At 43.1% G+C, this 288,358-nt stretch overlaps 2 protein-coding genes and 3 long non-coding RNA genes across 24 annotated transcripts in view; 2 read left to right on the forward strand and 3 right to left on the reverse strand.

Annotated features, from left to right (window-relative positions):
* Positions 1 to 230: 230 nt before the first annotated feature.
* LOC135317121 (uncharacterized) lies at positions 231 to 2,438 on the reverse strand. Its single transcript, XR_010376237.1, has 3 exons — positions 1,968 to 2,438; positions 1,486 to 1,572; positions 231 to 754 (listed from the first exon to the last, which is right to left on the reverse strand). It is a non-coding gene; the product is annotated as an uncharacterized LOC135317121 (long non-coding RNA).
* Positions 2,263 to 125,125, forward strand: LOC135317109 (uncharacterized). 12 transcript variants are annotated; one of them, XR_010376228.1, is made up of 6 exons: positions 3,228 to 4,817; positions 5,587 to 5,672; positions 39,700 to 39,760; positions 93,653 to 93,816; positions 118,995 to 119,198; positions 124,206 to 125,125. It is a non-coding gene; the product is annotated as an uncharacterized LOC135317109 (long non-coding RNA). The 12 variants fall into 12 exon arrangements; XR_010376229.1 differs by lacking the exon at positions 93,653 to 93,816 and having other exon boundaries at positions 3,230 to 4,817; XR_010376231.1 differs by lacking the exons at positions 93,653 to 93,816; positions 118,995 to 119,198 and having other exon boundaries at positions 3,231 to 4,817.
* A 40,364-nt stretch (positions 125,126 to 165,489) lies between these two features.
* On the reverse strand, positions 165,490 to 166,899 carry LOC135317126 (uncharacterized). The gene is made up of 3 exons (XR_010376238.1): positions 166,824 to 166,899; positions 166,347 to 166,530; positions 165,490 to 165,573 (listed from the first exon to the last, which is right to left on the reverse strand). It is a non-coding gene; the product is annotated as an uncharacterized LOC135317126 (long non-coding RNA).
* Positions 166,900 to 239,583: 72,684 nt separating this feature from the next.
* Positions 239,584 to 254,473, forward strand: DIPK2B (divergent protein kinase domain 2B). The gene is made up of 5 exons (XM_064472843.1): positions 239,584 to 239,982; positions 244,843 to 245,107; positions 251,595 to 251,768; positions 252,753 to 253,041; positions 253,839 to 254,473. Exons 1-5 carry the CDS (start codon positions 239,759 to 239,761, stop codon positions 254,177 to 254,179), a joined length of 1,293 nt encoding a protein of 430 aa, XP_064328913.1. The 5' UTR covers positions 239,584 to 239,758; the 3' UTR covers positions 254,180 to 254,473.
* An 18,550-nt stretch (positions 254,474 to 273,023) lies between these two features.
* Positions 273,024 to 288,358, reverse strand: part of KDM6A (lysine demethylase 6A) — a 166,473-nt gene continuing 151,138 nt past the window's right edge. For 3 of the 9 annotated variants that reach the window (XM_064472897.1, XM_064472865.1, XM_064472890.1), the window contains 6 exons: positions 288,310 to 288,358; positions 286,039 to 286,226; positions 284,662 to 284,803; positions 278,700 to 278,826; positions 277,602 to 277,772; positions 273,024 to 277,339 (listed from right to left, as the gene is read on the reverse strand). The exon at positions 288,310 to 288,358 is cut by the window's right edge and continues 66 nt beyond it. In XM_064472897.1, the coding sequence (XP_064328967.1) occupies positions 277,283 to 277,339; positions 277,602 to 277,772; positions 278,700 to 278,826; positions 284,662 to 284,803; positions 286,039 to 286,226; positions 288,310 to 288,358 (734 nt within the window). In that variant the 3' untranslated portion in view covers positions 273,024 to 277,282. The other 6 variants (XM_064472906.1, XM_064472912.1, XM_064472883.1 and 3 more) reach the window with 3 other exon arrangements.

Consider the following 288,358-nt stretch of genomic DNA (forward strand, 5'->3'; position numbering starts at 1 on the left):
ATATTATAAAAGAAGTGGGTTTTATCTTCTGGGTGTTTCCACCCTATAAGTTTTCCTGTCAGATTTAGGAGAACAATATTTCACTTGGCTTTCAGTTTCTCTCTGAATCATTGTAACAATGGAATTTATTCTTCCAAACCTGAATTGCTGAAGAAAAAAAAAGGCAGAGCTGTTTGGGAGGTGGGTGGGAAAGAGGAGGGGGGAAGGAGAGAAAGGGAGTCTGTGCATTACTGAACTAATTTTCTGCATCTCCCAAACTCAAGGCAAATAGGATAGCATTTGATTAATATTCATTGCAAAGTGACCAAATGCTTGTTTTCTTGGTTTGAAAATCAGAATAAAGAGAGCATTTCTCCTCTGATGGGCTAGATTTACGAGCAGCTTCATGTAAGACCTGAAAGGAGTGATGACTTTTTTTTGTAAAGGGAACAGCCTGTGCAGTGGACATGCTTCAGTGAAAAAGGCAAGAGCTTTCTTCTAGAATTTAATACTTCTGTAACAGTTATAGGAAAGACACCTGCAGACAAAACAATGCAGTTATGGAGGATTTAGTGGAAAATGACTGAATTCTTCTAGACCGGAGGCATGTCAGTCAGTGTTGTCTCTCTTGGTGATGTATTGTTTGAAGAGACACAGCTGGACAAGGCAGTCCTTGAAGTCACTGGCATACCTTATTGTAGGTAACTACGGAGTTTCAGAGTAATATTGACTCGTCAGTAACTCTTGATATCTGCTGGTTACATTTAATTAAAATCTAGTTGAGGAGGCAAAAGTGGGAAACCGATCACGTTTTTTGATATGTCTCATGTATTACAAGCTCAAACAGAAAGAGGATAAACATTCAATCTAGAGATAAAATATTCTTTAGTACTTATTAGATGTAAAAGCTTGAGCTATGTGTTTAACAATTGCCTTTGTAAGCAGAGTTATGGCACCCAAATTTTTCAGAGTTCACATCTGAATTATTGCGCCAGCGTGCCACTAGGTTGTTAGGTTTTGGAGGGAAAGACCAGAACTCTTTTCTTGGTTGGAGTACAGTCAAAATGCTTTTTCTATATGCCTGTATCAATTTTTATCCTCATCTCTACAGGTTTATTTATACTTTGAAAGCATTGTTTGATTTTGATCTTCTTCCATTTTGAATAGCTTGCAGATGTGCTTATATATAATTAATGTTTATTAATGTTGTGAAATTCAATTGTTTAAACTTATTTCGGATAAGTACCTGTCTATGTTGCTATTAAAAAATGTGTGTTATAGTTGCTACTTTTACTACATACAGACTGCTGGTTACTACTCATTAAATATTTAGATAGTCTGGTGTCTCGCTTATGAGATGTAAGAAGCGGAACTGAAACTAGCCTTAATTCTGCAGAAGACTAGGCAAAGTCAAGTGATTTTATTTTTGTAGCTTACGTCTTAATGTCACTAGACTGCAGCGTGATACCAGAGTTTGGAAGACGACTGCGAGGATTTCTGCCTTACCTTGAAAAGGTTGGGTCCCAAAGTACAGAGTTAGAATAAAATGTTTGGGAAAGGTAAAGGCTGTCTTAACCAGAGTGGAATCCATTGCTGTGAAAAGAATGAACGCAACGGATTTTTAATATACAAATCTGAAAACAGTATCAGTCGGCATGATGCTGCATCAGCCACTCAGCTCCTCCCAACCCTCTTTTAACTTAGCTGGACTACTGGGTCGTGTCAGCGTATTCATTTAGTGTCAACGTCACAGTGAAACCCGTTTGAACAAAAAAGATACAACCCCAATAATTTAAACACATTATTTGTTTCCGAAATGCAAATACATCGGGCAAAAGCCAGAAAATGAGAGAACTATTAGTGAGGGGTGGTCTGTTCTTCCACTGGCGTGGGAGCTAGGGCGGCGTGTGCAGCCTCAAGTTTTGCTGTAGTTACAGTTGCAATAGGGACATTTCCCTGACACCTGACGCTTGCTTTTGCGTATTTACCCGCTGCTTTTGCAAAATTTGTCAGCATTGCAAAACAAATTTTTAAGAGCTGACCACCTCCAGCCAGGTCGCCTCTCGCCGTCCGTTGTCAGAGGGCCATCAAGAAAGGAGGCTTCCAGCATGTTCCCGAAGACTGTGATTTATAACGGGCCAGACCACGCGTTTACTTTGGTGTCAGAGCAAGGAGGCACCCGGAGCTCCTGAAGTGCCTCACCGACGCCTCCCTGCCAGGGGGGAGGTGACGCCTCCGGCGCTCGGGTGCTAAAAACACAGGTGGGAGACGGCCCCGCTTTGGCAGCGCGGCCCACGGCCTCGCCCACCCCGCGCCCGCTGCCGGTTTCGGCGGGAGCCGCAGAGCCCCGCGCTGCCGGAGGCCGCGCCGCGCCGCTCCCCCCCACCCGGGACCGCTGCGGTGAGGGGGGGACGGGGCGTGGGCGTCGCGTGGGCGGGCGGCTGCGTGGGCCGCGGCGGCGGGGCGCGGGCAGGTGGGCTGGCGGGGGGCGGGCGGGCGGGCGTGCGGGAGCGCGGCGGCGGCGGCGGGGGCGGGCCGGGCCGGGCGTGGGTAGGCAGCGGCGCGGCTGCCGAGCGGCGCTGCCCCCCGTGCGGCGGCGGCGGCGGCAGCAGCGGCGGCGGGAGCTCCGGCCCCGCGATAAAAAGGGAAGGTGCCGGGAGGTGCGCGCTGCGGGTCCGCCGGCGCGCCGTGCGGTGACAGCGGCAGAAACGTGCGGGGATGGATGGATGGATGGATGGAGGGAGGGAGGGAGGGAGGAAGGGAGAGATGGAGGGATGGAAGGAAGGAGGGAGCCGTAGGAGCGGGAGGCTGTGCCGAGCGACGAGCCGCCTCCCGCCCGCCCTCCCGCAGGAATCCCGGGCGGGCGGCGCGGCGGCACCCGGGACGCGCGGCTCCCCCTGGCTGCGCGGCGGCGGCGGCGGCGGCGGCGGCGGCGGGAGGGGGCGGGAGGGAGGGAGCCGCGCTGGCGAGGAGGAGCCGCCGCCGCCGCCTCATCCTGCGGCACCGGCCGGCGGTGCGAGGAGCCCGGCAGCGCAGGTGGGTGGGCAGCGCCCGCTCCCCGCAGCGGCGCCGGACCCTCGGTCCTCGGGCTTAGCGGTGACCCACCGCCTCCGGCACCGTCCCGGCGGGAGGCAGCGCGCTCCGGCGGTGCGGGGCGGGTGGGGGCGGGGGGCCGTCGCGGTGAGGGGACTTGGTGAGGGTGGGGGGGCGTGAGGGGCTTCGTGGGACTGAGGGACGGCTGGGGCGGGGGGCTGTGAGGGGCTTGGCGGGGCGGGGGGCGCCGCGGTGAGGTGGGGGGCGCGGGCGTGCGGGACGGCGGGGTGCCGCGGCGGCTGCGGGGGGCGGCGGGTGCCCGTGTCCGTGGACGCCGCTAGTGGGGCGGCGCCCGGCGCCCACCTGAGCAGCCGCAGCCGGGCTGGGAGGGTGGCGGGGTCCCGGGGGGGATCCCCGTGGTGGGGGGTCCCCGCGGCCGTGGGTGCCTTCCCGTCCGAGGGTGGCCGGCGCTGGCAGCGCCGTGGCAGGGCGCTGAGAGGGTTACCTGGACGCGTGCTTCGGGACGCGGGCAGCCTCGCCCGCCCTTGGGGTTTTATTTATTTCTTATTAATTATTATTTCTTTTTTAAGAGGAACTTGTTCTTGGAAAATCGCATTTAATTTCGGTTTCTATTCCAGTTTGAGATTTCTGGTCGAGGCTGCGATTACTGTTGACGTAGGGTAGTGCAGGGGCGCAGGTACCCGGGCGGCCGTGGTCACCCCTGCGCTCGCAGGGGCGTGCTGAAATGAGTGAGTTTCTGCCCGTTAATCACTTGAGAGCGTTTTTCCAGACAGAGACGTAGCGGGAGCATTCGGGCGGCTGCTTCCAGGGATGATATGAGCAATTCTTAACTGGAAGAAGGGGGAGTGCATGCTCACGCAAAAGCTCCCCCCCCCCCCCCCCCCCCGCCCCGATCTTGCGCTCCGAAACTTCGTTATTCAGTGAAAGCCCTGCTCTGAACACCGGAAAGCTTTGCTATTTTCCAGGAAGGCTCGAATTTTCTGTTTTGTCATATTTTCAGGAAAGGATTAATGTGAGGGCTCTGGGTACTGTGTGTTCAGATCTTCTTTTGATGTAAATGGTTAATTCGGCAGAATCTGTGGCACATTGCTCAAAGTGCAGTAAGTCTGGAATAAATCGAGTGTTTTTCGTTGCATAAAAAAGTTCAAGATCACTTTCAGTTCGACGAGATGCTCTTCCAAATACTAGCACTTTTTTTTGGTACACGTTCCTTTGCAACCTGTGTAAGGTAACTAAGCTGAGCACGGAAATTATCTCTCTGTAAAACCATGTTCGTTTTTTCAGATGGAAGAACAAATCAAATTAGGTCTTGTATTTACCAAGCAATTAAGTGCAGATTATTTTGTTACCACTTCAGAAGTCACCTCACTCTGTCAATGTTACGATGTATCCAATAAGCAACAAGGATAACGTAAAAATCTGGAAAGCCCGTATCTGTCTTTGAGAGTTTTAAGTGTTCTCTCAGGTTAAATTGATTTGGGATTTTTTTTTTTCCCCTTCCTTCCTGAAATTTATTAATGAGAAAATTACAAATAACTCAGTTTGAGTATCTTAATGCACCTTTTACAAAGGGGAATGCTTTACAATGGTTGGGGGGGGGGGGGGGAAGTAAGCTGAAACATTGTGATAATAGGATTTGCAGTGTAAAATATGGCTAATTTCTCTTGTATGACTACAGGTGGCAGTGTAGAAGCCTAGAACAAAAATTGGCAGAAATTATATTCTGTGTACGAGAAAATGAAGAGTGTACTCATGACTAAGCACAGGAACCTGGAAAACCACAGGTATGTGAAGTGATTCATACAACTGCCTATGGTGCTCCCAGTATTTACTGTATTCTGACGTTCCTGGCTCAATAAGTGTTTTTGGACCAAGTATCACTTAATGCACTCACAATAAGAGCCTAATCAAAATGTCATGGAAAAATCTATATTTGATTACTAAAAGGAGCAAAAATACTTTGAAGGCAGTATGCAAGGAGAGGTGGGATTTTCCCATTTTTTAATGGTTTATTTTAACTGTAAAGAATCAGAGCACTGAGTTGCATGAAGACTTTTTTTCCCTTAAAGAAATAGATTTCGTATTGATAAACCTAGGAGCAGTTACAGGCCTGAATATACTTGGAATGAAGAAACTTTATATACAATAGAAAGATTTGCATGTCTGGATGTTTTGGATGTCTTATCAGTACTATTTTTATGAGCAGTGAAGCACTGAAAGTGTGAGGAGAATTCGAGAGATGTAATTAAGAAGATGTAATTTCAAATAACTGTGCAGTGGTGATGCATATGTGATGTTAAGGGTTTAATCTTATAAGACTAAAACAAGTTATACAACACTTTCTATTTAAAAAAAAAGTTTTTTTTTAAAAAGCAGTATATAATAAGAGCTTATGATTAGCTTTCATATTTTAAAGCAAAGGGAAATACTAGATTACCTTAGCAATTCATTTTTCTCATTAATTAGCAGTGTTAGAGTGAGGCACAGCTTTTCTTGTATGTTCACACCGGTGTGCACAGCCTATAGAAGTTAGTCCATGGGTCTGCATTCCAGGATTCCTGGGAAGCCATGGAGGATGGGACAAACTCAGAAATGGAGCTTGAGGATATTTTAGAACTGATGAGTGGGAAGTTATCCTGGTAAGAAGTGTCAAAGTGCAACTATCACTGTGTTTATATTAAATATATTTATACTTTTGCAATTGGCTGTTCTTATTTCTTATTCTAGTCTAAGAAGGCTTTTTGTCTAAACCTTTAAATTGCTTCTGAGAGAACATGGTTATACCACAAATGTCCACAGACGACTAAGTCACCTTGTATCAACTACACTGCGGTAACTGGCTTTGGGCACAGTTTTAGTTATCCCCAGTTGCAAAATAAGTTGCAGGCAGAATGATATACTTCACTGTTAGAATGGGCTAAGAGCGTACATCCCATTAGGTGTAGCCAATAAACTGCTAAATTACAGTAGCTTGGCATCTTGAGATTCTGGAATCCAAATAAAAATGTTTGGTTTTATTTTTTTATTCACTGTTTTGAGAAAAAAAAAAAACAACCCATCAGGGAAACTATACTTCGGGTATAGCTTTGTGGGCACCCAAGCTCTGAAGGTGTAAGATCTCTGTAGAGAGGCTGTATCTCTGTGGGTGAATAGTAAGACCCTGATCTCTGAGTGGGATTTGTGGGTGCCACCATAATGCACCCTTCAAAATACAGTGTGCCTTGGATAGAGTACCCTGAAGACATACTGCTGTTCTTAACCTCAATTAAAAAAAAAAAAAAAAGTGAATAAATATAGGTCTTCAGGGCTGTTCTGCAGGGGAGAGCTGCTCTTAACCATTTTTGCCTGGCCATCATGTTGTTGCTTGTCACCTGTCACTTCTGAGTGGAGACATACTCAGGTGTTGGTGGGGAGAAAAAAAGCATCAGCAGTAATTTTTATACAGCTCTGTAGGGTTTTTTTTGTTATCTCTTACTGAGCAAAACCGTTAAGTATACTTTCAAAACCTACATTAATAGACCTGATAAAGTCAATTGAACTGTATGTAGTACCGGACAGCATATGCTTATGGCTTTGAACATTGTTGAGTTCATTAGTTTGTGCTAACATATTTAGAACAGAAAATGAAAATGTCATTTGTCATTGGTACAAAATTTTAATGGGGTCTTCCATTACATCAAGTGTTCAAAATATTACATAAAAGAAAACTGGGAACTAAGCAGCGCAATGCTCAAGAGTTCAATTTACAGCCACTTCTCTGTGCTAATTATGAAGTATTGACATAAATGAATGAAACTACTTGTTAAAGCACCTTTTGCAGTGTATAGCAGTTATGAGTTCACAAGATGATTCATAACATTCAGCAATTTGTGATGAGTTTCCCTGCCATTACTGGAGATTACTAAGTATCTAATGTATTTGCACTACACTGGGTTACTTTAAATTATATTTGATGGTGGAAAGGGAAGGAAAACCATTTTCTATCAACTGAAAAATCAGGCCTGTTGTATGAATCAGTCAGTATTGAATTTCTCTTTCCTGTACAGTACAACTTATCCTTTACAATAAAATACAAATGTTTAATCATCTTGCCTATAAATACAGCAGTGACAGTGTGTGTGTGGGAAACCCTCAAGACTTCTTTTGTGTTGAAAGCTGTGTACATTAGAACTAATAAAATACAGCAGACTTGCTGTAACTGAAAGTAGAATTCATAGTAAGAAATCTAAATATGGAATCTAAATGTGTAAGGTCCCATTCTAAATCAGCAAGTCTTGGTTATATAAAATGCTGTTTGATTTGATGCAGGATGTATTTGTATGTACAGCTCCCATTTCCAGTGCAACAGATGCTGCATCTTAGAAAACTGTCTTGAGCTTCTGCTCTGAACTGAAAGTTGTGGCTGGTTACATGTTCTGTTGTCTTAAGAAAACTGTGTTTAAGGGCTTGTACAATCAGTCATTTCACAGTATCATAAAGATGGCTGTAATCTGTTAGATGATAAAGTGTGATTGCCTGGCAGTTATGGGAAATGTCTGTTAATGATACCAAGGTTTTACACAAGAAAAATTCAACTTTCTCACTCTTTGATACTTGTGTAGGATTGTCTTGACAATGGTTTGCAGGAACGTGGAGAAAGGTACTAGGCTGATGGATTAATGATGCTAAATTGAGGATAAAGAAGCTACTTAAAAAAAATATTTATTTTGTGAAACCTTAATAGGCACCAACCAGTCCAGTATCAAAGGCAGATTTTTAGAAAACCAATAGATCATCTATCAGGAGGATGAGGATGGTCTGAATCAAAGTCTCGGGGAGGTGAGGCACAAAGTGAAAACTTCAGATGGCATACACTGATTGTAAGCCTAAAACACAAGCAGTGTGTCTAAGGCCATTTAGCTTAGACACTTTGGCTTCTCAAGCGAAATGTTGATATCAGGTCTCCAGTTACAAGAGACTGGCTTTTTCTTAATCTCAGCAGTATTAGTACAGCTGTTAAACCAACCTGATAGTTATGACATTGCAAGGTGCCCATTTTAGATTACTACAACTGAAGTGGACTCTTGTGAAAGTCAACATGGTAAGCATATGTGTAAGGAAAGTATCCTTATTTAGCAAATGTGTGAAGCAAACCTCTAGGCAGGTAGTCTCGTGCTATCTTTGGGCAGGCTGACACTGGCTTCTTTGAGAAGTAAGTCCTAATGTAGGAGGACATCAAACTTGTGAAGGAGAAATTGTCCTGAAATTACATTATGTAAGTGAGACCTTGCTCTCAGGTGATGGCCAAGTGTCTTTTTGCACTAAAAATGCCATTATGTAATGTTGGTTCTAGATGATAGACATCTTCTGCCATGGTGGAGTCACACTCCACTTAATTGAGTGCAACTGACTGGATTTATGATGCTGGAGGGGAGCATACGGTAACCTTCCAACTACATGCCAAGGTGGCTTTCAACAAAAGGAGTCTAGACTGTCTTTTTTAGTGCTGGAGAAGCTGGTGGAGAAGTGCTGGTGACATAGAACAGCTACCAAAATAGTGCTGGAAGCAACATCTGAGTTGCTAGATAGGTTAAGAATGAAGACCTCCGCAGTGTCAGTCTGCACTATAACCTCAATACCGTGCTTGTGGGCAAGCAGAAAGGGTACACAGGTCAAGATGACACAGCCTCTGGAGTTGAAGTCCTTAATATTGCTGTGCATAGGACAGAAGTTGATGAAGGTCATGTAGAAAACAGTGAAGAACTGCCTGAAAAATTAGGTCCAATTTAGGCAGGAGCACAGAAGAATAGGCCGTCAGACCAAAACAGAAGTATTTCGATGCAAATACTAGAAGACTAGAAGATAAGATGGAGGGACTCAATGCCTAGTTCTAAAGTAAGTTATCAACAGTATAGATCTACCATAGGGAAAGTAGCTAGCAGGACACTCATTAGTGTTTCTATGGAAATCCTGGTAAGAGGAACAGTCAAAAGCGTAAAATGCTTGCAGCCAGCGAGGAGGGGCTCAGAACAAATGCATACCCCCTAACAACTGCTTCTCTGACACTTTAAAAAGACTTTAAGAAGTAATTAGCATGGTTGAGCAGGCTGTAAGGAATGGAGAGAGATCCTTCAAAAACTTATGTCTGAAAAAAAGGTGAAAATCAGGCAAATTAAACATAAAATGTGGTGAAACAAGTTAAAGCCTGATATGTGATTTGTAAAAGGCAGAGAATCTTGTCGCAAGTGCTCTTTCAAAAACATCAGAAAAGGGAAGGCTGTTGGGCCAATCGATAACTAAGATTTAAAAGGGCTCAAAGAAGATTGCACTGTAACTGAAAGAGTATGAGATACTTGTGTTCACTGTGCTCAGATTCCTGAACAAAATCTCTTCTCTGTGGGGAGAGAAGCACAAGGTCCTTTTGAGGCACCTGTTCCAAATCCAAGTGATGCTGGCACAGTTTATTTTTAAGAAAAAAAATATAAAAATGAGTTGCAGCAAATTGCCAGCCCTGGATGCACCCAAGACCTGTAGAAGACCTCTTACTATAAAATTACTCAACTGGCAATGGTGGTGTATAACAGCACAATACTGCTGTGGTAGCAGTGAAGTTGAGGGTGCCAATGGTGATGACAGTTTTTAAAAAGTCTTCCAGAAAGCCTATAGGAAAGAATGGGACAAGTATGACTGGCATTCATACCAGCCAATTTGTTGGTAAATGTAGTAAAGAAGAAAACTAATGGATTAATGGGCAAATTTGATACACCAGGGAAGAGTCAGAATGGCCTCACAGGTCTGGTACAGTTCTTTGAAGAAACTGTTGAGGTTGTAAGTGTGATCTAGTTGATGCAGTACACTTGGGTTTCAGAAAGTCTTTTGAGAACTTCTCACCAAAGGTGCTGAGCAAAATGAAACTGCTCTGACATAAGAGGAAAGTCCTATCCTAGACTGATAGTTGGTTAAAAGACGGGGTAGGAATAAATGACCTGTTTTCACAGAGGGGACTGAGGACACTGCTAGAGTGGCACATGGATCTGTGCTAGGTTTAACACTAGTCAGTGTATGTATTGGTGGTCTGGAAGAGTGACTGCAGAGTGATTCTAAGTTAATGAGGGCGGCAAAAATGAAAGCCAATTTTGAAGAGCCAAAGAGAGATCTTGTGATGCTTAGTAACTGTGGATGAAGCTTGCTGCTGGTACTATGAAGTAATGTATGCAGGGGAGAACAATCCTGCTGTTATTGAGACTGTAAACCATTAGCACCAAGTATGTTGTAGAGAGCTTACCGTGGTAAATCCAAGCATTTCTGAAGTGTTTAGGACTGGACAAAATAAAAAATTAGGGAAGAATGGCCAACAGAAGTCTGCTATGCCAGTCTATAAACCTCCTGTGCTTTTGTCTGGGCCTCTGGGTGCAGTTCTGATCCCCATGTTTAACAGAAGTTGAGAGGGGAAAAAAGGAGAGATGATAGAACTAGAAATGGGTAGCAGTGATGATAAAGAGCAATTAAATAGATCCAACCTGGCAAAGAAATAGCTAAAGACGAAAATTATAAAAATCTATATAGGAGTGTAATGGAAAAAAATGAACAGGGAATGCTCATTAACTGTCTCTTGTAGTACAAGACCCAGAGGGGATCAAATAAAATTACCAAGTGACAGATTCAGAACAAGTAAGAGGTTGCATTTTTTTCATAGTGCGTAGTTTAACTGTGAGCCTCTGTATGTACTAAATGTTTATCTGGGTGTGGGCTTTCAGTGCAAAAGCATCACCTCTTGCTTAGAAGACCACAAAGCCTGGTCCCTGAAGGCTGGGGAGGGATCCTGAGGTACACCCCTGCAAGCTTTCCTTGTCCTAGTGCTCTTCTGCAGACCTCTGCTCTCAGCCTTTGCTAAAGAGACAATACGGGGATAGATGTATCTTTGGTCTGACTGAAGATGGCTATTAGTATGTAAAATGAAGACGAATTGCAGCCCCCTAAAAAAAATGCTGACCATATGCCACTCCAGATGCATAACAGAATTATTGGTGAAGAGAAAGTGTTGAGAAGGACAAATTTTTTTTCTTGGGCCTAATAACTTCCCAAAGGGGGGAGGGGGTGAAATCAGTTTTCTTCTAAAACTGTACCAGTCCTCATTATACCACATTGATATGTGAAGTTTAGTGCCTATATAAGGGAGTTGAGATTCTTTGTTCTGAGGTGTCAGTGCCCAGCTTTAATTCTGTGCTTGCTCAAAGTCGGGCATCTGTTATTCCTTGCAGCTTACCTTCAGATGGACTGAATTAAAAACCTAAATGCAAAAATAAACTGGAAAAGTTGGGGACAGGCTTACCTATATAATGAAATGCTTACCTGTATAATGAAAAATGCAGTTTTTGAGTCATGAACATGGAAGATGAAATCTCTTTTCCTATAAATATGGTGAGATTACAACTAGGCTCTTTCCTTATCGAAACGTACAAGGACTAAAGCTGTATTAGGCTTGGACTGAATAAGGACTTGGCGAAAATAGGTTTTTAAGAATAAAGGATGACTTGACTGTTAGACATGAAAATGGCATTTAAATATTAAAAGGATGTAGAAGTTATGAAACAAGAATTACGTAGCCATCCAATCCAGTAACAAATGAAATTAAATGAGAGTGTCCCAGTGGTAAGGCCTATGAGCTTGTGTGAATACAACTGGCTGTGAGGTATAGAATCAGCGCAAACAACACCCTATATGGAGTTAGAGGAATGGATGTTGGCATATATACAAAGGTTAACTCTAACTCAGGAAAATTACTCTTCTTGGGTTCCTATGGTCAGTAACAATAAATCAGCTTCTCCAGTGGGTGATATGGAGAACCCCAAGCTGGTTTCTGCTCTGAATTCTTCTCTAGAGGAGGCCTTCTCTGTCCACACTAGCTACAGACAGACAAGGGAGACAAAAGATGACTGGCCTCCCTAAATTAAAGTTGGCCTTTGAATATACCCGTTCCATATGTTAGCATCAGACATGACTTTTCTAGATGTTTTAGTAGGTCACTTTTTTCTTAGTGGTACTAAGATGGAAATACATAGCAAGACAATACCAGCTAAACCCATTTTTAAAGGTTTGATGAATAAGTGCCTATTTCATACTACTTAAGGTTCAGATTGTCCCACAAAGTTTTCTATGCTTGCCTGACACAGCGAAGAGCTGTATTAAAAATGAGACTAAAATACTTCCCTGTTTGGGGGGGGGGAAATGGTAAAATCAAAGATTTTTCTGAAATAAAAAGGGATAAATCATACAAAAAGAGATCATATGGAGTTTTTTTTTTTTTATTAAAAGTTAGGCAATAGGCCCTGTATGAAAAAAGGGGTTAATTAAGTACCCCACCAAACATGCCCAATGTACTCTCCTTTCTCAAGAATGGGAGAAGAATCACTCCTCTCATTAGCTCAGTTATTTCGATGATCTCCTTCAATGCTCTTTAGAGGTTTCCTATTTGTTCAACAATAGCAAAACATACTTCTAAGAGTAGGGTTTTTTCATTTTGATTTCCTGTAATGGAATATGATACTGAAGGAAAAAAGAAGTGTAATATAAATGTTGTTTTCCTATTTAGTTAGTAATTAATGTAGTTAGGTAATGAAGCTGAATCACTGGCAGTCTGACACTAAAGGAGATTTTGGTCAGCACAGATGACAATAAATTTTAATATTTTTTTTCTAAAAGCAATTTGGTACCAGACACCACGGAACAGAACTTTACTAGTAATGTACTCAGAGGGTTAGGCTTTCACATCTATTCAAAACCATGCTTTAAACCATAATACATGGTTTTAAATAGATAAAAGAATGCACCAGCCGTAGCAAACTTTTAAGCAGTATTTAGTCCAATGTTACCTCAGGAAGTGGATACTGCTGTATATATTTTTTTTTTAATTGAATGAAATCAGTTCTTTGGAAACTATTTCAGTTATACTTTTCTAATGCAAAATCCTCTGAGAAGACAGGTTTGTATATTTCAGTATTATGAAGCTTCTGCATATGTACAATTTTTTTCCTTGTTTTTAATATCAACTAGACTTGGTATATTTCTCTCTTTGTTTTGAGGATGGTGGCTGGCTCTGCACTTATTCTCTAATGCCTTACAAATAGTTGATTGTACTTGTTAGGTTTTAACTGGATGGTTCTTAGTGTTCCTGATAATTGAGGTGGTTGTGCACTCTATAATAAAAATAATAATAATTCTGAAGTCAAAACGAAAGTCACATGCTGTCCTTGACTCGGATTTCAGTTATATGAAGTCTGTGTTGCTCACAAATAAAGTTGCTTATGAAACCCTTGATAAAATGGAAGCCAGAGCCCAAAGCAAAACAAAAAAACTGCTTATCACGTCTCTGCTGAGCCCAGTGGCCAGGGACAGACATACTCTGACATCAGCTACTACAGCCCTGCGTCCTGCTGGCTCCTTAGAATGCAAAGAAATTGCAAGTCCTCTAATTTCAGAGACTGAAACTGTTACTGATTGCTGTTTCTCCTTCTAGAGATGCCTTCTCTTCTGTTCTTGTTTCTCTGGTTTTTCTTCACTTACCTGTGGTTTTACCTTTATTCATCACCCAATTACAAAAATGTTATAGATTTTAATTTTTTTAAGTTTTGACCTACCTTGGTGTTTCCTGAAACTTGTAAACATTGTCTCCCTCGTTCCTTTACTCCATGCCGAAATAATTTCTAATTTGAATGAATATTTACAGCATATTAAACATACAGATATAACAGTGCTATCTCCATTGGCCCAAATCTGGTAATTTTGTGAAGTCGAGGGAAGTTTTTGTTTTTGCTTGTTCAGTCAGAACAAGCTGGACTACCCTAAGTGGTAGTGTGCTGCATCAGTTTTCTGATGCCAAATGCCTTGTGAGGGTTCTTGAGTTTTACACATTTTACTTCACCAGATAAGCATGCATATAATCAATTCCAGAGACCAAGCCAGTACTGGTAACTTCTTAAACCATGCTATCTCAAATGCTTGCTGACGTGGGCATTTGCATGTTAAATTAGGAATCTGTAAAGGTGTAAGCTTTTGTGAGTATGGTGAAGATGCTTTTGAACGGGGGTTCTGTTGAATTGCTTGTGATTGCTAAGACTGTAGCATAAGTAGCTTATAAACTCTGTTGTACGCTTGGTTTAATGTAAAATGTTCCTGGGAACATGGATTTTGGAAAAAGCCAAAGACCAAAGAACTAAGAATCTTCTGATTTCTCCATCTTAGTGCCAGTCATGGCTCTACTCGCTCTCACTTCCTATGGTCTGGTTCTTTGCTGTACGGTTTCTGCAGTGAGTGAAAGGCCAGGCTGCTCACCCAAGAGAGCTGGTAGCCTGAGGGTTAGGTTAGTGTCTTTAGAGATGTGGGACTGGACTGTGATTGTGCTGCAGTCACAAGGCTGTCCTGTCAGGGAAGTACCTGAGCTACTTACCCATCTTTCCCTTCAGGCCATTTGGAAACAGTCCCACTCATCTGCTGAAAGAATGAGCACAGGTACCTGACCTTGAGAGATGATTCTGAGTTCTGGATGGCAGGTGGAAGTAAGGCCCTAGCCTACAGCACAGGGTCCATGCTAAGGTAGGATTTAAGATCAGTGTCAACACTTGGTTAGCCCTGTGTTGTTTCCAGCCTTGGCTGGGCACTCTGTTTTGTCCTTCTGAGACCTAGCTCTTCCCACTGCCTAGATAAGGAGTCTGTCTATCTCCTGCAGGGCCCTGGCTTCACTTTGGGGACAAGTCTGTTATCAGCTAGGAGCAGTGGTGCATGGCTTGAATCTGGGCCTTTTATTTCATCTACCATTTGGACCAGTGTCGGCAAGGTGGAATTTCAATGAGCTGCAGCATCCAGAGACAGTAGCTGTTCTGGGTCAATAAGTTTCCTCATCCTTTTTCATCAGCCTTCAGTTTCTTAACTTTTAACTCCCAAAGACTGCCAGTAATTCACATCTCTGTGCTGTGCCCAGTTAAAACTTGAGATCTGCTGAACATTGTCCAAATGATTTTGTGTAAATCCTTGTCCATTGCTGCCTTCATTGCAGCAGCCACTTTTTGTTTTCATTGACCACTACAGATTACAACTTGTAGTTGGCAACTCGGAATGGAAAGACTAAGAACAGAACTGTAACCTCCCTTTCTACTTGAACCTCGTCTATATGTGAACATTACAAAAAGAAAAATGACTGCTGAGGTGTAATTTTGTGAATTAAAAAAATTTTTTTTTAACATACTGGGCAGTTGAGGGTAGAAGATCTAGTAAAATCAGAGATGTATTTCACAACTCTGCCAAATATCACCTTTTAGCTATACGTTTAGACTCCAATGTGCAAAAGTTGGCCCATTCCAGCATGGAGCCATTGAGTTTTCACATGAAGAGGGACATTATGACTCAGGTGGATGGAGATAAGTATGTAAATATGACTCTTCAGGGCTTGAAGTCTTGGTGATTTCTGTGAAGAGTTGTGTGGCTTTTGCTCCGTGTATCACTCCCACCCGGTGCGCTTAACATTGTTAAATCAGGACAAGTTTCTTTTGCATGAAATACACAGTTCTGTTATTGACAGAATCTTCTATTTCAAATAGTAACTTTAAAATTTGAGCTCCAATATTGTCGCACAGAGCCAAAAAATAACTGCAAGAATTTCTCACAGAAAGATCTTGTGAATCTTTTCTTTCACACTCTTTCAGTGAAGAGAAACACTTTTTTTTTCTAATTTGAACATTTTCATTTATTTATTTATTTATTTATTTTAGACAGACCTGGAAAATTTCAACCTAAAAATGATTGCTTTGCATTTGTGGGTCTGGGACATGGTGGAGAGTGGTAGTAGTGCTCGTAATGAGTTTTGAAACCTTCAGAAGGTAGCAGTCATTCCAGGAAGTCTGCTATAAGTGCTGAATCAAAATTCAGCAAAACTTAGAAAGCTCATAAGAATTTGAAGCCAGATGGACTACTTACTTGCTTAAATACTTTGCTGAGCTGTTCATAAACCCTGTCTGGTTCAATAATTACTTTGATTTTGCTTTTAATTTTAATGATTCAAATTAGAAGAAAGTTTTGTCCCACAGAAACTTGCTTTTGTTTTACTTCTCATTAATTAAGTAATGTCCTGGAACATAGTGAAGAGCCGATCAAACCTATGGATGACATAAAGCTGGGAAGCTGGAAAACTCTTAGGGAGTTTAAATTAAATCAAACTTAGCTCTGAGGCTTTTGGGGAATGGTATGATGTAAAAAATGAAGTTTTAGAAAGAAAAACATGTAACTTATCAAAAGCACAGACATTAAGTTGCTTGGTGCGCAGTGGCACTCAGGCAAGAATTCTGAAGCTAGCAGAAGAGGTTGAGTTGTTCAGTGGGAAAAAGGAATGTGTGCCTAGATTTCTTCTCTTCCAAGGCAGTCACTTTACTGTGATTTTTTTTTTTTCTTTAAACTGAATGTTAATCTCTCTCAAGCTGGTTTTACTGAAATGTTCATTATTATAATTCTTTTCCTCCCTCTCTGATAAATCAGTTTTCTGCTCCCACTTTGTCAGACTAAACTTCCCCCCCCTCCTTTAGGCAGTGTTATTTTCTGCCAGAGTATTAGTTGAAGGACATTAGCTTTGATGACTTTGGTGGGGCATTCACAAAGGCTATCTTTAGTCTAGTGGGAATACTGACTGTTTCCTCCCTGGCTAATGGAAAATGATTGGGGTTTCTAGGGCACTTCTGAGTTTCCACGTTAAGCTGTTTTCCTGCATTGCCCTCCAGAGAAAGCCACAGCTTTTGCAGATGGTGCCAGCTGAAGTATCCCTTCTGCTGTTTCTGCAGTCCTGTAAGTGAAGGACAGAGGCTCCTTTGTGACTCCTGTAGCTTCAGCGAGGCTGGATTTGGTGGTTGCTGGTGATGAGCTAGATGTCCCTGCCTATGGTAGCTGGAGGTATCAGGAGAGGAGAAATAAGATGAATAATTGAGAATTACGCCTTTTTGTTAGGTTATAGGGCCTGGGAATTTATGTTGGCTTAAACTGTATACACTTGATACAAAATATACCCTACAAGTGTTCCAGTGTTTGAGTTGTGTTTTCGGTTTTAGTGGTTGTTGGAAATTAGAGAATCCAAACAGTTTAGATGGGATTTTCCCAGGGTGCCTCTCATATAATTGGCTGCAAATACTTGGTGGCTGGTGTCATTGGCTTTATAATACAGTCGTTAATTTTCAACATAGTTCTAAAAATCCGTCCTGTTTTGTAATGTAGAAAACTGTATTTCTATCTTACCTGAATTGAACAGACTTTTGAAGCTGATACATGGCCAAAATATTTTGTGGTGCTGTTACAAACTTGTCAGTAATTACTTCATTTTAACTCAAGAAATTTAGTTCTTGTAGTATGTCCCCATCTTTGTTCTTGTTCTGGAGAAAGTTGAGACTTCTACAGAGACAAAGATACCTTTGAGACCTTGGAGGCCTTCTTCCTTATCCTTTTATGTGTGGTTGCATGAGGCCTGGTTCCAGGCTATTATTAAATCAATACTTATTGTTTACTACTAAGGATATACACGATGCTTCACAATGCACAGATTTTGGGACTTTTAGAAGAAAATGGTGTCTCTTCTCTAAAATAGCGTTTTGTAGAATATGAAAGACACTGGAGAACAGACGAAGGCTTTGCTCTCTGCATTTTTGCTTTCTCTTAATTTACTATTTTCTCTTTCCCATTATATCAGCTATTAGTCTCTCTAATCTCATTCAGTAAGTTTACCTCAAATGTATATACTTGTGTATTTTAAAGCTAAACTCCAAAATCACATTTGTAATATTTCTGTTATTTGTATCTCATGTAACTCATGTAGGAAACCCATTGTTGCAACCTGAATGATAGGTTGATTAATTGCACTTCTTTGTTTTTAATGTGAGTGGGTTTAATATTTGCACTTCTTGACCTCACTATTCTTTTACAGATCTTTCCCCCCACATTTCTGCATGTATTTTCATTTTCTTTTTAATGTTTTCATTTTCTACGTTAATTTTTCTACACATGCTGTGAGGGGATTGAGGGTAGCAGAAGTATGTGAAGATGTGCAGAGAGTCATGTCTTTGTGAGGCAGAGAATTAAATTGTTTATTTGATGTTAATTATTTGCTTAATACTATACCTAAAATCTAAGTTTGGAAGAAGACTGTGGGGAATTCCTTTAAAAAGTGACACAAAAGTAGGAAAGACTGTTAACAGACAGTGATTAATTACTTTATTGCAAAAGGGGAGCTTTTTGTGTCTCTTGGTTTGAAATGAGTTGCCCTATGTTGAGAAGGTAGAGACTGGCAGAAGACTTTCCTGTCTTACTAAGCTGTGAGATCAGAAAATAACTAATTTTACCACGGGGAGTTTACCTACCTAACCACAACCTTTTACTAATATGTTCACTTTGTCCTCACATACAAATTTTGAAATAAAAATGCCAGTACTCATGTGTCACTGATGGGAAGTAAAAGGCAATATTTTGGTCATAATTGGTAGGAGGCAAGACTGACATTCACATGAATTTTCCCCAATTACAGAATGAGCATGAAATACTTCATAGAAATTAAATTATTTCTTAAAATTTCTGTCATGATAACCTGGCATTTGGAAATGGTTGTGCTTTCCCACTCTTAATGCTTAGTCTTTAAAAGAGGTTTTCTTTAAATAGGGAAAGTATTATTTGTTTAAAACGTTAAATGTTTTCTTTAGATTTCAGTCTTCAGCTTTAGCACAGCCCTCAGAATCTTGTTTCAAGGCCAGAAAGATCCTCATGCTATCTTTTAAAACCTCCTGCATGCCAAAGGACACAGCAATGTGCTCAGCAATGATTCTGCAGTGTTCAGTATCTTGCAAAAACTTAAGGGGATGACAGAGAATCCATGACTTGGCTTGGTACTCTGTTCAAACAAATTATCTTCACTGATAATGTATAGACTTAAATCCTTAAGTCTCACTTGGAGACACTTTGTTTGTAGCCCTTAAATCACTTGAGAAGAAATAGAAAAAGGCCCAATTTTTTTAGCACCTTCTGCATACAGTCCTGATGTCTATTTTAGTATTAATCTCACCATACATAGAAAAAGCAAGATCAGCAGGCTTATTTCCTTTAGGTGTCTAGGGATTGCCCTAATCCTTTTTTTGCCATAACATGGCCTGGAAGACACAGGTTAAGTGATTTCTTCAGTGATCTAACACCTCTGTGAAAGTAGCTGCTGTCCAGGTTATGGTCCCAGGGTTTCAGACATGCACCAACTTTCTGTGTTCTTAGAGGAGTATGACCTTGCATTTGCATTATAATTTGCATTCACTGTGTGGTGTTTGTGTATGCAGCTGGGAATTTGGGGAAATACCAGGCCTGAGCAGGCATAATTCTGCTTACATCTGACATATCTGAGTCTCACAGCACTCCTGTAGACCTGATTCTCCTGTGTGAGCCATAAGAGTAAGAAAATAGTCCTAAACTGTGTCTCCTCTAACTCCTTGCATTCGGTAATTATTTAAAAATGAGTTGTCTACACGTATGCTTACTCACATTTAACATTATGCTTTTCAGTTAAGTCAAACTGTACTTTCCTTTTGCATATGGAAAAACTAGAAAAATTTTACTCTTTTTTTTTTTTCTACAAACTCTAGGAGCTTTTGGGAACTCCCCTGTTCCCAGCTTGCCCTTCCACAGTCTGTTTCCATCTTTCTGTTAAGATAGATTCCCACCCACCACCACCCCCACACCCCGCCCCAACCTAGAGGACACCCATGCAGGCTACTGTCACTTTCTCCTGTGATCTTGACCACCTGCAGTCGCATATCTGAGGCGCTTTTGTTAGAGGGCACGGATACCAGCCTGGCTGGCTGACTGCAAAAGCAGGTTTATCTGGAGACTGTGAAGGGATGAGAGCTGAAGTGCTTTGCATTCAGACCCCATTTTGCATGTTGGCTTGCAGTTGTCAGTCTCCTGACTGTGGGAGGGGGAGAGTTAAAATGCCTGTTTGACATTTCATGCCTTCTGTTCATATGTGCTACTTAAGCTACATTTTGGGATGCTGTCTTATGAAGTAATTCCATGGTGTCCAGCACCTTGTACTAAACCAAGGTTATGCTCTGTATTTCTAGAACCACTTTCTGGAGCCTTTCAAAACCTGCTTAGAGCTGCTTACAAGTCAAATAACTCTCTCCTAAAGTTCTGGTTTATTGAAATGACTTTGGAAATGTAATGCCATCTTAAATTAAAGCAGGCATTCATCTCTTCTGCAGGTCCTTCATCTCCTGGTTGATCTTGGCAGATCTTTCTGAAACACGTGTCTGGTAGTTTGTAACTAAACACAGGCAGGCTAAACCAGGCCTTCCAAAGCTGCTTCTCTCCTATAAGTAGTCTAGTATGTTCTCCCTGACTCTGTGTCGTGGATGATGGCAGTGGCAATGGTAGGTAAATAAGTACCAGAGATGCTTAACTGTGCAATGTCCTAGAAGTCCTAGCAGAGCTGCCTGAGAAATCTGGGAGGAGATGCAAACAGCATTTCTTCCCTTACAATGTGATATGAAATGTTGGCTTTTGCATGAATAAAGTTGGAGCTATTGGTCTGGTTTGGACAACTGACAATTCAGGATCATCACAGAGCTGTTCAGCTTCCCCGCACATGTGCACTTTCTGTCCACTTAAATACCTTTTTTTCAGCCTCTTAGATGTTGCAATAATGATCAGCTTTGGCAGCCGCTAAGTATTCCTGGTGTGTGGTGGTTCCCTGTTACAAGTTACGGTCCCAGAAAAAGGTCTGTAGAGCTCCAGCCTAAAGACTTTTTCTTTTTTCCATACAGAAACATATTTTGTATTCCTATTCAATATAAACTAGACTAGGGCTGCTCGGCTGCTGAAGTCTATATGTGGCTTGACAGGACTGTTCATGTAATCCTCTTTCCCAAAGGCTTCTTCAATGCAGACTCTGGATTTGGAGATAGCAGCCTGTTACTGCCACTGTTTTCCCTGCAGCCCCTCAGTTGTCACTCTGCGTAGTGCTCCTCAGGAAACACTATGCCTGCATATGGGTTGTCACCACCAGCATAATCCAGTTTGTGTGGGTCCCCTCCTTATCTTTGTGTGGGCTGATGCTGGGGATAACTGAGGCTGCTTATAAGTGGTGTGAATTATCTAAGCAGTAATTGCCTATCCCTGGTAGTTGTCTTCCCACCCCAGAGGGTAGATGAGGATACAGACTGTATTGGATAACGTATGTTCAGGAAGTCTGATGCTTTGAGGATTTGCACAGACTGTGTTGTGCTCATGTGAATTTGTGTTGCTAAGATGTATGGAGCCCCAATGTACGAATGAAGGGTGACACCGTTGAGGTCTCACAAGACGTACACAGGGCTGGGGCAGAAGCCATAGCGTCATGGTGTTTGGCAGTGTCATGCCATCACATCACTTTGAGTGTGGAGCGGACTCTTGAGAGGCTGGAAGCATGGTCTGTGCTCCTCAGCCAGTCCAGTTTGCTAGGTGGCCACGAACACCAGTTCTTGAGGTGTTGGAAACTGGACAATCAAGCCATAGTGTGAACACTGGGACTCCCTTATCTGTCCCTTTAGGAAAGGGAGCAGAGTTGCAAAGCATGAAACTGATCTTGTCAGTGGGAGCTGGGAAGGGACAAAGGCAAATGCATAGCAGGAGTCCATCGTGCATGGCATGTTCAGACAAGATGGCCCAGAGTGACACTAAGCAAGGCACAAGGTCTTGCAATCTGGTATGGCTTGGGTCTGCAGCAGTAGTGTCATGGTGTAGTGGGTCGTCTTCTACTGTATAGTTTATCTTATCATTGTCTATGCAGAAGGCCAGGTTACACGCAAAGGAAAAGGAGCAGTTACCTTTCTCCACAACGGAAGAATGTGTAGATTGCTCAGCTATAGGGAAACTCAATTTCTAGAGGAGAAGACAGTGGGAAAGGATGATAACAAGCAATGGAGTAAGCATGCATGATCAACTCCTGCAGTGTTAAATTGACTTCAAAATAAAAGATGTGCACCTTGAGTTATCTTCCTTTGAGTTTTTGAGACTTAAGTGTGCAGCATATTAGAACTTGAAACTAAAAATGGAGTGGAGGTGTGAAAGCTTAGACATTGTGATGGAGATGAGGTCCGTCTACAGACTATCTATGCCTCTGAAAGCAGAAAACCAGCTGGAGAGAGTTGAATGGGTTGTTTCAGGTAAAATTCTGTAGACAGTCCTTATATATTTAAAAATAGTGAACATGTCGATATTCCTCTGAAAAAAATGAAAAGTTTGTTTCAGAGCCAAGTGCTTAAATTCATAGGAGGGGGAATCGCACTATTATATATGTCATGAAAAAAACGGGAACAATGTAGATCTTGGACTGCTATTCCCAATAGGTTTTTTTTCTTTTCTGTGTTTCCTAGCACATGCTAAAAATATTTTCAATATCTTAACATCTGCATTGTTATGAAAAATGGCTTGTCTTTGTTTTGTTTACAGCTGTGTCATTCTTGCATTACATTTTGTTCCATGTGCTCTCTTCAGTTGGGATGTGAAGTCATTTTCTTTTGTCAGCTGTAGACTTAATTGCCCTGACTCCAGAACTGCCCTCTGCACCACTTGGAAGAAGTTATTTCTTTTGTTCTGCCTCAAAAATACCCAATCTCTGTGTTGGGGAATATGGAGTTACTTGATTGTGAGAGTGACTTCTGTTTGGCAGAGAGGGGCAGAAAATGGTAAAAATAAAGGGAGCTAAGCCCCTTAGAAAACATGAGATTGAAGAAAGACTGGGTATGTGAGTGTATTTTGCACACTACTGTGTATTAGCATGTCTAATCTTAAATGCACTAGTGTGTCCCATTGATTTCAATTAGAGGATGGGATGCATGAATAAGGTAGACCTTCTCATGCTTGTCCAGGCCCCTGGCAGGCTCCTAAGCGCTGTGCAGCAGACAGATGGGTGAATGAAGGTTGGCTGCAGTTCTGATTCGCATGTCAAGTAGAAGCAGCAAAACAGTCAAGAAATAGGGCCAGACTTGCTGCGAACACAGGAAAGGGAAACATTAAGACAGACTGGTAATGAGGGCAAGATGGCAGTAGGTGAGGGAGAGCCAGGGGGTGGTCATTAGCTGTTGGATACCACTGCTCTCCAGTGCACCACCTGGAACACAAGGTTCCAGGGTTCCTCTTTCTCTCCTAGTCTGGGGCACTGCAAAAGATGATAACCACACAATGGTTTTGGTTTCTTGATTGACTCAAGCAATGGAGCTGGGTGTTAATGCTTTTACTTAACTCTGTCTCACAGGTGTGCAATTGTCAATAGGTTGCCACAAAAAAGGAATTTGACTGCCTGGTTTGATTATTTTCTTCAATCTCTTCTCCCAAGTTACTACCCATAGAATGAGAGGAAATGGCCACAAGCTGTGTCAGGGGAGGTTTAGACTGGATGTTAGGAAAAATTTCTTCACTGAAAGAGTGACCAGGCATTGGAACAGGCTGCGCAGAGGGGTGGTGGAGTCACCATCCCTGGAGGTGTTCAAAAAACGTGTAGACTTGGCACTTCAGGACATGGTTTAGGAGGCACGGTGGTGTTGGGCTGACGGTTGGACTTGATGACCTAGAGGTCTTTTCCGACCTTAATAATTCTACGATTCTACGAAGAAACTTTGCATGTACATAATACACTTTAAAAGACATGTTAAGGGGGCAAAGCCAGGCCGCCAGAGCAGGGAAATGCTGAAATTGGGGTTGCATGTGTTACTTTAATTCTGCTTCCTTGGATGTATGCATTGGTGCAAAATCTTCTAATAAATGGTAAGTATTGGCGTTTTTTTTCTAGAAGAAACATGCCTCTGACGAAATGATGGTGTTTATGGGATGAAACAGCGATAGGTAGTAGATGCGATGATCACAGATGTTCCTGAGATAGTTTGCTTGCACAAAGCCATAGCAGGCATTTGGCTGCCCTAGGCAACCTCCTTCTCCCAGCAGTTCCTGCCAGGTGCTATGATCGGCAACTGTCCTCTTCTGGGCAACAGCACTCATGGCAACAACAACCTCTGGGGTTTACATATGTTTAGTGCCTTCCCTTAGAAAATCCCAAGAGGTGTAGGGGGTTTCCCTTTTTTGCACCCTTGCAGAGAGCCAGCAGTGTGGCAGCAGTTCCTGGCTTAATACAAGCTTACCATGTGCTTCAAAAGAAGGTGCTGGGCTGTGTGGGCAGCCTTCAGTTATAATTTAAGTAGCCAGCATCCCAGTAATGGTGCATGTGCTGTATTTTGGGAACACCTCATCTCTGAATTTCTTCTTGTCACAAGAGTGGGAAAGTGTGAATGACATAGGGCATTGGACAAGGACAGAGGAGGGTCTCACAGCTAAGACATCAGATGGTATGAGAGTGCACTGAATTCTGGCACTGCTGCCTGTACTGCAGAGTTCCTGCATGAAGCTGTCATTTTGTGACCAACTGCTCAAATGCTGGTGTGTCTTGTTTTCTAGATTTCCAAATCAACTCCAGGGGCCACGTGGTCGTTCAAAGCCAGTATTAGATGCTTTGTAGTGATGAGTTCAATAAAAGGAACAACCCCTGTTAAGGAGGAGTAATAGGGAATGAGACTTAACTATTGAACAAATTACGCGAGACTGGAAAAATCAGACAGCCTGAGGTCTGGAATGTTCTAGTGTTTGAATTTGCAATTTCAGGTCAAACACAACTTACTGGGACTTTTACCCCCACCTTCCATATCCCCCAGACAGCGATATGCTTTAATAGAAGTGATTGGAACAAAAAAGGTAATAGATGTGTCAGTTAATCCATAGCTCTTTTCTATATTAGGTTAGTTTTAAATAGCATTAAAGGTTCAGTTTAGCAAAGCACTTAGTAAGGCATCTAACTGCATATTTGAATTGAGGCCAGGATTGATAAAGTTGGATACTGTATGATAATACATTCAAACAGGAACACTGAATCCACAATGGTTAATGTGTATGTCCCAAACAGGGCTATAACTTTCTTCAGCTGAGATTCAGGTTTGCAAGTTTCAAAGCTGGTTTATTTGTGGGTTTGGTTCACATATTTACAGTAAGAATAGGATACAAAAGAGTTCTTTTGGAAGTAATGGACTTATAAGCAAATAATATTCTCTGATTTCCTCAAATACCTATCTGTCACAGAGCTCACTCTTCTTTTGATTCCTTTACCACTTCCATATTTTCTTCCAGTGGTTATTGGTTCATTTACTATCCCTGTACAAGATCCAGTTACAGCAGATTTTCTGAAAGAATGTTCTGAGACCTCAGAAAACTGCAAAGGAAAAAACATCCTTTAAGATGGTGACTTGTAGAAAATCATGTCTTTAGGATATGAGGAAACTTAACTAAAATGTGTACATTCGAAACAAAAGAGCTTTTGTAGCAAGGAAGAGTATATGATTATTTTAGAATAAAATGTAATTTAACTTGTTAATAGACCTATAAAGTCAATACATTCAGAAAATCCTTGATGGGATAGAATGGTGTTTCCCACTGTAATCATCATAAAATGAAATAAAGTAATGTTTGGGTTTCATGATACATTTGATCAATGTGTTAAAACATGTTTTGAATTAGAATTTAATAAATCTATTACCACCTTGTTTTTGGAAAAAGAAAATGCAGTTATCTCCTTTTTCGCTTGTAATTTGTGATCTTTAGTTGAAGGATTCTGTCTGTCAATTTGTCCCACAAATTGAGCAAAACAGCTGATAAAGTACAAAGTAGTATTTTACTGTACAGTGACAGGGCACTTTTCTACTCTGCTAGTTATAACAGACTTAATTTTGAGGCTCTCTAGGGACAAAATTACCATTTCTTTTCTGTATTGCTGCTAATCTTTTAGTGACCATAGCTAAATCATAGGAAACTCTAATTTCAAATTTTCACTTCTTCTTTAAAAAGAAAGCCTAAATAAATTTTATGAAGAATACTCATAAATATATGTCTCTGCTAGGAAAAGTACCAAAATAACAAAGTATAACTTCCTTTTGTCTTTTTTTGTAGATGTTATCATAAAAGTAATTATATAACTTTACTTCCTTTCATTTTCCAAATCTAGGCTCTTGTTTCATTTTCTGTATGCATAAAGACCCAACTCCTTTTTGTAAAAACAATCAGACCACAACGATATAAAGATTTTTGGGTTGGTTTTTTCCAGCAAGATTGTGATCCTGTATTTCTATATTGGCCCATCTGGCACATCATTTAAAAGACTAGGCATGGAAGAGTAATCTGCAGTCTTCCCTCTCCTTCCCGGAATAATTGTTATATAAAAACTAGTTTATTGACTCTAGTGGGATGAGAATGTATGGTGAGAGGGTGCACAGTAATACGCTAGCACACTAAATCACTGTTGCCCCCAAACATACTTAGTGCTGCTTCACCATGATTCACTGACTGTACCTTACTGTTCAGCTTACAAAAACTAATTCAATTAGTAGCAAAATTTAGCTTTTGTTTTGTTTGTTATGCAACAAGTTAAAATACTATTAAAAAGGTGTTCAGCAAAATCAACCTTGGTTAGTTTTAAGGGTGTTTTTTTTTTAGGACCTTGTGTTGTCATGTACTTCTACTTTTTTGGAAAAATAAAAATTTCTCTTCAGTTATAGATTCTACACTAAAGTAGTGGTCAAGAAGAGCATTAATAGTCGATTCAGACTTGAGAAACTTATGGCATTACATGATGAAGGGTAGTGAAATAATATAAGGAATCTGGTGCCATTTGGCTTGGACTTGCTGTACATCTGATTCAAATCCTTCTGCAAATAGCTACACAGGTAAGCCACGCTAGTATGGCTGCTTACCTGTGTAGCGTTAAAAAGTTATGCACGTGATTAAGATCAGCCCTCTCTAGCATAGTCATCAAACCCTTCAGCGTGTACTTTGACTTCTATGGGCTATGTGAGTGCTTAGATGTCACAATTAAAGCATATGTCTCAGGCCTTGCAGAATCTGTGCTGCATTTGTGACCCTGAAGTCCAACCGGTCAAGCGTAGATGGTATAGCTGGTGTTCCTCTACGTGACTTCAGTTAAAAATGGGGTAGTTTGAAGCATGAGGCTAATGTTTTGTTGCAAGCTTGGTGAATAATAGTGAGATGTTACAAAGCTGCTTATTGCTTTCTATCTAAGGAGAGACTGATGCATTGCTTTGTAGAAAATGTTAAAACTAGAAGATAGCATCTAGAATATTAACACCTAGTGTTTGTGATACTAGAATATAATACACAGTAGTGCTATGATTTTAAATACTCGGTTTGTTCAGAACATATGTATTAATCTTGTTTTGAAAAGGTAAAGCTGCATACTTGGTAGTTTACAGATACACCAATTTCGCTAAGAGTTGCCAAGAAGTTGACAGTTTGGACCAAGGATTGCTGTGGTTGCTATGTGCAAAAGCCTAGAACAAGCCAGCGGGAAATAATACCAGGGTGGGAAAGTATTGCTATGGTTACAGAGTATTTTCTTTAAAGGAGAGGTGGATAGCGCAGCAAGAATTGCTGAAACTTAGGTAATAGGGTATTATACAAAAAGCAAAAAGACTGAAAGATAATAACTGTCTTGTGCTCTTAATGGCATTTTGTTAGTTTCCAGCAAAGAGGGATTTAATTAATGTACGAATAATTTGTGAAAGCATAGTTAGAAGAATATACATAGCTTTTATTTTTTTAGCAGTGGAACGCCAGCAAAATATCTTGCAACTTTGGGCTCCATCTCTTTGTTTTTTTTAAAACAAAAAGATTTTTTTTTGGCAAGTGGTTTGAGAGTTCTTTAAAAAGAATAAAAGTGTAGTTATACCCAAATAATTTAATTCATGTGAACTTTTAAGTCAGCTTTTCAGTACATTAAAAACTGTAAAATAACTGCATTTAAAACTGTAAAATAACTGCATTTTGCAAAGATACATGTAATAGAAAATAATTACAAAATACAGTAAAAATTGTGATAATAAGTCTTCTTTAAGCGGTGCTGTAAATCTGAACTGTAAAATTAATCTAGGAAACAACCTTTTTAACTCATAGACATCCTCTAGGATTTAGTTGTAAGCATCTCTGTTGGTTTGATCCTGAAAATCAGAAAGTAGATGATCACTGTACAGCTCAGAGTTTCCATTTTTGATATTTGGGAAGATCCTCTCTTCTCCTCTGCCATGTTTATTAAGAAGTATGGTGTGAAGCATCTAGACGGCGTGGGCTGAACCACACCCAGCTCCCCAAGCACCACCAGCTGTTCAGAAATGCTCTGCTGGGAAAGCTGGGGCTGGGGACCGAGCAGCCTGGTGGGAGGGACAGGAGGGATCTGTGCTCTAGTATCAAGAAAAGGGAAACTGTAAGAAGGGGCTTCTTGGTTTTTTTTCATGGCTACTGTACTACACTTATCTGTCACTCTCTAATAGCCGTGCCTCTGAAAGCCATATTGCTCGACTGCGCTTTGAAGCCCATCGCTGCGGTTCACTTGAGCGGTTGATGGAACCAGACGTACATGACAAAACTCCTGAGCTATGTAACTGTATGGAAGGTCTACACCTGACCTTGGCTAACATGCCAGTTTCATTCCTTGTCCATGCTGGAGGGCATGGGGCATCATGCTGGGAGGTGCAGGATGGAATGAGGCAGTCACGACAATATCTCTGCTCACAGGAGCCTGCTCTGCTTTAGAGCATGACTCCACCACACCACATAAACTGTCCATGTTACAACTCTGCATTGGGCACATCTTGTTGAAGGTAAGAAGGGGGAGGATTTAAATTGTCAGGTGAAATATGTTCAGCTACTTGTGACTGTTTCCCATAGTTTTATTGCTGTTTTGCCTGTATTATGAGATAGGCATTTGAAACTTGGGGCGAGCCACTGCCCTTTTACTTTGCTCTTGACAAGCATACCTAAACATGGAAATAACCTGCTGTATCTAGTAGTGCAGACCCTGGCTATTTCAACTGACATCAAAGAACGTTTTTAAGAGAATCTTACAGCTTTGCCAGAGAAATCCTGACTTTTATGCTGTGGGCACATAAGACAGACTGTGAAGTATAAACTGGGGAAAGAATGGTCCTGATGGGGACTGAGTATAGAGGGTTAGAGTTTGTCTGTGCAAGAACACTGAGACAAGGGCCTTGAGGAGACAAGTCCAGGACAAAGACCTGAGACTGGGGAGAAGCAAGGGAACTAAGATCAGTTGTGGAGATGGCAGGGGGCCACTTGGGCAGAAAAATAGGGAATCTAAGCGAGAAGTCCCAAGATGGATAAGGGATCTGGGATTTGGAAACCTGATGGACTTGAAACTGGGATGAAATGAGGAACTGGAGATGTAATAGTGGAGCATAATAGTGATGAGGCCCAGTGCTTGGAAGCTGAAGAGTGAATGAAGAACAACTTTTGTAAGGGAAAAAAACAAAGGGTGTAAAAGCAGAAGACATTAAGGCTGAGGAAATGGGTCAAAAGTTGTGTGCAACTCAAGTACACTGCTCTCTGCTGCCGAGAGCCAAAGATTTCTGAGCATGGCCTACCATCTCTTCTTATTGGTCAAATGTCATTTGGAGCTGAGCCACTGTCAAAATAATGGCTTATATGCAAGAGGGCATCTTACTGCTGTGGTTACTACCTCCATTAGTACAAATGATAGAGGTCTGTAGTGTGGATTCAGCCATTCCACGCTGTGGTCAGGCCACTCTCCTAAGAAAGTATTTCTTAGGAAATGCATTTTCTACATGTTCTACATTTTTCCTCTAGGGCTTTAAAAATATAATGAATAAAAATACATTGAATAATCAGATAGTAAAATCAGGTGCTAAAAATTAACCAAAGTGGGAATTAGTTTTGGCAATGTTATCTTAGCTCACTGTAATTCTGATTGCATAGTCGTGATAGAGGATCTAATTACACATTCACGTAATGCTTATTCCAAGGGACTTCTTCCTCCACTCACTACTTCAGGTGGATTTGCATGAGGATTCATCAAACTTGATAGCTACAGACCCTGAAAGATGTGTGATGAGTGAGAGAAGTTTGCAAAGAAGGAATGACTTAAGGGATGGGCAACTGGGTGCTGCCCTGGGACTCTCTTCCTGACTCTGTCATGGAGGGCTGAGAGACATCCTCTGTCGAGTTCTTTACTGCTGTTGAAACGCTGTTTTCCCTACTTCTTTATGCCATTTTCAGAGCGTCTGATTGTGCTTGATTGTTGGCAGCGCTGAGCAGTCTTTTCCTTCAGTGAGGTCAGTGGTAGCTGCATTTTGAAGGTGTCTGATTCCTGGCTGGTGACAACTTACTTGGAGATGATTGCCCCCCAGCCAAGAGCCATTGGAGTGTCTTGCTGTGGGGATGTCTGAGGTGGTTATGAAGCAGCTGCTGAACCATTGCAGTTTACAGCTCAGCCCATTAGGTCACCTGACACAGTTTCTCATTTTCTTTGCTATAGCTTAAATTGGATGACCGCAGTCAGTGGTACTTTAAGCCATCCTCTCTTTACACCTCAATTCCCCAGGTGTGAAATGAAGATAATTCTTGTTCCTTTTTTCACTGGGAGATGGTGCTTATAAATATTATGGAAGTCATTTTCACAGTATACATACAGTGGTGATAAGTCCACAAAGAAACTTGCGCTGTCTCTATCAAAGCTGGAGTTTAATAGGATACAGCAGGAAAGCCTATGGCCATGTGGTGAATGGCAGAGTAAACTGAAAATATCATTCTGCTCACTGAACAAACAGCTAAAGATCTTGTGCACCGAATGGGATGGACCTGTTCCAGAAAAATAACCTTAGGTTTTGAACAACAACTGAAGACTCTTATCATGGGGCGTGCACACATAAAGGAAGATAGGCTTAAGGTTGCACAAGCATCCTTCAGTCTTGCCCCATCTGCCTTTTGAGTGCTCACCTTCATACTGTTTAAGAAAGCTTTTTGTGCATCATACATTTTTAGAAGTACTAGTATTTTACAGACCTGCATGCCTTTTTACCTTGTTAGTGATTCCATAAAAACATTAAGTGACTAGGAATACTAATTCAGTGATAAGTTTACCTGATACAACTTATTAAAAAGAATTCTTAAAAGCTTGTCACCAGGCCAGTCCACATGTACTTCCATCTGGCTAACAACCTGGAAAACAGATTTAGAAAGTAATTGAGAGAATATCTGTAAAAAGCCTGGGTTTCATCCTATTGGTAGGTGCAATGGAAGACTAGCATAAGCAAACTTTACATTTGGTAGGACTGAAAACTCCTCTTCCTTCTCTCTGTCCTGTCCTTCCTCTGCACCCTTGCTCAACACCTAGTTTTCATTCCATTTGTCAAGGTTGACACCCCACCCCCCACCCCCCCGCCTTTTTTTGTTTTCCCATGATTCTCAAATTAAACAGGACTTGATGTAACTAGTGACATGCTATTGAAAAGTTAGGCTTCTGGCCATGAAAACTGTGAACAAGCTATTTGAATTTTAATTAATGCTTCAGATTTGTAAAGGATAAGTTTTTGGAAGAAGCTGTTGAAACTTTTTAGAGGGAAAAAATTAATGGCAGTTTCTTGAAGACCAGAGAATTTAAACTGTTTTTTTTTTTAAAGACAACTTTTTAAATATTATGTAACATGCTTTAATTTTTTGATACAGCACCAGTAAAAGCAAGTGTAGCTGTTGTGCAGAACATCACTGTTTAATAATTATAGCACTGAATAGCTATAAGACAGTTTGGTCTAACAAGTCCATAGACTAGGATGATTGATTGCCAGTCATCAGTCTGGGTTTATGCTGTTAAGTTTTTGATGTCCTGTATAACCCTGGTGAGATAACACTGAGCAAGAACAATAGAGAGGGAGTCCCTGAAATCTTCCATCTTCTCTTCTACTGGGAATCACTGCAGGGATTTTCATTTTGAGTATAATCTTGCTTCAGATTTCATAACAAGATACTAGTATGCTGAAAAATACTGAGCAGATGTTCCTACAAACAAATACAAGACAAATATTCTTCCTGTTTTGGTTTACATGGAACACATTCACTTGCATAGGAACAGTCCAGATATGAGAGAGGTATTTTTGTCCTCCTGTTTGTGTGCTTAAATGCAGCAGAATGAGATTATTCACAGGCATGTCACATAATAGCCATGAAGCCCCAAAAGGAGGCTTTAAGGATATCCATTCATGCCACAATCATGAAATTAGTATTGTATATAAAACTGAAGATCACAACACCAAAAGCCTGAAACTACAGCATGCCATGATAACACTGCAGAATAAATGAGAGTAATTATTGGTACTGTGTCCCTTGACTGGCCTTTCTGAGGAAGCAGAATACATGTCAATATACTTGCACTGCTGCTAGTCTCTGAAGAGTCAGTTCAGAGCTCTAATATCCCTGCGTCTCTCTGAGCCAACTGATTGAGTTCATCTTTTCCTTAGACGTGTTTGTCTGGAGTTGCTTTTCATTGTTTTTGCATTGTATTTTCGTATTTTTAATTTTTCATTTGTGTATTGATGGTAAAGAAAAAACATTTGAGGATACCTTTCCCTCTTTTTTTTTTTAAGTTGAACAGGTCATGGGTCTATAAATATTTCAGAGTATCCAACAAGAATTGAAAATATGGAGGACACTGGAAAATATGTGAGAAAAATCCAAGCACTGGTGATGTAATTATTTTTGTGTGACAGATTCCCTGAAATTTCCTTGGTGATAGGAGGCACAGGTATGGGACCCTGTTATGCTTTGGCAGATTGCCTTCTACTGCCAAGTATCTCTGTGAACTTTGTGCTATAAGAAAAGACACTAGGGCTCCTAGCTTGTTTCCCTTTTTGTGTAGTGGTAAGGTGGCCTGGATTTGCCCCGATCCTTGTTGAATCGTAAGTAGTTTCTAGTTTATTGCTGAACATAATTGTTTTTGCTTTGGGACAGAGAATGTGTACAGTTGTGTGAATAAAGAGATTGTGTTGTATTTTATGAAGTGGAGGATTACTGCAGTAAGGAGGAAAGGCGACAGTTGGTTGCAAATTGGAGCACAAAGCTTGAGTCAACTGATTCTTCTTCCCTATCACTCCTGACTTCTGTCTTCTCTGGACTGTTTTGTTGTTTATTAACAGCACAGAGGTCTGGGTGTTGCTTTAGAAACGTCTTACCCGACTTAGTTAACTATGTGGATGAACAAGAGTCATGTTGTTATTTGGGCGCTGAGGGCGGGTTTCTGTTGCCTATATGTCATTGTCTAGTGCTCTTTGACATGCTGCAACATGTCCCAGACCTTTGCACGGGGTGTGCAGGTCTGGTGCAGATGTTGAGCCCTTTGGAGTTTGGAGGACTGGCTGCAGGAGGGCAGGGGAGACACGGCACCAGAGATCTGGACTGGAGGAACAGAATCACACCCATAAAGTCTGAAGAGAATTTGTTGTTACTGTTTTTGTATCAGTGCAGTGCAGTTTTTTGTTTTGTAACTAGCTAGCCCATTTGGCAGTAGATTGTCTGATAATGAGACACAAAAGGAAACATTTTTCTACTCTCCTTAGCTGCCTATGACAGTTTGACACTTCAGAGATTGCAATGGGATGCTACTAGTTCATCAGCCAAACTCAGAGAGGGCTCTCGCTGCTTCCGTTCTGTTTACCACAACAGAACTTGGGCAAGTACCACAAGAACATCCTACAAATATCTGAATAACTTTCTCTTTTGATTATGTAAATATTCTACGTTTTCTTTTTCCTCTACGTTCTCTATTCTAAGCCCACTCTCCTAAGATGCTGAAAAACTGTGGAAGTAAGAGGCAGAAAATGTCAAGGTAACAAAAATGAACTGTCATTAAAATCTTACCTCTTCTACTCCAGGGAATAACTCTGGTATTTGAGAGAGAGGAGAGAGTAATGAGCCTGAGGGATTCCTTGTCAAGGAGGGAAGGAAAGTAAAACCTGTTTCATAAAGTCCAGCCTGCAGTTGAAAGTAAGAAACAATAGTGTTAATGAAAGCAGTGTGCACCTTAGTCAAAGTATGCAACTTTTCATAACTTTTTGAAAGACCTGGACATCTGAAAGACCTGCATGGGCAAATGCCAAGTCCCGTACCTGGGGTGGAACAACCCCATGCACCAGTACATGCTGGGGGTTGCCTGGCTGGAAAGCAGCTTTGCAGAAAAGGCACAGGGGTCCTGGTAGACACCAAGTTGAATATGAGCTAGCAATGTGCCCTTGCCTTGAAAAAGTCTAGGAGTGCTGTCAGCACGTTGAAGGAGGCAATCCTTCCCCTCTACTCAGCACTTGTGAGGCCACACCTGGAGTGCTGGGTCCAGTTCTGGGTTCCCTGGTACAAGAGAGACATGGAGCTACCAGAGGGAGTTGAGTGGGCAGCCAATAAGATGATGAAGGGATGGGAGCATCTCTCATCTGAGGAAAGGCTGAGAGAGCTGGGACTGTTCAGCCTGGAGGAAAGAAGGCCCACGGGGGATCTCATCAATGCATTCAAATACCTGAAGGAAAGGTGCAAAGAGGACAGAGCTAGGCTCTCCTCAGTGACGCCTGGTGACAGGACCAGAGGGAGTGGACACGTTCGTGAAACACAGGAGGCTTCATCTGAACATCAGGAATCCCTTTCACTGTGAGGGTGACCAAGCACTGGCACAGGTTGCCCAGAGAGGTTGGGGAGCCTCCACCCTTGGAGGTATTCAAAAGCTGTCTAGACCTGATCCTGGGCAGTGTGCTCAGGGTGGTCCTGCTTGAGCAGGTGGGTTGGACCAGGTGACCTCCAGAGGTCCTGTCCAACTTTAACCATTCTGTGATCTTGTAGTTGTGGTGATATGCCTCCTGTACTGTATTTCTTTAACAATAAAGTAGGTGGAAATTACCATTCTGCTGTCATCCACTAGTGTTGCATCTGCCTGTTTATTTAGCCCTCAAAATGTCTTCTAAAAGTTATTCTTAATTTCTATTAATGTCTAAAAGTTATTTCTTTTAAAATCCATAGTTAATAGTTCTACTGTTCCTCTGTAGTACTGAAAGGTGTGTGAATAGTTCCTGTGTTTGTGCTGCATTGCACAGTCTGCATGACCCTGATGCTTGCTGATACAAGTAAACAACAGCTAGTATGGCAGAACACCGCTGCCCTGTGGACGTAAGTCTACTCGATCTATAGACTTTTAGAAAACAGCCATGATTGGAGAAAACAAAAATCATAACTCTCTAAACGTATCTAAGCTCCTAACTATAAATTTGTATATGTTGTCTGACCAGACTTTTGGCGTACTGTGATCAGATGGATTATTCTTGGATAGTTGGACAGTTCTTTACCCTCTGTTTTCTTTAATTTTTTCTTTTGCACTTGGTTGTTACCTTACCATTACTTTGATCTGTATTTATATATAATTCCATTCATCCTTGCTTAGGGCCATAATGTAGTTTTGAAACAGTCATGCATACTGAACAATGTACCAATCTGAATGCTGTTATTGTACCAAAGTCTCCTGTGGTATGGTGCTATTCCCCTCTCTTCCCATCTAGCTTTCCTTGCTTGCCTAAGTACCAAAATGCTGATTAAGTTCCTTGCACTGGGAAATTTTGTCCTGCTTATGGACATGAAGACTTTTTGGTTTGGGTTGGGTTTTTTTGTTTGTTTGTTTTTGTTTGTTTGTTATTTTTTACCTACCTCCAGGTAGAAGTAGTGGTAGTCTTTCTCTTCAGACACTGTTTTCTGTGAAATAATTTATTTGATACTATTTGTTCTCCAGAACACCTGTGTCGAGGTAGTGGCTCAGTAGCCTGGATGCCCTGGTGGAGGTTGCTACTTTGGTGGACGTAGTCATGCTAGTTAACATCAACAGAGAATTCTTCCTGTATGTTGATTGAAGACAGCTATTTCGAAGCAGATAAACTTTGAAACATTCATAACGTTTCTTTCTTTTACTGCTTTTTTGGGTGCAATGTTTTAAAAAGGGAACTCTCATGCCTTCTTTGGAAGAGTTTTCATAAGTATTTTGTGTTTTTTCCTCCTGTTTCTTCCTGCTACAAGTTATCAAACCATTAATGGTCATTTGTGCTGAAATAGTCTGTTAGTTACAGTAAACCTGCCTGGTGTGAGCTGGGCTATATTAATTACATCTAACAGCTAAATGCAGGGGGGTTTATATTTGTTTTTTATTTCAGTTCTCCTCACAGTTCCTTGGGAATGCAAACCAAAAATATGTTTAACTGTACAGATTATTCTAGTTGCTAAAGATCATTTCCTTATTCCTGTAAGGACTTGACATGGGAGCAGCTCTGAATTGACTGAAGGGTAAATTTCTGGCAGAACAAGAACCTGCCATCTACTACTAGATCAGGAGACCATCTTTCTCAGATAGATGCTGTTGGAATCAAAAAATGTCTTTTTGAGAATTAGAAGTTTGAAAGTCACAATCACAAAAGGGGCTACCAAGGCTCTGCAAACAAGCTGACTGGCTTGTTTATAGAAAGCCCAGGAGCATCAGTAAGTTGACCAGTGACAGTGTCTGGTCTTGCAAATTTACACCTGATGTTATCGTTCCATCCATAATGTTCTACCCTGGGGACATGTTTTTGTATCTCTGTATTAATAGGTTTGCTACCATATAATCGGTGAACTTGTTGCAGTGAGAAACTTGGAATAAGAATTGCATTTGAGTTCATCCTAATAGCGCAAGACAGTAGGACACCTAAAAGGGACCCGCATATGTAGAGATATTTAAGTTGGCTTTTGCTCAACATTATAGAATGTTGTCCCTTTGGCAAAATGACTTAGAGTTACAATTTCTTGAATTTTGCAGTTTTAAGAACTAGATGTTACTTCAAATGAAATATGAGAGCTTTATTGCTGTTAGTGTACCAAACTTTAATGTCTTGAAAAGTTTGAAAATGTATGTTACAAATAAATCTCTTTCCAGGCACAGTATGTGCTTTTCCTGCAGCAGTGAAACATGAACAGATGTACTTTGCTATTCTAACCTGAATTCCTTTAAAAATGTTATTCAAAACCTAAGTTTGTAAATTATTCTGGTGTAAAGTTGGGTTACTGGATCACGTTGTTTCCCTTTCCCTGCAGAAAATACCTGTGCACCACAGTTCATTTCATTAGGTTAAAACTTGCAGGACTGTTGAACCTTGTGATGCTTGTTAGTATAAAGCAAGGAAGTTAGTCTTTTTGTTGGGCACAGGATTGGTAACCAGGGGATGAAGCTCTGTTCTTGCCTCAGTCTCCAAGCCTTCCTGTATGACCTGGAGAAAATCATTTAGTCTTCTTGAGGCCTTATGAGCTGCGCCTATAAATAGGAGAAAAGTTCTGCAGGTACTCATTAGTGAGGCCTTATAATTCCTGAGTGTTGTCATGATGCTTTGGGATCCTGACAAGGAAGGTACCAGATAAAGGCAAAGGACAGATTGCTATGTTCTTCCTTTTCAAGATTCGAAAGCGGAACTTGGAAAAGCCTCTTGAAGTTTGAAGTTATGTTCCCTTAATATATCTATCACCAAACATAACCACTTTTTTTGTTTCCCTTTGGCTCACTTTTCAGCTTTCATTTCTTACTCCTCAGGAAAAGTCTTCTAAAACTGGTCCATGTGTTTCTGCTAATTGCTACTCTATGCCGTTCTAGAAAAATGAAGAATAATTGAGTAGTTGGAAGAACTGGGCCATAAAAGGGGTAGCTTTTGGACAATTCATGAAATAATTGGTTCCTTTTAAGAGTAGGGTACTCCCTCTGCTCGTGAATTATTCATTTTAATGCTTTTGTTATAATGGCGACAGTGTTCAGGCTCGGAGGCAGTTCTGGACAGCCGCCTTCTGCTGAAATACTGCACAGCAGCAGCTACCATTTGTTTTATAAATTAATGCATCTAAGTCAATAACATAGTGAGTAAATGTATTTTCATGATCAAGAAAATGAGAAAAGGGGAAGAATAACAATGTTATAACTAAGAGGGTCTGTTTTGCTGAAGGGTTAGGTTTGTTTACTTTTCTGGGAACTATTTAGGGAAATCATTTAAAATAAATATTTTTACAGATTATTGTGTTTAGTGTTAGATGCAAATTTATATCTATAATGAAAACAGACATTAGTGTCTCTGCTTTGTATAGCATTGAGCAATAAAAGGCCATTTCAAAACACTCATTGTACATAAACACATCAAGTTTTTCTTAAAAGTAATGTTTAAAAGTCTCTTTGAAACAGGTTTTTAAGACGAAACATAACATAACCACATAACCCACACAGAAAATGTATCTGAGTCATGTGCGTACAGAAATAAAAGTTTCTTTGTGGTATCTGGTATCAGTCTTTCATTAAAGCATGGACTTTCCTGAAGAGAAATTCCAGTGCAGACGGTTAAGGGTTCTCCCCCCCTCTTCCCCCCCCCGCCTCCCTACACTTTTCTGACGCTGACTTAAGCCCCTGAGCCTTGCAGGGTACATTAGGGACGGTCCCCGTGCAGAGCCGGGGAATTCAGGGCTGGGGACTCCGTGGTACTGGTCTCAGTGGACAGAAGCATGTGCTCCAGTACAGTGCTCTCGCTCTGTCTGATGTGATTTTAAAAAGGGGTGTTTTCTCCTAAGCCATATACGTACTCCTAAGATGCCTTCAAGCAATAGATAAGTGCGTGTGGGGGGCGGAAGCAGTGAGCAGATAGATGAGTGATTAGGTCATTTGGATTAGGACGGAGCGTTTTTTATACTGAACTCTCTTCTCATTCCTCGCTGATCAGATTCTCGGCATACACGGAGGGTTGAAACTGCGAATGTAGAGAAAAGAAAACTCCATAGATGGATATAGTTGCAGAACTATAAGGAGTATTGAAGAAGAGAAAAGTTTGAATTGAAAGTATATGTGGTTTCAGGGAATCTGAATCATGCGGTATTACTTTCACTTTTTCTAGGCTTGTATTTCCTATGAACAAACCATCAGGGAGATAGAAGTTCTGATTTAGATAATGTCTTGCAGTCTTTGGAATAACACATTCTGCTGGAGGGGGAGTCCTTTTGGCAAAGGTCGCGCTCAGTGAGCGGAGAGCTTTCCCGCTGCCCACGTTCACATTGTTTCTGCTGGGAATGTCAACTTTGGGCCTTTTCCTGTGAATTTTTCGTATATTTAGGTGGCTACCCCATGTAAAATGGAAGCACCGATAGGAACCCCTCCTTTCCTTTTTCCTGTAGCTCTGCTCAGACCATTCTCTGTTAGCATGGTAGTGGTACAAAGTGTGTGGTCTTTCAGCTCTGACTAATGCATTTTGTGCTGTGTGACTGAAAATGCCTCGTAGTCTGCCAGGGCTGACTGAGGGTTGTGGAATGTGGTGCCTTTTCTCTGTTTCTCTCTGATTTTTTTTCTTTTTTTTTTTTTTTTTCAGTAGAAGTGTGTAGGCAGCTTGTTGAGAAACCTCAAGATGCAGGGGAAATGCTTGTACGTTGTGGAATGCGGCTTCCCCTGGGAGACCCCGGGCGGGCGGGCAGGCAGTGAATGAGCAAAGTGGAAGAATGAGAAAGGGAGGAGGTTGGAGGCAGGGACAGATAGGAAAGAGTGAGAGAGGAGGAAGGAAGGAGGTGGAAACAGAGGGGCCCGTTTCACTTTTTCTGAAGCAATGACAGCTGGTTCTGTCCTGCCTCACATGACAAAGTGCTGTGGAGAGGAGTATTTAAGCTGGAAGCCAGCAAGCAAGGGTGGTCAGCTGATTATTTTTTTTTTCTTTTTTTTTCCAGGCTTTAGTCAGGTGATCGCTGATGACTAGTCAGCCCACCAAGAAGGGACTACAGCACACAGGTAAGAGAGAAGCTGTGTACTCTTACATGCAGCTGGGGGGCCTGGGCGGGGGGAGGAGGTAAACAGCCCTAACATTGTTGGAATAGTTTAAAAAATAATAAAATATTCCTGACTTGCTTGGGTGTGTAACACTGTGATTGTCTCTTTCAATGCTGCTGCTTTTGCTATTCAGTCTTGTTCTCGCATTTTTGGTTTTTTTAAAAAAAATCTGTCTTTAATTAGAAGCTTTATTGGAAAAAAAAGACCAATTGTGCATTGCTAAATATAGTCCTGGGTATTGCATGAATGTTGCATTCTGTTACTTTTTGAATAAAATAACTTTCCATAATGCAAGTGTGTCAAACTCATATTTAGAGGGGAATTCCCAAATACTTAAACTATGAGTCATAAAAAGTTAAAGGACCAGTACAACAGTTCAGGATGAAAACTCCATTCAGCCTTGGGTAGCTGCTTTTGTATGTTTTGGTAGTTAAATATGTCTTTAAAAAACCCCAGAGATGTGCAAAAGCTGAAGCAGTTATAACTCTGCTGACCATAACGCAAAACATACGTAGCAGAGGCTAAACAGATGACTGGGGAGGAGGATTGTTTGAGCGTTCTTGCTTTCATGCATCTTTTCTTTCATTCACGTATCTAAGAACCTGGTGAAAGAGTCTTCTCACGTGCTGAGGGTGCTTCAAAGGGCTCTGACTCCCTAATTCCCTTTGTATAACGTCTTAGAAAGAAAACAAAACAGAAAACCAGTAATAAGTACACTTATTATAAGTGAAAAATTGCAAAATAAAAATCCGTAGTGAGTGTGACAGACAAAAGTGGTTTTCAGCTGGTTGCGTGCCTGGCTATTGTGCCACACTTCCTTCTCTTTAAACATAACTGTGTAATGTGCTCTTCCTTACCATTGCTCCTCTTTACTAAAAGATCTCAGATACTCTATGAAATTTTGAATGACTCATATTAGAAGATGCGTTCAAGAGTTTTTAAGATGAAAAAGACAGGCAAGTGTTCCTAGCTCCCACCTGTAGCTCTGAAAAACTCCTTGTGGTCTAGGGTTGAAGACGACTTTATTTTGAAAAGCTGTCATACATATTTCCATATTTTAGTGGTAACCTTATTCCTGTCTACTATTTTGTCGTATTGAAATAAAAGCTATTCGAGATGTACTTTTTCCTATCAGCATATGCAGTGTTTTATAAATGCTGGTGCTGTACACAAGGGGGATAAAGATGCATGACTTTCTAATTACTTTTATTTTCATGATGCTTCTCTTTTCTCATTGTTAAAAATGTCTCTACTTGTGACAGGCTGGCTGTGGGATGTTGGTATTGTCTTAGAACGACAGCTGATGCTTAGATGCTCAGAAGTACTGAGGTTTAATCTGGGGGAAGGAGACCCTGGAATGGGGTAGTGGGATAGGTGGAGGACTTTTCCTGTTGATGTCAGTGGTCCCTTATCACATGCAAGTCTGAGGAAACACCCAGCTTTGAGTGGCAGCCTGGGAGGGCAACTGCAAGAAGCATGGGAAGCATCGAAGAGGTCAGTAGTGGTAACAGTGGACTTACAGAAAGGGGTAAGAGTTGTGAAGTTGGCTTTCGTACTAGATCATGGCGCAGAAAGCATTCTTAGCTGTCAAATGCTCTTTGGCAATAGTTCTCTACTAAAGGATTTCAAGACATTTTTCCCTTTTTATGGGATGAGAGGAGAAGGGGTTTCATGAGGTGAGGAAAGATTAGTGAGGTGAAACAGTGTCAGGCAATAATGATTCTGGTTAGCAGAGATTGCTCTGAAGAGGCTGGTCTGCTTTCCATGAGGACCAACAATGAGGCACTTGCTCTTGAGTGTTCCCCTTCTCAATGATAACTAAGAAATGCATAGGCTTTGGGCTCTGGAGAAATTAGGTATCAAGTCTGAAAGTACCCCAAGTTCCTGTAAGCCGTTCCACATTAGCTTCATCTTAAGCAAAGAGATCTTTTATGAATGGATGCAAATCGTCTTATGTTTCGTGCAGTTGCCCTTAGGGGAATTCCTGGCAGGTGGGCTTGTCCAGGCTGCGCGCTGCAGAACGGCTGTCGGTGCGCGCGCATAAACAAGACAGTACATATTCTTACATATCGGCACTATTGTGGCGTGAGAGAGGATCAGATGTGTAGAACTGGAATGCATAAATATAAATCTATTTCAGAGAGCACTGATTTCTTTTCCTCATTTTTTCGTCTAGTGATTTTTGTTGTTGTTGTGGGTTTGTTTTGTTTTGGTTTTTTTTTAAATCTGTGGGGTTTCTTTGATTTATTGATTGTCTGTGAGCACTAGCATCTTTAAACTCCTGGCAAGGTAACCTGTCTAGTTCAAATATGTCTCAAAGATAGGAAATATTTTAATTTCAGGTATATTTCTGCCTTTTCATTTGCGTTTTTAATATGCTTGCATCTGAAGAGAGGGGTTTGTTTGTAATATTTCAAGTGCACTTCCTAGATTTCCACTTACTGATGTGAGAATCTCTTTTTCAAATAACTTCTGACTTGTGATCACTTTAGGTCATGTTTATTTAACCCTGGCATTGCCTAATGATCATGATTGCCCTGAAGCTAAGTAGGAAAAAATAAATAACTTGCCTGCAAATGAGGAACTGATTCTGTGTATATGGCATTATAAAGGATAACATCTGCAGTACTTAATTTTCCTTAGAGTAGTAGAAGAATTAAGAGTTCAACAGCTGTGCTGAGTAAACTTGCAAGAACATGAGCTCTTAGCACCTTTAAATACAGAGACGCTTACTTTCATAAATAAAATCAGTTTAAGAGTGTCAAGAAAAATCTCAAGAAAGAATAGCCGAATCACATTATTTTAATGAAATATTTATTATGATGAAGTGTTTTACTCTCTACTTTCTCATAGTTTGTTTTTATTAACTTTGGAGAGTGAAGACTGCAGATTTTTTGTTTGGCTCGTTGATTTTTATTACTAGATAAAGAGCAGACCATGCTGTTACTCATTTTAGTAAAATCTCTATACATGTATGTATTTGACACCAAAACAGTCATTACTTAAGTGTTATATCCCACTTCTATTTCAGTCGGACAGTGGTTTAGTTGTTTAAAACCAAAACTCTTCTTTCCCCTCTTCCCTAGTTACGAGCGGACTTAGGAGCGCAGACATCAGAAATCTGGAATAGGATTTTCCGCTTCTGAGGGACTAAGAAGCTTAGCCCTTTTTGGTTCTATTCGCATGAATCTCTTAAGGCTTCAGTCGCACGCTAAAACTCAAATAACCTCGTGAAATTTTACTATTGCCAGGCGAAACCCCTCTTGCGTCTTTAAGATCCTCTTAGACGTATTATCCGAGAGCTTACGGCGCTGGTTTAACTTTAAAATAGTCCGCAGGCTTACCGCTTTGAGTCGTTGTTATTACAGCAACCTGAGCAGCGCAGCCGCCGCCTTTCCCCCGCGGCCCCGGGGCTCCGGCGGCCCCGGCCGCGTCCCGGGGCTTGCGGCGGGGCGCGGGGGCCGCCGCCCGGCGGAGGGCCGGCAGTACTGCACCGCCCGGGGCCCGGCCTCCCCGCGGCGCCCCTCGGCCGCTGCCTTTGCAGCTGGAGAGGCATGTGCTGGCCTTCGTGCCTTTCCCCCCCCGCGGAAATGAAGAGAAGAGGCTGTTCGAGGCAGCTCCGGCAATTGCAACGTTCCTCTGCTTTCCCGAGGTTGTACGTGGGTTTTCTGCGTTAGCGCAGGTGGCGCGACGTAATACGCTGCACGTGGTGATTAAGCGTCGCGCTAAAAAGAAACCCACCCCCATGAAAACTGATATTCTTCCCAAACAATGCAAGAAGACTCTTAAGAAGTCTCTGTATCTACTGAAATGTGACAGGACTGTTAGCAAACCAAATTCGGTCTCGATGCAAAAGCACGCCAGCAGAATCCATCCGTGGCCGGATGACTGGGAAATGCTCTCGGTACACTCCCCAGAATCTGTTGGACTACAACAAAGTGGGAGAAATACCTAAAGCTTCTGAAATCAAGAGCTTCATGTTGGTATTTAACATCAATATACGTGAGCTATTTCCCAAATCAATTTTGCTGTCCCTCTTAGCAGTTGAGAGGGAGAAAAAAAAAAATCTCTTACAACTACATGCTTTGATAGAAGTAACCAGCTTCTAAAATAGTCACGAGCTCTGACACCTAATCGCTGTTTCTGATGAATGATTATTCAGAAGTGAAAGTCAGGCCACAACATGCTTACATCTCAGTTGAAAGCTGTCATTGCAGCACATGCTCTAAAGCGCAATTACATGGACTGAATATCCAGTAAGTTCACAGTGGGAAAGGAATAAGCAGGAAACTGTATTTGAGATTAAAATGCCTCTGTACTTTTGGAGCATCCTAAGAATAAAGTGGGTGTTCTATAAAATGCAAGACCTAGATGTAGGGAACTGCTTGCATGGGACTTCTCACTGGCAGCTTGCCACTTTTCCCCCCTGCCGCCACATGTACCGCTTTGGCCAGCGACAGCAGATTGCACTCTGTGGAAGCTGATGAGAAGGATTTTTCTGAGCCTGAACACAGAAGGTGCCATAACAAGCATCTTAAATGTCCCATGTTATAAAACTACTAAAGACGAGGAAGTACGAAAAGAGTTAGTAAATGATGCTAATGATGTGCACAACTCTTCAGCCAAATCAGGGCTCAGTACTCACTCACAGAAGGCAAAATAAGATTGAACTGAAGGAAAAAAATGCTGCAATTTAAGTGAAGCAAACTGGATCTTGGAAGGGTTCCCCCCCCCCCCCCCCCTTCATTCAGTTCATTCAGATCATAGCTAGCTTTACAGTGAATCACCTTTTCTGAGGAATTTACTCGTGTGTGCACTTCTTAAAACTAGTGTTATGATCTCTCATTTATAAGAGGAGAATATGGGTAAGCCCCAGAATGGTGAGCTGCAACTGAGGTTGGCAATCATTTACATCTTAACAAGAGTAATCAGAAAATCCACATTAGGGGTGCTTTCCCAAGGGCTGTGTTCCAAGCTCTTTAGTGTTACTGTACATTCTGAAGCTCATATTTCATTTGTTACTCAATCAAAATTCATACCAACAGAAGCAACATATTATGACAAGTTAATATAGTTTGTACTGTGCAGTGCCACGGCTCAAGATGTTGTTTTCCTAAGGATTTTTTTTTCCTTAAAAAGAGAGGCCTGTTTTTATTGCACATCTTCTCTTCTGTCATAGTAATAGAAGCTGAAGACCCACTTTTCCAAATGTTTTCTGCTTATTTACGTAATTATTAAATACCTGAGTGTGCACAGCGCGTTAGAAAAGTTTCGATCTTCTAACCTCTCCATTTCATCTGTGATACAAATCCATTGCTCTTCTCCAAATAAGACTGCCCACTGCTTAGGAGCTACTGGGTAAGAATTGTGGCTCTTCGAAGCAGGGTGCTACAGCCTTACTCTCTTTAAATCTACAGGAAATTTGCTCATGAGGACAAGCCAGATCTGAAGTGGTGTAATAAATCTTGCAAATAGGCAATTATGGGTTTAATTGTATTTTAATTCATGCATGCTCAAACAGCACAGTAGGTTCTCAGCAAAGGCTACCTGGGATCTCTTTTCAACCGCTTCATATGAAAAATTTATAGGACCATGTATTTTTGCAAAGAATATTGAAGAAATTAATTTTGGTGGTTCACTAAATTTTAAAAGGTCTCCTTAGGATGAGCTCTTTAGTGAGAGCTGTTGTGCGAACTCTGAAGATGTAGCTGAAAGAGGCTTCCCTGTAGCCCAACCTGTGCACCTTCTCACCAAATTCCTCTTCCTTTGAGGAAAAACGAGCCCTGCAGTTAAAGCTTTTTCACGGAAGGTTTTGCACTTTGCGTAGTCGCCGTGCACACTGCTGTCTGATACGGGACCTACGTTACGTGCTAAAGCTTGAATACCCTCCCTAATTGAAGACAAAGTTCTTTTCAGAGCTTCTCATCAGTCTCCAGAAACCGCTTTGTAGGTACTGATGTAAATGTTTCCTGAGAACAAGGTGGGGAATCCCCCCCAAAAACCCCTATCCGGCTGGAAGAAGAGTTTAGCCCTGCAAGTTAACATGGGAATTTACTGTTTGGGGGTGGTGGCTGTTGTGCGTTTTGGGGTTTATTTGGTTTTGGTCTGCTCAGTGAGAGACTTCAAGGCAGGCCTTTGCCATGCAGCAAGCCCACGGGGGAAGGGAAGTTCCACGCTGCCCCCGCCAGGCCCCTGCCAGGGCGGGTGGGCCGGGGCCGGGGCCCGAGGCCTACGGGCAGGGGCCCGCGGGCCGGGGCGGTCGGGGAAGCGGTGCCTGGGCGGGGCGGCCCCTGACAGGATGCCGGGGGCAGCGGGCGCAGCGGGCCGGGGAGGGCGGCGGCGGGGGCGGGCTGCGGCCCGAAGGGCAGCCCCGGTTTCCACCGCCTTAACGCGGCGGGTTGTCGGGGAAGGGCGGCTTTGGGGATGCTGGGTGCGTGGGGGGTGCGTGGGCGGCGGCGGCTGTGACACGGTGGTGGGTGGAGATTACTGCATTTCATCTGCTTTTCCTCTGACACCTTTTAAAGATACAGCCCACGACGCGCTTCAGGGGTTCGTGCCAAGCCCTGCTGGAGTCATCTCGCAGCCGAGCTCGAAATTTATAGCTCGCCTCACTGTGAGAATAGGAGTAATTCTGGGCAAAATCCGAAGGTTCTCCGCATTAAGCCGCCACCCCCCAGCTCCCGTGCAGAAGCGGAGCGTTTCTTTGGGCAGATGCTTTTGATTTCCCATTAACTTCATACAAATTTATGTAAAAGTACTTTCTGGAAGCAGAGCCTTGTCAGTAACATCTTGGGGTAAGAATTGTTCTCTTTAGCCTTGGCCGAGGTGGAGAAAGATGTGTTTCTTTCCCTTTTGATTTTCTTAGCTCTTCTTCTGTTTTGCTGCGGCTACGAATGTATTCTGTGTGCGGTATTTTTGCAAGCATTTGGCTCAAAAGTGGTGAACAGCTTGTTGTTACTGGTGCCTGTTTCCCCCTGAAGCACAGAGCATTTTTTTAATTTAAAGGGATAACAAGAATTTGCCTCTAACTAGTAGAAAACATTTGCCTATTTAGAGCTCTCCTTTCAGTTATAAAAGCACAAAATAATATTAATTGCCTAGTCTTCACTGGTTTTGTTCTGCAAAAAGCTTAGAAGCTGTTACAGGTTAAATACTTGACAATTTTTTCAGTATTAGTACTGTTTGAGAAAATACGGGTGTAGAGTGGGTTACGGTGCTCCAGTTATTTGTTTTCCCTTTTTATTAGGCTTATTCTTCATGTAATAATGTCTAGTTAGTCAGCTACTGGGTGGACAGGCTGAATAGATTCCAACTTTATAAATGTTAACGCACACTATGACCAGCCTTGAGTAATAATGCATGACTGTATGACATTCAATCAGAGAGGACGCCTGAACCATTCCAGTACGGCTCTGCTATGCACTTTTGGGGAGGACATACGTGTTTCTCAAAAATAGGAAAGAATCTGGTAAATGCAAAAAGCTGCTGGGGGAATGCAGCTTTGTGTTTCCAAGGAAAACAACAGGCAAAGTCTTAAGAGATGGCTTCTCCTCCTAATTAAGTGCCTCGATATGTGTGATAACATACCTTCATTTTTGAGATTTGTCAGCTTTGTGCTTCTGAAAAATCTTTCCCTTAGTCTTCAGCCATTTTCTAACCATTACCTTATTCAAAAAGTAAGCCCTGCTATGGATCGTAAACTAGAAAAAGAAAAGTGAAGCAGTTGTGAATTGATACTTGCAAAACTGAATGAGGCAGTAGTAATCCTCTAATCTTGTAGCTGTTGAGCTAGTATGAATGATACTTGTCATATGTCCCTATAAGTATGGGCTGACATTTGTTTATTCCTTGCTAATTTAAGCACAAGTGTTGTCCCGTAAAATTGTTTAATCCTTATTAGAAAAATATAGGCTCTTTATCAATCAGTGATGAATGAGAATTCATCTGCTGTTTATTTTTATAATATAATTATTTAACACGTACATCTGACATTTGGAAACTTCAACTGAAATTAGTCTCTCCTAAATGTGTTTGTCACTAAGATTTAAATGGGCTCCAGTATATTTGTTTCATGTAGTGGAGGAGGAGGGGAAGTAACATTTGAAAGTTATCACCGCTTGCCTGGAAAGATACAAATGCTACCATATGTCCGGAGGTTTTACATCATTCATTAAGAAAAGAAAATAACCTAATCGGTCATACTTTGAATAAGACTAAAAATTTAAAAACAGTTCTAAAAATGCAGTATTATTTCTCTGAGAAGAGCATTGTGCAGTCCATTCAGTGTCTGAGAGGTAAGAGTGATCAGCATTGGCTCTAGACACAATATTGCAAAATAGCAATACATCAGGTATTTTTAAGCTACTGTGTGAACAGGAATACTTTAATATACCAGCATCACTTGTCTTTCAGACTTGACTGGGCAGACATATTTTAAAGTAAGTTTGTTATAGTATATTTTTAATCTAACCTGCTTCCGAGAGCATTTATTTGCAGAGGTATGTAAGTGGTTAGCTCTCCTGCACTTAAATGCAGGACAGACAGAGCTTGCAGGAAATCAAAAGATTCTTCGGCGTGGGGTGTACTCTTGCCAAACTTTGCTGTATCTGTAAGATGGGAGGACTGCTGCGCAGCAGGAACGTGGAAGCAGAACTCTTGGTCTACCTAAACGTGCAACCTTTCTTTACATGCAGGTTTTGAATCTGTAGCCAGCACGCCCTTCATGGCCACCGGGGTGGGTGAGCACCACGTGTTGACACTGTGTCTGCAGTGACGCCTGGAGTAGGTTTTGGGAGGGATTTAACTGAAGGATTTCCCTTGTGAAAGAGAGTGATCTGGGCATTGGGGGCAGGGGTGTTCAATAACAGAACTGACGATGTTCTTAACATGAAGGAAAGAAGATATGCTGGTTGCTCTTCATCTGCTTCTGAAGGGTTTAGTCACTGTTTGCATGCGTTTTCCCAGTGGAGGTCTGTGAATGAGATCTTTAGGCAGTTGAGCAAACAGGGAGCTTAAAGGGCTTTGATGAGATGTTACCAAGGTGGCGCTTCTGGGAGTACCAGCCAGGCAAACACTTCAAAGATTGTACAGAGTTCCCAGTGGCTTAAGAAACGATTCAGGTTTGTCAATTTAATTGCAGTAACGGTTGTGGCATATCCCCTTTTAAAAAGGCGGTGGGTGCATAAGAGAAAGGAAAAGTTAGGGCTATGGAAGCAGGGAAGTCATCCTTGCAAACTTCTTAGTTACTCCTGGAGCTTTCTTTTTTCACCTTTAGTTGCTGCTCTGCTCTTCATGCTCTCTCCTACACAGACACACATCCCATGCCGGTCTTTCCTCTCCAGCTGCAGGTTGATAGGATTTCCACAGCAGTGTTTCACAATTGTCCCTCTGTGTGTTTGGGGGAGTGGTAATCAGACAAGGGATGTTATCTTCCAGTGCCATATTTGCCAAGGGTCTCCTTGAGAAAACCAGTAAGCAAGGACGTAGCCAACCCAACCTCCCATACAGTGGTGACTGCAGAGCGGATAGCATGAGGATAAGGCAATCTCTGCTCTTTTTCCAAGCCAGATCTCCAGAAGATTTTCCTTAGGACAAGATAGCTGGCTTAAAGTGGAAGATTTAACATTTCTGGAGTGCTTTTTGTTTGGAAGTGAAAATTTCTGTTGGGCTTTTTCACATATATGCAGAGTAGCTCTTCAAGATGTCATCAGTCGTCATTTTTTGCTGGCAGAGAGGTTCTACCAGGGCAGATTTTTAGCCATAGTAGTGTGTCGTAGCAGTCAAGGCATAAAATGGTGAAATGTACCCAGAGCAGGCTGTTTGGCCAGCAAGTAAGAGTAGGCCCATATCGTCCCTGGTTAGGCGCCTGATAGCTGGGCAGGTCTGGGTCACCCGGCAACCCTGGATTTGATTCTCAGTTGGCAGCATCTGCAGAGGAGTCTGGACTGCTTGTGGAAGCTAAGGACCATGGATTGGGAAACTAAGCATCTCAGCTCTGTGCTGGAGGAGGCTGGCTGTGGCTTGGATTAAGGCTGTACCTCTCTCTTGTAGGTAAAGTCTGGTTGGGACTTCTCTGAGCGAGGCTCCCCATATTTTGTTGGGCAACTTCTTGCAGGGATGATTATGTTGGCTCTCTTGAATACTTATGTGACACACAGAGGTTGGAGTGAGTGGTATTATAGACCAGGCTCTGTTTCATTGCCTTGTGAGGTATATGTTGGCAGTTTTGGTCAACATTCTTCAGGGACGGTCTGTGATGCACAGCTGTCCAGACTGTCTCTGGTGCGCCCTGTGGGGAGGAACTGGTTGGATCCTTGACCTTCCATCTGTCTTCCTGTTGGGCCCCTCTCAGAGTGTCTCTGAGTGTGTATGGTCAAGGAATTTGGCCTTGACAAAGTTGCTGGGAGCATGTTAACAGGGTAGTGAAAACGCAGCCCTGATTAGCAGGATGTGACTGTTGTTAGTTAACTGGTCATAGTGAACAAAACTCTGCCATCCTGCAGTTGCTCTTTAGTGCAATCTGCTCGCAGTCCAAAATATGCTGTTGGATGAGTGAACTGATTAATTATTTTAGGGGAGCTATAATCCTGCCTCCTAACCCTGCAAATTCTGCATGCAGGAAGGGGATCCCCTTCTGAAGTCTCTGTCAGCTGAGTCCCACACAAGTGGCGAGAGCACTGGTCCCTGAGACTTGAATACATCCATGTTCTCAAAGGGGCTCCAGCATTACCTGCTGCAGCAAGTAGAAGGCTGAATAAAGATAAAGACAGGAAACCTGTTGTTATTTTTGATGTGACATGAAGCTCTTTCTCACCAGCTTTTGGCAAGTCAGAACACCATGTAAATCTGGAAATAAAATTTATTTAAATTGTCCTAAGCAAAAACAATGTGCTTGTCAATAATAACATTTTAATCAGCAGCCACTATTGAGCCAAACTGGAAATTCATCTTTTAGGAAGAAGTCTTACCTCAGCAGCTCTCCCTTTCTCATTATGGTTTTTTTTAGTGTGAAAATCTTTTCAATTTTAGTTTTTTATGAGAAGTATAAAATACATTTCTTATCCACGCACTCCTTGCAAAAGTACTGGTGAGTTGTCAAAGTCACAATGAAGTAACTATGAGATCCCTATACATTTCACGTGGCTCCAGATATGGAGGAATTCCATGCTGGCCGAGCAATATAACATTTCTCAACCTTTGGGGCAAGGGAATTTTGTAAGGGTCCTTTTTTATTTTTTTCCCCAGTAATAGAACTTGACTTGTTTGAACTTTAATAGTTGGGATAGGCAAGGGCAACTGGCTACATCCCATTTTTCAGCTTAGTGAACTTATATGGAATTACTGCTTGTAAATTTTAAGTGACGTTTAGATTGTTAAAGAACAAAGTGATTAAATTACATGATTTGGATCCTCTGAAGTTTTTCTAAAGATCTGAGTATTGTTTGGTTTCAGTACGCTTGCTTTAGTGTGTTGGTTAGGGCTCTTCATAAACAAAATACAAACATTATCTTTATTACTCACAGTTCTGCTGCATACTTGCGGTTTAGGTTTTGCCAACTATTTGCAATGTATAGCCGCAGACTCTGTCTGGGTGGCATAAACAAAAACAAAGTCTTTCTGTTCCTATCAGGACTTGTTTTTTCAATTAGGCACATTAGCGTATCATTAGGTAGAGAGGTAAGAATACGCCTGCGTGTGTGACTCTTCTCTAGTCTGAAGTGGCAAGAAACCACATCAGAATAGATTTACGTGCATCTTATTAGCCGTAAGCACCCACAACATGATTAATGCTCTACAAGAAAGACAGACAAGACCATCTCAGCCCCAAGAAGCTTACAGTCTAACACTGAGGTGTGAAATTAATTTTGTGTTTATTAGTATTGTGACCCTCCTCTGGATGTAATTCTGCAGTAAAGAAACCATTGTACGCATGTGAATTAGCCTGCAGTGGCTTCACTAATCCATGCAAATCAAACCCCTCCTCTTAGCTGTGTATAAGGTGCAAGATCAGAATTGCCCCTCTTCTATTTTAAGACCTCTCCTGGAACATGCCTTAAAACAGTTTTCAAATAACAGGTTTCAGGAATCACAGGCTAATTTAATTACTCACATGTGCATCCATTCCTAAAGTACAAAAATACCATAGTCCTGGGCTGCCTTTTAAAGTTAACAGGGCAGGGAAAAAAGATTTGAGTGGAGTGCAAGCAATAGCGTGTACCCAAAGCTGTACTGTGCCTATGAGTTTTGAAGGCGAAAAGCTCTATATCTTATTATGGGTTTAGTGGTGTATTATGTTCTTGACTACAACTGCAATTTCCTCAGTCGTTAAACCCCCCCCCCCCCCCAACCTTACTATAGTTTTCCTTTATAGGATTGGAGAAACAAAATGGAGAACTGTTTGCGCTTTGTTTTTGATCATGTTCCCATCCGATGCTTCAAATTGTATTTGCAAGTGTTGGCATTTTCAAATGGAATTTCCCATCAGTTTTTCTTGAACTGTTTCAGCAATTCTAGAAATGTGCAGGATGTGTGACTTTTTTTGAAAGCAAAACAGAATTTCAGTTTTTAGTAACTACTTTCAGAAATATCTCTTAAGCCATTGAAGTAAATAAATATTAGTAATGTATGTACTAATTAAAAGCCATTGAGTTTACAGGAGGTTTTCTACCAAAATCTATGGTGTTTAGATAAATCCCTAATGATTTTGCAAAGTGCATAAGTATATTTTTTTCTGTACTTGGATAAAAATTACTCTCTACTCTTAATCTATTTTTGTAGCCAAGGTGGCTGGAAAGCAGGCTTCCTTTTGAATTTGACACTGAGACAGTTGAGAAGAGCAGGTAGCAAAGGTATGTTCTAGCAACTAGTTTAAAGCCTCATAGCTAAAATATACAATATTATATATAATAATTATCCAAAACATGATTAGTATATAGGACCAGGGTGTGAGAGCTTTCTGCTTAGTGGCTGGGAATGTTACTGCTCTGAGCTATATTGATATAGAGTGATTTTTTTTTTGCCAAAGAAGAGTGTTCTTTTCCTTTCGAAACTATCTGTCTAACACCCACAAGAAATGGCAGCTATTTGCTATGGAAAGCTGGGAATTAACTTAACCAAGCGGCACGTGTCTTCTGGAGGAAGGTTAGTAGTCCTGCTATGCTCTGCCGTTGTATGCCTAAATAAGGAGTGGGAGCATTTGAGGAGTTTGGTTTATGCATAGTAGCTGAGAAATAATTTAACCAGAAATGTAAAAGCAACCCACCTGCGGTAATCTATGCTGTTGTGTTGTAAATAACGATGGCCACTGACAAAGCACAGATAACGGTTTATCCTTGAGTAAGAGATATTTGGCGTCTTCTCTGGCTAACTGCTGACAACTTGCATTTTATTGCTACTTGGAACTTATTCTTCATTGCAAGTAAAAGCTATAATTAGGGAATATCAGTGATTTTTTTGTCTTGGGGAAAGTGGGGGAGAACTGACCTTCCTTGAGGTTGTGAATATAAAGAAAAACTTTCTTACGTGCTTATTATACTAGCACACCAGTTAGCAGTCTCAAAATACTGGTGGCTGCAGAGTGGCACTGGTTTCTTTGCAGGAGAGTTTGTATTGCTATGCTTGGGGGGCTTTGGAGTTTTGTTGGAGAGTTTCTGTTGCTATGTTTTACAGCGTGATTCCAGTGGATGCTGTTGTCTAGTAAGTTTTGAGTCCTGGGAGTCTTATTGCAAAGCGGTCTTCTGAGCTATTTTGTTCCTCCTTGTGCATGTCCTGCATGTGAGGTAAGACTGTGAGATGCTTTTAAGGCTGTGATAATCCGTGTGAGATATGTTCAAATATGCCTCTCACTAAGCAGTGATAAGTTGGCTGGGCTTTCCTACTACCTGGCAACTGACCAAGGCTTGGATGAAACTGGCTACTGAGTGATATTGAAAACAGGGAGCGACAACTTCCACAAGGAGGTTGTCTGGCCAGCAAACTTAATGTTTGCCACAGTTAAAGGGGGTCTTCCAGCAGGAGAGTCAAGGGAATTCTCATGTGCCGTTGGCCATGAAACTTTTTGACTACCCATGGGCAGACCGTCTGTCCGCCAGGTCTCTAAAGCACCTGTTTAGTTTTGGTTTTTAAGTGGTAGATTGACTGCTCTTGAAGACCACTAAGAGATGTCAACAGGAATGAAGCTGGCTTGCACGTTGTCATGAACATCAGTGGGGTGGCATCAGCTGGCAGCAGGCAGGAACCCCAGCCACAGCTTCTGCCGGAGCTTGTGACCTCTGGCTGGTGCAAGAGCAGGGCGAGGGTAAGACCTCGCTCCAGAGCGGGTGTTCGCTTCCTGTTCACAGGCCAGTTTGAATGGGGATTGTAAAACACATGCACACACATGTTATTCCTCTTGGGGCTCCGCTCAGGTTACCCAAGAGATCTTCCATTTTCTTCCTTCCTCCACAAATGCCACTGGAAAGTCACAGAGGCTGTGGAGTTCTCCGCAGAAGTTTTCTGTCTGGGAATTGCATCGTTAAGGCTCGTAGTTCAGCTGACTTCCCGAACATGCTGTATGCCAATCCTTTCTACACAGATTTTTGCTGGGCACGTGCGAGAGAATTACTATGGGAAAGATCTGGAGTTGTTTAGGGGGAGGAATTGATTCCAAATGATGTCTTGCTGTAGCTTTATTGTGTTTTTCAGACAATGAATTAAATACCATCTTCTCCATACTAGGAACTCGAGACAAAGACTCTCTCTACATTTTTAATTATCAAAATCGGTGGTTTCTTACCTAGTACAAGAAAAACATATGTCCTTGGTTATCTATCTAGGTAATGATTAAGAATGCATGGCTTTGTTTCAGAGTATCTATGTTGGCCACTTTAGGAAGAGGTTTTACGTTCTGAGCCCCTTACGGTTTTCGCAGGATCGTGTACTTAAATGGCTATTCCAAAGTGCAAAAAATCCAGTGTCTAGCACACACTTTTCCAAGATTTTATCTCACTCTTGCAGGAAAATACAATTAGAGGACTATTGAGTGTTCTTCTGTTTGCTTTTTTCATTAAATAAGTTGTCTTTATTAGAATGCCTAATAAAGTGTCTGTGCTAAAGTGGTAAAGCAAGTACTCCGTGGACCTTCATCTTCAAGCTAGACCCAACTGATGAAATTACATGTGGTCTAGTATCTACTTTTCGTTACTAGCAGCAGTTCTTTTGCCACTGGAGCAAAAGGGCGTCTAACAGATTTTCTTTAAAGGTGCTAGTCTTTTCCTGTTATGCTAGGGAAGAAATTAAAAGGAAGAGGAAAGTAATTGAAAGGTTTTAATTCCTGAGAATTTTTAAAATTGATTATATTGATTAACAAAATTGCTGCATCTTATGACAGAAACTTTTTAGAAGAAGGCAGTAATTGTAATTAATTTTTAGTCTGTGCCACATATTTGATGATAGCTCTGATTCATGCTATTATATTCTCTCTTCCTTCACCCACAGCAAAACAAATTTAATTTGATTCATACCCTTAAAAAAAAAAAAGGCAAAATTACTCACATGGTTATGATTCAGCTCTTGGCATAAAACCCTGTCCTCCTCCATCCTCCCCTTCTCCCACCCAAACCACCCCCACCCTCACCCACTGTATATTTATGTCACTGTAGTCTGAAAAAGTGGAGTAGCTCTTTAAAAACAGAGCAAATGAAATCCTTCTTCAAGCTGCCGTATTACTTACGTTGATGTGAGTCTAATAAGACTTCCTTTTCATGAGTGGTATGGAGGCAGCAGCAGTACTCTGTTTTTCATGTTACTTTTAGAGACAACAGTGCTGCATTGGTCTTGAGATGTGTTTGCTTTTAGCAGTTTAGCAAAGCTGCAGCAAATGATGCTAAAATTGCTCAAGTTCTTGAATCCATGAGCCTGTCTTTCAAAAAAAAAAAAAAATATTTTTGAGGAAACCGTATATAGGGACTCTTGTTGACATGGAATGCCAGAAGAGTTTAGTATTATTTTTGTCTTTTTCTTAATTAGTCTTAATGATCTCACTTTTAGACCTTAACAAGCTTTTCCACAAGAAGAGATAAAAGCTGCACTGCTTTCATTATACAAATTTATAGCAGTGTGTCCTGTTTCCTACGGCTTGTGTCAGATACCTCGTTGTGTGGGTGATGGCAACCTTCTGTCTTCACCTACCGCTGGAAGTATGAATTTTATTGTTCAGCTTGTCATTGTATCTGACAAGCCATAGTTCCTAAGAGCTGAAGGCTGAACACAGCTCAAGTTCTGTGATCAGACACTAGAAGCATTCAAAGGAGATGTATTATACATGAAAAAGAGATGTTTATGGAGATCTGGTACGTAGAGGTGATGCAGTCCAACAATGCCAGTGGAAATTAGAAGCAGCTCAGTGCCTCTGAAAGTTGACATGTGTGTTTATGCATATAACACTGAGCACAGAGGACTTAGTGCACAGTGATGCTATGAATCAGTCACACTGGGTACCACAACTTGTATAAGTTGGTGGGAAAGTGTATTTTTAACAAAGCACGCTAACGCAGCATTTCCACTCTTACTAAAAGAGACAAAGGTGGTATCTTAAGGGTAGATATCAAAGGAGATTTAATAAAACAGATTCTGAGAGCCTATATCACTTGTTTACCCAGAAAAGATTAACTTACTAGTTAAATGATGCATGTTTCATTAGCTTTGTGCTTACAAGCTTTACTTTTTCAATAAAGGCAAGAGATGTTCCAAGAAAAGGAGAGGGGATCTATGGGGGAGAAAAGAGAAAATTCATTTCTTCCTCCTCTCCCTAACATCCTCTGCTTCTGTACAGGTACTATAAGGAAACTATGGACATATACACACACATCTCTGTGTGTCACACATTCTGTGACCATGCACCTAGTTCACACGTCCCAGTGATGCTGGGTGCTCCCCTGTGGGCTGGGCTCTTCCCCTCCGGCAGAGGAGGGCCTTCAGTGGAATTAGCATTAAGGGTGGTGTCAGTTTACTGCAGAGCTCACTCCCTTCATGGGGCTCTGAAACATTGACTGGATCAGGCTCTCTTGCCTGTGTCATCAACGGGGTGGCCCCTGAATCAGATACCAATGATGAGCATCTTAAAAGGAATCAGGCAATTTGCCCCTCTTGTTTGGACCAAGACACAAAGGTGAGAAAGTCAAAGGGAAAAATAGGCAAACTTCCCTATTGGGAGAGGAGAACTGCTGAGTACAGGAGGAAACAGGCTCTGCTGGAACAATAAAGAAAAACAGGTCTACTGAGGAAATAGTCAACAGAGAAAAACGTAGGAGAATAGGTGGGCGCTTTTGTCTGCGAGGGTGCACGGAGTACGATGAAGGGAACGGTGCCTTTCCTCTCACATTGCTTGTTCTCCCCCTTCCTGGCCTAATTGGGTTTCTGTGTTAAAATGAAGTACCCCTCTCCCAGAAAGTACAGGTGACAGAATCCAGCTGACCTTCAGTCACGCTTGTGTAGCCGAGTTGCTGAAATTAGACCATTGCTGCCAGCAATTCAGTGATGCGCCTTTCTGTGTTCTTTTTCTGCAGTAGGACAAAAGTCTCAGCCTCTGACCCTAATCCCTCTAACAAAAGCTAAAATGCTGTCTCCGTAAAATATACTGACTTTACCCAAAAAATCTTTTTGAACAATGAGGTCAACAGTGCAAGCACATCTCTTCCCATTAGACACCAGCTGCTACCATTTTTGACTGTTACGTTTTAGCCATGTAGAAGGTGACTGCAGATCATCCAGCTCAGCACTGGGCTGGAACGAGATGCACGGTGTGCTCCAGGAGGTGCGGCGTGCAACAGGGAGCCAAGGGCTCCTTAGGTGCAACCCAGCCCCTGATGGAATCTTCTGTGATGTTGGTTGAGTCATTTTAAGTATTCCTGGCCTCTGTTTTCTCATTTTCTAAAGGAGACTAAAGTCTACCATTTCAGAGGGATATTATGAGGATTTACCTTAAAATGTACTTCTGATGTATTTATAATGGTTAATCAGCTTTTCCATTATGGAGTACTTATGTTATTTGGCTGGCTTCAGCCGCACGAATTCACACAAATGCTATACATAGAATACTTTGGTGGAATATTTAGTGTTTGGCTCATCTGAGTCATGGTTTCCATTCAAAAAGAACCGTAAAATAATTTGATTGTTTTAATCTGCAATATTTTCATTAAGAACCTCATAATAAATGCTTTGGGAAGAAGTCAGACATGAGGCGTGATAAAATCATTAGGCTTAAATATCTCATCGGCATCGAAGGCAGATATGACTTCTGTCTACCAACAAGCTGCAGAATGGCAGATTGAGGGCATTTGTGGTATAGCACAGGAAAAGGAAAAGAACTGTTTTAGCAAAGAGAAGACAATGCTGATCATTTGATGTTGTGCCAACAGCTGGCCCCAAATAAGTTTAGGATGGAAATTTTTTAAAAAATAAAAATTAAAAAAAAAGTTCAAAACGATCAGAAGCAACTTCTGGAACAACCTTCCAGTTGCAGGTGCTGAGGAGAAGCTGCAGCTTTTCTCAAGATGGGGATACGGTCATGTTCAAAAAGTCATCTGAGAGGTGTTGGCTGGTTTGCTTTCCAGTCCCTAATCTCTTCAGCTACACTTGTTGCCCTTGGTCTCTTCTTCAATTCTGTTATCTGTCATTAAGCTTCCAATAAGAGTGGGCAGTTCATTTCCCATTTTTTGTTACTAGAAAACCCGTGGCCATTTTGAGAGAGATGTATTCACTGTCCCTCAAGAAGATGGAAGATGTAACTCTCCATAAGCTAATCTGGCTATCTGTTGCTTAAAACCACTTACAGGCTTAATGCTCGTGACAGGATAAAGACTATAATTTCAAGGTATTCTGATATCTTTATTCTGATCAAGTCACTTTAATCAAAGATAAAAAATACCACATAAAGGTTAAAACATACGATCATTTTGATTAAAAAAAGAAATGCAATAGATGAAAAACCGATACTGAGTTTTACAGGCACACAGTACGAGTGTGAAATTTTTATTAGGTCATCTGCCTTTAATTAAACATAACATTTTTTTGTTATCCTCATGCTATTCTAGGATAGGATGTTTTTGTCATTTTATGGTTTCGTTGGGCTACAGAATATTCCAAACAATTTGAAAATGCGGTCAGATTAGTTTTCCCTTGGGTTTGACCTCAGTAAACTTATCTTGCGGTAAAACTAGATTTCTTTGTCATTATTGCATTTGTTACCTCAAGGCCAGTTGTTGCGTGTTTAATAAGTGCAACACGAAAAGTGAGGGTAGGGGGGATTGGGTGTTTTCTGTTCTGTTGGGTTTTTTTCCCCTAGCCCTGGGAGCAGCTTTGAGTCATTCCTCCAAGAGGTCCTACTCCTGTTGCTAAAGAGGGCTGTTGTTCTGTGGAACAGGAGGGTGGGGGAGTGCCGATTTGAGTCATCTTGACTGGTTTGTCCTGGCATACGTTTCCTGCCCATAAATTGGGATTGGCAAGAGCTGTCAGTGGCAGGCAGCCTCGCCGTTGTTCCGGTTTTGCCTCGCATGGCCGTGGCCATGTGTTGTTCGTGGCCACACACGTTTCTTTAGGGTAGGAAAATGGAGGTGAAGCGCAGCTCAGGCAGGCACTGGAGGTGCTCGGAGGCGTTGGCCTGTGTTCCTTGAGGGTTTGCAGGCAGGTGAGCCTTTCAATAATGCTTTTTAAGCGCAAGTCTGTTTCTTCTATGCTATTCACCTCTTCTCGCGGCAATTCCTCAAAATAAAAATGCAAAGCGTTAGTTAGCACAGGCGCATTTTCCTTGCGGGAGTCTTTTTCTGGCACGGAGAGCCGATAATCACTAAGCGTTCAACGCCTCGCAATAATTCCTCTTTTTATTGACTGGCGCGATCTGCTGCACGCAAAAGTTTTTTTCAGAGCGGTGCCGGCACACCGGTCACCACCAGCCTTTGCTTTGCAAGCCACGTCCGGCTTATACTTGGAAAAAAAAAAAAAAAATTATATATATTTAATAAAGGGGGCTTCTTTCCGCGATGAGGCGGGAGGTGCTGCTTTTGGCTTCCCCCCCCACCCAACCTCCCCCCGCACCATCCAGCGCCTTGGCAGGGGGAAGAGAGCGAGGCAGTGGCCGCGATGGCTGTGTAAACCCAACCTCGGGGGCGAGGATTAAGCCTAATGTGCGCCAGACATTCCTCCCGCGGAGATGCTGGCCGGTGCTGAATGCGGCCGTGTCTGTGTGAGGCGAGGGAGTTTCCTGCTTTAAATCACCAGCAGGCTCCGGCTGGGCGTTCCCGCTCCCGCTCGCTGCCCTTTTTTTTTTTTTTTTTTCTTTTTTTTTTTTTTTTTCCTTCCCCCTCAATGAGTGTCCTTTGTGTAACCCCGCTAATTCAGAAAAATTCTCCGCGGTAATTGGAACTGCCCCGTCACGTGGCTGCCGCCCGCCGATTGGCCCTCCTTAATTGGCGGGTCGCTATAAGAGCGGCCGTGCGGCGGCGGCGGGCGCGCAGCGCCGATCCCGGCCGCTCTCGTCCCCGCCGGGCCCAGCTCGTACGGCCGCCAGGCTCCGGTGGCCGCCGCTCCTCCTCTTCTCTTTCCCCCCCGCCCCGCCGGGGGCAGGCTGGCCCGGTGGGGCTCGGGTGGCACGGCGGGCCGCCTGTCATGAGGGAGCGCCGCTCGGCACACGGGTGAGTGGGGAGCGGCGGCGGCGGCCGCTCCGGGGGGGATCGCCCGGCCCGCGCTGGGGTGGCGGAGGGCGGCGGGAGCGGGCTCTGCACCGCGCCCCCGGGAAGCGGCGGGGAGCGGGGCTGGGAGGCGAGCGCGCCTTGGCGGTGGGGGGTGTGAGTGAGGGGGGTGCCGGGGGTCTCTGAGCGCTCCCCTCCGCTCCTTCTCCCTCCTTCTGCCGGAGGGGGAAGTTTCTCAGGCGCTTCTCGGAAGCCTGGCTGGATAAAAGCGACTCCAGCACGTGTGGCCGCCACTTCCTTGTCGCGGTGAACTTCTTTCTCCTTCCCTAGAAGGTGTGAGCCCGGGCCGTGGCGCTCAGGTGGGAATGGTGAGGGTGGGAAATGTCCCCCGTGGGCAGGGGTCGGGGCTCCTGCCCGCGGGGGGAAGGCTGGAGCGGCGGGCTGCGCTCGGTTTGCTTGGCTATTGTTTTTCGTATGTGGAAACCGAAGTGACTTCCAGTCGCTAGCTAGGCACGTTCGTGGCAAAATCGCTGGCTTTCTGCGTGTTAAAACTAGATGTAACTGCCCACGTGCCTGTTACAGCTTTTTTTCTCTAAATGCTTAAGAGGAAATTCAGTAATATACTCCAGAGACGATACTCTCTCCGAGGTAGAAATACAGTGATGTTCAGAACGTTGGTCTTCACTAGGCTCCCGAGTAATAGTGTCACCCTAGAAACTCTAGAGAAACCAAGTTACCGCGTGAGCGCCTATAAAAATGCTTCTTCCAGCTATAGCTGAAGACGATATATTAATTGGTGCTGCAAAAACCGCCTGCAAGTCAGATGGGAAACAGTGGTGCCTGTAATGTATTGTAGACCTTGCATATTGGTCAACAGAGCGGATATATTTCGTGGAAATTGTAACTTGTGTTTCAAATCTGCTGTTAACTTTGTGAGCTTTATTTTTACTTTCTTTTTTGAGCTGGAACTTCTTCAAGATGCATTTAGAATGCGCTCTGGTTACAGGTTAAAAGGTGTCATCCGGAGTATGTTCTTCTCAGCTGGTTCTGATGCATGAAATGCTGGTTTTCTTACTCTTAAATCTCTTGCGTTCATCTGTCTCAATTCCCCGTATAAAGATTTTTCCAAAAAGGAAAAAAGAAACTAGCTAGCACTGAGATTACAGTTCTGTTATGAAGCTTGTCTTAGTTTTCAAAGGCCTTTCTCTCTTTCCTAATACAATTTTCGGAAGCTCTTTGAACAATGCTGTATATAAAAATAGAACTCAAGGTTGTTGTGTAGCTAAATTTATTGCAAAAACGAGTAGGAAATGTCTAATAAGAGAAGCAATAAAAAGAATAGATTTTGAGATAAGCATGTCTTCTAGAGGCACTATGCCTCTGCAAATTGGGAAGAGCATAACCCAGCTTCTGCTCTCGGAGCCTCCTTCTTAGCTCAGGTGTGGCTGGGCACCACCTGAGGGAAGGGCTCTGTTTTTGGGCTTGAGCAAATGGCTCCGAGGTTCTGGGATTATGGTGGGGCTGGGGAGCAGTTCCCTGCAGCTGGGTACGTTTTTACTTATAGATTTACCAATTAAAATTCCAGAGGAAGAATTCATAAGGTTAGCATTCTTGCCAGAGGTCCCCCCATTCCCTTCCCCCCACTCTCCCAAAAATAAAAAGCACATACTACTCTGCTTAAATAGTCAATGCTTGAAAAAAATGTAACTGTAGTCAATTTGTTGTCTATTAATAAAATGATCAGCCACCTCCCACTGGGGTTCACTCACCTGTTTTGAAATACTTGTATGAGGTGAAAGCTGACTGATTTAAGCAGAAACTGAAATTTCGGGAATTAAATAAACATGTTCCAGTCTAATTCTGTTTAGATCATGTCTGTTACTTGTATTTTGGTTTGTGTCATACTGTTGACTGTTCCAGTTTATTCATTAAAAAAACCTTACGCTTTGTAGTATATGATCTCACGCAAAACCACATTTTATGCTTTTTCTGTTAGTACGTTTTTGCTGTCTGATTTTTGTGAGCGTATGTAATGAAAACTTTTGTTCAAACAAGAAAATGCATGGAATTACAAAATGCTGGGGGGGCAGAATCTGAAATTAAAACTGGCACAAGTAAATTTTGTTACGTACCATAATGGCTGCTTTTATTAATTACTGAAAGTGGTGGTGCTTGATGACTGATGTAGAGAAGGGCAGACATGAGAAACGCATAAAACTGGCTTGCTTTTTTTACGGTGACAGTTGTAGTCTGCATCAGCTGGCATCTTAGATGCTGAAAGGGTTACGTGGCTGGATGACTTCTGTCCCTGGTTTATTCAGTTGTTTAGTAGCACTTCAGTGGTGGATGGATTCTGTAAAATATTTTGATTGTGTGGATGGCAAGACATACGTGCGGAGACGCTCGCCTGTGTGATACAATGGTGCTGAATAGTGTTACCCAGAATTGTCAGACAACAGCAAATTCTGGACTCCGTATTAATTTTGATATTCATAGACAATGTGCTGGTGCATGTCACGCTTCTCTCCTGTCTCACACAGACACATGCACCCACCTCCTGGATACAGATAGCTTTTTTCCAACCAAATGGGGTTTTGAGTGAGGGAGATCAGAAATCATTCTTATAGCTACCATGACCTATGGAAACTTCCAATGCCTCAATGCATGGTGTGTGCCCCCCTCTCCCCATAGCATCTTGAACTAGTTGGATTAGACAGGTCATTTCAATGTCTGAATAGATTACACATACACACACACCCCAAGAGAAAAAGTGGCAGTAGGGGATTGCTTTTGGTAGTACTGTGGTTCACTGCATCTTATAACATTACTTCTTCCCCTGCCCAGAAATTGGTTTGGTTTGTTTTTGGATTGGCTGTTATACCTCTAGATAGCCTTAACTTAAGGAAAGCCTTTAGTAGGCAAGGATACTTGTTTCCAACCTCTGAAGGTATGTTACCTTTTTTATACAGGAAAGGGAAGGAGTTTACTTATCCCCTTAGTTTACTTATCTTTACTGCAGTTCTCTGAGCAGTACGAGATTTTTTTTCCCCATTTATATTCTTCCCATGCTGAGGTTTGAAAACTGGATTCTTTGTGGAAGACATTCTTGTATAAATGCAGAAGCATTTTGTTCACTTGTCTGTAACTTTAGCACTGCAGATAGTTTTTGCACCTATACCTGTTAGAAATGTAGTGTAATATGGCTGAAGTAGTTTTTCTGAGGAGGTGATCAGGCTGTTTGGTCTGACTTGGTTTGTTCTTATTAAATTACTTATCACAGCAAGAGCTGAGAAGTTGAACTGAAGTCACTTGTTTCCTTGGGAATTGTCAGAAAGAGGGAACACCTCTTAAAATATACGTGTAAGAGATATGGCACATGTATAGGCTTGTGGTAGGCTGTTAATATTGCTTTAAATATCTTATTGAAATTTCTCAGCACCAAAGAAAAGTTAAACCTAAGCTATTGGATGGGCAGACTGAGGTGGAGTGTACAACTAAATACTTCTGCGCACATGATAAATGTAATTATAGCAGCTTCAGTTCATAATGCCAAAACATAATCATCAACTCATTCCTATGAGTATCTTCTATTGCTTATAAAAGCTGATGAGCAGTAAAGATTTAAATAAGTGATTTATTGGTACAAATAGCAATATCTTGGAAGTCCAACAGTCACAGGACAGAAAATCTGCTTTTATGGCCGAGATGGGTGAAGCAAAGCTTAAGAATGAATTGACTCAAGAAACCTTACAGAGTAGCTGTGTGGCTTTGAAGTGGATGATGGAGTGATGACCTACAAATGGAAGGTGTGAAAATGAAAGAACTGTATGGCACATAAGTTCTTTGGACCATCATCCTGCCCAAAGGGTTAGGCTAACTGTAAGCAAATCCTTGATGCTCTATTTCTGACCTGTTCTTAAAGATATCTGACATGGGCATATTGTACAATTCCCTACGGGAAGGCTTGCTTTCTGTCCATTTGCCTAACAATAGAGATACTGCCTAACCTGACTACTCCTACTAGTAAGTTTGAACCGCAATATTTACTCGCGAACTGTGTATACCTCCTTTCCATGCTGATATGCTTGTGCACTGTTATATCCCACCACTGTCTCAAAGAACCAGACAACCTTTTGCCTAAATAGAGCTTGGAAAAGGTGGGGCTGGGTATGGCCCACAGGTAGAGCACTGTCTGTCATCTCCAAGAAATTATTCTGTTTCTAGAGAGTCTGATTTCTTTTTAAAGGTGAAAATTTTCATCTTTGACTATAGTGTGTATCCAGCTGTTGCATACATCTAAGTTTAGGGAAGAAGCTGTAGCTATTATTCTTAAAAATATATTGGCACAGCTCATACTATGTATTGTAAGATGGGGTACTGAACTAGGGAAACTGATGAGCTGACAGAATTATTGCCTAGAAACACTGAGCAGGCAGTATTTTTCTGAAATGGCAATACTCGCCTACTTTTTGTATACCTCTGTTCAGATTCTTACCTACTCATAAAATGTGCTTTATTTCTAATGTTCACTCAAGAAATAAAATGTTTTCTAGGCCAGAGTAGTTCTGGATTTTGCTGTCATCTTACTAATCACACTCTGAAGCCATGCTCTTACCCTAGTGTCATATGTGCATAACTTAAAATATTTTTGCATGACATCCAGCCATGACAAACTCCTGTTAGTGTATACATCCATGCTGATAATTTTCTTGGTGTCTCTAAAGATCTTTGTACATGAGGGAGGAAAAAAACCCTTAGTTCTGAATGCGTGAATGCTTATTTGTTGTAACAGTACATGCTTGCCTCTAGTACCAGACAGTGATGGAACTCTCCCAGTGAATCTGCAGGTTGGAGTTCTCCTCTGCATAATGTGAAGTTCAAGTTGCAGCTTGAAAGGGTTACGTTGGCCTTCTAATGGTCATTCTAAACTACATCTTTACTCACATGTGCATTAGTGTAGTTATTGTATCTTCAGACTTTTGGGTTCCTTCTTGCCCATTGGCTTGTGCTATTGAGAAGTTATGCTCTGTAATTATTATGTGATGAGATTTATCTGTTTCATAATCATCTTGAACCAGATGTTTCACTTTTCTTCACCGTCGGAAATATCTACTATAAATAGGTGCGTAGTGCTGTGCAGTTTTGTAGCTGTCTTGGTCATGGTGAAATTGTGTGTTTATAAATCAGTGCTCATTTTAAGAGCAACATCTGGTCTAAATTTTGCAGCCAGCTGTTCACACCTTAAGGAAAATGTCACAGGTCTGGATGACTTGTGAATAATTAAATATTTGTATTTTACTAATCTTTCACTGCCCTTGCCTAACAAGTGTGAGTTGGGCAATAAACATGAAATGGCTTCTATTAGTAAATGTTGTCTGTATCTTCACTGAAAATACTTAAGAGTAGTTGTGGTTTTGAGGGGCCTGTTTTGCTTTGTCTTTTTAATTTGTAGTGGGGGGGAACAGATGTTAAACAAAACCCTGAATAACACCATTGAAAATATTTAAAAGAACGTACTTACACTTTTATAGTGTTTGTACACAATCTCACTTCAAATTTCAGGCTTAGGTAAAAGGTATGATATTGTGATAGGAAGGTTCAGCACTTGGAGGTGTGCTTTGCAGAATGGGATTTGAATGCTTTGAATGGGAGATGATCATGTGAGTACAAACACATGGTAACATTCCTCTCTCTGCATAAAAAGAGATGTTTACCAGTATCCACCTGCAAGCACAAAGAAGTTTGTGTGCTAGCAAATTGGCAAAAAAAGAAGGAAAAATTCAGGAATGTGATGAGATGGGATACTTGACCATCCTGATTGTTTCAGAAGGCATCTAAACAAATAAAAAATAGTTGAGTATTTGGTCTTTTTTGAGCTGTTTCCTTAAATCAGTTAACACATGGGAAGAATAAACTTTCAGGCAAATCTTGCAAATTGGCAAAGTTCTAACCAAATTCACTACTTGGTAAGATGACAACCTTTGTGTGGGGGAGATACTCAACAGTGTTTAACTCTTCAAATCTATGGCCTTAGTTAAGTTTCTCAATGAATTCATGAGAGGTATAATACGCAAATACTCATCATTAATGGCTACATTTGTAGTACCACTAATCACTTATCAGTGCATAATTCTGTCTAAATTAGTTGAATATGTCTCTTCAAAAGCTTGAGGGTATTTCTTCAGATGCTTGATAAAGCACTGACTTCTCAGTAAGTAAATGAGAGTAATAGTGTCTTGCTGGATACTGTTTGTGCTTTGAGTGTGTGCTAGTAGTAATCAGGTTGCACTGTGGTTACTAATGAGCCTCAGAAATGAAGTCTGCACTTGACATAGTCCCTAGTGAATGAAAAAAATTTATCATCAATAATTGGTGCTTCCAGCTTACCTCCTAACAATAGCAAAAGTGGCCTTCAGGGTGCCAGCTCCCTAAACGGGCAGGTATTTTGTCGTATGAAATGACATGCGGGCGAAGTGCCTGATGTGCCTGGTGGGGTTTGGCAGGCAGCAGCTGAAGGAGGCATGCTGCAGCATGGGCTGCTGCAGCTGAGCTGGAGCCCTGGCTGGGAGAGCTCTGCCCCTCTGCTGAAATTCCTCAGGGGAGGAAGGAGTGGACGGGAGGCCTCCCTCCCCACAAGCAGCTGTGGAATGAGAATGAAATCCAATGTTTATTCTTTCTTCCGGAAACTATAGGAAACATAGCGCTCATGTAAGTTGCATAATAGTATTTGCAGTTGTGATAGGGAGAGCCTGAGTAGGGCGCGAGGAAAGCGAGGTGTTACTCTGATGCCCTCAGAGGGGGATGGACGGGGACGGGGATGCACGGGATGGGACGGGACAACTGCAGCACGGGCTATGAAAGTATTGAACTGCTTTATTGGGGAACTGCCCTGATCCTTGCTTAAGGGAATTTTCCTTCTGGCTTCTGAGCATCCTTAAAAGGTTTTTGACCTTTGGTTAGTAGGTGCCAGCTAAAGCATGCTGCAATGCAGTGTCGTTAACACTTGGGAGTAACTGTTAGTGTAAGTAGGCAAGAGGATGTGCCCTGTGGCTGGGGTGAGGAACTGGAAGTCAAGTGACTGGTTTGTTTCCACTCTGCTGCTGCTCTGCTGCCTAGTGTAGGCAATGGTTTGGTGGAAGTTGTCTTTGACTCTTTTTTTGTTCCATTTTCTTCTAAGGGGAGTTGCTCATTAGAATGCTATTAGTTGTCCTGTCTCCTTCACTGTTGTCAGCTCCAGGAGTCTAGCTCTGCTTTGTGATGCTTGGATGTCTTGAGAGGTTGAAATGATTGATGATACCACGTGTAGAACAGAAAAATGGTACCCTTGGTCAAACAGGTGCAAAATGAGAGAGAATCTTAATAGCATGGATTTTGCTGGGCGATTACCTGCCTTTCTGGAACTGCTTAGAAACTTAGTTGAGGAATATCAAACAGGTCTCATAAGACCTTCTGTAATACAGCAGCTGGAGACAGCTTCTCCAGCTCTGTCTGAAATCCATGTGTAATCTTTGTGAAAGCGTGCTGATGTCAGGACGATGCTCAAAGTTGCAACTGCCTTCCTGGCTTTGTTCAGCCATTTTCAGTTGGTAGAGTGATGGGGAGGAATAGTTCACTTCTGAATGTGAAAGGTGATGTCTTCTAGCAGTTACACTTGTAATAGCAGCAAGGCTACTGTAGGAGACACCTTTATGTAATAAAAACTGAAATGTACCACTTGTTTGTTATTGCACAAAAGAAACCTCTTATGACTGTTAGCCTATCTAGATGTCTCTTTCTTGGAAATTATGTATTTTAGTAGCACTGTTACATAGCAAAAATTCCTCTGAAAGATATGTGGATCATATAGCAGAAAATGAGTACAGAAGGTGCCATTATATTTGAATAAGAAAGCTCTAATTACCTCTTAACTGTGAAGTACCATGGCACATCTTGCTCTCCTTTTAGTCACAGAACACATCTGCTAGATTATCTGATCTGGTAGAGAGGAAAAAAGCTGTATTGACAAGCGGAGTGCTGTATTTTCCCCAGGAGTTTCCACCCAAAGAGTTGCTTGTTGTAGCCAGAATGCCCCTTGATCGTATGTAAATTCAGTGATTATGAGTGGTTTGCCTTGGGTACTTCCAATATACTTTTGCTGCCTGATAAACTGGCCTACTGGAACTTTCTAACTTCTTGGCTGAGGTTGAGAGTATGTAATTCTGTGGTGGAGGAGCAGTATGCAATGCAATACCGCATAAGTACACATCAATTAAAAAATGCCTAGATATGGGCAGGGAAGCTTAGTCAAATACTCCTTTGCGGGGCGGGGGTGTGTGTGTGTGTGTGTGTGTGTGTAAAAACAAAACACTTGTATGTTGCAGATAAACCTGCTGCTTCGTGACAGCCTGGGGAGCCAAAACCATTGGGAGAACTATTTCTGGGATGTCAGGTTAACCTTTCTTAATGGGTTGCATTCAGAAGCCCAGTTAGGCATGAGCAGCAAAGGTGCTAATGGATATCCTGAGCAGTGTAGTTCTGTAGTCACACCAAAGGTGTTTTCTTCCTGGAATCCCCAGCACTTACCTTCCCTAAATTTTTTGGTGCAGAGTTGCTTCTTTGGTATCTTGTGCTTCTATGTGAAATCTTTATGGAATTCAGGGACACATCTTTATGCTTCTGGGATGTGCTGATAATCAAAAATTGTTAAAGAACTTGCTTAGCAGACACCTTGATTTAAAAACAACACACCCACTTCATTGTGATGCTATTCAGGGAAATGATTCAGTGCAGTTTCGGTGGGTTTAAACAATGGCTTAGTGGCACACCTATTTTGTAGAAAGCTGACTTTTTAAATGGGATGCCTGTTTTCTGCAAGTCTATACATAGCTAACAACCGCAAGGTGATACTTCGTAGTATACATGTCCTTTACAGAGCCTCCTGTGCTGCCTACTGTTTTCCCATGCACTGAAGGTTGCCAAGTGAATTGGAAATATTGGAATGATTTGTTGGATCCTTCAAACTTGACTTTCAGAACTGTTTTATCTTGCAGTAAAACCTAACTAGGAATGAGTTGATTCACTCACAGTATGTACAGTCAAGTCTGTTTAAAATTATACACTTGGGGTTTTTTGCACTCTACACGCATTTTGTAATAGCATGCTAGCTCATTTATCTTTATCTTTTTTGTTCATGGCCAGTTTGAGTTGCAAATAGTAAAATACACTGCGGAGAGCTCATGGTCTTGCTCAACTCCGTCTTCAGTTCTGTGTATAAATTTGTGTTCAGAAACAGAAATAGCAGAGTTGGCACTGACAGCGAGTGGCAGCCTGAAGCAATAGAGATGCGTTGTGAGCACACCTTCACGCAGAGTGTTGTCATGTTGATACAAAATGCCTAACTGAAATCTCTCAAATACAATGTGAGTTTTGACTGCTGTATCCCAGCCCGCGTGCATCTCGGGCACACATCTGAGAGTGACTGTGCAGTGGATGGGTACTGTACAAATGAGTCAGTTCCTGTTCCTTTGGCTGAAGCTTCGTTAGGAGTTCTCAAAAAAGTATTTCAGAATGTGGATGTGGTCAACATAGTCATTTTCCAGGCATTTTAAAGGAAACCCACATCAACTGTGAAAGTGAACTTTGAACTCCTCTGTCCTGCCACTAACAGAACTCGAGCAGCACTGGATGAGAATACTTGTTTGCTTCAGTCTGTCTTCCCTTGCAGTTTGCAATTCTTGCCCTCGAGATTAAGTGCTCAGTTACTTTTCAGGAGGATTTCCAATGATGTGTATACATATGACTGATTCACTACTCCACTGGTGGTGTGTCAGATAAACATGTAGTTGGAAACAGCTTCTGACAAACTTCAGGCCACATCTAATTGTTCAGCACACTTAAGTAATACTGAAAGCCGTTAAAACCACTAGACCCTTATAGTGTTATTTCCCAGTTATTATGGCAAGATGTGGTACAAAACACTTTACTTGTACTGCACCTCCTAGGATTTAATATGTAGCTTTGGCTGAGTGTGTTCTCTTGAAGGCATCACTTATTAAAAGGGGGTCTCTTTTTTTGAGATGTCAGATGGATTACTTTCACTGAAAATGTTTGTCTCTGAATCTTTGCATACATTTACAATGGCTTATTTTTAAACAACTTTACCATAGTCTTCCTGACTTACGTAGTGGATTTTTTTGTACATGTAGTACTTGTGATTATGCATGCATTATGCAAGCTATGAATATACCAGGATCTAGGCTCTGAATGGTGTTATCTCCAAAATGACTGTTTTAATACACTTCCTCTAGTTATTGATAATATGCAACTCTGCCATCTAATTGTTATCTTGTACTGATGTTTGTATTCGTACAGCACACTGGATTTCCCTGTTGGTTGCCCAGTGATGCTGTGTGAGGCATTCTGCCAACAACAGGGAGATGTTTCCCCTGAAAGCCTTTAGAAGGCTACTACAGTGGGATGGTAAAAGAAGTCACCAAATGGCAACATGCACTTCACTCATAAGAAAATGGTACTATGCAGATGATGGGAAAATGTTTTGAAAGTGTGTTGGAAAGCATAACTCCCAGGTCCCTTGGCTGGAAAACTATTATATACAGTGCTAACTGTGCTGTATAGGTACAAAACCACTAGAGTGGAAAAGCTGTGTTAACCATACTCTAAAGGTTGTAAATGAGTGACTCTGCTTTATTAGTAAGGTGTTCAGCCTTCCTTAGTGTTTTCAAAGCGGGGGGGGGAGGAATTGTTTCATGCCTTACTTAACACGTTCACAACAGTAGTTGTGAATACCTTGCAGGCAGAAATAAAAAAAACTAAGACTTCACCTGAAGCTGATCATGCCATTAGCAGACAGAATGGAAAGTCAAGAGTGCCTGTCATCCTTGCTGCCTCTCAGAAATGTTCATGTGCATGTTTTTGTTTTGGGCTTCTCCCCTCACCTTTAGAAAAGAGTGAAGATTAATGGGACTGGCTATTTGATAGGGGTTCCTGTGTTACTGCTGTGCATTTCAAAACATCAGGTGTATCTGGACTTTACCAAATGGTTTATTGGAACAAATCTACCTAGTGTTATTAAAATATGCTTTAATAATAATTAGAATTTTAAACTGCTGTTATACTACAAAGCATATTTCCTTTTTCTTCTCTTATCTGGTATTAAGAATGAAAGTATACAGTGTGAGGTCTGAATTTAGTATGGCCATGTTTAAGTTTTCTTAATGTCATCTTGACCTGTAATAGGAATCTAGTTCTAAAGGTTTTGCTTCAAAGGTTAAATTTAATTGAAGTAATGGGGCTGACACATTCCTGACTGTTGTGCAGTTTATTTTGCAATGAATGTAACTTTCCTTCTTCAGGTAACCTTGCTTTTAGATAAACTCCTTTACTGTGAATGAATATAGAACACTGCCACTTATCTTCTGTGCTTATTACAGAGATTCCTACTGAATTTTGTTGTGGTTTTTTTAAACAAATTAAAATGTATACTGACATACTTGTGTCAGTATGTCCTGTGGGGTAGAGAGATGGAGACTGCCTTACTCATTAAACCATCTCTGTTCTGAAGTGCAATCTTCATTCACAATAGTGATGCAAATATGCATGTGAAATGGTTGGTCTGTGTCCTCTGCTTGCTGGTTCATACCAACTCTTATGTTGGTTTTGAGTTTTGTGCTTTTGAAATGTTTATAGTGTTCAGATGGACAACAGGTTTTTGGTTTGGTTGGTCATCCTTTCTGTCCTGCCTGGATGCCTAGTCTTTGAACCTCTGCATTTAGAGTATATTCGGCATTCATTCCTTCATGCTGTATCTTTAGTAATAAAAAAACCCTTTTGGGTAGGAAGTTATGTAGGCCTGGTTCCAAAAGGCTTTCATGTTTACTCTAAAGTACTGTGGATAATGCAGCTACTTGAATACCTTGAAATGCTTGGAATAAAGAAACAGTGCAACAGAACTCATAAAACTTCCCGGAGGAATACCTAGGACTTGCTCATGCTCTGCAATGGCAGTCTTAAAAGTAGGAATAAATAATACTTGCATTTAAGATAAGATGCCCTATTAAGCAGCTGAATTTATTGATGACGAATGAGTGGGCATTGCAGTAAATCAAACTGGATGAAATAAACCAGGAATAGCCTGTGTTTCTACAACATAGCCTGTAGTCACATTCTGTCTTGAGTTGCTTTTTTTTTCCAAGTATATGTTAGGAACCAGGAATAATGGCTTCTCAGTGGAGTTCTCCACTTGGAAACTGAAATCTCTTGTGTATATCATGGGCACTTCACAGACCATTGAGGTAGGGCTTATTTGGACCAGGTTGGGAGTCCTCATGAGAAGATCCAGTTAAGATCTGTTGTTGTAATGCAGTGTTCGTAAGTCTTGAAGAGCTGCTCAAACTGCAGAATTGCTTTAATCCCTGTCCACCACTACACACTGTAGTTGCAGAGTGTTAATTTAAAAGTTTTGGTAGCAGATATTGCTTAATATACATCTCAAAACTGAGACCACCTTGTGATTGATGTAGTCTACTGTTCTGTCATAACCTGAACCTATTAGTAATCTGTACAAGACTAAACGTTACTAATATTTTTGTACTATTCAGGATTTCCCTTCAAGAGTCCTTCAATACCTTTCCTTTCAATACCTGCTGGTATTATTCTTTTCTCAGTATTGTGAAATTCCTGTCACTATAGTCTCTGCTTGCCCTGAATAAATTTGTCCTCATTCTAAGATCACTTTAGCGAAGGACGATATTACATCCACAACAGACAAGTTGGAAGCATTTTTGAATCTCTGAATATTCCTGAGATATCCCATGAATTGGATACTCAAGTGAGCTACTTTGTCGTTCTTGCCAGTTAAATTTTACACAACAATAGTCCTTGGCTAATTTTTAACTTTTTCTTGGAGGTGATCTAAAAACAGTGCCTGTTATGGAAAAACTTAGATGATCATCCTGGCAAGATTCTGAGCAGGTAAAACAGCCTGGGGACTGTATCTACTGTGGGAGAAGATGCTTTTCCAGCTGGTGCCTCCCCTGTTCTGCCCATGGTAGTTATCGCTTGCACAAAATATTTCCACAGGTTCACTCTTCTCTTCCAGGTTCCATATTTCTCTTTTTGAGAAAAGGATAAAGTAAAAGTTAAATTATCTTCCTACAATGTGGTCACAGTCCCAGAGCCAAATAGGTCTTGCTGCTTAAATACTTAAAGGTACAGTAGTACCGACAGACATCTCTCTCCCCTGCCAATGCACTTGTTTGTCCATGTTTACCTAATCTCATCAATCCAGTGCAAGTGTGTGTGTGTATACATATGGGGAGGGGGCAGGGGACCTTCATTTAAATGGTTGTTTCAGTAAGACAATCTTGTTTCCCTGTGGACCCTCTGTATTTTAAAACCCCTCAGCTGGTTAAATTGTAAAGCTAGATCTGTGTGACGACTTCTGCAATATGCCTGGGAGTACCAGTCGAGTAAGAAATTCAGTGTCTTTAAAAGCATTTATCAGCTTTGCCACTGTGTCCTTTACACATCACTATTTCTGCTTTCTGAAAGTTATATACAGAATATTGCCTATCTAGAGCTGTGTGAATTGATGTTTGTAATCTGCGTGCTATTTGCTGGTGTGCATTACTTCAGACTTCGTATCAGTAAATATTAGCCCTGGTTCTGTAGAATAGATGTCTATTGTGGGAGCTTCTTAGTACATTGTACCTGTTGCTTTTCTGCTGGGTGTATTTCTCTTCACCATTTATAGTCTAAAGGAAGCAAAGTCATGTGAGCTGTGGGATAAACAGTCATTTAGGTCTCTGTGGCATAGTAGCGTGCTGTTGTCATGTGATAATCTTCAGGCAAGATGCAGTGTGTCCCTGGCTTTCAGATTTCTCTTGTAAAGATTTCTTAACACTTAAAGAATTGTGATCCTTATTTTTTGTTGTTGTGAGGCACTTCATCTTCTAAATAATTTGGAGAATACTTATCTAGGATACCATTCTGGTCTAATTTTGAATTTTCAGGGGATCTTAACTGCATCTGCGAATTATGTTCAGATTTCCAGGTTTCTGAGGGCTTTAATACTCCCTAATGATTTTTTTAGATGTCCACCTTAACGCTACTTAAGATCTATGTTTTTGTTGAAGTTGTAGGCCCTGCATTTTCTTAATTTATATGTGGGTAATGTAACACTCAGACCTTCCTACATGTGTAACTTGTCCCTTATGTTTCCAGAGTAAAGCTTGCTGCTGCATAAAGTAAATTGTGACATCTTGGGTGGATTTGTTCTCCTTTTTGTTGGGATGGTTCTAGCATTTACCAGGCAAAGGAAGGTAGCTGTCACTATACTGCATGTCTCAGAGGGAGAAAGTGAGTCCCTCTGAGTCTTAAGGCAAAACAATGCCCAAAGCATGCATGTTGTCCAGGTTCCTCATCTTAAAGGCTTATACGTAATTAGTCTAAAACTCATATCTAGGCAGTCATTGTATCTTCATTCCTCAGCTTACCCAGACCCACTTGCAGAGGGCAGAGTTCCCTACGGAATAGTAAGATCATCAGAAACAGTTTAAGTTTACAGCATAAATGTGGTAACCTTCATATTGTACTCGGTTGAAAGTGGGTTGTGGGGGGTGTTTACTCCCCCGGGTGAGTTCACTGCACAGGAAAGTAATTAGGAGGAGAGGGTAGGGAAGAGGACAGTAAATGAATTTATAGTCACCACGCTCTTATTATGTATTAGGGTGTGATACAGGACCAGGTGGCTTTGTAGCATCATCTCCATAATTGAATAATCAAGTGCCTTATATTGCAAAGTTCAAGTAACACATGAACGCTGTTCTCCTCTGAAGTAAGTACTAACTGCACTTGGAAGAGTAATTATCTTTAAAGTAGGTGCTTGAGGAGTATACAGAAGGATTGCACTGTCAGTGCTGGGAATTGGTCTTGGGAATTGTTGCCACTCGGCTTGTTACCTGACTTCTGGATCAAACTTGTCTCATCCCTGACATGCTTTCACTTATTTGCTAGGCTGCCATTTCACATGGATATTTTATTTCCCTGGTATTCTCTGCACATAGGTATCTAGCATAAGTAAATGAGAGTGTTACTAAAGATGAGGGCCCCTATTTTCCACACAGACTGAGTGCTATGCAAGCTTGAACTGCATGGTAGCTTGAATTGAATTGCATAGTAAGGACATAGCAGGGCTTTTAGAGCCCAGCCACCAAAGATTGTACTGTAGGTGTATTGAGAGGCTTGTTTGAGTAACTGTAGCCAGCATTAGAATTTAGTAGCATTTAGTCTTAATATCAAATGATCGTAGCTTCACTAAAGATAGCGTTCTGTGCTTAACCCATTTAATTTCTACTCACATTTTAGTTGGAGTGCTAGCCAAATTGTTACTACTCGGCATGCTGGGGGTGTGCTGTTGCAAGGTGCCTGCATGCTGTTTAGAAAAAAAAAAATAAAGCTAGCTAAAGAGCTGATAAAGTAATTCTTTGACACTTTTTGAATCTTGCTTAGCATCTCTACTACAGCAATGTTGATATGCTGTGAGCACCAACTATTTGCCTCTTAAATGGCTGGGTGGGCCTCTTCCATATATGCACTAGACCCTGACGTATGCCCATAATACCTGTACGCAGTAAGTCTGGCAGACCTATTGCACAGGCACAGGGGTTGCTGACAGCCTGTGACTCATGTCCTGCACAGGTCTGAGTTAAAGACAGGACCCAGGGGTGCACGGGTGGTAGCAGGAGTGTGGTGGTTTGTTTTTTGTTTGGGTTTTTTCTCGCTTTTGTCTTCCCATTCCTTTTCTGCTTTGGCAATCTCCTGCCTCAGACTTAGAAATGCTGGTGTTGTGTCTGCACAAGCACATCCAGCTGTAGGTGTTTCTGTAACACCATTAGTATACAGAAAGCTACCTTCTGTATGTCCTGTAAAGAACTGAGCTGGAATCCTCTGGCAAGGTGTTTGTTTAACACCATGGACATAAACAAAAATTTCACTGGCACTGTTTGCTGTCTGTATATAAAATTACCTTACTGCTCATAAAATTGATTTGGTGAATAAGTTAATTCAGTTTCTCATAACGTATTGCTATCCAGTGGACAGTTACAGCACAGTGGAGTATGAACACTTACTAACAATAGCTGACAGCTGAGTGCTACTTGCTTGCAGAACAGCATTATAGAAGGGAAGTCCATTAGTTCTTAGCGTACAGAAGCCTCTAGCTTAGGAACCTTAACTTGTGCTTATAATAGTCCATGGCAGCTTTGTGCCACTCTGCAAAGTTGTAGGCTCAGTTATTCATTATTCCATCAACTTGTGTGCAGTTTACTTAACTCCATATCAAACCCATTTTACTTATGCCTATATAACTTATTTTGAGTTGATTTCCAGGTGGGATTTTTGCATGTTAGAATAAATAATAATTTACAGCCTCCTGTATGGTTTTTTACAGCTAAGCCAGTTTCTTATCTATTGGTATCAAATCCTTCAAAGACTATGTCTGTGAAGTCAGCTCAAAAATAGGTCCTGGTTAAAGGTAACCGTGTTTGCATTTATCAGCAATTAAGTTTTAAAAACAAGCTAGTTAGTTGGCTTCTGAGAATGCAAGTGGTTTTGCCTTTAGGAAGTTGTTTTAGAAGGCCAAGCCAACTTTCTGCCTCCCTAGACTTGCTCATACTAGTATTCTCTGGCAAAGCAATTTAAAAAAAAAGTCTTGGGCAGGATTTTCATAAATCTACTCAGCCCAATCAGGAGCTTCACTTAATAGAGCAATGTATAAATAGTGCGGAGAGTCAAGTGACCATCAGCTGGTCTGAATGGGTTTGACCACTACAGTCACAGGGTCTGAGGTATGCAGGAGCTGGGATCACTGAAAACATGCTTTGCTGCAGAGATATCCTGGCTCTGGCATAATTATGTAATTGCAGAGGAATTCATGTGTGTAAGAATGTGTTTTAATTGGACACCTGTATTTAATGTTGGTTTCACCCTCTGTATCATTACACTGGGTTTTAAAAAAAAAAGTTACTGCTTTGGTTAACTTTCCCATTTCATTAGTGCCCATTGCAGTGCATAGCTGAACTCCACAATTATGCATTTACTTTATGAAATGTATGCCTACTTGGTTGAAACAATGCACTGATCTGTTTTACTGAATTGAGAACTTAAGATATTATGGCTCCTTGCCGAAGTTCGTATTAGGTAATTAGAAGTTCTTGCCATGCTTGGTAAATACCGAAATTCCATTGTATTGTGCATTAAGCATGGAGAAGTATTTCTTCAACTGCAGTGCCAGTGCACTGAAACATAAGCGTTTTGGCTGTCCCTGGTGATGGCTTTAACTCTCAGTGCAACTGTCAACTCTGAACTTGCAGAGATGCTGGCTTGCTTTCTTTTTGGGAAGCTGCCGAAGCCAATATCCAGGTAATGACTTCTTTATTGAAAGCATCCCCCTGCCCCACTTATAAATATCAGAATGTGGATTCTAAGCAAACTAGTAAAGTGGCGCTTATTTCTGTGTTCAGTTCACTTGACACCTGTGGCAGCACTGTCCAGAACAAAAAACCTTACCAAACTTAATGGGAAGAACTATTGTTCAAACCTAAGTAATGAGCATTAACCGTCTTCCTTACCCACCTTTCTCGGTCTTCATAGTGGATAGCTTTTCCCCCTTTTCATTTCAGATTTTAATGCTTGTCGGTGCCATCCTATCCTTGTAATGTATTAGCCCATGATGTGATTCTCTCCCATAGCAAAGCTGGTTGATGAGGACCTGTTTGTTCTCTTTCCTGTCAATTCAACAGCTAGGCCTTTGGTTAAAAAAGTTATTGGCTTTTTTCAAACTGGAAACAGTACAACAGTGTATGTCTTGGTTAAGCTTTCTTGTCTTGATTGATCTACTTAAAGATCATTCAATCCTATTAAATGTACCTTGATTCAGCAAGTAAAGGAAGGAGTCTGTTAGGGGGTGATTCACAAGTGTTCTAGTCACTTGCCTTTGTATGTGATACATAACAGAGATCCAATAGGTGTTTTCTAACTTTTACTTGATCTGGTGGTGGGCTCAGCTGCCTCTTGCATTTTTGGCAATAAACCTTCATGCTAGTACAGTTCACCAGTATCAAAAGCTTCCCATGTCTGTTTCATAGATTACAGATGGGGTGGGTTTTTTTTCCGCAGTAACTTGGTATTTCTTGCTTTTGTGAAGCAGCAAGACTCCTGTCTGCACAGATATCAAATCCAGGCACTGCTCAACTGGATCTGAGAATCCACAGCCCAGGCTTAAAATACATAACTGGAGTCTTAAGCTGTACATGTGGAGAGCTCCTGTGTCATTGAGGTGTTCGCAAACCCACCTCCCTTTCCTCCCCTGCAAGAGCTCTGACCTTGGAGTGATGAACCCTTTGTCTTCTGGGGGGTTTGACATATTAATGTAGTAGGTGCACCTAAACACCCTGTTGCTTAAGCAGTCTGGGGGTAGTTAAGAAATGCTGCTTGGTGGCTGCCCCTCAGCATAGCCTGCCCTAGAGGGAGGGTGGTGTTGGGTTCAGGGCTCTGTTCTTCCCCTCACTACACTTGCTCCCCTTATAGTTGTAAGGGGTCTGGCTAGAACTCACAAATGACTGAATAGTTGATAGTGTAATAAATAAAAAGTGGTTTCATTTCTCTGGCATATTCCAGGGCCTGCTTGATTGAGGATCAGAGGGGAGATACTGCTTCTGACTTCTGAGTGGCCATAAGCCAGAAATGCCTGTGGTGGAAAAGCTCTCTCCCCATATGGGGTAGGGTAGGATGACACACATCCTCCTGCATGCTGCTAGGCTGCAGTAGAAGGTTATGTTGGCTTGTCTTGAGGAGGACTGAAGCCAGGGAAGTGTAAAGTGTTGCCTACAAAAGGAGGGAGAAGTGGTCACGTTGTAATAAATGAATTGTGCAAAACACTGAGGTGAATTCTCCAGCAAAGAAATACCAGTATTCATTCCCCAGCTTCAGTGCTGCTGCTCTTGTGCTTCAGCATTATGTGCTTATTCCTGGCAAACTTCTGTCAGTTTTGCAAGCTCCAGAAGTTAGCACAGGTACTGAATCAACATTTTTTTTTAATCCTTATACATGCTTAATGAATGCTGTTTATGAAACACTATTGTGGAAAAGTTCATCAGGGTACGCATGTACCTCCTGTGCTTTTCTTACAATGGGGGCGTTAACAGCAACCACTCTTTTCTAGAAGTACTTGATAGCAAACTGTAGACCAGTCTTTAATCATTGATATTATTGCTATAAGCTAGTCAAACAGTAGTAAAACTGCTCCAAAAAATAAAATTATTTAAAATGCTCTTAGTTACCTACAGTTCTGTTTTAAAAAAAAAAACCCAAACTTGTCAGTCCAGTAACAACGTTAAACTACTTTCAGTAAAGTTAAGTCTTTCCAGTTCCCAAAAATGTTTTAGTAAAATAAAAACTTGAAATACTTAATGAGTAGTTCTAACTTGATGGCCATTTTTCATTTGTCTTTACTGATACTGACACTGACTTGTCTCTTGCAATGTAAAATCTTTATGCTTACCGCAAAACTTCAAGGAGTTACCTAGAGTATATTTCAGTCACCATTGGAAGGCCAAGCTAGGCATGTATTCACTGGGATTTTTCTCAGATGTGCTACACAGCTATAGCAGTTCCTGAGGTGGTAGAGAGGAGCTGGGATTCCTCATTTGACACCAGAGACAAAAGGATTTCAAATTGCCATGAATGGGAGTTTTTATGCAAAGACTCAAAATGCTGCACTGTTTTCTAATAGAAGTTAACTCTAAGCAGCTGCCCTCCGTTTTTTCTGCTAAATCTATGTAGGAAATGTCTTCTTCCTCACTACAGTGTGGGATACCTTCCCCATTTCAGGATTACCTCTGTGCCTTTCAGTTTACTTTTATTTATTGAATGCCTTTTATGACGGGATAAGAACAGCCTGGTTTTGACTAATTCACAGCTTCTTGTACAATATGGCTTGAGGATTAAGGAGAAATTTAAGGTGACTTTGGTTCTGCTATTATTCTACTTCACACTTGTGAGCATTTCTTATCTGGTTTTGGGAGCAGGTCTTTAGTAATACATGGGGATGAAACAGGTTATTTCAGAGTAAAGATATTGGAACACTGTGAATACTTTTTAATTGTAAAAGCTAATGACTACTACACCTGAGGTGACTCTGTTCTGGCAACACACTTTTCTGTTTACCGTCTACAAGAAAGCTCTAATACCAACTGTAGAAAATTTCTTCTTTAAGAAGGCTTATTTACAGAACTGTTTCATATACTGATTTCTTTTTTTTTCTAATTGTTTCTGCAGGTCGTGTCGGATTAATGCTGTGGATCAGTCAACCCAGAACCTGTAGTTGCCCATCAATCGCTCAGTAGTCAGTGTAGATTCTGTCTTTACAATCAGCAGCTACATCTGGCTACTGGGTCTCTGATGACATCTCATATCTTCTATCTATAGTTTTTGTTGGATTTTTATCTGTTCTCCTGGGTGCAGAGCAAGTTCACAGTGCTAACAAGTTAACGTCTGAGGTGTGGCCCCAAATAAAGGATTGGATATCTGTTGGATCTACTTCACACTGGGAATCAGATTAAATGCCTGGATGTTATGTATCAGAAAGCGACAGTCTTTTCTGTAGCCTAAGTCTTGGGGCTTGTGGTAGTCAAAACTGAAGAGAATATTTGTAAATTTGAGCTAAGATAGTTGGACTTCACTCTTTTCAGTGAAGAATTTTTAACCTCTCCTGCAAAGGATAGGTTCTGAAACAGGTGCCTTGTCTGATCACATGACTGCTATGCATTAGGGGATGAAAAGTACTGTGAACTGTGGTGTGCACAGCTGGTTTTTATTGGTTGTATGGGAAGACTCTCCAGGTTTGGGGCATGAACCTGGCATACAATGTAGATTCCTGTGTTTGTTAAGCAACAGCTACATTGTCTGCTGGGTTTCCAGCTGCCTGGAAATGCAAAGTGGAGGGGCATCTATGCTTTTTGGGTGTGGTGGGTTTTTTTTTGTCAAGTTACCTCCCTTATCTCTGAGGAAGACGATGCAGTTGAGGTCCAATTGGTGCCTCCTGCTTTGTTCTTGCACAAGGGATCCAGCTGGTGTCAACTAGAGCCTGGAGCGAGGGTAGGTCTGAAACTAGTTAAGAAAAAAATAGTTCATGGGCTTGAAGTGTTAAGACACCTGAGCATGGGTAGCTCTCAGGCAGAAACTAATGCATGCTGCCTGTGTGTAACCATTAGTTTGCCTCGCTAATGGTGCTTCACTTTTTTTAGATGGAGAGCTATATATGCGTGTGCTGTACAGTTAGGGGATTCTTTTTGGAGAAGGGAGTACTGGGAAGCCATTTATAGGTCTGACTTTTTAAAAACACATGCTGCACATAGCATGGTTTATACATAGAATGTGCCTAGAAATAATTGGGGAGGAATAAGATAATGTCTTGAATGCTGATACCAACTGGATCTCTTGTTTCTTGAGTGGCACCAAAACTAGTGTTTCATTTGTGCACAGAATCCAGGCATGCAGTGACAAAACAGGCAGTTTCAATTTGAGAAGATTAGGCCTGGAATAGCAGGGGTCTGTTGTCCTTTCAGACCTGGACTACAGTCACAGTAATAAATGGGGAAGCTTGTACAGCATATGCCTGTACTGTTAACCCTTCATCGGCAAGCTCCATGCCATTTGCACTTTCACTCATCGAAATTGGGAGAGTTGTGATGGCCACTCAGACTGAAGGAACATCTGACTTGGCTAAGCTTTTCTGCCTGTTGGACTATTCATGGATGGCTTTAGATCAGCAGGCATCCAGAGCCCTTCCTCTGGAAGGGCAATACTTCAGGAAGCAGGAGGGTTCCCAAGTGAGTGCTGCTGTTAAAAACTGCTTTTGTTAAAACAAATAAAGCTTCTAGTGCAAAGAACTGTGTGTCTTTTTCTGTTTATGGAATCAAACTAGGCTTGCAACAAGTATTCTAGGACGTAAGGAATATAAAGCTGTTCGTTACAATATCTAGCGTAGACAGCCTCTCAATACTTGCATCAACCTGGCTGTGCTCAAGAAGTATGCATTTCTACATTAAGTAAAAATGTACAATTGCCTACGGGTAGTAATTGCTGTAAATAATCACTCACCATTCAAACAATGGTGGATTGTTGATATAGCTTTGAAAGCTGTTAGGACAAACATTTGTTCAACCTTTTGCTTTATATATATTGTTTTTCTTAATGCCAGTCTGTTGGCATCTGGGTGTCTGACTGGGCAAAATTGGTAAAGACTTAGATATAGCTGAGTCTTTCTTACATTAACTGGCACTTTCTCAGTGCTTTACTGATGTTCGTTCCATATAGCCTCCTGAGTCTTGACCAGCATATGCACAATAGTCATAAAAATAGCAATATATTGCTTTCTGCAATGTTTCTGTGGCTCATTTAGCTTCAACAGTATTAAGATATCAGCAGTTTTTATAGCATTGCTTTGTTCCTGTGTTTATAGTTGTTCAGCTCAGCTTCTAAGGATTCATGTCAGAATAAGGTATGTCTACCCCAACTGTTTATATGGCAAACACAATAAAGCAATTCAAAAGCAGATCAACCTAATGTTTAGCATCAAGCCCCTCTCCTATTCAGTTTCACTTCCCCCACTGTGTTTCAGTTAAACTTACAATGTTGAAATCCCCTTTGTGGGCAGGTACTTCTGGTTCCTCTTATTTTTCTGTCATGCTACTTGCTTTTGTATACAGACACCTTAAAAAAAAAAAAAGGCAAACACCCTCCTTTTACCTTATTCTGAGGTTCTTGCTTTATTTTCAGTGTCTAGTGTAGCTAATGGAAGCATGTCAAAGTAGTTATTCTTCCTACTGTGGTATTTATGTTTTAGTTCTTTGTTCTTTCTCTTCTATATGGATTTCAGTGAAATTGGCATAAATAAATGCCTATCCCTTCCTCTCCCCTGCTGAGGGTACTACTACTACTCCTCATTAAACTGCTGCCAACAGCAGCCTCATGTCCTCCTTCAGCTTCAATGGAAGCAACTGGATCCTGTGGCATACTGTTTTCCATGTGTTCAACCTTACTGGAGTCCTTAGAGTTCCCATTTTGTAGAATCTTAGGATCAGTTAAGTTGGAAAAGACCTCTCAGATCAAGTCCAGCTGCTAACCTAGCACTGCCAAGTCCACCACTAAACCATGTCCCCAGGTACTGCATGTACATGTCTCTTAAATACCTTGGGGGATGGTAACTCAACCACTTCCCTGGGCAACCTGTTCCAATGCTTGACAATGCTTTGGTGAATAATTTTTTCCTAATATCCAATCTAAACCTCCCCTGGCCCAACTTGATGCCTATTGCTTATTACTTGAGAGGCTGACACCTACCTTGCTACAACCTCCTTTCAGGAGCCTTCTTATCTTGAGACTAAACAACCCCGGTTCCCTCATAAGACTTGTGCTCCAGAACCTTCACCAGCTTTGTTGCCCTTCACTGGACATGCTCCAGCACCTCAGTGTCCTTCTTGTAGCGAGGGGCCCGAAACTGAACACAGTATTTGAGGTGCAGCCTCACCAGTGCCGAGTACAGGGCCACGATCACTTCCCTGCTCCTGCTGGGCACACTGTTCCTGATACAAGCCAGGATGCTGCTGGCTCATGTTCAGCTGCCTGTTGACCAACACCCTCAGGTCCTTTTCCACCAGGCAGATTTCCAGCCACTCCCAACAGTAACCTTGGCCATATTTTTATGGTGTTTCTATGCTGTGATGCTCACAAGTGCAAGGACTGACTAGTGTGAGTGCTGTTTCTCAGAAGGAAAAGTGAGACCAAGGCTCTTGCCTGGCCAGAGCCATCCCTCTCATGACAGCACCTCTGAAGCCAGGTCAAGGCAGTAAGTGGTAAGAACACAACTGTTAAATTACTCAGTTATATACAGTCTCCACAATCGCAGAGCTTGGAGTTTGACGTTCAGACTTGATTTTTCTTTCCTGTGCATGTCACTAAGCAAATAGTGGGAGCTAAGACAACAGTGGCAGTTGGATCTGTTTGGACTAAGGTCAAAGAAGATCACAGGACTTCCATAATTTTGTAGTTTCTGTTGTGTCTCAGTTCAAGTAATACCTTCCCACACAGAGATTTCTTCCAGTCCTTTAAATCTTAGTACCAGGAAAAAAATTGGTTTTACTTTCTGGCTCTAGATGACTACTAGGAAAGCCTTGCTGCCTACTATTTCTCTGTTCTGTGAAGGATACCTCTGTGATCTCTAAGCTGCATTTTTCTTGGCTATGTTTATTCTTTCTAGGCAAATCAAGATTCAAAGAACTGAAAAGATGCAGCTAGTTTGATCTTGATGCACTTACAGCACATGCTGTCCTATTAGTACATGGTAGTGACATTCTCTAAGTTTCTTTAAAAAAAACAACTCTGGAGTCATTAAGTTTCTAAAACTGCAATAACAAATTTAAAAACAGAGACGGGGGACACACACACAAAAAAACCCCCAAAACCCTGCTTTAAATAGAACAGAATAGTGAATGGGTTGCTTTAATTGCCCCAAAATGTGAATAGCCATTCTGAATCGGAGAGCTCCATCCATTGGGAAGATGGTTTGTAATTAAACTATGGAAACCCTCTGTAATTTGGACCTCCCTTGCTGTCCTGAATAACTGAACAGATTCTGTGTCTTGTGCACAACTGCTTTCTGGGGCTGTTTGGTTGATGGGGGCTGACAGGGCTGCAGCTGTCTTCCCAGCCCTGTTCAGTACAAAGGTATTCCCTGAGGAGCTACCTATGGAAGGTCAGGGCAGAAGGAAGGTGCTGAGGGTTTTGGAAACCTTCCAGCAGGCACCTTTTCTTTCCCTCAGCATGAGCAAGCGGTTTTCCAAAGGCATAAACACACCTGGGACTCCTCACCAGAAGTGCTCTCTTAACAATGTACTTTGGTGTCTGACTTGAATGATGTTGGTGTGCTTGTGCATTTTTACTCTGTAAATACCCCTCTGAGTTAACAGTGAAAATTTGTCGTCTGAAGTGGTGTTTCAGGCAAGGAGGACAGCCTCGGGACCTCTGTATTGTATCTCTCTGGGTCTTTCACACAGGGTCATAACACAAGTCCTATAGCCTAAGAAGCGCTTACAAGCAGTGCCACAGAATTCGTAGAGCTTGTCTGCCGTGGGGTTGTTTGTGCTGTTTTTAGACTGAACTGGAAAATTAGACCTTCGTAGTGGGTGTATGCAAAACAAAGGTCTACTAAAGAGGTATTGAGTTTAAGTGGGCCTTGGTATTGGAGAGCACCAAACTTCTGAATCTATCCTGTCCATGGCTAGCTGGCTACTCCCAGAAGCGTTTAACCAAAATTGTTAAAAGGCCTTGAGATCCAGTTTAATAGTGACATTTTTTTCACTTGATGCATGGCTTACAGCTTCTGGTGGTAGCTCAAAGAAGATGCTGAATTGTTTTAGGAGACGAGAGGACTGCTTTTAATTTTAAGGAAGTGGCACCACCGTTGCTTGGCTAATATGATAGTTGCTGTCTATGTATACAGCAGTAGGTTTTAGTTTGAAGGCTTTGAAGAACAGTTGCTGCTCCTACACATTAACAAGCTTTATTCTTTTAAGTTGGCAATTTTTCTAGCTACTCTTAAAGTTTTGTTTTGTAGGTTGCTAAGTAACACCCACACGTACTCGATCTTCCATGTGCTCTAATGCCAGTCTTCCATGCAAAACACCTTTCCAAAATTAGTGTCTGTCAAGCTCCCGAAAGGTAGTGGTGCTGTGATTCAAGTCAGTCATGTCGCCTGCAGTAGGTGTTAATTCTCCCATCTAAAGATACTTGCAGGATCACTAATATGGTGAATCTCTGATTCTTTTTAGCTACAAGAAAACAGTATTTTCTGAAACACTTACATGCTAATTCTGGAAAGAGAAGTAAATTGTAGGGGGTAAACTTAAAATATCAATTTGTTCATCATGGTGATAATATATCTCTTTAAAGCTTAGTTTTGTTTAAAATGCAGAGTTCTGAAGGGAGCTGGGCTGAGTGATTAAGTAAGTAGGTAGTTTTCCTGTGCACCAAGGCTGGCCAGCCAATACCTGAATGGGTACGTGCTGAGGATTTTAGGGAGGGGCAAGCATTGGAAAGATGTGAGGGGAACGGCTGATGAAGAGTATAGGAAACTTTCCCTGTCTTTCAGTCTGTTTTACCTAATAGAAGGAAGGATCTATGCCTTCCCTTCCCCCATCTCTAGAAATTACTCTACTGTTCCATCAGACATACATGCTGTACCAGACAGTGTGGGTATTTTTTCTTCCTTTGTTCACCTATACTTGCTCCCCAGTTGTTCGTATAGTCTGGGCAGGTGAGCTGTGCCTGTTTGGAGAAAGGTATCAGCAGCTGAACGGGTTGTCATGTATGCTGAGACCAGGAGCTGCTGTTACTTTCCTTGAGTGTGCCTTTTCTGTTTCATGAAGTTCACTTGGGCAATACATACGCAGAAGAGTCTGTCTTGTAGACTTACAAAGAGCAATGAGATACCTCTGGGTAATTGCAGTCTTTCCAACACATCCAAGACATTAAAACCCCAGCAGCACTGCCAAGAATACCTCAATTTTGCAACTGCAGCCTTTCCAATAAGCAAAAAATAAATGAATGTAAAAGTAAGCAAACCTGCCACTGCCTTTTGTCTACTCTAAGCCTAGGCAACTGCTGCAAAGCATGGTGGTGGTGTTTGTCGTGGTTGCTACAGAACTGATTCATGAGCTGTAGGATTAGGAATTGCAACAACCCTTCCTATTTACCCTTCGTTCTGTTTACTTAGAGATAGATAGCTTGGATAGATAAAGATGTGAAAGTAACTTGCACCTGTTGTTGAAAGGCCTATCTGCATGCTTTGCAGAAGGTTCTCGAGCCTTTCTGCCACATGGTCAGTCCTGGGTCTGACAGCTTCCCGAGGGGTGTGACTTTGCTGCTGATAGGCGTTCAGCTGCTCCCAGCTATCACTACAGCTTCTGCCAGCATGCTGCATCACGCATTTTGGGTGCTCTTTTGTGCAGTTTCCTTGCTTGCTGAATGGAGCTATCAGCTTTTAGATTAAAGCACACTGAGTTATTAAACTAAACTGGCATAGCCGTTGAATCACACTTGGTTAAATGCTTGTGGCTTACCTGACGCAGTAAGAGAAATACAACTGAAGTCCTGAGACAGTTGCTCTATGTGACAGCAACATGGAAGTCACTGGAGCTTCCCAAGCAATAAAGAATGTTCATTGCACACTGTGTATCCCAGCAGTCTTGTTATCAGTCCCCTGAAACTTTTATGCCACTCTCAAAGGCTAGTGGTACCCCAATTTTTTCTTCACTTACAGAGGATAATGATGTAAAAAAAAGATTTGGGGTAGTAGTTAGAAGTTATTTCAGAAGCCAAATTTTCACAGAGGATTTTCACCTCAAGTGAACTTTCTAGTAATTTAGAAAGACATGGCTTTACGTGGTGGAATAGGCTGCCAAGCTTCTCGTTTTCTTTGTATTTAATAGTGTTACGAAAAACAAAAACCTTCCAGTGGCCAAACTCCCTTCAGTTCTCCACTAAAAACAAGGACAGTGTGATTTAATGTGCTCTCTTGGATCCAAACTTCTGCTGTGTTGCAGGACCACAAAAGAAAGTTGCTGTCCAGAATACATGTTCTAAGTTTGCAGGATCTTCATCTGCCCTGTAAAGACCCTGTTTCACAGATGGGGAGTTGAGGCACAGGAAATTAAGGCCCAGCCTTTCCCCTCTCCCCCCTCCCCAGGTGAAAATCAGGTTTGAATGGAAGTTTCTGAAATGCTGCATCTCTTGAGTGCCTGCTCAGCCCGAGGTGAAGGAAGGCACTTCTACAAAACCTGCAGAGAACTGCAAGTGAGTTTGTTGTCTATATTGAAGTTGGAAGGCAGAGGATGGGATCTGAGTTTTGGAAGGCTTTGGATGCTGATAAGAAGAGAGAGTTCTTACCCTTAGTGCCACAGCCTATATAAATTAGACTACAACCTAAGGAAAGGGGACACCCAAATGCGTTACCTGCAGGTTGCCCCAAGGTTTTAGACTGCTTGGCAGCAGCAGGATGCATTCCTTTATTAAAGTAGCATTTCTCTACCACAAAGAAATGGAAGTTCATACATTCAAAGAGTAGAAACACAGCTGTAATTTGGTGGTCAAAGCATACATGACTGAAATAGAGGGTGGCTTGAGGTAGAAAACCTACTCCCTGAGACTGCTAGGCATGTTGCATTGTAGGGCTATTGGATGCAGCAGCCCTAGCAGCAGGATTGTTGCAATGGTGTTTTGCTTCTCAAGGACCTCCTCCTAACAGTACATTTTGTTTTCACCTCTGCTGAAGGACAAGATGAGCTTGGTCCCAGTGTTTGTAATGAGAGCGGGCACAGGACTGGAATCTTTCTTTGCTTCTCCTTCTTTGTGGCCCTCCAGGCTTTGCTACTCCCTGCCCAGAACAACCAAAGTGGGAGTGTGACACCCTCCCACCCCCAAAAAAAAATTTGGGAGGTATAAGAGATTGCACCTGAAAATTCATCAGGTTTTTAGTCAGTGAAAAAACCTAAGTGAACAAGAATTTTAATTTTGCCAGTTTCTTATGCATCACGGAGTCTTGAGAAAATGTAATATAAAGTTTTAAACTCAGCAGATAATGCTGCAGGATGTTCTCAGGCACGGCTGATGCTTTGGCTGCCCATAACTGGGACCCCAGGAGCTCTTGTTGGAGTTTAATGGGGTGTGTTGTACAAAGGCAAGCACCTATATAGATATTCATGATGTGTAGTGCTACCAGAACAAGAATATAAACTCCCTCGGAGAGGGATTTAAACGCAGATAGAGACTTGCTTGAATGCTGTGTTGACATTCATTGTTTATCTGCTCAGACTAGTCATATTTGGAAACACTGTTCTATTCTGACATATGACTTTTCCCAGGAGCAGCAAGGCTCACAACGAAGATTTCACAATAAAGAAAATTATGTTCTTCTTTGTGGGAATGTTATAGTAAAGCCATGACAACTCATTTGGCACACGATTGCTTTGTTTTCAGTAACGATTCCCCCTCCCCCCCAATCCCTACACATTTTTAATGTGTTTCCGTGTGTTGGGGTTTTGTTTTGATTTTTTTGATGCTTTTATTTTTTCAGGAGGGTGGGGGTGGATCATTTTACATTTAGCCTCCCAGCCATCTGCTTAGAAACCATGCAATAGGTATGAAGAACCCGAGTCCAGGCTTGTGTGTTTTGGTGTCACCACCAGCAGTGGAGTTGCTCCTAATTTATGACCAAATTAACAAGTTCAGCATCAGGCCCTTCGGATCTGCTCAGCTGGTGCTGCGCTGAAGTTAACACATCCCGCTCCAGGTGAAGCGGGGGGTCCTGGTGTGAAATATTAAGAGGTGACACAAACACATAGGCAGTAGCTTAAATACAAGGTAGCAATTCCAAACCTGCATGACTGGAAAGGTTGGTGTATCTGCAGACACTAGTGAGGCCAGTAACGATCAGACACCAGTATCATCCCCTGGCTCGGTGGTAATGGCACGTTAGTGCAGGCTATATCTGGAAGTCAGTGGTACTTCTGGAGGTTACAGTTCATATGTGTAATCTTTTGGACTTTTTTATAACCACTGTGCATACTCTTGAAGTGGAAGCTATTTTTATCTTATTACACCAGATCTTTTTCCAAAATACAAAGCTAATTAACCAGATCACAGTTAAGTTCCACTAGGGATGGCGGTCTAAGAGCCAAAAAGTTTTCAGGGTTTTTTGCAACCTTTCCTGGAGTTGAAGTGGATATTTTGAGTAGAGTAACACATATGGTGAAATCTGGTCTTCACTGTAGTTCTTGGAAATTCTCTCCATGATCACAGTTTGCACCCGCCTAAAATTCCTAAGTTATAAAGAGGGCAGCATTCTCCTTCCTCAGTGTTTACTGCCCCATCCGAATACCCTCACTATGCGTTTTGGAGCTGGAGAAGCACAGGGTTCTACTTTCCAAGAAAAAAGGAGAAAGACAGGAGGTTTTCAAAGATGTGACTTTGTGAGGATAAATCACAGTGGCATTGCCAACACCTCTGAAGCATTTCTGGAAAAGCTGGTAGGCCAGCCTTAGCCTGGATGTGTTTGCCGCATGTTGCTGAAACTGTAGTTCAGGTTATGTTTCTGTTACTATTATAAAACCTAGGAAGTGGGTGTTTATAAGTGCAGTCAACATTCCCTCTGAGCAAAAAACGGACCTTAAAAGGGAGTTGTCCTAACAGCAAGACGGATTATTTAAAGAAAAAGAAATGCTGAATTTTTGCTGCTCAGAGAAAGAAAAAGGAAGCAAAACCAGGGATGGGACATTAAAGCATTGCCCACACACAAACATTTTTATCTTTTCTTTTGTGACTTCTATCCAAAAAATATTATTTGGTAGAGCCAGTGACAATTTGTGGTGGAAAATTACTGAATTGCCTTTTTTGCCTATTTAATTAACTGGTTTTGTTTAATTAGGAGAAGTTAGAGTAGCGCATCAGCAGAAATGCATTCTCACCTGTAGCATTATAGTATTCTACTGCTCACAGTCACTCATGTCAAGAGCATGCTCTTAGTATTTCATTTGTATATATAAATAAAATATATATATTTTGTTCAGTAACACCCTAACGCCTTGCTACTGCACCGGAGAGAGAGATGGTGACGAGTGTGATCAGGGGATACCCGCCCAACCTGCCACTCTGGAAGAAAGGGATGCTGGATCATGGCTGGGGTGGAAAGCAGGAAGGAGGTAGGCATGGACAGACCTAGAACTGTAGGAGCCTACCGAGACAGCTGCCTCCAAAAATGGGTAACCACCAAGCAAGGTTTATGAAGTCACAGTTTTAACATTGGCATAGCCTGTAACAGAATCCATAACAGAACAGGGACCTGTAGCCCACCTAAACCCTGCTTCAGACCCGTCTTTAACATCATTAATAAATCACATGCTTTCCAGACATCTCCAGTTTCCATTATATCTATTAATCTACTTTCAGGTCTGACACCTTCTGCCCCTTCTAATCTTTCTCTTGTGCCTTCCCTGTACAGGGATACTCTTAGGGAGTCACATTCTTAGAGTCATCAGACAGGAAGTGAAGCTGCTGCTGGGATTTCTCGTTCATGACTGGAATGTCTCTTTCCCCCAGCTGCTGTTTATAGTAAGATGCTGGCACTTTCTGTCTGCTCCTCCTGGGTTCCTTGACAAATTGGGTGCTTCCAGAAAAATCAAGTGCAGTGCTCCAATTGCGTGGGTGTGGGTGTGCACATATTTATCCATCCAGCTATCACTAATGCACGTGTACTGTGTGACAGCATGAAGCTGAGGAACATCTGCCCAGGATAGCTAGCACTCAAGTCCTGTATAGTATGTACCTTAAAATCCCAGCACCTGTAGTCTTCTTAACGTAAGGTCTTTTCTCAAGTGAAACTTTTAAACAAAAACATGATTTGAGTTTGGGACTGTAAAGCATGAACAGGCCTTTTTTCCTTCTCAGACGTGAAAGAAAAAAAAAAACAAAAAACCACAACCTTCAAACTATAGCAACATATTTAAGAATACATTGAGAAACACGGGGAGGCAAAGAAATGAGACAAGATTTTTGCAAAGTGCGCTGCGATGTCGAAGGGCTGCAGTCAGACCATTTGTACTGCACAGTATGGAATGCATACTGGGCTCCTTGTGGCTGTGGATGCAAATCAGTCCCTCATACCCTACCTCCTGCCATTTTAAATTGTGTTTGCATCCAAATTGCTTAGGTTGTGTTTGCCAGTGAAATATTTTTCCCAAAAAAAAGTAGAGAGCAGTGACAGTCTGTACTCACTAAGGAGGGTAGGGCATTCTGCAGGGCCAGCTCTAGCATCACGACGAAGCTGTGGGAGGCTCTCCTACCTCAGCCTTACTGTGGCTTCACGGTGCTGTGGCTGCAGTTCAGCATGCAGGATGGTTCTAGCAGATGGGTTCTAGCAGACAGGGCAAAAACAAGGTGAAATGCACCCAGGGTTACACAGCTGACCTAGATAAACTGATGCAGTTAAAGCTAATTTGATGCTGCATTTCACCGTGCTATCTTTGTATCGTGGTGCTACCTGGCTACAGCGATACTGTAGTCGGAGCTTTTGGGTCAGCCTGAAGGAGCAAGAAACAGCGTTTGTGCGTGTGCGTTGAGGTTTCTGTCTAGGTTGTTCTAAGTTTTATAAACTCTTTATTTTGTGTGTGCTAGTCTGCCCATCACAACAGATCATCATGTTTATCGTTCCCCCAAAACTGACAGTAAGTACTGGGAAGCCAAATGATGTCACTGAATGGAGAAAAAGGTCACAGACAAGAAGTGTAGAGAAGTGTAGAGCTCTGAGTTTATTTTCTCCATTGAATATTCAAAGTGGGGACATTAAGGTGGAGAGTTCGGGGGAAGGCTGCAAATTTCCTGTAGTAACTCACAAGGGATGAGGCTGGAACGGCTACATCATTTTTGCTCTTTTATGATCAATTGTGATGTAAATGCTGATGGCTGCTTAACAGGCAAAACAAAGTAGGGAAATGATGAGTCATATGTACTCATAGCTTGTCTGAACAAGTAATGTGCAAGTCAAGTTTCATTTAAGTGAGGCAGAACTTTCCCCCAAGGATTGCATTCACAAGGCAGGGTAGTGGGAGACTGATGAGGGCTTTGGATTGGTGTCTATGGACGCCTCAAGCAGATGATTTTCATGATTCTGTGACTGCCCAGGTTCAGCACGGACTGTCCTAGTGATATTGAAATTCACGTGACAGGAGTCTTCACTGGAGCATGTTATGAAAATGGGGTGGCATTTTTCTATTGCTCTTCAAGGGCACAATCATATTTCTCCTGATGTGGGAGAATATGTCCTCCGCATGGAGAGACAGCACCTACAGATCTCTGGCAGCTGGGCAGAAATGGCTGGCTGCCCTTCCCGTCTGAGAGGTTTAAAGATTCGGTCTCCCTACCCTCACACCAAGATACCTCAGGAGGCTTTCCTTTCCAGTGACTGCAGCTCAGATGGCAAACACACCCTTAACATTTCCCTTTCAAAGCATCACCTAAATTATTTGTCTGTTGATTATCTTACATGCTATTGCAATATTTTTTTTTTGTTTATTTCCTTTAGTAAAAGGATTTTCTTCAGCAGCAGAATACTTTAATTCTCCACAAAAAGAGGGATATCTGCACTGGCAATTAAAGACACAGCGCTCATTAGGAAGTAGTAGCACAACTCCCAGTGACTTCGGCACACCCAGGAATGAAAACCAAGGTGCATGCAAATCACTGCAGGTATCTGTAAGTGCAGTAGCATGAACCTAAACTGTAATACCCACAGCAAGCGAACCCATCTGTAGCTCAGAAGTATTGTCCTTTTCCCCCACAGCTGTTCTGAAGGCTGATGTAAAGCTCGGCCCGAGCTGCCTGCTCCCAGCTGCTGGGGTGTTACTGAAATAGGTGTATAACAAACAAGTCATGGTTGTTCAAACCAGCCAGAAATTGGGGGAAAACAATTTCAGAAACCAAGGTGCTCTGTGTGTATGTAGCGAAGACACAATCCTTTGAAACAGCGCAGTGAAAAAGATACAGTTAGGAACATACTGCAAAGGGAACAAGAGCGCAGTTTTGCAGTTTTGGAAACTACTGTTTGAATAAGTAATCCAGTTCCCAATTCAGAACTAAAATAGCCTTCCTGTTAGTGCAGTGCTGCAGTCTGTCACAGTTGGCAACGAGAGTTTTCCCTTTCAGTTGACTCTAGATTTAAGTAATAATAAGAATATGCCTGAAGTGCAGCTTCTCTTCACAAAAGGCCTTTTTTGCACGTGGTTTATTAAAGGGCTGCCCCACCATTTCAACATTGTACAGTTACATGTTTTTGTAAATGCCACCTAATATGAGGTGCCATTTGAAGCGCAAGTGCGTTTTCTACCTAAGTTTTGGTAAATGTGTCTTGGGCATCTGCTCTCACTCCCAGAAAGTCATTTTGTATTTAATCACCTGGCTAATAAAGATTAAAGGTCTGATTCAGATCTTTCTTACAACTAGTGACATAAATCAGTAGGAACATTACTGACTTCAGGCTTTTATTTACTTCGGCTTATATTACTAATGAAAACTTTAATATTGCTTAATGAAAGCAGATGCCAGGTAAAGCAGTGGGAAATGTCCTATTATTCAGTTGATAGGGCTTCAGTGAGTCAGCCAAGGCTGCCACTCCTGGAACAACTTAGAAGAAGTTGGTTGAGGAACCCGGGGAGGTTTGGATGGGCCCAGTGTCACCGAGCAAGCACGTACAGTCGGCCAGCGTCAGCCAGCAAAACGCTGGGGCACATGAGTGGCAGGGAGGAGCTCTGAACCGCATCTGGAGATTTCTGCGGACAGGCACTTTGTGAGGCCCAGCTGCAGTGTCAACTGTAGTACAAGAGAGAGGTTTTGAGAGGAGCAGGAATAATGAAAAGTGCAGCTGATCCCAAGGTGAACGAGGAGCAGTGCAGCAAGGAATCTCAGCCATCAGCGTTCCCATGTCTGAAACAGAAACGTTTTCAGGAAAAATTGCGGAGATCAATGTCCAGGCAATCCTGTGCATGATGTATGAGTTGCTTATGAAGGAAACCAAATCTTTTGCTGAATTCAGCCAGATGTGTGAAACAATCCATCAGATTTGGAATGAGCTGTTGGACTGATTAAACACAAATGTAATTAGCTCTTTCTCTTTTGCTTGATGCTTATCGTTTAAAATGATGAGGAAGCAGGAGAGAGCTATACTGAAAAACTACTGTATTACACTTGTGAAAAATGCACGGTTGTTCTGATTATGGACTGCTCTGTCGCTGTAATATTGAGCAACCGATAAGGAACTTTACCATCAGCAAAGCTAAATAAGAAGAACCTAGTCATTGTGTCTTAGCAGTTTGCTTATTGCTGTGAAAACACAAAGTGCTTGTATTTATTTATAAAGGATCTAGAGTGCACTACGGGCTCCTGTGACTAAAGGAGCTGTCCTCCAGCGTAATTTAAACTTCCTTGCTCATTCGTAACCACAACCACAAGGTTAAACTGACCTTCTCTGTTCTTCTGACTTTCATCCCTGAAAAATGCACCCAACGCCCACCCCTGCCAAAACTAAGGATGTTCCCTTCACATCAGTTTTAAGGCCAATCCAGAACCCTCTCCCAGGTATGTGACTAAGTCTTAGTCACGTAAACAGAAGTTTTTAATCTTGAATAAGCCAGTATATGCCCTCCCGTCTCTCAGCAAATGACATATTTCTCTCTTTAAAACTATATCTTAGTGGTATGAAAATTAACATATCAGCCTCAATCCTTCTCGATGACACTGCAAACACCCAAACCAAAAGAATGAAAAACTTGAAGGAGATACATTGTTCTCAGACCACTACAACAGAGAAGCAAAACATTGCATGAGATGTCAAAGCAGGCCTCATGAAGGGAGCCAAGGGCTCCAAAGAGAAGGCTCTGTCCTCTCTGCTCCTTGAGTGTCCAGGATCTTCCGGCATGTTGTCCCCTGGGAAATACCAATTCAGGAACATCTGACCCAGTGCAGATTTTTTGACTGTGATTGGCAGTAGAGAAAGGTGAAAGAAGCTCAGAAAATGAGATTTTTAAATTAGGGATTTGGCAAGCACTGCTCTGGTTTCGTACTTTTGAAACACTGTGCTATAGGACTAGCATCAGAAGTTCACTAATAAATCAGTCCACTGGCGTCCTATTCCCACATAACAGGACTGAGCTGCAACCAAAAGCTAGGTACTGATGGAGACTAAGCCCGGAACAGAAGTTGAATATATGCGTATACATCGCATATATACCCTTAGAGAAGAAGCTACTGTACTGGCTGCACTGACATGTCTTATCTAATGGCTGTCATACAGAAAGAGGAAATATAGCCATTACAAACAGGCACATATTAGTTATTTTCAGGCCCTGTGATGTAAGGCCTTTTTTCAGGCACTATCATAGTAAGTTTCTCTTTCTTGGGTTTCTTTTTCCTCTAGAAGGAAAAGAAACTTAGCAAGTGCTGCAAAGCACAGTCAATCAATGCCTGGACTGTGTCCAACTTACTCAAGTACATGAGAAGGCATGGGAGAAATGGGTTGATTATTAAAAAGTCAAGCCTTATAGAAAGTGAAGGAAAAATATCAGCAGCTATTTTAGATGTTCTTCTTCCTTACTTTCAGTCCTTTAACCTGATTGTTTAAAGGCATGTTAAACTAAGTGTGAAATTATTTATCACTTGCATTACACTGTCAATTTAGTGTCAATAGGAAATTCATTCCATCAGAGGCAAGATCTTCATGGGTTTTTAGAATAATCTGCAGCAAAAGCATAATCCATCATCATTCAGAGTGGTGAAGAAATTAAAAAAAAAAATTGGGAAGGCAACTTGAAATGCCAAATGCCTATGTTAGCAATCTCTGGTCTATGACTTACAATTAAACATCTGAATGTAAATGGTAATGAAACATCTCCAAGCACGTCTGTCTCCTTAGAAGGTACTGCATATATGTCACCTCGTGTAGGAGACCACAAAAGGTGTTCACAGCACCAACCTTACCCTGTTCCGCTAGACTTACTCTCTTAACATGTGCAATATGATTGTTTTTCATTCCTTTTCTCTCTGGTGCCAATTTCATAGTTAAAGCAATTAAGGCTACACCAGGTGGGACAGCAGGGACCATTTGAAAAACATAGTCTAGCTATACATGATGCAATATGTCCCTTTATCAGCTTCAACCCTGGTATCAAAGGGGACAGATAAGGCAGAAGACAAATCATGGTCCTGCGTCTTCGCTTCTCAGCTGTGAGCTCACAGCTGAGTTTTGGGCTACATTTAGAGAATCCACCTCCTCTTGGCAATTTCTCATTCTTGCTCCATCCCTCACCTTGCCTGCTAAGGTGTTACTGCACTGTGCACTAGCACGGCCGTCTTGAACTAGCTACCCCAAGGGGTAAGAGCATCAAGATGAGGTCATGCAGGCTTCTGCACAGGCTGCCACCAGAGTATAATGCTGAGGACTGGCATTTTTATTATGAGCAGTGTATTAGAAGCCCATGCTAGTGCATCTTCACTGCTGCTGTTACCAGTGCTAGCAAGCATAGATGTGCTATCCCTTTGTTTCACTATGTAGATAGATTCTTTCCACATCTCCCTTCCTCCCACTGGCCCTTCCATAATGCAGTAGGATTTTGTCACACTCTAACATATTTTTCTCCCCATCATCACAGGGAGTGGTGGCGCTGAAGCATAGTGTGACACCATCTGTTTAGCAATCCCAGACTTGTTTCCAATAGCCCACCTGAAATGCATGGTTACTCCCAGCCTTTCCTTCTGCGGGAGCACTAGCTGAGCAAGCCACCTTGCTTCTTTCTGGTGTCAGCAACCACAGCCTCCCTAAGCACATCAGTAGTCTTGTTTCACAGCCGACACCTACAGAGTTTCTGTCAACTTCCACAGACCCAAGATTTCACCCAGGATATCCCTGCTTCCCCCACAAATTATTGCATGAGCACACATGTAATCCCAAGGTGGGCAATAGGACTGGTTAGTGCAGGATCCCTCTGTGGCCACACCAGCTTTCTCCAGGCCCAAGCCAGACTGCGTGCACTGCAGTGATGTAGCCAAGTCTTGCATAGCACGGTCGAGGGCAGCGACAGCAGAGCAAATTTTGCCAATCAGCAGCTGGATGTAGCTCTCCCATTAATGGGATGGGGGAGGTGGGGGGGGGTGGAAGATGAGGGCTCTGGAGTTGCTACAACAGTGCCTCAGGAAAACATGCAATGTGTAGAGTAGTGCTAACTGAGAGCAAGAGCTCCCCAGTTATTCAGCCCAAGCAGTGTAAAATAAACCCTAGGGACATATAATACGGCCTTTGCTAGGAAAGAAAATTAAAAGATCAAGAACAACAAATATGCTAAATATCTTCTACAGATTCCCCCCCCAGCCTGGCAAAGTGCAGTGCCAGACTGACCCACTAACCACAGCCCAACAAATCTCCAAGCGCTGGGCACCAATTCATTTAGAAAAGCGAGTGCTCCTTGTTTAGGACCAAATATCCTTTTTTCCCATTAATGCTCTGTTGTTGGCTCCATCTTTTGCCATCATACACCATGAAAAGCAAGCAGAAAAAAATAAACCTCAATGAAAAGTCAATAGCATGATATGCTAATTAGCAAGTGTTGCTGAGAGTGTTAGCCCCACATAATAACTACTGACCCTTTTGGGTATATTTTCAAATGCTCTTTCCTTTTTGGTGTTGGCTTGTTCTGTAGCTTTGGATTAAGCAGTTGCCTTAAAGCCTTCATTTTAAAGCATGCGTTGCACTCACCCATCTGGCAACTTTATGTTGTATAATACAAGGGAGCGCACAGTATGTGGCATAAATTACAGACAAGAAGAATGCAACAGCACAGCGTGGAGGGTAAATTAAAGCAAGCATTCTTCATGGCCCGTAGCAGAGAAGGACAGAACAGTTTTGCATCATAAATACAGGAAAAACATGTGTTTTAAAATGAGAAGTTAAAAAAAAATAAATAAAAAAGATAAGCCCTCGGAGGCAGGCAGCCTGTTCCAAGTGGCAGCAGCAGCCATGCAAGACCACATAAAGGAATAAAGAAAGGGATAATGGGAGATAACAAGAGGTAACAGATTGCAGTAGGAGGACAAAGAAAGAAACCAAATGCTGAGATGGAGCAAGCCCCAGTGGACTTTTAAAAACAAGAGTGCAAATTGAAAATGAAAGGAGCAGAATGCACACACAGATCTGAGGATGGAAACCATTCTGGTCTTTTTTTGCGGTATGAGCGTATGTAATGCACACCGCTTGTTAGTAACATAGCACTTAACATCAAAGGGTTCATAAATGGTATCTACTGACCGTGGTCTGGTGAACTCAGCATAGCCCCAGGACCCTTGAGTTTCTGCTCTGAATATCCAGAAATGATGACCATCCTATGCCACTCTGTAGCCTCTGTACCATTGTGTGAGCACGTAGATACAAGCTTGTGCGTGTGCGTGCATGCACACACGCACACACAGGGGAGGAGTGGGACAAACTGGGTTCCTAAGCAAACTCTGCTTGCTAGCACATACCAAAGCATTTACTCTGTGCCTGACCTGTCCAGTTCTGGGTATCCTACTTGCTGTTGTAGGCAAAGGCCTCATCCTGGCTGGATGCAGGATCCTTCCTAGAGGGCTTTGCTGTCACCAGGCGGTTAGGACAGGTGAGGTTTGCAGCACACCAGAGCAAGGGGCATGGTGCAGAGGGTGATGTGGTGGCATGGAGCTGTGGCACTGCACACCCTGCTTTCTCCTGCTCAGCACTGAGCTTGTAAAGGTGGGACAAGTGCAGCCTCTGCACATGTGAGCTTCCGCAGCAGCTTACGCCAACCTAGGGCAGGGCTGTTGCTCTTCCACTGTCCCGCCATGGCCCTTCCCTCGTGCCAGCATTGGTGCCCATATTGGTGCACTGTGAGTCACTTCAGGGAGCTAATCATGCTAAACCAAATGTCCCCAGAAAAGGTGATTATTTTCAGATCGGTCCTACTCTTCTTGCCGGGTCGCAGTTACTCAAGCCGTGAGCCAGCTTAAGCCACTGAACGGGCAATCGGAGGAGGTATGGGACTGTGGCAGCTTTAGTTTAGGTGAGGTTAAGCTACCATGGAACGGTACGCTGGCTCTGTTTTCCTTTCCCACCCTGAGTTGTTTTTGTCAATTTAGAGTATGTTTTTCTCAAGGCAGGGAGTGTTTCCCATTATGTGTTTGTGCATTGCCTAGCAAGTTGGAACCCTGATCTGAGGTGGAAACTTGAGGCCCCACCATAGTACAAATAATAAATGTAACACAGTGGAGAACAGATGCATTCACATATGGTGTATTATAATTCAGACAAATAAAAATTCTTATGTTGTATGTTAAAATCATTCTATATGTGCCACAGTTAGCATAAAAGCTAAAAACAAAAACAAAACCTTGAGGAGTCAAGACATCTAAGAGTACATACCCTACTTCTTCATCCACAAACATAGACTCCTCTGTGCCTCTGTGCCCATCCTCATCACCAAGGAAATCATCATGCAACAGTGTCCTGCAACTTTAGCATTGCCCTGGTTTTGCGGTCTTTTTTTTTTAAAAAAAAACACATTAATTTCAGAATTCCTTTCCACTCTAAGCAGGCATCTCCCTAGCCAGCTGGCCCCTTGACTGCACATAAACACATGTGGGCCTATACATAAAGTGTCTACAACTTCTTCATTTTGCATAACTCCAGAAGAGCACACAATTTTTTTTCTTTTCAAGGATGTGGTCCCTAATGCAGCATCATCCCAGGGCAGCCTTGGTTTCATTCCCGCTGGACTGGGAATCAAGATCATTGTGATGAAGGGTATTTTTTCCTACACTGTGCTGGCATTGGTAATGACAGCAGCAACAGCTATTTGCAAAGAGGAAAGTTATTTGTGGCAACATCCAGAATATAGTACTATTTAACTCTTTTGGAAGAGGAACCTTCAGGTAAAAGAAAGAATGAATTTTTAGAGAGTTATAACTACATAGTAATTCTAAGCTGAATTATTAAGGTAAGTCAGGATCTCATAGGCTGAGAGAGGTGGAAAAAATTCTTAAAGCATGTCATCAGTATTTTTTTTTTAGATCAGACAAATTCATACTTTGCTATGTTAATCTTCAGAAAATTCATTCTGTACATAATAAGTAAATGTTGTAATTTCTGGAAGGTTGCTTTTTATGTTTCAAAAATAATTGAAAGGTTTAATTCCTGTTTTAAGCACCAAATTCACATCAGGCTATAAAGTCACGAGCTTTGCCTCCATGATAATTAACATTCATAAATATAGACTTAGCAAGGCTGCTTCAAAAGGATGATGCATTTCAGGAATACAAATTTGCATATACAAACTGGATACACCAAACCCAGCATTTCTGACTTCTCAATGCTAAGGTTTACCAGTTTGCATCCTTGCATTAATCAATGAAACACTAAGAAAAAAAGTGCTTTGGACAATTGCCAGAAGTACATCACAAAGAAGCACAAATCAAGGCACTAGTTCCCTATGCCAAGCATTCATTAGTAACTAATGTTAAATTGAAGTGAACCTTTTTACAACCAAGAAAAATAGGCAATCCTGGAAATTGTTTTACTAGCAGCTCTTTATCCCACTTTTCCTTTCCTTGGCAACTAGAGGAAACAGTCTAAGCAACACATTTGGCACTAAAGATCTTATATAGTTTCCACTTTATTAATGGATTTGAAAAATGTGCAAAAAATAAAATACATAGATAAGATGCACAGTGCCAAGCAAAAGTCATCACTCCCCACAGGCTGTTTCCCAGAAGTAGTACATTTATTTAACAGGGTTTTGTGATTGGCTTCTTTAGACACAAAAATTAATATTGCTACATCAGTCTCAGCTATCTGCTCAAGAAATTCGTTCTAGCACTTAGATGTCAAACGCTGTTCGTACAGAGGATCACAATGGACTTAAGCATTGGTGCTAGCAACCTGACAATAAGATAGAGCTGAAAAACATCTAGTATTTCTGCATTCAAGCCAAACTGGTTCTTGCCAATGCAGTGAAAATCTGTGGGATTAAGTTGTTGAAAAAGAAGAGGGCCAGATTCTCTCTAGCCAGTGTATGAACTGAAAAGTTTATTTAGGTTGGTGGAGCAGTGCCAGTTTACAACAGCTAAGGATCTGATCCTCACAATCTTTTCCCTTTTAAAACAGTCAGAATTAACCAAAATATATTCTTTAGTCCTCAGCTACTGGTTGCCTGAGGAAGTATTTGGAAAGGATTCTTGACCAAAGTGTGAACATCTCAAAAACTAACTTCTGGACACATATTTGAAGTATTATTAGAATTGCTGAACATCCTACATAATACGAGCATGTCCTGCATCCTATGTGAAAAACTATGTAGCCTGCAACTTTCTGGTACTTCTGCAACAACTGCTCAAGGGGATTTGATTTTGGGTAAGAATAGCCAATGAATTAAATTGTATGATGTTAATTGCTATATAATACTGTATATCATCACTTCTACAGTGGCTATATGCCATATCCATGGTATTACAGTAAGAATCACCCAGATTAATGAATAATGAACTCTGATGAAACCAAGCAAAGTGCAGAGATGATAGAACCAGCAAATGCAGAGACAATGGAACCAGAACTGGCTTCAGCATGCCACAATCCAACACCACACACCACCTCTTCTGCCCTGGAGGACTCTTATGACAGATGGAGCCCAAAGTCATGGACTAAATGAACTCAACGAACATTTTAGAGGAATGTCCCATAGACTAAGGGAATGATATCTGTGTGTATATATATCAAAAGACAGGAAAAGTGGTGGTGATTATTTGGAATGTATTGGAAAGTATGGGACCTGGGTATGACATAGACAATATAGAATAAAGGGTGGATACAAAAGGACTGTTGTGGTTTAACCCGGCAGGCAGCTGAGCACCACACAGCCACGTTCAGACACCCCCACAGGGGGGTGGGGGGGAGAGAGTTGGAAAAAAAAAAGGTAAAGTTCGTGGCTTGAGATAAAGACAGTTTAATAGGACAGAAAAGGAAGGGAAAATAACAACAACAACAACAATGATAAAAATAATATACAAAATAAGTGATGCGCAATGCAATTGCTCACCACCCACTGACCGATGCTCAGCCAGTTCCCAAGAAGTGGTCACCACCCCGCAGCCAACTCCCCCTAGATTATGTACTGAGCATGACGCCACATGGTATGGAATATCCCTTTGGCCAGTTTGGGTCAGCTGTCCCGCCTGTGCCCCATCCCAGCTTCTTGCTGGCAGGGCACGAGAAGCTGAAAAGTCCTTGACTAGTGTAAGCACTACTTAGTACCAACTAAGTAGCTAGTTACTTAACTAGTAAGATGTTGATAACATCAGTGTGTTATCATCATCATTCTCATACTAAAACGGAAACAGCACTATACCAGTCACTAGGAAGAAAATTAACTCTTTCCCAGCTGAACCCTATCCCAGGACACCAGTAAAGCAGTTATCATGCACTATTGGAAGTGCTAGCACGCTATGCTAGATTTATTTTTCTGGATTCTAGTGTGTAAATACTGGCAACTTTACCTCAGCAGAGGACTGCAGGTTCACCAAAGTCTGCAGTCTATCTGAGTCTTAGCTCTGCTTAATGTGGGGAACACCATGGTCAGCACTTTGAGCCTCCGTAGTCTCCACGAGCACCATGTCAGTTCAAATGACAGTGAACATCTGACTGAAGGCCAGCAGAAATCCACCTCCTTACTTCAGCGGGATTCCTTATGGAGAGCAGACTTGAGCAGGCCTGCCCAATATTGCTTTCTCCCTCTGTCTCCCCACAGTAAATAGTGGGATGGATTAATGAGAAGCCAGGGTGGAAAAAAAGCAGATGGTAGTCTGCTATGCAATTCCCTGGCCCAGCTACTCTTCCCATATCATAGAACAAGGTAAGATAATTGATGTATGGCCAAGGGGAACACCAAAACAGATGTACTTCTGAGACATGGCTCCTGACCTAGGTCTCTGCTTTCCTTTCCAGCAAGACATACTCAATAGCATGGTGGGTGCTGGTGGTAGTCTTTTATGCTGCTTAGTTCCTCCAGAACCATACATCAGCTCTTACTTACCTCTGTGTACAGCTCCATTCTCTTTTCTTCATGTTTCTCTGCACTACTGTTTGGATATCCGTACTCTTGCAGTGAAGACTATCACTACCCACTTGTCACTCCCTTCTCTGATTTCTTCACAACTATCTTTCTACAGTGAGAAGAACATAGTGTCTTGTGGGCTCCAGCTCCCATCCAGCTGGCTTTATCCTTTTTTAATTCTATTTCTCTAATGATCTTATCTTCCCCGCTCTAATCTTGGGGCACTTTTTTGGACTTAATCACCATGAGAAAAAGCAACAATAAAACCTTCTCCATCCCATTTCTTCCATTTGCACACAGTCGGCAGAGTTGCTCAGTGCTTGGGATCTGGTTCATTTGGTGAACTCCTAATGACTCACTAGGAGTACATGCCGCAACCCTCTGAAGTCATCTTAGCCACGTGCTGACATGCTCCAGCCCTGCATAGCTGGTGAGGTCTCACGGGACTGCAGCGGATGAGTCCACGGTCAAGGAGTCAGCAGCACAGTGATAGCTAGAAGGAGCCGTGGTTTGGTGGGATCTTCTTCCCTGAGGCTCTCTGGGTGGCAGCAGCTGGCTGGGCACTAAGCAGCCCCACTGGCCCTGGGGTTGCACTTCATTTTACATCTGTGTGTGCAAAGGCAGAGTCAGTCTGTCTGTGAGCAGAAGAGCAAAGAGCCTGAACACGTACCCGTGCAGAGGGCAGGAGGAGAAGGGGGTGTGTATGGGGAGGAGCTGTTTGAAAAAAAAGCTCATAACCATGGTTATGTGTTCATACACATGTGGATCTGTAGGAGAAGAGAGAGACCAACTTGTTCACTGGAAGTGATAGAAAAGTTTTGTGATTTTGATTTTGACAGTTTTTCTGAAGATAGCTCACTGCTTCTTGAGCAGTTCACAGAGTAGCTGAATTATTTCTTTTCCAGGGCAGCACTTTGAGAAAAGCCTTTCTGTGAATTTTTATGGTATTTTTCTACTCGCTGTGGTATTCACAGATGTTAAGGGAGGTGGGAGTGAACAGGGCCTCTAAATCCATAATCACTGTATGCAGTTACATTAATGAATGTCACCATTGATACGTACTGTATGTTATGTAACCAACCAAGCATTACCCAAACGCAGAGCATTTTTATATGACCCATCAGAGCTATAAGGAGACATTTTGGTGCTGGGAGTATGTCCTCCACTCCCCATTCCAGCCAGCATTTTCGCAATGCCAAAGCTCCTATGGCCACCACTACTGCCTGCAGGTCTTCATCTTGGGTTGCAATGACAGCAACAAGAGCTGGTACTGGTCTGTGCATTTCCCCAGCTCAAAGTGCCCCTTTTGCCCTGCTGTGCCTCTCCTGTCCATGAAAGCCCTGCACCCTAGTGTAAACTGAGTCTTCCCTCTCCTGGGAATGAGTCCTTGGTCTTGTGTTGCAGCCTATCTGACTTGAACAAGTTGCTTTTGCATGTGCTGCTTGTGTGGCAGAAGACAACTGAAGTATCTTCCAGAGATGAACAATCAGCCTTTACCACTGCAGTCAAGGGGAGATTTGCCAATAGCTGTAAAAAGATGGGGCTCAAACCCTCATTTGAAAGACAGATGAATAAAAAATGCAACAGACATTGCTGCTGAAAATAGATAATTTCTAATTCCCACAGCTCTCGCTTTGTGGTTTAAAATGAGCCTTTCTGCATTAAGACTACAGTTCAAACCAACAAAATTAAAAAAACAAATGTTCTTTCTGAATGTTGTTTCAATTACATTTCTATGAGTGTACATACTTTTGATGTGTGAATTTTCCCATTAGATTCAGATTACTTTGGTTTGGACACCATCGATGAGGCATACCCTGTACAGTGGCAGTGGGATTAGACCTCTCATTTTTAGATCCAAGGGACCAAAGGAAATGAGTCAGCAAATTGGCAAGGTCCTGTCTGATTGCAAAACTGCTGAGCATTATCAGTCCCTGGGATTTAATACCTATCCCTGTGCCTTGCAGCTCCAGATCAGTCTGCTAAATATTCCTGGTTTCAGGGTCATGAATAAGCAGGTAACTTCTATTATGCATGCTACTCCAGTACAGGGCTTCTTGCATGGCCCATATATGCATTTTAAGGATTGACTGTTAGTCATTATTCAGAATATATATTACTCCTGTGATCAAATCAGCTGCTGCCCAGAAGCATTAAATTTATGTAATGGATTGATGTGGCCAGGAACAAAGATTGCCCTGGCCACAGAGAAGCTTGTGGAGGAAATCAGAAAAACATAACTTGGAGGACTAAGATTTGGGATAGCCTTTCAAAAAGAAGCAAATCATCTTACTCTTTTCAGGGTAGAATAGAACTCGACCCATTTATGAAAAGGGCTCTTTGTACCACCTGTGGCTAGACTCAATAGTTCAGGAGTTTTCTTCCACTTCTATGTTCCCTGGCTTCCACCTTATGTGTGCTTTAAGCCTTCTTTGTGCAGCAAGGAACAGAAAACAGGCTAAGATGGACTAACCATCTATTTTGCTTCTTTTCTTCACGCTCGCTTCTAATGTTCTTTATCTGCTATGGGCAGCAAGTGTGAGCCATTTTGAAAAAATAAAATGTCAATATGGAAAAAATACAATTTCTCAGGGACAGTGTAAAGAGCAGGAACACAAAGTTAAGTCTCAACAGCAATGTGTGTTCCTAAATTAGTCTTGAAAAAGTGCATTTCATCTAGATAAAATGCATTAGAAGTTACAGATCTTAGTATTATTTATTACTCTCCCCTGTCAAGTACATACTGCTTTGCTGACTGTAGAATATGGTTAGGTAAGGAAGATAAGTTTGCTCTAAGGAAGTCACAGTAATTGCCCCTGTATTTCCAGTCAACCACTCTCCAGTTTTTGGTGTCCAACCTCTCCCATTATATTATGGCTAAATGAGGTTGCACATCTGTTCCTCTGGGATTTTGCTGCTGATTTGGGTTGGAACGGGATTTCATCACAGGAATGCCCACAGCCTAGCAACTAATAATGACTAGACAGCCTGTGTGTCTGGGGCTTTCACCCACCCTGGCTCTGAGGGAGTTAAAAATTTGTATACAAAGAAACAAAAAGAGTTGCTTAAAATTTGATTTCCAGTGCAAATCATCATTTACCATATGGTAAGGTATTTATCCCAACTACATGTTGTTCCGTAAATCATAGGGGTTTGCAGGGGGTGGTGGGGAAGGAAGGGGGTTGTTTTGATTTTGAAGTTCTGTGCCACAAACCATCTTTGTAAATTGCTGCCATTGCAATGGCTGTGAACCAGTTTGCTGTGTAAGTCGGATTGGAACAAGCCACCAGAAGCACTGCCCTTTTTCCTCACCTCCCCACACCCTTGCTGTGTGGACGGCAAATGCAATCGTCCTTCAAAGGTGGGCTGGACACTGGGACCTTTCATGCACAGCACCTCCTTACCTGATTTGCAAGCAGACAAGACCTGTCAAACAAGGCACAGGACAGAAAGATAGACAGCTAACACTAGCATTTTCAACTTTGTTACTGCTTTCTGCTTTCAGTGCTGAAAAGCAAGTTTGCCTTGCAATAGTTAGGCAACTGAGGTTGCCAGAAAGGCAAATATCCAATATACACCCACTGGCCACCTCTATGGGGGTTTATGTTGTTGTTTGTCATTTATTTCTGTGGCTGGTACTAATTTTCAGTTTGTCATCCTTTGACTCATAGAAATTCTTCCTCTTCAAAAAGGATGCATCTCCCTGCCGACCACGGAAAAAATGTGGCATGCAATTCAATCCTTTCCTGATAGGACCGGAGACGAGGAGAGGGCAAGTTAGAACACCATGATGAGGAAGTTCTGTCATTTCCAGAAGGAAGCATGATTCACCATGCAGAGCATTTTTGGGAGCCTGAATCAGAGCTGTCGAGGAAGTCAGTTCTTGGACAGCTTAATGTTTAGTTTAACTATGACTTTACCGGTGAAATGTGTGCCTCTCCCCACAGCCAGTGGGTACAGCAAAATCAGATTACATGCCACTGAGAAGCAGGCAAGAAGCTTGCCAAGGAAGTGGCTTTCAAATGTTTTGGATAAAATGAGAAGTGCCCCAGCAAATTTGTCCTTAAATGTCATTGCAAAGCAGAGCCCTCCTAAAGCAGATTTAAGGGAGAAATATTTTCTCACACTTTTCCTGAGCACAGTGCAGGCAAGGGGAGGGACCTGCGGGATAGCCATAGGAAACCTGCAAGGGGAGGGCCATGCAGTGAGCTGCAACGGGGCTCCTTCCCAAAAGGTCTGGAATTAGTGCACTAGTGGAGAGATGGCTTCATTAGTCATGGCACAGACCTGCCTAGTAAAGCTAGCCACAGAGAGAATAGTTTATGTGTTAGCTGCCAACAGGCTGCAGGGTAAATTCAAGTTGTTAGTTTTAATCGCCTATTGTACCCTAAAAGGATCACGATTTGATTAATGTAGTCTCTCCCCTCTCTGTCCCCCACCCCCTCCCTCTCATACACACATGCCATATTTCAGGAAACAAGATTAGACCGGAGCGTCTTCCCTGGCTCTTTTGCCGCCCCACCTTTCTTTCTCCCCCAGAGGAAAGACAAAGACTTATTGCCAAAGTGCTATATGTCTGGGAAGGGTCCTCAGTTTGGGAACTCGGCATATTCCTGGTCTACCACAGGTCTGAAGTGCTGTCAGTTTTGGAGCAGGTGGACAACAATGCCTTTTCTTCCCAGACGTAGTTTAATAAAGTGGGAGGAAAGAAGAAAATCTATGTTATTATATGTGATGATTAGCAGACTGTTGATTTGTTTGTGTCTCCAGGGGAACGTGTATATCAATGGGGTCGAGTAGAGGGAACCAGCTGTTAAGATATTTACTGTACAGAAGTATACACAAGCACCCAAAGCGTAGTGCGGGAGGGCGGCGTTCATGGCCTGTACTTTTAAACAAATAGAAACCATCCTTCATACTTGCTCTTTGCACTCTGCTGCACAGCAATTTACATTTCTGTCCTCGCGGATAAGGAACGACTGAGTATCGGGGAGAGGCAGAGTTCCTATAGGATGTCAGAGGAGAATGGGATACACGGAGCGTGCCTACGCATCCTTCGAAGACGTCACTCTATCTGGGAGCCAAAAGGTAAGGGAGTGGGTTTGCTGACTATGACACACAGTGGGAGGAGATCTGAGACACAAAGGAGTCATGGGTGTGAACCAGGAAACAAGCCTGTGCCCACCCAGCTTTTTTGTTTGCTTGAGGAGGATGTAAAATATGCTTACACCAGTTGTGCTCCAGCTCCAGTGCTAATTGTTAACAATAAAAGGTCACCAGAAAACAATTGCTGGGAACCAGAATTACACAAGGGGCCTGGGTAATGTGATCACTCCTTCGCGGGAGAATGCCATCCCGCAGGGGAGCGGGGTACGGGGCAGTCCTCGGGAGTGACTTGCCAGGTCAGATGAGGAAGGGAGGTGCGCACTTGTGTCAGTCAAACCTCCCCCCACCAGCTCCCCACTCCCAGATGGACACACACGCACCAGGCAGTCTCTTTCGAGCTTATTTAGTCCTTACTTTAGAGTTTAAATGTAAGGTGAACTGCTCTTCTTTTTCCTATTATCCTGGGAGAAAAATATAGTCTTTGAATTCCCTTCCTATGGCAGAGCTGGGGCTTTGAGGGGGAGTGCTGGTAGGTTGGCACAGCAGGAACGAGGGCGAGGGCTGCCGTCTGGGGGAGGGCTGGGGTGAGCTGAAAGGCTGCTAGCATAGCCCAAGGGAAAAAGAGGGAGATACCTTTCAAAGTATCTTACTTCCTCCCAGAATACGTCCATACTTCATGGGTGTGAGTACTGCTCAGGAAGAAATTTCTAAGTCAGCATTAAATTTATCTGCATGAGCATCAGTAACACCAGCAAGGGCTGAAAAGTCCTGCCAGCATGCTGGCTAAGTACTTTGGCAACCACTCTTACGTCAGCTCTGTGCTGTTATGGCTCTCTGGTCTACTTGCATATGTCTACTTGTATGGTCATCACACCATGGGCTTCTCTCTGGTCATCTTGCTACTTTAACCTTCAGGACTGAGCAAAATTAAAGGCTGTCTGAAGCAATGAGGGGTGCCTTCAGGCCATGTCCATGCTAAGGAACAGCCTGACTGTCAGACAGAAGCTGAATCCAGGCTATTCAGCAGTCAGCAGCAGGTACAGCTACAAAAAGGCTAACCCTGTGTGGAGGTGGAGGCACTCTGGAGCACCCTGTGACTAAGCAGCCTCAGACCCTGCCTGCCCTACCTCCAGTCCAGGTCCACACAAGTGCAGTTATTCCTAGATGGTCCAAAGACAGTTATTTATCTTTTCCTATACCTTGGCCTCTGAGATGTTGTGTGTTTATCTCTTCCACCTGCACCTGAAGTCCTGGACCTTGAGCTTTCTGTAGCTGCATCCATCCAGAACAGTGTTTGTGCTGCCCCCACAAACACTCCCCTCAGCCACCACAAACTCCCTTTCAACTCTTCATATCCAACTCCTGTAACCAGACTTTATAGTCAGGGGGAGAGAACATGGATCATGGGACAGATACATGTGAAATGCAGTCATTAGGGGACAGTGCACAACTGTTTTCCCTTTTTCTAGGGACTGCACACGCCTGATCTGCCCCTGTGCAAATCTGAAGCTGTTCTCTTTGGTGATGGGGCTCCAGTTTGTTAAAAAAAGCCACTGCCAAAAAACAGTTTCCCAAAACTCCACCAAGTCTAGAGACAGTAGTAAGTATGCAATGCTTTGCAAAGAAAGGAGCAGATGACCAAGTAGATGCTCCATAGATGTTCAGTACAGGTAAGTTTCTCAAGAAAGCCACAGGATTAGTATGCAGTATAGCAAGACGTGGAGTAAGAAGCTCTCAAGCAGCTGAAGGACACTGTGAGACAGGTTAGATGATTTATGTGAGAACTTGCTGAATTCTCAGTCCTTCCCACATGCTGTTCCTTCATGTGAAGGATTTTGCTCTCTGCAGGCAAGGAAAGCTCAATGAGTGCCAAGGCGCATCATCTTGTCCTGTGTGGCTGTGGGGAGCAAAAAAGGGGAAGCTAAATTGTCTGGCTGAGATGAAAGCAAGATTAGTTTGGGGCCAGGTTCTCGCTGAAACACCGTAATTGTAAAAAGTGGAGGCAAGAGGCCTATAGTTCCCTGTGAAGGGGTGCCATGTATGTGCTAGAGACTGCTGAAGCACGTCTGGAGTCCTGTGGATGCTACATGCAGGCCATACAGTTTGGGGGCTGTGGTGTGCCCAGTACCAGCGCTAGAAGTGTAACTCAAGAGCCAGAAGACTCTAGGTGACACTGATATTTTGACCCTCCATGAATATGGCCCCATTGGGTTTGGTTTGGTTACAGCATGTAAGAAAGGTGCAGTTAATGTGGGGAGGGTCCAGAGCATTGTAGCAGTCACCACAGCTAGAGAAAACATCACCTGTGGGGTGAAGACTGGACAAACTGTATTTGCTTACTGTAAAGAAAGGAGGTGGAGGGGACCATAAGAATGCCTTTAAATATCTAAAGGGTTACTGCAAATAGCAGGTGAATTCATGTCTGTTAGCTTGTGGTGAGCTGGAAAGGTAGGGAGAAGCTTAAACTGGAATGGGGGGGGTGTGTTCTTATCAGACACCAAGGGAAAAAACCCCAACCTTTATGATAGTAAGATTATGAAGCCCTGTAATGGATCGCTGGAGAAATTCTGGAGTCTCCAGCACTGGATGCCTTTAAGAGTAGGAAAACAGCAGCTAGGAAGGGCAAGGACGTAGCTGATGCTACCATGGATAACCACCTGAGTTCTTTTCAGGTATTACGCAAGTACAACAGTGAAGAAGAGGAAAAAAACATTTTTCCAAATTGTCCCTCATTCATTCCCATTTCTGCATGTGTCACTTGTCATTCCAACTGCATTAAAATGCACAAAATCTTTCCTCTGTTAACATAAGACTGTATAGTAAAACCCATGAGTTAGGAAAAAGTAGACCTTGTGAAAACAGAGGATGTAAAAAGTTTGTACTTTTATCATGATGACCAAATCCTCCTTTTTCCTAGAGGAGGTCTGATTTTGTTCATTTGCTCTTAGCAAGCAGAATTAGTGGTTACTGTTTTCTATAAAACAGAGGTCCCATTACTGGGAAAAAAAAATCATTTTACAGCATTCAGTGTTCAGCCTATGGAGTTTAAAAACTGTATGAGGAGTTTTACTCTTTGAAACATTTACTTTTTGGTGAACTATGAAGATGAGTCTTAATGCCCAGATTTTTTAATCAATAAAAACCCTCAAATGTCTTTGTCAGCAGGGTAGTGAAACTGAAGCCAAAATGCCACTAAACAAAAGATAAAATCTTGGATGAAATGCCCTAGCTTTTACTGGCATTTGTGAGAAGTGCTGCCGCTGAATACAGAGGTATGAGTAAAAAGTGAGTCCTGCCACCATGTCTTACCAATGGGTACTCTGAGTGAAATGGGTCCTAAATAGGCCAGTTAAAGTAGTGCAGTGTTTGCTGGGTGCACTGGGGCTTTTAGCACATACCTTTGATAAGATGATCTTTACGACAGTAAGTGTAGATACTTATTGTTATACTTAAGGTTGAATTCCGGCTTTTGTCCTAAATCCTACCTCCTTCTTTCTGCTACACGCTTAGATGCTCAAAACTTTTGGAAGCAATTCCTTTTGTGATTACAATTGTCAGGTTTGCTGTTAGCACTTCTGTGGTAAAAGAATCCATGTTATATTGAATAACTTTTTTCCTTTTTAATTATTTGGATATCCATTAGCTGTAGTTTGGAATGCAGTCCTGGCATAGCTTGGAACTAACAAACTAGGCAATATGAAAGAGACCTGTGAAACAAAATCAGGCTTCAGATGACAACTGGATCTGTAAGGATCCACTACTCACATCACTTTTTATGGGCTCGAGGGCCACGGTTGCAATAGAGAACTCAGTGAGCGAGCTAAAATTGGAAGAAAAAAACTCCATGGTTCAGAATGTTAAAAGCACTGATATCCTGGAAAGTGCTAATGTGACTGTGGATTTGAAATCTCACACTTCCTTGTCCCAGAGGGCCATGAGCATGTATGTGCTCTGGTGACCCTTAGGTGTGGTCCAAATAAATTATGCCCCATTCTGATGGTGTTCACAGATCCTACAGTCTCAGCTACCTTTATGTCAGGGGACTCGGGACAAATTATTGGAAGCACGATGATTGAACATGGCTTGAAATAATGAAGGGGGAAGGTACGCCTGTTCAGATTTGGGTTTTCAGGGTTTTTTTTGTCCTACTATGAGCAGGTATTATAGTCTATGCTCTCCAAAAGCAGCCCTAGCCTTCAAGCAGTGACTGAAGAAAAGCCCCTTCAGTACCTGTGGAGCTGGACTTTCAGCAAAGGGCAGGCATCCCCCAAGCAGCAGAAAGATCAGCAAGAGCCCCACAGCCAGACTTGTGCAAAAACAGCCCCATGTAGAAAAAAATAATTCCTAGAATGTGAAGGTTTTCAATATCATACAGAGCCTGAAATATAGTCCTAACTTTCCAAGAGACAAGATTTCAGGAGCCTGAAGGAAAACAAATTGCTAGATTGGTAGCAACCATGCTCTACATTGTAAGCAGTTACTGTAAGATAAGTGTCTTTACTAGGAAGGGGGGGGTTAAGGATTGCAAAATTTATCTAACATATAAATGTGTGTAAGCATCTATATCTCAGTGTTACCTGTAAGTGGAAAGCAGCCTAACCAAATTCCCTTCCTCGGGGCATAGCTTGCCAAGTGTACTGCCTGTCCCATCACATGTGCAAATCTTGATCATCAAACAAGAACTTTCTCTGGCTGGAAAGCAGTAACTTGTATTGCAAAGCATACCAGCGTATGTCAGCAGTATTACTCCCTTGGCACTGCTCCTCCCTGTTAATTGTAGAGTAGAAAACGTTCTTCAGGCTTTTCCTCTAACTACCCCAGTGTGAGAGCCAGAAACCATGGACATTTGTGTGGAGGGAATTTGGCAGCTGAAATGCATGGAAGCCTGGCTCTGGCATGAGCATTTCCAAGAGCAGCATCTGGACCCCTGGTTAACTTCCTGACTGATCTCCTGCCTCAGACAGGAGGCCAACCACGATAAGTGCGCTAAACATAAAGGGGAGGGCTGAGCAGAGGCTTGGACATTTCTTATAGTTTTAAAAATAGCAGAGCAAATCCAAAGCACATTGGCAGACCGCATGTAACTTCAAAACCCAATTGGAAAGTGCTTCCTCCTGATGATTGTATTGCAGATTATTCCCTGGGTTGATTTTCTGCCTGTCCCAGCAGCAAAGCCGCAGCTGCAACCTCACTTACACAATGGGAGAATTCGGAGCTCAAACACGAGTGCATTTCTGGTGCATAGCGAACAGCTTCTTGGCTCGATTTACAGGGGCATCTGTGTCAAAACTACTGTGATGTTTGCAAAGTCCATCAGCGATTTGGCTGTATGGGGAGAGACAGTAGTTTTGTATGCGCCATTTTCCTTGTTCCTCCATTCAAAGAAACTTTATACTGGCTTTCCAAAACAAAACAAAAAAAGGTCCTGGTTAGGTTACCCCTCAGCTGAGCATATGTATGCGTACATATGTGTGTGGGGGAGTGTGCACATACGTGTGTATAGGAAAGACTTTCTTTCAGTGGAGAATGGGAGTTCATTCTGTGCTGACTCATAGGCTACAGATGACTGCAAAGTTGTTAGGTTCTTCTTTCACCCAAACAAAACCAGCTTCCTGACTGTTTGACTCATTCATTGGTGGGTGTTTAGACTACAACATAAATTAACATTGCTACCTGTCCATCGACCTGCCTAGGGATAGTTCTGTGTAGAAGGAGAAGCCGAAACACTAAAGCAAAGGGTCTAAAGCAGGTGGCAGTATGTTATCCCAGTATCCCACTCCTGAATAGGGCTCGTACATCCCAGCCCACGGGTGGCCTTCACTACCACAGTGCCTGAGCATTCATGCGTGAAAACGTGACAAGGCTTCTGCAACTTGTCTGGGACCAGGGTCAATCACTTTTCCTGCACACCAACACTCCATACATACAGAGAAGAAAACATGCAAGTACTTGCAAACTGTATAAACACCATCTAGCACACCCTTTATAGGAAAATCACCCACTACTTTGTTGCTTCACCATTTCTCTTTTCATCACAGAGAAGACTGACATTTCTGAATAATAAATACAAAGTATTCTGCAAGTGGGAAATAAATGGCATCAGATAAAAACTCTTGGTTGAACAATGGATTTCTCTTGTCCTTCTGCTGCTGTTTCTTTCCATTACCATTTTCACCCTGTCATTACAGTCTAAAGGTGAGGAGAAGAACAGAAGAATAACAAAAAACCAAATGCTGTTATCCAGGATGTACATGGAATCCTGAGACTCCTCAGCACAAGTACAAACAAAGTTGATTTCCTGCCATGACAAGGTAGCAAAGAGGTGTGCCAGAAGAGGAAACAACCTTTTTACAAAAAGAACCTTGTCAAAGACAACTTTATTACCAGACACAAAAGCAAAGAACTTAAAAAAAAAAAAGTCAGATGCAGGATAGAAGGATGAAGTCAGGACTTAAAAGCATTCCTCCAAAATGTGGCAAATAGATTCTGAATTCTGATCATGTCTGGAGCATCGGCAGGTGACTAATTCATCTGCAGCATGGAAAGAAGACTTCTTAACACTGTCCATACACAGGACATACCACTACTTATAGGAAACGCTAGCATACTTCAGTCACTCGGCAATTCTCACCAGGCCGCGAAGGTATGCTAATCATGCTCTTATTAACAGAGTTTTTGATACTTCTGCTCTGCAGTAAGCAACAAAGCTTTTGTGTCTCAGAGAGACGCCCCCCCTTACAGATGTTGTGCAAAGAGTGAGACTGTAATATCTTAAATTTTATTCCAGGTTTGTCTGATAGGTGGGCGGCTATACTTAGAGGCCAATCTCTGTGCTTTTCCATCAAACTGTCTAGACATATTTGCAAGCACTGCTTTACCTTAAAGAGGAAAGGGTATGTCATATATTACATAATAATGGGTTATTTTTATTTGTAATGCATTAAGAGGCTGTTTTCAATCAGAATTCATTTGATATGAGGGTATGTTCTGGACAATAAATGGAAAAAGTGGAGCATATCCTTTTTTTTCTTTTTTCACACAGCAGACAATACCCATACTTTCCATACAGACAGGAAATGGCTTAGGTTCGTATATAGAAATACAGTGTATTTTATATGCATACATAATGTATTGATTTATTTAAAACCTATCACTGTATAATTGGTTGAAGCTGCAAAGTTGATATACACCTATGTAAATACTTTAGTACAGCCCAGAAAAGACAAATGTGGAAACTTAAGAGACATTCCTTCCCATCAGAATCTGAAGACGTGATGTGCTTGGTGTGAGGGTCATGTGCCATTCAGCAGTCGCTCAGAGCCACCAGATCTGCTCTGTTCAACATACGAGTATCATAACTGATGGTCCCACTTGGCTCCCACAAAGTCGTCTCAAAGGTGTATCTTCTTACCTCCTCTTCATTGCACCACTCCTAACAGGGTACCAGTTCTTTGTTCTTACTGGCACTGCAACCAGCAGAGCTGGGTCCAGCGCCCAATTTGTCTTAGGGCTGGGGGGTCCCCACTCCCATTTCCCCTGGCTACCTGGCACCTCTTCTGACTGGGGATGACCACTGTCCTCTTCTGTACTGAGATCTGGAGAAGATGCCCTGCATTTCTTAGGAGTGGGGCATCTCCATAGCAGAGCAGTCTTCTGCAGGGCCACATGCTGCCCATGGCCACACTTTCCCTGGTGGAACGATACGTAAAATCGCTTTCATGTGAGGGTGACTGTTCCCAGGCAGCAGCTCATTCTGGGTTTTTTTTTTGGGGGGGGGAGGGAGGTGGTTAGTTTTTTGGTTTTTTTCCTCTACCTTTCTCTCTCTGCACCTGCAGTTTCCTGACGACAGGGACGTTAGCATGGTGGTGAGCTGCTCCCTCTTGCTGGAGTCCAGGCCACATAATCAGTTAAAGAACCTCTGCTTTACCAGAACTGTTCTGCAGTTTAACAGAACTAAGTCACTTTTTTGACTCTAGCTTCTTGCAAAAGATATTTGGATTGTTTTAAGATGATTTGCCACTAGGCTAAGAGACCGATGGTTAGGAAGGCTAGGACTTATGTGTTTAAACCTGTGTTCATTTCAAATTGGATGAATTCCTGCTCACCAGACTATGATCCACAGTCAGGCATTATGATCAGATTATTTAATACATTAGCAAAAGTTAATTTGATGGACACAGTCACCAGCTGGACTGTGATCTGATAAGGCTGTCTCAGAGAAGACTCAGTAATAGGCCAGAAAAAATATATTTGTTTCTTTCAGATCTGTTTCTGTAAACAGATCTGTGTTTACTTTATTCCAAAGGGCTTTTTTCTCATGTGCTACCAACATGTAATCTTTCACTTGACTTAGTATGTTTTGGTTTCTGTTTGTTTGCTTGTTTTCACATATGCTAAAACCCTTAATAGAATTCTTCAGTCTTGTCATTCATTTCATGCAGATAGCAAACTTCTCCAGGGCTTCTTTTTAGATTTCTCAAGTCCCACATGGCCTTCTGCTCTTTTGAATACATTTTTCCCCAACCCTTTTTTAATGAAGGAAGGAAAAATGCAGAGAGAAGACTAGGCTACTTCCAATTGCAACCATTAATGGCCACGGTAGGCAGAGTTTCACAAATCCGGTTCCAGATAAGAAAATAAATCTCTCTCTCTACCGTCAAGCTGTGGCGTAAGTACAGGAATACTCTCTAAGCCGTAAAAGTTGAACTTGGAGTGAGGAGAGCTCCAGCCGTCACCTTGCATATTTCATTTGTTACAGGCCATCTGTGTGCACCATCAGGGATCTCAGGAAAATATTACTCAGCTGTCTTTTATCTCTGTCTAGTCTAGCTGGAGCGTGGGTAGCAGAACACAAAGAAGCAGGTTGCTAACTTCAGTCTGACGATAAAAGATGCTGGTAACCTAATAGAAGCAAATGTTTTGTATTGATTAATAATACAGAGCTATAACCCGCTGAATCTGCTGCACATGGAGGACAGTTTAGACAACAAATAATGAGTTTCTTCCTTCCTAATAAGCTCTTTATTACTTGTTGAAGTGGAATGTGAGAGTAGAAAGTAAAGCTCAGGTATCAAAAAGAAGTGGTGATGACGGGTTGCGGGGGGTGACCTGTGAAAACAGTGGAAATCAAATCAATTAGGCCTGTCAGCTGGAAAACATCATGGGGAATTAACACTTGTTTTTCTGGATTTCTGCGGCCTGAGCAAAAGTGCACAAAAAATGTATTCAGGTAACAAAGAAAGTACTGTATGAAAATTACAGCTTAACTAAAAGGAAAAAAAGGATTATGTAAGACTTACATCTACTAGCAAATGAAATAAGTAAATAAGATAAAACTTTAAAAACAGCAATACACTTTTAACCTTCAGAAGAAAATGCATCTGCACAGCAACAGTGGACAGAGGTGAAGGTACTGCCTCTGTAAACTCTAGGGCTCATAAAGAGTAGAAACTGGCAGGGCGCTGCTGAAAGCAGTGAGATTTTGCCTGGTTGCCGTGAAACTGAAATTACAGCTGGTGGCATAAATTGAAGAGGCATGCAAAAAATCCAGGGAATATTTGGATCATGGGGCTACAAAGGAGGGAAACCTTGGGGGCAGAAGCATTCAGGAGTCTTTGGATCTCAACCTCATTTCCAGTTTATTTTGTTTTCTCTCACTTCAAGGTTGAACTATACTGAAAGACCCTTCCCTCTACTGCAAAAAACGTCAGGCTTTTTCACACTCCAGGAGAGCAAAGATGGTGCCAGGGCAGCTACAACCACAGCTTCTACTGGATCAGTGCCTGACTGAGGAAAGCAGGAATTCAGGACTACGGTCTCCAAGGCCTCTGACTAAACTCATTAAATCTTGGACACAAATATTAGGCGGTGAGATGCATTGGCCTGATTCCCTCTTCCCCTGACTCTGGCAGGCACCAGGGAGTGCCCCCCAGCCCCTGCCCCTGGGGATGCCAGAGGCAACGGCCCCAGGAAGAAGGCAGGGGTGCTCTCCTGCATCCACCTGGACTATGCAGAGCACAGACCAGGTTACCAAAAGCAGGGGCTTGAGGTTACCTGCACAGAAATTCAAAGCCCAGGCTGCCAGAAAGGCTGATTTCAAGGGTGCTTTTTATCACTTGGTTATTGCTTGGTTAACTCGTGCAGGTTCTGCTGAAAAACCTCCAAAGACCCAAGAAATAGTGTAGAAATAAGCAATAGGATCAAAATGTTTAATCAACTTTCACCTATACTAAAAAAGATGGGGCTAGTGAATTACTTCTTTATCTTTTGAATTTGTATGCACCATTACTGATTTGTAAGTGCTGTGCTTTGGTGCAAAGTGGCTGAGGTAGCATGCGAAGCCTGACTGGATTCCAGAACAACAAAAGCAATTGTTCTTCCCCTGTTCTTGTGTTTTATGTACCGGCTACGCATACACATTCTTGGCACACACCACAGTTTTTACAGTGCACAATTTTTAATGCAATTAGCAAAAGAAACAATTTCAAATGACAGGAATAAATTAAAGGAATGGCTTGAAGGTACAATCACAAACGGCTTAGTACTTTTTATTCAGAGGGAAGGACCTCAGGAAAAATATTTCTTCTGACTGTCTAGCAGCTTTTGAATCACTCTGTCCAGCGTTTCAAGTGTCTTGGCCATCCCTAGCTGTAGTTTGAATTATTTTATTTGTATAACTGTGTATAAGCTTTCTCTTTTTTTGGCTATACTTGGGTGAAATAATAGAAGAGGGAAGTGTTGTTTAATTTTTCCTATGTTATTCCAGACATCAAAAAAACCTGGTCACCCCTGCTTTCACATATTTTATTTTACAGTGAAGTTGGGATATTAAGTCAACCAACGTACACATTTATTTCAATGCAAGTAAAGTATAACAAAGCAAGGGCTAACTTGTGGCCCTTTACAGATCAGTGGTAGGGAAGGTGTGGAAAGCGAGCTGGAGCTCCCCTGCTCACCCCCGTTAACACATGCATGTTTCCTTAAGGAAGTGGTGATTACACCTTGTTGTTGGCAGTGCAAAGCTTAGTAAATCTTTACATTTTTCACTATGGAAGAAGGGAATTTCCTCTTACTTCTGCGGGCAGCCAGCCAGTGAAAGGTGATGGGAAATACATGACATCCTGTTCTGCTTACCTTTCATCTTTCCTGTTCACAGACACATTTTGAGCCTGACATGCAGGTGTAATTTAAAACAGGTTGATGCCATGCACAGCTCAGCAGATGCACGCAAAATTAGTACCTGCTGTGAATCAGAGTACACTGGCTTTTATGAAACAGCCAGGCATTTGAGAATTTTCTCTTGTAACTGCAATAATATCAACATAAAAACAAAATGGATCATGTGGCTTTCACTAACATAGATCGGCTCAACGGCTAACACTTTTCTCAGCAGTACTTCAAGTAATGTAATGCTAACTGTTCATGCCGATGTTTTTCAGGTAAGTTAATAGTATTGCACTGGTGCATTTCACACTTTAAAAAAAAACAAACCAGACAAACCTTTTCCTATATTTCCTGGGCATGCTACTCATGTAGGCAGCAATGCTGCATCTGCATCCTCCAGCTGGCCACTGTTGTGCACCGGGCTGGGGCTGGAAGGGGCTGGTGCACTGGTTGTCCTCCTTTGCCATGGTCTTTAAGAGGTGTCTCTGAGGAGGATGCAGCTCTCCAGTCTACTCATTGGAGGCACATAAGTGGCATGCCTAATGCAGCTGCCATACCTTCTCTTCCCTAATGGAGCAAAATAGAAGAGGGAGATGCAGGCAGGAGGTGCTTGCTCTGCAAGCTACCTGGTCCTGCCCTGCTGTGAGTCATGAGGGAGTATTGCCAGGAGGGGATTCTAGGTAGGGACACATGCCAGAAATGGCAGAAAGAAGAGGCTGGGGACATAAAATTTGATGGCAGGAGAGCTTTCAGCTGCAGTACTTCACATACATGGCACGCTGGCTCCTCCCTGGCAGCTGGCACCAAGAAAAACAGTTAAAAAAGGATCCGTCTCTTGTCGTCTGCTTCACCAGCAGTTCAGGCAGGTTTTGTTGCTTTCAACACTGGGGCAATGTTGGCTACTAAAATTCTCCCCGCTTTAGTTTAGTGATCCCAGACCATGAGTAGGAGCAGTCATTCACCTCATTCGAGTGTAGCATCATAAATCTGCTCAGCTGCACATTTTAGCTCTGTGGTGTCAGACAGGCATAATTAGAGCTCCAGAGTCCAAGTGCCACCACACTAGTCATACAGCAGTGCAATTGCCCACGCTTTACGTGAGTCATCTGGTGGGAGAGGGGAATCAGGCCCAACATGTCTGGGCTGAAGCAATGATTTAATCAAACTGCTCCTTCCAGCTCTGACAAGTGTCTTTTTATGCTTCATGGTATTTAGTTTGAAGTTGCCAGTTGGAATTTTTCACACCTGTGGTTTATTTAAGCCCTTATTCTGCTGTAGCTCTCACATTTAAGACAATAAATGTGTCCTGTAGAGCTGTGAAGTATTAGGTGAGGGAGACATTTATGTGCAGGTGACGAGAATAAATGAATGATACATGCAATGATACATTTGCTATTACTTTCCAAATACGGGCACTACTGCCCACGACCTCCCAACTCAGAAAACTGCTGTTAAATGGAGTGAGGAGTGCCTGGCTGAGTCCTCAAAGTACTGAGAGTGTGCACTCTGCCTATTCATGCAAGTAAAATTTTCATACCATATATGAATATTCCCAAGAATGATCACATCGGCCAATAGTGTTCATCAGGAACATTTAATGAAAGAAAAGGAATTACTTCAATTTAATGCCATAACACCTGAGATCAAAATCTACTTAACAGAGGGGAAATTGGAAAATATTTACAGAATAAAAATTCCAAAGATAAATAGGAAGCCCCTACTAGAAAAAAAGAAAAAAAGGGCATGCAGTGTAAGCAGATCAGACTGTAGGAGGACATTGCCATACTTGAAAAATGGAGTTACAAAATAACCCAAAATCATTTCAGGCAGTAGAGAAGGTACAGTGGGTTTACCAAGATTTTAATCTGCAGGTAAGCAGGAAAGGAGATTTTTTAAGCATTAGAAATTATTAGAGCTTTGTTAATCATTCATTTTGAAAAATCCTGGCTTCCTCCAGAAGTTTAAAGTTAACCAAAGAATAAGCAATTGTATCTATTTGAATTACCTTGCTTCAGACACAGGAAAGCTCCCATTGTCAGAGGCAGCAAGACCCCAACATTTCTAACTTCCATGTTCAGCTGTAACAATTCAAACTGGTTATTCAAAAAAGAAAAGAAAAAGAAGAGAAAAAGAAAGCAACATATTATATATTATCTTCTTACAGCATCTTCTTTCAAGGTATTTCATTCAGAACAGCTGTGGTCTCTACCACTTTCTACCAGTGTCCCACTAATCTCACTTGCATTATCAAGATAAATGCTTTTTAGATGCATGTGGCTGGACCTTGCATTTCAACAGGCTTTAATCTCCATGGCCAGAGATACCATGAATAATTGAAATACCAGAGAATAAATAGTTTCACTAACCATGTTTTGCCTTAAATAATCAGAGCATCTGGTAGATCCCCATACATTTAATTAATTTGCTGTTTGTTTGCTCCGTTGCATAATTAACTATTTAATTTCATTGCCCTCTGGATTTACTCACTAATTAATTATCCCTTGCTAATTCTTCGATCAGCTGCTTGTGCCTCATCTTGCTTTTCTAGCTACCTTCTACTCCCTTTTCAGTATCTTCCCGATTTTCTTCCTCTTTCTTTGCTTTCTGTGCTGTCGTACACCTGCCTGCCTCAGCAGTGGACCAGCCCAGACTCTGTCAGGGCACAACAGCCACCCCAGACGCAGTGGACATGGCCAGGCACCGTGTTTGGGTGTTGGAGAGAGTTGGGACCTCACTGATAGGGCAAAAGCTATTTGAGGTGTAATGGTCCCTCGAGACAGTACTGTCCCGGTTACAAATAGTTAATTTCCAGTTATTTAGGCAAACATAGCTGGACTGGGGAGACATGATTTAGTACAAATGCAGCTTGCAGTTGTTTGAAATGGGAAGGATTTAGTGACTTAGGGCATTGCTGTCCCTAAGACAGAAACTGCTCGCTGCTTGTCATCTTAAACCTACTGTTAACATTTTGTGCCAACAGGCAGGTTGCTGAAAACAATGCTATATGCACAATATAGCCAAAAATTATCTAGGAAATTAGATCCTATGGGTACTCCCAAATCTTTACTGTCTTAAATAAACAACCAGTGCCTAGAATACAGACTTTCTCCTCTCCGCTAAGAACCGGCACGCTCCTTGTCCAATCTGGGCTCACTTAATTCTCCCAGAAGTCTTTAAAGCTACTTCCACTACGCGTTTTGGATTTTTTTTTTCCATCACAAGCTGCTTTTGTGAACTTGCGCTGCCTGTTGCAGCCCGTTCAGTCAGAGAGGTTTAAGAGTGCGATGGTGACTCTGAATTCAATCTTCTAATGTTAGCTGCTCATTATCTAAGTATAGCCGATACATTTTAATTCTGTGAAAGCTTGTTTGGATTTCCGTCTGCTCCACTCTCTTCTGGTTTAAATTTCTCATCTGAATGCTGTCCAGAATCTGGTGCTTACGCTACCATTCACCATACCGCTTTTGCTAATTGCTCCCATATTTGGGGGAGTCACGTGTGCCAAATTGCTGAATTGTGACTGCACTTTCCGGCAGCTACTAGCACCTCCCTGAAGAGGCAATTAAAACTCCAAACAGTGCAGGGGCAGGAAAATTGCCTGTGAGAGGCTCTGGGGGTCATCCAGCATTCCTTCAAAAATGTATTTTTTGTGCATTGGACCTTTCTAAAAAAGGGTATATTTTTACTACTAAATTTTTCTCTTTCTTTCAGCACACCAAAAGGCTGTTTCAGAGGATCATTACTTGAGATGATCAGGCAATGTTCACTTTGACTGATGGCATGAGAGTGGCAGTTTTGCCCTGATAGTGGTTCCGTGAAGGACCAAAGCAGGCTGTTCACCTCACACATGTGAGGAACACCACTGACTTCGGCAGGACTGCATACGCCTTTGGAGATAAGTGCATAACCGCATGTCTTGATGAATTAAACAATTTTCCTTGAGATTGCTTCTACAGGTTGATATCGCTCTTGGAAAGGGGGCTTAGGCAACTAGATCACAGAGGCTCTGAAACACAGAGCAAAGCAGGGCCTAGTTACTGGTAAAATCTAGTCCTAATTAGGGACCCTGCTTTCACAAAACATTGACAGGATAAAGCTTTTTGTTCCTATTACCAAATAAAAGGAGCAAAATTCCTTAATTCAATATTCTAGGTAACAACAGGTGAACATAGCAGGACTAAGGCAGATGACATTTCTGGAAACACAAAGAACCTCCTGTGACTGAAGGAACATCATTAAAAGTAATAAGAATGGTGTTTTCAAAATTAGTTCAAACTATTGGGTCATGCAGGAATTCATTTGACTTATATATAGCAGAGAATCTGGTGGGAAGAAAGAGGGAAAAAAGCTTTCTGCCGTGTGCTGATAAGAATCACAGAATAACTCCACATCCAGTCCTGCATGTCCTCAGTGGTCTGGGGAAAGGGTCTCTGAGCCCCACATCACCTAGGCTGGGTTGTGTTTCCCTTCACCCTCCAGAGGAACTTCCACTGGCTATGGAGGGAGCCTAGACACTGAAAGCTGATATATTCATCTGCCTTAAATGTCCACTGAAAGCATCTCTGTACGAAGCTTCACTCATGTTACACCTGGACACACGTTTTTTGGACATGTGTCTTCCATTTGAAAACCAGAAGGCTGAAAAATGCTTCTGGGTCTCTGATGGGGGGAAGAGGAGGGAAGGGATAGAGGATACAGCTTTTCCAGCACAGGATCCTTGAACTAGTCCTGCAGCAGTGTCAAGAATCTTTCTTTCTCAAAAGCTCATTTTTATGTTGCATTGTATTTACGTAGGCACCTTTCTATACACAAGGAGCAGCTCAGGCCTGGCAGCAGCCACATCTAAGACAAATTGTTCTGTGCTGAGTAAAGAGCACAATAAAACCCCTACAGCTCTTGGTTCTCTAGTTTGCACCTTGGCAGAATAAGTGTATCCATTCAGCCCAGAGGTGGGCTTCATCTTTCCATAAAGATGAAGAAAACCTTCAGGTAAAAAGGGAAAGGCTGTTTTTCAGCCAAAGTGTTCCACTTCACAATTTTGAAAACCAGTAAGAGGGAGGACAGCATGAGCACTCAGCAACCAACAGGAAAGCTGAGGTGCTTCAGAGGTCAGGGCATCCTATGGCAGCAGCAATGTCCCTGCTTGCCAGGCATCAGCCCGCAGGTGCAAGCCGTCCCGAGGCATTACCCCACACTGGGCTGCCGAAGTCTCCAAAGACGAGGCCAGGCCTGAGTGGCTGAAGTGAAGAAGCGCGGGTGTGCAGTCGCCCCAGCAAGGCCAGCCTGCCCCAGGCTGTCCACGGTGCCATCACCTGAGTGTAGCCCCGGGGCAGTGGCAAGGGTTAGTTATACCTGAGGTCTGCGCACCGCTCTTGAAGGGCTAGATAGAACATCTTTTGCAGATTCAGCTCAAGTTTGCCAAATGCTTGAGATGCTTCTTTGTCTCTGGGACTGGTTCGCCATTGACAGGATCAAGAGGAGCAGGCGTGGTCATGCACCCCCTGCTCCAAATCAGGAGCTCCACAGCGTGTCCACTGGGAGCTGCCGCTGCTGCCACAGCTGATCCCTTTTGCCTCTGCCTCCCCTGGCCCAGTGGAGGAAATGTCGAGGAGCGAGGAACAAGCGTGGATTTGTCTGGTTCAGTGGCTTTGAGACAGCACCTGGCAACGTAGCATGGAGACAGACGCGAGCCTTCAAAAAAAGTTGGCTCCAGCCCACGGCAAGCGCCGAGCCCTGCCGGGCAGAGGGGATCAGGTGGTGGGTAGTTTCCTGAACGGACGTTTCTGGCGTAAGGGGAACCTGGCTGAAAATGGTTCTGGTTTTAATCGCTTAAAGATATATTTGCTGGGAGAAACAATTCCAGAGAGGGTTGTCACCAGCCCCTTTTTGGGGGGAGACCAGTCATGCAGGCAGAGGGTGATGCTATGTGTCGTTCCTCCCTGGTTTCTGACAGATTTCTTCCCCGCCTTTTTGGCCTGACCCTTCCCTGTCCCCCGGTCATCGGTCCTGTGGCCGCCTTGCTTTTCCCTTCCTCTCCCTTCCGATCCCTTCCTCTCTGCTACTTTGTACCAGAAAATCAAAGCAGGTGAATTTCTGAACTTTTTGGGAGAAAATGGCCACTGGCAACATGCCAGGGACCTCGCTCACCTCTGGCTGCACTCAATCCCTGTCAAGTCTCTGGTGGTGGTGGGGGAGCAGCAAAGTGAAATGCTTCAAGCTGTGAGACATTTTCTGTTTACGTTGCAGGCCAAACCTCTTGGATCTGGACCAGAATGGCCACTTTTGTGGAGGCAGATATATCTGTGGAGAGACGGAAAGTAGTGTGTATCCTGGTCCCGCTGTTTTCCCAGGGAAAACAATAATGAGAAGTAATGCTCTTTCTGCTGCAGGCTGTGCACTGCCCTGCTTGACTGGAGCAAAGGCTGGGAAAGCTGGCATTGTCCTGTGAGTAGGGAACAGCTCTTGGGTGCAAAAAGTTCACCTCTCTACAAATGCCATGCTGTTTCACATTTTCCTTTTGGGGGGCAGATTACTCGGAAGTAGCAAGGCAAGCTTGGTGTCATGTGGAATAACTGAAATTCCTCAAGTTCCTTTTTGCCAGGATTTCAAGCTGTAAAAGACACATGATCTCCTCTGCTTGAGCCTATAACTGAGGATTTTCCCCAACAAAGATGAATAGGTAGCTGTACAATTTTATTTTATTTTTTTTCCTACATCTGCCCAAAGCCATATTAGATTCTGAGTTAAATCATTATTAGGGCCTGCATTTGGAAGCAGTAACCTCAGATGGGGTTTATCAAAAGGAATATATTACTCTGTACCCTCAGGAACTGACCTGGCCTACCATCACTTTTAGAGAAAAATACAATTAATTCAAAATCTGTCTCCTTTTCTGCCATTCACATTGTCACAACATCCCTTGAAACTAGGGTCTGGGAGCCAGTGGCCTCAGATCCCTTGTTGCTGTGTTTGGTCTCACCCAGGGACCAGTAACAAGCTATATCTATAAATCTCTCTTGTATGTCTGTAGCAGAAGCTACTGTCCATTTTCATGTTGATATGTAATGAAGCTTAAATACTGAACAGCTTCACGCTGAGATTTGCTGATTCATGAGAAGTAGATGAGACGGGGAAAGGAGAAGCTTTACTCCTTGCTACAGCAGTGATTTGCTAATTGTCCAGCCCAGTCCATCAGAGCGCACCTAGTTAACTGAAAAGACTGCCATTTTGGGAGAGAAGAGGGTTGTCAATAAGCTGTGGAAAGGGGTGTTGAAACTGCCTCTTAAATACAGTTAGAGAGGGAGGGAGGGGCTAAGATTATTTGGAATTGGAAAAAAACTGTAGGCGGCACCAAACTAACACAGTGTAAATAAAGGTTAGCATGTTTTTCCAAGAAGGCCCTATGACTTTGATCACCTTCAATCAAAACTAAGTGTAATTTGCTTTCATTTGTCTGTCACCCATGACTTTATAAACCTTTGCAATTCTTGTTACCTATTCCAGATTTTTTTTTCTTTCAAAAGAATACCTTTACTGAACTTAGGAACAGAGTTTATCTAATGATAATTTCCAGATAATTAGCTAACAAAGGCATTTCATGTATAAATCCTTCTCACTCCTTGTCTGGACCACCCATACGAAGAACCAGCACTTCTGTGAGCTTCTCTGTGGTATCCGAGGTCTCCACTTTGTATGTCTCTGCTTCCCAGGCAAGCTTGAGAGCTGATAGTGCAGGAACAAGAAGGGAGGAAGCATTTCCTGGTGACCCCGTGCTAATCCAGAAAGACTGCAGGGCAGGAAGGAATATGCCTCTATCTACAGAAAGCTTTCCACAGATTTCACTCAGGGCCAGGATCTTACCTACGATCTGTCGAGTTTTTGTCTGGCTTGTGGACTGAGTGCTTTTGGAGCACGTTTACCCAGCATGAAAGACCAAGTCAGCAATATGCTGCTGCCAGCTCAGGCATGGTGGCTTCCTGGGAATGCAGGCTGAGCTGTTTGCCCTTGTAAAAATAGGACAGGTAAAAGCAAAAAGTACTATGATGCTAATGCGGCTTATTTCACTTTTACCCATAGCTTTGAATGCATCCAATTACAGCTAGTGAAAAGTAACTTTATCATCTCCATTTGACTTTTTTCTTCTTCTTCTTCTAATGCAGATATCTATAGCTTTGTGTTATTGGCTTAATTTTGGAGATGAGAAAAGAGAACAGAGAAGGAATGTCACTTGTCCCTGATGATACAGCCATTGTCAGACCCATGAGGGGGGCTCTGAAATGCCTTGCTCTTAGTCTTGTTCTCATTCCTCTAGGTTACAAAGACATGACAGATACAGTACATGTTCAGTTCCTACACGCTGCATAGCAAAATCAGACAATTAGGAAGACTCTTTGAACATGAAAACTGAAGACTGAATAATCCAGACATGTACTTTCTGCTGTTTTCTTCATTTTTTAATGAAAAAAAGTGTTTATTTAAACTCTGGGATAAATCCTGTCTATCTGCCACCAGGTTAAATCTGATTTGATTTCCTCAAATCTTCTCTGAAAAGGCTTTTTCTTCTCAGCTTGTATGACATTGGATAACAGTGGAATTATCATCACATATTGTTAGTCTAAAAATACATGTACCATTATTATTATCAAATAGAGATAAGCGTGTGTTGCCAAGTAAAAAGAAAGCTGCAAAATATAATGCCATGTGCAAGTATTTCTTTCATGATCTTCCAGAACATGAAGGATAGACTTGGACTGCCAGATATTTCAGTTCTGATGGATAAATGCAACTGTGGTTTCCATAGCTATGCAAGGTTTTCTATAGCACCCATCACCATGGTATCTAAGCATCTGTTGATGCTGCTGCACACTTTAGTCTATGGTATACTGCTGAAATAAATAAATAGAAGGTCCTTAAGCCTGGCCATCCATAGTGTGGAGTGGCTTGGGCCAGGTTCACTTTTCAAAAGAGATTGTTTGTTAGTTTGTCTTTTCACAATTCCCCAGTTGCTAAGCTTCTTGTTTGGTGATACCTTATGGTAAGGGCATCTTTCACGCTATGGGTCAATGGCTCAAGTGGTGCCTCTTTCACGAGTCAAGGCACACAGCTGTTCAGGACATGACCGCTGGGCATGATGGAGACCATAAACAAGATCCTCAGCTATGCACTAGGCCAGGCTCCTCCATGTGATTTCACTGGCTTCTTCAGGACCTGTGGATCCCAAGATCCCACCCACTTCTTTTGCTATGTGCCAGACAAGTTTTCTGGCAGAGAATGGTCACGAGAAGACACTTCTTCCTCTGAGAAGGCAATCATCCTGCTTAAAGGGAGGCAAAGCTCACTATCCTTGGAAATGCTGGAGCAATGCAATGCCGATGAAGTATTTGTAAAGTGATAAAGTATCAAAGTTCAGACAGATCCACCATGCAAAGCCAAAGCCACTGGGAATGCACACATACAATTTTCTGTCTGGTGTCAGTTTTGCTAGCTGAAAACCTCTTATGCAATTGTCAGGCTTTCATCCTGCCTGCACTACAGGTAGTCTATATCTTGGGAGCTCTGTTTTCCCTATGCAGTTGAGATCCCTCTTTGGAGATTTTGTCCAGAAGATTTCCTTTATCTTTAATCCGGGAGATTTAAGTCTTCCCTTTACCAGACCATCATTTGTCCTCTCCATTTTAAGAACACAAATATTTCTTGGGGATGGTCTGATGAAGTTTTTATTGGCTCAAATATTAAATAACTGATGTGCTATCTCATCCTTGGCTATAGTCTGTGATGATGCAGATGCTCTCTGTACTTGGAAAGCAGCATCTGAACTCAGAGCAAAATCTTCCTTTAATGCAATGCATACGTTGTATAAGAACATGTATATTGACAACCCTACTTCACGCATTTGTATAAAGGGAATCATGGGTGTAAGCTTATAACTCAGCTTTGCCTGAGACCAGATACAAGAGTAACTAATAATTTTGAGGAGTAACAGGGCCTGAAGTAACCTGGTCCACAGGTCTTTCTTTGAGAGGAATTTAATACACCTCTGCATGAAAATGCCAGGATCAGGTCTTGGAAGGTGTACAGTCAAGTCGTACATCACTGTCCTTGTACAGCATTGGGACAGAGGTAAGAAGCCCTTCCTCAGGTCACAACTTCACAGATGCTTTCAGACTACACAGACCAGCACTGCCACTAATGAAGTAGTCCCACCGGCCCCCAGCACCTCTTCCTTCCCCCACAATCTCCTTTTGCTTGAGCTGGCACAAACCTTTGCACTAAAGTGGTTCAGAGAAGTGGCAAAGTCAAAACTAGCTCATACAGCTACTTCATTTTAAACCTGCCTAGTGCCCTGCTCCAGTTCAAGGCACAAACACTTGTGCTTGAGGAAGGAGATGGCATTAGGCAAAAACTCACAGCTGGGACTGGAAAACATCACTTCTGACAGGAGCTCTGGCTAATTCCTGGTTTAAGGGAACTGTGAAATTGCAGCATTAAGGAAGGGTTAACTAGCTTGTGAGTGCTGAAACAGGTAAGGTGCTGACCCTATTAATTGCTGAGCCAGCTCAGGTGTTTCCTCATTAAACTGTTGTGTGAATCCATTTTACTGTGGATCTGTCACATAACCTGTCTTGAATCACAGTGCTCCAGTCTTTTAATCTATGACTTGCAAATTTAGCTGCAGGACTTCAGGGGGCGGTTCCTGAACCAGCTCTTTCGGAAGGATGTCCATTTTAGTGGGGGGAAATTACAGCAGGCATTTGTAGCACCAGGTTTTTTAGCTGACCTATTTCCTCTAGTTTTCTCAGCACATTGTCACTGGTTAAATAAAGCCTCATTAGGAGAGCTGGCCCCTCTTTCTGATTGTAATGTTCAATTTTGTATTCATTTGTTCCCTTACTGTTTTCTGTAGTTCTTAAAAAAATCTGGCTGAATTTGGGGCAGGGAAGGGAAAGCTGAAATGCTCCCTCTTAGTCTGCACTAACAGATATTCTAAAAGTGAGATTCTAAAACTTCCTATACAATCAGACGTTTTGAGAAAAGCCTGGAGCCTCTGCTCGCAGTCGAGTGGGTGAATGTCCTGCAAGAGCAACAATTATGGTACAATAAAGCAGTCAGCGTGTCTTGTGTAATTAGCATGAGTCTTTATTATAGGAATGTCTACACTGCTGACAGATCAGGCCAAGAAAGTCACCCTTCTCCACACACACGCCCGTGTGAGCAGACATGAGAGCTAAGAGGATGTGCGAAAATAGCACCCCCCAAGCTCCAGCTGAAAGCACACTCCCTTTGCTTTCACCAAGCACCCACCACAAGGCTGGAGATGGCTGGTTTTGTGGGACAAATGGAAAGGAGACCTAAGAACCACATTGTCTTCCCTGCCCTCTGTCTGCCTCACCCAGGGTCAGAGACCGAATGGTTGCACCAGCCATGGGCTGTGAGGTGGGGGGCTGCTGCCTGTGTCCAAGCTCCCCCCGTGCTGCTTCAGCACTTGCACAAAGAGCTGTTGATAGCAGCAACGTCCCCTCCATGTGTGTACATAGTACTCGCATCCCCTGGTTTGCTAATGGGAGGGGGCAGACTCCCTATTTACCACTTGAAATCTCACTTGAAACTTGAAAAGAAAATGAGTGGGAGAGAGAGACAGTATTACATATTGGCATTTAAATTTGTCAGTTAAACCTGCAAAGATTCACTCCCTTGGATTTTTGCTGTATCACTCCCTTAGTTATGTTCTTTCAATGCCTCTGGCCCTCCTGCTTCCTTCTGCAGGTTTTGCAACAGGCTCCTGTATGCATGCTGCCTTGCAGAGCACCACAGATAATTTTCTGGTTTTTATTAGCTTTCTGAAAACACATGGAGCTGGGCTCCTTCACTTCAGCCCCCTTAAAGTTTAATAGGGTGTCTATTGTAAAGCTAACTTTTTGATTCATTTGCTCATACAGGGAATATTTCCTTTGAACAGCAGGCATGTTCTGCTAGAAAAATCCCTTTGGGAAAATATGAAGCTTTGAGAAATGTTCTGTCCTCCCTCAAAGAGGTCCCTTCTGAACACAGACAACTTCTACTGCTATTTAACTATCAATAAAACCCCCCTGCTGTACCAGTATCTGCTGAAGTACTAAGTTCTACAGCAATCCATAACTTCCAGTGAAATGTAAGCAATTAACCTGATTTTAATGTTATGCAGGTATGTTACCAACAGTCATCTGTAATTCTTTAACATTCTTCTCAATGTAAATCACCTCAGAGGCAGGGCAGCCCTTTTTCTAAGGGATTTCAGCAAATGCTGAGTAAAAAACCAAGGAGCAGAGAAATAACTTTTAGAAGGAAAATATACCTTAAGATTTAAAAAAAAAAAAAAAAGAAAAAGAAAGAAAATAACAGGGTGAAAGCCTTCATTTTAATTTAACTCAAAGTGTAAAAAGGCTTGGTAATACAGCTGCCCAAGAGGAAGATTCCAAAGAAAATCTTTATGGGATATACTTAACTAAATTGCTTAAGATCGCACTCAATTAACTACGTATTTCTGCAGATTTGAAGTTTGAAATGCATTTTTACATTTGAACCCAAACGTTTCAGTTGCTTGGAGACCACATAGGTGCATGGGATGTAAGCGGATGCTGGGTGAGAGGAGAAGACAAAAGCTTCTCTTTCACTTACTTTCCAAATCCAACATTCAGGCTTCTGCATTTAGGATCAAAACCGGAAAAGCATTCTCCTACATGTTTGGGCTTTCCCGTGGATGAAGCCACCAATGCATGTGTTTGCAACAGCAGCATATTAATTCCCACTGTATGCACCGTTCCTCTCCCATTGAAGCTATCCCCAAGGACCTCTCTTGCAATGGGAATGGAGTACGCCAAGCTCTATTTTCAGTGTCACCCTGGCAACCGCTTTCCCTTCCATCTGGATGTCACATCAAAGAGACGTTCCTGCCACCTCTCAGGTTTAACATGAGCCTTACAACTGCTGGGGAGGTCTCACAGCCCCGGCCCTGGAGATGGGAGAATATCTTTCCTCACACCTCCCTTTTGAAACTGCTGAGTATTTAGCTTTCACACAAAGAAAACCAAGAAAACATGGCCTAGCTATACTTTAAAAAATCAGAAATCAATAAGATTAAGTATTTTCTTTTTGTGATTTTGAGTTTATCTCTGGGTACTGGGATGCCTGAGGTTAGCAGTACTGCCCACAATTTAGCCCAGAAATTTGGATTTGTATTTCTGCAGTTGATAAGTGAACTAAAGTTTCCATACATTTTGTTAGAGCACCTGTAAGGGAGCCATACTGTCTAGCCAGCACAAATATCCAGGGTAGTGGGATGGGAGTTTAACCTTGTCACCCCTCCCCTCCCCAGGGGAGGCTGGTCAGGTTGCTCAGAGCAGTGCCTGCTCACCCCCTTGTCCCAGCCAGCCACAGTCACCTCTGCTCCTCCAGCTTTAGGCAGCCCACCCACACCACGCCTCAGCGCTGAGCATCCTCAGCCCTCACTTCTCATGCACACGTGGCAGCAACAGCAATAACATCTCTGCAGGCGGGTGAGAAGAGAGGGATTTCCACTGGCATTTTATTTTATATTTATTTTATTCCACTTCATTTTTGTGTTACTGATGTTTCTGAAGTCTCAATCTCAGAGTATGCCTTGCTTATAGAGTCACTGAAACTGGAACTTCACATAAGGTCATTCAAAATACCAGGAGTAATCCTGTGTCAATCAAAATCAGAAGCAAGATCTTCACTCGTAATTTTTTTCCAAGGCCAGGGCTGCACAGTGCAGAGACATAAAGGACGACGTGTGGCCTCTTCCTGAGGCAAATATAACAGCTGTCCATTGCACATGCCTTAAAGCTCTTTCCACCCAAGCTCCTCGCAGTGTTTTGACCTGGTTAAGTACTATAATGTCCATTTTAAAAACAGGGAACCTGCGGCCCGTGGGGCTTCCTACAACCATAAAAATTGTCTAAGATACACCCAGGACTGCAAGAAAATACTATATGCCTTCAGTTTTGCCTTTTCCTTCCACTTGGCTATTCTTTATTGCATACCAGAAAGAAAAAATGAAATTAAAAAAAGTTGAAAAATGGGAGCATAGCTTATGAAAAGTAATTCTTCTCCCAGAACGTCAATGAAATGGTCCCGCAGTTCATCACTGGGTCCACAGCTTCCCATTGACCACTACTGGCAGAGGAAACCAGTAACTATTAGAAACTAAGAAACTAACAATGCCAGTGGTGAGGAAGCAGTGTGTCTGTTTCTTGCGGCCTGTTTAAGATGGTGACAGAAAAGTCCTCTTTCGATCCACTGTGATCTCTGCCCAAGTTGCCAGTGCCTGGGAAAGGAAAACTGATACGCAGCTTCCAGGCATCCAGCACTGCTGCTCCAGCTGTCTGAGGCTGCTTTTGCCTGGACTGAGACATGCAGGAGTAGGCCAAAAGCAAGGCGGGTGGAAGGAGGATGTCTCAGATACCTGAATGCGACTGGGAGGTGCCCAGCCAGTGGTGACTGGTGCTAATGGTGAGCAGGTGAGGGAGCCCGTGCTGTGAAGTCTTACTTTTGTGTTTCTTGTCAGGGGCAGTGTTTTAGGCTGCCAGAATAAGTAAGCCTTGTTATAGGTGGATCTAGAGGCCTAATCTGCATCTAAACTTTCCATGACATTGGAGGAGTCTCATCTCCCACTCAGTTACGGAGTTTGAATGTGAGTAGACACAGGGTAAGCTACAAGTGTCATTCTAGAGCACAGCTTCACTTCTGTCTCACTTCTGGCAAACCAACAACAACAACAAAAGATAAAATCACCTTTTAGAGAATTAATTCACAGAGATTATTACAAACCACTAGTGAAGCCAATAGAATGTGAGCGGAAGAGAAGATAAAACGGCAGCATTGCCTTAACATTTTTGAAAAAGTCCTAGAAATTATGCATTTAAAATGATATTTAAGATGCATGGCAGAAAAAAACCCCAAATCAACCTTTGCTGTAAGCTCATCAATACAGTTGCTCCAGATTAATGCTGCTATAACTGAAATCTGCATCCCGCCCACGTAAGAAATCTGTAATTAGCCGGTGGGAGATCACACACGGTGCTGTGGAAAGTTTATATATATTTTTTAAAAAAAAGATAGCAATGTAACAGAGCTAGTTGATTTCTCATTCTGGGCTTGTTCCCAATAGTACTTTTGCAAAGTTGTGGGTTTTTTCCTCCTCCAGGCAGATTTTGGTTGTGTGAAGCAGCACAACTTCCCCTGGAGCGCACTGCAAAATAGCAAGCTGCTGCTCTGCGTGTCGCTGTTGCTCCCAGAGCACCACGGCAGTGGGGGCAAGAGTGAGCAGCATCCACAGTGAGATGTGCCCCCCTTCACATGGCTTTACTGATGGAAGTGGGCAACACGTGAAGGGACTTAGGAAGTCCATTTTCCTCCAAGCAGAGGCAGCTGGAAGCAGGCATTGAACAAAGAGGATGTTTCTGAAGTACTGTAGTCCCACAAAACCCACTGAACGTCTCACACTACCAGGATTACACAGAAATTAAAGAAGAGGAAAATAAGAAGTGGAAAAACAGAGCACCCGAAAGGTGTATCAGATCCGACACTCTACAAATGTAGGAGAAAAGTGGGACAAATGTAAACCTTACTTCACTCTGTGTAAGCAACAAGTGCTAGTGAAAAAGGACTCAGATTTGGCTCCTGACAGTAACTGGGTCTGATACCTTTGATGTGTTTAACAGTTCCCAGTTTTCTCAGGCAGAGGATAGCAGAAATTTAGCAATCCCATACTCGCATCACAATGAAACAGGTAAGATGTTTGTAACACAAAGATACAAAAATGAAGGAGAAGAGGTTACCGACCTAACGACTAATCTTGTAACGTGGACTGGAGAGGGGATTGCAATTTAAACACACCAAAAAAAACTTCAGGAATGGCCAGAAGAGCCAACGTCACCTTCAGGAGAGGGTGTCCCACAGCGGAGCTGCCAGGGACTGCAGATGGGAAGGGACAGTGCTTTGCTGACAGATCTGTGCTCGAGGAGCCGCAACACCACCACAGCTCTGTGGCTCAAAGGCACTCACAGCTTGGTATCAGATGGTCCTCAACACAACACAGGCCGTTAGTAGGTGTAGTGACTGGGCTGGCCATAAGGGTCTCTACCTGTCTGTATTAAAACCATATATATGGTTTGTTATGCATTCAGTTTTAGCTAGGGAATAAAAATGAATGGTTGGGAATTTTTCCTGTGAGGATCTTGATTTTGGGGACAGGGAGCCTGAATGAGGTTACCGAAGGCAGTCAAGCACTCACACACCTCTTGCATCTCTCGCTCTCCCTGTGGGCTCTGCTCCTCCTTCTTCCTCAACCTTGCAGTTTGAAAAACATTGATGGAAACATTGGGATACTGGAAGGCAGGTGAGGAGCTGGAGGCTGCTATAGGGAGTGTTTTAGTTTGACAGGGTAGGTAAAAATGGAGCGATCTGCAGTAATGGCAAGGGAAAGCTTGTTTTGTTTGGTTTGGTTTGGTTTCCTTTTTACTCTGTGCAATTTTTGCTGTTTCATTCAATTCTCAACTTCTCCCTCTTGAAGTTGAGAGGGAGAAGTATTGCTCCATCCCTCCTCAGCCATCCCCTCAAGCTTCCCACTCACACGTTCATTAAGGATTAATTATCTCCTTTACACTCATCCTTGCCAACTGTGGCCTTCATATCATGCTCAGACCTTTCCCAAGCTCCTTCACCTCTGCACAACCCAGCTTCTGCTCACTTAGAAATCCCCCATCTGAGAGCAAATAAACCTCTGTCCAACCAGCTGGGACCATTTCTTCTTCCCTTCCCCCAGAAAAAAACACCATCCCCACCTCAGAGCCAGACCCTTGACCTTGACATAGAGTGAGTACTGCTGTGTCACCCAGAAAGCCTCTCATCCCTGCCATCTGTTGCTCCTGGGCTCAGAAACTCCTTTATTTCTTGTGCTGGCCCTGGAAAATTGAAGGAAGCAGCAGGACACCCTATGGCCAGCCTTTATCAGGTCAGTCTGATCTAGCCAGAAGCTGAGGGCACTCTGTGCTTGGGCAGTCCAAGGGCTCACAGGGATGCCCTTACCCACGGCAATGCAGCTGAGCTGCCCCAAAGTAGCGTGGCCAGCTGGACTGCCATGCTGGTAGTCCTCCAGTGCTGAGCACGCTGCAGCTTGCAGGATAACGCCCCCAAAGCCCAGCCCACCCCAACACCCAGAGTTTGGAAAGCTGCAGTTCTGGTTTAATTGCCAGGGCTATGTCCATCGCCTGTAATGAACAAACTGCAGTGCCACTACATAAAATGTAGCTTGTGTGTAGGGGAAGGCCGGAGGCAGGAGAGGGGAAGACGCAAACGATCCAGGCATGGAAAGGAAGAAATAATGAGGAAAGTAGGTATTTATAATTTTTTCCCCTGCAAGATCACCTGCACCTTACCCACAACAGGGGTGTCAAACACTCCTATCATCTAGAACTTGGGGGTTTTGGGAGGTGGGATTTTTACCTGGTTTTTTTTTTCCCCTTTTAGAGAAAGTGTTACTCCATCTCACTAGCTGAAACTTAAGGAGTATCCTGAGAAAGGGGTAGCCCCTCCACTGCCACCCAGTATGAATACCTTCGTTTAAAGACAAAACAAATGTGTTTATCTTTGAACGACAATGACGCTGCTAGCTGGAAGAGCTGTTTGTATTTAAAATGGTATGACTGTGTGAAGGGCAAAAGATGTATATACAACACAGACTAGCGAAGCAGACTCTTTTTTTTCTCCTTATTAGGACGATTTTTTTTTTCTTTTTTGCCATTCGGAGCCACGCGTCACCAGGGAAAGTGGGTACTGATAGTGTTCTTCCTTTGTGTCCCAAAACGCAGGAGGGTGTTTGCCTAAACATGCGAGCACAGAAGCAAGATTTGTGTGTTTTGTATAGGAAGCTGCTTTTGTTTGCTGCCAGTAGGATACACAATGTGCTCTCTACAGGGGCTCAAGATGTAGGGCTGTACAAACACCGAGCAGCAATACCTTACATAACTGGCCCTGGGGGAGAGTTACGTGTCATGAGGAGAAACAGTTTTGCCAGGAAAGGTAAAACACAAGAGGCGATGTAGAATTCATGGAAGAAAACAAGAGGCCGACGGAAAAAAAAACAAACAAACTATCTGTGCAGATTGTCACCAGGCAGACCGCTCCGAGGAAAACAGCCACGGAGCTATGACCGCAGATTCACAGTTGATTCACCACTTATTGCAGCAACTGCATCCGTAACCTCTCCCTCGTGGGGGATTTGGCCTGTCTGCTGGCACCGAGCAGGTGGGACGGCTTGTCCGACTCTTGCCATGCTGCTCAGGTCCCTCAGTGGACACCAGCCTCTCCCAGATGCGGTTAAAGGAAAGGGATGCTGCAGTGCCGCTGGAGTGGAGAATAGCTCTGGGGTGGGAGAAGAGGTCCACTAGCTGCATGGTTTGGGGAAAGGGAGTTACTGTGAGGCTAGTGGGGGACCCGGGAGCGGATGGTGTCCCCTGGGTCAAGTACGGGGCCAGGAGGGACCAGGAATGCTTGGGGACCTGCTAATGCACCCCAGCTCCTCACCAGGGGACTGCCTGGATGGGGGATGAGGACAAAGCTCAGAATGCTGCCCCCGGAGGGCTGGCCAGGACCTCTGTGCTCCTGTGAAAACTACTGCGGACCTACACGTATAAAATAACCCCATAATGGCATGACACGGTCTAAGTTTTGCACATGGATAGATAGACAGGTCGTTCCCCCTGCCAGATGGTTTGGCATGAGGAAAGGGAAACCCTCTAGAAAGAGAGAGAGACTGGACAAAATAGTGAAATGGGCTTGTAATTTATTGACAGCCTGAAACTCTACCTGCGAGATTGTCACTCGCTGCTGGGCCTGCTGAGAAATTTGGCCCATTGTAACCAGTAGCAGCTTTTCTGAACCTGAATGAAAAGAGGAGAGTGACAACATTACCAACCCTCCCAGGCAGTCCCCTGAAATTACATATGTTCCTGTCCTCCCTGATGCACCAACACCAGCTTCTTCCTTTTTAAGCCACCCAGCTAATATCTATTTCTGTCTGGGAGAGTCAGGGATTTCAAATGACCTCTCAGAAGCCTTGCAGACCACATGAAAGCAGGTACATGAAAGCAGCCTCACCAACTCTGGCCATCCAAAAGAAAGAAATTAAACCCTCTCTTCCCTCCTCTGGCTTCCCACTAACATTGCCTTCAAGGACGATGCCCCTTTATGCAGGCATCTTGGCAATGCAGGACATATTGTTAGGAGCTGAAGGTCTTAACCAAGGCATCAGTAAACATTCAAGCCAAACAAACTCAACATGCTCTTTGATGAAGTACATTATTCCTGCCACTTCAGTCAGGGTCCTTCACCTTCACTGATAGCAAACATTCACTGACAATCACTGCAGACAGAGTTTCAACAAAAAGATGGAAAGCATAACGTAAGCTGGAAGCAGCAGTGAGCTGCCATACTCTGTCTGATGTTAAGCAGGGAAATGGGTTTGATTTTTTATAGATGTCTCTTGCACTTCGGAAAAGTACTGTAATTGCAGACACCAAACTGAGTAAGAAATAGCAGTTCTGCTGCCAGTGCAGACGAAACACTCCCCTAAGTCTGTTATTAATAGAAAGACAGTGGCATTGCCGGCAAGATAAAAAGGTCATGAATAACTTTTAGCCATTTTCCAATTAAAAAGAAAAAAAAAAAAAAGTAATTCTAGTCATATTCTGAGGTGAAGCACAAGCGCAGATTAGACTAATACTGTATTTGCACTAGGCTGAGAATGCAAATGCATGGCCATTAAATATCTACAAAGCAACAAAGTCTAAGGCAGGCGGCTGCACGGGGCTCCCTGGCTGGCTCTGCAGCCCTGCTTCCAACCCCGGCCAAGCCGCCCCAGCCCGGGCCCTGCTGCTGGGAAACAGGGAGCGCCACGCCTTGAGTAAGAGGTCTGAGACCTGGACTGAAACTGCTGTAAAGAGCAGGGGATTTTTAGTACTGTTGTTGTTGAAAGCAGTAGAGCTTTGCTGGGGGTTCAAGAGGAAGTTAGGAAATACTTTAGATCTGCTCGCACGCTTTCGCTGTCTGTGAAAAATGCTCGTAAGACCCAAAGCCTCAGAACTGGCAGAAATGTAAAAAAAAAAAAACAAAAAAACCCCACCCCAAACTTAAATCCAAAAACCTTCAACCCAAAAATCTGAAGGAGGTCAGGAGATCTAGGGAGTAAAAGAATCCCCTTCCTCAAAAGATGCATAACAAATTGTATTTAAAAACAAACAAACAAACAAACAAAAACACAGAAAAAAAACATATAACAAACCCAACGGAGAACAGATGCCTAAACAGGATTTCTAGAAGAACTTCCATTAGGGGATAGATTTGTCAGAACTGATTTTGCCTCCTCCTTTGCAGTATGTACAGCCTTGCTAAAAAATGAAAATATGGAATTGTCATACCCTCCAACTTTCTGCTAAAACTGTTTTTAATAGCACTAATTGAAACAAAATAACTACCTGAAACCCTAATTTTAGTCAACTCTACAGAACCTGAATTCAATCTGCAATCATGAAAGAATGAAATATTTGATCCTGGATGTTGAACCATCACATTTATACTTGCAGATCAGACACGAACATTAATTCTTTTTCAGAAGAATTTAAAGCCCTGAGTCTGAAATCATTTGCAGTACTGGTTTAAGTGTTTGCAGAATTAGAGCTTAATATACTTCTGAAAAAGGACTAATTGGTAACCTGTAAGGAAAAGATATTTGAACTATGACTGCAGAACAATTTTCAAGTGTGCTGTTTGTAGCACGTGACACTTTCTTCTGGCCAACAAAAGAAAATACTGCAAGAATTGAAGTTATTTTTAGAATTTTACCTGAAAATCTTGATACCACAGTATTGTTGTCAGAACCTTGATAAAACAGAAGTTCCATTCTTCTTGCCACATGATTTTAAATATTTTAGAACATAACCTCAAGAAATTTTTACTTCAGATATATTCCCTGCTTTGTTAGTAGCTTGTAAAACTGTGTAAAACCAATGCAGATATGACAATGAAATACTGACTGAGAAAACTTCAAAATGTAAAATATTCTTCAACCTACCAATAAAAATATATGTTTATTCTTCCGTCTTTTTAAAGCACTGCAAATACATTTATAACTTGTTGGAATTACAGCTTTATTTCTACCTCCTTGAAGGCAATAGGCTACAACTGATAGAAATAAGTGTTTTCTACATTGATAGGAAAGCTTTGCTCTTAACATCATTACATGATAAAATAGAAAGATACTTTAGGTAGTTGCATGGTTTAGTTAAATAATTTGTCTCTTCCAAGATACATATAATATTTTAAGAGGCTTTATTCCAGACTAAACAATTTTTTATACTATTTAACAGATTACATAAGATGCCAACACATTTTTAAGGGTCAGCTTTCCTTTTGATATAAATCATCACAATTCTATCATGTAGACTATTCAGTATGAAGAATAAAAAATATTTGTGTAGCTCTTTCAAAAAAACAGGTCCATGTCTTTCTTGTGCTGAGGGCTCCAGAGCTGGATGCAGCACTGCAGGTGGGGTCTCACCAGAGCGGAGTAGAGGGGCAGAATCACCTCCCTCAACCTGCTGGCCACAATGCTTTTGATGCAGCCCAGGATACAGTTGCTTTCTGGGCTGCGGGTGCACATTGTTGACTCATGTTCAGCTTTTCATCCCCCAGTACCTCCAAGTCCTTCTTGGCAAGGCTCCTCTCAATCTCTTAATCCCCCAGCCTACATTGATACCGGGGTTGCCCCAACGCATGTGCAGGACCTTCCCCTTGGTCTTGTTGAACTTTGTGATGTGCATATGGGTCCACTTCTCAAGCTTGTCCAGGTCTATGCATACTAACCTCCAGATAAAAACCAGCTAACATTAAGGCATGCAAGTTGCCAACAATCTTAGGTGGTTTTCAGTGTTAAAAATCCTGACTTATGAATACCCTTCAAACCCAGAAATTCCTGGGTCAGGAAGAGTTCCACACAGGCTGAAAAGAAGGGTCATGTAAGGGAAATGTAAAACTTTTTTTCCTTAGAGTGAATGGATGTCCATTTTCAGATCTGTGTCTCATGTGTTCTTTGATATGCTCTTTTCCTTATACTTTAAATAGAAAAAAAGTCCAAATATAATCTGAAATTTGTTCAAATCAAAACAGGTCATCTATGCAAAGCTGCTTGTGCTTTGACAAGGTCCTCACCCTGTCTCAGCTATCTGGGAGCAGTTCCCAGCCTCTCATGCAAGTTGAGGCACTTCTTCATTCCCTATCCCAAATGAATACTGCATGAAGCACAACTTGATGAGAACTTAAGGAGGCTGCAAAAACTGCAGCAAATCATATACTTTCAGTACACCAGGCTAAGCAAAAGCATTACCTGCTTATAGGCATGATGTTAGTGCATGGAAGTTGAAGACATGATACGGTGTAAGCCTTGAGTTGCAAGACTGTTAGCATACAGGAGGGAGAGACTGGCGGAAAGGGATTTTCTTTACACATATTGGGCACAAGAAATAGTCTTCAGCTATTAATCTGATTCTGGACTACAATTAGAGAAAAAAGTTACACAAGGGATAGGGAACTAACAGGTTTCATATCTTCATATCAGTCCTAACATTAATTTTGTGTGCCACGTCTATGCCATAACAGAGGGTGAAGTCTGCAGTTCAGATAACCAAACATCTTTATGAACTGCAGGAAAGTCTGCTTCTGTTAGATAAGGAGCACGGAGAAGTTCCTCAGTATGCTCCCTGAGGCAGTATTAATTCATACCAATGAATATTACAGAATTACTATAATAAAAAAATTATGACTAATAATTCATTAGTTATTATCTTAAGCGTCCTTTTCTTGCATAGATGCCAACCTGGTGCCAGGTACTGCACAACGGACAGCAATCAGGGAAATATCTGCTACCCTACTGTAACCTACTTAGCACTGTATTGATCTTTATTATCATCAAGGAAGTGGCCAACATGAACTGGTTTACTACAGAAGCTAATATCATCGGCTAATCCTTTGTTTCAAGTGGAAGGTGCTCATCTTTTAGCCCTGAAGCTATTGATTTCAAATCCCGCTAATCCTGGGTGGGCAATACTATATCATGCATCAACACTCTCCACACAGCTTTTGTTAGTAAGTCCAGTTAAAATACACAAAAAAGACCACCTGACTTCCAAATACTCGTACAAGATTTTAAGCAAACTATTTTAAAATAAGTGTTCTGAAGCACACCAAAACCTCGCTTTTCTCTCTTCTCTGCTTTTTACTTTTAATTTGTGGCCAATTAGCCACAATAATGAAGATGGAGAGAGCTACAAAAGAAGCTTCCTTTTGTATCTATACACAAATCAAATAATATTTTTACTGCGTAAAATTTCCAAGGAGCAAGTGCCTTTCTCCAGTAGCACTTCCAGAATATTACAGGTTTTCTGGTCCCCTCCTACCTGCACTACCCTTCTCCACCTTCAGGGCTTGCAAGCCACCCTTCCTCCAGTTCAGAAGGTAGCTGGTGAGATAATTGTACTGATTTCCTTCCCTTGTCCACGTCCTTGGCTCACCTTCTTCCTCCACATCCAACTTACTTCACTTACTTGGACAAGGCTTTGCTGCCCAGCTCTGGCCCAGTTACCCAGAGAGTAGCCCAGCAGCAGGGTCAGTTCTCAGCTCCCCTCCCACTCCTGTGCCAAGTACTTGTGTGTTTTCCTCTGCTGATCCTTGCGCATAGGGAAAGCAAAGCTGCCAAAGTCTGTAAACTCATCAGCTGTTCCTCCTCCAAACACGCCCTGCCATGGTGGTTATCACCTGAGAGCACGCTGTTCTGTTATGTGTCTTCCCGTTTTTACTCTGCTCGGTATCATCCACCTGTTTTTGACTCTGTGTGTTGCTCCTAACAAGTTACAGCATGTTGTGCCTAAGCGCACCGGCAGGCACACTGTCAGCTAAATGAATGGCCAAATTAGGAAGCTAATAGCTCAGAAATGGCCACTCAGAAGAGCAACAGCAAAGGCTGCCTAAAAAATATATCAGCCTGGAGACCTCCAGCTTTCTTACTTCAGTTTGTGTCTTTCCTGACATCCTTTACCACAAAAGGGAAGTGAATAAGGAGCCATGGGTGCTTTTACCTTCCATATTAACCAAAGCAGCTTGGGACACCTTTTTTTCAGATTATTAATTGTGAGTGGGCTCTCACAGTTTCTATGAAGATTTGGAGAGTGTGACAGAAAAGGAGGGTGTCCCACACACAGCGGTGCAGTCTTTCCTTCGCTGCAGGCCCTGGGATTGAAACTTCCCCTGCACACGAGTCAGTGGCAGGAATGGGGGGGTCACTCTCTTTCTTTGCTGTTGAGAAGAGGGTTTGGGTTCACACTTTTGTCTTGCTTCTTTTTCGGCATCTGGTGCTACGGCACAGAAAGCCTCGGCAGCACAGAAATCAGGCGGTTTCTCACAAATTTGCATTTCCCATGAGGATTTATTCCAACAAGATCCCTTTATTTATGCAGTAGAAGGATGCCCCTGTAGTTAGGGCTGCAGTCTTGGCCTTCAGAGATGTGCACATACTTCTGTTTTGCGCCAGGCTTCTCATGTGACTGGGGGAGTGCCTAACCCCCACGTGCGCAATGGAAATGTAAGAGCCTTTTCGTACTTCCCCTGGTTCTGGGAGTACAAACTATGTGGGAGACTTTCTGCTGTCACACTGAGTGCTGTGGAGAGACAGGACTGCAAGCTTGTCACAGGGACTCACTGGAAATCTTTCCATGATACAAGATTTCTGCTGGGTTCAACTAACTTAGTGGATTCCAAGCATTGCACATGAGCATTTGGGCTTGACAAGCTTTACATGACCTGGAGAGCACGGGTTTGACAAAAACATGCCTTTTGAAAAATTCTGGAGCATGGGCTACCATGCTTTATATCCCCACACTATTTGTCTCCTGTGGGTGTCAGCAGGGATCCCATGGTCCCGAGTGTCTGGCTCCAAGGCAGCACAAATACAATAAATCTTCCAAACTCCCCATCTATGATCATGAAGCCAGAGTCTAAACCATTTGTAGATGTGAAGGAAAGCTTGCATTCCTGTAATACATACTTATATATATGTGTATACATATATACCTGTGTAAGAACCTCTCTCTATATATATGCATACAGCTTTATCAACAGACCTATGAAAATATATTGCATTGTCCTTTAAGTCTTGATAGTCAGCAGCTGCCTGGGTGCAAGAATCTTCTTTTTTTAAAGCTGAAGAAGGAGAAAACAATTCAAATGCATCTTTGTTTGTGGGAAATAACAATAATTTTGATTCCAAACTTCAGCATAACAAAAACCTTGATAAAGCAGAACTATTGAATCTCCCAAATGTCAAATATGAGACTCCAAATGCGAGTCTTTCAAAAGTTTACTGAAGGAATGCCTGACCACTGCTTTACCTTCCAGCCCCCTGTTTTCTAGCCCCTTTAAATAACAGACTGACTTTCCTATTTAGAGTTGAAACTGTAAAGCTGGTCTTTCAATGTCACCAGTCTGTGTGCTGAATCCTAAGCTTATATTTACTGACCTGGAAAAAAAAAAAATCCCCATTACCTTCTGAATCAGCAGTCGTTTCAATGCTGTGCAGAACTCACAGAAGTAGATATACAAAATTTAACACCAGCGCAAAGCACAAGTAGCAATCAGAGCGATGGAGGGCTGGAAAAAACAGTTTGATGAATCTGAAAGCTTCATTGGAAGAATACTGATAGTCCATTTGCAAGTGGGAAAACTGCCCAAAACTTCAGAGCTGATTTTTTGGGAAGTTTGTGTAGGGGCTTTTATTTGTTTTGGATTTCACTACAGAAAAATAACCTGTTAGTTTATGTATTTTACAATCACTTATGCAAGAATGAGTAATGCAAAGCAATAAACAAAAAGCAGTTAAATGCAGCTTGCCATAAGAGTGTAAGTGCTTTGAGACAAGTAAATATATGAAGAAAACTGACAAAATCTAAACATCTGATCTTCGGCATCAAGACACTATGCAGTGCTCAGCATGTGGTCTAGAAGCACCTGTGTTACTCAGTGGAGAGAGACAAGTACATTCCTACACAGAAATTTTATGCTGTGAAACTGGATGATCTCTGGGGTATGAATAAGTGTGTGTACAGAGACCATCCATAGCGAGATCCACACCTATGACTCAGGGTCTAGGACACCAAAGGGTTACAAATAAATAACGTGAAAAGTACATGCAGACTTACTAACATGCAAACCCAAATTTTGTAAACCTTGTAGACCCTGATTAGATCATTAAATCTCTGAAATTTTGCTGAGGTTGTGTCTGAATATGAATTTGCTCTAACTATCTGTTTTGTGGACATCCCCAGGAAAAAAAGGATAAACAGCTGAGGACTGTGGAAGTCAGTGAGGTACCACATTAAAAACACAGCAGGGCAGAAAGATGTAATTTTGTGCTAGGCTGCAACAGCATCTAATCATCCTTGAAATGTCTCATTTCTGTCATGAACAAGTCTACTGTATGAGTGAGTAAAAGAAGTAGGAAGGAACAAATCATTCTAAAAACTCAATGTGGTTGATGAGGCACCATAAGAAATTCCTCATGTTTAGTATAAGCAAACGGACATGACATTATGCCAACAGAAGGATGATGAAATGCTCCATCAGTAGAAAAGGACATGGAAAGTCCACCTGAGAGAAATAGATTTAAAAAATGGAAACACCAAGAAATGGGGAACAGAGACAGATGGACCCAGAGGTCCTGTTACTGGACTGGTAAGGGTCTGACCTGGCTTGACTCTGGCAATCCTGTCAGCTGGATAAAGTCCTAACTGACTTAAAACAGCAAGGGGTTGATTCAAATTTTGCATCCCATGAAAAATGGACCCCCAGTTTGTTCCTGAAAGGAGGTTGTAGTTAGGTTGGTGTCAGCCTCTTCTCCCAAGTAACAAGGGATAGGACAAGAGCAAATGGCCTCAAGTTGCACCAGGGGAGGTTTAGGTTGGATATTAGGAAAAATTTCTTCACCGAAATGGTTGTCAAGCATCGGACCAAGCTGCCCAGGGAAGTGGTTGAGTCACCATCTGTGGAGGTATCTAAAAGACATGTAGGTGTGGTGCATGGGCACATGGTTTAGTGGTGGACTTGGCAATGGCAAGTTTACAGTTGGACTTGAGGACCTTAATGGTCTTTTCCAAACTAAACGGTTCTATGATTCTATAAGCAAAACTGCATATGGGGTGGAGCAATGGGGAACCAAGCCCACCTTGGCTACCCTTCCTTTTGCCTCCTCCTTGTGCCTTTCTCTTAGCCTTCTTATATTAAAAGTTTGAGATAACCTTTGGATTACCCTTGAGATACTCCACCACAGTTGAATTTAAACATGGGGGAAATAATGTGTGCTCTTGAAAGAGAAACCCAGACATGCTGCGAAAGTCAGGTTTTTCCTCCCAAATGAAAGCCCAGGCAGACCCTACCCATGCCTGAGAGGAACCCACAGGCTGCCCAAGCACCCTGGTAATGTGGCCAAGCCTGGGTTAGTAAGTGGTAAGCAGCCATCCCTATGGGGTGGCTGCTCCCCAGTAGTGCCCCATGGGCCAGTGTGACTGGGGTTGGGTGGCAGGTGCACCAGGCACCCTGGAGTGCCCCTGGTCCCAGCCCTCCCTCCCTGCCACACGACGCCAGCCTTATTTACACTCAGGGCTGCCATCACGACATTCCCTTCTGAGGCCGCTGTCGCAGCAGTGTGATCAAACCAGGCCAGTGAGTCAGCTCAAGTGGCCGGGGGAGCTCTGTCTCCTGCCAGTACCACTCCCCCTCCCACCCACACCCACACGGGCACTCACTGAAGTGGGCCATCCCTGGCCTCCCTGCTTTGCAGGGTGGTTCTCGGCTTCTGGAGAATGACTGCCTCCTCCGTACTTTAATTCTCCAACTGGTAGAAGCATCTGCCCTTTGCTAGCTCTTGATGCCAGGAGCTCAGGGAAGTGAACTCATTTTTGAGGACGAATGTATTCCTCCCTCTCTCCCTCCACAACTCCCTGTTTCTCTTTCCAACTCACCTCCCAAAATCCCCACCCCAAAATGCAATGCTTGCACCTCCTATCTCTGAAAGAAGCACTGTAACTCAACTGTAAAAAGGAGAGGAAGGAAAAAAAGAAAGAAATGGTTTCCATGGCAAATTTGCAGGATTTAATCTCGGCACAGAGAAGAATTTTAACATTCTTCCCCTGTTTTAGAACATGCTGGACAGCAAATGAAATTGTCTGTTGTGTGTTGGCTTCAAGGGTATTGCACTAATTTATGTCCACAGAGACTCTGTCCCATTATTTTCTTATTTTGTTCTCGTAATCAGAAAGTTGCTTATCACTGCCCTGTGAAGAAGTTTAACATAACTTAAACAAAGAGCTTTGTACAAAAGCTACTCAGAAGCCTGCAGAGTTTACTAGGAAGTAATCAAGTTTCTAGGGGTTTCTCCCTTCTGAAACTCCCTGCTGAAACACAAATGGCAATGACATTATTTGCTATTTGGTTCTTCCAGGTAGTACTGGACACCCTCATGGAAATTACCCTTCCTTATAATGCTCCAAAGGTCTTTCCTATGGTGGCTGCAAATATCTCATTTGTTGGCATTGTGACCCAAGACACATTCAGTTTACTGATGTAGCAGGTCAGGCTTCAGTTTCCACTAGAACATCAACAGTGTCACATTGCTTTTGACTTCAAACACTTATTCTTTTCCCTCATATGAATTCAGTCAAATTGACCTGGGAGGACTGGGGAGAGAGCCTTTCTGCCTGGCATCAAGTTTGCGCACTCTCCAGTTTTGCAAGTACAGATATAAACACATTCAAACAAAGCCTGCAAATTATCAAAGATGATTAAATAAATGGACCTTTTGTCTTCTGTTTCTTTCAGCCTGGTAGCTGTTCTAAAATGTTCTTGATAAATAGCTCCCGTCCCACCCCTCGGCTCCACCTTCTTCTGTGATTCATACAGTTTCAGAGGAGATACCAGCCAGTAAATCTTGTAGATTTATTTCCAAAAAAGCAGCATCCATACTGTTAATAAAACCACCTCTATATATTAGTGACACATGCATCTCCTAGCATAGCAGCCCTTTCCTTGAGAAGGACTAAAAAAGGGAAACACTAGAAAAAAAATCTCAGGCTGCATTTAATTTATGCAAGTGAAACAAGGTTTCTGATGTCTGGTTTTCCGTTGGGTTGCTGCTGTTATCTGGAGGGAATTTTATGTAAAAGCAAAATCAGTATTTGTTTATTTGTAGATAACTCATTGAACACAAACATATGTACTGAAAAAGGTTTGCATGTACAGGTAAAACTGAATTACATGGGACCTGATGTGTTCTTCAACTGTAAGTACCTCTTCCTTGGTCATGTAAGAATATATGTGCTTCTATATTGTGCTAACTTCAAATGTTTTCCTTGAGACCTTTGCCATGTTTAGTACCTGTTTGGCCTCAGTACACTTAGTACGTACGTACATCTAAAATATCAGCAAAAAAGCATTAGGGATTTTTGAGGATCCTGACCATACTTGCCCCCACAGAATAACTGCTTACTGCAGACAAGAGAGAAAATCTATTACAACATGTGTAAAAATGAACATATATGCAGGTTGTTTTTTGCTCTCCATTACAATTTCTACACAATGTTCCAATGAGAAGTAGCTCAACATGCAAAACTCAGATCTAAGTTTTTTAACTGCTTTGCATGTATTAAAAAAATCCCACACAAACCCAAAAAGATTTGTTTGGACTCTCCTATTTGTCCTAAAAAACACTGATGTAAGAACTAAAAGGACCTGTCAAACTTTATACTGAGATCAATGTCTGCACTCTAGGGCTATTTATTGTTTGTACAGTGGCAGCTCCTAGAGGCTTTGGTGGAGGTCTGGGTGCTTTCCACCTGTGGAACTAATTCTGTTTCATCATAAGCTTCTAAAGGTCTAAACATAAGGATCCTCTTGGCACCACCAGAATATAAATAGTAACAGAAATGGCAGTTCCTGCTCTAAAGTGCCCACAGTTAAAGCTGGGTGTTGTTCTTTTTTCAAGAAGAAACAACAGAATAATCCTAGATAGCTAGGTATTATCCTTTTTTTACAGACAAAGGTATGATTGGCTGCTTCATGTGACTAATGAATACAAACAAGTATAGCGTAGGCGCATGCTCATTTTATTGTATATACTTCTAAAATGCCTGTGTAATTATGTACATATGTACATTAATTGGTCTATTTTATTTTTTCAAAAGTCATAATAAAAAGCTTAATTAACAGTACTTAAACATTCAAAAGTGCATTTTAAAATACTAGGTGGATGGGAAAAGTTCATGTTGAGATGAAATTTTTCAAAGAACATTTATGACAGAGGCACCTTAATTCTGTTGGTTTGGCTCAAAAGCTACTCAGTCTTTTGAATAGCTTATTATAAATCTAACAAGTTAAGCTTAAATGGAGGAGATTCTGAGAAGGATCTCAGGATAAGAAAGTGTTTACAACCGATCTTAATGTGAAATTAGAATCCATCTGTAAATCATTTGTCATCACACTGCCACCTCTTAACTTTTTTCCTCACTAGTGTCTGGTGAAACGAAAGAGAGAAAATCATTTGGCATCAACAAAACATTTTGTTACAACAGGTATTTTTTCAATACATTCCCAATATAGAGAAGCTTTTCTTTGGGTATATTTCCCACAAGTCACTGAGGGTGAAGTGGAAGGCATTAACCTTCACTGGGCATTGCTTCTCTAAGGATCCCTTAACATATTATTTGGCACATCAACAAACTATTTTTGCAGATTAATCAAATCTGTATTTGTCCTGAACGCAGTGCTAAGCTTAAGTCCTGCTAACAGAGATCCTGATGGCTTCATTTATTTCAGCACACCCAAATTCACACCGTGGCTCTAGAAGGCATTTTTAATTGATGGTAATTGTGCGTCACCCTCCTAATGAGTCAGATGAGCTCTTGCTTTCCTTCTGCATTCCAATGAATTCATTTGGGTGTGGGAGCCAGGGAAAGCTTGTTAAATACAGAGCCCTGGCATTGAGAGACAAATGCAATGCTGCAGCACTGCTGTTATTTCTTAAGAGTTTGGGCTGGGCAAGGGGTGTCCTCGTTATCATTTCATATTCTTTCATAACTTTTTTTTCTAAATCAAATAGCAGAACAAGACAGTGTTAAACATACGTTAATATGATTTACATGCTGCTTTCATTTTTGCCTTCAGAAATACAAACAATCTGTATTTGTATGTCTCTTTTTCAGACAGATGACACTACCCATTTTATAGGCACTTGCATTAAAGAGGTTAAGCTCATTAAAAAGTCTATAAAGCACAAAACTTACAGGAAAAACTGGAAAAAAGTCTACTCATTACTTACCGAACTGGCTTTGCTGAAATTTTTGGAACAGAGTGCTTCAGTGCAATTTCAACTCTTTTTCTTGGTGCATTAAAACCAGCTATTATTAATTGATTAAACAAAATATTCTTATGGAATATCATCTGTCAACTTTGCCAAAAGTACAACTGCACAGTATGTATGTAACTCCACTTTATACGTACTGCTCATCTACAAACACTGCACAGTGCACATATTTCTGGAGGTGATATACATTGATTTGAATCATGATTCTACAGATCTTCTGGCCAGTCTCCACACACCACACCCCCCAGCACACACAGAGTACACTCCATATCTCAGTGTAGCTTTGCTTAATTCGTCATAAAAATGCAAGTACAGCTGATCCAAAGAGCAGAATATTTTCAGCTCTGTATGAAAGCTGCGTCGGAGCTCTCTGGGCAACCTGGGGCCATCATCCAGATCTCTGGACTTCCAGTCTGACATTCACCCAGCTGGAAGGCTGCTTTTGCAAGTAGCATTTGATGACAGCACCGTCTATTATGTAGCAGAGAATTCAGTTCAGAGATTGGTTTTTTGTAGGAAGAAGGTTAAAAAAGCAGGAAGCACTGCAATAACGGAACAGCCACTTAGGAGTGAGGTCTATGTTCTGTATAGCATAATTGTCTTTATGATAGGAAACCAATAATTTTGATGTGGAAAATATGTCAAAGTCATGTTGTGGTCTCCAGCAGCAAAGCCTGGCCACAGTATACTTGCAGTCATAACATGATGAAGAACATTTCTAGTGCATTTCAAACAACACGCTCTGGCTAAATTGTCAGGATATAAATTAGATTTACCTAATGATTAATATATGCTCTGCCAGCTCAGCACAGCTTTTCAGTTGTTGCCTTTGGTAACATTTCAGACAGGTCTGTGCTAAGGACCAAATCCTATAGAATTCTTTACAACTATTAAAAAGGGGCCACAGAAAGAAATATAATTATGGCCAGCCTCAGATTATTGTTGGTTAAACAGGCTAGATTCCTGCGCTTAATTTTAATACTTTCTCAGAAAACACTGAATAAACTAGTACAGGATGTAGATGAAGAAGGCAGGTATGTCTTCAAAAGGAAAAAGAGCTCAGGGTGTTCTTTTCCTGGGTTTTTAATTGTAATCTCTTCTTCTTTTCCATGGAGCAGCTACAGTGGCAGGTGATATATAATGGCTTGCTGGTGGCTTTAGGGATACTTGTTGAAAGCAGAAGGTAGGACGATGCGGGTGTCTCAGGCTCGGGTTCAGGCTGTGGTGGGAGTACCTTCTTCCCTCTCCCCTTGGGCTTCACCTTTGCTCCACTGACTTGTCCCTGTCTCTTCTCCTCGTTCCTGGCACTTTCTTCCCACACTTGTTGCCTTTGACTATTCAGTCAGTCCTAGCCTACAATTTAGGATTTCCAGCCCCAGTTTCCTCATCCAGGCCATTCTTTGTCTCTTCCTTTACCTTTTTTCCATTCCCCCTCTCACACACAACCCACTCAAATACACATTTCACAGCTGTGGTCCCAGGTCCCTCTCTCTGGTTCCTCATCTCACCTGCCTATTTCCTCCATCATTTCTTGGTTTCTTCACTTCTTCACCCGCTCAGGCAAGATGTGGTCTGTACATCTCCACTGGGCAGTTCCTCTCCTCTCAGGAAATGGAATATGGGATTTGTGCCCCATAAAATAGTTGTATAAAGTATCGCACCTATGACCTGCTAGCAAGTGAAAGGGAGGTGATGCTGCCCTCTATCACCTGTACCAAACCCACTCACACCACAAAATGCCTTAAAAAAGAAAACTCAGAATTATTTCCCAAAGACAAATAACTAAAAATGTTCATGAGTAAGGCCACCTTTCCTTCTGCCTATGTGAAATTGTCACTTTCTCTACTTCATTTAATCAGTTGCCACAGTTGCTCCATGGCTGGCCACTTGCTGCCACCACAAATAGCTCCTGCGATGTGCACTGCCAGAAGGGTGCAGGGCACCTGCCTGAAAGCCCCATTCATATAAACATGACTGGAGTGAACACACTGCACACGCAACAGGGTGTACAGCATTTCTTGGGATTAGGCCCAGCTGTAGCAGAAGTCCCTGAAGCTTGCTCTTGATTATCCACTTTTCTCCCCCCATCACTAGAAATAATGTGCCTTTCAGTTCCACATAGCTTTACATTCCCCTGCATGCTTATTATTTAGTTGTATTTTAAGTGCTCTTCCAGTTTTCCCTCTGCATGTGACCACCCACTTCTCCACCTACAATCTCTATAATGTGATTTCTATCTGCTGTAGCTTATAATGGTTTAAATTATGCTAATTGTATTCAGAGATTAAAGTAAAAATCAGTACGACTATTATTCTGCCCATATACTGTACCAGTGCTGGTAGTTATTCACTTCAGAAATGAACATGGCTAATAAGATAAGAAAATTACACTTGCACACAGTTAGTCAGTTTCCTATTTAGTTAGTGAGAAAAAATTATTTCCCTGTCTTCTTACTGAAGCAAAATTAACTCTTTTGCCTCTGGCTATGCTTGCTGTTGAAACAGCAAAGTGCTCTGCACAACAGCTTGAGGTTTGGATTCCTAAATCACTTCGGCTGTTCCAGTAAACATTTTTGTCTTGAAACGCTATGGGCAAACACATCCACATGGCATCACTGTGGACCATCAAGGCCATGGCTTAGCTGCACGCACAGGGGGTAGCGCACTCCCAAAAACCTCGCTCATTATGAAAGCACAGGAGTTCATTCTACACGCATTTCCAGGTCTAATTTTGTTAATGTGTCATGAACAGACTGGTCTCCAAAGCACTCTCAAATTTAAGATTAAACTTCTTCAACATTTACCGTGGCAACCAAAAAGCGCTTTCAGAATTTAAGATGGCCATGATATGCTGTCAGAAGAGGCCAACACACTCCCACACTTGCTATAAATAACGAACCAGAACACAAGTACATGCTAGATTTAACTGCATTTCTTCAATCGCTGCAAAGTACACTTTGCTACATGTTGAAGAGATAATGTGTCACAACACATTTTGCACAAAGTGAAGAATCTATCTATGAGAAACACTTCTGTTTCGGATTTCCCACCAGCCAGCATCACAGCAGGGACCCACTCACTAAAAGTGGTCAAAATCTCAATCTGAAGCAAGTGGACACCATTTCATGGAGGCAAATAGGGTCTCAGCTGCCTCTACACAGGTGGGGTTTGCCAGGTGGAGCTTAACTCTGGTTGCAGGCGGATGAGCAGAGTGCTCTGAGAGCTCTTGTACTTACCTGGTTTCTCTAACAGAAATTTACAATGTCTTTTTAAACCCTCTGGTTAGTTTTTGATAAAGCCACGGGTCGGGGCAGGGAACCAAGTCTGCCAGAAGTGATTTGATTTTGCTTCCACATCACCTTTCAGAATATTCAGGGCTGAGGTTTTCATAAAGCACTTGTCAGCAATGATGAAGCCCCTGATGCAAAACCTGTATTTTGTCCTGCGAAAGACAGTTCAGGTTCAGACTATTTAATGTCAGGGCACTTCTGGACTTCATGTGTCCTAGGGCTGGGACACTTTTGGAATATTGGCCTATAAAAGTCAGTTTGCTTGCCTTGATTCACTAAAATCTGAATGCTCTCGGTTGCAGATTACAACTTTATCCACCATGTAACTCCAGAGCTTAACCCACCATGTAGCTCCAGAGCTTAACTGAAGCAGGTTCAGCCATGTCAGTGCAAAGTGCCTATTCCATTTAGCCTTTTAATGGCATTTCATAGGCATATCCACATGAATTCTGTTGTAATTCCTATGAAATACGTAAGGCAATGGAAAAACAATCATAACTATTACAGATGCTCTGCCTTTCCTGCTATTGGACTTTCATTCTTTATTTTGTGTTGTGCCACTCCTTCAGATCCTGCAAAATTTATTTTTCTATCTAACACAATATGTTATGCTCACTATACCTTGATGAGCTACAGGCTACATGTCCATACTGCACATTAAACACTGCAATCTTAAGTAACTTAAAAATTAGGTATATTTTAAATACAATTCAGTATATTTAGCTAAAAAAAAAAATATCTGGACAAGTCATACTTTTCTACAATCCCTTCCTCAGCAGTTTCAGAACAATATTTTTAAACATACACACATATGTGTATGCTGTTATCCTCCATATCAACAGGAAGACTTATGGGTGAAATCTGCATTTTATCACCATTGTAAAACCTACAGTGCACTTGCCTAGAACATCAGGAACATCTAATCCTTTAGCACATGCAGAAAAAGTTTTTTTTGTAATAACAAAATCTGGCTCCGTGCCTGGGATGCTGAATTTCTTTCAAGCTAGCATGGTTGTGGGGATTTAAACACCCAATTTATAGTTTTTATCATTCTCCTTAGTGTGTTGAAAGTGTTTCTGAGCATGTGACTGATGAAACCAGCAAGAATTTGGAATGGCCTGCATTTAAGAGATACAGATACGTTACAGCATCATATTATTTTTGTAATAGCTGCAATTAATTATCCTGGACCATTGCAACCATTGCAATGGACAGTGATTTTGGGAAAAATGTGTAGAGTTGTTTATGTAGCACACCCCAAGATGCATAGATGGGGTAGTGCCTTGGCATGAAATTACTCAGGTAAAGGGCAATCTGCTTCAGCACCTTCCTCTGCTTAAAGCAACTATTTGTCCCTCGCTTTTCCTCCTGCAGCTTCCCAGATCTGTGGCTTCCTGGACCTCCAGGACTGCTCCACACCACCTCTGCACCAGGACTTGCCTGTTGCACTCTGCCACGTCTGTCTTCTGCCCACCACTCCCTGGGCCATGCCAAGTCCTTCCACCTTTTCAGGGCAATACCCTCTGTACTCCCTCCATGCTCCCAAGCCCAATGTTAGTCTCTGCTGTTTGCATACAGGAGAGGTAGGCTCACCCCACCAGGTGCCATGGAGAACATTAGCAGGGCAACCCATGGTCTCAAACAAGACAAAAATCCTAAAAGCTTCTGCTATGCCTCTTGAGGTAGATCTTGCAAGCACAGCTGGCAAGAGAGCTTAGCAGAGCAGCACACAGCACACCAGCAACAGGGTGCATCCTGGCCTGACCATGAGTTATTACACTCAAGCGTGTGCAAACATTCTGCTCATTAGCAGTCCGATGTAAACTCCTGTCCCATTACAGTCAGCAGCAAAACTCTCCAAACTGCAGCGGGGAATTAGAATTTAATAGAACTACATTAATACGAGTTACCTTCCCTAGGAACAGTAGTAAAGCAACCAAGCTTAAAAATAGTTGTCTCACAACAGTGGCATTATTTCTCCCTTCTGCCATGATCTGTTTGACTTTGCACTTCAGGGAAGAAGCTCTCTGCTCTCCTAGCGCATCAATAAGTATCTTTGTATAAATCACCCCCATTAATTCTTACGTCTTCCTGATTTGGAAACCTAGACAGGAAGTGTATGACAGTTGTCCTGTTAACAAGGTAACAGGTTTTGTAGCAATAGCATCAACTAGAGCCCTGAATGAGCGTCAGTCCAGTCATTATTGGGTAAAAAGGTGGGTGGGAATAGGTAGCGGTTGTAGGATTGCAATCAAGTTTGGTCCCACTGTCACTGTGGCAGTCCCCGTGTTCTGACTTGGCTTTACCTACAAGGAGTCAGCCAGTCTCTTTAAGTCCTGGACCTCATTTTTAATTTATCCATTTAAATTTCCTTGGATCTCTAACACCGGGTCACTCAATAAAACATCTGTGTTGCCTTTAAGGAAGAGTGTTGAGTTTAAACCCTTCCCTCTGGAGGAGAAATCAAATCCTGTATCAGAATTAGCAGTGATAAGCTGTGGTCCAGATCTGAATAACACTCAGTTTTACAAGAGATCAAGACTGGAGCTCTGAAAAAAAAAGCCCAAACAAAAAAAAAAATTTGTTGCTCTGTAAAACAAAACACCTCAGTAGATCTCAAATGTTTCAATAAAATGGGCCATCCCTGGGCTCCTCTCCATCTCAATAACCTCAGCTGGGCACTAGGGATCTCTCTGCGCTCCTCCCACCTTCGTTCTGGTCTCTAACACAATGCTGCTGTAGACCCTCCATGTGCCTCCTGGGGACCCTCCGTACACACAGAAAGGAAGAGAAGGATCAGGCTTGGCAGAAGATAGAGCTGAACAGTTTTTTCTGCTGATGAAGCAACAAAACGTCACGGAGCGATTTGTTTTTGCCTGAAGTAATGATTGCTGTGTCGCAGGAAAGCAACTGGTGCCAGAAAGTTAATCATCAGACCCTTTGCACACTTGCTTCCCACACACTGAAAATTCAGTTCAGTATGTTAGTGCAAGCTCCCCATATTGCCATTGCAACCATGAAACCAAATACCCTGAAGTGACCTTGGATTTTACCATCATTTTTCCCTGTGGTTTGTCTTAACTGGAGTCAAGGTATTGCCAGGTAAATTAAATCCATGCTGGTGAACTGCTCAAATCAAAATACACTGCAATATTTTATTTTGTTATTGCACCAAAGTATGAATTACCAAGCTCATCTAGAGATGCTCAAGTGGAAAGGAACACGGCCACTTATCACATAGACATAAAGAGATTACTTGTAAGGAATATATAGTTAAATGATAGAGAAATTCTGTCTGGCACTTAGGAAAGGTCTTTTTGGAAAGGACTGGAAACACAGAGAAACACACAAATCTTGTGCGTTGAAAGCTCAAATCCTAATTATTCTTACTTAATGATATCTCATAGCATGACTCCATGCAGCTGAGGAAATAAATCCCTTACCTCCTTATGAGTCCAAGAATAGCTCTTTCTGCACACAGCAATTGATGAGAACCTTGCCCAGATTAACATGAGTGCTTTCTAGATCACTCTGCTTGGAGAATCTCATCTTTCCAGTATTTGTTATTCTTATCTGAACTTTTCTTTAGTTCCTTTGCTCTTCTACGATTCTCTCTGAAATATTGATTTTGATCAGAGGCCAGAAAGAGGGTCGAGTTTTCCTACACTGGAGACATGACAGCTGGGACTGCAAGGATTAAAGACATCGAGCAAGAGGGCAGCTGCTTCTCTAGAATCAGCACTTCGCTGCTGATGCTGGGAGATTTCACAGACGTTCACAGCCATTAGCTGATTACAGACGATTGAATCAGATCCCATTTTACTTCTCTTTCGCAAGGCCTTTCTTTGCCCGTTTGCTTTGTCACAGTTTAGATTTCTTGTTAGAAAACATCAATAGTCAGAAAGTTAAGGAAGAAGTTACAACCTCCATCGATCTATATCACTGAGTCTTGGAGTTAACTACACAATGCTGCCCTGTGAGACAATTTGGGGAGCCCAGGGTATGCTCGTCGGGCTGCACAGCCAGAGCCCAAGCAGCGTGGAAGCACGCTTGTGGTGTTAAGGTTCAAGCACAGCCTCCACACACCCCACCCCCCCACCCCCCCCAAGTTTCAGGTTTATTTCAGAGCCTGTCTACCCCAAATAATGCAAATTTGGAAAAAACCCTCCACCTACATTCCTCCTATGCAGCCTTAGATGACATCTGCAGCAAGGCAAATATACAAATTAACAATAAAAGCATATCTTATATCCCCTGAGACCAGGGGCTTAGTTTTCCTTAGCAAAACTTCAGTTTTCTCTTTTGGATACCGAAAAGAGATGGATTCAGCTGCAAGTAGCTATTCAGCAGTCAGAGTGCCGTGGTGGATGATGGGTTCATCCTTAGCACTGCTCCCACAAATCCATCCTCCTTCCTCCCACAGGACTCCTCAGCAGCAGGACTGTCATGCAGCAGGACCAGTGGCTGTCCCTTATGTGCCTTGGATGGCATCAGTGTTCTTGTCACATCCTCCCAGAGGAAGTCAAAAGCTTGGGTTATTTGTTGGGAGAGGTCGTCTTTCTTCAGAGTCTCAGCCAGACATGCACACACCGCTGGAAAGGGGAGCATGAAGTGTTGAACTCAGCTCCGTGCCAGGCTGGACAGAACATAATTTCACTTTGAACATGTGTGAAAGAAGGAGAGCTCACGCATCTGCGATAGTCTCAGGACATTTGGATAGGAACAGCATGTATGTCTCTTGGTAGGCAAAAGTAGGTCAACTAGTATTGTTGGAAAAATAAACATTTGGGTGTAGCAATCTTCTTCAGGTGTATGGTATCACTTTCAGTGACATGACTGGGCAAAATTTTGAGATTTAGCCATTCTTCCATCTAGGAAACATGTGGCTTCAGTCATGGTTAATCGTATTAACTACACTGTTCAAACTTCTCCCTTTCTTGAGGCTAAGACAGGTCTGGAAATCAAGAAATACAATTCTGTTTCTGGTAAGATTTGCCCTTCTATTGTGTTTTCTTCACCTGATATAGATGAAGCACTCATTAAACATGAAACAGCTGATCTTGGCAAAGTAACTTTGAAATAGATTAATACTTACAGAAATAGAAAATACTTATATTTTCGTGCTAGAAGCTGGGGTATGGGGAGGCTATATGGACTGACTACCGTCATATATTAGTAGAATCAGGACATTTGTGTTTTTCATAATAGTTACCTAACAGCAAGTTGTTCTTTAATATTTCATCCATAAGCTTATCTGGTTTCAGTGAGCAGCTTGTGTGGCTTTCACTGAGCTAGCTTTAAACTAAATAGCTTAGAAGCAAGGTAGCTCTGTTGGTTTTGAAGCTGGGTTTCTGCCCTTTCCCAAACATCCATCACTGAGCTGATGGGTTTCCCAGTGGTTGCTGATTTTGCAGTTTCCCAGGTATCTTAAGTCTCATTGTGAGTTGCAGACTACATATCTCAGAGCTTCCCATTTACCTAGAGCATCTCCAATGGAGATGCAGCAGTTCTTTTTCAGGAATTAATCATATTTTGTGTTCATCCCAGCAGACTCAAAAGGGAACTCAAAAGCAACAAGAAACTTTCCCAAAACAAGAGAGTTTCAGCTCAGAGGTGAAAGTCCACAGCTGGCTGGCTGGCAGTCCTTCACAATATCTAAATTTCACAGCTGTAATTCTCTATTTGCAACAGCAACAATGAAGACACAGGTGAGATTGGCATGCCTTTACCACTTCATCCTCCCAAGTTATGATTTTACTTAAGATTTTCAGACCTGGATCTCAGACAGTGTAGAAACCAAAAAATGCCAAGCCTGTGTGAGCTCGTTATGCCACTTCCTATTATCCACAACTTGTGTTGAATTAATTTTCGTGCCTCAGATTTCATATTAGCTTTCTTGGGCCTCTCACAGATCTTTCCGGGGTCCAATCCTGCCTCCATCCCTTCCATGAGCATAGGGTCACCAAACCTGGTGAAGCAACGGTGACCAGTGGCAAGCAGTGCATGTTGCCAGCAAAGGACAAGCCGCCAGGTGAATGCTGACAGCAGTTGGGTGGTTGTGGTGCCCATGTTTTAGAAAGCCCATGTCCTGCTCCCTATCTGCACCCTCTAAACAGATCCCTGCTATTTCACTCCTGCTGAATTCTTGCACTTTTCTCCAAGTCCTTCACTTTTCAGCACAGCCTGTGGAGCAACGAGGAGAGGGCGACTTGGCCCATGGGAATTTATGCACAGGCTAGAGGTCCCAGAATCTGCAAAGCATGGAGTTGTGTCAGTGCATGGAAGCATAGGAGGAAACCAGTGTTTGTTTTCAACTCTTGTCCATGCCTACAAGCGGAGTCCCTGGTGGCACCTGCATATGGGCTGGTAGGACACTCCCCCAGACTCCCAGGTTTTGTGGGCAAGTGAGGATGCTGCAGTAGGGGCAGAGGTGCAATTGAAGCACAAGGAGACCCCAGTCTCTCATAGTTGGCATCTTGTTCCTCTTGGACTTACAGGCATTGCACAGAGTCCAGCAGGCAAACAGGGCTCTGTGGAGAAAGCTTAGCTCAGGGTGTAGCCTGTCTGTGTAGGACCATCTACATAGTAAGCAGCTGAGGCCCGAAGGGAAGGGTCCTAGATGGTGAATGAGCTTGGTCAAAAGGGCAACTGGCCACGGCTTTAGGGTTTTGACAGAGCAAAAGAAGCACAGCACTGACCTGAGGCAAATGGATCTGACTGTGGAGCAAAAGCCAGGCTCAAGATGTATCATGCATAGGCAACCTGCACCTTGCCAGAGCACCTAGGACTTAACGCAGGGCAGCGTCCCTCCCTGGGACTCTGTGGTGGCATGGGCACGGTGGCCTGCCAGCCCTCCCCTTCAGTGTGCCTCACTGTGGTGGGGGATAATGTCACTGTCAGGATCCGTGGGGAATCCCAAGCCTAAAAACCCCACAGAAGTATTTTATATCCCCACCTACAGCAATATTGCAGGCTATAAATTTTGCATGTGGTCACTGTGTTCTTCCAGAGCATGTAGGCGGCTGTCAGCTTCCTAAGCCTAGATTTATTGGAAGCGATGAGAGGAGAGAGGAGGCTCTAGTCAGGGACCAAGAGGACAAGCCTGTTCTCAGCACTTTGGAGGATTCTGCAGAGGGTGGTTAGATGAGCTGGAGTCGCCACAGGCTCCCAAGAATGTCACTCTTACCAAACCTGAAGATGATCCACCTCTGCAAGCAACCTCCGCAAGATTCCAGTACAACCCAGCCCTCAGTTTCCTTTCCTTTCTCATACCCACATACTGAATGGGAATTCAGCAACAGCACCCCCACAGCCACTGATGAGGAGCTCAAGGCACAGCAATCAGCCCAAGCTCTATTTCTTTGCAGGGAGACAATTTCCCAGGGCAGCATATGACCTCTGAAGCAGAAAAGGAAGACGCTGGGAAAAATGGCAGTGATGAGCTATGGCTGCACTCTGCCTGGGGCTGAGACACATCAGGGGCCAGCAAGTCCACCCTGGCAAGCCCAAATAAGGGCCTCCAAAGACTCCTCTGGTCCCCGTAAACCCTCATTTTCCAATACAAAGTAGCAGTAAAGACTGCAAAACCATGAGGTGGAGTTGCCAGTGTTTTCCCCTCTAAGCCAGCTGAAAGGTACGGGGGGATTTTGCTGCAGCAGGACAGCAGACCTAGGGCGAGTCTGTGGCTCTGTTGACTTCAGAGACACCCATCCACATCTCCAAGCTCTCCACTTCTGCAGCACAGAGCTAGATCTTAGCATTCATCCATAGCACCTTCTTTCTTCTGTGGCAGGAGTCTAAAGCACTGTGGGAAGCCAGCAGGTAACGGTGGTCCTCACAGGTTGGTCCAGCTCCTGGCTCTCCAAACCACAGCTACTGCTGCCAGGCTATGATTTATTATTAAATAAATTAGAGCTTTCTCACTCTCCTACATGGATCTTAGCATTTCTTTCAGAAACAAGAGGATTGTTTTTCTGTTCGTACCTACAGAAAGAAAAAGTGCCTTGGTCTGGAGTGCTCTTCTATGAAAGCCAGGCAAGAAAATATTTTAGAAGAAAAGGAAAAGCAAGGAAAACCAGAACTGTTTCCTTACATTATTCACATGCACTCTGCTACCTAAAGACAGTCAAGCTCGATTCAAGTGTCTCACATTGTACAAACATGTGAGCATCTGGCAGAAGCACATAACTTACACGTCGCTGGTGTGAGTGAGTGGAACTCTTGCATCCAGCAAAGAGCAACAAGTATTATGCTATATAAATAAGTGACAGCTTTGGAAATGAATTCGTTTTAAAAGAGCCTGTCAACTTGAAACCTAGCCACTTTGCAAAAAAAACATTTCAAAACATTTTCAGGTTGATATCTTCCCTGAATTTTCCCCATCACTCTTAGCATCTCGTTTTTGTATCATTTAAACTTGCTCCCTCTTGTTCTGGTGTGAAGAACACACACACACACGCACAAGCTACGGAGGAAAACCGATCATCTGTGCAGATTTACATGATAAAACAAAATAAGGAATGTGTCATGATTGAGGAAAAAACTAACAAGAGAAATCAACATGAATTTGTCAAATAATTGTTTCAAGGACTGGAGAGGGAAAGCAAGAGAGAGTGTTAAATGTCTTTATCCTTGTAAAATAACTCTCTAACATATCTGCAATAAAATTGCGACTCATCTGTTTAGCAGGACAAGCAAATCCTGCAAGCTGTGCACAGACCCCTGAACCAATGCAGAGTTGCACTATTTCAATTCTTTTTTTTTTTTTTTTTTTTTTTTTGGCTACTGACTAACAACACAGCTTAGAGCCACCTTCAACAAGCGTGCTATGCCTTGGTGCAGGGAACTGGGTTTTCACAGCGCTGTCTGCAGCAGCACGGATTCCAGGCTAAGGGTCTCAAAAGGCTTTTTTGCATTTCCCACTTTGGCTTCATCCAGTGCTAAAAAATGAGTCTGTTTAAGCGTAACTCACAGTTATCTCTTTCAGATCGTCTGTAAAGCGGTAATGTAACGTGTTCCCATTTAAAGATCCCTTTGCACTGCAAAAGCCGCGTGAAGCAGTCTCCGCAGGCAGGAGCGGCGCCCAAATTAATGAATGTAGCGTGGAGGAAGGCGGAATGACGAACCTTTGCAAAAGGCACAGTGAGATCCCCCAGTGCGAGAGAGCCCGTTCGCCGTGTGGGCAGGCGGCATGATTAGCGATGGGCGACACTGTCCACCCTGGTGCCAGGGAGCTGCTCGGTTCGATTCTACGAACCAGGCAAGCTGTGACTCACGCAGCTCGCTCGCGGAGAAGGAGGACCATCTGCTAGTCATGAGCAGATGACAAATTCACTGCATTGCGTCTTGTCGCTACTTCCAAATTTGTAAGTAAACACATTTTGTAACCTCTCTCAGAGTATCTGAGAGCTTCGATAATGGAAAAGTTTAAATTTATGTAACGCACGCCGGGGGGCGGGGGGGGGATGGGCGGGAAGGGGGACATGTTTTACTCCGAACGGGGTTCGAAAGCACCCGCTCCAACTTGCTGCCAGCCCTTGCGAGCTGCCAGCGAAGCGAGGCGCTTGCTTTCGCCGGCCGCGGCGGCGGCGAGGCGAGGAGCGACCGGCGGGGAGCGATCGGCCGGCCCGGGCGCGCTGCCGGGGCCGCGCACCCGCCGCCGGCGGTGCCCGCGCTCCCCCGGGCGGCCGCCGCTCCGCGCTGCAGCCCCGACCTCCGCCGGCTGCCCCTCGCTCCCCGCGCCGGCGCCCAGCCCTCCGCAGGGGCTGCACCCCAACGCCGGCAGCCCCGGGACCCGCACACCTCTGGTAGAAATGGGAAATCTCTGATCCCGCAACCCCCGCCCCAGGCTGAGCCCCTGCGGCTGCCCCGCGGCACTCCCTGGGGTCCGCGGCACCCCGCCACCCCAAGTGTTTGGGGCCAAGCCCGTCCATCTGCAGGTCCCAGTGCAGTTTAAGGTGCGAGGTATGGCCTCCTGCACTCTCAGGGGAGAGGAAGCTAGGCAGCGCGGAGGCACGGGTTTCGACGCCGGCACCTGCATCAGCAACTTCTCCGGTTCAAATAGGTCGGGCCAAAACTCGAGGTGGTACCCGTGCATTGAATTTAAGCTTACCTATCTGAAGAAGTCTAAGGAATTTAAGCATCTGTATCTCGCTGTGTCTCAGCCTACGGACTGAGAGAAGTAACTCAAAGAGTGACCGGGACACACTTTTATTTGGCTTAGCAAGGGCATCGTCCAGATGAGGTATCCATCCCTGTGCTTTTTGAAGGGGAAGAGCCTGTGGTAAACACAAAAATTACATTAATTTCACCTATGGAAGCTGTACACTAAATGCAAACATAAGAAGGTCCGAAATCATCAGACCATCCTCATCTTACGTGAGTCCAGCCCTAACTGCTTTAGACATGTTACACTCTCCATTGAATGTAACATCATTGTTTTTAGAGGGGGACTGTCCTTTTCCAGTTGATCTCACGGGCAGTAACTGCTTTGCTCTGAGTGTCTGCCATCTGGACCAGACCAACAGGATGATGGACTAAACATGTCATCTCTGAAAATTGAGATCGGGGGAGTAGGGTGATGATGAACACTCTGGCTGTGCAATTCGCATGTTAGCTAATCCAAGGAAACCCTCTGTTGCTATTCTGCCTCCTCTGTCCCAGGTCTTTGTACTCCACAGTGCATCTGCCTGACTGGTTTCCTGACTTTGGCAGCTTTCATAGAATCATAGAATGCCCTGAGTTGGAAGGGACCCGCAAGGATCGTCAAGTCCAGTTCCTGTCCCTGCACAGGACAACCCCAAATTTACACCATATCTCTGCGGGTGTTCAGCACTCTTCTGGGTTTCAGCAGTGCTCATCTCCCAAATGCTGGAAGATGATGCAAGACATCCCAGCCTGTCCTCGGTCTCCTTGGTGTTTGTTCACACCTGGGTGAGGAGAGCAGAGCAGCTAAAGATAGAGGAAGAAAGTCAGAGACCAGCAAGAGACCTCTGCAGACCAGCTTGGTAAATCGCAAGAAGCGGTTGGTCCACAGCCCCGCGGAAAGCACCTGAGTCCTTCACTGGCCAGGCACCCATGAAGGCATCTTCCTTGCTTGGTGGCCCTCTGTCTTCTCCTCCTTACTCAAGACTTCCTTTTGCAGATGGTCCTCTTCCCCGACCCTGCTTTCCAAGGACTTCTGCATCTGCTTCTCTCTCCTGCTCATCTCCGTCTTCATGCTATCTCTGTGCAACCTGTACAAGCACAAATTAAAATTCCCTTTCCCTGGTGATTTACAGATATGCTTCCCTGCTCCGTCTATCCCAGTGGAGGCCTGTCCCTCAGATGCCACCCAAAAAAGATACCACCCCCCCAGCTGAAGCTTAGAGTGGTAGGAACAGAGCTGCTCATCTGACAGCCCTGGGATGTACTGCATGGCCTCAGGAGCATGCTGCCTGCCCCTCAGGCTCCCCTAGGAGATATCTTTGGCTCAGACTTCTTCTCACTTCCTCAGTGATTTTATTTTTTTTCTGGATTCCATCCTTACACTGTGGCCTTTCATCTCCTTTCAGCTAAAATTCCTGTGCAGGCTTCTGGCATTTCAAATCTCAGCTACTCCCACCTCTTTTTCTTTCTGGCCTTGACAAACATTGTCTCATCCAACTTGTACCCAGCTCAAACACTGCTACGAGCATCCTTTCCTCACAGGTGGCTTTGACTCTGCTGCTGCTGCCTCTGCCCCCCTTCCCCGCTCTGCTATGTGCACCAGAAGCCCCTTCCCTCTGCTCTCAAGGCCTTCCAGTGCATCACTCACTAATCAGATATAATTTCTGCCCTCAGCTAGCCCTTAATACGAGACTCGCTTGTCTACTTGATAGATTTTCAGACAAGCACCTTCGCCCATTCACTCCCACCACTCCTCAGGCGTGAGATGGGCACACCACAAACACCCGCGCAGCTGCTCCCTTGTCTTCTGTCAAAATCATCATTAAAAGCCTCCGGGATGCTCTCAGAAAATCTTTGCTGCGGACTGCCCCTCTGCTGAGCTCATTTCTGATCTGCCAAACGCTGCTGTTCCATCATTTCCTTCTGCTTTCCCTTCTCTTTGCCTACTTTGTCATGTCCCATTGCCTCTGCTTCAGTGTTAAGCTCTCCAGCACAGGGCTCATCTTTTTTCCTTAACCATTCAATACTCAGTCTGGTGATGTTCTGGTCCTCGATTAAGATTCCTACGAACTATAGTGGTACGAATAGTAAATCATTAGGATCGATTCCCTGGTGCTATACTGTCACTTTAGGCATTTGCTACAGCCCCTGGTAGTAATTTGTATTTAACTTTGCTTCAGCACCGCAGTTCTGAAGGTAGGAAATGTGTGATGTTAGTTCCCTCTGATCATTTCTGGCATTAAAAGAACTGGTAGGTAACCTACAGAAATAAGTGTCAGAATTCCTTGTCTCGGAATGAAGATACCAGTTTCTTTAGCGTTACACTTTTTAACCCATTTTGCTGAAATTTAATGTGGTTATTTAACTTTCATTTTCTTTCAGCTGCTAACCCCTCACCTAGTTCAAATGATTCATCCCCACTGCATTCACTGCCCAGGAATGTTGGCTTTCAACAAACTACAGCAAATAATGTAAAATAAACACGAGTGTGCTTTCATCTCACAACAATCTGGGTTAAGTACATATTTCACACACTGCACCACAGGATATGTTAAATTAAAATCAGAACCACCAGATTTAAAAATCCGATGCCAATTCAAACCATTACCGAGTTATTTCTGTATTCACTTAAATGCAGTAGTGGGCATGAGTAACAGCCATTGCTTTGTTAACCCTAAACTGTACCATTTGACAATTTTTTTCTCCGTTAGTTGAGGAAAACCAAGAATTTTTATTTGAAACTACTCTTAGTAGAAATTACTCTTATGTACTGTTGAGTATGCTGATCTCCTTGAACAAATCTCAGAGCCTACAGATACTCATGTCTCCACCTTCCTCTTATTTTAGTCTTCTACATTTTCAAAACTACTTTCAATCACACTCTGAAAAAGCAACCTGGAATGGCTTCCTTGAAACGATAAATGCATTTTTAAATGTCTGCTGCTTCTTGCTGCCAGAATCAAGCAGTCTGGGTCTTGCATGTATTCATTTTCTAGTCAAAAGATGTAGGGGAGCTACATTTGAAAAAAATACTGTAAAAAAGAGGTTGTGGAGACTGGGATCTGACAGGAAAATATCCATGTACCGGGCAAGACTCGGATTTAATGCACTCTTACTCTAGATTTCCATAGTGTAACATTTTATGAATCTAGCTTCTCATTCCAACAACACTAGGATAGGAATCGTGCTTGGTTGTTGATTTATGCTGAAGATATGCAGAACAGGCATTATACCTCCTTTAGACTTTAAATGCAAGACTAGAGATTCCCTTAAATTTAGAAAGGCTCTCTTTCAATGCCATGTTGCTATGTTTAGACTTTAGCAGAGTCTAACAGCCAGAAATTAAATTCTGGGGCTAGCAAGAGGAAAAAAAAATTATTGTAGTTCATCTCTTTGCTTTCTCCATATTATGGCTTGATTAGGCTATTGCTTTCCTTCTGAGGTGTCTGCCTGAAGAGATGAACAGGGACATTTTGGGGAGCTTTGCTAACACGTCACACTCCTTTGATAGCAAGACTCAGCTTTGCCAGAGTTGCTTGGAGGGTTCTGCACTTATGGGAATGACTGAAGTGTCCCAGGGACAGAAAAAGAAACCATTTCAATAGGTTAATGGTTCCTGGATCCTGAAGGATCTACCACTTGCCAAAACTTCTGCTTGCTTTTCGTCTTTCAGCTTTCATGCTGCTGTAAAGCTAGACAACATCTTTCCCTGACCAAGGAAAATCATTGACCTTTACTGGTGTTGACAAATACAGCAGAAGACAAATCCAGATACAAATATTTTCATCCATTGCCACAGAAACTCTTTGAGAGCCATATAGCCCTGTCCGGTCAGCTGAAATGTGAACGCAGTCCCTTGGCTGAGAACAGATGGAAAACCTTTCTCTCACTAACAAAGCAGCACTATGTACTCTTCCACCCAGCACAGGAGGAGAAACATCTCTGTTCTTGCAGCCCTGCTTTGTTTCTCTTTTAGGTCAGGTTTTGTATAAGAAGGAAAGTGATAAAGCTTATTCTTAGGACTAGAGGTTGGAGGAGGTGGTGATAAGAAGAGCAGAGGAGTTGGTTTTAAAAGATGTGCACGTTAGGCATTTTATTCTAGCTGAGACTTTGAGACACAACTGAATGTTTGTATTCCCAGAATTAGAACAGCTTTTTTACAGCTCTACTGCTATAATTTAGGTTTAGAGGTCAAAACCCTGTAGTGCTACAACTGGTATTGGTAAAGAAAAGATGATAAATAAGGTAGTAGTTTTTCCTCCTTCAAAATTATTAAAAAAAAAATATATATAAATGTCAGGATTTTCAAAAGTACAGGAAAAAACAGCCTAAGGGATTTTCTCAGTTGGCTTCAATGGTCTTTGGATGCTGTCCTTGGAGACAATACTACTTCTAGAGCAAAATGTACTAACAAGGGAGAAGAGCACTGAATCTCACGGCCACTGTAGAGCAGAATTAGATCTTACTACGTTCCTGTGAAGGTCTATGCACTCGGTTAGAACGGCTTTTCAGCTTCTTTCAATGGTTGAAGCCCTTGTTCTTTAATCTCCAGTTGTGCCCATATTACAGGTTAGGGGAGTGGTAGGCAGGCTTGTGCTGGGAGGCGGGGAGCAGAAGCAGGTAGATCACCAGGAGAGGAGAGCGCTGAGGGAGACCCTAGTCCAAGTTTCAGTCCAAACACTTCTCTTTTCTACCACTGATTGCTAAACCATCCTTAGTATCTCTCCGGCCAGCCCACTACAGAGGTGCATGGAAATCTTCCATGGTAACTTCTTTCCCACCAGAAAAAATTGCTAATTTGTTAAAAATTAAGGGTTTTATCTGAGCGGGACAAATTCAAAGAGAACTCATTTTGAAAAACAAATTTTTAGAGAAAGTCTTCCAAGAAGGTCTCACCTGAACTTTCTGGAATGAAATGTTTCAGTTTTTCAGTTTGAAAAAGTTTTTTATCAGGGTTTGACTTTTATTTTACAGTACATGAAAAAAAAATTTTCAAGGTGGAGTAAGAATAAGACATTGTGTTTTTATCAAAATGAAACACTGAGATTTTTAGTTGTATTTTCTGGGGACTTAGTTTGGTCTCATAGGAAATTTGGGAGAAAAATGCTGTGCCTTTGTTCCATGCTGAGAAAGAAGAATTTTTCAAACCCATTGCTCTCCCTGTAGACCAAAAAAATCCAGCTCTCACCCATCCCAAGTACTCAGAAGCCTGTATCTTTTGCAATGTCAGGACTGGAGTTGTGCTGCGGGTGCTTGGTGGGAGCATAGCCAAAGAAAAGCACTGTGCTGTCAGGGGAATAGAAACTGCAGCTCGTGGGTAGGAGTGGGTGAGCCTGAGAATTACCCATGCTCGTCTGAAAATTGGCAGCCTGGCTGGAAAGCATCCAGGATCTCCAAGTGCCCAGAGTGTACAGGCCAGCCCAGGAAACAGCCTGCTTTAATAGCTCCGGGACACCCGGGAGGCCTTTTTTGGTTAAGTGCAAACCTTTACTCACACGCACATGCCCCACCTTAAGCAGCAATCTAGTCATTCTCAAAGAATGTCTTAAAAATAATTAAATGACTTTACGTTATGTTCCAGGAGATTAAATTTTTCTGCCTTGCATTTCTTAAAGCTACCAGCTTCTAAGGTAGCATGTCAAAGTAACAAAAGGTCATACATGGCACTACTTTCTGCCTCCAACAAAGAGGAGTAGCCTCGTGCCTTATTACCCCTTTTCTTTGCTAAGGAGAGGAAAGAAGAAAACTACAATAGTTTTGGCTTAGGGTAAGCGGTGTCCCCCAGCCTCTTTAATACAAATGCAGGATGGTGCATTTCAGATCGTTTTACCTCCTGTTAAGTCATGGATGTCTTCCAAACATGTGTTGAACATCAAAAGTGTGTCCTCCTCAGGTGGAATTTGGAGATTCCCTTCATTTCTCCAGTATTTGTAAAAACAAACAAACAAACCCAAATTAAAAGTAAGGAAAGGCTCTAAATAATGCCAGTGTGGTATCACCTGCTGGGCTTAGGGGGCTGATTTGTTTTTCTTTTCAGTTTTTCCACTTTCATGAGACTTAAATATTCCTATTTTAAGACTATCTGCGCTGGAGGAAAAAAATGCATCATCAGCAATAGGCAGAAACAACTGCTAGAAAGAATTTTTTGAATAATGCACGGTGAATAAATGCCTCAACTTCACGGTGAGACAGAAAGGAGAATAAGTGATGGGACAGGTCAGTCGGCACCCACAGCGAGGTGCCTTCAAGGCGTGCTTGGCTTGCGCCTGGGCAACGTGGCCACCCCTGCCCAGCCTGCCCAGGCCTTGAGCTCGCCAGTGGCTCGGACACCACTGCACCGGCAGTGGTCAGGGCGCCGAGACCTGGGTCACAGCCCAGCTCCACTGACGATGGCACAGGAGTTTGGCGCGGCACTTCTCACTTTTCTTTCCCTCTCTGTTATGCCACTGTTACAAGCTTCTTTTTTTTTGTGTAATGCTTTTCAAAACAGCTTAACTGTGGTTCTTAGGGGAATCCCAACTTTTTTTCATATTAAGTTAACAAAAAATGTAGGTGCCATTGTTGAGCACTACTCTACATCCCAGCCCTGTTCCTGGCACCCCAAACCACAGTACAGATGCGGCTCTAATAACATCTCCTGGGCAAGCTGCTAGTCTCCGTGGGTGGAGAAAGGACATAAAGAAGAGTAAATACCTCAGGATAAATGAACAAACTTTTCCAAATTTTTGTCTCTCTTCTCAAGTGTTCAATGAAAATATTATCGAGCGGGAAATAGGGACTGAAAGAGAAAATGAGAGTCTATGGGCTTTGTGTCTGACTCAGCATATGAAAGATGAGAAAGGAAAGAAAGAGACAAAAGAAAGGGAAGAAATAATATGAAAATGAATGAAAGAGAGGAAATGGCCAAGATATGAAAAGAAATTGAGAGACAAAGTGGCTGACAAAAGAAGGAGAAGAAATTCTGAAGGAAACATGTGAGGCTGCAAAATAGTAGCTGTACATGTTGCTAGTGGAAAAAGTCATTACAGGGCACGTATAAGCAAATATGACATTAAAAATTACACAATAGCAGATAAGTAAAGGCTGTGGGTAGGTCTGGATAGTTCTCCTCCAAATAAGGCAGCTGAAAGTTAGCGTTCCCTTATTGCAGCTATTGTGAAGCTAAAGTTCACTTGTACTGAAATGTTTCCTTACTTTGTATCATAGCCTGATAAGTGATTTGTTCCACTGGGAGAAAACCTTTTATCACCACGGCCCATGTGTGCTTTGTTGGCACAGTATCTGAAGTCCAATTATTCAATATACTTTTTCAGCTGGTGGGTATTTGTTTGAGTTTTTAACAAAGGCAGGGTAAAAGAGTGTTTTTGAAAAATTCTGGTTTGCACTTTCTCAGCTCTTCTTTTGCTACTTTTTCTATCTACAGCCAAATCCGCTCCCAAAAGCACCGCGGCACTGCAGCCCTTAAATCAAAAATCCTTTGAGTATCTGTAATACCCTACTCACCCACAGACATACTGCTTCTTCCAGTGGCCATTCCCACTGCCGCTGTGCTGACGGGCTCTGGATAGGCCACGCACAAGCAGTCACCCCTGCTTTCATCAAAGGACCACTGCAGGGACTATGCAAAACCGAGTGCCATAGCTGCAGCAGTGCAACCGCTTCTCCCAATGCTAGTGCTACCACTGCTTGATGATAGCGTTGGCAACACTCTCGACACTTGTTAAATTCCTCCCCTCCTTGATTTCATATGCTGAAGGGTAGCCAAAGCCACAGTCTGTGATCTCTCTACCTTGCAAGCATCTTCCAGCCACACGGTTTAAGAACCAGACATCCTATTACAACTAAAAGTGCCTGGAAATGGCACAGAACTTTTCCAAAATGTGCCACGTAGACATCATGCTTTTTTCAGGATGACTTTTTTTCCACCCAACTCTATTTACACAGTAACTTTTATTTTGGCGGGCTTTTTTCTCTTCCGTTTTTGAATAATACAGACTTTACATAAAAAAAAATATTAGCCCTTTCCTTTGCCTATTCAGACATCTCTGCCTCTGTCTAAACTGAAGAGCATCACAACTTTCTGGTATAAAGCATCTGATGATTTATGGTAATGGTACATTTGACCATTTTGACCAATAGTCTTTGTAACTGAAAAGCACATAGAATTTAGGTAAAGGTTAGGCAATATGTAAACATTATGCACCGAAGGAAGCTGGTAATAACTGCTATAAATCACAGACTTGGTAAAATCTGGTGGGGGGCTAAGCACCCTACATTCCATAAAGAAACAATTTTCTTTCTTTGCGCCCCCCAGCATCCCTTCCATTTAACGATGGCTGACACAATCAAAACCATCCCCAAGCCACTGGCCACATGTCTTGAGATGCGCCCCATGGGATTTCCTTGGAGATAAGTTGCAGATCAAGACATTGGAGTGCTGCTTGGCTTCAGCTTTATTAAAAATCAGTCATAGAGTGAAAATAAGGAGAAAGCAATCATACAGCAAAAAAGAGTGTGGCCCTGGGTGGAAACCAGGACCCAAAACTTCTTTTGGTCAGAGAACTTACTCAGAAGTCTAACCATGATTTCCCAGCAAGGAAATGAACTTCTTGTTTGTTCCTTCTGGTCCAGGAAGAAAAACAACACAGGATAAAAAACAGGATTGCCCTGATAAATATTTGTCTCTGAGTATCAGCATCAAACCAGCATCCTCCTGGAAACAAACTGGCAAGATCCTGAATGTTGTCTCTTCTGCTGGGATGAGGGAAATACTGCATGCAGTCACTGGACAGCATGTGGACTTATGAATACGGAACTGGGGAACTGGGACATTGCAGTAAAGACCTGTCTCTCCTTCATTTGGAAAAAATCCTCAGGTCTAGAGAAGAAAATGCCAATGACAGAGAGAGTAGCGTAAGGTCAGTCTGACTTCTCTCTGAGCCAGTGCAGTTGCCCTGTTGAGCTGGCTGAAAACCAAAGAGAATTTTGCCATTTGAAACTGTTTACATTTCAAACAAAAAGACTTTCAAATTTCCCACAGAGCAGAAATTTCATAACTCTGAGAGCTGTGGAAAATACTTAGTACAGTATTCTGAGACTTCATTTAAAATGCTGTTATATCTTAATTCATGGGTTTTCTTTCATTTGTCGATTAAAGGCCTGGCAGCAGTCAGTGCCATGACCATGAACTAGTAGCAATCCCTCTGAAACACGGCCCCTTCCAACCCAAACTATTCTGTGATTCTATAAAGTTTCAGTGCAAGCATGTTACAGTGATCTTGGGAGAGTGAGAAGGATCAATAAGGTGTTTGGTGGTTAGCCAGCAGGCACAACGCGGTGATGGCATTGCACAGCTGACAGGTCTGTCCTTCTGAGCTCCTTTCAACTAGGGCTCACTGTGAAATCACAGTGCTGCCCAGTGTACAAGTTGGAAGTCAAATTTGCACAGACACGGAGAAGACATAGGAACACAGATTAGCTACAGCTCCTGTAAAAGCTTGGATTTTGGCACATCTTTGTATCCGCTTGCTGCCCCCTTGCATAACCATGCTTTTTATACAATTATTACATTTTAGAGGTACAGAATGGGAAAAGATCTGTTGAATCACCATTCCTATACCGCTCCTACCACAGGTGACTACATCCTATAAGGATCTTCAAAAACCTGCTCAAATGCCACCTTAAAAATGTTTTTTTGAACAACATGGCTTAACACAAATGTTGAAACCCTAGGTCCTGACAACATTCTGACTGCAAGCTTTGAAGTAACTATTGATAGTAGTACAAGAGGGTTATTTTCTGCTGTCAGATGACATGTTACTGTCCAATGACATTTGCCTTCTTTCTGAGTGTAGCAGTGTAGCACACTGTGATTAAGTGTGGTGTTTATCTTCTGTTCACAATCATTTGTAAAGACCTTAAATACCCGTGCCATACCACCAGCCATCCTTTCTATCCTCCATTGTGTTGCCATTTAGCTTTAAGCTCAGTTTAACATCCTTGAGCCAAATCTGAATGCGTGGGACAGCATAGTACTTGTTTCAGACACGTTCAGTGAACGCTGAGGTAGGATTTTATAAGCATCTCTCAAATCCCATGCTACATTCTGTTATGATCCCTCCACCCAGAAGTTTTATGAAACAGTCAAGTTTCAAGGCCAGGAGTTACCATCATGATCATCTACTCTAACCTCCTGCATAACAGCTGCAGTAGTTCATCGACTCAATCCTTTAACACCCCTAAGGGAATTACTGTTCCCTCTTATGTGAATGAACTCCCCTGAGCCAAGTAACTTCTGTTTAAAGTAAAAATATTCCTCAAGGAAAAATAAAATTCCAGCCTTGCTTATGTCACCTTTCAATATCAAATACCTTCTCTTTGCATAAGAGCTATTAAACTACAAGCAAGCTATCTGCGGACTTTATCAGTAAGCTAAACAAATGGAGCTTCAGTTCTGTCCTTGTGTAGCATATTTTTCCACATATCCAAGGTGTTTTGCAAACCCTCCTTGAACTCTCACCAGTTGGCCACATTCATTTTGAGGAGGATACCAGAGAAGACACAACAATATGGGAGAGGTCTTGGAGCCTGGCTCAGTTCAGATAACCAAAATATGGGTGTCTGTTGCTGAGACTATCCCGTGCGTGAACCCTCTTCTCTGGAAATCTGTCGCATGACTTCCCTGTGCTGCCCACAAGGAGCAGCTTTAGGGCCTGGGAAACACGACACACATCTTTGAACCTCCATGAGGAATCAAGTAAAAGGTGAAGGTTACGGACCAAAGCTCTGGGGATGGGAACAAGGGAGAGAGCTTGCTTTTGTGGTCATTTCTTTCTCACCAGTCCTGACACAGTTACCTGTTTAGGAGACAGGTTTTTATATGTACATTGACGCAGCATTAAGGAGCTGCAGATCAGGGTCAGAGCCCCACTGTGCTGGACATTACAGATCCAGAACTTAAAGCTGCTTCCTGCCCTCTGAACAACAATTTCTATCATTTTTTCGCTACAGACTCAGAGTGCTCATAGGGCTTTTGTTTACTATTTGTCTCACTGTGGTTCAAAGTAAAAACTATAGTAATGATCAACCTAGTTCTTCTGTGTTTTTTAATCAGTGCCTTATTTGCTTTCTTCCAAACCTCCAGGAGTGTTTCCAGTGGTTCAAAGGGCTTGTAAGCTAGGACATCAGAAAGCAGGTTATCAAGTCTAGCAGACTTGTATATAGTAAAAAATAGTAGAGAAGACTTCTTTCTTTTTTCTGATTTTTTTCTGAATTTTTGTATTCCTGACCTGTATTAAAAAGATGTACAAAAATATTGTTATTATAAGCAAAACAGGGAGGATCAGGAGCTTTCTACAGGTATTAAAAATAATGATTTAGTACTTCATTAGTGTTTGCTATCCTGTCTAATTCTCAGTCACAGCTCTGCTCACCATGCTTGGCTAGTAAATGTGGTCAGTAAAGAAACTGGGGCTAAACTCAACAGGAAGCAGTTGTGGAATACTTTCACGACAGAGCAGCTTTGTGAAATCAGAGATTATATTCATTGGTTTCACTGTGGAAAAACAGTGCTGGGATACGGATGAGGAAAAATTAATTGATACATGCTGTTACTCCTCACTTTATTCTCTGAATAATAAAAGATAAATTCAAGCCATGTCATTCAACTCTGAATTTGCTTAGAAAGACGTCGAAGAGTGAAGAAGATGGAATCCCATCTGATGTTTGACTTGCATCTCATAAAGAGATGGGGAAGATGTAACAGAACTTAATTCCTATTTAAAATGGCAGATTTTGTTTCAGTGCCTCTCTAGAAATTAAAATGTCGTCTATCCTTATTTAAGAAAGGGAGGCTGTGATAAAATGATGAAGCACAAGGTAGAGGCCATAGTGGGAAGGCTCTGGATCCTGATGGCCTCTCTCCTCTAGCTGCTCTCATATTTCATGTTTTTATCCTGCAGGGACTCAGGTGGCCTTGGATGTGGCTGTTGTTTGTCATTTAGCAGATGGATGGTGCTGTGGTCAAAGCACCAGCCCAACATTCAGGAGGAATCGGTTCTGTTTCAGGCTTTGACACAGACTTTCTCCATAACATCAAGCAAATCACCTATACAAAGAGAAAGCAGAAAGGTAGTGAGGCAAATTAATTCAGGTCAATGCTTACACAGTGAAGATTATAGCATTTCAACTTTAGAAACTGTATGTTTTTTAAAAACTATAATTTTTAAATGAAACATAACATCAAGATTTCCCCTCCTATCTTGTGATGAGAGTTTTCCCCAAATAACAATTTGGATGGTTTTGTTCTTACTAAAAACAAAATTAAATCCTTTAAGAGCAAAAATAGCTACTTAGAAAAAAAACCAACAAACAACAATAAGTGCATGTCATTACTGCACTTCAGAAATGAAGCCATCTGCAGTCTGCTCTCTGAACCTTACTCCACTGAGCTAGTGTGAGCTGGGCACACAGACCCTTAGTGAAGGGAGAAGAAAAGGTGGCAGAGTAGAAATGGATGAAAAGCTCAGCCGATAAAACCCAAGAGCAATGCTTAATAAAATGGGTAGAAAACAGTATGTGCAAGTGTCAAGCATGAGTTAAGGAAAGCCACCCGGTTCATTTTCCTCAGCCCAGAGGGAATGATTGGTTACCCATTCAAAGTTATGTGTGAGTCCCCAGAAAGTGTGGTGTCCCCAGAAATTACTCTCTGCACCAGAAATTGGAAGGCCACCTCTGCCAACCCAAATCTTAAGACCATTTTATCACGTTGCAGAGATGCACAGAAGTATCTGCCATCCTCCCAGGCACCATATGGACCAGAGCTTGTGGCTCTTCTCACAGGATTCAGAAATGATATTGTCATTTTTCCTCTTGTTTACTGGAGGGAAAGATGCTATGAAATTTTAAAGGACCAAGAGGCAGAGTAATGGAATAAAAGGAAAAGCAAGAAGCCCTGACCACTGAATTACTGAAGAATGGAAGGAAAACTAACCCACCTTCCAAACCCATAATGCTTCCAGCAAGAGGAAAGAGCCACCCAAATGCAAAAAAGCACAGGAGAAACAGCAATGGCTTCTAAGTTCTAAACTTCTTCCTCTGGACATGCATTTTTGACCTGTGTATGTGTGTTTACACACATACAGAGAGAAAGTGAACAATTGTCTCTGCTCTGAAAAGCCAACTTACTAGAGAGTTTTGGAACAGCAGAAGGCGAGTAATATGGGCCTTGTAATCACATAATTGGTAATGGATATTACAGGACAAGTTCTCTGAAATTTGCTCCTATTTTTGCGATGAATTAAGCAAGTCGGAGGAAATGCAGCAGCTCCACCTTTCATCTGTAAGACAACACTGACACCTCAAAGGACTTGATGGCCATGGAGAGAACTTGCTTTTCATCATCATTAAGTACACCTGAGAAGTGTCAGTACCCTGCAGAGTACCAAAAATACATAGCTCTCACTAAAAAGCATTTCATGTGAAGGCCCAACCCAGAGCCCCCAGGAACCAGTGGGAGGGCTGTAAGTCAGTCACAAGAATACAGGACTTCTGTTTTCGAAAAATGACTTCCTAATGTGGAAATACCAGTCCATGATCAAAAATGACCTAGACTTTCAGGATTGTAAGTCCCACTGAAAGTCACCTTAAAAATGCCTCTATAGCTTTTGCTTTTGAAAATGCTGTGCCCAAGAAAAACTGAAGGCAACCCACCCTGTGGAAAGCATACTGAGGGAACCGCAGACTCCTTGAATGTCACTGGATTTAGAAAGCAGATCTTCTAGCCACACAGTGTCCCCAATTTCCTGCTTACAAACTGCTTCAGCATTGACTCAGTAGGAATAACACCATCCACTGAATCACCCACCCATCTGCAACACCTGCTTCTTCCTTAGCTGTTACGCCTTCCCTGGGATGACTCAGTTTAGCTGCTCTGAGCTTGTGAGATGGGAGAAGACCATGTCTTAAGACACGTGGGCTGAGGGGTATGGAAGACCCCCTACTAATTACCAGTTTTCTGCAATCTGGGATGCACTAATCCCTTGTCCACTCCCTGTGACTCCACACAGTTGGGGGTTGTTTTGTAACTTTTCCAACCCTGCCTATCTGGAACACTTTCCTGCCGAGACACTGACTCACTTCCTCTTTAGGAAGCTCACCCAAAATCCTTTTCACTTTAGCTTATAAACTATTATTAACTCCATCTGTAAAGCAAAACTTTACTCATGAGTAGAGCTAGCTGGGAATTTTCCAGTGATACACACTTTTTTTATTGGAAGATGATGATTTGTTAAAGCATAAATCTTTTTCAAAGACACACCAGTTTTGCTTAGGCTTTCATCAGAAAAATTGCTTGCATCCAAAGAAAGAGAACAGCTCAGCTTAGCCAAAACACTAGTGGTTAAGTCACTGACATAGCAAAACTGGGCTTTTTGGCAAAATAGGGACCTGAATCTGGTTCCCCTATCCTACACAGTGCCATAACAACCATCATAAACCATCATATCTTAAGATGGAGCTAGTTCATGCTCTCCCATTGATGCTGTTTTATTAAGTACAGTCAGTGGCACAAGGACTTGGTCCTGATAGCTTCTCCATTTCACATCAGTGCTTAATCCCTAGTCTACTGGGATTAAGTTCAGGAAACCCACCATTTTTTCCTCTGAGAAATTTCAAAAGGTCTCAGGTTGCCTCCACTGAGGAGCGGGTTGTTCTTAAATTCTTGAAAGTTTTCACAGTAGAGGAGAATTTTAAAAGATTCCAGATCAGTTGTACTTACTCTGATTACCAACAGTAGTCCCAAGCAGCCTTACAAACACACTGGCTGTAGCAAACATGCAGTGGTTTTCTTAGGACTGGTGGGAAATTTCTTTGTGATGTACCTCCATCAGAAAAGAGACCACATCAGTGAAAGTGTTTCCTCTCAAGTGCCTCATATTTATTGAATTTCTGATGGGGGAAGTGATGGGTTTCTGTGTCCAATGGACACACCAAATTTGTTAAAACATAGGCACATTTGGATTTTGCTACAGTAAAACCTGGTTCCTTACCCATCTGTCTATGTTTTTTTCACAGGCTAAAGAAGCAACACTCAGTTGGCAAGTTTGGCTTTTATTTCTTTATTTTCCACCCATCGCTCGGGATGAATGTCTTTCAGAAGTGGCATGAGATATTTACTTAAGATCAAATTCTGGTATTTAGATATATATTCAGTAGTTTACTCTGCATCTGTATTTCTGTCTCTTTGAAAATGTGCCTTTGTGCACTAAGAGGAATGCCATTAGCATCTGAACTATATCCCTATTTTGCATGCCTATAATATTGCTCAGTAGGAATCATGGGGCTAATGGAAATATTCCCACTCATTTTGGGTCTGTATTCTGTTACTCATTAGGTGTTGAGCTTCTGTTCCTCAGCTTATTCTGGGCATCTTACAAACTATAGGTTGTTCCCCATCTAACAGCCAAGAAGTCCTGGAACTGCTAACCACCACAGTCCTACAAGAGCAATCATGTGCTGTCCAGCATGGCTGCAAGCACTCATTTGATCAAAACAACTGAACAGAATAGTATATATCTTTCTGTAAAACAAAGGCTTTGGTTGCTGTTTAGGCTGGAATACCCTACTGTATGAGAATACATTTTCCTCTAGTACTGTTCAATTAACTGTGAGACTCCATAGTAAGAAAGGACTTCTTTCTTCTAAGACAGCTTCATCATTGAAGAGATTTCATTTCTAGGGAAAATCCTTGTCATCTATTTCTAGAAAAGACATTCTTTCAAGAAGCTTTAGCCTTGGCTGTGTCTGCTTTCCACATGCATGCTGTGGACCCAGGTTTACTGCTAGAACAAAAGGACAGGGAAGGGAAATGTCTGTGCAAATGAAATTTTCAACCCAAGAGTGAAGAATCTCAAAGGGGTTTGACTGCAAAGGAACAGGAAAGAAAAAATCCAAGCCAATCTGCCTTTTCCACCCCCTCTATTTGTCAGTTGTTCCCCCTCCTTTAGACTGTCAGATTTCACTCCCGTTCTACTGTATGGGCACATAAATCCTGCCAGAAATGCTTCACTCACTTTACACCTACCTGCTGGAGCTTAGATTCAGAGAGAGGGGGAAAAAAACAACCTCAAACCCTGGCAATTCTTATAAATCACAGGGTTGCTAATCTCTTTTCAAGAGAGTCAAATGTAAAGTCATGTTCCTTCTTGTGAAAACATTACTAGCCTGTGGGTGTCAACACAGCCTTCTTTTCCAAGAAATCTGTTGCATCCCACAGTGACTCTAGAGAAATTGCACTCTGATGACAGTGAAGAGAGGCTGCTAGAAAAACATCACACGCCAGTTCCATACAACAGCAACCTCAGCAAGCACTTGTTTTTTGTAAGATCAGCTCTCTCTACTTTCAGAAAAAGCAGCACTGAACTTCATCATGATACATTTTAGGGGGTTGTTTTTACAACGTCATTGTTCTGAGCTCTTTCCCCACCCTAAAAATCACATTTTCAGCTTCCTTATTCATTCCATGCCAAGAGACACTACCCCATTTTCTTTACAGCTCTCACGAAGAGTAAACATCAACTTCAGCCACCTGGCTGCTACTTTTACATGTCCTTCTACACCCTGTCTTCTAACAGTGGGACTGTCTCCTCCTCTGGGAGGACACCTCCTCAGCACCAAGTAAGTCAGCCCATGGCAGCTGCCCGGTTTTGATAAAGGTCTTGCCCCCTCCTGATGAAAAGACAATCCCTGGTCCCTCAAACCCTTGCAGAAACCCATCTACTCATGAGATGTCAAGGAGATCCCATGCTGCTCCCATGCTACTTCCCAGATTAGTATCTGGAAGGTGTCCATAGACCAATTGCGGGGAAAAAGCCTTTTCCAGGAAGCGATTTTACAACTAAGTAAAGGAAATAAAAGATGCTTAATGAAGAGAGGGCTGAGTGTCAGGCAGTCAGCATCCAGTATATTACTGAAAGACAGCCCCTATGAAGTACTGTAGTTGCACTTGAAGTCACATGAGATATGGGACTCTTCTACGTTAGAAGTTCCTCGTTACCAGAACAGGAAGATTATTTGAACTTATGTGCATGATGAGGGGCACAATAAACTGGCCTGAGATCCTTCTAATTCCTGCATTAACCAGTCTGGATCACTGGGGTTTATAATTCGTGTGTGTGCTTTTTGTTTTTATGTATTCATTTAGTTGGGTAGAGAGAAAAGTTCATATATCTATTTGCGTTTGTTGGAGTAGTGTCTAGAGCTCAGACCACAACTTCGCCTTGGCTGTGTTTCTGTCCAAAATAATGACTCGGCGTGTGACAAGTTCATATGAAGTCATGGGGCTGTCTGAGAATGCCTCATTCTAGACGACATTTAACCTTTCTAATCCTCCCGCTTCTCTCTCAGCAGTTACCCTGCTGCCAGAGTGAAAGCAAGACACCACCTTTCCAGACTGCCCTGAATAAGCAATAGCACATACCACAATCTGTGTCTGTCAACCTATGCATGCACACCTTAGGCATGAACAGGCAAAGCTTGATGCCTCACAGCCCTTAATGGGCGAGTTTGCTAGCTGACAGATGTACGTGTCACCATATGATACTTCATTACAGGAGGGTTTGTTAAAAAAAACACAAACTTCAAGCTACCAAAAAAAAATTTTTCAAATGCAACTATTCACATGGAAATAAATGCCTGCTCAAGAAGACAAGAGAAAGCAATGAGCTGGTTCCGCTTAACATATTGTTCTTCACTTTCACCTCCAAAAGAGCAGGAGGAAGAGGCCACTGCTTCCTTCTAAAGTTCACCCTCTCACTTCATTACACAGAGGGGAGGTCTGGGAACTGCTGCTTGAGTGCTGGCTTTGGTAAAATCTCCACATTTTCTCACCCCTTGTTTATGATTCCCACTCTCCCTCCCAGGTTGCAGCCTGCACTCCCAAGACTAGGGAAACATCAGCACAAAAGCTGGCTGCGCAAAGTGGTTCAGGACAGCAACCCCACCGAGGACCCCACCAGAGTGCCCACCTAGCAGCACCAGCTGGCCTCACTCCCTGGTCTCATCTCACCTTGTCTCCCTCTATGGTGCATCTGTCTCACAGTCCTCTCCTAAATCTCTTTCTCCTTTGATGATCTAAAGGTCTGGGAACATCTGAAAAACCTTTTCAAAACCCATGAACAATAAGGCAGGAAAAAGAAACAGAAGCAAAAGTCGCTGGAAAACAAATGAACCAAAAGACAAAAAAAAGCACAAACATGTTTTACAATGACTATTTGAAGGATTTGGAAGGAAAAAATTTCTTTTTTTCTATGAATTGTTTCCTATTAAAAACTTGTAGCAAATTGTGATCCCAGTAATAGCATTGGCAAGCTAGCACCTGTTTTGTTCTGGTTCATTAATCCATTCTGAGATGTGACATCCCATATCATGATTTCTTGGCAGGGCAAAGAGGCGGTTCTTTGGGTAAATCCTAGCTCCGCTGACACCACATGGTACCACGATAATTTACACCACACAAGGGCCTGTTCCACCATCTGAATTTCCTTGCCCATCACATTACAGTTTGTGTCCAGGCCAGCTTCGCTTTTATGGTTAGCATCCTCATAATTTATTATTTACACTGCAGCAGAAACTTGAAGTCACAGTCAGGATGCCGTTTGCAGAGCTTTAAATGCTGTGACAACATATGTAATGCTATTCCAAAGAGCTTTCATTCTTAGTCTGCTGCTATCTGACATATTCCTACACCGAGTCCATTCAAATAGATTTTCACCAAGTGCTTAAATGGCTGAGCTTTGGCCAAGAAGGCACCATGGAATTACTCACAGTGGCAGGCTAGATGAAATGTAAGCATCACCAATTCATCCAATTATTTTTCAATAGAAGCTGGGGCCAGAAGGGACTTTGTACATCATTACTCTTGATATTCCAGACATTCTTGTTTGGAGATTGGTTCTGTGGAAAGAAATAATAGTTTGTTTCATTGACAGCAGAGGATAAGTAAAAATTAGCACATTTTATGGGACATAAAAAAGTCCATTAGAAAATGATGTTTAGAGAGGGACATTTTTCACCATGCAACACAACTCTTCACCATGTTTCATAAAAAAATATTGATGAAAAGCATATGACTGTGCTTACCAAACATTATTTTTTGAGTCATCTATAAGTTTAGAGAGATTATAAGAGAATAATATTGAAATGTGATGGAGAAAAGTAGGGGGAAAGCAGTGGTAGTTTAAATTATATATCTTTTGTTGGCTCCGTTCACTGAAGAAGTTAATAATGGCTTACTGTAAGTTGATTTTGGTAGTGATTCACTTCCATACTTTAGTTCACTTACTGCTCCTGTAAAACTGAACTTCACCCCAAATCCAAACCATAAATATGGGCACCTCAAGAATTCTGGATTGCTTGAGATCTGAATCCAGATCTTAGTTCTGTATATGAGCCAGGACAAAACTCTAGATCTGAATGCCCTCAAATGCTACTTGTGGGTCCACACATCCTCAGCTGGGGCTTCTTTCCATTGGAAATGCAATTAATATCCAGGGAACAAGGGGAGGACAATCTCTTTAAAAATACTTACAAAATGACAGTTGAATAACTTAAACTGCTTCTTGAATGCATGTGAAAACTGCCTGGAAGAGACTCTATAAACAGAACTACCCGTGAATCCAAAATCTCTTTAAATTTTTGTTGTAACTTGAGTTAAATTCTGGGTTATTCAAATTTATGTGAAATTGAGATAAACTTCCAAGATTCAGTCACTTTTAATAGCATGGGATACAGACTTCTCAAACCTGCTGTGAAAGCTGAAACCTGGGCCAGCTTTTCATCCACAGGCTGAACTTAACATCAGTAAAAAAGACGTCGTTCTCTTCTTTCACTTCCTAATACTGTTCCAGGCAAAAAAAAAAAAAAAAAAAAGATCCAGGACAGCTAGAAAAATTGTTTCTGACAAACATAGTCCTTTCTTATGCTGGCACTTCCACTTTGATCACGTGCTTTGTTTTATACATTTACCAGCCTGCATGTGTATGCCAAATCTGTACTAGAGGTACACAGTCTCTTTACAAGGAGGGCTAACTTCGTAGGTGACCCAGGAACCCTGCCCAGCATAGCACTTGCCTGCCACCTGTCAGAAGCTGAGCACGGCTGAATTGGCACCTTAACCTGTACTGAGCCACCACTGCCAACTCCACACAGGATTTTTCTAACTCTCTGTTCCAAAAAAAAATCTCTCCAGCCAAAATCCCCTCCTGGCCTGCAAATATGTTCAGGCATACACCTCTGTGCTGTAAATGAAATATCTGGCGTATTGCAAAACTGTACTGCAGGAGCCAACTGGAACAGAGCAGAGCTAACACTGGGAGAAGGTGTTTGAGCTGTTGAATGTAGTGACTACGCATATGTCAAATCCAAAGGAGCATTACACATTTCACTTTAATAGTCATGTTGGTGGATATGAATTTATCACCTGGTCTTCTCATACCTGATAATGGGTATTTTGAGGAGGACTTCTTGAATTACCTTATGTGGAAGACACTATCTGTCACCCTGATTGCAAAGGAAAAGACCTTGTGCCATCCTCTGACTTCAACAATGAGAGATGTAAGGGACTTGAGATGTCCTGTTTAGTTCCAATGTCATAGTTAATGCAGGAAATTTGTGCCCAGACCACATCTTTTCAAATCCAGACCAAAGGAAGCAGGGCCAGCATTTGAAATTGCTAATGAACACTATTCAGAAGGCTGCAAATTATGGGTGCCTTTGGATATGCAAAACATTTGTAAAGGGATTGGTATGAACAGTTTAAAATTTGATATTATGGGTTTTTATGCTTTCTAGATTTCAGCATTTTTTAAGGGGCCACATTAGTAAGGGCAGAGAAAAGGGACAAAATGAAAATTAAGTATAAGGGATTTTGCATGTTTCTTAATGCACCAGAAGAGAGACTGAACCCCATGTCATGGGGTGAAAAGACCAAAGCATGAAATCATAAGTTTTAATCCGAAGAGTCAGTTGGTACTGAGAACTGCCCGAGTCAGTGCCAACAGTCTGATTTCTGATCTTTGGTACATAAGCATTCAGTTTTATTCCAACATAATACATGAGGTATGACATAAAAGTAGCCTGAAATAATGAAGTAATCCTAAATTTCCTCAGATAGCAGTAATAGAATATCTATCAGTCCTGAAATGCTGTTCCGTGTTTATAAAATATTGTAGCAAACATTTACTAGGCAGAATTTATTATTACCATCATTTTCCTCTAGATTTTGCTCTCTAAAGAAGTCAGCAAAGAAAAGCAGAAAAGATGGCTGTATGATTCCTCAAGATTCAGTGGCCTATTATTTTCATGAGGGCATGAGTCCACACCCAACAGACATCTGTCTGATCTGGTATCAAAAATCCCCAGCAATAAAGAATCTATTAAGCTCTTGTTAAACTCAGCACACAGTAATGCAAAATAGGTTCGTAAATGTGAAGAGCATCTGTAAGGTCCCACATGGATAAGAGCATACAACCATACAGCAAATTGTGAGAGGCAGCACCTGGCCATGTAAGACATGAGGATCCTTCCTAAGAACAAGTCATACTAGCAGCTGAGCCTTGCAGACAGAGATACTCTTCCTACTGTGTCCTGAACAGGCAGCACTTCCCCTCTCACAAGCCTGAGCATGGAGCAAAAAAAAGCTTTCAAGAGAATCATAGAATCATTAAGATTGGAAAAGACCTCTAGGATCATCAAGTCCAACCGTCAAGCCAACACCACCATGCCTCCTAAGCCATGCCCTGCAGTGCCACGTCTACATATTTTTTAAACGCCTCCAGGGATGGTGACTCCACCACTTCTCTGGGCAGCCTGTCACAATGCCTGACCACTCTGGATTTTTCCTAATATCCAGCCTAAACCTCCCCTGATGCAGCTTGAGGCCATTTCCTCTCATCCTAATCCTGGTAACTTGGGAGAAGAGACCAACACCCACCTCACTACAACATCCTTTCAGGTGGTTGTAGAAAGCGACAAGGTCTCCCCTCAGCCTCCTCTTCTCCAGGCTAAATAACACCAGTTCCCTCAACCTCTCCTCATAAGACTTGTTCTCTAGACCCTTCACCAGCTTTGTTGCCCTTCTCTGGACACGCCTCAGCACCTCAGTGTCCTTCTTGTAGTGAGGGGCCCAAAACTGAACACAGTATTTGAGGTGCGGCCTCACCAGTGCTGAGTACAGGGGCACGATCACCTCCCTGCTCCTGCTGGGCACACTGTTCCTGATACAAGCCAGGATGCTGTTGGCCTTCTTGGCCACCCGGGCACACTGCTGGCTCATGTTCAGCCGGCTGTCAAACAACACCTTGAGGTCTTTTTCTGTGGGCAGCTTTCCAGCCACTCTTCCCTAAGCCTGTAGCATTGCATGGAGAGGGGTAGAAAAGGGAACACAACATCAGCCTGAGAAAGCAGAGCCACTGTTTATATGAACAGATAACAGGCTTTTCTGGGCCTCCATTAGCAGCAGTCTGTTACCCTAATTTCACACTTTCCATGTGTGGGTGCCCAACAGGTGAATGCAACTTCTACACATCAGCCATGTGCATCTTCCCATCTTCCACACATCAACGTCCATCAGGTCCTTTGCCACTCATGTCCACCTGCCCAATCGTCAGTTTTCCCAGTGCTCAGCGTGTGTAGGAAGGTGTCATGGTCTCCCCATACCTTAGAAAGAAACTCTTCCATCCCAGAAGGTTTTTGGTCCCCACTGTAGTCCACTGGGATCTCACTTCTAGCTGTGATGATTTCCCAATTGGCCTGCAGTTTGCCTGTATGAAGTCTCCATGTTTGGGCTTTCCCTTCATTCACCAGCAAGGGGAGCAAAGGACACGTTTCTCCTTGGAGCTCCTGGCTGCAAGACTTACAAACAGTCTGGGCTCTGTCTGAGATTTTTTCCTCATTTGGCAGCCAGTCCCTTTGACACCTTAGGCACTGTTCTGTCATCTGAGTCCCCAAGGCCAAGCTTGCTGTGGTGCATTTTACCTGATACCCAACGTGGAGAGCCCTTGGTGCAGCAGCCTCCTCAGGAGAAAATACCAGTGCTTTTCTAAAACTCTTGAGCAACTTTTTCCACATCCTGTGGCAGACTGCAGGCCCAGCAGGCATTGCCCTGTTACTTGGTGAATTTTTGGGCTGCAGTGTTAGGGAGCAGTGAGGGACAGCTGCTCCCTAGGGAGGGGAGCCTGGAGCCCAGCCTCATAACAAGGCATGCATCAACCCCAGGGCTCATTGGACTCACTGTGCAGTTCCCTGGCCAGGCAGAAAAATAACCTACCAAAAAGAAAGAAAAGTGCTGTTGTTTGCTGACTGAAGGAGCTGAGTTTATTCATGGCGGCAGCTGAAGAGCACAAAGGAAGGGTCAGGTGGGAGTGTGAATGGGATATGGCATGAGTAAAGGAGGAGGGAGAAGGATGCAAAGCAATGTTCTTGGAGGTGGCAAACCGTAGTATTTGTTCACCTGCTGTAGGCGAGCACACACTGAACACACGTTGTGCTGGCTGCAGGAGAAACCCTGCCTAGTAGCTCTATGGAAATGGGAGCTGCATGTCCTCCTGTTTACCACTGCGTTATAGCAAGAGATCTCTCCTCTTTGAAACATCTTTGTGCTTACAGTTAGACAAAAAGCAGTCCTACGCTTGTTCTTTCCCTTTTTACCTACGGTTGGGAGTAAAGAGCTCTTTACCTCTCAAGCTCTGAATCACTGGGCTTGCAACAAATATATCAAACTCCACTTTAAGAAAATGCAAGACATAGGAAGTGTTCACAGTAGTCAAGAAGGATAGATTATCACATCAAACAGTCTTGGCAATATTTATAATTTTCCATGCATTTCTACATTTCATGTGGTGCAGCTGATTTACTATACAACCCAGAAAAAACAAGTTGGCCCAGTTTGGAAAAATCTCATATGCTTCAAGGTATTTGTCTAGGCTCACCAAGCTCATTTTTGGTTTGCTTTAAAATTCTACAAGGACACAGAACTAACCACACACCAGCTATTTCAGACGAGGCAATGTGGTATTTAAAAGTTTAATATTGTAATCTTAAACCTGTAACTTGGGTCTGCTCACCCTAATACACTTTCCTCGGAACGATCTTTTATAATCATCTTTGGGAGCTGCATATATGCTGCATATGAATCTTGTCCTTAATCTTATGTTTTCTATACAATTTTTAAAAAGCTAAAAATAAGTAATAATTTTACCTGTTTACGCACAACACAAAACCCAAATATATATTTTAAAAAAAACTGTAGCAAAATACCCAAGCAGATTAAACATGCCAACATATATAGAAATGAGATAATGTTGTCATCTTACTATTTTTTAAATGAAACTGTTTTGTATGAGAGTACAGGTAGAGGTTTAATACTCTTCCAGATAGGTTTTATGCTTTTTGATACATGACCGACAAAACATTCCTTTCAAGAGAATGAAATAAATTTTTTTTTTTTCCCCTAGCACAGCCTCTTTATTCTAGCTAAAGCACATAACGATAAGGGTAAATGCTTTTGTCTAATTACTTGGCCAAGTTTGCAGAGAAATCTGGATGCTGCCCCTGCCAGCTGAGCTTCTGGACCTGCTAGGCTCAAACCCTAAGCTGATGCAGAGAGCTAGAGACTAGTTGTGTTGTGAGCAGTCGCTGCCCCACACCACTTTTCCAGAACAGTAGGTAAGTAACTACAGAGCTGGGGCACACATACAGTCCTCATTTCATCCCCAGGTGATTTTCTTGACAGCTTGCCTAAGGAACTGTCTGTCTCCTGCTCTGCCTAGTCTCCCCTCCCCTCCTCTTTTTCCTTCTCTCCCAAGCCCTGATGAAGCACAATGCTTCTGTGCAAAACACGCTCCCATTGTTTCCCCTGTAGCACACTGAGTGCAACATAATTCGTTTCCCTGATTCGGTTCAGGAAGAGCATCAAGCGAGAGACTTGAAGAGCTCCATATGTTTAGCCTGTCAAAGAGAAGATTGAATACTGTTTTATTGTAAGTACCTTATGTACTTTAATCGAGCAGAAGCCAAACATGAATCAATATCTGCGAGTTAAATCTGGAAAAAATCAAATGAGAAATAAGGCACAGTGTTTTAAGATAATGATTAATTATTTGCACAAACTACCACATGAAGAGGTGAATCCTTTATCTCAAGCCCAGGTGCCTTTCTGGAAGACATGCTTTAGGCAAATACAAGATGTTGAACCCAGGTTAAGGGTAGCTGGGTGAAATTTTCTGGAAGCCAGACTACTAGTTTATTTGGCCTTGAAGTGCAGGTATCTACTAATCACTGGGTTTTAAAATGCATTTAACTTGAATACAAAGGATTCAAGGCAGAAAAATATGCTAAAAGATTAAAAAGTCAATCTGTAGTTTATACCATTCAAAACTGGTAAGCCACAAGAAAAGATTATGATATTCTCTTCACCATGGAAACACAAATACACTGAAGAAATCAAAATGTTGGTTGTTGTGTGATAGAAGACAAAATGGGACAAGAAGGCTGTAAAGTGAGTTGTTAAAAATAAATAAAATTAAAAAAGGTTAAACAAACCTGAGTGACTTTGTTACAGATGGAGCATATACAGACCCAAGGACTCAGTTTGTAAAATGCATCCTGTAATGGCAGTGGGAGGAAGGCAGCAAAAGACACATTTCTTGGGAAAGGTACTGGTAAACCACGCTCAGAAAGCCAGGCATGCAACAGCAAGTCAAGGAGGAAGGTTGTAAGGTAGCATAGCAAGGTGGAAGATGATGAAAAATAAAAATCAAGCTACCCAAAAAGTTGGGTCAGCAGTTATTAAATTAAAAAATTTATGCCATTTCACAAATCTGAACTGCTTTCAAAAATATTCACGGCCGGTAAAAGTGGAATGACAACAATGTGAGGTTGCTGGTGACCATTTTTCAATTTAGCAATGTTTTCTGTTGCTAGGACACAGATGTGATTTTCCTGGTTGCCTGAACCTAGTTATCAGTGAGTATTCTATTAGAAATAAATGCATAAACTGACTATTTCACTCTGGATACAGAAATCAATCTCACATGAAGAACTACATACCAAGAAGGACAGCTATAAATTCAGAGCTACTGTTTTGGTTTCTGGGAGACCAGGGTCCCAGCTTCAGCTCCAACCCCTATTCTCAAGTGCCCTTAAGCAGATGTTTTGGCTAGGAAAGACCTATGTGAATTTGGCCCTCTACAGTGCAAGCATCTACATAAGAGAAAATTATTTGGATTCCCTTTACCGTTGATGGAGAGACAGGCACTGTGGCATGTCTCAGCTTATTTACATGCCTGAGAAAGGTCAGACAAGTTGTGCCCAAGAAGCATCTCTGTGGCTCTGCTGACCCTAGAGTGTAGGTGAGACATATAAAGGCATGCAGGATGAATCCTGTGCTCAGCCTCTGTGCTTCAGTTCCTTAGACAGATAGCAGTATTTCTATATCTCACTGAAATATCACTAGGGTAAGTCCACAAACAACTGTGGGAATGTTACTGAGCTGTGGCCTGGTGAAGCAGGGGGCTACTGACACGGCGAGAGGAAGGAAACTAGAACTAGCAGTTCTCAGAAAGAGAAGGATCACTACCTATTCATTACCCCATATGCCTGAAGTCTTTTGGCCTATAAATTATGAAGTTGTACAGTCTCATTTCTCTCCAGCAACTCCAAACTTTCAAAGGAAGCTGACAGCAACTTGTCTCCAATAGTCCTCAATTTCCAGTGCATTTTTGCTCTGCCTTGTTGAATATTTTTCCCCTTTGCACAGATTACCTTCATCCTCTTGGGTACTGTTTCTTCTCTCCCTGGAGTAAATCAGGAATAAGGTGAAGTAAAGGCCAAGGCCCCTTTTGCTCTCAGCAGCTTTTGGGAGGGCTTCCCAAAGTCGCGGGACACTGCAGCCTGTCACTGAGGGATAACGGGGATTAGGTAAGTACCTTCTGCTTCGTCTTTTTTATTCTTCTGAGAAAAAGCAGCTTTTTTTTTTTTTTCTCAAAGCAACCACAGCAGGCAATATTGGGTACCTTGAGGGTTATTTCTATTGGGAAAAGAAGCTGGTGCTGGATCTAGGTGCTTTGTGCAAGGCTGATTATTGAAGGAGGATGTTAGGAGCCCTATCTCCCTGAACTCAGCATGGATGGACAATAGGACGCAGTTTCTATTTCAAGACTCTTTTCAGCAAACACAGTCCATAACACAAGTTCTTTTTTCCCTTGGTCTCTCTCTCCATAGCTTTATCTTAAGAGAAGATGACAAGTAATTTTTTGGTGTGTCCTCATTTTCCATCTTTCTCTCTATTTCTTTTGCTGCAGACAGGACACGCACGCTCAGCTGGTATTAATTCAGTCCCTAGGTCTTTTTGTTCTCTGTGTTCTCATTCAGGCTACCATTTAGATGGGTTTCTACTATCAGGAACAAAGACATCATTAATTTATCCACTGTTTCACTGACTAGAAGATATTATGCTCACCAGATTCAAAGGAGAGATATGACTGCATATGGATCAAAGACAAGATATGCTGAGGGCCATTCACTCACCAAGATAACAGCACCTCAGCTGTAACTTCCTCAGCCTCTCCACTTGACTTGCTGGCACATGCAATGACAAACCACTGAGGACAAGCTTGTTTCCTCATACAGATGAGTTCCAAGTCAAAAAGTTCATTTTTTAGAAGCTGTGTCATTCCAGTTTATGTCCACTTGAGATGCAACTCTTTAAGGGTGCAAAATCAAAAAAGGATAATAGTTCTCCCAAACATGAAAGGGTATTTATATGAAAATGCCAAAGTACTTATACAGTTGTCTTTATATACCAAAAAGACTACTTTATTTTATTGTTAAATTGCTTGTTCTTGTGTGATATGGCTTATACTTGTTTACAAGATAAACCACATCCTAGCTCGCTGTTCCGGAAGGCTATGCATAACGGGCAGGCGGACAATGAGCAGACCCTCAGCAACTCATAAGATAATGTGAGACACAGTACACAAGAAAGTATATGCAAAAGCTTCAGTTCAGTTCCCATCTGAGCAGAAATCGCTGCTTTGTTTATTATTTAATTTCCAGGTTGCCTTGCGAATAGGTTGTTTCCTGTCGAACTGAGCTGCCACATTTTGAAGAACCTCCTAAATCAGGCCTGTGATAGAGTAGCATATAAAACTAGACTGTCCAAATAAAATTTTTTAAAAATCAGGTCAGAGAAATCCTGTCTGTGAAGAGGGTCAAACAGTAAAAAGAAGAGGAGAGAACAGAAATAAAAAAATAAAGAAGTATGGATGCCTTTCCTGTTCTCATTTAGCCTGAATAGGAAATTAGGGAGGGTAGGAGGGAGGAAAGAGGAAGACAGAACTAGAACAAAACTATTTCAGGCTCCTTTATGACTGGCAATCTTTATTATTTACATATAAAACCACACTGGACAAAGCACTAAAAATACACCGTATCTCATTGGGAACAATCCTATACCAGCAGGAAAATGTAGCAGTTGACATAAGTGGCCTTTTTCTATCATTAGCCTCTGTGATTCCATACCCATTTCATCCACAGCATGTATGCTTCTTACAAGTCTCTCTGTAATAATAGTACCAGAAATACAATCCACTGCAGCGCTCGTTCTCTGCACTACTGAGGAACTGGCGCTTTTTGATGCTTGTCATATTGGCATGGACATTGATGACAGACACCCTGATGCTCCTCTCTATTCCACCAGTTTTATACCAACATAATCCAAGCGGAAAAAAAACTTACAAGCAGAATAACTCATGCAGGTTTTGGGGTGATTTCTACAGACAAGAACAGATGACACATTATGCTCCAAAACTCCTGGCGAAGATGAGCACTGTTATCTGCCATTGATATACATACAACTTGGCCATTAAACTAGTGTCTTGACTTTTCCACTTTCTCCCAGTTCTCCAGGTCTGGAGTTATTGGTCTTGATTATACTAAAGGTGACTTAGTCTTAAAATAGAAACTATTTTACAGGGCAAATTCCCCCAACCTGGTAATAATAGGGAAACTTCATTACCAAAAGTATGAGTCCTATGAAGAGTTTCAGTTAACATCAGATTAGTCCCTAAAGCACTCTCTGGGAAGGCGGAAGGCCATACAGGGTACCTACTGTAGAATTTGAACCCTACCCAGCACTTGAATATCAGATGCTGTCTTGTCTTTTTGAGGTAGCCACTTAGCAGGAGACTCCAAGACTCTACTCTAGACAGTATTCTGACAGAAGCCAAAGCACCCAGGAACTTTGTTTAATTGGTTTTTTGTTTCAGGGTCTTCCCACTGAGGTTATCTGAAGATCACTTGTGATATGGTTTTCTGGTTTTTCCATATTATTAAAGAACTGACTTGGCATGGCATGCACATCTATGCCAGGCAAGTATTACCTAGGTTGACATTCCTCTCCATGCATTCAGCTTCTCATTGCAGGGTGTGGCTTTGTTGTTTGGTGTGGCCAGTCCTCAGGGAGAGGGGGGACATTCAGGCTTGGCTGGCCCACATGTCTTATTGCAGATGCTCTTGCAGCATGTTGTGAAGTCCAAACGTCAATCCAAATACAAATGATGGTCTTAGAAACATTTGTCATTCCAAGCCAGCACCATTTCAACTCAAAGAAGAGATATATTCTACGCACAGCTTGCCCAAGAGTTCATTTAGCCCATTCCCTCAAGTGGAAAAGGGTGACTGTTATGTCAGAGGTAGAGTAGGTTGCCCTTAACACATTAATCATGAACTCACTTCAGTTGTTTCTGACCCAGTTGTATCAGTTTAACAAGAGAATAAAGAGTACTACTCACAAAAGCGCACACTTCCTACTCAAGCTGTCTAGCCTGCGATGTTTAACATTCAACTTGACTGATGATTATTGCAGCGCTACGTGCATGGACGGGTGTATCAAATGCCTGCCACTTCCTCCACTTGCATTTTGAATTCCCGGCACCCGTCATGCCACAGCTTAACAGCAGGAGCAGCGGCCAAGGCAGCTTATGCAAAAGTCCTGAAATGCTGTGTTTTACAAGCTGAAATACAAAGTGATAACTTCAGGAAGTTTGTTCATACTTTGGATATGTGAATGAGGGAGGAAGCAAGTGCATGTGTATGGAATGAGTGAATTATTTAAGCCAACAGTCCAGAAATGCATAGGAGGGATGTCAGTTCTCTGGAAGAAGCTGAACTGGACTGCTCTCATCATCAACAACAACATGGGTGTTCCAAATGTTACCAAGTCCTGGATTTTGACACAAAATTTTAGGCCACCACAAAAAAACATCTGTTCAAGTTCACCAACACCTCTGTAATTTAGCAACTTGCCAGTTGCAAAATAAAATTAAACTGGGCACATTGCCTTACGTTTGGCACTTTGGTTTATTTACATTTTGCATAGGTGCCCAAAGATCATCAGGCAATGATTGATGAGAAATTCACTCTATTTTTGCAGGTCCTTAGGTTATTAGGTGTTCTCAGACAACTGAGATAGTGTCACAAGAAAGCTGAGAAAGCCAGAGGGCTTTTTTAAATTTGCTTTTCTAAGCTAATGAGGTTCGTGCATTTCCCCTGTATGTGTATTTTTAATTATGTGCAAATATGAATACCTGGCAATACTTTTTGAACCTGTTCACCAGTTTAAAAGAAAAAAATCTGACAGGAAGAGGGGAAGAGATGTCAAAGATACAAATTTCAGCCAAATTCATTAAAACAGGCAGAGAAAGAGCTAATTAAAATCTACATGGGAGAAAAGAAAGGGCAAGAGGGGGAGAAAGAATGAAAGAGAAACTATAAATGTCTAGCTATCGGGAAAACTTCAGTTCATATCTTTATAAAAATGAAGTTGATCAACCTCAAAACAAAAACCACAGTAAACTAGGCTTCCCTTATTCCAGTGCTTGGGGAGTTACTTGGGGTTTTGGTTTCTTTATGCAATGACATTTTCCTGCATAGTACTCCTTGCATATACTACTCAGTTACCTATAAAGGAGCTTTAAACAATGGGAGCTTGGAATATTTAATGGATAAATTTAGAAGTGACGGAGGGATTCTGCTGTACCAATTGGACTTCACCATCTTCCTTTCCTTGGCGTCTAGAGAAAACTCCATTAGAAAAGCAAGAAAGCATGACAAAGTAAACCACAATTTTTTCCCTACTGAGAGCTTCAGACATACAAAAGAGTTCTTGCCAGATAGCAAGTGAGATTGTATCATTTCCAAACAACTGACTCAAAAAAAAAAAAAAATGCAGGCACCTTGAGAGTCCTCTCAGATTCAAAACCACAGAGATCGTTTTGCAGAAGTAAGCTTTGCTCTTGGATTACAAATGCGCATGCCAAATTTCAGTTTCAAATGCTTTTGCCTGTGTGTGAGTATGTGTGAAATTATTAATTCCTGAAAGCAGGGATTCATAATAATGGAGTTATTGACACTTTCTGGGCTCTAACATTGCAGATGTGATGCTAAGGACAAGAAACATTCCCACTGTTTGATGAAAGGGGTTCCCAGGAAACTCTAGATGTAATCGTTCTTCAAGCAGTAGATGTTTTCTGTCATCTGGTTCTTGACAACTATAAATAAAGGACTCAATCTGATTTTTATACGCTATTCTACACTGTAAAAGACGAAATGGTATATCACACAGTTGCAATGAAATCCATACACACAGTGATGAGATTATAAACAAAGTATGTATGCACCACAAATGTTTGTGCTTTAAGCAGTGTTGTGAAGCAGAGTTGCACAACTGCACTTGTTGGCCTTGGTTAATGCAGAAACTCCATTTCTTGTGCTGTAGCTGAAGTGTTTCAGAGACAAATGTCAATACACAGGCAGAGGATGAAACCAGTATTTGTTTGCTAGCATAAAAGAACTGTTATTAAAAGCTACCAAAGTGAAATTCTACCATTTCTTTTTTTTTTTTTTTTTCTCTCAGCTGTATCAGACTAAGCTATTTGAAAACAGAAATACAGACAATACAGTGTGGTACTCACCCCCAAGCCTGGAAGATCTCCAAATGAAACACCAGCACTCCCTCGGAGAGCAGGGGAATTGAAGAGCCCTGGCAGGGTACAGTCCTCCTCCTTGAGCTCACAGCCGAGCTCTGCTCTCCTGTCCCGCTGCAACAGCCATGAGTTGGGAGCCCACCAGGAAACATTCAGAAGAGGTAACCAATAAAACCTTCATTGTCAGGGAAAACAAAAACCTTGGAAATGTCTTTATTTTGCAACCCAGTGTGATTCAGTGGGCCCTGAGCTACCACTGGTGCAAGCCAGGCCAGCACCTTCCTCAATGGGGATAACCGCTTAGCCCCACATGGGCAAGGCACCAAACTCAAGCTATTAGATTTTCACCAGCAGGACTGCAATTAATGCAGCTACGCTGCTTCCCATCCAGAGACAGCGGGACTGCCAGTGCCTCTGCAGGGACCTCCAAGCAGTGAGTGCCTCTGGTGTGGTCATGGTCTCTGGGCAGCAAGGGTATTCTGCACACCCCAGTAACAAGGGCCAATGACATGCTCTGACATGGGGAGCAGAGATCCCTTCCCTTCCCTTCCCTTCCCTTCCCTTCCCTTCCCTTCCCTTCCCTTCCCTTCCCTTCCCTTCCCTTCCCTTCCCTTCCCTTCCCTTCCCTTCCCTTCCCTTCCCTTCCCTTCCCTTCCCTTCCCTTCCCTTCCCTTCCCTTCCCTTCCCTTCCCTTCCCTTCCCTTCCCTTCCCTTCCCTTCCCTTCCCTTCCCTTCCCTTCCCTTCCCTTCCCTTCCCTTCCCTTCCCTTCCCTTCCCTTCCCTTCCCTTCCCTTCCCTTCCCTTCCCTTCCCTTCCCTTTCTTTAGGTATGGCCATTTCATCACCACTTAGGAGGAATATGGTAACTAAGCCACAGAAACCCTGGAACTACTGGGCAAAGAGGCGAAGAAGGTACCAATCCAACACCCTGCATTTAAACATTTCTTTTTCTGTTTTCTTCCTATTCAAGCTCTTTTTATATCCAGTGGCCTGAATCAGCATGGGTTCCCTCATTATCGTCTCTGAGTTTCCAGGAAAGCGCTTTCCTCCTCCCTCCTTCCTTCTTGCTGCAGGATTACAGCCATGCAGCCACATGGAATCCATTGCCTGCCGGGTTGCAACATGAGACAGGGCAACACCAGACAGAGAGTGAAAAATAAAAACTGACAAAGTTATAACTTCCAATGTTTGCATTACCAAATCTCTAATGAGGATAAATCCTCATAACCATTCCCCAGCACTGGAAGATTACGCACATCTTTGAAAAGCAGATTTGGCCCGCTGGCCATTCCCTCCTGACAATCTGCACTGCAGATTAACAGCAATTTTTACACGAACAAAGACCTTCACTGCATCATATCAGTATCTGTTTGCAAGCAAATGACCACACTGGGAAACGTGAGTTCTCAGGCTATCTAATGACTATATCAGCATGAATGTGTCATTGCTGTTCTCACAAGGCATCGCAGAACCTTGCACAAAGTCATGTGAGAGTGAGTGAGAAATCAGCTGAATCTAATCAGAAGGAATGGGGTAATTAATATGAACTCTGTGAGGAACTGTTTGTAAAGTGATATGCAGGGTTCTCTGTTTAGCGTCTCATTATTCAACCAAGCCCTAGTAAAGTTTTGCAGTCTCCAAGGAGAACAATGCAAATAGAAAAACAGGTTGATTTTCCTCATCCTGTCATGTAGTCCATAATTTAAGCTGATCATACTTTCCCATTTTTCACAAAACTTTTCCACAATGTGGATAGGGGCATCTGAACTGTTATTAAAACATACTAGCTGAGGAAATGGAGGCAAGCTAGCCAGAGCTGCTTGGAGAGGGCAGCCCCATTCCTCTCTGGCTTCTCCTGAGTCTGCCTCAAGTGTGAAGAAGCAAGCAGATCATACCAGATTTCTGGTGAGACGAGGAAGGTATAAGTGAAGAAAGTTCTGCAAAGAACTTCAAGCTCATGTGGAGACGTTTTCTTAGAAAGTAGCTTTCTCTTTGAGAGATAGCCAGATAAACCCAGCATTAGCAGGAGATGTGGAATCTCACCCACTCCATGACACTGCATTGGATGCAAAGGGAAATTTCAGTCAGCAGAGGGGAGGGAGGAAAAAGAGGCATCTGGCTGGCTGTTGCCAAAGGAATAGATCCAGCCTGACATGACATACTGCTGCTGTCACAAGCCAACCAGTATTGCGTCTTTGCTTCTGCCTTGCCATCCACCTTAAAGCATGGTAAATGCTCTTCCTTCCCCTACTGTCAAGGACTTGTTTGCTAATAGACTGCCGACAGATGGGTGAGAACATTTGTTTTATTTTTCTGCTTTTCTGTATTTATTTAAAAAAAACCCTTGGGATGAAACAAATGCCATCCATTCACCCATTTGTCTGAAGTCTAAGGAAATATGGGCACCCCCCTCTTGATTTAAATAGCCTTTTTCAAAGTAAAAAAAAAAAACACAAAACAACCCACCAACCAAACTACTGTGTCCTGCTATGGGAACTGCCACAATGTAGCATTAGGCCTTCTTCCAATTTGTGCAAGAAATGCAGTCATGTGACTTAGGCACATCGAAGCTGTACTCCATAGCTGCTGTTGATGAACAGCAAACAAGAAACCACCATGGTTGTAGGGCAAGGACATGTAATCAATGTGGCCCAGGTTTTAGTGTAAAACTCTAGGTAGGAGATCAAGGCTAATACATGATCAAAGACTTAATTTAGCTAGACAGCTGTACAGTGAATGCTTTTCCATCTTTATTTCTCCCTTTATGGTCCACATTCACAATGAGTTTTCTTCCTAGGACTTCCACAAGTCTGCCAGAGATGTCCTGGACAGAAATATATGTGCCCATGCAGGGTACTAATGTTCAGAGGCCTTTACCCTTCTTCAGTGTGTTGGACTCACTATGCTTGGGCAGAACATCTGCCTAAGATTCAGATTTCCCAACTGTGTCTTCTTTCTCTGCCCAGAAACTCTGTCCAGACAGGATCTGAAAAATACATGTCCATTTGGCCTGAATTTCTAGATGTTCAGCAGTCCAGAAGGACTGATATTTCCAGTCAGAAAATGAGACAAGATCAACAAAACCCAGACACATGACAGCTGTATCTCTTCCAACACAGATGGACTGGATGCATGCTCCCTTGGAAGACACTTTCGTCTTCATTCCTCAGTTTCAATAACTTCTATTACAAACTGGAGCCTGTTGTATCAGTTCAGCCTGGTTTCAGCAAATCTTAGCTCAACTTTGCTTCTAAGCTCCTGTTAGTGAGCCATGACTGGTAGCTGAGAAAATTAGAGCGTGTTGCCTAACTGCAAGGTCTTGGAGAACCAAAAGTAACCCCAAGCCCCAGGCAGTGGTTAGTACGCAAAAGTGAGGCTTGTCACGCATGTAAGGGATGTCTCAGTGGAAAGAGAAAAATAGAGACCAACCTTAAAGCCATTGCTGATGTTGACTCAGAAATGAAGGAACAGGAACACATATTGAGGAGTTGTGGGTTCCTGAAACATTCTCTGGAAGAGCAAACCACACCACTGAATTCATGCACCATGACTGAGACACCCAATCTCCCAATAAGCTGCAGTTTAGATTAGCTGTCCTAAAAGTGGCGGGTATATTTGCGATAGAATAGACACCTCCTGGGAGAGTGTAGCTATCACTCAACTTGAGCAGAAAGATGACCAAGCCAGTAAGGCAACAAAACGCCCTCCCAGATATAAAAGTTCAAAACAAAAATTGACTGGCTGAATGTATTTTTTCCCATTTTTTTCTTCCTTTTTCTCTCATTAGCCACATTAGATCTGTTAAAAGGAATTTTTTTTTTGTCATTCATGTATCATGAATGCAAAAACATGTGCAAAATGTGAAAATTAAGGATATAATAGACAGACTAATGGCAGCTACCAAAGCCAGGAGGAGAAAAGTTTCTAAAAGTTAATGGTTTCACAAATGCTTACAGTTGCATTTTGTTTGCTTGTTGTTGTCTGGTACATAGTAGATTCTGGTAAGAATCCCCAAAACTGATAGTTTTATGATTTTAAGTACTCTGTATGTTATTTATGTCAGAATCAATAGAACAGTTTATATAAAAAAGATGTGTTGCAACAGTCAATTCAAACAGAGCAATTTGTATGCGAGTGGAACTGATCAATCCAATAAAAATGATTGCCAAGTCTCCTGAGCCTTATAGAAATACTTTCAATAAAGATATTTTTAATAAAAAAGAAATGAAATATATAGCAGCAGAGGATTCAAATAGAAAGCAAACCTTTTCTGAACAACTGAAGAAAAGGATTTACGCTTTGAATGAAGCCTAGTTTTATTCAATTATTGATGCAGTATGGATATTTTAGTAAGGAGCATCATTTATTTTTAAATAATGGATTGTTCACTCAGATGTCATTTGTTCATACAGTTATTTCAGGGGAAGTGTCTGATTCCAGTATAGCTTCTCTCCTCATACTTAAGGAAATAAGGTGCATCTCTACAATACAATATAGAAATATCTGGTCAGAGAAGGGAGAGGAGGGAAAAGTGTTCCCTTTCACTCAACACTCCTTTAACTCATCGGTGGTCAGAGGCAGGCTCAGACCATACTGAGCCTAACACAGATATGACTGTAGGAAATTTTACTTCTTATGTGTCAGAAAAGGTCTGAAATACCAGTCTAAGAAGGCAACACCCTCTCTGAAAGAACCCCAAATTTTCTGGGGTAGAGACAACAGTGTATCTGTATGCTGTTAAGAGATCACCCTTCACTGGAAAGCAAAGCACACAGTTAGCTGGTGTCCAGCTGAGTCAGCATTAATAGCAAAGAAACGGTGCTTCCAAGGAAGGAGGGAGAGGATGCTTCTTTAGATTTGGGTAATATAAGTCTTCCTTCCTTCTGACTGTGGCAAGGGCAATTCTATAATAGGACTTCCCCATTCAAGTTTTTTTACTCATGTTTGGTTTCATTCCAGCTTCAGAGGTTGGGTTAGGACACGATTGGGTACATGGTGATACAGTAAGTGTGATCTGCAACGTGTCATTGCCTTTGCGTGAAGTAAATGGGCACTTGCCGTACTGCATATATGTCTGTAACTGATCAAAGGCGGTAACGCTGCTGTTTGCTATGCGCGTAACATCCATTATCTCACAGTAATGTGAACTCATGCTGTGATGACCTCCTTACACATCACCTCTGGGTAGGTGGGAGACACTTGCTAGAGGGTTCTTATGTCACAAGATGAAATAGTCACTTTTATGCTAAGTTTTTTTTTCCTTACACTACAGATACATTCAAATAGGCATCTGCTGGTTTGCTAGTTAGAAGAAAACCTAACTTGTTAATACTTGCTTATAAAGTCCGCACTCAGGTCTCTCACACATAGACATTGGGTTTGTAAGTCATTTCCAGGCTATGATGTGGCTGGAGGTACTCAGTGTGTATGGGATTGATATTTGAAATTACAGTTTCAGTGAATGGACTCTCTTTTGCTGTCTTACCTTAAATTTATAAACCTCTGTGTGAACCCAGATAAAACATCCTCCTGCACATTCACCAAAGGGATGTGCCCACCCAGTTGCCGGTTGGTGAGAAAGGCAGAGTAGTTGGGTCACAGAGCTGGTTGTTTTGGAAGCCATTTCTCCCATCTACTGCAATTCCTTCAGCCTCTGGGAAATGATGACTATTAGCTGTGCGTTAATTACATCAGCAGGAAGAAAATCATAGAACTGAGGCCTCCCCACCACAGTCACAAGCCCAGATGATAGAGACAAAACAAGAAGTGTTGCCACCAGTCACCATCAGGCAGACTTAGGCTTGCATACTTGTGGGGTACATGAAATGAATGACCTTTGGCGTGATACACACTTAGTCATTCATACACAAAACCCAGTCATCCAACCTACCGCTCCTCCTACATTACCAAACTGCTTTCCTCTTCCAGAAAATAAGTGTTCCTCTGAACTCACCCCTCCCAAGCTGCTCTCTTTTCCTAGATTATATGCCTTTCAACTTGGGACCAAAACTCTGGATAACAGCATGAGAAAAGCAATGATTAGACACATATTTAATTAACGTCTAACATTTAGACTCACAGGTACAAGAGTAGTCATTCCTGACGTCAAGGTTGCCAGTGACATATGGCAGCATAACGTAGGTCTGTGTGAAACAGAAATAAATGAAGGTCTAAACTGAGTAACCAAACCCACAGTGAGAAATAGGTGAGGTAGCTGGGAAGATGAGATCAACCAATTATCTTTTGACATTACAGTATCATTTTTGTGAGCTATTTCTCTATTGAGTAGAGCCAGAACAAATTCAAAAGCCTGGCAGTGACCATCACCAAAGAGGAATATGCCTTTACTGAAAGTATTTATTTTCTCTTCTGATACTTAGTGATGTGCTCCATCACATTCAAGTCCACTAGGGGGTCAAGGAGGCTGAATCAGATGTCAGCTTCACAAAACCAGACTGGAGAAACACCCTTTGATTTTATCTTCCAAAAGACAGAGCTGTTATCACAAGTCCCCAAACTTTTACTCACATGTGCAGTAACTCATGTTAAAAGTATTGCCCGTACACACTTGCTTGATTTCTTATTCTGACCATTGTCAAATTCCCCAGATTTGTCCTGATAATTAATGTCAGTCACACATCTTTCAATGGAGTTTGTCCATCAGAAAACTGTGCCTTTAAAAAACTCAAACCTCTGTTTTGTGGCATTTTAAAGCAGGGAGAAAAACCCTAAAAGTTTCATTTCAACAATTTTAATTTCTTCATTTTGACCTGCAGGTATATTGCAGATTACTGTTCTCATGCTAGCAATAAATTTAAACATCAGAACAAAATGCTCCAACTTTATTGAAACTGATACCTGGTATTTCTGACATAACCTAAAACAGTATTGTGCCAATGGTTTAAAACTGTAAAGTTTTACTGTGCTTTGGAACGAGAAGAATCATTGGCATGGTACCACAGTGTTCCCTAAGGCAATCATGCACATTAACCACAAATGCAAATAAAATTTCTCAAGAGCAATCTCTATATGTTTTCCTGACCGCGGAACGCATGAAGGTAAAATATCATGCATTAGCCCTTTTAATAAACAGTTTCAAATTATCAAAAATACTGAAATAGAAATTTCAGATTCAAAATCCCGGATTTTGGGGAACTGCAGATGGAAAGCTGGGACCCAGCAGCTACTTTATGTTCCAGAGACAGCGCTGACATTATGATGCAGTCATTTGATGTGACAGGGATCATATGCATTCCCAAAAGCAGCTCCTTGGGCTTACAGTCCTTGAGCAGTCATAAAAATAAGATGTCTCTTGAGACATTTCAAAGATAAGGCTGGAGAGAGAAGGGCCATGTGGTTTACAACACTCTTGGATAAATCCAAAGTAACCCTCTCCTCCCATGACGCACCAAGACCATTCGTTAAGTATCCAGTTCTCTTCATGACAGCAGACAGAAGTGCTGTGCTAGGGGAGAAAATAGGAAGAAAGTATTTGGAGCTTTGCCACTTTTCCAGAAAAATTATGTTTTTATGAAAATGTACTCTCAAGAGCATCTTTGCCATAAAATTTGATTCTGATGTTGGGTTTTTTAAGACACAGCCCCAATACCTCCACCCCTACCCCACCACCTTTTGCCCCCCAGGAGGACGGCTGCTCAGGGGGCTGCCCTGCAATATCCTCCCTCTGTCAAAAGGATCACTGACACTTTATTGAAGATTTACACAGCCTTGTCAGTTTGTGCCTTTAGGGCATCTGGTGTTTAGTCACACAGTCATATGAAGGAGGCCTATTAGGCTTAATTTCTGCCAAGTTTGCTGCAATTAGTAGAGATGCTCCTGTTTTTTTAACATCTGTGCAAAGCACATCTTGGTATGTCATTTTTTCTCCTTCTTCCCCCCCTTTCCCACCTCCTGTCTGGGATGTCCTCCTCCTCTCTGCCCTCCCGCCGTACTGAGACCCATAGCAGGTGTTAGCAAGTGCTGGCAGTGCCCGGCTGCCCCACGAGAGCTGGGACCGCTGGGGTGGCTGTGCCATGTGGGCGCCCCCGGCATCACCCTCCCGGCACAGCTCCTTGCAGGAGCAGGGTGCGGCAGGCGGGGCTGAAGCTTTTGATCTGAGATCAGAAGTGGGGAAGGAGGTTTCACTTCAGTTCCTTTGCCAGCTGGGATGGCTAATCTCTACACATACCTGCAGCAATAAAAATCAGTGTTTACATAACACCGGTGGTTCACCTTGGAAGCACTCTGCCAGCATTAACAAAGCCTGACCTGGCCTCAGGTCTGGGACACCCCATCCCTGGAAGGGGAATTCCTCACTGCCAGGGCACAATGAGAAAGGCCCCCTACCCCTTTTGAGATGATGGCTTACCCCCCAGGTAAGGGGCTGGGTGAGTTTGCGCTAAGGATAACACAGTGGTGGGGGTCAACACCAACCTGCCTGGGTCCTCACCACAGGCAAAGACTGCTCTAGCCACACAGGACTAAAAAATTTGATTTGAAGTAGTTCACAAAGCAAACCTTTACCTTTTCCCCCCCTCCTGTGTTGCATATAAAAGAAAAACAAACTTCAAGTGTTATTTCTTCTGCTTTGGAAAAAAAAAAATCCAAACATGAAGTCCTGGCTTCCTTATTTCTGTTGTAGGGTTCCTTGGAGGTCTGGAAAATGTGGGGAGCTGCAGCATCGCAAGCATCAAGCAGCAGAACTGTGAGCAACGGGAATATATTTCATGTAAAAAGCTGCTTGTTTGAACATCTCTTCAGCACAAATGCCTGAAAGAACACTCAAGGGACAAACTCTCTTTGTGGAAATTTCAATATCACTGCCTCGTCCTCTGCAGGCAAGAAAGGATTCCTTTCCAAAATGGGACGGAAAAGTGTGTGACATTCTGGATATTTCTAAAGGAGAAGAATAAACAGATAGCATTTTGAATTAAGTGTTTAAAATATTTACATTGTTTGGAATGTGGTATGTATGATAAATCAATAAATGCATAGACAATTATCCATATATAGAGAGAACTCTGCACATTATATACGGATATGTCTATATAGACAGATGAAAATATGCTGCAATATAGAAAGAAATGCATTCCACAGGTATTAGGGGTCAGTGTGACCCATCGTAGGACAGAAGACTAGAAATCACAAAACCTGGGATTGAAGCCTGGCTCTGCCACCAAGGTTTGGTATCACCTTGGGGAAAGTGCTTCATTTCTCTGTGTCTTTCTTTGTCCTCTCTTTGCTTAAACAGTACCTCTAAGGACTTTCAATTACCATGTGTTGGTACCAAGCTTTTCACCGTGGGGACCTCTAGGTGCTGCTTCCATCATCCTCAGTGCTTCAATCCAGTTCTCTTTTTGAGGACTGTCTATAAATCTGGGAGTGCAAATGAGAGAAGTAAATTCCCTGTAGACCTAACAGCTTCCAGATTGCAAGTCTAACAGTTTCAGTTCCCTCTAGTTTACAAAAGACTGAGCTTTGAAATGTCAAATTTCAGATACATTTAAGCAAAAAACTTATGCCTAGGTAAGATTTAGAAATGAGCAGCAAGTGTTTGTACCCTTATGGATCACAGGCCTTCCCATTCTGCACCTCTGAACTAAGTAAGTAAAAACTTTTTTAACAAGATCAAAATGAAGAGGTTCCCGTGCCAAAACAGAACTGTAAAGATGAGTGGGTTTTGCAGCACAGAAACGCACGGTCCTGGCCAGCAGGCTGATTTAATTGAGGCTGGTTTAAAGAACTGAGCTTTTCATAATGACAGAAGTCTTTTCACTTGCATATCTTGGGAACATGATTCAGTAAGATTCAACACCAACTATTAGCTAGTTAGTATACTTATTTATCACTATAAGGAGAGAGGGTAGGAGGGCAACTGTGCAGCAAGCTTTTGCTAAGGGAGCAGCAGGAACCTGCCAGAGTCCCTCATGCTCCCCACTCACTTTGAGCAGGCAAATGACCTCCAGCCTAGTTTTTCGGTGGAAGTGGTAATCTCCACCAGCCTTGACTGAGTGTGAATGAAGACAATGCTCTCCCAATTCTTCTATAGCTCTCCTCACAAGACTGAGCATCAGAGAAGTAGTCCTCCACCAACTGGGCTGACCTGTTACCTAAGCAGGAGCAAAAAGCAGTACAGAGAGGAGGGAAGAGATTGGTATGCATATATGAAAATTTAATCCCAAGTAATGATGTGCATGTTGAAAGAATTTGCAACATGCCTTATAGGTGGGGATATAGCAGATGGTGGGGAATTTTGTACGAATTCTTTCTGAATGCAGGGAAAGCAAAGATAATGGAGCATTTATGCAACTGCATGCTATCTGGCTATTTTCTGTTTCTTAAAGGCTTAGACATTTGAATTCTAGTGGTCTGGCAATGGATTTTGTATTATAAATCTTTATAAATTGCTTCAGGTATTTAAGTTTTATGCTGTCAAAGGCATTGAAGATAGAATAAAATGTATTTGTTTGTGTGTCTGTATGTGTTTTTGATAGGGGAATCACACGTGTATTATGATTCAGCCATGATGCTTGTTAGAACACCCTAGAGTACAAAAATGCACCGTCTACAGATACGCAGTTCAGACCTAACAGACAATTCATTCTGTGTATTGATTACTCCTCTGAAAATTTTCTGAGGAATACATCGTCTAAAAAAAAAAGAAAAACAAAAAACCAAAGAAAAAAAACCTTAACAATATGTAACTTCAGCATAGTGATATCGCATCCCTGAGTGGAGAACAGCATAGATCAGTTTTTCCAAGATACATGTAGGGAGGCAATTCATTTTTCCTACTGGACAGCTCTCCTCTGCTCAAAATGTCATTTGCATTTGCTTTTTTTTGTTTGATTGAAATATCTTAATTTCTCCTGAAAAGGAGACAACATACGTCCATATCTATGCATGCATATATATGCATATCTGTGTTTTGAAATAGCTAAACTCATTGCCTTAATGTGACAGAGAGTTAGAGGTTAAGAAAACATAAATTAAAGGGAAGGATATTACCTAATTTACTAATACAAAATTCATTCATTCTCTAAGGCCATATATGGTCCTTTATAAAGAAAGAGAGTATACACACCCTAAAACTTACCCTATTTTATGGTAGCTCCTCCTATAAAGAAAAATAAATCACCCAGAACTCTAATCAAATCTCAGGCTAATTCAGAATTGTCTACATCCGCTTCTTAGGTTAAGTACATTTTAAGCATTGAAAGTAGTTACTTCCTTTTTGCAGAGCTTGAACTGGCTCCCTCATCTGCAGATTCCTCCCTCCAAAGGCTGAGCAGCTTTCAGCCTTCGCTGCCCTGAGCACGTCTATCACCCTCCCGAGCTCCGTTGCTGCCCCCGAGCAGCTCCCGCACCCCTCGGCCAGGGGTTGCTGAGAGCAGCGGATCAGATGGCAGCCCTCTCCATCACAGTGTATAGTGTGTGAAATGGATTTAAACACCCAAGGAGGTGTCCGTATTCCCATGGGAGCCAAGGAGCCCTGTGGCAGGGCATGTGGCAGCAGGGGTGACAGGTCCAATGCACCCTGGACACCTGAGCATCTTCCCTTCCAGCTCAGGAGGGTGCTGAGCCCCAGGCCAGGACCTCCTCTTCTTCGCCAAAGTCAGAGTGAGCTACTCAGCAGCTGAGGAAAGAAAGCAGGAGCCAAATACCAGCATGGGAGAGAGAGACCAGACTGGTGCTTTGGAAGGTGGTGACAAGCTTTGGCGAAGAATTCCAACTTTTTGCCAGAAACAGAAACTCCCCCGTTCGCTGCAGGAGTGCTCCTTCCAAGCTCATTCCCTCGCCTGCGGGCAAACAAGCACACGTTCATCCTCTCCGCTGCTGGAGCTCTTCTCAAAGGCAGCTGCGAGGGTGAGACCTTTGCGGCGACTTTGAGCATGCCAGCATATTGTGACTGGCCTGTAGTGCGCAGAAGGCTGGGCAGTAGGGGTTGGTCACTTGGCCACTAAAGCAAGACATGTTCACTGTCAACATCCAAATCAAATATTGGGCTCTGTTTGTTCAGATGATCTCTCTGCTACTCCCTGTCTTGATTAGCCACACAGCAGAGCTTGAACTAAAAGAAAACATCACAGCATGAGAGAGGAGAAAGTCCTCCTCTTGCTTTTAACCTGCCATTTCAAGAGCACTTGCTTCTCCACCATCAGCAGCACCATGCTTGGCACAGGCACAGATCCCCTGGTCTGCCCAGAACTGCATAATTGCTAATTGCATTGTAGCCTGGGACAGGGGGAAGAAGTCCCCATGGTCATCTGACAGGGAAGGGACTGGCTGGAGCCAGAAGCCAGGACCAGTCTTGAGGCATGGGCGATCTGACCTAATAAGAAAGTTAAGAAGCATGTGGAGAAAAGAACCAACCTACAAAGAGTGACGTATATAAAAAACGACAAACTTTCTTTCAGATTAACTTTTCTAGCCTGTGACAGTGTTTGTAACAAGTGTGTCTCAGATGGAAAGACTCCAGGAGACATGGTAAGCACATCTGTGATAAATGCTCTGTCTGAAGGGCAGGATAGACCAATCTGCCATCAGAAAGAGCTATGTTAGAGAAAAAATGTGGGGAAAAGTGGTGAAATACCTGGGAATAACTCAGTTTAGGGGGGAAAGGGTTGATAGAGCAAGGGTTCTCTTCCACTTTCATATTTGAATGCAGAAGTTTGCATGAAATTTTTGGTCTGTTGGGGCCTCCACTCTTGGTGCTGTTACCAGTCATGCTCAGCTTGTAGGAGCTGGTCAGAAAACAGCCAGGGATATCCCAGCTGTTTTAGGTGATTCCCCAAACTGAAGCTAACGTAAGAACTGGACTTCCCCTGGACAGACCTCTAATGGTGCACGGAGTAAGGAAGACCTTCTGACATCAAATCTTTAATAGTGGTCTGTCCCAGGGAAGTTTCTTTCCAATGTTTCCTATGTCCACAATAAGGAATTTTTTTTAAATCCCCCTGGTAGGTCTCAAGCTCGCTCCCATTCTTTTAGCTTGGGCAAATGGATAGTTAGGCAAGAGATGCAGGGCACAGCACAGTACCTGCCAACAGCACTACAAGCACACTTAGAGTCCTGGTTTCCCACAGCTGAAAAGCTGGTCTTGAGCCAACTCCTTCATCATTAGTGTCTTTTTCAGCATTAGAAGGCAGGTGCAAAGAGGATGGAACCAGGCTCTTCTCAGCAATGCCCAGTGACAGGACCAGAGGCAATGGGCACAAACCGAAACACAGGAGGTCATTCCTGAACATCAGGAAACACTTTTTCACTGTGGGGGTGACTGACCACTGGCACAGGTTGCCCAGGGAGGTTGTGGAGTTTCCATCCTAGGAGATATTCAAAAGCTGTCTGGACATGGTCCTGGACAGCCAGCTTTAGGCGGCCCTGCTTGAGCAGGAGGGGTTGGACCAGATGACCTCTAGAGGTCCCTTCCAACCACAACCATTCTGTGATTCTGTGGTTTGAGCTGCTGGCCAGGGGCTTCTCAAGACCATCTCAGGATTTCAAAGGCTTCGGTATTTGGTGTGATCAAACACTGCATATCATTCCTACCACTGGCTTCCAGCTGGGGGTGCCAATGTGACACAACACTTGCGGTAGACAGTTCATCTGATAAAAATATTGTCCTCTCATGTTTTGAGCTCCTCAGATCTCCCTTTTGTGGTTTGATATTATAGCTAAGCTGATCTCTTAACTAGCTGATCTGAGACGGGCAGTTTTGCCTGGAGAGGTGGAGACAGAGAGTTTGTAAGACTCAGCCATATTCAGCCATAACATCCTATGAAAGACCCAGCTCTGACCACTAGACCTGCTCTTCTTGAATGCCAAGGTGCACCTCAGGCTTCTTGGGCTCAGCCTTTTCCTGACCCTGAAAGAGGAAGAAGAGGGTAATACATCATGGCTCTTCCTAAATGTCACTGACTCATGACACCAAAAAAGTTGTGCCTGGTATTGAAATGGGGATATCTGGAATTATCCTCTTCCTCTTTTACAGGAACATCACAATGATTAACACCAAGTTTTCAGTATCAGCCCCAGGAACATACTGAATAAATACCTCAGTGAGGTGAATGGGTCAATTCACATGACATGGAGCTATGGTCCCAGGCTGTCTGCGGGCTCCTATCTGCCTTGCTTACCTTCATTTCTCATTTTTGAGGTTTTTCTTTCCAGTCACAGCACCTGGAACCCTGTCTGTGTTGTTAAAATGAAAACAGAGATTCTAGAGATTAAGATAGCAGCTCAGGAGAAAGGCACAGCTACAGCAAATTGCACAGATAGGCTATTTCCAAAGTTGCTTCCAGTAATTTTGCAGCTGTTAACACAGCACCTTGGTTCAGTCCAGGAAGTACCAGTACTAATGATAGTCCTTGGAAAAAAATAACAAGAGATATGAGAGATTTGCCAGCTCATATTTTCTTCATCCTAAATTACCTGTTTAAATTCATCAGAGTACTGGCAGGCAGTTTTGTGCATTCAAGCTTTTTTACTGAAGGTCAGAAGAAATTGATATAGGACTTAAAATACAGAAATTTAAACTTTGCAGTCATGATTTTGACTGTCATTTTCCATATGTCTACCATGTTGAGGGACACTCTTTGTAAGCTTCTGCATCTTGTGCAGAGATGAAGAGATTAAACTCTGTTTTGGTGGAAGAGGTTATAAAGATGCATATAGGAGGTATTTGCCCTGAGGGTCTGAATATCTTCCATTTAGGGGTGCTGGAAGAGGCCACTGTTCTTCGCCCACTCCCTAGTTGCTTATCACCACTTCCAGCCAAAGGTTCCAGCCAAAGGCTCCAACCCCCTTGACCTGCCAGCAGAGCTGGTTGTCTGAGCCCTCTCTAACCGTCCTCAGTCATAACAAACTGGGAGTGCTTGAACCATTGGGTTTTACAACTCCAGCTTGTTTTGCATGAAGCAGGTGAGAGAAACAGCTCTCCTGGCAGAGAGGATAGTGAAAAGCGGCTGGAGGAGACCCATGATGAGTCACTTTTGGATGCAAACAGGGCTGTTTGCTGACTCTGTACCAGGTTTAACTCTGTCACTATGCTGAGAAGGCATCAGCTTCAAGATGCATCTAAACAATGATGAACAAGATTGAAAAAGTTGTCCATCACAACCCCTGAAGCAACCGGTGGGCCTAGGCTCACATACAAGCTTCACTTCTGCAGTATTACGGGCCTTATATCCAGCAAACAGGGTATTACGGTTCAAATCCAAATAACCACTGATATCTGGGGAATCCTTTCCAACTGTTGTCTTCCAGGCCTACTTCTGCTATCACCAGTAAATGGTGATAATAATTTAATTTAATAATAGTAATAAACTAACAAAGCAAAACACATATCACAGTGAAAACGGTAGACTTGTTGGATACAGGAAATTACACTGAAGGAGCACTGCAAGTTTTGTAAGACCATTCTCCACTCCTGTCACAAAATCACAGGAGGATTGCTGACGCAGAAGGAACCTTTGGAGATTGTTTAGTCCAAACCCCTGCTCAAAGCAGGATCAACTACAGCAGGTTGCTCAGGACTATTCCAGTCAGGTTTTTAATATCTCCAAGGATGGGAACTCCACAGCTTACCTGGATAAGCTACTCCTGCGTTCAGTTACCCTTCCAGTAAGAAATTTTTTCTCCTATGTTTAAATGGAATTATCTGTATTTCAGTTTGTGGCCATTGCCTCTCATTCTGTCACTGGGCACTATGGAGAAGAGCCTTCCTCTGTCTCATCTGCACCATCCCATCAGGTATTTTTAGGCAATGATAAGATCCCCCAGGTCTTTTCTGCTCCAGGTGGAACAGTCCAAGCTGTCTCAGCCTTTCCTCATAGTAGAGATGTTCAAAATCCTTTAACCATCTTCAAGCCTCTTTGCTGGACCTGCTTCAGTATGTCCATGTCTTTCCTGTACTGGGGAGCCCAATACTGGACTCCAGATGTGTCACCAGTCCTGAGTAGAGGGGAAGGATCACCTCCACTGACCTGCAGGTGATGTTCTGCCTAATACAGCCCAGGAAGTTCTTGGTCTTCTTATCACAAGGGGACTTTCTGGCTCATGGCCAAGTTGCTGTTTAACAAGACTTCCAGGTCCTTTTCTGCCAAGCTACTTTCCAGCTGGTCAGCCCCAAACACATACTGGTGCATAAGGTTGCTCCTCCCCAGGTGCAGGATTTGTCTTTTCCCTGCTTTGAACTTCATGAGGCTCCTGTCAGCCCATTTCTCCAGCTTGTTGAGGTCCCTCTGGATGGCACCGCAACCATTTGGAGTGTCAACCACTCCTCTGAGTTTTGTATCATCTGCAAGCTTGCTGAAGGTGCACTCTATCCCAGTATCCAGGTCATTGATAAAGATGTTAAACAGTACTGGTGCCAGCACCAGCCCCTGGGTACACCACCAGTGACTGGCATCTATCTGGACTTTGTGATGCTTGTCCCAGCTCTTTCAGCTGAGCAGTTCAGCTAGTTTTCTTTCAGCCTACTGCACTGACCATTTATCTCGCTTGTACTTCATCAGTGTGCCGATGAAGAGTTTATGGGAGACAGTGTGGAAAGCCTTATAAAAGCCAAGACAAGAAATATCCACAGCTCTCATCCACCAAGCCATGCATCCTATCACAGGTGGTTATCAGGTTGGTCAAACGTGACTTCTTCATAAATCCTTGACAGGTACTTCTAGTTACCTTATCCTTTCCCTGTCTGGAAGTGTTTTCCAAGATTATTTGCTCTCTCACTTCCCCAGGGATAGAGGTGAGGTGGACAGGCCTGTAGTTCCCTGGATCCTCCTCCTTGTCCTTCCTGAAGATAGAAGTGACATTTCCTTTCTTCCAAGCATCACCATGACCTTTCAAGAATAATTGAGAGTAGCCTCGCAAGGACCTGGGCCAGCTCCCTCAGCACTCATGGAAGAATCCCATCAAGTCCCATGGATTTATATATGTCTCGCCTGCCTAACGTTCCCTAGCTTGATCCTCCTCATCAGAGCTGAATCTCTATTGCTCCAGATTTCCCCACTTGTCTCAGAGACCTGGGGTTGCTGAAAGCAAGTCTTACTAGCAAGGACCGTTAAGAAGGTGGCATTGAGTACCTGACCTTTTTCCACACTCCTCTCCACATCCTCTCTACATAGGGCCGAAAGAGCAGAAGCAGCAAAACAGGTTCAAGAAGTGACAGGACACATTCAGGAAAAACAAATCACCAGGAACTAGCAATATCAGGGATGCTTCCCCTTCCCCATCCATCTCAGGAAGAAATGGGCCTCAAATTGTCAAAGACTCTTCTTGGGACACAGGACCATATGCACACGCTTCCTAAGGCTTACTCTTTGCCCCACCACTGATGGGGTTACTAGGCTATGTGGGTCTGTACAGCCAGCCTTCTGTAGGATCGGATAAATGTGAGTTTGATGCTAAGGCAGTGTGTGCCATTGTCCCTTCTGCTTTTTCAGTGTCTCTTATAATCTTCTCCCTGCTAATCTGCCTGATGGAGAGAAATCTGTACTACTCCTCTTGAGTACCTACTGATATCTATATCATGGTCTTAAAATGGGACTGCAACAGTTGTCCATATCCTTTAGCCAGCACTATCTAGATAACTTTCATACAGACAACGCTGCAGCCATCACAGGCCAAAGCTTGGTGAGGTCTGCCAAACCTACCTAAGTAACTCTCTAACTGTTTTAATTAGGTGCAGAGCTGCATTATTGTTTACTAATTGTGATTAATCTTACAGAATGAAGAGGCTACTGTGACAGACGTCCTAAAGAGAGACAGTCATCAACACTGAGAACTTACAGTGTAAGTATTAATGATGGAGAGGAAAAATGGAATTTTACCTTTGTTTTTCCTCAGACTGCAAACTGAACCTCAGACAGATTGCCTGACTTCTTTAAGTCCACACTATAGGTCTGTGGCAGAGCTAGGACTAAATGTTAATTTCCTAAATCCCATTCAAGTGCTGACTCAGTGGCAAAATGTCCTCAGTTTTCAAAACTATTAATGATTTTTCAGCACTGGATTCCTGGGAATACAACATGAGGCAGGTTGAAGAAACAGGGTTTTCAGAAAACAAATTGCTGAGAGGTCTCAGTTTGGACATAAGAAAACTGAGTCATATGAAATTAATAGTTATATTTTAAAATCTTGGACAAAGTCCTCTTTCTTCTAGAGTTGCAGAATTTTTGTTTTCTACTATATTAAGAGCGGGGTTTTTTCTTTTTCTTGTTTATCTGCTGGGGCCAACTTAAGAAAGATAAATGAGAAAAGCTCTTTGGCTTCACATATTCAGAGCGATCTTACAATTAGTCTATTATCCATACTTGAATGCTAAAACAATTGGCCATGTTTATCACTAAGGAGAACCTGAAGGCCATCATAAAAACAAGGAACTACAGTATTCCTGACTATAATTTTTAGTTGCCATGGTAATACTTGGACAGTGAATATACTTGTTGGTCTCTGTTCCTGGCAGCAGGGCACAGAGAGAACCACGCAGTCCTTATTCGGGGCATCATTCTGTGAATTTTGTGACTCTTTTGCTCAAGAAGGTTGAGAGGGCTGGACTGCACACGATGTGTGAGAAAGCATCTATAAAACAGCTTGCTTGAGTTGTAGTCAAGGAGCTGGGACTGACTCAGTTCCAGCGCCTCTCCAGGCCTAGTTCCTGTGCAACATCAGCTGGATGAGTTGCACCTCTCTATGTTCCTGTTTGCAAAATGGAAATAAGGGTGCTGCTCTCCCTCACTGGTGTTGCCTTTTTATTGGGGAGTGTGCACTGTCACCTACTTTGTGTTTACACAATTCTGCTCTTGGTTCTAGTATCCATACTGTAAGGAAAAAGGTATTTTAGTATAAGACAATAATTACCATTATAAAGCAATACTGTAAGAGCAATATGAGGTATATCCCAATAAGAATCTCAAAATACTTGAAGTGAGCAGAAGGCACATGAAACTCTTCATTTTCATTGACCTGTGTGACTGAGACTAGAAACATATGCTGGTAGCTTCTCATATGTGCACTCAGAGGAAGCAGAACCAAAATGACAACATGGCCGGTATGGCTATGGGCATAAAATAGGCAGGCAGGGTTTTCAACTACTTATTTTCTAATGGTTGTTCTGTAGCTTGCATTTGAGCTAAGACTCTCACAGGAGTCTTCAGTCTGTTGCCAGTGGGGCAGATTTCCAATTCTTTGTAGCCATCACGTAAGTAAAGAAAAACTTAAGGTAGAAAAATAGATTCAGAAACCAATTCTGGGTCCTTGAGAGGTGTAGATGGCAGCTGATCTGAGAGGTTCAGCAAGGACTCTCTGCATGGCTTTTCCTACAAAGTCTCACAGATGGCTTTACCCTGAGCCACCCCCTTCACCTATGGACAAGCACACACTCCAGTCAGCTGTGCTGGCTGAGAAAGTTTCAACCCATCAGGTCTTTATCATGGCCACCTTCTCTGCCCAGCACGAAGGATCACGCGTGCTCTCTCATATGCTCCATGTGCAGTGTCAGGCAAGCTTTGGCCGTGGGCAGATGTCCCTGTGGCGAGCCAGCAACAGCAGGGGAGGTGGTTGCGGTGGCAGCAGCTGTTCCTCTGCCAGTTGTATATCTTCTTCAGGCCTCCCATCTGCAAACCACCTTTGGTCCCACTGGATTTGCATAAACGCTTTTCCAGACAGTCATTACAGGGAGCACAGGTGAGCAGCACCCTGGCAGGCCTGAGATCAAGGAGGGGCATGGGGCAGCAATAGCAGGGTGTAAGTTCTAACTTCACCATTTGCCCGAGCTGCCTGCAGAGCATGTGATTGCAGCTGAAAACACCCAGGGAAGGTGTTTTGCCTGTGCCTTCCACCAGCACAGCCACTCATTCAGTGACTGCCTCTGCCTCTGCCTGCTGCCTTATGTTCCCCCAAACAGCCCAATTACAACTCATTGCCCTACCTGCTGCCTCACGCTGCTCACCTTGAGTAAAATCAGGCAGTGATTTAGTGATACTAGGTGCAGGCTGGGGCAGATCCTCCTGCCCTTATTCGCTGTGAATTGTGCTGTAGGCAGTTATAGTCCCAGGGAAATCAATGGGATAATGAATACTAATTAGTGACAAGTCACACTGGGAGAATCTGGGAAAACATCTGTCCTTGCCCCAGGAGTGGGAGTTCCTCAGGTCCCTGCCATTGTCACGCAGTTCAGGGGGCCCTCACAATCTTGCGGAAAGGATGATTTTGAATATTTACAAGCAGCATAAAAATTGGCCCCAAAAATCACTTTCTCATCAGTTTCACTAAGCCCTAATTATAATGTAAATTGCAAAATTGGAAGGAATTCAGAGACGAGCAACAAATACGATTAAGGGGATTGGAGGATTGATTTATGAGAAAAGATTAAAAGACCTACGAATTATGCAGTTTGGCTAAACGATGACCGTGGGCCTGATCTCGCAAACTTTTCCCAGAGATGGCTGTCCACATTAAAGGGGAAACATGATTTTAAAATACCTACCATGTCCTCCAGTGAGAAATTCTGCAAGTCAGTATTCTAAGCTAAGGCAGAGGGAAGCATTAGTTTTCATCTTGCAACTAGTGAAAGTAAAAATTTATTGTGTCAAAGCTCAAAGAGTGTTTGCAATTTTTGGGGGTGTTATAAATGGAAAAAGCCCCCAGAATTTATTCATATCAGACAGAAATGTGGGGCTATGTAAGTACTTGAGATCTGGCAATGACCAGAATAACAGGAGTGATAGAAAAATTATTCTTTTCACTTGGAGGACTGTTAAATGCCTTTATCTGTAACTTTCTAAAAGTAAAGAAAAAATCTTCAGCCTCCCCCAAAAGTCAACAACCTGAACTGATGAATTGCACTTTTGCATGGGTACTCCAGTATTTTAATGCTTTTGAGGATCTACCTAAGCTCTAGAAAACATTCTAGCGATACACAGATGTCACAGGACCAAGCATACAAAGCAAATCAAATGACAGAAGAAAGCAACAGGAAAATGGGAGAAGCAGCACCTCAAAAGGAAAAGGACAGATGCAACACCAAGTCTGAAACTGTCCTCTCTATGGCATGGCTGCCTCCTGACTGTGCTGTACAGGGCTCTGCTGCAGACAAGCCAGGCTGCCGCTCAGGACAGTCCTGTCGTGGTCCTTCGCCCTTACTGGCGTTGGTACCTGGCAGGGGTCCCATGAAAATCAGACTCTGGGGGCTACACTGATGGAAAGAGACTCTTTATTTCTGGCAGAACTTTTTTTTTTTTTTTTTGCTAGTTTCTCTCTCCAGACCTCCTCATTGCAGGCTTGGCCAAGTGTTGGTGTTGGCACGGGGGGAATGATGGTGGGACTGTAGAGCTGACCTGGAGAAGGCAGAGGCTGGCAGCAAGTAGCTGTTAGATTGCCAGCCGCATCATAAAACTGCCCAAGTTACCTAGTAAGTTCTCTAATGGTAGAATATAGACTCCTGGGACTGAAAGTATCCTCTTGACTGTCAATTTTCTCAGCACCTTTGAGACAACCAGTCTGGAGAGCCAAAAGTATCCATGTCTCTGCACTACCCAGCGCTGTAACGTGGAAAAAAACAAGGTGTAGTACATCATTTACCAAAGCATGCTTTCATTACTGTTTTAATACTCATCACAAAACGAAAGAAGTGAGATTTGCCATCATTGGCAAATAGTTTTTCCTGAAGAAAAAAAATGAGGTGATATTTTTCTTAAAGTCAGCTTGCAATGCTTTACTTCTGAAAAAGCAACAGCCTTTTTGTTAAATGTTGGAAACGTCAGAACTTTCAAATTTTAGTTTTTTCCCAATTAAAAATTAGCCTACTATTTTATAAAGAAAAAAGTTTTAAAAGTGTCAGATGAATCAGAATCAAAACCAACACTGAATCAAAAAGTGATGAAATCAGAATCAAAACTAATACTTGGATTGATCAAATTGTAGTGTAATGGCTTATTCAGTAGTCAAAAAAAAATGTTTTGTGTTTTGGCTCAATCTAAGCAAAAACCCACTTATTTTTTTCCTTTGTGTCCACATCCAAAATCCATCACTCATCAGGCTCTTGCCTTGGGTAGCTAATCTCCCTGCTGTGCCAGAACCAGGCTTGGACAAAGATTCAATGCATGACACAGCAGCTCTGCAAAATGGGGTGCAAGTAAATAAGGCCTCCAATCTAGGCATGGTAACTGAAAAACCTCACAGTACTGGTACCAAAACCAAACTTGGCCCAGAGAAATTTGTCTCTGTCATTGTTGCAATGGAGGCTGATTATAGGAAAGGATGCTGATGTGATGTGACATCCTCAGAGGCATCGGTTTGCTGCCCTAAGCACCCACACCACTGTTCTCACATAACATACCTGAGAGAAACAGCACATGCCAGACACAGACACCATTAAAAAAAACAGAGCTGCCCACCTTGGGACCCACCTGTACCTGCTCTGGGGAAGGCCCAGAATTTCCAGGAATGACCTCGGTGATTCAACAGATTCAGATTTATACCAGCAAGCAGGGCAGAAACAAATGCCCTGCCTTCCTCAATGGCCTTAGAGCAAAAAAAACCCACACTATCTTTTCCAGAAACTTCACAGCTGCTTATCTGAAGCAGTTCACAACAGTGAAAGTGAATAAATATGTCATGTAATGCTGCCATGTGATTTTTAAAGGCAGGCATGATTTCACTTAGGCAAGCAAGGGAAGGGTGAGTCAGCAAATGATTTCGTAAGAGTGCTCAGCAGCCAGCTCCAAGGCAGTGGCTACAAGGGTGGCAAGAAAGGCAGGCTGGCTGGTGGGCTGGGTGGGTGCCAGCCATGACCCTAACCACACATAAGACACAGCCAAGCCTGCAAGTCTCCAAAGTCAACATGGAGAGAAGCAACAGCTGAGAAAAACTGCTGAAGGAGGGAAGGCTCTTATGAAAGGAGCAAACACTGTGGGAGAAAGATACCAAAAAGTCTTTGCAAGCCAGGGTAGGCCCCACCATGGTCTCCCTCCCATGGCTGCTCCCTCGCACAGCTCTCTGACTTCCACAAAACTTCCTCTTGAGGAGGAAAAGAAAGAGAGGGAGAAAGGCTCTGGGAGGCCTGGGAGCTGCTGCCCCCCTTCCCAGCTCCATTTTCACATAAGCCTGGGTTGAGGATAGGGTCCCCTTACCCCACGAAACAGGGGTAGCTGTCTGTCAGTGCCAGCATTTCCCCACCCACCAGAGTGCCTGGGTTGGAGCCAGCTGCTCCACAGCTGCACAGGAGCTACAGCACAGCAGCCACGTCCAAACCCCAGGCAATGCTGAGACAGCCTCTCTCCAGCCACATGCAGGATTTCCACCCAGGATCCTGGTGGAGAAGCAGGGCATGGTGCTACAAGTGATAGTGAAAAGTAAAAAGGAAAAACCAAGAAGATCATGGGGGGCTGGCAAGGAGCAGGTTAGCTCTACAGCACCCAAATGAGAGGTGGTTAGGTATCCTTCCTCTCCCTCTGTGCTCAGGGACATCAGGGCTTCCTCCCTCTGTCCCCATGCTGCATGTGGAGAAAGCAGGAAAAGTCAGGTCGAAGCCATCAGGTACTTTTATTACAGGTACTAGCGCAGTACCCTCCATGGCACACAGGGAGATGAGTCACCTGTGGAAGGAGGAATAGAGAGGCACAGCCTTTATAGACCATTGCCACTGGCATAAATATTGAACCCAAATGCATTCTACCTCACATCTGAACCAAACCCAAACAACACCAAAGCAAACCACAGGATACTCGTGAGGAAACATGAAAACATCCTCTGCGAGAGAAAAGGAATTAGTGAATAAAGGACAGTAAGCAAGGAAAAAACTGGAAGAAGCTTCAGAAAACCATGGATGTGTTCACAAAATTATTTTTTTTAATCAACAATCATTTTTATTGCAATCAATGTTTCCAACTAAATTTTGCTATATGAATTCCTGGAGGCTTTGATGTCCTAGTCTGATACTGCTGTTCTGCTTGATATTTGCTTTGGTTATCCCTGCACAGGTTCACACTCACCATCAACTTCCTTTTTTGGCTTTTTTTTTTTTTTTCCTGTCCTTGCAAGAAATTCATAATCAGCTTCCCTGAAAAACTCTGTAGTTCAAGACTGCCATCTTGAGGTTTACTACGTATAAGGACTAGCATGTTGATTGAACTACTAGTACTCAGGGAATTATTAGTGAGCTCAAGCACTTAGTATTTAAAGTATCATTTTTAAAAGGCATGAACATACATACAGAGGGGCAGTTCATCTCTGCTGTGTATTACCTGGAGTTAAGGGCTCTAGCTAACAGAAATGTCACTCCCAGTTGAGATTTTCAAAAGCAAAAAATAGTCGTGAGTGCTCTGCTTTGGGATATTCTACTTGAAATGCCTTAGGAGATACCTGGTATTCAGACTGTGCTCAGTTCCAGCCATCTGAAAATCAGTGAACTTTTAAGTGAGGCACCCAAAATGACTTTTTTTTTTTTTTTTTGGTCTAGAAGATGCAGGTTTGTATTCTTAATATAAGTTGCTGTCAGAGGCAAAATAAAACTATGGCTTTCAAGGATATTTAAAATCTACATGGGGAGTATATTGCTTTAGATATTCCCATATTTTAAAATAAAAGAGAGACTTTCATGCTTTGGGGTGTAAGTCTAGGAGGTATTATGAAATCATTTTTCTCTACAGCATTGTCCAGACACTAGTAATTTATCACTGCAGGAGAGCAAATGAGTAGATTGATACGACAAATCATGCATCAGTTGAGAATTTACCATTGAAAGTGGGATGTTGCTTTTCATTCTTCCTGCTGCAACTGCCAGGTGGCTTTTGGCTTGGGAAAAGGATGTGTGCCAACATGTTCACAATGAAGTGCATTAAGGATGAGGCGCCACAGGAAACCAGAGATCCTCAAAAATATGCATTGTTAGCACCACAAATAACCCGTGTTTCCTTGTGATATTTTTCATTTTGAAGCCAAGCAACAAAATAAGCCTCTCTGAAATGATTGCCCGTGATGTGTATTCCTCAGTTATCACCACTACCCAAATTGCACAAGTATGTTTCATTCTTTTTACAGGAATTTTAGATTGTATTAGATGGGAAGTCCTCAAACTATAAATTTGACTGAAGTCTAGATTAAAAGCAATCTGCCTCCAGCTATGCAACAGTCAGTCTAAAGGAAGAAGTCCTGTTTGTTTTCCAGTGCAGCAGCAGACTGCAGTAGAAGGTATTTTTATCCTAAGCATTTAGTACAGCAACGACACATCTCACAAAAGAAATCCAGTATCGGCTCCGATCAAACTATCAGGGACTGAGTCACATCTCGGTCTGGTAGGAAGAGTGGGTAAGAAACTTATTTCTCCTTCACAGGGAAGAAAACCTTGAATTTGTATTGTTTTCCTTGCTTTGAATTCCAAAATACCTTGCCAATAAATTGCGGCAGTTTGTCATATATTCAGAAATGGATGGGAGCAGCCCGCAACAGCCTACGGACTGCACTTCCCACACAGACCTGCCTCCTGCCTGCGGACCACAGCAGCACCGGGATGACTCAGGCTGAAAGAAGGATATTTGCAGTGGCCTAAGAGAGGCTGAATAGGACAGCCACAGCCAAGGGGCTTGGAGCAAATGAGGTCTATCTCCACAAAGAAAGGCAGTTTCAAAGATCTAGATTGTTAAGCCTATTCACAGAGAATAAGGTTTCATTCTGGAAGTAGCCTGTGTTATTTCTTGAGGAGTAGTGTGCTACTGAGCATGAACGAAGCGGCAGAGTCTGCCTCTGTGTAAGAGATCGTTGAGATTGAGCTGTGAGCTGGTTCACTTGGAAACTACTCCTTGGGTATGAGCCAGGTGTCTATTTTGGGTCCCTCCATAGGCAGGAGTCACCTGCAGTCAAGCCAGACTCCTTTCTAGGACAGGCCAAAATGTCACCCTGTCTTCTGGAAGGGCAAAGAGCAAGACAGTGCAATAATTAAAAAGAAATTAAAATTTAGTTGCCTCTTAGCTTTAGGGATGTTAAAATAATTTTAAGTTCACTACTGTAATTTTTATGATCAATTCCCAGTGACAATTGGAAAACCAACCAAAAGGTTCAAGAAGATTTGTCAAGATTTAATTCCACAGTCTGATCAACTACTGAAAGGTTTTCAATGTGGAAGTTTCAAAAATTGTTTCGCTAAATGTTATGCTTACGATTGTCAGAGAGGAATGAAATTTGTGTACATCTCTGAAAAAATTTACAGTCTATACTTTGACCTAATCTATTAATATAATTTTACATGTTTCGTAAAATTCAAACTAATCATTGTATTACTAAGTCAACTTTCACAGAATCACAGAATCACAGAATCCCAGGTTGGAAGGGACCTCAGGGATCATCTAGTCCAAGCTGTCTAGGAAGAGCAGAGTCTAAACAAGATGGCCCAGCACCATGTCCAGACGACTCTTGAAGGTGTCCAACATGGCCAAGTCAACCACTCCCCTGGGGAGATTATTCCAGTGGTTGACTGGCCTCAGTCAGAAAAATTTCCCTCTGGTGTCCAATCGGAATCTCCCCAAGAGCAAGTGGTGTCCATTCCCCCTTGCCCTCTCCATGTGACTCTGTGTAAAAAGGGAGTCTCCATCTTCTTTGTAGCTACCCCTTACGTACTGGTACATGGTGATGAGATCCCCTCTGAGCCTCCTTTTCTCAAGGCTGAACAAACCCAGCTCTCCCAGCCTATCCTCATATGGCAGCTTTCCAGTCCTTTGATCATCTTGGTGGCCCTTCTCTGGACCCCTTCCAGCCTGTCCACATCCTTTTTGTACAGTGGGGACCAGAACTGTACACAGTACTCCAGGTGTGGCCTGACAAGCACTGAGTAGAGCGGGATGATGACTTCTTTACCTCTGATGGTGATGCCCTTTTTGATGCAACCCAGCATCCTGTTGGCCTTTTTGGCCGCAGCAGCACACTGTTCCCTCATGTTGAGCTTTCTGTCCACCAGGACCCCCAGGTCCCTTTCCACAGAGCTGCTCTCCAGCCAGGTGGATCCCAGTCTGTGCTGCACTCCCAGATTATGTTTTCCCAGGTGCATGATCTTATACTTCTCCTTGTTGAACTTCATAAGGTTCTTGCTGGCCCACTCCTCCAGCCTATCCAGATCTCCCTGCAAAGCAGCTCTCCCTTCTGGAGTGTCTACTTCCCCGCTCAACTTGGTGTCATCAGCAAACTTCATCAGGCTACACTTGATCCTGTTATCCAGATCACTTATAAAGATGTTGAATAACATTGGGCCCAACTTTGAAGTTTTCTGTTTTAGAGTTACTGTGATGTATCATAATACATCTTACACAGGCTGTAAATGAATGACATTGTGTCCTGTCATGTCTTTACAGTGTATTCTAAACAGAGATTTTTTTACCCGTATTAGTATAAAATCTAAATATTCTGGAAAACTGCTATTTTTTGAGCTTTAAAGTTGCTATTGGTATTTCTTCTACCAGGTTTCTTGTTCCTTTGCCTTACTCTATATTTTTATAGAATAAAACTAGGTATTTGACATTAATATTTATGCCTTTCTGCAAACTAAATTTATTATTAAACCCAAAAATAATTGGCACTACTTTATAAAATAAATAATACATTTAAAACTTTTTTCTGCCAAAGTTAATAAACTTTATTTTGTGAAGAGATAAATTAATAAAAAAGAAAAAAGATTTGCATTACAACTGACTTCAGAATAACAAAACCTGAGGAATAATGTCCTTCACAAAATACAAAATAACTGGCAAGGATAAAAAGCAAAGTAAAAAAAAAAGAGCGCTGGGAGGAGTTCAGAGGGGACCTTCAACAGTTGTGTACTGGAGAGAAATCCAAAACCAGATAGCAAAGCTGCTGATCAGAACTTGAAAAAAATTAGTGGTCTAACGCTGCTGTAGGGGGAAGCAGCTGTGTAAATCCTAAGGGTCCTTCTCTTGCTGACGAGCTCTTGTGTCCTTCTTGCCCGTGGGCCTTGTGGGGTGCCCCCTTCCTCACTGAAGAGTCTTCTCCAGCTTGATGCTCCCCAGCTGGGGTGAGAACTCTCCTCATCTGCGGGACAGAGGCAGCATCCTAGCACTTGGGTCCTTTGTGGGATCTGCTGCGTACCCAAAGCAATGTCTGCAGGGACCGACCGCTGGCCAAACACTAACTTATGACAGTGAGCGGGGTGGCTTTCCCAGCTTACATTCAAGAATGAGACTGAACCACACACATCAGGATAAAATAATCTTACTGTAAGGAGGAGAGTGGCTCACCTGTCTTGAGTTAAGCCATCACTGTAGTGATTTGGAATGGTAAATACAGGAACGTTCCCTGGATACAGCTGTGAGGTAAGAAAACCTTTAGCCTTTCCAAAAGATATTTTTGCAAGGGACACACAAATAATTTTTTAATTCCTGCATGTAGAAAAAATATTTCCAGGAGAATTTAAACAGTGTCAGTTGCTTGAGAGCAAAGTGTTGAAGCTCATGCAATGACCACAGAATTTAGAAATTAGCAAGTAATAGAAAAGGAAACTGCTGTTTAATAACTCTCTACCCATGCATTGGGAAACATACACCCAATACACCATCAGTGCTGCTGTCAGCAAATGCTAACTACATGTTCTGAATTGTTGTGTATAAATCTGTGATAAGCTCATGCACATATTCCTTTGCATTAGCTTAGAGTAGGACCTACAATAAACATAAAAGAATTCTTTGAATTAACTGGAAAAATAAAGCCATACAGAACCTGTATGTAAACTTACCTTTATGCATTTTTTGATTCGAGATGCCAACAAGCTGAAGGTGTAGAGCTAGAGAAAGCTGGAGTTGAATGTAAGAGAGAAGACCTAACCAACCTCATGACCAACTAAGTGCGGAAGTGATTACAAAGAGATTGTACGAGTGCAAAATTTTGCCATGTGAATGGTGGTATATATAAATATATATATGCTACATTGCAGCCGAACAGATGTTTGTTCTAGAGTCAATCCTAAAAATACGTAAACAAATGTGAACTTGCAAGCATGTGCAGGATGTGAATGCCTCATGGTCTGAGGAGACATGACGAGAGATATGTTCACCTACACCAGTCATCAGCCAATCCAGCATTACCCATGATACAAAGACAACAACATCAATTTAACCCAGATTAAACTAAAAAGCCTAATTGTAAAGCTACCAATATATATTAAAAAAAAAAACCACAAAACCAAATCCAAACAATTTAACAATTTAATATAAAATGCATGGTGCGGTGTGCAACATCAGTTGACTTGAGGGGATCCAGGGTTTCTAAGTAAAAACAACAGTGGTAAAGCTACCCAATCACATCTCTTGTAGCAAGGCTGATGCCTTCACAAGTGGGGCGCTTTGCACCAAATAATACTGCAACTGCTGGCATGGTGGTGGCAGCAACAGCCATCGACTAGGAGGCAGAAGGGATAAAACTATATATCAAGCTGTGCGTGCCATTTTCCTTTGTTTACTGCTGATCTTACCACACAGAAAGGTGTTATGATTATATGTTAAAAAGTTGAAGATCCAGATGGGAGCAAAGCTGTAACCGAGATATCTGTGGCTGCTGGTATTCCTAAAGCAGAGCCATTTAGGCTCGTTCAGAAACAGTTTTGACAGTGTTAAAATGATGGGAGGTAGAGGAAGTTTGCTGAACTCTTCCTCCATCATTGCTACCATCAGTGGGGCTAATAGTAATTGTAGGAAATTAGTGCAGAAAAGCAGCTGCAAACATAGGCACAGCCTCAAGCTATCCAAGTGACTTCTGAGCATTATTTTCCTCTGGAGAGGAATGTCCAGTCTCCCAGGAAACCAAGTTTGGCTACATCCTCCTCTTGCCTTTCATGTGATGTGTCAATACTTATTTATAATTGTATTGTCTTCACGTAGAGTCAGAATACACATTAACTCCTGACTACAGCTTTGTCTTTTTAAAGTCAGTGGAAACACAAGGTTCAATTTCCCCTGTTTTCATTTATGATTAAGATACGTCTCCTCTGTGATGGCTCATACACTGTCACTTTTGAACAGAATAGCACTAGGGAACTTCCAACTTTGAAATTAATTACAGGAATAAAGCCTTCTTTGCATATTTTCTAATTATCCCTTTCTTTGTTAATGCCAAATAATGCCTTTAGCATCTTCCTGGAAAAAGTCTCATTGACCCTGCTATGTGATTATGGTGCTTTCATCTCCCATCTGTGCTGTGAAAGCTACAGGCCTTCCATTTCCAATGCAAAACCCCCCAGAATTAAAATCATTAGTACAAACAATAAAAAGATTAAAAAGCCGTACAGGTACATGATGCAAGCTGTACACAAGGCAGCCTTATCCAGTCATGGGTGAAGGAGGGGGGGAAAAAGGTGATATGCCTTTTATTCTGTGACTGTCCCTATGATCTCAGCTCATGAACAAATTAGACCTTAAATTAACCTAAAAATTTTGCAGACATTGAGAAAATTCGCAAGCACTAAGAGTCCATTGGTGAGATACCTGGATGAAGGTCGCATCCTAGTCGAGGCCGAGCTGCGGAGCAAAGCAATCATGCTGCTTCTCCGGTCACAGTTGCTCTTCGTTAATACTTGCCTCAGCTGCACAGGGGGATGTCACAGCGCAAGGTGTTGCACACATCCACCTGCCCCAAAAAATCTTGCGCTGATAAGTAGGAAAGCAAGGAGGAACCTGGCGGGGAAGGAGCTTGACCCAAAATGGGTGATGACCTGGGACTGGAGCCAGGAAGAAAGGCTGGCTTCCCACCTGCAGGGACCAGTCCAGGAGCCTGCCAGCAGGCAGCCGTGGCCCCACATCCTGCCTATCCTGCGTACTGGCAGGGATGCATGTAATTGCGTTTTTACGCGTAATTCAGTCACCGTCCAGCATCACCAGGTGCCTCTAGGAAGAGGTTTTCAAGTACAATGACTTCTGGCCAGACCCCTGGGGAGGGAGACTCCCAGTGTGGTGGCACCCTGCACCCACAGCAAGCGCCAGGGAGCTGCTGCTGCTCCACTTTACCAATGAGATACTTCCTCCCAATGGGAGCGGTCTCTGCTCCAGGAACAGTCACTTTACAGGAAAAGCAGAGGATAGCCTGTATTCGCTTTGGACATTTCCATCCCTCCTGCTCTGTGCCCACCTGCCGCAGCATCCTGGGGATGGCACCGGGGCAGGGGCAGCAGCGTGGCTGGGCAGGCTGACAGAGCAGGATGCCCAGAACAGGGTTGTCAGCAAGCTCCAGAGTGCCTGGTGCAGCAAGATTGATCTGCCAACACTGTAAAATTCACAGAAAAGTGCAGGCGTATAATTTTTGCCGCAAGGACCTCATGTCAGACCTTGCTCTTTTTTAAATCTTTTTTTTTCTTGGTTTTGGCTCTACAACTTGCTGTTCTTGTAGTTTGTTCTCATGATCCCTTGAGTCATGCTATGGTGCTATGCGCTGTTTGCAGAAGAGTTGGCAAATGGCTCCTTCTTCACTCCCTGTGTGATTTAACCATTGCAAGCCGAGGGGCATGACATTTATGTGGGTTAGTAACCTGAAGGCCTGGAAGCACTGGTGCAAGCCTGAAGGATGATGAACTGTTGTGTAATGGAGAGTCAAAAAGGTACAGTCAAAGTTTAATTACAAACACCTGGGGAATAGTGGCACACTCAGCTCTCCCCCTGCCTTAAAATGTATGAATTGGCTTTCCATTGCTTCCCTGATATTTTTTTCCATTCCAGCAGAGACTAAAGCTTTTCCAGGGGAAATATTAGTGAGGATTATAGGTAACACAGCACTGGATTTCCCCCTTCAAGCAGGACCCCAACAGCTCAAAACCAGCTTCGAAGCAATCACATCACAGCAGCAACGGCAGTAATAAATGTCTGATAAAGCAACCAGAGCAAGCTCCTGGAATTTTAAGACAACATGTGTTGTAGAAAAAGAAAAGATCTCCCATGTTTTAAAAGGTTCCTTATGCAAAAAATTCTACCTCTTTTTTGGCAGTTTCTTGAAGGTCTTGGTGTTTCTTGGGTTTTCTTTAAAGATGATCAACAGAAACCAGTCAGAAAATGAGCGCATTCTTTATAATACCTTAAATGAACAACTGTGAGGCCCCAGACCAGGCCAGATCCACTTCTTTAAAATTAGGTTGGCCTGCACCCTTCATTTATTTACTTCCTCAGCAATCCAAGGGAATATACTTAGTGTGTGAAGTGAAGCACGTGCCCTTGCAATAGCAGATTTTTTTGTCATTAAAAGGAAAAATATAATACTGCAAATGGAGAAATATCTCATTAGAACTGCATTTACTTCCCCACAAATGCCAGGCAAGATTCTTTTTTAAACATATACCTACACTTCTGGCTTTCAGATATATGTTGCTACCAAAAAAGGGCCCACAAGTGACCTGTGATATGATCTATTGTCTTAGGGTGTGTTTGCAGCCTACTAAAGAGATGCCTGGGGAGCATGTAAGCAAAGTGGTTGTGGGGGAAGAGAGATATGGAGGGTATCTGGGAATAATCCTAATTTAAAACAAACTCAAAGAACTATGGAGCCGAGGATGGGACTCTCATCTCCCTCCTCACACAACTTCCCACCAAGAAATACTCTTCCCTACAGACAGTTCCACCGCAGCAACAGCTAAGGATCAAAAGCCAATCTCCACCCTTGAAATAACTTTCTATTAAAGCTGGGTTTAATAAAATGAGCTTTGGATGAAATTTCAGTTCTTGAAATTACTGTAGAAATTTTTGGTTAGATTCTGTTCATATTTCCCTGCTTCCCCATCCACATTTTGCTATAAGCAGTAGGTTATGGTCAACTTCTTTTATCTCAGTGAAATTTTGCCTTCCTGGATTAGGAAAAGAAAAAGTGGGATGTTTGTTGTAAAACACTGTCAGGAATTCCCCCAGCTAACCATCCTTTGCTTCTCTCTCAAAACTCTGAGACACAAAGTATTGGTTTTGGAGTGGGGGTAGTTTGCATGTTGTAACTCTGAGAAAAGCACAGCTCTTTCTGAACTCTTGTAGGCAAAGGCAGCCTAAGGAAGGCAGCTGCACAGTTGCATCGCAAGGAGCTGTTAGTCTGGCCTCCTACAGACTACTATGACTATCCAAGCCAAGAGAAAAATGTATTTTATTTACAACATGGAGGAAAGTTACAAAATGTTTCTGAAGATCGGTAGCTGCCCCATGAATTCACTTTCTACAGAGTTCAACATGCAGTCAGCAGTTGAAAGCCTCTGAAAGTTTTCACTGCATTTCTGGCTGCCTCCCCTCACCAGCTATCTTCCTGACTGAGGTTAAATAAGGACAAGCCTTTAAAACTCTAGTATTTTAAAACAAGTTACCTTATTTTTTGCTGATTTGGCATCTATTTCCATGGAAACAGAAGCAAGAACTAGAAGCCAGCAGCTGAAGTTGGCTACACCACTGCTCTTGGCTTGTTCTACTTCCATTTCCATGGAAACTGGTGTAAGAACAGTGCAAACAAGGCAAAGTTTGCTTTTTTCTTTTAAATTAACCCTTTCTTGATTTTCCACTTCCAGATTAATTTGGTGCCAGAACTGCAGATACAAAGTCACTGGAAATGCAAGGAAGAGCAGCCCACATACCTTCATGAATCTGTGCCTGTGTGTGTTTGCATGGGTGCATGTGTGCACACTCCATTTTCTAACACAGATCTTCAAAGTAGTCACCAATTTACTTTAAGGATGCTAAAAATCACAAGAAAATAACTAATGTGCAGGAGACTTAAGGAAGAGCAGGAAAGTGCAGCTGGTTATGTCCTCATGTTGACAGGACACCTTTCTGCTACAGGTTGGTAGTCTCCCGCATACTGGTATCCAGGATGGAGGAGTGCACTGAGTCCTGGAGCTGCCCAGCCGTGCCTCTCACAAAGATATCCCACCTGCAAGGGGCTCCACAAGGCTCTGCTATGCAACCAGCGCCAGTCCCCCCGGGCATCCCGGGTAGTATAAAGGCTGCTGTGTCTTGTGGCTGTCTCACAGGGGAAATGGTGAGCGGGAAAGCAGAGATGGGAGTAGAAAAAACAGCATGGGAAGGAAAAAGAAGTGTGTGATATAAGGGAGGCTGACATGCACGATTGCCCCCCGTGGAGGTTAAAGGCAGAAGTAATAAACTGGCTATGGAGGAAAGCATTTTCATGAGAAGAAATGACACCTCCTTGGTAATTGCTTTCTAGGAGTTTATTCTAGAGTATTTCACCTCTCAAGCCATGTATGGTCTCCATTTTAGCTATAAAACCATTGAAACTCAGATTTTAACATGCCTTTTTTTTTTTTTCTCCTAATCTGGCAATGTCACAAGCCTTCAACGGTGGCCGGTAACATATGCAATTTAATGTGGAGCCAAAGCGTTACAGACTGTGTTACAGAGTTTGTACAGGCTGGGATTGACCACTGCTCATGGAGCATGAGCTATTGAGGTTTTCTTTGACTTCATGACTGAACCTGATCCAAGATTAAGTCACATTTAGGGAGTTGATTCACTTACTTACCCTGTTTCATTAACAGGCATTTTGGTGCCTATCCTAGAAAATCTGGATCCAGACATGTAAGCCCCAATGTAGTAAAGCATTGAATCACGTACCCGAGTCCCCCAGAGGCCGAAACAAATATGATTTACCTATATGCTCTACTACTTCACACTGTCAGATTCCAGACACCAGTGCTTACATGTAGAAAAGGTTTTCCAGGTTGTAACAGTCTGCTTAGACCTGGGGGCTTTGGAGGAGTCTCCTTCATTTGATTGCTCCTTCTTATAAAATGCAAGGAGGAGGCTGGTGGGAGAAAACGGCCGAAGGTAAGGGAGGTTACCTAGGTCACACACCTAGTTACCAAAACATTAAAATACCAGATTTATAGCCAGAAGAGAATAGAAGCCAGGGTTTTAAGAGAGATGGCAAAATACAAAGAAAATCAATACATTTCATGTCTTGATTCATTTTTCCTTCCAATTAATACACTTCGAGGTTAGGCCAATTTTTAAGAACCTGTTCATGTTTGCACCGGATGCAACAGCACCTGCTCTGTATCAGATCTGATTCCACCTGAACAGGAATCAATGCCTGAATATCAAAAATTATTCATGAATGTGGAAAAAGCGTCCCCATTATTGTCACCTGCAAATGTAAGTTGCATAACAAGAACATTCAAGGCTATAGTGTTGCATCCTTTGGTACATGGGAAAAACAAAGGTCACTCCCCAGAGTGCACCTTACTGTTAAAACTGATACTTGAATTCCCTAGTCCTAGCACTGGATATCGGTCAAGACCACGCCCAAGGTTAGTCAACGCAGTTTTCACATCTTTCTTACAAACTACCTGATCTCCGCTTGCATCCAGAGAGCTGGAATGATACAACTGATGAAAAATATGGATTACCGTACTCCCACTCAAAAATAATTAACCAGAGATTGCAATCTGATGGACAGAAACCCAATGGGACCAAACAACTTTTGACCACAAGCCAGCACTGTGCCCTTGTGGCCAAGAAGGCCAACAATATCCTGGGCTGCATTAAAAGGAATGTGGCCAGCAGGTCGAGGGAGGTTATCCTCCCCCTCTACACTGCCCTAGTGAGACCACATCTGGAGTACTGTGTCCAGTTTTGGGCCCCCCAGTTTAAGAAGGACGTGGAACTGCTTGAGCAAGTCCAGGGGAGAGCTACCAAGATGATCAGGGGACTGGGGCATCTCCCTTATGAGGAAAGGCTGAGAGACCTGGCTTTGACCAGCCTGGAGGAGAGAAGGCTGAGGGGGGATTTCATCAATACCTATAAATGTCTAAAGGGTGGGTGTCAGGATGATGGGACTGGGCTCTTCTCAGTAGTGCCCAATGACAGGACAAGGGGCAATGGGCACAACTGGAACACAGGAAGTTCCACCTAAACATGAGAAAAAACTTCCTTCCTGTGAGGGTGCCAGAGCAGTGGCACAGGCTGCCCAGGGAGGCTGTGGGGTCCCTTCCCTGGAGACATTCAAAACCTGCCTGGACACGGTCCTGTGCCCCCTGCTCTGGGTGTGCCTGCTGAAGCAGGGGGGTTGAATGAGATGATCTCCAGAGGTCCCTTCCAACCCTTACCATTCTGTGATTCTGTAACTGGTACCTAGAAAGAAATACGTAGTTTGAAAAAGTTAGTAATATGCCACTGGATCAAATATTTGCCATGTTTTATTCTTTCATTGTATATTAAAAAAACCCCAACTTTTCCTTTACCAGGTAAGTAGTTCAGAAGGAATCTTTTCATACCCATATTTTAAATGTGTTTCACTTTCGTCTTAGAAAGAGGTTGCTATTTTAACAGTTTCAGTTCATTAGCCAGCCCATTCTAATAGTGTCTCCCTGCCATGCCATTCTTATTGTGGATGACCCTGTTTTGCCTGCTTCTGCCTCACAGAGGAGTTTGATAGAAAATCTGAAGTTACAACACCAAAAAGTATGAATTAATTCTAATCCTTTTAACAGTTGGGACAGAATCAATAGCATATACCCAAGAACAATATTGTGGGTAGGTCTTTCCCTTCTGGAAAATTGTATGACGTGAAAATATTTCTTGTTTTTTATAGAAAGAGGATCTTATTTATTTATTATTTATTTAGCTTGGGGAGGGATGCTTTGTTTCTTTGCTGCAGTATTGTCAAAGAAAAATCACGATGCACGCACCAGTGCTTCAATTGCAAACACGTGGACTTGGACTCCACCTAAGGAGCTGCTTTGCTGAACGAGCGGTCCAGGAGCACATACGCCACTGCTGTTTGGGCTTGCAAAGCCACCACCAATGGAGGGCAACTGTTCCTTGACAAGGAGCTTTGTTCCCTTTCCAGACAGCTCCTCCTAGCCTCTTTCCTGCATGGTTTGTGCAGGGAGTGACCAGCACACCCCAATCTGGTGCGCAGCCAATTTTCTTTTCACTATCGTTTTCCCTTAGGCTCAAGATCACTGTGTCTCATTTTCGGTCTGTGGACACTAATGTACCAAAATCCGGGATCCTTTTCCACACTTTTTGCTGCTTGGCACAGTCTCCCGTAAATGCTGCAAACACCACAGTAGCTGATAGCATTTGGTGGCCTTTTGTACTGACATTTCAGCCTCTCACAAACTAAAACTGGCCTTATCTGTTGGCCACAGTGCCTGAGGCTTTTCTTCTAGCTGGCTATTTCTTCCAGCTGCCTACCAGTATGGAAAGGCAGAGATTTCCGAACAGCAGGTTTCCTTTTCTGCAGCAGAAGAATGGAGTCAGGGAGAACCAAAAAATATACTGCAGACACAGAACAATACCTATTTTCTTATATTATTAATAGAGTAGATTTTGATGCTTCTGATTAATTACTTCCAGGCTTATCAAACAATAGAAATTATTTCCTGGTGAGGCAAAAGAAATGTCAAATTTTTATTCCTGTTTTAGTATTTTCATTGACTCAAAATGCAGAAAAATCCATACATATACACAAAACGTCAAATCTTCTCATAGTGAATTGACGTGCAAACATGCTCTACCAGCTCAGCTGTGGTGTTTCACACCACCCACACCTCAGCGGCCCCTTTTTCTGTCTGTATTTGTAGTCTGGGTAGTGGGTTTGGTTTGCTTGCTTTTTTTCTCCTCCTCTCCCTTTCTCTTTCATCTTTCAGCAAGAGAAAAAGGGAAAGAAACAGGGTGGGGAGAATAAGAGTGTCTAACAGAAGCTGTCCATTACAAATCCAACTGGAACAAAAATCTTCTGTTGCAGATCACTTCAAAACAGATGTTTCTTTCATAATCATGCAATCAGGAGGAAAACACAGAGAAAGGAAGTGATCGCATCCTCCCAAATGTTATGAGTTTTGTAGTATTCAAAAAGACATATTTTTCGTTTTGAAAGAATTGAAAATGTGTGACACCACTCTGGCTATTAATCCACACATCCAGACATCCAGCCTGAACTAGGATTGAAGTGACAAGCAGCTCGATATCAAGTCTGTACTGGTTACTTGGCAGTAGTTTAATGATTATCTTGGATGTGATTAATGAAAAAATACTATTAAGAATAATCCTGTTGCACCACACCCTGCGTTGACTTCCACCCTGTCCTGTGAAGCCGCTCTGTGTGGCAGCCAAGGTCTTATCCGGGCCCTGCAGGCAGCAAAACCCGGGCAGGGCCCACCAAGGACCTCAGGAAGAGCAGGCGCCTCTCCTCTTCCAGAAAAAGTTTGATTTTTCCTGTATTTTATTTTCTGTGTGTGGCAGTGAGATGCAGCCCTCTCACAACCCACCAGGCAATACTCTGTTGCTCAGCAACCTCGTACTTGCTGAGAAGGCTCTTTTGCAGCAGTAAACCTGGGCTGAAGAGGAAAATGAGGTGACATGACACCTGAAACCTGCCACTTAGGCTGTCCAAGCAGCAGGGTCCGTGTCAGCAGATGCAGGTCAGTAGCAGCAAGGACCCTGGTGGCAATATGTCAACTGAGGAGCGACAGCAGTACACCTTCTGCTCCTCTGCATCTGGTCTGTTCTGAAGCATTTAGTGGCCACTACCCAAAATAAATTAATTAACTCATTAATTTAAAAGCTCTCCTGCTTTGCAAAGCCATTTCCAGTGTCCCAGTTAGATCCAAAGCAGAGCTGGCTACGCATTTTGCTTGGGGTGAGCCAGCCAGCAGCACTGATGAGATGGGAGAGGGTGGCTGCAAGGCTCTGCTGGCATGAAACCCACTCCTGGGGGCAGCCAGAGTTGATCAGGGGTGGGTGAGCAAGGGACTGGGGTGAAGAGAGGCACAGGGGGAACAGCTGGATTGCATTAGTGGATAGGGTGGAGACTGGGAGGTGGGTTAAGTAGAAGGTGTATTTCATCCCATGAATACTTGGGAAAATCAGCCAGTCTTCCCCTCATGTCCTCCAGAGCCAGTAGCAGGGGATGGCAGGTTCTCTTCCCCCCTTGATGAGCAGTCAGAGGCTGCAGCCATGCCCCTTCGAACCCACAGCCATTGGGGTCTGCAGAGACTGGGTGGGTTTGGGACCCAGAAGCTCCACTGCCTGCAGGGCTGTGGCCAGGAGTGGGACTGTGCTGCTGGGTGAGCTTCCATACTTCTCATGACCTATGGAGAAAGGAGAGATCATGGCACAGAGACTAAATAAAACCTTTTACCTCTGTTGGTAGAAACTACTCCAAAAGCTTTTCTGTGCTTGGTCTGACTTTGGTAGGGTAGTATGTACATTTTGGTCCATATTAAAAATTTAAAGAAATTTTAACTTCTAGAAAACTAAATAGGCTTTTCCATTAGGATCGCCAGCTCCAGGTTCTCATGTGGTTAATGGTGTTGCACGGAAGTGTCTTGCAACGCTGTTTGTGAAGGTCCCATTGGGTCATTAGGGCCAACCCAGCAGACTGCACAGCAATCAGCGTCCTGAAAATCCATCTTGTGGCTCCCGCCTGGCACAAGCAGAAGATCTACAAGGCTACTACAGACCTGACTGTTCATCACCTGACCACAATACCTACATGCCATGGTACCAGAAGGAAAGGGAAACCAATACAGGTTTGACGTTGGCTGCTGAACTACCTCTGTAAAAGAGAGGCTGCTTTCAGAAGTGCAGCCCCTCTCACAACATACAGCAAGGCATGTTTTCCTGGCTGCCATTTTAGGCGAGCTGAAAGGTATGTGTGCTCATTTGTAAGCTTTGATTTCAGTGCTGTGAGCATGACTGAGTGTTTGCTACACACATCCTCTGTGTTTGGGGACAGCCCAGCCTGAGCAAAAATGCTTGAGGGAACAAGGGGGCTCAGACCCTGGAGGCAAGTGCAAATGCTAGCAGCAAGCTTAAGGTGGGTATGACTGACCAGCTCCTGTTCTTTGAATAAAAAGTAGTTTTTATAACAGTCCAAGGTGATGCAGGTGTGATACACTGTAAGAAAGTACAATTATGCATTCTGTTCCTAGGAAAAGATAAATACTGCTTTACACGAGGCTAAACTATGCAAAAGTACAGGAACAACACAGCCGTCAAGGCATCATTAGTAAAACAGAAACCCTGCTATCCACGTAGTGTTTTTTCATGACAGACCATGCGGTTTGCCATGGGAAAGGCCCAGCTGCCAGCCCAAGATGCTGAAGCCCTCCCCTTTCCATGGGTCACCATGGGGCAGCGCAGGCTGAGGCTCCAGGAGACAGGAGCCTGGGTCTCTGCTTTTAAAATTACAATGGAAAATTGAAGGCCAAAGGCAGGCAATAAATTATTAAAGAGACTGAATGATATGTATTTTATATATTACATAATGAAGATAAAGACAGACTGCTGGCATTTAATTTTGGTACCATCCAGGGAATAGCTGGGCAGGGAGCAATGTGGATACGGCCAGCTGCTGGCAGGAAAGAGTGGGAAGGGCTGATTTCTGCAGAGGGGAAAGGAGCAATGTACTGTCAATAGGAAATGCCAGGGATAGACTTCTGGATGTGGGAAGTGGCTAATACTGGTGTTTAGCTCTGGTGTGGCTCTTTCCACCATCATATTTCAAAGAGCTTTATACTGGAGTATAAGGCCAAACTGTGAACATGGCGTAATGCAGAGCTGTGCGCTGAACACACACGCTGGCGTACCAGCATCGCCCAGCCCCTCTCATTTGCAGTGCTGGCAGGGTTCATTACATCCCCCTTCCCTCTCAGCAGGGCTCATTATCCTCGTCTGTCTGTGCTGCACCCTATAGACAAACCCTAAATGTCACTGTCTCCATTTTGCACATAGGGTCGCACCGGGAGATGAGGCAACCTCCCACAAGCACACAGAGTCAAGGAGAGACCCCAGATCTCCCAAGTGCCACCACTAATGAGTGTCTGTGCTTAAAAGAGCTGCCTTGTGGTGTTAGGATCGCCCTCCTCCGGCAGCCCCTTGGGAAAGTGAGGGGCAATCACAGAACCCAGTGCACACCCCTGTGGCTCACGAATCCCGTAGTCCCATCAGGCTGCTGTTAAACACTGGAGGGAATAATAAAGGACGGATACAGTGTGCCTTTCTCTCCTTTGAAAAATATGCTAGGAAATGGCTTGCCCACATGGTGTGAGTGGTCCAGCTGGGGGGGGGATGAGAAGTCTCCAAAGCCTCAGTCTGCTCCTCACTGCTCCCATGGTGAGATATGGCCCAGGAGAGCCTCCTGTACCAATCAAAACATGACATCTGGGCGTGGGAGAGGAGCAAAGCCTGGTCCCACTGCAGCAGCACACTATGTGCTGTACTCTCTGGGGCGAGGGTACAACAAGAGATACCCCTTCGAGGTCTGCTTTCCTGGCCTCAAGCAGCTGCTGGCAGCAGCCTGCCAGGGCCCATGCTTGGACCCCAGCCACCTGGGGCCCATGAGAGGTGTAGTCCTGTGCCCAGCATCCAGGCCAGGACAGGCAGCCAGCAGTTTCTGTAACTTTCAAGTCTTTGGCCTAAACAGCTTTTGGGTGGGATCGCAATAGTTTCTAAGTGCATTTGAAACCTCTGGCAAGTTCCTGTGTTAGTCCCTGTCCCTTTCTCTAGCTTCTTTCTGGTGCCAGGACCATTGGGAAAAGGTGTTCAAAAGCACGCAAGTCTTGCTGAAAAGCCCCATTTTTCAAGAGCTGCCTAGAGGCCAAGATGTTACGTCAGCTGGGAGTTTTGGAAAGCTTCACGCTATCCTGCTTTACATGCCATGAAACACTGCAGTACAATTGCTTCTAAACAACACTATTTTTAAGACACAAAACAGTGATGGTTCCACCTGATGGTCTTTTCAGCACTTCTGCGAGAAGGGGAAACTGAGCCAAGAAAGCATCCGAGAAGTCAAGCGATGCACCATCGCAAATCTCCAGGAATAAAGCAATGCTAAGGGTCTGGCTTCTGGTAAAATGTGCATTTCTGCCACACTATTATTCCTTCCAAACTGGTTTTTACTAAGTGTCCTGCGTATGCCCTTTGCTCCAGCAACAGGATATCCTTCATTTGTCTGCACAAAGTGCAGATGAGCACTTCTTCATGTTGTTTCCAAGTCGGCTGATGGGAGGGTCAGCAGGGGCCGAAGCAGCTGCACCAAGTAAAGGAAAGGTAACCATGGCAACCCAAGTTATCTGCATCCTCCATGTACTTCCCTCTCCCCACCCTACATCATATCTTTCCCACCCAAACCTCAGGCCGACAGAGGCAGTGACCAGCTGGCAGGATGGGGACTGCGGCAGGGTCTCCCGCACCCAGCGTGTTTTGCCGTGTTTCGGGGCTCACTGCTGCAGGCTGAGGTCATCAAAAAGAGACCGAAAGCATAAAGGGGTAACTTGCAAAAGGCAGAGCTCTCCACTACTGTAGATGGGGCACTGGATATGCTGCCTTTGCTCCAGAGTTGCAGATTCATTGATGCTGCTCCTGGTTTTGGCTCTGAGCTGTAACCCTTCCACAGCAGCAACAGCTTCTCCGTCTGCGCCCCACATCAAACCCAGCTACAGTTTTGGCCGGACTTTCCTGGGACTTGATAAATGCAACGCCTGCATTGGGACATCCATTTGCAAGAAATTCTTTAAAGAAGAAATAAGGTCAGAAACTCAGCACAGTAATTTTTAAAGCATTCTGCATAGTAACTTGAAAGTTGCCTGTTAGTATTTCCAAGTACTTTAATGAACGACAGCGCAAAGAGTAACTTAGCACCCGTTTGCCATTACAGCGCCTAGTATTTTAATTAATGTCTATAAGCTGCTGCTTTGTCTCTTCTCTCTTAAAGGCACACAAACATGATCAGACTTCAGCCCTGAATTATAATTTGAGAGCAGGGTTAAAAGGCACAACTTTCTGCATAGAGAGCGGGTCCGAAACAATTCAAGGCAGTGATGGGGGAAGGGAAGAGGGAAGAGAGAAGGAAGAAATCAGCTTGTTTAGATGTACTGGAAATATTTTATTATGAGCAACTGAGTAAAGGCAAAGAGGGTTTAGCTTTGTACGCTCCCAGCGGACTGTGTTAATTACAAACCTATAAGCATGCTATATAATTTTGTACCAGGTACAACACCACAAATATCCAGAATTTCACGTGCATATTAACTAAGATCAAAATCGATCTAAACGTGCCTGAGGCACGAGGACTTTTGTACATCAGGGTACTTAAGCGCTCGAAAATAGACAGGGCTAAATTATTAGTACGCTTTTGGGAGGTTCCCCTAAGAAATTAAAGGCAGAGGCAGACATTGCATCTGCCTCGAAGTCAATGAGACATATGCTGTCCAAGCGGTCGTCAGACTGATCCAATCAGTTTTAGGCTCAAAAGCAGAGCGTATCTGACGACAGCAGGGAAAACATTGCCAGTGTATTGAGGAGAAAGTTAAAGGCAGTGCTTGGCAGACGAAGGGTTTATTGGGTCTGATATGATTTATAGAGCCATATGCACTTTCTTTTATAGATATAAAAGCCTGGGGGAGAAGAAATTATTATAGTAAAATTGTATTTTTAATGCTATAATGTAAGTAATATAATATTGGACAAATCACCATTTTTATCTTAAACTATCCTATAAAATGTAGCATAGTAAAACCATAATGGTTTGTCTGGGATGGACTTGTAATATTGAACATCCACCCTTCCCTTCCTGCCGCTGCAAAAAGGCAGCTTGTGGCTTCGCTACGCCAGGGCACCCCTTGCCATGGCACACCAGGGATTTCAGCTGTCGGCGCTTTGCCCTCTTGGCTTTCTGTCTCCCTCAGCTCGCACCGAGGGGGACACCAGGGCATGCAGTAAGTAAGGTGCAGAGGCATAAAGAAGGACAAGGCCAGCAGTGCTGGGTTTCGCCCAGCCCAGCCCGTCCCAGGCTCCGGTCCCAAAAAGAAAGGATGGATTTGCAACCAGTGTGTTCAGCTGGCTGACATGGACCGGTGTGGGTCTGCAGGGGCCATTCGGGGTACAGTTGCCCTACACTTTGTTCTCTGCAGCAGGGCGGCACAGGAGCTGGGTCCTGCCCCATGCCCCAACCTGCTGCGGTCCCTTTGCCACTGGCCTGTGCAGGGTTTTTAAGAACCTGCCGCCTGGTACAAACCAGCTTCCGCGCGTGCAGCTTGTCACAGGTGCACCGTTTCAGTTACTCCTGCTTCGCTGTTGGGGAGGCTGGGGCCGTGCAGCTTCCTTCAGCCCTGCCGAAAATAGCAGTAGCCTTCTGCAGAGACCAACTGCCTCTGGCTGGTGGCCAGCTGCATGCTGCACTGGGGTGCAGGAAAGAGGTGCTACGTGAGCGAAAGCAGGAGGCCCCCATGCTGGCTTTCCTCCAGCGGACAGCAGGAAAGGGGTGCAGGTGTGCAGAGGGTCCAAGCAGGGTCTGGGAGCGCAGAGCCGCAGACATGTGGAAGCACAATGGTTTGCCTCAGGGAGAGGTAGAGGAAGGTAGAGGGGCTTCCTAAACCAGTGACAGTTTTCTCTCCTGTGAGCGCCCGCAGTCAGCTTCCCACAAGCAGTGCCGCACACAAGTAAGTGATAACACACAGTTCTGCTCTGAGCGCTTTGGAAAGGGTAACTTTTAAAAATGTTCTCCTGAGCAGCAGCCAGTCAGCTTCAGGCTTTTCTTTGCAAGGGTTAAACTTGTTCTCCCGCTTCATTTCTTGAACAGCCAGGACTTTTTTTTTGGCAAGTGGAAGGTTAAATGGGGGAAATTTCAGTGGCACTTGTGCTCTTTGATCCACCCCCGTGTACCTTTTCACATGTTCACAAAGGTGGATGCCACTTGGCACTGCTCTGTGTTAATCCTCATTAGAGCATGCTTCATTAATTCTCCATCATTTCCGGGAGCTGTGACATGCATTCACACTCAACTAACGAGTAAGAAGATGTGGGTTTTGTTCCCAGAACGGCTGGTGACTCATCTTGTGCTCTAATGTTCTTTACTTCCCTTATCTTTGCCCAACTGTATCCATCTGTAAATGAGAATACTGAAGCCTGCTTACCAACTGTCCTGAGAGCAGACCGCAGCAAAAGTTTTTGTAAAATACTAGATCTTCAAAACACTGCGAAACTGAGCTGACCAAAACTATTTGCCGACTTGTGCCAATGCTGGTGATGAGCTTTGGCCAGAAGTAATGGGAAGGAAGTCTGAAAAAGCTGGAATGCTTCAATTTGATGGGGCTTTATATGGCATTTCTTTATTTTTGGTTTTAGGGCTTAACTTACTTAATTTTAAAAATAATGTAAAACTCCAAATGCAAGCAAAATTATTTTGGCTGAAACAAAATACTTCATTTCTTCCAGGAAAAAAGAAAAACAAGTCTGATTTTCTTCAATGTTCAGTTCTGGGTTGATCTAAAATCTGTAATCTTTGACTCAGTTATTCACACAGATCTTGCTGAAAGTCTTAATTAAAGCACATTCAGGCCCTTAGCTAAACGGCTTCATAGGAGGGTGAATTATTGTTACAGCACAACTTGATGATGAATCTTGAAAGTATCTAGCAAGTGTGCCAGGCCAGCGCTGCGCTGCCCAGAAATGATGCCAAATACAGAATTGCTGCAGCCCATGCCGGGTTCCCAGGCCCGCATGGCTCTCCCCCAGGAGCTCTGCAGAGGAAATCGCTCCATCCGCATTCAAATTAGCGCTCAGCCCTGGATTTCACTCATCCATGTGCTGCTTGCATGCAGGAGGCGGTGCTTTCCTGGCACCTGCCTGGCATGAGCTCCCCTGAACACACATGCTTGAGCCAAATCACAAGGCACATTTGTGCTTAACTAAAAAAAAAAGAAAGAAAGAAAGAAAGAGAAACCCAGACCATAGCCAACTCTTTCCTGTACGTGCCTGGCACACTGCGCCTGCTTTGCAGATTAGGTACTGGGAGGGGTTGTGATGCACAACAAATCACAGCGAGGCATAGCAATTATTCTCTGCTCTTTAGTCCTAGCTCAATACCAGACCAAAAAAAAAAAAACCCCAAAACCAAACAAGGCATTTATTTCCATGTCAGCTGCCTTAATCGTAGGGAAGCTTCAATTTCATATTGGGCAAAATGCCCAAATGACCTAAATGCCTGAACCACCCAACCTGCTCACACAAGGGGCCGGGCTTCTCCACTTCTGGTCGGCCTGCATCTCCACAGCAAATTTTTTGAAGGAGGCACATGGCTGGAGGCACATGGCTAGAACCAAAAACCAAAGCAGGGCAAGCACCAGCATTTCGGGGAGACTGGCTTTCCCCCACCCTGGCTCACTCAAGAGGGGTTGTGGGGAGGGTGCCGGTCGATCTTGGATCATGGAGGGTGGCTAGGGTCACCAAGTAAGTTATTTGCCTGAAATCAGAGGAAATTAATCGCCCCAAAATTTCTCTGTGCCAATTTCCCAAATGGAAGTCAAAAGGAAATATATGCTTCAACTTCCCGATATGTTAATATCTTTTCATCTAACTCCAGCTAGCTGATCCTGCAGGGAACCTTTTGCCTCTCCTTTTTCACTTCTGAGCTATCAGCTTTAATTTATAGTGAGATTAAATTAGAACATGCCTTCTTACGCACTCAGGCAAGGATGTTAGGGCAGGAGGTTGTAGAGGCCGTGAACACATGACGCTGGCCAAACCAAAGGTCGGAGTTCAGCCACTTTCCAAAAGCAGGGTACAGACATACTTACAGAACAGGCACCACGCTCCTCAGCTCCAGCATGTGCGATGTGTGTGTGGGCAGGGCTGAGGGGGCTGCTGAAACAAAAAAAAAAAATCGTCACAGCCTAATTACCCGGCCCATATGCTCCCCTCCTGTGCCTGTGTAGGGGGAGCAAATCAGTGCAAGATCTCCATGGCTACAGTGGCACCACACGCCCAGGGCCCCCATGGCCCCATCACACCCCAAACTCTGCCACTGCCTGGGGAGGTCACTCATCCCAGGTGCTAAAATACAGCCAGTGATGTCAGGGGGGACCTGTCAACCCCAGCACTGAGTAAGACCACCACCACCTCAAAAAAAAAGGCCATTTTAGTATTCCCTAATACATTTATTGTCAGGAGGTTTTGTTCTGCAGGGTTTCTTAAAGTGTCAAGTATTCCTTTTCTGGGCCTCTTTTTCCTGGATTAAGGAAATTTAAAACCTCCAGGGATTCCCCATGAACTGAGACCCTGCAGCCCTCTCCTTTCCCTCCCTCTCTCTATGTGGCCCAAAAGACCCTGTTTGGGCATTTTGCCCTCCATCCCATGGCACTGTTTGTGACAAGGACGGTTTAAGTGGGAAGTAAAGACAGACATTTTTTTCCAAAGCACGTTTCCTTGGCTGATGGCTTCAGCCTGCTCGCCTCACCCCGGTGCCTGGGGCCGCTTGGCCTGTACCGCAGGATGGCAGCAAGCCCGTGGGGCTGGGGTGTGGCAGCGCAACCGCGGTGGTGCTGGGCTGCGTGGGTGTCCGTGTGGCTTGTTAACCCGCTCTCCGTGGGGCTCTCGTTTTGGTTTGGCAGGTTTGACACCTGGCTTTCTTCTCATTTAAAGCTGCCCCCCAGCTACCTGCTCAGCTACTCTGGCAACTACACTGATGATGCCAAGAGCTGGCGGCTGGTTGACATCACCCGGCTGACCTCCAAGTACCGGCACGACCAGGCGGACAAGCGTATCTGCACCTCCCTGCTGAAGACGAAGACCTGCAGCCTGGAGCGCGCCCTGCGCCGCACACACCGCTTCCAGAAGTGGCTGCGGGCCAAGCGCCTCACCCCCGACCTGGTCCAGGTCTGTGCCCCACAGCCCCTGTGCCCCACACCTGGAGGGAGGGAGAGGGAGGCCCAGGGGGATGCTGGGTGGTTTAGGCAGGGAAGAAAGGGTCTGAAGGAGACATGGCTGTGACTTGCTGGGTGGCGGGAAAGTTTAGGTGATGGCCAGCCCTCTCCCTCCTGCCCTGGCTGGTGGAGAGGGGGCAGCCCCATGTCCCCCAGCCGAGCCCACCCACTGCAGGGGAGAAGCAAAACGAGACCCCAACAGGAAGAAAAGCACCATGGCCCAGGGCTAACCCCACACAGCCATAGGCAATGCCATGGCACAGCCTGGCCAGAGCTGGGGCTCAGCCCTGGCAAGGAGGGCACCGGTCCTCGCTACTCGTGCAGGCTGAAGCTGAAGGTCTGTGGAAAGCCATTGCGCCCACTGGCTTTGGGCATGGGGATAACAAAGGGCCTTGCACACAAACACGGCGACAGCTTAAGTGGGGATATTGCTCCAGGGGCTTTTTCTAGTTTTCCATCATATTTCAATGTTAGTGGCATGGGCGGTCAGAGCCGAAGCCTCAAATCCTCATCCACCTGCCGTCTATAGCAAATGATCTCAGGCACGAAGAAGCACGCTGCCCTTTCTGTCACAGTCCTTGGGTGTCACAGGCGAAGCCAGGAAAGGCATGCCTGGGGGGTCACCGCCACCAGGCAGCGTGGGCAGGCTCCAGTGGAAAGCCAGCATCTGAGTGCTGCCTTCATCAAGGGATTCCTTGCACGGGCAGCCAGGGATGACCACCAGGCACACCAGTGTTTTTTGCATCAGCTGGCTTGCATATGAGAGCAAAAGTCCCCTCCCTAAATGCACGCACATCCCCCCGGTCCATCCAAACAACAGTAAAGCATTGCAATATCCACTGGCAAGGGGCAGGGGCTGGGGTGGAGGCTGGATATACTCTAAACAAAACCCTGAGAGGCAAAGAAGGATTACTCCAGTACTTCTCTCCCCGTTCCGAGAGAGGTGGCTGTGAAAAAGGGGCTTCTCTTTTTTTCTGTAAAGGCAATGGCTTCCTCCTGTCTGCATGCTGCTGCATCTGCTCAGCTTCGCTGAGTGCTAAAGATATGCTGCTTTAGTTTTTCCACTGCTGTTACCCCATGGAGCCACAAGCCTGAGGACAGAGAGCAGGAGACCCCATGCTGCAGCAGCAGCAGCAGGAGCAGTGCCAGGGCTAGTGCCTGAGCTGTTCCGAGACAGGCTCACCCAAGTCACTGACAGCCCCACATGGCAGGTCACCCTGAAGCCAGCACCCTCCCTCCTGGGAGGTGAGGTGCAGGATGACACATGCAGGCAAAGAAAAATTCTTTGGAGCAAAGCTACACTGTACTTTGTCTAGTATCCGCGGGAGAGGGGCTAGGAGAGAGGGCAGATATGCGTCTCTCTCGCTCAGGGCACCCCTCACCTGAGCTTGTGGGCTGCAGGCAGGGACACCTCCTCTCAGGGTGGCAGGCAGCACCTTCCCAGGTACCCACCAGCCATCGCTGTTTCCCAGGGCAGCATTGCAGGGGGCTGCAGGAGGGCAAGGTGGGGTACCAGGCCCTCTGACATTGCGGGAGTGTCCAAGGGGATTGTGCAAAACTGTGCTGCCCCCACAGCAGTGCTATGTGAAACGGGAGTTGAGAGCTTAAAACTTCCATTTGCTGGGTGAAAAACTAACTGGAGAAATGTAGCTCTGCGGTATCTCAGATCTGCTGCAAAGTTAAGACATTAGCTGAGCCCAAATCCTTCTCCTTAAAAGGCTTTTGATGTTCTATACAGCTTTCCCTACCCTGCCCTCTCTGACACTGAATCCTCGGCTGAGCTGGCTGGGTCACACTTACACGCACACACATATGTAGGCACACACACGTACACACACACGCACGCAGCACCACATGGACGCTGTGGCTGGAGCACCCTGGCTTTGCACCTATCCAGTTTCTCCCAGGCGCTTGAATTTCCCCAGGCAGCAGTGGGAAGCTGAGCTGACCCTGGCTCCAGGGCACCTCTGAAGCGAGGTCGGGGGCCAGCCTGGGGGGACGCAGCCAGGGACAAACTCCCTGGGACATGTCAGCAATCCCTGCAGTTTTTTAGTTGGAGAGGGTACAGGAGGCTAAAGGGAGGCCCAGGTCTCTGCACACCGGCCTCAGGATTGCTCCGCTCATGTTTTCATGGTTCTTTGGTTCTGTAAATCAAGCAGAGAAACCTAAACCAGGATATAAATCCCTTCTAATAGTATATAGGCTTGAATGCACAGAGGAGCACAGGAATCCAGAGGCCCTGGGGCCTACCCCCACCGCCTCCAAATTTCTGCAGCAATCACTATTTAGATCGGGCCTGTGCCCTGCAAAATGGCTGCTGGTCTCACGGTGGTCTGAACTGAAAAACAGCCTGTGGCAACAACATTTCAGTCATAGAGTGTGTGTGAGTTTATATGTGAGACCCTCCTCAGCCCCCAGCCCTGTTTTGTGGGCCACCACAGGTTACGGGGTGACCCCCCAGGCCATCTGGCCCCACAGAGCCAGGGATCCCCTTCCTCCCTGCCCACCCCACCTGCCCTCCTCAGAGCTGAAAGTCGCATGGGCACCTTTGCCTGCACCCCAGCCCAGCACTGCTGCCCCTCTGCGCTCTTGGCTGGGCAAGCGCATGTTGGTAACCCAGCACAAGCCGTCAGAGGGGGGTTTCTTGGAGGTACCATGCATTACTGCAAATGCTTGCCTGCAGCACTGCTCTTCTGGCTTTATTTTTGTCCCCTCTCTCTTTTCAGAGGTGTTATCAGCACACTGCTGTTGATGCCTAACATGATGCCCACCCTGTTCCACAAAGCTGCAGTCACCCAGTCGTGTCTGTACTCCCCTCCCCGCAGTTTTTCCTATATAGCAGCACCGAGGAAAGCTAATGGGCTCAGGTAATTTTGTCTTATAGGGCAGAGAATTACAACAAACTGTAACGTGCTTGAATCAAAATGACAGACCATGAAGTAATGTTTTTTCACTTTATGCTGCCTGCCCTGCCTGACCCAACTATCAGCCAAGCTGCCTGCCACAGTGACTATTTCACTCGACACAATGAAAATCTTTATTGGATGCAGCGAAGTCTTCAGTGTTAAAATCCAGCCCGCCTCAGAGATGAGCAGGATTTATCTGGGGATCAGCCTGTGCAGTAACCCCAGACACCCGCTGCTTTGCCCAGGAGCTCATCACCTCAAACTGCGCCACGTGCTTTTCTTCTTTTTCTTCTTCGAGGGGAAGAACACAAAAAAAGAGGGTTAGTTTCAGTACAGATTGCCCACTGGGCAAATTTACAGCCCTGCCTACAAAGCACAGCCTGGAAAATGCTGAAGGCAGACAGATGAAAGCAGTACCAAGGTGAAAGGTCAGCGATTTTCAGCCCCTCTCTCTAGGATGTACTGTTTGAAACTATTTACCAGCACCTCAGCTACCTCTCAGCAGGTGTGGCGGCACCGTGGTTATACGCCCAGTATGCATCACTGTGCTCACAGCGCATAGGTAGCAGCTCACTGACCTGGCAGCTGGTCCAGCCTAGGGAAGGATGGGCATTACTGGGCTACCAGAGCCACCTCCCAGACCTGCTGCCTCTTTGACCCTGTATGTCACCGTCGGAGACATGCTTCAGTAAATCTGCTGGCACCAACCACATCCGACCTCCTGCTGGAGAAGGACGATAGCAGCGGTGACTGCCATGGGGATGAGCCTCATAGCTTCACAGGGTGTCCTCAGTTTCCCTCTTTTAGGGGTGAAGAAAGCAGCAAGGAGCTGCAGGTGCTTTGACACCTATGTCCAAATGTTTCCTCCTGAATCCCACCCCAAATGTGGTTGTTTGGTAAAGCTGCACCCAGGCAGCAGCGTGTGGGGCAGGAGGCAGCTGTGCTCCTGAGCTGTGCTGTCCCCCCTTGGGCTGTCTGAAGAGAAAGCAGATCGAGGAGAAGGTGTCATCCAGAACTTGTCTTTACATCAGAGTGAATTCTGAGTGCATCTGCATGAGATATGTGTACATATGCATACATGGGAGTTTAAAACGCATCACACGCTATGGGTTAGGAAAAAAAAATCACAGCTGAGTGCGGGTAGGCTTTGCAGGAACTACTTATAACCAGATATAAAAATGTGGGTATTTAATCAAAGTAAGAAGCTTTCCATATCAATCACAAACAATGCACCAGGCTGCCTGTCAGGACTTATTCTTTGGGGTGATAAGAGGCTGCAGAGGACTTAAGATATTCTCAGATAAATCAGTATCTCTGGTGTTCTGCAGAACACAGGGTATGTGTTCTTCAAATTTTTTTCCATTGACAGTTTTTGTCTGACATTTTTACAACTCTGGCTCCTTTCTGCAGTAAGGATGTTTCCATCAGTCTGCTAGAAGGGGAAGACCCGCTCCACTGAAACACTCGAGCAGGTGCTGAACTTTATGCATTCGAATAGCTCTGCCAAAATCAAAGGGTTCCACTATCCAGCTTTGGTGGATCAGGGCTTCATTAAATCATAGGAAGCTGCACTAATGGTCGATACAAACATGGCAGCACCCAGCCCTGCTTCTCTGCTCCCGCACCGCCACTGGTGTGCCTGAAATAGTTCCTTGGGAAACGAGCAGCCATGACCACTGCATGCAGCACACGTCCATGTCTGTGTTAATAGGATGAACTCTGACCCTGGAAAAAATCCTAATTACAACTTTCATGCATTCTCTGCCACCGTGATTTCTGTTCCTACTGTATACTCTTATGGGTCTCAGCTTTTGCATTGCAAACTCCTGGAGGCAGCAAGGCTTTCTAACTTTAGCTGCAAATATTTGCATACACGCTGAGCTGCAAGAGACTTTCTCCACTGTTTATCTCTTCTTTAACACAGCTCTGTTCTGTTCATTTTTTTCTCACTTCTCCTCCAAAGGGAAAGTGACAGAGTCAGCCACAACGTGCCTGCAAGTGCTGCAAGACAGAAATCCATAACTGTCCCTTCCCCCCGCTCCTTCTATAGTTTTAGATAATTAGTAGGAAAAATCTTTCCTCGATAAGGCTACACCAGAGGAGAGGAGTATATGAAGACTTGTAACTAAATTGGGTAGCTATATTTTTTACAAATGTTTTATTCTCTTGGGAAAATAAATGGTTCTTCAGTTGTTGCAAAACAACACCCCAGTTGGGGTTGGGTTTTTCAGGTAGTTTTGACCAGTTATTGGCATTCAGGGCTTGTTTTGTGCAACCAATAGCCAAGGAGGGAGCGGCTGGGACCTCACTGAGGCTGGCAGGGAGGCAGAGGAGGGGACGTGGAAGGTCCGGTCCCCCCTTTCCACCTCCCACCAGGAGAGAGGCACACGCCTTTCCTTGTTTCTTCATTTCTTTGTTGTGGCTGGGTAATTAAGTGGTTTATGCCAAATGAACAGCTCGCGCAGGAAGGGCTGAGAGAGACCTACCTCAGAGTTACCAAATGATTTGGGGAGATCCTGAGTCAAATCTTTGCTCTCAGCATGAAGAATGGCAGAGAGCAACATGAGCTCCTGTGCCCTTTCCTCTGAAGCACGTCTCCCAGCCATCAAATCAGAAAGAAAACCTGAAAGCGTAAATCTGGCTACCCAGGTCATTTGGAAGAAAATGGCTTAGCAAAAACCTGATTCTCTTCCCCAGCAGAGGCATGGCAGGGCAGCGTTTCTGTGCCACTATGGGCAACTCTCTGTACACCTGTTCTCTTGGCAATTAAGGAAGACTGACTTCAAAACAAAGGTCTTTTTTGACTGCAAAGGTATAAATTTCTATGCCACTTATCCCATCCATAGATTGTTTGTGCAATTTTACGAGCCAGACCTCCAAATCTGAAAGGTGAAACACAGCGATGGTTGACTCCATTAGCCCAACAGTTCTTTACTTGTTGCTGATATTTACAAAAAAATACGCACAGGCTATTCAAATTTGGTTTTGATAGTTAACGTGCAAGTTTATCAGAGAGAGAATATATCCTGTGCTTGTACCCACATAGAGTGTTTATTTACACTTTTAAAGCATGTTTACTGACCTTAGCAAATAATTTTTCCAAGAAAGCTGCTCACAGGTTAAGCAAATAGCGAAGCAATCTGAAGACATTATTTAATGAAGGAAGTGACTCACCGGCTTAATGACAGGGAGGCCTCCACCAGCAAGCCGGGATGCCAGGGCTGGAAACTCAGGCAGAGGCAGGAGGCCCGCTGGCATGGAGCAGAGCGGTGCCACGCAGTCATGGGGAGAAAAGGGGTTTGCAGCTCTGAGTTGCAAACAGGCATTTTTGCATGGAGCAGGGCTTTTTTTCCTGGGAGGGGTTTGCTGTAGAGGTCCCCCCATGTGCCCATACCTACCAACAGCTGTGCTGCAGGGGGCAGAGGCGCAGGGGGCAGAGCACAGAGCTACCCCTACCCCTGGCATGGGCCAAGCACATTGCAACATCTCAGGCTGAAAAATAAACACGTCTGCCATGTTTTGCACTCTCACCAGGGCTTGTCTAGCCCAATGCTGCGCTGCCCATCCCAGCGTCTCCTGGACAGGATAGTGCGGCGCTACGCTGAGGTGCCAGATGCTGGCAGCATCTACATGGACCACCTCACTGACCGGGACAAACTGCGCCTCCTGTACACACTGTCGGTGAATTCACATCCCATCTTGTTACAGGTACGTACCACTTCACCCCAGCTTGAAACCCCACCCTGCAGCCCCTTGCAAGCAGACCCTCTCGTGAGATGTGCACCAGCCCCATAGCTGCAAAGGAGCTATGAAAGTAGAGCTTTGAGCACTGTAAATATATGGGAATGCAGCTTAAAATGATGAGGAAAAATACGCTGAAGAGAAATGGCTTGATTTTAAGTGGGTGCCCAAAACACCTTCACAGCAGAAGGAAGAAGCAACCTTAAACATGAAACTGGATGAGTTCATAACCCTGCCTTGGCAGGGCCTGGGGCGCCAGGGAGACAGACAAGTTATAATGTAAATGGCAGAAAGCTTTGTGTTGGCACGGCTCAGCAGTCATGTGGTTTGGTTTCCACCTGGGATAACTGTGCTGCTAGCATGAACTGCAGTGATGCAGGGAGCACAGCCCAGGTGTCCCCACTGTAGCAAACACCCAGCACTTCTGTCCCTGAGACTGCTAACTCTCTTACAAAACAGCCAGGCAGTTCTTACAAATTAGCAAAAACGGCTTTAGCCCCACCTCACCTCCAAGCTGTGACTTCAACTATGCTGTGCTCATGAGGGACCCATCAAAGGCTCCATAAAGACACCTAAAATTAGCTCTCCTGGGGCTAAAATTTTCATGAATTTGAAATCTATTATTATCTTGGGCTTTACGGTTAGTCTCCCTCATGAAATAAGTCTTGAAATATTAGGTTCTTCTTCCTTAATTAAAAAAAAAAAAAGGGGGGGGGGGTGGAAGGGCAAAAAAAGAGCAGCATAGCTGTTCCAGGATGGAGCAGCACCTTCCCCAGCTGCTGGGGTGAGGAAGGGTTGTGGGCTGCATTAGAAAGCAAAACATGACACCGGTGCTGCTGCCTGAAGCCAGGTAGGGTACTTGAAAGTCCTCTGGGAGGAAGGGAGGTCCATGGGCAGAGCACAGCAGCCAGAGGGCAGAGACAATCCCCCCATTCCCGCTCTCCCCGGCAGATCTTCCCCGACGTGGAGGGATGGCCCTTCCCGCGGTACCTGGGCTCCTGCGGGCGGCTGGTGGTCAGCGCCAGCACCCGGCCCCTGCGTGACTTCTATGGCGCGGCCCCCGAGGTGGCCGCCGACCTGGCCCTCCAGCTCCTCACTGTCCTCCGCTCCATGGGCACCAACGACCTCAACTATTTCTTCTACTTCACCCACGTGGACGCTGGCACCTTCGGCGTGTTTAGCAACGGGCATCTGTTCATCCGGGATGCCAGCATGCTGGGGATCATCGACAAGGAGGAAGGTACTCAGCAGGCTCCGTGGCTGCGCATCTGTCGCAGGAGGGCTCAGCGAGGCAGGAGAAACAAGTCTTTCACCTGCTACACTCGTCAAATCAGATGCTTTTTAAGTGTGTTTATCACATTAACTAATAATCATCATTATAACAAAAAAAAAATCCCCCCTTTTGTCATTTTTACATAAAATCAAGGCTTACTATTTACTTTTCACAGGTTACATTGGTCTAATCCTGGAAGCAGAGCTAGTCGAAGACTATTCCTCCAATAATTTAACAATTTCATATTGAATGTTCAAATTTTCAAAAGGCCTTTGCTCAGCTCACACATCTCAAATATTCAGAAGCAGCTGTCAGAGAATTTTCCACTGGGTTTCTTTTTCTTGTCCCAACAGCTATTACTGTTGACTCCAGCTAGATGAGCTGTTGTTGCAATTTAACGACTTTGGGTAACATGGAAAAATTATGGGTTTGGCTATTTGTGGTAGTTTTTGTAGGAACTCCACGTTTTAGCTTAGTATGCCAGTTCTTCTCACTTTTTCTGCTTCAGTTTGACTCGACAGACTCCTCTCCACTTCCTCTTGTCAGGTGGTTCTGCAGAGCTCTGTCGTTCAGAAAAATATGTATATTTCAGGAGTGAGAAAATTGGCCCGTGGACAGCTACAGCAGAGAGTACTTTGTGGTGAAAGATAGCCATATCCTTTACATAGTGACAAAGCCCATGTAAATACGGAGGTACAGACATATGTGATTATCCACGATTTTGCTACCATGCTTCTAACAACTGGTTTAATTGTGTCTAACAGGGAGCCAGCTGATTGATGGCCAGCAGGAGTATAAAGATATATTTAGCTGTTTGACTGTGGACTGCCAGTCTGCATTTGTGTCCTGTAACTCCATCAGAGAGAAGCACAGCCTCATCATGGTGTGTCAAGAGCTTTTGCCTAAGCTCCTGAAGGGGAAATTCCTGCAACCCGTGCAGGAGAAAATAGACAGCTTCCTGCAGCGCTGCGCTGATGGCCTTGACGATGACCAGGGCATCAACGAGGCAGTTGGAAAGCTGGCAGAACTCCTGAAACCTCTGCGGTCTTGCGATTCCCGGTTCGCCTACCGCTACCCTGACTGCAAATACAGTGACAAATACTGACAGCTTTGGAGAAGGGGTGCCCTGGGAAGGACTGGGACCGTGTCAGTCCCCTGTCAGCATGGGAAGCAGGAAGGAACAAGGGTAGCTGGAAAGAGCTGCACAAAATATGGGTCTCCCTCATCAAGGCGGAGGAGGAGGGAACAGAGTACACGTGGGATTTATTGTTCATCTCCCAGAGATGCATTTGTTACATGGGATGTTAGATGTGATGTAAGGCTTATGGATTATTAACATTATCGTGAGTGATGGGGCTATAGGATTAATAAATCTTATTCATGTGTTTTGGCCTTGGAAGAGTTTTCCATGCCATCCATTAAAAAGAAACTGTCTGAAGGCAGCACACTCAAAACTAGCTAGATAGAGGAACTTTATTACCAAGAAAGTCTGATTGAGATGATATATACATAATGTAGGATGGATGGAAGCATTTAAGAGTTTCCTTGAGGGGATTTTGAAATGACAGATAAACTGAACCACCAGATCAGTTCCATACCATCACCCATCCCAGATCACTTTTATAAAATATTTAAATTTTATCACTTTTATGACACACAGAACAGAAAAATGCAATCAACAGTGGTAAAAAAGCTGAAAGGCCCCATGTCTCTTGAGACTTAATTTCTCTAATCCCCAGATATAATTACTTTCAGTCTTTTCCAAGCTGACGGGCAGTAATTGGAGACTAATAAAGGTTCGTGTTTTAAGACTGGAAAAAAAAACCAACTCTGGGATGTGATTGTCCAGTACATACCTTTACACTTTGGTCTCTAAAGAAAACTGAAGGAACCATTTGCACAAAACCATTTAAATGGGAAAATTGCCTTAAAAGGAGAAACAACACAGGCAGAAGATGAGAGATTAGTTTATCCTGAGCCCAAGGAGACTTGCTGAACAGTCAGTGCTCCAGCATAGGTGCTGGGGCACCCCCAAGAGCTGAGGAGGTCTAAATCCTGACCAGCAAGAGGTACAGCCATCCTCATCCGTTTTCATTTCCAAGGAGGAATAATTAAGATAGCCCCCAAAGGAGTGACTCAGGCACCTAAAATTTTTTGTGGCGGACTCTTACTTCACAGCAGCGGCCAGCTCAGGGCTAGGTGCAGGTGCCTCATTTAGTGGGGGAAGGTTGCAAAAGTTGCAGTTGCAAAACACAACTTTTTCACCCAGCACCTGTCAGTCCCCATCCTGTGTGCTCCCTGTGGGGTATCAGAGGACCACACCAAACCTTCCCTGATGTCTATGGGACTGTCAGATCTCACCTGGGTTTGAGGCTTTCTCCTGGGATCCAGGTGTGTGGGAGTCACCAAGTAAATTTGATTGAGCTGAGTCAAAAACTAGACTTTCTGGATCCCCCGTAAATATTTTCGTCACGGAAACAGTCTTCCTTTAGTCATGGTTCAAAAAAGAAATTGGTAACAGCATAAAAGCAGAAAAAGATGTGAGTGCATTTGCATTGCTAATCATTGTACAGAGTTACTGGGAGAAAGTCAAGATTTTGTGCTGGCTGTGGAGGGGCTCTCTGTGTGCAGAGCACCCAGCCTGGGCTTAAAGTCAGGTATTGAAGGCAGATTAGGCATCCAAAACCACACACAGGTCTAACACCAGGAAAATCTGACCCAGGACATTTATTTTATCTTTCCTCCTGGCATAAGTATCAAGTGCACCTTTCACCTCTCAAGAAGTAGAAACACTGAAAATAATTTGTAGGTAAATTTAGCTCCAGGCCCAGATGGTCCGACAGCAAAAATGTTTAAAAATACAGCCTAAGCTATGGCTTCAGTCCTCTTTCTTGATTTCAGTCTATTTCTACATCATGGCTCTCTTCCAGTAAGAAAAACATGTCCTTTGCTGAGATCCATCAGGCTGACTAACAATCTGTTTTCAACAGTTTTTTCTTGAATCTGTCTGCATCTCCGATCTCTCGGTCTGTGATCTTACCTGATAGCTGGGCGTTAGCCCCGGGCCCCTTACCCTCCAGCAGTCCTCCCCTCACGGCGCTGGATGTTGGCCGCCTCGTGCTGGGCAGGTGGAGCTCTCGCTTCTCCACCCCTCTCACCAGGGTCAGCAGTGAAGTGCTGCCTGCCCTGGGATGAGAGCTGCCGGCATCCTGCCAGTGCTGGACGGCAGCGTTCTTCATGCAGCCGTAACTAAAAATGCACACCACAGGGTGCCCAAAAAAGCACTAAGATGAAGAACTGGCCTGGTCTGCCCATGCCCCAGCAGAAACTATTTCCAAGCTGTGGTGTGCAGAGATGTCTTCACAGTTGCTCCAGTCCTCGCAGACTCAGGGTGGCCTCTCTTACAGAGCTTTCTGGTTTACCAGTGTCTTGACTTGCATTGAAAAGAGAAGCAGCCCTTTCAACAGGGCTCCACACTGGGTTCGCTCCTCTCCCATGTGTCCTAGGCATTTTTATTTTCACCATGCACATTTTTCTTTTGGAAATGGGCTGTTCATCTGCTGTGTGGCTCAGTGTAAAAGGTCTCCTGGGCAGTAGAGCATCTCTCTGCTATTAAACTAGCCCAGGGAAATGCAGAGGGGATGCATGTGCTCAGCACCATAGAGAACAGCAGGAGCAAGCCCAGATCTCTCAGGTCCAATCCAGCATTGAGTGAAAGTACTAAGAGGTGTCACACAGGCTTTGGCTGGACCCCAATAACTCATGATCCTAAAATACTGGGTTTAAGAAACAAAAGAGTTGTGGTCTTACTTTGCTGCTTGGACTCAGTTGGAAAGACTGCAGCAAAAGTCTTGAGGCATGTGGCATCTATTTTTGCACAGCTTGATTCAAAGTTGGTGAAGCTAAGAGGAGTCTCCCTACCGCTTTCAAACTTAGATACGAAATTAAATAAAAAAAAAAGAAACCATGAGTAAAAATAACAGAATCATGGATTTAAAAATTATTAAAGAGCTGGGAGCTGTGTTCACCACCAGTTTCTCTTCAGACATCGATTACAAAGGCCAGGCTCATGTAAGACTCTGACTAATAGGCCAGCCATAAAATCAGTCCATGGCTCAAAGAACAATAATTTTCCTAAACTAAATCTCATTTCCCTATATTTCCCTGGCTTTTTTTTTTTCATTGCCAACTTTTTCTCTTAATATTTTCCTTTTTCTTGGCAGTCAAGCCCTGGAACCAGTGCCCACCCTGTCTGCCAGCTCCAGTCAAGCCTTGAAATGCTAGTAGGCCAAGCTCCAAAAGGATGTGAAATTAATTTATAAATGGCAATTATTTTAAACCTAATCCTTCCCAAAAGAACTCTCGAGCAATTTTTTCCTCTCTGCCTTCAAGTTATTTCTGACAGTGGCTTTGTATGAGCCTCTGCAAACTGTTCCTGGTAACAGCTTAAAATGTTTCTGCAGCAGGACAAGGATGGCAGGAGAAGTCTTCCACCAGTCTCACAGTCTGCCTCAGTGCTTCCTTCAGTTGCGGGTAGTTTGTAGCTGCCTTTATGTCCAACAGTTTATTGGGTGTCTCTCTTACTGCCCCATATCCCACATATTTTTAAAGTTTTCACGTCAAGAGATTTGTAAAGCTGTATGTTCTGCCATATATTGTCTTGTTGTATATTTTAACACTGTCATTTCTCAGGGGATGGGGACTGCATATGGGTGGCCCATAGCAAGCAACTGTCGCAGTTTCACCCAGCGTAATTCACCACTTTTCTACATATTATCCTCAGTCAGCACCTTCACAGGTGTCCGTGGTGCTCGTGCCGCTGCCCCCTGTCCCACACAGTCCCTTGGGAAGGAGAAGCAGCCAATGGTGGCATTAAATTGTATTTTTCATGCTCTCCTCCCACCAAAGAGAGAGCCCCCTGGCAGAGTTGGCTGAAACACATCCTCATCGCAGAAAGTGGAAAATTGGTAAAAACTGCTTCCCATCCACGGGCAATACATCTGGTGCTATTCACTCTGCACCCTCGTCTTCATTCAGCCACCCTCTTATTAAGATGTGGCTGATGCACAGGGGAAACAGCACGGACGGAGAGAGCCTCTGAAGTGGCCTCATGCTGCCAAACGCCACAGGTACATCTGTGCCCCTTGAGTGTGGGCTGTTCTGACACCTCCTGACCAGCACCCTTGGCCGAGACACTGGCTGTTGCTGGGAAAACCCACATAGGTGTCTGAAGTCAAGGTATGTGGTAACACTCACAGCACCCCAAAGGCTTTTTAGGAGAGGGCACTTCTGTTATGACTGGTCCTGGGGGGTTTGAAGGTCCAGGTTTCCCACTCCATAGCTTTTCTGGGTGATACTTTCTTGCCTCACTTTGCATCTCTTCTCCCACACCACTCCCAGCTTCCCACACCAGGCTGTCCAGAAAACATCACAGCATTTTGGAGAACCTGGAATCAGCGTTCAAAAACTCCTGTCCATGGGAGCAGCCAGACAAGCACATTTCTTGCAAGCATCTTTCCAGCAAGCTCAGCCAACAACAGTTGTTTGCAGGTGCTTTTTATTTGCCTTCTGGTTTTCTGAGACTTTAGGATGCACTTGGGTCCCATTTGCCAATTACTCTCTGCAGCCAGGTGCTCTAGATACTTTATTGCTAGTTCTGCCTAAGTGAAACCTCAGCTTCTCCCATTATCACATGAATCTGGAAAGTAGAGCTTTAACAAAAATATTGAATATCATGAGATATTATAAAATCACAAAAGCCAGCACCATGGTATTCTGAATTGGTTCACCAAGATGCATTAATTTGATTAATAGGTGAGTCTACCTTCTACTTTTTCCTATGTTTCTCTAATTCAGTGCTGAAAGGAACTTGGTAACCATCCTGAAATTAAAAACAAATAAACATGATTTTCAGGGAAAGGAAAATTAAATGTAAACAGCTACTCATGGCAAGTCCATTGGAAGGCTGGGGGAGGCGTGCACAGTTTCTTTCTTATGGATTAGAAAAAATGGCCAAATCTATCTGCTGTCCTCCACACGGGGACAGTCTCAGCCAGAGGGTGTTGGTGGGTTTTTAGCACTGCTTCTCAAGGAAGACTTGAACAACTGACAAAAGACCCCCAAGGAAAGGTGAGCAAGACCCAGAGGTCCAGAAAAAGTGAAGAGAGAGGAAAAGACAGATGGAAAGCTAGGGAGGGACACCTGATAAAGATCTTCAAGCAATGAAAAAAAGCAAGAGGGATGGGAATAACCTGTTCTGCATTTCAGTGGTGGACAGGACTGTGAGCTTCTGTGGTAATGGGCTAGATGGGCTGCAGTAAGAACAGCATAGAAATGGATATAGGAGCTGCAGGGTCGCCACCATTGGAACACTTGAAACAAGAGCAATGTGGCTTCAAGTTGAAGCTTCAACTGAACTGGGCTGGAGGCTGGCCCAAGGCTGCTGGAGATCCTTCCCTGTAGAAGGGGTGGACATGGAGGTGGCCAGACCCCTTCGCCTCAGTCACCTCTATCATGTGTGATGAGCTGTCAGCCCTTAAAGCTGGGGTCTACACACCTCGCATGGAGACAAGACCTCCTGAAAGAGGAGAAGCTAGAGGCGACTGTTTGGTGGCTGAACCCAGAGAAGAAAATAGTGGGGTTACCCATCTGTGCATAAACCACCACAAGGGATGGGGCAGCAGCCGTAAGCCAATTTTCTCACTGAAAAGAAAAAAGAAACACTGTGTTTCTGGCATAGTTTTACTTGCTGGATTTTACATTTTTGCTCTTCTGGAGCAACAAGAGGAAGTTTCCATTTCTCCACTAGTCTCCAGTTGGAGCTGAAGGATGCTGCCTGCCCTGTGAAATAGCCCCCACTGCTGCTGGCACTCCTCACTCCTGCCCCAACACCCATCAAAACTCCACCACTGAGTTTCTCACCTCTCCCTGTGAGCAGGCTGGGATGGGGCTGGCTTCAGAACCCACAGCCCTCTCCTAACCTTCGAGGGGAACAATCAGGCAAACGTTTCCTCAACAGGAAAAGGACAATGAGCTCCTGCGAGAGCCAGAGGTCATTCTTCACCTCTACTAGCTGCCCACGTACCACCTCTCGAAGTCCAAGCCCCTCACCTCTTTAAGGATCAGCTGCAACATAGAGAATAAACAATAGTTAGTCTAAAGCAAACTTTTCAGGTGTTTGACAGAACAAGAATACACCAGCCTCTTCCCTGGGGACATGGAGCTTTAAGAGAACAAGTTTGTCAGGTTTTACAATTCTATAGTACTACTCAGCAAGGATGTATATAGCTACAATCCTTGCCTTACACAGTTCTTTTGCTACATTGCATGTAAAGATAGCTTTTTAGACTAACACCCACAGAAGTGTCATGTAAGGTTCAGCGTATTATGTGTTTTAAGAGGACCTTGTCAGTCATACTGGATTTTTTTTTCCTTTCAAAATTTAAACATTCAGTTGCATAAACGCTTGTCAAATTCATTCCTCTAGTGATGTCTCAAAATAGTGGGGTTTTTTCTTCCTCTGAAAAAATAATCAAGTCACTAGGAAAAAGCAGAGACTTTTCACAAGGATGAAAACCTCCCTCTGTTCATATTATTGGTACAGGGACAGCAAGAGAAGTTCCCCTTTGGGTTTTCACTCCGCTCTGGCTGGAGCAGTTGTAAACATTTACTAATTTTTTTTTCCCACCACCTCAAGCTGGAGAAAAGAAAGTGCCCTTACATGTTTGCACTATTTCTACTAGTAAAACAAAGCAGGGATTTATGTACAGTTCAGGTACTGCCGAAGGGCAGGAGAAAGGCACTGGAAGAATGCTGCTGCTGGGGGGAAGTGCTGCGATTAAACATCTCTTTTCCTAACTGGGGCACTTGCCACCATTTCAGATGTCCCTGAAGGCAGTCACTGCATCACCGCTGGTGTTTGAAAACGGAATCCCTTCAAGCAAGTGGGCAAGGGATGGGAACAGTTGTCCAGGTTTCAGGAAACAAATTATTTATCCTTTCCCATTTCCACTTGTGGTGCTGCTTGCCCTGCCTGTCGCCCCTCTGGAAAGGGGGACCCCACCAGGTGCCTTTGCCACACGAAGCCTGTGCCAGATTAGACATCCCACATGCCAAAGGACGGCAGCAGCTGCCTGATGAACAAGTGATGAGCAAGTGATGTCTGGTGCTCATGTGTTTTCCATCTACTGGCTGTATTGTCTGGGGACAAATCTTGACAGGGGTTTCTCTTTGTGCCTACAAGAGTGTGAAAGAAAAAAAGCTGTGTAGGAAGCTTCAACTTGTGTTGAATTCTGTGAGCAAAATGGCAAGAAAATCTAACAAACAGCCATTGAGTTGCTTTGTCAACACACTTTGAGAAAGGCTCTCCAAAGTTAGGCTGTTGGACTTTTTTTTCCAACGGTAGTGTTGGGGTTACCGACTGAGCGAGTGTTTCACCTAACGAGTGTGAAGGTCTGGCTGCAGGGAGAACAGGGCTGGCTAAGCAGTGCTGAACTTTATGGTTGCACACCCCTAGGTAGGAGCCAAGCAGAGCTTTCTAAAAATACAGCTTTTGCACGACTGAAGGATTGTATATACAGCAATATAAAGTTACTGGGGAAGACAGGCAGAAAAGAGTAGCTTCTGAATGGAGGACATGAGTATGAATATGACCTTGAAGTTCCACCAAAAATATATAGATATATATTTACCAAAAAAAAAGTCTAACCCCTCAGCACTGGCAAATCAAGGGTGAAGTATAAAAGGCCAAAAGCCATGGAAACAACCAGGACTTTTCTAACTGGACCAGAGTCTTCAAAAGACTGTCATCCCCAGGGATGTCTGTATTCACGGGATTTTATGAGAAGGGTTGCTCTTAAATTTGACAGAAACACAGACTGAACTAAAGGACAGAGGACTTTCAGTACTACAGAGGCAAAAATTAAGAATTACTGGAAAATCTGTGACTACAAAGTCGTTCTTTTCCCTGCTGCATACTCGGATCTGTGAGCACACCCATTCCTGCTCTGAGACACCGGCCAGCTTCTTCTAGAGCACGTAGGGGCAAAGGCCCTAGACGCAGCCCCCTAAATCACCTCCTGCTGCCAGACGAGGATGGAGGGACGCTACATGGCAGACGAGTGAACTCATCCAGAGGGCGGTTTGTTGAGGCTGGGTTTGCAGGTTGCAAGGGCAGCTGTGAGCTGCTTCATGACTTAAGTTTTTAAGCCATATATGGAGCCCAACAGGAAAGCCTGATCTTCTGTGATGTCTGCCCAAGTTTTTCTTGAAGAGCCCTGCCGCAGTGGGATCTGTTTAAAGGCACCACATTAGAAGCTCAGAGTAAATGTGTACCGACAATAAATAAAAAAATAAATACACATGTACCCCAGGTGGCTATACAGCAGCGCAACGGAGGGATTAAAAGCAAACAGACAGCCTTCAAAAAGTAGAACTCAGATGCAGAAATTAGGCAAATTAGATGCAAGACTACTAGAAGACAGCCCCAGAAGAGAAATCCAAGGAAATACTTGCTAACAGCATGGAGGCTGACAATAAACCCTTTCTCAAACACATCAGAAGTGGAAACCCTGCCAGAAGAGCTGCTGTGGCCAGCACAGAATCTCAGTGCAAGGAGGCCCAAGGAACAAAGAAATCAGTATTTTGCAATGATATTCACAGGCAGTCCCTCAAAGAAGAAATAGTAGTAGCTTAAGTGAATCTGTTAAGAGCGAAATCAGGTAAAACCCACTGCATTTATCCCCATTTATGAGGGTAAGGAGCCTCTACAGAGGGCAGGGTGGGAGGCCATGCACCCTGCCTTGGCTAGAACATTGCTGCTGCTGTTTGGGAAAGCTGACAAATAATGGGTCTGATGAAAATATTACCCAGAGGGTGGGAGTGAGGAACCCTTCTCAGTTATTCACTGCCAAGTCAGGGGACATACGGGGTGAGTACGACCCTGTTCAAGGCAGATGCTTATCATCGGGAGAAAACAATGAGCAGAGCAGCAGTTGGGGCAGGGGCTCTGGGGAGCTTAGCCTGCCAAGGGAGCATGGAAAGAGTTGGGTTTTGGTGCAGCATGGAGGAAAATGAGACAACCATATGGGCACAGGCATGGGAGGATTTTCCCAGGGGGAGGTCAGCTCTGCAAGGTGGTGTGAGCCTGAAGAGAGGTGACTGAGGAGGAACTTCCCACTCCAGGTATTAGAGGGCAGTGGGAGGACACAACAGGAGAAGGATCTCTCTTCGTCTTGTTTCTTACATTCCTCCCCAAATGCAGCACTGGAGATTTGACCTGATGTGTTAGCCCAAGTGAATTTCAAAGGTCACAGGAATAGCCAGGAGTGAGGGCTGGGGCTCCTGAGGTGACATCCCAGCTTGTGGTCGGGCGCCCTCCTTCCGATGACCAAGGAAACATCTTCCTCAGTGGAAAGGAATCTTTAGCTTTGCAGGGTGCATAAAATTAAAGATGTGAAGAATTTAACAATATTTATGAATAAATCTATTGCAACATAGCTACTACTGACTCACTGTCGTCTCAAGAAAACACCCTAATTTTCCACTGATAAGTCCCTTTGGAGGAAAAAAACCCACAAAAACCAAAAAACAAACACAACCCAACTTGAAGGAAATAAGCTTATCCTGATGCAGAGGAACCATCTTAACATCAGTGTTGTGAGTGGGAGGGAGAGCGTTCTGCATAATGGCACATGGGAGCTTTGAGATCCCAGACCTATTAAAACATTTGTTTGCCAACCTAGCCACTTCTTGTGCCTGGAATTGTTCATTCAGAACAAATCATCACCATAATCAAAAGCAAGTCATCAGGCAAAAGTATACCCGGTTTAATTTCAGAGGGCAGGAACCCTCGAGAGACTCTCTATTTCAACGTCCGAAAGGGCTTTCAGTGGCTGTATGTGGATTTATACAAGTTTCTCTCCTCTGATAGATTCAAAATGGTCCAAGAGAGTTGACCTGATGTTTGTTTGCTTTTTAGGGTTCGGAAATCTTGGGTTTGGACAACTTGCCTTCCTCCCAGGCAAAGCCTGGGAAGGAGAGAAGGAGGGAAGCTCGGGACCCTGTCCCTCCTCAAGTATCCTTATGTCCTCCTTGGGTTTTTTGAGAGATTAACTACCATGATTGTGCCCTCTTGATATCTCATCCAAAACAGCCTGTCTGTGGCTATAAGGCTGCTTTTTCTTCTAACCATCCTCACTCCCTTACATTTGCTGAGGTCCAGTCATTTCTACAGGAGGACTGCAGAGACCCCAGCCTCCTTGCTAAGGGGCAATTACTCATTCCAGAAATAGAGAACTTTGTGTTTTCTGAACTGAAATGAAAGAGGACTTTGGTGAGCACCAGGTAGTGCTCCCCCAGCTCTGCCCTGAGACAAGCTGATGGGGAGGAGGACCCCTTTCCCTGCCCTGAGATGAAGTGTAACCATCACCCTATTTGCTCACAGCAGATGTCCCCACTGCCACTGGCCCTTGATGCCAGGTCACTGCTCTTCCCCGGAGCCAGGATGCAGAGGAGCTCTGCACAGGCACCGCAGAGATCTGGGCTGCTTTGGCAGCTTGAAAGAGGGAAAACAAACTGTTTCCTAGAAGTCACCACTGCCAGAGAAGCACCAGGGGAAAAACTTCCTCTGGGTGTGTGCCCAAGGAGACAAAAGTGGATTGGGAAGAGAAGAATTAGCGAAAGGTCATTATCACCCAAGCCACCAGGTCCTTCAATTCCAATTTAACTAAGGGAACATGGTCTGGCCACATCATTGAAAATGTTAAAAGAAAAACACCCCCGTTCTCTCCTTTCTCTTTAACGTTTCCCACCTTCCCTATGCTTTCTTCTCTCATATGATTTTTTTCTGACCCCCTTTGTCAGGTACTTTCTGCTCAGTGGTGGTTTTTATGACCCTGACATGGCACCCCCCAGGCAGGGCAGAGAACCTCGTGGTGCAAGGTGCTGTGCTTCTGTCAGTGCTGCCCCACGTCAGATGAGATAAACACTGATTGGGGGAACTTGCCATCCAAACAGATGCAGCAAATACATTACAGGAGGCAGAAACTGCAAAAAAATGCAAATGCAGCCCAACTCTTTCTAGTCATTACCTATTAATTGGATCACAATTTCCTTCCACTACTGACCTGATAACCACTGCAGACCTCAGGGGAAAGGGCATAATAAAATAATGTCCCCTCCAGCAAAGATCCTGTCCCACAGTCCTTTCCGAAGCCCCCTGGAAGCAGGAGGTGCCCCTGCCTGCTGAGCTCAGAGTCCATTGCAACACAACAGTGGCACATCATTAAATTGACACCACACATCACAACCATACCTTCAGGCATTTCCTAGCATCGGCATTTCATTTGCCATATGAAATCACCTAAAACCAAGCCAAGACTCAGGGGAGCAGGTCAGGAGTACGCAGAGATGATCAGCAAGAGGAGCGAGACACTCTGATATGGGAAGGACATCCTGGGTGGAGGAGCGCAGTGCAAGGGGGCTTGAAGCTCAGCCCGGCATGGGCAGGCAGCAGCCTCCCATGGGGGAAGATGTGCAGGCTGTAGCAGAGAGGGGGAAATGTGACTGGGCACATGCGTCTTCAAAAACCATACAGCTCCGGCTGAAGAAGTGAGGATGAAGCGAATAGATTTTCAGGTCAATATCATGGGGTGGGTAAAGGATGGAGGCAGGGGAGGGAAAGATGTGACCTGTACAGCAGGGAAGCAACTACTTTAGTCAGAGCATTTGAGCATGGCAAGAGGCAAGCCCAAGCAAACCAAAGAAAAAAATCAGAGTCATTCAAGTTAAACATTTAAATCAGCATTTCAATAATGGAGACTAAGGTGGAGGAGCACTGAAGGGACATTAAGCCTTCACAATTTAAAAACCTTTAAGACACTTAATGCTTTCTCAGACAGACCAAGCAAATGAGTCAACTTGCAACAAGACAAATAAATGCCTACTTTAAGAAGAACTATTTTTCTTGTAACCCGGTGGATTTGTCGTTGTTAGTGACTGGCACAGACCTACGTATAGTATTGAGCTAATCTCTTTATCATATCCTCTGGCTTGGAAGTTTCTCCTAATGCCAGCCTGCTCCTCAAACCCAAATTCTTGCTCCCCTTTGAGCACTAAATACACTGAGAGAAGGTGATGAGCATGGCTGAGACACAATGAGCATGTCAATGCATAGAAAGGCTACATTAAGGATGATTGGCAGTGACAGCATGGAGATAAATGTGAAGGGAAGGTGATGTGTATTTTGAGGAGAGATGAGCACAACCACTGAAAAGCACCATAATTAGGACATAAAGCATACAAGACATTGCAGAAGCAAAAAAATTTGCCAGAAGAGAGACAAAGAGGGTTTCTCCTATGGCAGATTGATAGCTTGCCAAAGTAAGCAGATGAAGAAGGTGGTGCAAAAAAAGAGAGAACAGTGAGCAGCTCTCCCTCTCTGTAAGATTTTCTTCTGTGTTTTCAAGTTTTTGAAAGCAGACATACCACCCAGCTTCTGGAAAATGAGAAGAAATGCACTTTGCTTCTTCCCAGCCACAAACCCCCAAGTTTCTTACCTTGTAAACCCACTGCTGCCCTGTATCCATTGCCCATGCAACACGTGAGCTCCCTGGGGATTTGCTCTGAATGCAGAAATGCTCAACGTGGGTAATAACTGGCAAGGAGGAAAGGAAAGAGTGAAGCAAAGGCACCCACTCCTCTATCCTCCCTCCAGGTGCCAAAATCCACCAGCACAAACCTCCTCATCCCTTCCTAAGACTCTCAGCAGAACTCAAGTGTTTTCCCTCGTGGGTCTGCATGTTCCCCCTTTGCCTGGCAGTGCCCGCCAGATCGGCGTGAAGGGGAACCCAGGTGGTGCAGCCTGGCTGGTGGTGACCAGCAAGGGGAGAAGCTGCCAAGCTGCCCCAGCACTGTCCTTCGGCAGCCAGTACCTCTGCTGGGGCTGCCCCCCTACCCCCAGCACCCCCAGGGTGCTGAGAACTGCTGAGAAAAAGGAGGTGGTGGGGACGGGACGGGCCTTTGCTGGAGCTTAGGGGCTGGGAACATTTCCGTGCTGAAGGCCAAATTGATTTTTCTAGTGCCATCTCCACATTAACGCACAGCTTAGTGTTGTCCAGCATCATACCCAAAACATCTCATAGCTACGGCCCAGAGGGAAGGAAGCCATGGGTTGTGCTGGCAAGCCTTCAGGCTTTTACCCAGCAGGGCCAGTGGGACTGGTGGGCCGAAGAAACACCAGACAGAGCTGAAATAGCCAGCTCCTGGTGCGCGTAGGGCAATCAAATGCCTATTCAAGCACAGCAGCACTTCATTCGTATGCTGGCTTATGTTCTCCCATCTTGCAATGGTGTAAATAGGCCATACACAACATTATCTACGGTTTTCTTCATAACACAGCAATAACTGCTAAAGGCTCCTTCGAGCTCTGTAAAGAGAGTTTTGCACTGATTTTGAAAATTAGGAACTGAAGTTGCACTTATGATAATTGACAACTTACTTTGTTCAGTGCTGGAAAACTCATCCCACCTTTGCTCTTTACTTTGTAGTTGAAGAAGTGGCTTTTCAAAGGTATCATCGACTACTGACACATATATTTTTCCTCTGCTAACCCGAACTGAGGGCGGATCACTGAGCACTCACTGAAATAAGTTTTTGCCTGCCCAGATTTTTGCCCTGCTAGACTTTGTTCCTTTTCTTCCTGGTCTCCTACCTTTAAAAAATGTATACTTGCACCTCTAAGACGCTTCTCATAAACGAGTGATTTTTTCTCCCTGTTCTTTTCATTTTTCTTTTTCAGGGGAAATGTTTGCTGCTGTGTCTGTCTCAGAGATAACCCTGTCGAATGCCTGACCAGGGCACACAGGTAAAAGCTGAAAGATCCTGAAGAAGGATTTAAATCTCAGGCTGCAACTTTACTTATAACCACACAGTTACAAACACAGTTAGGTACACACAGACGCAGGAATCTCCCTCATCCATGTTTAGGAATACCAAAATCTCCTGTTGCATTTGAGTGCTGTGATGGATAATGACGAAGGAAAACCTAATTCATGTGAGACCGAGGCCTTTTTCTCTGAAGATGGCTAACAGTCCATGACCTGCTGTAGGCTGGCTCTTGGCCACAGTGCAGTATTTTGCTGCAAATCATGTTAGCATCATGCCATTTGAGTGCTTGGGATGGCACCTCCACGGGGCACCACTGGGCTGAGCCGACACTTGTGTTTCTCAGTAACATACTCAGCCAACCTGCCACTAAACCCAATGTTTTATTTTTTTATGTTTAAATCTGCCAGCCTGGTATCAGGTATATGTACCCTTATCTCATGACTGCATATCAACACCCCTAAGGTGATCTGCCCAGGCTGATTCTGCCTCCTCAAGCATAACCACGGTCACTTTGCCACCCAAAACCTTACCTTCCCGTGTGCTCTTACAATGCTTTCAGGGTTGCAACAGCCTGGGAAGCATAAGCAGATAAAAGGCTGGGCAGACTATTAAGGAGCAACAGCCCTAAACCCCCTCCAACTTACCTCACAGCTCCTGCTGATCAGCCTCCAGGGCTGATCTAGCCCCAGGGGATGTGGGTGAGCACCCAGGCCTGCCCTGGGCTCTCCGCAAGCAGCAGAACTCAGGGAAAACTGCTGTTGTGCTACTAAAAGGCTCTTACACCACAGGGGACACGAGCAGCCGCTGTGCAGGATGGATGGCAGGGCTGGTGTGATTTGCTCTCCACTGCCCAGCGGGGCCAGCTCCCCCTTGCTCCTCCTTCTTCCTGACGCCCAACACAGGAGCTGGCAGAGCTGCCCTGTTTGCAATGAATACATCCCCAAATCATTAGCATTTAATCCAGGACAGCAGAGAGAATGCTGGGATCTCACAAGCAAGACAAGGTCCTGCATGTAAATACAGAGCCATAAGTCTGCCCTGAGCCTGCCAGCAGCTCCTGAGCCCCTCGTATGCATTTCCAGACCTTCAGCTATGAAGGCATTGGCCCTTTGAGGTAGCCTTGGACTACTGGAATGAAACTACAGCAGATGTTCTTCTTGCATTGCGCTGGACACCCTGCCCAGTGCTACTACCCTCAAAAAACTCCTCGGCACACACATCCCCCCAAAAAACCCACTGTGGCAACTCCGATTGGCTGCTAGTTATCTTCCTTGGCTTTTTTTTCACAGCCCAGGTGAGGCAATTCCTGGTGGCTTGTTTATCCTCCACTAGCCATACTGCACTCCTATCTGAGGTCCACTTTGGTTCTTAAATAGGTCATTTTTGCACACACCTGAAACTTGCCTGCAGGCAGGAGGTGACCAAACCCTGTTTGCTCCCATTGCCCACCCCTCCGCCTTCTCCAGGCACTGCAATAGTCCTTCCAGCTACTGCTGCAGAAGTCAGCCAGCCTGTGGTACAGCCCCCTGCCAACGACATACTGGAAAAAAACCCACCCCCAAACCCTAAACTCTCCATATCTTATAATTAACAGATTAAAACTCCAGCAGCAGCAACGATGTGAACTGCACATTGCACTTTGCATATGGCATTGAAAGCTAAAGATACCTGACCACTGCCACAAGAAAAGTCCAGTTTCCTCAAAAGACTACTCAGTTTCCCACTGGTTTGGTGCTGAAAAGCACAGAGGAGGGAAGGGCTGAAAATAGTCTTTATTCCTGTTCATCTTCCTCTGTGCCCAGAAGACTAATATAAATGATAGCCCAGCCACATGTCACTTGGCATATCTTACACTACTCTCGGTCTTCTCTTGTGGTGTCCTTTCTGCCCCTTTCAATGATTTTAAGTTTTTGCCTCTACTTTACAACCAACTCTCTTGTACCACATTTCAGTGCTCCCATGGGCTCTGGCAATGGCTGGGTTGCACACCTTTGCTTCGGGTGGGATTCTTCCGAGCATCTCCCAGCTCCATGAAGGAGTTAGTGCTTTAGTCCATTAGTTTAACCATTAGCCTGCCAATTTGCCTGGGCTTTACTACTTTTAAATTACTCTCTCCTATGCCCATTCTGGCCCTGACTCCCTTCCGGCTTCAGTTCCAAACCATGTGTCGCTCCCTATATCCTGGGCAACAGCGCACATTTAAACCAAGCCTGAAAATACCTCCTATCAAGAAAAATTGTGGGATGTGCCATCTGAGACCAGTGCTCCATCCTGGTAGAAACCAGATCATGCTGCCTTCTGTGAGAGTGGAACCACTGCCCATCAGGAGCTCAGGGGCAGGACAGGAGGGAGGCAGCGGGCTCTAATGGTAAATCCATTTCCATGCCACCTCCACACATGTATCCCAACTGTTCTGTATACCCAATGCCCTGCCGTTCCCCAGGCAGGGGCAGCAGCAATTGTATTTTAATGCTTTAACAAGGCCCATGGCAACAGGAGTCTGGCAGTCACCTGTAAAACGCTGACAGTACTGCCCAAGTAGTGGAGCTGGAAGCTGAGCCCATCCTGCTGTTGTCACTATGAGGTGCCTTTTCCCTTCCTCCATCCCTCCAGTATGCTTTTATGGCTTCTCAAAGTAAGGATACCTGCACCTGACCCATAATGTTTAAATCTTTTAATGGGTGCTTGCCTCTTAAGCAGGGAGGGAGGGAATGTTATCACCAAGGCTGCTGCTGCAAGCGGTGGGAGAGCCCAGCCTGCTGGGATGGGGCCGAGCACCACTCCTCCAGAGCAAGGCTGCTAAAATCCACTCAAGTTCTTCCAGCCCATGGGCTCCAGCCCAGATCCAGGGTGACAGCTCCTGTGGGGCTCAGGCGCTGCCCCCACATTCCTAGACTAAACACATGGCTACATGGTACCCCACCCCACATCACCTCCCGCCGTGTGGGCTGGGCTCTGCGGGCAGCACGGAGGCTGCTCTCCCTCTCCACCTGTTATTTTCTTTAGCTTTGCACGTAGCTCCTGGCACTGAGAGGACATCTGTCCTCTCCTCCTTCCCCCTCCCCCCGCTTTTTCCCAGTTACTGAATATGTCCTGCTCTCCCTGCTTTTTGGAAGAATGCCATTATTTTCCTGGAAGGAGGCTGCCCCTGGGCCTGGCGGGCCCTACGCCTGCATTGGTGCCCTGCTAGCAGCCTCCTCCCCGGCATCCTGTGCCTTCCTCCGTGGGGCCCTGCAGGTAGCAGCCCTGCACTGAGCTTGCCTGAACTTGAGCTTCAGCATGAACTTGTCTGGGCATCACCCGCATCCCTCCTTCCTCTGTCAGCAACATCACAGCGGAAGCAGTCAATAGTGGTTGGCTTTGACCCGCCCCAGAGGTAAATCACCACCCTCAGCAGCCTTTTCCCCATGCTGTATTACTGATCGCCCAACTGGAATGCTTCCTCTGCCTGCTTCCCACACTGGCTAAAGCAGCCATGGAAGATGAAGCTTCCCTACTGCCCTTATCTGTTGGCCCCATCCCGGCCACTGAATCATTGGGCCACGACTCTGCTATGGATCCAGACAAAACAGCTCTGACCTAGAGAAGCTCAGGCTTGAGCCCCTTCTCAGGTCAGGGCAGCAACCAAGGATGAGCACCCTCTTCCCTATCATCTCAGCCGAATCCTTGCATCTTCCATCTCCTCATCAATAAATGTACATGTGGCCAGGATATCACCAACTGCAGAGTCCCATCTTTGTTCCAAGAACCTGCTATACTATGCTGAACTGAGCCAAGATGTGCTCATTTAAGCAAAGAAATGTCATTTTAATACTACTTTGAAAGCCCTTCTGGCAACTAGAAAGGTGTGGATTCAGGATACTTTGTCTTTAGGACCAACAAGTTATCTGCCACATACATCTAGGAAGCTTAGGGAATTTTCTGTCACTAGATACTTCTTACTTTCCAGTGACCTTTCTTTAAATAGTTCTTGCTTACCTAGCTACCGACATCACTACTTCTAAAACGTAACCACTGGTAGGACTTCAATTCTCCAAAAAAGCAAAGCGATACTGCTCCCAGGTTATATATCTGAAGGAAAGCTTCAAAACCAATGCTCTGTTGAGGATAGTATATTTACAGAAGAACTTAAATCAAGCTCACAAACATGCAACTATTCCATCTCCCCATGTATGCTGTGCTTTTGTTGTCACGCTTCTCCAGGACAGTTCTCAGATCCACAGTTGAGCAGCAAATGGTGCTATTTATTTCTAATTCCCTCTTATCTTTAATTCAACTGTTTACTGTTTCTTTTAAACCCCCATTTGTATCTCTGCTTTTATCCATCCCCTAATAATGCCTTGTTTTCCTATCAGTCTCTATTTTTATAAATTCTTGCAATAAATGCCATGTCTTTGGCCATTTTCATCCTTTTACACTTTGATCTCTGCCTGCTACAATGACTTGTAGCCACAAGCGAATCGGAATCACTTGCAGTACGGCTCAGCTGTGGAGCTCAAAGGCCCCAAGACAGGTTCCTTGGAAAGCGAATTAGTCCCCCCAGTTCAGCTTTGGACTCCCGCCTCCCCCCACCCTGCCCAGCTGCTAACGCTTGGAAACATCCGGAGATTACAAGTGTTTCACTTGCAACATGCGCTTCGTATATTAAGAAGCTGGAGTGCTTCGTAATAACTACAATTGATAAAATATCAACTTGTGCTTTTTTAATAAAACGAAACAAAAGCATTCTAAATCATAGCAGCTTAGAGATCAAAACTGTCCATCGGTTAGGAGCATAGCGTAATTACGAAGTACGAAAAATGGCAAAATATTAAAGCCCTGAAGCAGTTGAAAACCATGACAAAACCCTCACGCAGAGTGAGCAACACTGCCTGACGCTCTACTCGTTCGGTCTACTTGTTCATTGGTGCAATATGGATTTTCTCCCTTGGCAATGGCGCATCCCCCTTTCCAAAGGGGAGGAAAGGTACCAAGCCCTTTTGGTTAGCGCACGGTGGCTCTTTCCCTAGTTAGCGATATTCTTTTACAGCACTGAGAAACGAGGACTTTTTGTTTACCATTAGTTGAGGTAAGTTATCTTGCTTTTATTTGGGTTTAAGACTACTGTAGAGGAGTAGCTTTTCAGCTGCAGCATGGTTTGTCAAGATTACAATATTGATGACTGCATAAAATACATAAGTAAAAAAATTATGATTTGTAGAGTCCGTTATCGAGAGCTGAGACTTACACCTTTACAGAACTGCAAATACTGGCTTCCTAACTGCTAGTTGATAATTTTGCTGGCAAGAGCATTTGTTATACTTCTCTTTAATCTCTACACCCTTTCGTCCGACTGCTGTAAGAACTAGCAAGAAAGTCATTTACAACTACGGTTAAACTGTTGTAACAGCATTAGACAAGCTGTACTGATTCTTCATTAGAACACCCTTCGTTTGAAGCTACAAATGTAAGAGGCGAACCTTTTTGTTCAAAAGAAACTATTAGCATGCTCTGTGCCTTTAACACTTCACATCGATTACAAAAAATTTAACAATGCAATCACTAACATACCCCACTAATGAGAAATTATGAGAAATTGTTTGATGCAGAACCTTCCGCATCAGTCAACTCTGACTGGTAAGAAAGCTATCAATTGTGAAATTTAGATTTAATGCATTTTCAAGAAGCTAATGAGAAAGGAGCAACTTAAAATAAATACCATCATTAAAACTGCAAACTGTTACAATGATATATTATAAACTTGTCCTAAATAAACCTAGTGCTTCAAAAATTTACCAGTGAATTCGTATTACAAAATATGTGAAGATACAACAGAATACCACAAAACAACGTCCTTTCTGGGGTCAACAGTGACGCCAAGATGATTCAGTCTTAACTTTTTAGATTGTTAATAGAACATCTTGTAATATAGAAGTTGCAATTTGGTTGAATTCTAGAGAATATCCCCAGCAAAACTCAAATTCACCTTTTTCGTTCTAAAACTAGTGCCAAACCTCCTGTCAAAGCTGGTATTTTCTTCACGAGTTCTTTAAAGTTTAGCCGTTACTTATTTTCTACCACTACATTTTGGCAGCAACTATTTATTGGTCTGTTATTGCAAAAAGTGCAATTTAACAATAAACCAGTCTGAAGGTCATTTTATGTCTTGAGGATACATACCATATATTTCTTTAAAAATAATCATACTTTTGTAAGCAATACTTTACAGTAGACACCTCAAATCTACCATAGATGTAAAACTTAAAACGAGAAAAATTTAGTCTCTAAATCTTTATACAGATATTTATATTCGAGCTTCTATATATATTATATATATACACAAGCACAAGAGTATATATAAAATATATATAATCAGATTCAAAAAAAGAACAAAAACTGGGCACTGTACATAAAATCTTTTTAAAACTCAAACAATAGAAAAACTTTAAACATTAAACAATTTTAATAAAAGTTTCTGTACAATGCTAAGCAGTTTTATTTACATATAGAAAATGTAATAGGAGTAGTGTTTGAAATTACAGAACTCCTTAAAATTTCAATGGCAGGTAATCTGGAAAAAATAACAGCATTCCATTCACAAATATTTTCAAGCAATAAATATGTATTTATAAATAGTGTAAATTTACATCAAGATTAGAAACAAAAATCACAAATCTGAAGTTTATTCCTTAGTCTATGTGCAACCCATTTATCTTTGTGACTTGGCTGTTAATTGTTTTAAATTTTATTTAGGAACCAAAAATGTAACCGTCATGGTTTCAAAACAAGACAGAAAAACATAAAAGCAGTAAAAAATTTATATCACCTAACTCTTCACATTAAAAAAAAAAAAAGTTGCCCAAAGAAAGACTTAAAATTTCTAACTACCTTACAAAGAAATGACCAGCTAAGCTAGTACTTTTTCCAAGGGAAATTCTGAAGGGGAAAAACGGATGAAACCAACTCATCAGCCCAGAAACAGAGAAATACAAAAGAGGTGGTCTTCAAGTCAGTAGTCTGTATAATGTTGCCAGTTTTGTCAGATATATACAAAACATGGAATTATTTTTTTGAAGTACAGCTGGATGAGCTTTATTTGTTTTGAGTTCTGGAGTAGGAGGCAGTGCTCTCTCCTGTCCAGTTGGTTGACACTCCGCACTTGGAAGGTTGCATAGACACAGCTTTCAGCCAGCAGCCTTACGGGATAGCTACAAAAATCAGTGGTGCAGAACTGGGTCACTTCCTGAATATCAGAAAAGTTTTCATTTAATGTCCATGAAAAAATGTCAAGATGAGGAGGATGGTAATGGAGGAGCCTGAAAAAGAAAACATTAAATTACCTTTTCTACAAGGGTGTAAAACTCAGTTCTTTAACCTGCACAAACTGTAACCATGAGAGTTTAAAGTCACACACACTACTGTTTTTACACTTCAGGACTCTTTCAAGCGGATACTGGCATTTTTTTTCCAACTTACTCAAATACAACACGTATTTTACAACTACTCTGCATTAGGATTTTGCCTATACTGCAGGCTGGAGTATGCTGTGGGCATCGTCTGTGTAATACGAGGTGAGCTGCCAAAACAAGTCCCATTGTGGCAGCAGAGAGCTCCATGTGGGCTCAGTGTGTGTGTATATATATATATATATATCTATCTATCTCTGTATCTTTTTGTACTCTAAAACAGGGATTCTCAACCTGTTTACCAATGGTGGGGGGATTGTCCGTTTGTGGCTTTGCAGGTTTTTTTTTTTCCCCTCTACCTAAACAATAAGTTAGGATATCTGTGGAAAGGGTCTGAGATTCTCTGACATGGGGACAAAGTTTTGTGGGTAGGTTTTTTTTTGTTATTGTTTTGTTTGGTTGTTTTTTTTTTTTTTTAAATCCTCAAACACCACATCAGAATGGCCCAAGAGTGAAGTAAGCTAGGTGTCTTGTTCCCGCCTGCTTTCAGGAGACAAGGTCTAGAAGATCCCTATTTCCCAGTACTGCACTTTGTGGCCTTACCATCAAAATATTGAATCTTTGATGGCATTTCCTTCTCATCAGTCCTGTCATGATGTGGAATCCCTTCAAGAAGCAGCTCACAGTCTTTGATGACACTTCAAATCATACCACAGTACCCACCTACGAAACACTAACACTAGCTGATCCCCATGTTTGCTCCCAATACTTTACCGCAAACACAAAGCCTCTCTCTTGGGCCTATTGCACCTTTGCCATCTGAGATTAACTTCGTCCTGTGACTTGCAACAAACCTCAACTCTTCTAGATCTGAGAGATGTCACTTTTAGGCTATGACTCTTCTCAATCGAGACTGTATCCCCTTTAAAAGAAATGAACGTGCACACCAATTTCACAAGAGAACAATTATTAACGCGCTTTAGGGCTGCAGGTATAGGCTTTCGTGGGGGAGGGAGCTACTCACAGGTTGAGAACCCTTGTTCTAGCAACAGTATCATCACTGTTACCTATATAATGTTATAAACACAGACAACAAAATACCCCTCCCTCCCCCCTCTTTTCCATACAGAAACATTCTTGCCCATTTCCACTCAACTGGATGACGTATCTGAGAACAGGTGTTTATTTATATGCTTTTCTATAACAGATCATCACTCCGAAATTGCAGTATTTCACAAACTACAACGACAATGGGCTCCTAGAAGCAGCATGAATTGAAGTTCAACCACCTCAGGCTCTGAAGGACCAACGAAGATAATTAAATTCAGAGGACATGGTCCTGCACCCTTGACAGCCTCTTCTGCCGAACCTTAGCTCAAAAGGTCACAGCTTACCACGCTAGCATTACATGAAGTAATTGTCTAAACATACTTTTTTTGTTGCACCTGGAAATGAGTCAAAAGGCACAGCCGTTTCTGGGCTGCTGTATTTAATTCAACATGAAATTCTCATAACGCTTTATCCAATGTTTGTCTCCTTTGACAGAAAGGCAAGGCTTATAAATAAATCCAGCATCGCTTTCATTGTGATTACAAACAAGCCATCTTTGCCTGAAACAACGAAACCTGGGTGAAATGTTAGGACAGTTGTGCTGACACAGTTCAAAGCAGGAGGCTGCCATATATAGCACAAAGCTATAATGGCAAAGAGGCTTTTTGCTTTAAATTGAAATGCAAAGGAGGCCCCAAGCCAAAAGACAGAACTGTTTGAGAGCATCCACTTGCTAAGCAGAAGGACAGTGCTGATTTGGGAGGGGATGGGTGGGAAAGGGGAAGGAAGGGGTCTGAGTGCATAGGATGCTCTGCTGCTATACTGACTTCATACCACAACCAATGTATTAGAGATGCTCTTGAACCTGGTGCTAGTTTCTCCAAGCTTCACTGTCCTGATTCTTCCCATCTCCATCTGATCCAGTTATGGTCTTCAGGTGATCTCTATTGGATTTTTAAAGCCACAACTTTATGAATTGTAACATCATACTTTTCCTGAAAACTCAGCGGTTACTTTCTGCAGTAAGTTACTGTACTATTTCACATAATTCTGACTCTTCAGTGTTTTGTTCTGTAAGCATCACACACAACCCATACCTCCATTTGAATCAGAAAGTCCACGGTACTCATACAATGGAGTACCAAGACAGCCTACAATTGCTTTACAAATAATGTATTTATGCACCCACTTATTAATTTGACTTACTAATGTAAATTGATCATAGACTTGCATCAAGTCCTCCATTTTGTACTGTTCTAGCACCACAAAATTTTCCAGGTTCGTGCTTATCTTTCGTGCACAGTCTTGGCAATGTACGACGTAGGTCTTTCGAGAATTGCTCTCACTAGTGACAAAAAGCAGATCAAAGACTTCCACCTATTAGATAGGAAACAGAAAGTCAACTGTTAGAATTTCATTTCTTAAAAAAGTTAAACCAGGAAAACTGTATTTTAAGATTTTCACCCTTATCCTGTGCATGCAAAGAGAAAAATTAGATTTGTTCAGGGGAAACCTATGCTCCTAAGGCTCAAGCAGAGAAGTGAAATATTGTAAACCCACTAATATTACACTTAGGATGTCTGCATGAACAGCGCTATGGGAAAGTTTTTGGTCAATATTGACAAAGCAGGATTCATACTCTGAATTGGGGTTACTCAGTAAGGTGAGGATTTATAACAATTATACCTAGTTTTTCTTTTTTAAATTTGTCTGCAAAAGGCATTTGTGATTTATTTTCTTACTACTCAGGCACATGCTCACCCTGCCCAAGAGGTTCAGTCAGAAGATACCTAGAAACTGATTTTCAGGGGGTAGGAAAATTTTGTTTTCTTTTGAGCTTCATGCAAACTATTATCCAATACTTCAAAGGAACCATTAACAGAAAGTAGAATAAAAAATTTCAGCAAAAAGGTACATCCTGTGAAGAAAATGTACTTAAATTCTCTCTATTTTGGGGCTGTTGTTGGCTTCTGAAATGAAGACAGATACATCTTTAAAATGAAGCTCAGCAGATCAAATTATATGCAGGAAGGGATAACTTTTTGTAATAACTGAGAATTGAAAATCGACCTAGTGAATAACAATGCCGTGGAAGTACAGCGGAAGAGACGGCAGCAAAATACAACCTATGTCTAGAAAACAGCTTTCTTTGAAGACAGTACTGCATCAAAAATACGTGCTTACAGCATATAGTAGATGCTGTAACTTAAAGCAAAAATAAAATAGCAGCAACAACAGAAGACCAGACAAAAATGTAAATAAATATCATAGTAGTACACAAGCCCAACACATATTTTTACTGACCTCACAAATGCTACAGTAATGAGCTGGCTCGTCCTTTGCTCGCCCATGCCAGACAATCTCTTTTCCTGCAGCAATTAGAGCTTCCCTCAGTGACTGACACTGTTTGAGAGTTCTTAACAGGCAGTACCTGCAACCAAAATCAGATGTATATTCAGTTCAATATGCAACTTTATACCAAGATTCAAGTAGGCTCAAATTTCTTCCAAGACCCTGTAAATTGGAGTTTCCTCTTCCTCTGGGATTTCACAAACATCTGGTTAATAAGAATCACTGGACCCATGACTTGCACAGAAGTTAGAGCACATGCTGATGGACCTCTGTGTAGATTTGTTCCATTTCAGTACTGCCCCTTGCCCTGCAAACAGGCTGTCTCTTTCATTTTTGACTGGAACACATGAATGCTCTCTAAAGCACAATAAAATAACGTGTTTTCAAAAGCAATTCATGTATTTTATTTTGAAATCTGAATTTATCAGCAAAATTTAGTTTGAACTGCCAAATTCAAATTAACTGTTTACATTTTAGGTAAACGACCATAGCCTATCCGAAGAACTGTTTTAACTAACATCCTAAAAACTGTTACTTCCTCATCACTACCAAACTTTCAGTTATCCAAAGTCTGGAAACCCAAGTCATGACAGGAATTACTCTGCACACAGCAGAAATAAAATCTATCAACAAGTATCTCCTTCCATGTAAAAGGAAAAGGTTGGTAGTAGAAAAGGAAGTCCCTTCATATGGGTGAAAAAAATTAACATAAACATTTTTTTTAACACTTATGAAGGCAAGAACTCGTCAAATATCAAATTAAAATCAAGAATTCTCTGCCATACTTCTGTAAAGGATAAAAAAAAAACCCAAAAAACTTTGTCTTCACAATTTTATTCAGTTCTGTACTAGAAAACCTAACTTGTTTTCTAGCATTGTATGAGCTACATATGTTCTCTAAAAAAAATAATTGGCAAAACAAGTTGCCAGATTTCTAAATTACAATGTTATTTACAATAATTTTTAGCTCTCAGCTATCCTCTTTGAGCTACAGCCTTTGGAGCCTTTAATTTTCTCCTCCACAGGGTGGTTATGTTACATACTCATTAGATGCAGAAGGAAGACTGAAAAAATGTAAGGGGAAGTCTAAATATTGGACAGAAAACAAAGTGCTCAAGAGTTCTATCAAAATGTTTTCAACTTGATCCTTCTCCCATTTTAAAGCCTTAAACATGTAATATATACATTCCGTATTTAAAAAAAAAAAATAGTTTCTTTCATGTGTTTCCAAGCAGTTAACAGAATCTTAGGCTTACTTTGAGATACTCTCCTCTTGATGTTTTACACTCAGACTGTTCATCTTTGCTAAAAACAAGTCTATGGCTTCATTAATACCCTCACTGTAAGAATAATGCAAAACTGAAAGCTTGTTTCTATATTAAACATCACATTTTTATACACTGAATTTCAAGAAAATTGAACAGCTCATTTAGCCCTAAGTCCTTCAACACTTTCCAAGTTTGATGTTAATGGGACTTACGATACTAAGGTCAGCCATATGCAGTAGATCATGTATTAATTTGCTTGAGTGTCAGGCTAACGTAGATGTGCTTCTGGCAAGTTCAGCAACTTTGGTATAGCATTCTTTTATGCAATACAGCCTGATTTCGAATAAACTTAAAAGCTACCATTCTTCTCTTCTCTACTGCTATTAGCTGGAAAAATCTCTGGGTGTGCCAAAGAGCAACTGGAAGCACATCTGCACGCTTGCCACCATTGTTCTCTCTTGACTTCCAAAGAGTTTTCAAAGTGTTATTTTCAAAGAGTTTTCTAGTGTTCCACTTGTGAAGAAAGAATTGCCCAAAAATGTAACGCACGTGTAACACTGCTGCAATGTTTGCCAAATTCGCAACCAAAGCCCAAAACAATAGCTAGAAGGTGAATTCCCCCTCCTTCGATAAAATTAAGATCCTAGTAATGGCACTTGTAAATGTAAACATTAACTATTTCATGCTGTCAGAATGGGAAAAAGCATACGAACTATCACTTTGAAAATGCACCACAATTTCCTACAGTATGGGAAGCCTCAAGAAAGCCAGAAAGGTGTCTAGCAGAGTCACAATGCACAAGTTAAACAGTCTCAGCTTTTAGTATTATAGGCCTACTTTTATTCTTGTACAGTGAGAATTCAGTTAACAGAAAATCTGGACCACGTCTCGTGCTCAAGTTCTTTACAGGTATGGCATAAAGAGCATGAGTAAATCATGTCCAGTCAAATTCAAATATTTAAGAGAAGACTTTAAAGGTTATCATTCTGATTTATTCTAGAAGGGCAGTGAGAAACCTGTTTGAATATTTAGATATCCAGTAAAAGTTTTCAAAGTGTGGAGACCATCCCAATGGCAATGCAAAACTGACTCTTTGTATCCTTCAGTAATACATCTTCCCTACCGACACAGAAATGTATTTGATCTGCCTTCATGATTTTGTGCAAAATCATTTCTCCCATGTCGTGTTCTTCTACATTTCTAAAACTATTTTTGTAAAAGAACTCAGTATTTCAGTTACTTTGGAATTAATTTTTTAAGCCTTTATTACTATGTTCCCACTACCTCAGAAATTCTTCTCTTCCTCAGATGCATTTGTAAAAGTCCTTCTAGCTTCCATCTAAAAGGTTTGAGGTTAATTTTTCTTTTCTTGAGGGTTGCGCTCCCTCAGTCAAGTTTTAAATCATATTGTCTGCCTGTGTTCTTGCTCATTATTCTACTGTTAATCCTAAATCTTTAAAAAACATTTCATGAGAAAGTTTCACTTTTTGCTCTGTCTTTTAACTAGCAAGACAGCACTGAGTTACACATTAACTAAAAATATAAGGAGGCTTCAGGTTTCTTCCAAAAGCAAAGTTTCCTTCTGTTCTATTTCTTTTCAACATTAGTCTGGTTCTCAGTATTTAGATGTATGCTTAAATTTTAGTTTATTGCCTATGTAATGGTTACTCTCACATAATCCAGTAAGACATATTTGTATTGATCTTTCAAACTGGAATTACAAACTACTTTTTATCACTTTCCAAGAGCTATTCTTTTGTAGTATTCTGATACCTAAGAAGCCTCAGAGACAGAAGTCAAATTACCAAAACGCTTCGGGTATCTTCAATGTGCAATTTTAGATACAGACCTGCATTTTTGCAAAAAGGTGACAGCTGTGTCAGTGATACGGTCTTTTTTCCCTGATGACAAATGAGAAGTCAGCTATGCAAGATGAAATTCAACCAGCTGTGTCAGAAATCACTGTTTCTCAAGTGGTTTTATACACATGTATGCATACACACACACACACACACACACACAAACACACAAATGTCTGTATTTTCTACATAATAAAATCCAGGAGCACTAGATAATAGCTACTTGCCAGCTGGTGCTGTTTTCCTGCAGACAAGCAGTCCATAGGAAAGTTATGAAGCCGCTTTCCTATCTTAAGGAGATTCATGAAGGTTTCTGCGTTTGCAGTATGCTTACAATGCCAAAGTCAGGTACTAGACTGTTTACACTGGTGACACCCATTTCTAGTAACAGCTATACTGTAACTACAGAGGTGACCACAATGAAGAGTAATCTCAGGTTACTGCTACTAGATGTTACAAACCAGAGCTCATCATTGGATCTTCTTCCCCTCTGCACACACAGCACGGAGCTGGGGATTTGGCTGACAACTAACTAGGATGGAGGGCTTAATCCAAGTAAACTGTAAGTGGTTTCAGTAGACTGGAAAAAGCAAAGGCATGCAAGACGAAAATTCGTATCTGCTCCTCAGCATCTTTATTTGTAAGGTACATCTAAAATTTAGGACTTTCACTAGAAAAAGCTCAGCTGCTGTCAGCCAGTAAGACAACAGGAAACAACCTGTTTCAAAGTTGGTGAAGGGTCTGGAGAACAAGTCTTATGAGGAGCAGCTGAGAGAGCTGGGGTTGTTCAGCCTGGAGAATAGGGGGCTGAGGGGAGACCTTATCACTCTCTACAACTACCTGAAAGGAGGTTGTAGTGAGGTGGGGGTCGGACTCTTCTCCCTAGTAACAAGCGATAGGACGAGAGGAAACGGCCTCAAGCTGTGCCAGGGGAAGTTTAGGTTGGATATTAGGAAAAACTTCTTCACCGAAACGGTTGTCAGGCATTGGAACAGGCTGCCCAGGGAGGTGGTTGAGTCTCCGTCCCTGGAGGTACTTAAAAGAAGGGTAGACGTGGTGCTTGAGGATATGGTTTAGTGGTGGACTTGGCAGTGATAGGTCAGCGGTTGGACTCGATGATCTTAAGGGTCTTTTCCAACCTTAATGATTCTATGATTCTATGAACCATTTTGTCCTCTGTGTTTCTTCACAACATTTTAAGAGATTCTGTTGGAGAATGATGCTATGCTCAGTCATGTTTTTCTCCTTTTAAGCCTAAACCATGGCAAAAACCCGCCAAACTTGTGCAAAAGCAAAATACAGGTGCCAAAATAACAAAACCATATTTTGCCAAAAACATTCCAGGACTGTTTCAAGCTTTACAACAGATGCCTGCTGGGCTTGGGAAGATATATAAAGATAACTGTGAAATGAATTTGTGGTTTTGGGTTGGTTTTTTTTTTTTTTTAATGGACTTTGTAGCTTGCTCCCTCCCACAGCCTGCTTCCTTTCCCTGTTACCCATTTCTACCTATTCAGTTTCTCTTCTCCCCTTTATGACAGCTAACATCCTGACTATGAGCACTAATAGCTTAATTGAAGGGGCAGGACTGTCAAGCCTTCAGCAAAGATTTTCTTTACCCTAGATATTAGTTACTGGATTTTAAGGAAGTATTCACACAAACAGTATTCCAAAATCTAGCTTTACAGTGACGCTACAAACCTCCCTCCCTGTCTTCAGCTTCTAACAAAGTTACCACTTCACCAATTCCACCTTCTGAAACAGATGTTCAAGCCTAAATTGAATTCCTACTGTGAAAAGGTGTCTCACAACTATGTCATCAATAAATCCTACTGGGGGCAAAAAAAAGAAATTATTTTTCTTTGTCCTTTTTTTGCAAGTTAACCCACCCATTTTTTAAAGGTCCATTCCCAAGCAAATTATAAAAGGATTCAATGCTTGTGGATCCAGCATGTTGAAAAGACTAAGAAGTGCTCAGGCTAGAAGCTCCTTTGGTAGGCTAAAGGAAAACAGAGTGTGCTGCTACGCAAGTATTCTCATAATGAGTCATTTGCTTTGGAATTCATTCCCCCACTTTCTTTAGGACAAACCTATGATATATGCTCAAGTGTCTATTCATTCCTCAACCTAGGTATAATGGCACTGCAATATGATTTATATTTGCTTAAAGGTGAACTCTTTAAAGAAAATTACTAAAGATGCTCTGAGCCTGGAATATTCTCATACACATATCCCAAAATGCAGGAAATGTCACTAAACTCAATTAGTATTTTACATATCAATTACTACTTTGTTCAGAAGAAAGACCAAAGGGATGGAGGCTTTCAAATTTCTATTTATTTAAAACATTTATAATGGATCTCCAAATGACAATGTATGAGCACTAACTCGAAGTTCTAGATATGTAAAATTAAGTTTAACTTTGCTGTAAAAATGACTAAATCTAATATTTGGGTTGATTACCTAATTTTGTTATTCCTTATAGTACATACTCTGAACAGCTTTTGTCATCTAAGTCAACTGTTTCTGTAAACTGCTGTATTAAGCCTATGGCGTATTTTAAAAAGTTTAAGTAGATCACTCTAAAGCTATGACACAATAACATCAAATACAATGTAATAAAACTAATGATATCTACAAAATGGATTATTTGAAAAACAAAATAAAATTATTTAGCTTGATTCTCAGAAATGGAAGTGTCTTACAAAGGATAATGTACAAATCAACTATTGTTTTATGCTTGAAGAGGAAATGGGTATGGTAAACGTTCAAATAAGTGAAACTTACTTTATCATTTCAAAAAGCTTTGGATCTGAGACTTTAATATTTCGAGCCATATTCCATGAAAGATGAACCATGGGTACTATGGACTTTACGCTCTGCAGTTTATTCCACTCGTACCGTTCCACTGCCAATTTATATTGACAGGCTATGCAAAAACAAAATCACAGAAGCAATTAGTCAAGTTAAGTATCAACTGGAGCCAAAATAATTTGATTATAATCACAGTTTATACCTTTCAGGGCTGGATTAAACTTCATTCGCAATAACCCATTCATTCCAACTACACCTGAATTCTAGAAAATTTCTTTTAAAACATGTATTTATGGTGCTAAAACAATGCACAATACCACAGCAGCAACAACTACCTGTGAAAACAAGTTACTGACAAGTGCCCAATTTCTATGGTGAAGAGAGAGCAATATTTTTAAAAGGGTTCCTTAATACGTTTTCAAATATTTCAGATTAAAAAAAAAATTTGAAATTTCTGCATCTCATTCCATTCACTCTTTATCATAATTCTGCAATACAGTGGTATGTAATTTGTCTTGAAAAGGAAGACTGCACCTTGAGAGATTTGTTGCAGTGAGTCAGACTTTTTCATTAAGCAGCCTACTCACCCTGCCCTTTTTTTTGAAAAATTGTTTTACAAAATCTACTGTGACTGAACATGTGAGCTCTCTATCAATCAGTCATACAATCCTGGAGGTATATTATTTATCGCATCATAATGAAATAAAGACACACCTGAAACTATTTAAGGAAACAGGAGGTTTTTGGAAGTACATTCTGTTCAAATGCTTGACACAATCTCATTTTAGCTGTGAAATTTTCTTCCATTCTCACCTCTAAAAACCTCTGAACCAAGACCACGGTTCAAAACTAAAAACTTATAGAATAGTAGGTCTGAAAAACCTAATATTCCTTTATGAACAAAATTACAACTGTTTGCATTTCCTGATGCCTTCACTGAAGAGCAACTAGGTATCAGTTGTCCTGAAGAAGTTAGATTGGACAAGTCCTCAAAACTCATACAGAAGCTATAGTGCAGTCTGCTAGGTAAAAAGAATTTTGGAAGAAAAAGTTAAGACAAGAGCGTATGAATTCACCAAACCATTTTATTCTGCTAATGTTTGCTACACAACTGTAGTTTTTACAAGTCCATTAAATGGATGGGTGCAAAGACTGCATTCTTGCTGCTTTCACTTCCTCCTACCAACAGAATTATTTAAAGCTTCAACACATAATGTTTTAAAATATATTACGTTCATTTTTTTAAATCTAGTAAAGCATGGTAAATTAGTAAGAAATGCAGGTTCTGTGGCATACACAGTGTAATATTACCTAATTACATAGTTCAGCACAGACACTATTCAACCATACCTGTAAGAGGGCCAACATTCCACGCAATGTTGTTGCACCAACCAATAGCCTGAACCCAATGAACAGTGCCAGCATTTATCCACACCAAATCCCCTGGTCTTTGAATAAACCTATAAACTGGGACATTGGCTTCATACAAATCTTCCAAGTTTGGCCACCAAGATCCCATTAGGAAATTCATGTTATTCCTGAAACAATAGGAAAAATAAAGTCTTCAGCATTTATTATCAGGCATATTAGTGATTGATACTTCAAAGAATTTACCTGTAAAAACTGATCACCATGAGAAATGCTTTCTGCATCTGATCAGTGACCCAGGAGGACTAGTCAAAACGCAAGTTTCATCTATAAAATTCCTGATCTTAATTCCACATTGCACATCCTGCAATACATTAGGACACTTAACCATCTGGCTGCCCATGTGAAGTCAGTTTACGGCTTCCAGTTATGTTCTGTTTTCCTTTGAATTTCCCAGTATTTTATTAATGGTGAGGCAGAGGAATCCTTGGTCAGATCTAGTGTGACACTGGTGCCAAATGCTGCTTTTTTAACCAGTCAATGATTTTATATACAGACCATAACAGCTCTTCAGAATGCTTTCTGCTTTGAACAATGCCAACCACATACTCATACTGTCAGCGTACGCACATGAAGCTTGTCCACTCACCAAGCAACCTGTTGGCACCATTTTAACTGTGATCCACAGGTCTGTGCTATATTCAGCCAAGAAATGTCGGCCCTCCTGAGAGGCATGAAAAAAACCACCTCCATATGGATTTCCTAAGCATGAACTCTTCCATTATGGCTATGCAAAATACATACTTATTTCCCATCCTTATCCCAATTTTATACTGTTTTTGTCCTGCACCATGAGAGATAATTGGCAATTCACAGTTTTCAAAGACGATTCTTTGTCTCTGCCTCTGTCAGGCACCCCAGACATTTTATGAGGTTACCAAGATCTTAGTTTCTCTGTCACCCTCAGAAGGACAGTATCATGGGGATAAAAGGCATGTCGTCATCAGAGACTTTGCAATCACATGAGTGGAATTACAATTTTGAGGTGGCTGATCTTTGTAAAGGTGGATGAATTAAGAACAGTTGTCAGTAGATAGGCAGAAAATACAGAATACAGAGACACCGAGATGAATTTGCAGAGCTCTGGAAAAGTTCTGAAGAAAAGTCAAACACTTAGTCCAAGTTCTAATTGGGCAAGGTAAGAAAAAAACTCCCAGATTTTCAGGTTCAGAGGTTACCCCTTGAATACTAGCATGATAGGCGACACAACTGCTCCTCTATTTTTTTTGGTGGGGCGGAGAGGGGTGTGCGTTCATGTGGGTATGTTTTGTTTGTTTTTAAAGCATCCACTCAACATAAGGCTCAACACAGAAACCCCAATCTTAGAGTTGGCTGAGTATTTCCCCAATGGTCAGTGCACCTCAACTTTTCCAGCAAGCTACAAACATGTAAGTGTATGCAAAGCACGCCAAGACACCTCCTGGGGTCTGAGTAAACTAAGCTCTCCCTCTAGATGCAGCAAGAAACCATGCCAAAATACCAGTGACTCTGTACCGCTTGTGTACAACACGTACATTAATCACAATAACCATTAACAGCATACATCACCAGGAAAACACTTTACTCCGTCACTCCTAAAAAGCCAAAGCAAAATGCCAACTCCTTCACCCCCAACTTTGTTCCGTCACTCCAACGCAATAGCCCTAGAAGCCATTACAAAAGCATCACCATTTGGTAATAGTAGAGGTCAGCTTTAATATACACAGTAGAGCGCCTAGATAAACAGCAAGGACTATTATGGATTTTCTGATGTGGAAATGTTACTACTATGAAAACTGGATCGATGCCACATAATACACAGTGGTAGCAGACATCCTATGCTTAAACTTGATACCCCTTAATGTAGTATAAATTTGAATCCTGAACCCAGATGAGCATTTGCTACTACCAGTCTCTCACTTCTTGTATTTCCTTCATTCCTGTGTTCGAAAAAACAGATAATGGACCTAATGTTAATTTTTGAAAGCAAAGCTATCACAGACAATTCAAGTTTCTGTACATTGTACAAACGTCGTATTTTGTATAAATTCTAGATTTTGCATTTTGACTTGTTTTAGAAGACTTTCTGACTACAAGAAAAACCCGTAACATAATGTCCTCTTACAACGCCCTCAGTAATTCCCCCCCACTTAGGTCTGAGAAAGGCACAGAGAACTTGATAAAAATAAGAGAAAACCAGCATGCCCAGCTTACTTTTCACAGAAGTCATTCATGACACCCCAATAGCTTTCAGGGACAACAA

This window comes from Phalacrocorax carbo, chromosome 1 (genome assembly GCF_963921805.1).
Source record: "Phalacrocorax carbo chromosome 1, bPhaCar2.1, whole genome shotgun sequence".
Lineage (NCBI taxonomy): Eukaryota > Metazoa > Chordata > Aves > Suliformes > Phalacrocoracidae > Phalacrocorax > Phalacrocorax carbo.

Bases quoted from the DNA above. Each gene is read 5' to 3' on its own strand.
- DIPK2B (XM_064472843.1), top strand. From the start codon at position 239,759: ATGGGGCACTGGATATGCTGCCTTTGCTCCAGAGTTGCAGATTCATTG. The intron at 239,983-244,842 runs GTCAGAAACTCA...TTGGTTTGGCAG, and splicing joins TTCTTTAAAGAAGAAATAAG to GTTTGACACCTGGCTTTCTT. The intron at 251,769-252,752 runs GTACGTACCACT...TCTCCCCGGCAG, and splicing joins CACATCCCATCTTGTTACAG to ATCTTCCCCGACGTGGAGGG.